Source organism: Somniosus microcephalus, chromosome 13 (assembly GCF_052327205.1).
Source record: "Somniosus microcephalus isolate GS21.2 chromosome 13, FLI_Smic_1.0, whole genome shotgun sequence".
Lineage (NCBI taxonomy): Eukaryota > Metazoa > Chordata > Chondrichthyes > Squaliformes > Somniosidae > Somniosus > Somniosus microcephalus.
The window spans coordinates 105618960-105889455 of NC_140999.1; the positions used below are offsets into that span (position 1 = coordinate 105618960).

General features: G+C 49.0%; 2 protein-coding genes across 3 annotated transcripts; one reads left to right on the forward strand and one right to left on the reverse strand.

Annotated features, from left to right (window-relative positions):
• Window positions 1-103132: 103132 nt before the first annotated feature.
• apcdd1l (adenomatosis polyposis coli down-regulated 1-like) lies at window positions 103133-118572 on the forward strand. The gene is made up of 4 exons (XM_086005185.1): window positions 103133-103524; window positions 105033-105180; window positions 107603-108128; window positions 117605-118572. The coding sequence occupies exons 1-4, from the start codon at window positions 103464-103466 to the stop codon at window positions 118370-118372; spliced, it is 1503 nt and encodes a 500-aa protein (XP_085861311.1). The 5' UTR covers window positions 103133-103463; the 3' UTR covers window positions 118373-118572.
• Window positions 118573-143846: 25274 nt separating this feature from the next.
• On the reverse strand, window positions 143847-242277 carry vapb (VAMP (vesicle-associated membrane protein)-associated protein B and C). Of its 2 annotated transcripts, XM_086005187.1 has the most exons (7): window positions 242053-242277; window positions 224191-224343; window positions 155397-155500; window positions 152008-152088; window positions 148773-148799; window positions 146099-146272; window positions 143847-145030 (listed from the first exon to the last, which is right to left on the reverse strand). In XM_086005187.1, the coding sequence occupies exons 3-7, from the start codon at window positions 155496-155498 to the stop codon at window positions 144872-144874; spliced, it is 543 nt and encodes a 180-aa protein (XP_085861313.1). In that variant the 5' UTR covers window positions 155499-155500; window positions 224191-224343; window positions 242053-242277; the 3' UTR covers window positions 143847-144871. The 2 variants fall into 2 exon arrangements, with proteins under 2 accessions (XP_085861313.1, XP_085861314.1); XM_086005188.1 differs by lacking the exon at window positions 148773-148799 and having other exon boundaries at window positions 242053-242273.
• Between the last annotated feature and the right edge of the window lie 28219 nt (window positions 242278-270496).

Consider the following 270496-nt stretch of genomic DNA (forward strand, 5'->3'; position numbering starts at 1 on the left):
TTGTTCGACATTCTCATCAAACGGTCCAATGTTACCGATAATTCCAGCCATTTTCCTTCTCTCAGGCTCCTAATTATCATTCACTAAGGACCCTTCCAATGTTGAACTCAACTAAAATCACTATCAGTTATTTAGTGCTCCAATTCACAGATCGTTTCACAGTTGAATAAATGTCCTTCCCGATTTACTCACTGCTTTTCCTCCCCTTCCTCAAGTCATTAGTATCTTATACGCCATCTCGTCTTCCCGCCATTTGAAGCTCCTTTATCCTTGAGCCAGCCTCACTTTAATTAACTGTCCACGGCAAAAATAACAGTTTTAAACACGTAAAACCCGACTATCTTCCGCACAGCAGAGCCACGTAAGTTCAGACGTCCTCGTTGCCACTTTTGTTAAATCTCAAGAGTTTATTAACCTTGCTTGTATATAACAATTAAAAGAGTACGCAGGAGACAGAGTTCAGTTAACAGCCATTACTTCCAGAAGAATCTCTTCCACTTAATGCACTCTATTTCCCATAGTGCATTGCACATCACAACTACGGTAAGCTATGTGGGACAATTCAAATACAACATTCAAAATACACAACAAGGAAGAGACAGGGAGAGAGGGAGAGATGGGGGAGAGAGAAAGAGACTGGGGGGAGAGAGAGACTGGGGGAGAGAGAGAGAGAGACTGGGGGGAGAGAGAGAGAGACTGGGGGGGAGAGGGAGAGAGACTGGGGGAGAGAGAGAGAGACTGGGGCAGAGAGAGAGAACATAAGAACATAAGAAATAGGAGCAGAAGTAGGCCAATCGGCCCCTCGAGCCTGCTCCACCATTCAATAAGATCATGGCTGATCTGATCCTAACCTCAAATCTTCTATCACTGTGCATCCACCCGAACCCATGTGATCTCCCGGGAGAGGCGAAAAACCAGATAAAGACCCAATGGCCAATTTGGGAGAAAAAAATCTGGGAAATTCCTCTCCGACCCATCTAGGCGATCGAAATTCTTCCAGGAGATCACTCTGTCCCTATATTTTCTACAGTACTTACCTTCTGTAAAGGCGATCTCCACCCCAGCCAGGAACAGGAATAAAACCATCTCCTGAAATCTAACACAGAATTAGAACACAGTAGGAGCAGAACCAGGCTACACGGCCCCTGGGCCCACTCCACTACCCACAGGGCCATGACCATTCCGAACCTAGACTCATGTCCAATTTCCTGCCCGCTCCCCGTAACCATTAATTCCCTTTACTTCTAGGAAACTATCTATTTCTGTTTTAAATTTATTTAATGATGTAGCTTCCACAGCTTTCTGGGGCAGCAAATTCCACAAACCTACCACCCTCTGAGTGAAGAAGTTTCTCCTCATCTCAGTTTTGAAAGAGCAGCCCCTTATTTTAAGATTATGCCCCCTAGTTCTAGAGAGAGACTGGGGCAGAGAGAGAGAGACTGGGGGAGAGAGAGTGACTGGGGAGAGAGACTGGGCAAGAGAGAGTGAGACTGGGGAGAGAGAGAGAGATGGGGAGGGAGAGAGAGACTGGGGGGGAGAGAGAAAGAGACTGGGGGGAGAGAGAGACTGGGGGAGAGAGAGAGAGACTGGGGGGGGAAGAGAGAGACTGGGCAAGAGAGAGTGAGGCTGGGGAGAGAGAGAGAGATGGGGAGGGAGAGAGAGACGGGGGGAGAGAGAAAGAGACTGGGGGGAGAGAGAGAGAGAGACGTGGGGAGAGAGAGAGAGAGACGTGGGGAGAGAGAGAGAGAGACTGGGGGGGGAAGAGAGAGACTGGGGGGGAGAGAGAGAGAGAGACCTGGGGGGGAGAGAGAGAGAGACCTGGGGGGAGAGAGAGAGAGACGTGGGGAGAGAGAGAGAGAGACCTGGGGGGGAGAGAGAGAGACCGGGGGGGAGAGGGAGCGAGAGACCTGGGGGGAGAGAGAGAGAGACGTGGGGAGAGAGAGAGAAACTGGGGGCGAGAGAGAGAGACTGGGGGGGAGAGAGAGAGAGAGACCGGGGGGGAGAGAGAGAGAGAGACTGGGGGGGGGGAAGAGAGAGAGACCTGGGGGAGAGAGAGAGAGACTGGGGGAGAGAGAGAGAGACTGGGGGGGAGAGAGAGAGAGAGACCTGGGGGGGAGAGAGAGAGAGACCTGGGGGGAGAGAGAGAGAGAGAGACCTGGGGGAGAGAGAGAGAGACGTGGGGAGAGAGAGAGAGACTGGGGGCGAGAGAGAGAGACTTGGGGGGGAGAGAGAGAGAGAGACCTGGGGGGGAGAGAGAGAGAGACCTGGGGGGAGAGAGAGAGAGACGTGGGGAGAGAGAGAGAGAGACTGGGGGAGAGAGAGAGAGACTGGGGGCGAGAGAGAGAGACTGGGGGGGAGAGAGAGAGAGAGACCTGGGGGCGAGAGAGAGAGACTGGGGGGGAGAGAGAGAGAGAGAGAGACCTGGGGGGGAGAGAGAGAGAGACCTGGGGGGAGAGAGAGAGAGACGTGGGGAGAGAGAGAGAGACGTGGGGAGAGAGAGAGAGACTGGGGGCGAGAGAGAGAGACTGGGGGGAGAGAGAGAGAGAGAGACCTGGGGGGGAGAGAGAGAGAGACCTGGGGGGAGAGAGAGAGAGAGAGAGACTGGGGGCGAGAGAGAGAGACTGGGGGGGAGAGAGAGAGAGAGACCTGGGGGGGAGAGAGAGAGAGAGAGACCTGGAGAGAGAGATAGAGGGGTCAATTTTAACTCAGCCGTGAGGCGGGCTTTGAGGCATGTGGGGGGTTAAAATCGCAAAAACTGGGGGTTGGGACCCCCCCCACCGCCTGGTTCCCGACCCCGAGACATTTTATCCCAGGCATGTCTGATGGTCCCGAATCAGTCCCGCCTCCAACAGGCGGGACTGGTCTTTAAGGCCCTTAAGCAGCATTAATTGTCCTTTATAATCCCATTTTAACAGGCCCTTGCATTTTTAACTCTTTTCCCACGTAAAACACGCCTGGTGGGGATCACGCCTGTGAAACCTGGCGTGAGCACTATTGGCTTGCTGACTATCAGCTGCAGGTCAACCATTAAAGAGAAGATTTGATCAGTCATCATTTGCAGGTGGCAGGACTTTGTTGTTTCAGGCCTGGGGCAACTGTTACCAGGCTTAACCACACCTGTGGAAGGTTGAGCCTCACACATCGCCAGTGTGACCTCCTGGGAAACCCCTCTCGCCACCTTCACTCAGCGCTTCCTCAACGGAGGCATATACCAGAAGCATGGGAGCCATTTATTTCCATCCCCTCTGGGCATTAGATGAGCTTGAACACCAGCTGTGGCACCAGCAGAACCAGGAACAACAGCAGCAGCAACAGGAGCGCCAGGCTGCTGCTCACCCACCTGAAGCTGCACAGGCCAGAAGGGGCCAGCGCTTGGAAGTGGCTTGAGAGCACCTTGCTGCACATCAGGGTGCCATGGGGACCCGTATCTGTACTGGCAGTCCTACTCAGAAGGACTTCCATGAAGGTCTGGTTTCTCTGTTCAATAGATGCCCATCGCTCCTCATGAAATGTCATTCTATTATGAACACACACCATGTTTTCCATACCCTGGCAACTTATCTCCTCCATGGAGGTTGCCATCCTTTCCATGGTGATGCGTTCATGCGCCAATGACTCCACAAAGGCTCTGCTCATGTTCGCTATGGACACTCACATCGACCCTGGAGGCAAAACCTGCCAGAGACTCCTGCATCTGTTCCTGGAGTTCCAGCCCCTCTGATCTTATGGATGGACCCAGAGGCAGAGGGTCGACATGCAGCTGAGCCGAGCTGGCAGAGTCCTGCACCCTCCGACTAGGACTCTCCACTGCTGTCCCTGTCTCCACAATCTGCTGATGCTCACTTGTGAGCTGTGATACACCAGGTGACAACACTACTCTATGTCCCGAAAGTCCCACCGAGGTGTGAGTGTCTGCGCTGGTGCTGGGTGTGCTGAATTCTGCTGACGCTGCGCCCTCAGAGGTTGCAGATTCCTCTGAGGAGTCTGGAAGCTCAGGCTCTTCCTCCTGGACAGTGGGGACGGGGGCTCTCGATGGTCCTGTGGGGGAGTAAAGGAAAGAGTTAGAGATGTGAGGTCAAGGTTACATGCACATTGCATATTGCAGATGATCATAGGTCCATCTGTTATAGCTTCAGAATCATTATCAGCGACTCATGCAATGTCAATGAGAGAGATGGAAAACTATTGGCCCTGAAATTAGGATCGGGAGCTTGCCGCGCGTGCAAGCCCCCGATATGCACTCACCCTGCGCGCCGACATCTGAAGCCCGGGCCTGCTTGCATTTCCTGTCACTGGCCCGGTTCAGATGTCGGCGCGATGTGCTTACCTGATCCAGCGGCGTAGTTAGTGCGATGTGCCAGCTGGGATCAGGTGAGCACTGTGCAGCCAATCAGGGGAGGGGAAACTCATTCATGAGTTTGACAGAAAGAGCTGTCAAACTCATGAAAACTCCTGGCCCCAAAACACTACTTAAACCTGAAAGAAAATTTTAAAAAACATTGCACTACTTAAATGAACAATAAAGTACTCTGAAAAACTATTTTAAACAATAATTTTAAAATTTGAAAAAAAAATTTATATAAAAAATCGGGGCTAAAACTAAACTTACCTTACTGTAAATTCTTTAAAAATAACAAACCTGTGGAAAAAAAAATTCTCAATTGTACTAAAAGCCCACTTACCTGAAAAACGAAGTACTTACGTGTGGTTTTTCAATGCGTAAAGACCGGAGGCCTTTACACACGCGCAACTCTGGAAAAAAAAAAAGGAATTTCACTGTGCACGCGCTGCCTGTGCAGTCGCGTGCATTCTGCCTCTTAACCCCTTGGGTCAGAGGACAGAAAATGCCGGTTTTCCCCGCATGCGCTGTGCATGCTGAAAACCGGCAATTCCTCCGGGCACACGCGTGAGTACCCCGTCCGTACTCACGCGTTGTGCCCGGAATTACTGGGCCATTGTCACCAGCTTGCTCTGATGCACCCGTCTGTCCATCCCCCACTTGCGCCTCATCCTCCAGTCCTACGATCGCCAGGACTGCCTCCTCCCAGGGGGTGAGGTGGGCTACTGATGGTGGCTCCTCCTGTCCTCGCTCGTTCTTTTTATTGTGAGCTCTCTTTTCCTGCAATGAGGGAGACAAGTGGAGTTTGAGTGAAAATGAAGGAGTGAGTGTAGAGAATCCATAGCATAGATACTTAGAAGGAGACAAAGATGGAGTGAGGTGGCAACACCAAGGGCCCTCCCTGTGTGTTGTCAGTTGTTTTCATAGCATCAGAGTGATAGGGAGTGTGAGGGCTGCATAGTCGAATAGTTAGGTGAATGTGAGCATAGAGAGAGAGGGAATGGGTAAGGGTGCATGGATGTCAGTGTCAAGTGGGATGTGGAGTAAGAGATTGCTAAAGCTGAGTGCTGGTGAGGAGAGGCAATGGAGATCAGATTGAGAGTGATGGGAACTTCATACTTCCTTTTCCAGTGTGCCGAAGGTCATGAAATCTCTTCCTGCACTGTATCCAGGTTCTGCGGGTAGCCGATAAGGAGTTGACCTCCTCTGCCACTTGCAGCCACGCAGCCTTTGTCTGCTGGGGAGGCTTCTTCCTCCCTGATGAAGGGAAGAGCACCTCCTTGCTCCCTCTTGCTCCCTCCACTAAAGCCTGCAGGGCAACGTCGTCAAAACGGGGTGCAGACCTCGGTCTTTCTGTGGCCATTCTGCTTCCAGCTCAGTGTATCAGCAAATGCCAAAAGGTTGGCAGCCTGCAGAAGAAGCAAGGCTTGTTGCAGACCCTAACTGCAGCAGCAATAATGATGTCATTTATTTGCGACTTTCTGACTGGAAATACTCATTTGCCAAGGGTTCCCACACGTTGGAAATCAATTGGTCAATTGAGTTAAAATTGCATCAATCTCACACACCCATTTAGATTCGTGTGGGAAACACCAAATTCGGGGAACCCGAAATTCCCCGCACCTGAGTTAAAATCGACCCCAGAGAGTCTGGGGGGAGAGATGGGGGGGATTTTAAGTCAGGTGCGGGATGTTGTCGTGTTATCCGAATTTCGTGTTTCCCACACGAATCTAAATGGATGTGGGAGACTGATGGAATTTTAACTCAATTGGCCAATTGATTTCCAACGTGTGGGAAGCCTTTGCAAATCGTTTTTTCATGACTGAAAGTCCCCTCCGATGATGTCATCATTGCTGCTGCATTTAAGGTCCACAGCAAGCCTTGCTTCTTCTGCAGACTGCCAAGCTTCTTGATTGTGCAGTGTGAGGGAGCAGCAGCAAATATGACAAGCGGGAGGGCAAGATCAGCTCCTCACTTTGACGAGGCGGCACTGCAGGCATTAGTGGATGGGGCTAGGGCCAACAGGGAGGTGCCCTTCCCTTCATCAGGGAGGAAGAGGCCTCCCACTTAGCCCAAGGCAGTGTGGATGCAGGTGGCGGAGGAGGTCAACTCCTTGGGAGTCACCCGCAGAACCTGGATGCAGTGCAGGAAAAGATTTCATGACCTTTAGCACACTGGAAAAGTGAGTATGAATTTCCCATCACCCTCAATCTGATCCCCATTGCCTTTCCTCACCAGCACTCAGCTTTAGCAATCTCTTCCTCCACATCCCACTTGACACTGACATCCATGCACCCTTACCAATTCCCTCTCTCTCTATGCTCACATTCACATAACTATTCCACCATGCAGCCCTCACACTCCCTATCACTCTGATGCTTTGAACACAACTGACAACACACAGGGAGGGCCCTTGGTCTTGTAACCTCACTCCATCTTTGTCTCCTTCTAAGTATCTATGCTATGCAACCTCTACACTCACTCCTTCAATCTCACTCAACCTCCACTTGTCTCCCTCATTGCAGGAAAAGAGAGCTCACAACAAAAGAGAGCGAGCCAGGACAGGAGGAGGGACAGCCTCAACAGCCCACCTGACTCCCTGGGAGGAGGCCGTCCTGGAAATTATGGGAATAGAGGATGATTCGCGCGTGGGGATGGACAGACGGGTGTAACACAGCAAGCTGGTGACAGAAAAATTTCCCATCTCTCTCTTTGACATTACATGAGTCGCTGATAATGATTGTGAAGCTGTAACAGATGGACTTATGAGCATCTGCAAAAAGCTATGTGCATGTAGCCTATGCATCACATCTCTGACTCTTTCCTTTACTCCCCCACAGGACCATCACAAGCATCCGTCCCCCCTAGCCAGGAAGAAGAGGCTGAGCAGCCAGACTCCTCAGAGGAAGCTGCAACCTCTGAGGGCGCAGCGTCAGCAGAATTCAGCGCACCCAGCACGAGCGCAGACACTCACACCTCGGTGGGACTTTCGGGACATAGAGTAGTGTTGTCACCTGGTGTATCACAGCTCACAAGTGAGCATCAGCAGATTGTGAAGACAGGGACAGCAGTGGAGGGTCCTAGTCGGAGGGCGCAGGAATCTGCCAGCTCGGCTCAGCAGCAGCATGTCGACCCTCTGCCTCTGGGTCCATCCATAAGATCAGAGGTGATGGAACTCCAGGCACAGATGCAGGAGTCTCTGGCAGGTTTTGTCTCTAGGGTCGCTGCGAGTGTGGAGCGAATGGAGGAGTCCATAGCGAACATGAGCAGAGCCTTTGTGGAGTCATTGGCGCATGAACGCATCACCACGGAAAGGATGGCTACCTCCGTGGAAACGATTGCTACCTCCGTGGTAAGGCTGGCCACCGTAGAGGAGAGGATGGCTATGGCCATGGAGGAGCTTAGTTGCCAGGGTATGGAAAACATGGTCATTGTTCAGAATAGAATGACATCTCCTGAGGAGTGATGGGCATCTATTGAACAGAGAAACCAGATCTTCATGGGAGTCCTCCTGAGTAGGACTGCCATTGCAGATACGGGTCCCTATGGCCCCCCTGATGTGCAGCAAGGCGCTCTCCAGCCACTTCCAGGCGCTGGCGCCTTCTGGCTTGTGCAGCTTCAGGTGGGTGAGCAGCAGCCTTGCGCTCCTGCTGCTGCTGCTGTTGCTGGTGCTGCTGTTGTTCCTGGTTCTGCTGCTGCCGCGGCTGGTGCTCGAGCTCCTCTAATGCCCAGATGGGAAGGAAATAAATGGCTCCCATGCTTCTGGTATATGCTTCCATTGAGGAAGCGCTGAGTGAAGGTGGCGAGAGGGGTTTCCCAGGAGGCCACACTGGAGATGGGTGTGAGGCTCCAAACTTCCAGGGGTGTGGTTAAGCCTTCTAAAAGTTGCCCCAGACCTAAGACCACTAAGTCCTGCCACCTGCAAATGATGGCTCTTTAATGGTTCACCTGCAGTTGATAGTCAGCAATCCAATCGTGCTCCCGCCAGGTTTCACATTTGTGTTTCTCACCAGGCGTGTTTTCCGTGGGAAAAAGGTTAAATTTGCAAGGGCCTGTTAATATAGGATTATAGAGGCCATTTAGTGGTAATTAAGGGCCTTAAAGACCAGTCCCGCCTGTTGGATGCGGGACGGAGTCGGGACCATCAGACACGCCTGAGTTAAAATTGCTTGGAGTTGGGAACCAGGCGGGGGGGTCTCGCCTGCCAATATTTTGCGATTTTAATCCCCCGCACGCCTCCAAGCCCGACTCCATGGCTCAATGAAAATCGAGCCCAGAGAGTCTGGGAGGAGACAGAGAGAGACTCAGGGAGGGAGGGAGAAACTGGGGGAGAGAGGGAGAGACTGGGGGGAAAGAGTGAGACTGGGGGGAGAGAGAGCGACTGGGGGAGAGAGAGACGGGGAGAGAGGCTGGGGGGAGAGAGAAACTGGGGCGGGGAGAGACTGGGGAGGGGGAGAGTCTGGGGAGAGCGAGAGAGACTGGGGCGGGGGGGATAAAGGAAGACTAGGGTGGGAGGGAGGGAGACTGGGGAGAGAGAGGCTGGGGGAGAGAGAGAGGCTGGGGAAGAGAGACTGGCGGGGAGAGAGCAACTGGGGTGGGTTGAGAGGTACTGGGGTGGGGGGAGAGAGAGACAGGTGGGGGGGACAGACGGGTAGGGGGAGAGAGGCTGGGGGTAGAGAGAGAGACTGGGAGAGAGACGGGAGAGAGACAGAGACTGGGGGGGAGAGAGAGAGTGACTGGGGGGGAGAGAGAGTGAGACTGGGGAGAGACAGAGATGGGGAGAGACAGAGACTTGGGGGGAAGAGAGATACTGGGGGAGCGAGAGAGAGACCTGGCAGGAGAGAGAGAGAGAGAGAGAGACCGGGGAGAGAGAGAGAGACTGGGGAGAGAGGGGGACTGGGGGTGAGAGAGAGAGATGGGGGGAGAGAGAGAGAGAGACTGAGGGGGGGGAGAGATGGGGGGAGAGAGTGAGACAGGGAGTGAGAATGAGACTGGAGGAAAGAGAGAGAGTGAGACTGGGGGGAGAGAGAGAGAGAGAGAGACCTGGAGGGGAAACAGAGAGACCTGGGGGGAGAGAGAGAGACCTGGGGGAGAGACAGAGTCTAGGGGGAGAGATAAAGAGTCTGGGAGGAGACAGTGTAAGATTCTGAAAAGTGTAATAAAACTGCTGCTACCGTGTGGAGATCGAAATTGCGAACGAATTGTAAGATGATAACGGACGGATTTAAAATGTAAGAAATCAGCATGTTGTTGGAGTCGCTAGAAATCAACAGGCTCTGAGACTTTTGTTGCAGCAAAGGCAAAACGCTTGTTACTTTATTCACTCTCCGTGAGGACTGAGGGTCTCAGCCTCGTTGCAGGGCTATGATGTCATCACGCCACCGACGCATGACGTCATCACGCTACCGATGCTCTTAAAGGGACCCTGCCCCGATAACCCAACCAAGTACGTACATTTAACAACATTGGCTATATATAGTGCATTGTGTTTAGGTACATATAACAACATTGGCTATACATTGTGAATTGTGTCATTGTCCCTATGTGGTCTCCGCCACATACGTCCCCCCAGAATTCACTAGCACTGGCAATGTCAATCGTTGGGGGGGCCGGATCACACGGTCGGAACGGCTCCTCAATTCCGGGGCGGGGACCAGGGGGTTCGTCGGAGGGACCTCGCGGGCACTCGGTGGTGGACTGAGGGTGCAGAAACCGGAGGTCGGCCCCGCCTCGGGGGCTGTGCCAACTCAACGGGTCAGTCCAGATCCAAGTGGGCCGGCTTAAGACGGCCCACGGAAATGCAGTCTGGCTTACCGCCGACATCCACTACGAAGGTCTTGTCCCCGGTTTCCAGGATGCGGAATGGTCCGTCGTAGGGTGGCTGAAGAGGTCCCCGGTGGGCGTCGTGGCGGACGAAAACGTACTCCGCCGCACGAAGGTCGAGCGGAATGTGGGACTGCGGGAGGCCGTGCTGCGACGTGGGCACCGACGTGAAAACCTTGGCGTTGTCCAGAAGGTCGGACCGCTGACGGGCTGCAGACCAAGGTTCCTTTGCGTTGGGGACGAAATCCCCGGGAACCCGCAGCGGCTGTCCGTAGACGAGCTTGGCGGATGAGGAATGGAGGTCCTCCTTGGGGGTGGTCCTGAGTCCCAGCATGACCCACGGGAGTCTGTCGATCCAACTGTCGTCCCGGAGGCTGGCTCGGAGCGCGGCCTTCATGGAGCGATAAAACCGTTCGCACAGTCCGTTAGCCTGAGGGTGGTATGCTGTGGTGCGGTGGAGTCTCAACCCGAGGCCTCGGGCGACGGCGTTCCAGAGCTCCGACGTGAACTGGGGCCCCTGGTCGGAGGAAATGTCAGATGGGGTGCCGAACCGGGCGACCCAAGTGCTGATGAACGCCCGAGCCACGTCGGCGGACGTCGTTGAAGACAGCAGGACGGCTTCCGGCCATCGGGTGGTTCTGTCGACCATTGTGAGGAGGTGGGTGAACCCACGGGAGGGCGGCAGGGGCCCCACCAGGTCCATGTTAACATGGTCAAACTGCCTCTCGGGCACCGTGAAAGGCGCCAATGGGGCCTTAGTATGGCGATGCACTTTCGAGCGTTGGCATACCACGCAGGTGCTGGCCCAGTCGCGAACATCTTTCCTGAGCCTGTGCCAGACGAACTTAGCCACCACCAGCTTCTGTGACGGCTTCCTGCCCGGGTGGGAAAGATTATGGACGGCGTCGAAAACTTGCCGTCTCCACCCGTCGGGCACAACGGGACGTGGCTGCCCAACGGAGACGTCACACAGGAGTGTGGTGCCGGCATCGTCGAACGCGACGTCCGCTAGTTGAAGGCCCGTGACCGCCGTCCTGTAGGCCTGGACATCTGGGTCGGAGGCCTGGTCGGCCGCCATGCGGGTGTAGTCAATGCCGAGGTGTATGGCACTGGCGACGGCTCGGGAGAGACAGTCGGCGACGGGGTTGTCTTTCCCAGCCACATGCTGGATGTCCGTTGTAAACTCTGAGATGAAGGCCAGCTGGCGTTGCTGACGGGCCGACCGCGGCTCAGAAGCTTTGGCCATGGCAAAGGTCAACGGTTTGTGGTCCACAAACGCTGTGAACGGGCGAGCCTCCTGTAGGAAATGGAAGTGTCGGACGGCGAGGTAGAGGCCGAGAAGCTCGCGATCGAAGGTGCTGTACTTCTGCTCGTTGGGGCGGAGCTACCGGCTGAAGAAGGCGAGCGGCTGCCAGGTGCCGTTGACCCACTGTTCGTGGACGGCGCCGACCGCATAGTCCGAGGCGTCGGTGGGGAGAGCGATCAGCGCATCAGGTAATGGATGCGCCAGCATGGTCGCGTTAGCCAGGGCCCTTTTCGTGTCCGTGAAAGAATTGGCCATCTCCTCGGACCAGTCGATGGCGAGCTTGTCGGACTTGCCTTTGAGGGCCTCATAAAGGGGCCACATAAGCTGGGCTGCTCGGGGGACGAAGCGATGGTAAAAGTTCACCATGCCCAAAAACTCCTGCAGGGCCTTCACGGTGAGGGGTCGCGGGAAGTCCGTCACGGCCTCCACTTTCGATGGCAGTGGCACCGCCCCGTCCTTCGTGATGCGGTGCCCGAGAAAGTCGATCGAGGACAGCCCGAACTGGCACTTGGCCGGGTTGACGATTAGGCCGTGCTGGCTGAGGCGTTGGAAGAGAGTCAGAAGGTGGGACACATGCTCCGTCCTGGAGGCGTTGGCGATGAGGATGTCATCCAGGTATACGAACAGGAATGTCAGGTCCTGTAACACGGTGTCCATTAGGCATTGAAAAGACTGGGCGGCGTTTTTGAGGCCGAATGGCATGCGGAGGAATTCGAACAGCCTGAACGGGGTGATCACCACGGTTTTCGGGATGTCCTGCAGCCGGACAGGGACCTGGTGGTAGCCCCTGACGAGGTCCACTTTCGAGAATACCACTTTCCCGGCCAGGTGGGCGGAAAAGTCCTGGATGTGTGGGATCGGGTAGTGGTCAGGGGTCGTAGCGTCGTTGAGGCGCCGGAAATCGCTGCACTGGCGCCACCCGCCGCCTGGATTCGGAGCGATGTGGAGGGGCGAGGCCCACGGACTGTTCGACCGGCAGATGATGCCGAGGCGCTTCATGGTGTCGAACTCGGCTTTAGCGATGGCGAGTTTCCCCGGGTCGAGGCGCCGAGCGCGGGCGTAGACGGGCGGACCGGTGGTCGAGATGTGGTGTTCTACCCCGTGTTTGGTGGCAGCGGATGAGAACATGGGATTCGTGAGGTCCGGGAACTCGGCGAGGAGGCGGGAAAACTCGTCGGAGGTCGAGAGTGCGCTGGACAACTTCGTCGTGCTGGACCCGGTGAGGGAACACGGGAGCGAGCTGAAAGTCTCAGCGTTGATGAGATGTCGGTTCTTGACGTCCACCAAAAGGCCATTGGCGCAGAGGAAGTCAGCGCTGAGAAGTGGGGTGGACACTTTTGCGGTGACAATGTCCCAGGTGAACCGCTGCCCGCCAAAACAAAGCGCCACGCTCCGTTTCCCGAAGGTGCGGATGGAACTGCCATTGGCGGCTTCGAGGACGGGGACGGGGTTCCCCCCTTGCATGTCTATGGTTGACGCGGGCAGGACGCTCACCTGGGCACCCGTGTCACAAAGAAAGCGACATCCGGAGTCGGTGTCCGTAATAAATAACAAACTGCCTGAACGGCCGACAGCCATAGCAGCCAACGAGTGGTCTTTCCTTTGTTTCGACGTGGGAAAACTGCACGGGGGCCGGCACTTCCTGGCTTTGGGGCCGAACTGCGCGTGGTAGAAGCAGAGGCTTGGGGGCTGCCGCCGTTGGGCTGTATCGGTGGGGGCAGGGCTCCGCATGGCCACGCAGTACTGTTGCCCGGCGGAGAAAAATTTGTCGGCCTCCTTGGCCAGGTTGCGAAAATCGGTACTGGAAGAGTTGGCTAAAGCCGACCGTACCTGACCTGGTAACTGTTGAAGGAACAGTTCCTTGAAGAGGAAGCACGGCCTGTGTGTGCCCAGGAGGGCCAGCATGTGGCCCATCAGCTCCGAGGGCTTGGAGTCGCCAAGCCCAGGTAGAGAGAGAAGCCGGCGTGCGCGCTCGGCTTCGGTGAGTCCAAAAGTTTCTAAGAGGTGCGTTTTCAGCGTTTCGAATTTGTTGAGCTCCGGGGGGTTCTCGAGCAGGCTCACGACTCTGGCCGCGGTGGAGCTGCCGAGAGCAGAAACGACATAGTAGTACCTCGTGTCATCCGTGGTGATGTCCCAGAGTGCAAATTGAGCCTTGGCCTGGGCGAACCGAGCGGCAGCCTGTCGTTCCCAAAACTCGGGTAATTTGATGGAAACAGCGTTCGTCGCCATTTCGGATGAGATCTTTGGAATCGTCCAAAAGAGCAGCGGGGTCACCAAATGTTGGGGTCGCTAGAAATCAACAGGCTCCGAGACTTTTGTTGCAGCAAAGGCAAAACGCTTGTTACTTTATTCACTCTCCATGAGGACTGAGGGTCTCAGCCTCGTTGCAGGGCTATGATGTCATCACACTACCGACGCATGACGTCATCACACTACCGACGCTCTTAAAGCGACCCTGCCCCGATAACCCAACCAAGTACGTACATATAACAACATTGGCTATACATTGTGAATTGTGTCATTGTCCCTATGTGGTCTCCGCCACAATGTGTTCTTTGTTTGTGAAGACACAAAATGGTGATCAGTATGTCTTCTTTGGTTGAGGGGCCACCTGGACAAGAAGGGGAAAACATACATCACACAGGAACAGGAATGTGTCATGCGGATGGAACTCCAATTAGGGAAGGTTTGGAGTGGACAGACCTATCCAATGGAGGCAGTGAATAATTTACACTCAACGAGGCCTTATAACCCAGTGGCGGGAGTTTTCAGAGATAAGAAGGAGAACAGAGAAGACAAAGCAGGAGGAAGATTGAAGTGAGAAAGCTGGCCAGTTCATGTTTCAACTCACAGTTTCCTTTGACTGATCACCCAGAAATAGAAACATAGACGATAGGAGCAGGAATAGGCCATTCGGCCCTTCGAGCCTGCTCCGCCATTCAACAAGATCATGGCTGATCATCCAAACGCTAGCACCCAGTCCCTACACTGACAGCCATCCCACCCAAGCCCTATCCCCGTAACCCCACATACTTAATCCCTCCTAACACTAAGGGCCAATTTTTATCATGGCCAATCAACCTAACCCGCACATCTTTGGACTGTGGGAGGAAACCGGAGCACCCGGAGAAAACCCACGCAAACACGGGGAGAATGTGCAAACTCCACACAGACAGTCACCCGAGGCCGGATTTGAACCCAGGTCCCTGGCGCTGTGAGGCAACAGTGCTAACCACTATGCCACCATGCTAGGAGTATGTATGGGAATTGGACATGGGCTTAGATAAAGTTAAAGAGGGTTATTTTATGTACATTTGAATCATTAAAGGGGCACTTTTATATACTTTGAATTGATAAGTTGCAGGCATATTTATTGCCGGGAGTTCCTTGAATTTATTGCCAAAGGTGCTTCTATGTACACTTGAATTTTGAACTATAGTCTGATTAAAAGACCAATTTTATTGATCACATCCTTGTCTGTCATTGTTAAGCTAATTCGTTACTCTCGAGGTCCGACCAGTAGTAAGAGAAAGTGCTACAACAGAGAGAGACTGGGGGAGGGAGGGAGAAACTTGGGGAGAGAGGGAGAGACTGGGGGGAAAGAGTGAGATGGGGGGAGAGAGAGAGATTGGGGGAGAGAGAGACTGGAGGAGAGTGACTGGGGGGAGAGAGAGACTGGGAGAGAGAGACTGGGGAGAGAGACAGAGAGAGAGGCTAGGGAAGAGAGATGGGGGAGAGAGAGACAGGGTGGGGTGAGAGGAACTGGGGTGGGGGGAGAGAGAGACAGGTGGGGGAGAGAGGCTTTGGGGAGAGAGACTGGGGGAGAGAGGCTGGGGGAGAGAGAGACTGGGGTGGGGGAGAGACTGAGGAGGGGGAGAGACTGGGGGAGAGCGAGAGAGACTGGGGCAGGGGGGATAGAGGAAGACTAGGGTGGGAGGGATGGAGACTGGGGGAGAGAGAGAGACTGTGGGGGAGAGAGAGATTGGGGGGAGAGAGAGGGACAGGGGAGAGAGAGACTGGGGGTGAGAGAGAGACGGGGGGAGAGAGACAGGGGAGAGAGAGAGATGGAGAGAGAGAGAGACTGAGGGGGAGAGATGGGGGAGAGAGAGAGATGGGGGAGTGAGAATGAGACTGGAGGAAAGAGACAGAGTGAGACTGGGGGGAGAGAGAGAGAGAGAGACATGGGGGAGGGAGAGAGAGAGATCTGGAGAAAGAGACAGAGTCTGGGGAAGAGATAGAGAGTCTGGGAGGAGACAGAGTGACTGGGGGAGGGAGGGAGAAACTTGGGGAGAGAGGGAGAGACTGGGGGGAAAGAGTGAGATGGGGAGAGAGAGAAACTGGGGGAGAGAGAGACTGGAGGAGAGAGACTGGGGGGAGAGAGAGACTGGGGGAGAGAGACTGGAGAAAGAGAGAGAGGCTAGGGAAGAGAGACAGAGGGGAGAGAGAGACTAGGGTGGGGTGAGAGGGACTGGGGTGGGGGAGAGAGAGACAGGTGGGGGAGAGACAGACGGGGTGGGGGGAGAGAGGCTGGGGGAGAGAGAGAGACGGGGGAGAGAGAGACTGGAGAGAGACAGAGACTGGGGGAGAGAGAGAGAGACGGGGGAGAGAGAGAGAGAGACTGGGGAGAGAGAAAGTATGGGAGAGGCTGAGGGGGAGAGAGAGAGACTGGGGAGAGCGAGAGTGAATGGGGGAGAGAGAGAGGATGGGAGAGAGATTGGGGAGAGAAAGAGACAGGGAAGAGAGAGAGTGATGGGGAGAGAGACTGTGGGAGAGAGAGACGGGAGAGAGAGAGTGATGGGGCGAGAGAGAGCGAGAGACTGGGGAGAGAGACTGGTGGAGAGAGAGAGGGTGGGAGAGGGAGATTGGGGGTTAAAGAGAGTGTGACAGGAAGAGAGAGAGTGATGGGGAGAGAGACTGTGAGAGAGAGAGAGGAGAGTGATTGATGGGGGAGAGAGAAAGTGAGAGACTGGGGAGAGAGATTGGGGGAGAGCGAGAGACTGGGGGAGAGCGAGAGACTGAGGAGAGCGAGAGAGAGAGACTGGAGGAGAGAGAGAGACAGGGAGAGAGACAGAGACGGGGGAGAGACAGAGACTGGGGAGAGAGAGACTGGGGAGGGAGAGACGGGAGAGAGAGAGAGACTGGGGAGAGAGAGAGACTGGGGAGAGAGAGACTGGGGAGGGAGAGACGGGAGAGAGAGAGAGACTGGGGAGAGAGAGAGAGACTGGGGGACAGAGAGAGAGACTGGGGGGAGAGAGAGAGACTGGGGGGAGAAAGGGAGACTGGGGGAGAGAGAAAGAGAGACTGGAGTAAGGGAGAGACTGGAGAGACAGAGAGACTGGGGGAGAGAGAGAGACTGAGGAGAGAGAGAGAGACTGGGGAGAGAGAGAGAGACTAGGGAGAGAGAGAGACTGGGGAGAAAGAGAGAGACTGGGCGAGAGACAGAGACTTGGAGGGAGAGAGAGAGAGAGCCCTGGGGGAGAGAGGGAGTGTCTGGGAGGAGAGAGAGAGATATTGGGGAGAGAGGGTGTGGCGTATGTAACCTGTTCCACCTTAAGAGAACTTAAGCCTGGTCCACCTTAAGAAAGGTACTACTTTCTTTGGCTGCTGTATACGTAATACCAGTGGTGACCACACCGGTATATAAGCACAGTGTAATAATATTGTATTCAGTATAGTCCGACCGCCAACCAGTAAAGACCTGTTGAATTTACTCTTGTGGTCTGTGTAGTAATTCTCACTATAACACACAGACTTAACAGTGGCGTCGAGTCCGATTCTTACCCTGCTGCAGTCATTTCCACGGCGACTTCGTCCACAGACAGGACGTCGAAGAGAGGTTTCCACCCTCATCACCTAGGGGAAGACACGTCGAGCGGCAGGCATCGAGCAACCGGAGTGCAGAAGACATCCTGACCTCGAAGCCTCCATCAGCGACTGTCAGCTTCTTCTACTACCTCGTGGTGGGTAAGCCGGGCAGCGACGCGACAGAAAGTCAACCGCGTTGGCTGTACAGACGGGGCTGGGAAGACGGAGGAATAAGGGCGGTGAGGTCGATCGCGACCAGAGATACGGGCCGGGCCGCTTTCGAGCGAGAGGCGCAGCGCGGGACATTGATTGCGACCGGAGATAAGGGCCGCATTCGGGCTAAAGGCGCAGCGTCTGGGGAAACTGAAGGCGCGAGAGCCGCGGTGAAGTGGAGACAGCGTCGGGGGACGGGTGAAGACCGCCAAGCGCGGGGAAACCGCCATTTTGTGGGTGGAGGACGACGGCAAGAGCGGGAAGCTGCCATCTTAGATAACATTAAAAATACGATAAATTGCTACGATGCCTAAACATGGGAACATTAATGCCTTCGACAGTGATATAGAAGACTGGGCTATGTATGTAGAACGCGTACAAAACTATTGTAAGGCAAATAAAATTCCTGAGACAGATAAAGCACTAACATTACTAAACTTAATGGGTGCGAAGACATACGGGCAATTGAAACACCTGTTATCACCAGATGAACCGGCGGATAAGACGTTCGAACAGATTGTTACTGTCCTAAAAAATCATCTTAGCCCCACGCCGCTGATGCTAGCGGAACGATTTAAATTTTACGATAGAAGACAGCTGCAAAATGAAAGCAATGCTGAATATTTGATGGAATTACGTAAGCTAGCAAAATATTTTCAGTTTGGAACGGGACTGACAGAGGCACTTCGAGATAGATTTGTTTGTAGTTTATTTAAACAGGATACACAAAGGCGACTGCTCGAGGAGAATGAGCTGTCTCTCGAGAAGGCGGTCACTATGGCAGCAGCACACGAGGCCGCAGCGAGAGGCACGGCAGTAATGCAGCTACGGCCACCGGAACTCGGTACAAACAAATTGGGTTTGAGTTCTGTCAAATGTTATCGTTGTGGAAAGACAATGCACGATCAGAACCAGTGTTGGTTTAAAAACCAAGAATGCAGAACGTGTGGCAGGCTTGGCCACATAGCTAAAGTATGCCAGTCAGGAAAGAAGACCAGCAATAAAAAGTCACCGCAAGGAAAATATGCAAAGGTACACAAGGTGACAAAGAACAGTTTGACCGAACAGAAGTCAGATTCAGACGCTAGCAGTAATGAACTGGATAGCTTAAGAATACACAACGTTGGTAAGGATACAGACCTCCAGACAATTTGGGTCACTCTTAAGATAGCAGGAGTCCAAGTAAAAATGGAATTGGACACTGGATCGGCATTGACGGTCATGAATAAGAAAGATTACAGAAGGTTATTCCAACATATTCCCTTACAGGATACGGAGATTATATTGAAAACGTACACGGGGCAAAGAGTGTACCCCATCGGAAAAATAGAGGTAGAAGTGGTCCACAAGGGCGAAGGAAGCCAAGTAATGGACTTATATGTGCTACCTGAAGGAGGTCCACCACTACTAGGACGGGAGTGGATTAGGAAAATGAATATGGACTGGCACTCCTTGAAAGCACTAACAGTAGATTCCGGGGAAACAGCTGTCAAACCTAAACGATTGTCCAGAATATTGGATGAGGCTAAAGAGGTGTTCCAGCCAGGACTGGGAACACTGAGAGGAATTACGGCAAACATCAAGATTGATGAACATGCACAACCAAAATTTTTTAAAGCCAGACCAGTACCCTATGCAATACGACCTGCGGTTGAAGCGGAGCTGGAAGCACTAGAACGTTCAGGGGTACTGTCTAAAGTAGATTGGAGTGAGTGGGCTACGCCCATTGTTCCCGTTATGAAACGTCCTGCGAACAATAAGCCAGGAGATCCAGGGAAGGTTCGTATCTGTGGAGATTTCAAGATCACCGTTAATCCGGTGCTTCACACGGTGCAGTATCCGCTTCCACGGATTGAGGATATTTTCGCTTCACTGTCTGGCGGGAAACACTTCACCAAGATAGAACTGGCGCAGGCGTACTTGCAGATGGAGGTTGAAGAAGAGTCACGCCAATACCTCACGATCAACACGCATCGAGGGTTGTACCGGTACAATAGGCTGGTTTTTGGTGTGGCATCGGCTCCAGCAATTTGGCAGAGGGCCATGGAGCAGGTATTACAGGGAATTCCAGGCACACAATGTTACCTGGACGACATTCTGATCACAGGTGATGGTGATGAACAGCATCTCGCTAACTTGGAACTGGTGCTCAACAGATTGAAAGAGTATGGACTTAGAGTAAATCGGCAGAAATGTGAGTTCTTCCAGAAGCGGATCTCGTACTGTGGTCATGTCATTGACCGGGAGGGGCTTCATAAGTCTCCTGACAAGATAGCGGCAGTTGTAAAGGCTCCCGCTCCGGAGAATGTCTCTCAGTTGAGGTCGTTTCTAGGATTAATTAACTATTACCATAAATTTCTGCCAAATCTATCCACCGTGCTGCATCCGTTGAACGCTCTTTTACAGAAAGGGGTACCATGGGACTGGGGCGAAAACTGTTAGAAGGCATTTCGCAAAAGCAAAGAATTGATCACCTCAGAGGAAGTGTTGGCTCACTTCAACCCGACACTGCCTATTCGGTTGGCTTGTGATGCTTCTCCATATGGTATTGGGGCAGTACTCTCACATAAATTGCCAAATGGCATGGAAAGGCCAGTCGCGTTTGCATCCAGATCATTGACCTCCGCTGAACGCAACTATGCGCAGATCGATAGGGAGGCCCTTAGCCTTGTATGGGGAGTGAAGAAGTTTAATCATTACCTACAGGGCCAAAAATTCACACTTCTGACGGACCATCAACCGTTGGTGTCCATTTTTAACCCTAAGAAGGGTGTTTCGGTGATGACAGCACAGCGTCTCCAGAGATGGTCTCTTTTCTTAGGGGCACATCAATATCAGATAGAATTCAAAGGTACGAAACAGCATGGCAATGCTGATGGCCTGTCGCGCCTGCCACTACCTGAAGATGAAGACACGATGGAGGTTGACCCTGTTGAGTTATTTCATTCAACCATTATCGAGTGTTTACCTGTCACCAACGCAAGTATTGAAAGAGAAACCAGGAACGACCCGACACTGTCCAGAGTCTACGAGGTGACAGTGAAAGGATGGCCAACACGGGGTGATCCTCTGTTACCGGCATTCTCGGCAAGGCGAGACCAGCTGTCCGTCTGCCATGGCACTTTGATGTACGGGACAAGAGTGATTATTCCTCCCAAGTTAAGGGAAAGAGTTTTAAAAGAACTACATGAAGGTCATCTGGGGGGAGTTAAAATGAAAAGTCTTGCTAGGGCTTACGTATGGTGGCCGGGTATTGACCAACAGATTGAGGAGTTAACGAAAAGCTGCGCTGGGTGTCAAAAAGTGCAAAATGCACCTCCGATAGCACCGCTACACCCATGGGAATGGCCTTCAGCCCCATGGCAACGCGTACACATTGACTTTGCTGGTCCATTCATGGACTCCATGTTCCTAATCGCGGTGGACGCACATTCCAAATGGCCAGAAGTCATCAAGATGAATACCACTACTTCAGAAAAGACAATTGCGGTGTTAAGAACAATATTCGCAAGGAACGGATTGCCAGAACAGATCTGTTCGGACAACGGACCACAGTTTGTATCGGAAGAATTCCAACAATTCTTAAAGAAGAATGGAGTTAAACATTATACCTCTGCTCCATATCATCCGGCGACAAACGGGTTGGCTGAAAGATTTGTCCAGACATTCAAAAAGGCTATTAAGGCCATGAATGATGATCAGATTCTGCTGCAACACAAGGTCGATAAGTTCCTGATGTCATATAGAAACGCCGATCATGCCGTGACTAACCAAAGTCCTGCTATGATGTTTTATAACAGGAGGTTGCGGTCCAAGTTGGACTTGTTAAAACCAAATGTGCGGAGGGAAGTGGAAAACAAACAGTTTCGGCATATTAACAGCAAGACCACTCGAACTTTCGATGTAGGACAACCAGTGATGGCAAGGGGCTATGGAAACGACAAATGGCAGTCTGGAACAATCCGGGCCAGACAAGGACCTCTGATGTACACGGTAGATATTGGTCATAATGTGATAAGGCGTCATGCGGATCAACTGGTAGAGTCGAGAGCAAGGGTCGAACCCATGGTTGTAACAGAGACAGCTGTGGAAGACGTTCATGAACCTGAAGCATCTACCTCGGGCGAGAATGTATTTGATGATGATGACACCCAATACATTGGCAACCAACTAGAGGAGGCACCTCAACAACAAGAATCAGAGACCACTGAAAGGCTATATCCAAGCCGAATCAGAAAGCCTCCTGAGAGACTGAACCTTTGAATTGTTATACCTGAAGTTATATATGTATATATGTTATGTTTATTTGGGGATATGACTGTTAAGCTAAAAAGGGAGGATTGTGGTGTATGTAACCTGTTCCACCTTAAGAGAACTTAAGCCTGGTCCACCTTAAGAAAGGTACTACTTTCTTTGGCTGCTGTATACGTAATACCGGTGGTGACCACACCGGTATATAAGCACAGTGTAATAATATTGTATTCAGTATAGTCCGACCTCCAACCAGTAAAGACCTGTTGAATTTACTCTTGTGGTCTGTGTAGTAATTCTCACTATAACACACAGACTTAACAGAGGGAGTGATGGGCAAAGAGAGAGACTGGGGGAGAGCGAGAGAGACTAGAGAGAGAGGGATACTGGGGCGAGTGAACGACGGGGGAGAGAGACACTGGGGGAGATACAGCGACTGGGGAAGAGATACAGAGGCTGGGGGAGAGAGAGAGAGACTGAGGGGGAGAGAGAGAGAGAGAGAGAGACTGGGGGAGAGAGAGAGACTGGGGGGAGAAAGGGAGACTGGGGGAGAGAGAAAGAGAGACTGGGGAGAGAGAGAGACTGGGGGAGAGAGAGAGAGACTGAGGGGGAGAGAGAGAGAGAGAGACTGAGGGGGAGAGAGAGAGAGAGACGGGGGGACAGAGAGAGAGACTGGGGGAGAAAGGGAGACTGGGGGAGAGAGAAAGAGAGACTGGAGAGAGAAAGAGAGACTGGAGAGAGAGAGAGAGACTGAGGGGAGAGAGAGAGACTGAGGAGAGAGAGAGAGACTGGGGAGAGAGAGAGACTGGGGAGAGAGACTAGGGAGAGAGAGAGACTGGGGAAGAGAGACTGGGGAGACAGAGACTGGGGTGGGGTGAGGGGGACTGGGGTGGGGGAGAGAGAGACGGGAGAGAGACAGAGACTGGGGGAGAGAGACAGAGACTGGTGGGGGGGAGAGAGAGAGAGAGAGACTGGGGAGAGAGAGAGTGACGGGGGAGTGAGGGAGTATGGGAGAGAGAGACTGAGGGGAAGAGAGAGAGACTGGGGAGAGAGAGATGGGGAGAGAGGGGGAGACTGGGGGAGAGAGAGAGAGACTGGGGAGAGACAGAGATGGGGAGAGACTGAGACTTGGGGGAGCGAGAGAGAGACCTGGGGGGAGAGAGGGAGACTGGGGGGAGAGAGGGAGACTGGGGGGAGAGAAGGACAGGGGGTGAGAGAGAGAGATGGGGGGAGAGGGACGGGGAGAGAGAGAGAGAGAGAGAGACTGAGAGGGAGAGGGAGAATGGGGGAGAGCGAGATGGGGGAGTGAGAGAGAGACTAGAGGGCGAGAGAGAGACTGGGGAGAGAGAGAGACTGGGGGAGGGAGAGAGGGAGACTGGGGGGAGAGAAGGACAGGGGGTGAGAGAGAGAGATGGGGGGAGAGGGACGGGGAGAGAGAGAGAGAGAGAGAGAGACTGAGAGGGAGAGGGAGAATGGGGGAGAGCGAGATGGGGGAGTGAGAGAGAGACTAGAGGGCGAGAGAGACTGGGGAGAGAGAGAGACTGGGGGAGGGAGAGAGAGAGATGGGGAGAGAGACAGAGGAGAGAGAGAGATGGGGAGAGACTGAGGGGGAGGGAGAGATTGGGGGGAGAGAGCGAGAGACAGGGGAGCGAGAATGAGACTGAAGAAAGAGAGAGAAACTGGGGGAGAAAGAGACGGGGGAGAGAGAGAGACTGGGGGGAGAGAGAGTGAGACTGGGGGAGAGCGAGAGACTGGGGGGAGAGCGAGAGATGGGGGAGAGCGAGAGACTGGGGGGAGAGCGAGAGACTGGGGGGGAGCGAGAGACTGGGGGAGAGCGAGAGACTGGGGGGAGAGCGAGAGACGGGGGGGAGAGCGAGAGACTGGGGGGAGAGCGAGAGACTGGGGGGAGAGCGAGAGACTGGGTGGAGAGCGAGAGAGACGGGGGAGAGAGACTGGGGGAGAGCGAGAAACTGGGGGGGAGAGCGAGAGACTGGGGGGAGAGCAAGAGAGATGGGGGAGAGAGACTGGGGGAGAGAGAGAGACTGGGGAGAGAGAGAGAGAGTGAATGGGGGAGAGAGAGAGGATGGGAGAGAGATTGGGGAGAGAGAGAGACAGGGAAGAGAGAGAGTGATAGGGAGAGAGACTGTGGGGGGGAGAGAGAGGATGGGAGAGAGATTGGGGAGAGAGAGAGACAGGGAAGAGAGAGAGTGATGGGGAGAGAGACTGTGGGAGAGAGAGACAGGGGAGAGAGAGAGTGATGGGGAGAGAGAGAGAACGAGACTGGGGAGAGAGACTGGTGGAGAGAGAGAGGGTGGGAGAGGGAGATTGGGGGTGAAAGAGAGTGTGACAGGAAGAGAGAGAGTGATGGGGAGAGAGACTGAGAGAGAGAGAGGAGAGTGATTGATGGGGGAGAGAGAAAGTGAGAGACTGGGGAGAGAGATTGGGGGAGAGCGAGAGACTGGGGGAGAGCGAGAGACTGAGGAGAGAGAGAGAGACAGGGAGAGAGACAGAGACGGGGGAGAGACAGAGACTGGGGGAGAGAGAGACTGGGGAGGGAGAGACGGGAGAGAGAGAGAGAGAGAGAGAGAGAGAGAGAGAGAGAGAGAGACTGGGGAGAGAGAGAGAGAGACTGGGGGTCAGAGAGACAGACTGGGGGAGAGAGAGAGAGACTGGGGGAGAAAGGGAGACTGGGGGAGAGAGAAAGAGAGACTGGAGTAAGAGAGAGACTGGAGAGAGAGAGAGACTGGGGGAGAGAGAGAGACTGAAAGTGGTGTAGGGGGAAAAACATATGATGTAATTAAATCAATGTATACAAACAATAAATGTGCAGTTAAAATTGGAGACAAACAAACAAAATACTTCCCACAGGGGCGTGGTGTGACGCAGGGCTCACCCATCTCACCGACACTCTTTAATATTTACATAAATGAATTGGCAAAACTACTTGAACAATCTACAGCACCCGGCCTCACCCTATATGAATCCAAGGTTAAATTCCTCCTCTATGCAGATGACCTGGTTCTGCTGTCACCAACTAAGGAAGGTCTACAGCAGAACTTGATCTGCTAGAGTTGTTCTGTCAGACCTGGGCCCTGACAATAAACCCCCAAAAAACCAAAGTCCTTGTGTTCCAGCAAAGATCCAGACATCAGGGACCCAGAATAAATTTCACACGAGGAACAACTAAAATTGAACAAACCACTAACTACACATACTTGGGCTTAAAATCAGTTCTACGGGAAATTTTCATCTGGCTGTGAATGAATTGAAAGAGAAAGCAAGAAGGGCTTTCTATGCCATTAAAAAATCAATCCAAATAGAAATCCCAATTAGCATTTGGCTCAAAATGTTTAAATCAGTAATTGAACCAATTGCACTCTATGGCAGTGAGGTGTGGGGACCGCTAACACAACAAGAATTTGCAAAATGGGACAAACACCCAATTGAGATCCTACACGCAGAATTCTGTAAAAGTATCCACCGGACTCAAAGGAAAACCATAAACAATGCATGCAGGGCAGAACTAGGCCAATATCCATTAATAATTACTATCCAAAAAGCCACCAAATTTTGGAAACACCTGAAAATGAGCAACCCCCACTGCTATCATTACGAAGCCCTGAAATGCCAAGAGAGGATCATAAAGAAGAATACCCTCAGTCAACTAGTCCTGGGACTCAGTGAAGTAACTACTAACACTACTAACAATAACCAGCCCTGTTAAATCTGTGAGTTGTTCAAGTAATTAATACTCAGACTTAATCAGTAACAATAAAACAGGTCTTTACTGGTTGGAGGTAGGGACTATACGTAGGTCTTTACTTCATGCCCACAGGCGGGAACTGAGGGGAGATCAGTACCCACAGTACTATTTATACCCCTAAGGCCAGGAGTGGTATTGCGTATCACTACGCCCTACAAGTAGTGCAGTCCTGTCCATAGGTTCAAAGTAGCACACATATTATATACACAACATTCCTCCCTTCCTAGCTTTACAGTCATCTCCCCATTTAACATAACGTAATAACATATATACATATATAACTTCAGGTTTACATAACAGAATAACATAGATACATAGATAACTTCATGTCAAAACAGATCACAGATTCAGTCTCTGCGGAAAACAGTTCACAGATTCAATCTCTGTAGTGTAGTCGGTTCACGTTGCTGGAGTGACTCATTCAATAGTCCTTCCATGGATTTAACAGTTTGAACTTCCGAACTGAATTGGCTCCGTTCGGAGGGACCACGTGTGTGATCTGGTAGAGGTAATAATGGTTCAGATGGGTCATCTTCTGTTTCGACTTTTCCTTTTCTGCTTCTTGGAGACTCTCTGGGCTCCACTGTCAGCTGCCAGCTGCATGCGCAGTTCCTCCTTCTCTTCCTCCTTTTTCCGTAGTAGAGCCACCTTCTCCCGATGTTCCGTAGACTTTCGGTGCTCCTCCATGATTTCTGTATGGTGGGAGTCGAAGTTACAAGTTGGGCAGGACAGGACATAGTAATATTCGGTGTCGTCCTGATCTAGGCCAGCGAGAGGGTCTTCTATTTCCTCCATACCCAGCTGGGCGTTAGCCAGCTTTTGTTCCAAGTCCAGACATCTTTCCTGAAGAGACTTCTTCATGCGTACCTCTTCATCCAGCTTTTTCTGGGCTTTCAGCAAGTCGTTTACTAATGACCTCATTTGAGATTTTACTACTTCAACTTCTTTTGGAGATTGATTGATCGGACTATTCAATCCCTCTACCGGAGCAGCTGTTTCAGCGGTCTGTTGTTCTACGTTGACGGGAGTCAGCGTACTTTTGGCATCCAAGGGCTGCTCTGTTGCAGTCATCTCAGTCTGTGTTGCCACCTCAGCTCTTCCAATAACCTTTGAGAGCTCCGAACCCCTTTCGTTTGAATATTGAAGTTCGTGTTCAAGTTTTTCCCATTTCAGAGTCCTGTCCTTCAGCATATGCAGGAGTTGGCTGACCGTTAACTCCTCTGACATCAGACGTTTTGTGTGCTCCTGCTCCATTTTCTCCATCAGCTGCTTCTGTTGTCTTTCCAGATTCTCCAACTCTATATCAAAGAACTCTTTCGTTGCATTCAACTCTTGCTCAAAACGGCCGAGCCCGGTGTCCCTCAGAAATGGGAACATCAGTAGACTTGCCAGACTCAGAATCCACAGTTAAACTATGTTGTTGTTGCTCAGTGGAATTCTGTGCTGAAACTTTGTCTTTTGCACCTGAGTTGGGCTTACCATCATCCGTTCCAGAGTCTGGGCCGACTATCTTCACCGAGTTCTCACTCGTTATTGTTTGTAGGAAATGCCAGTCCATATTCATTTTCCTAATCCACTCCCGTCCTAGTAGTGGAGAACCTCCTTCAGATATCACATATAAGTCCATTATTTGACTGTCTTCGCCCTTGTGGACCACTGCAACCTCTATTTTCCCGATGGGGTACACTCTTTGCCCCGTGTATGTTTTCAATATAATCCCCGTATCCTGTAGGGGAATATGTTGGAATAACTTTCCGTAATCTTTCTTATTTATGACCATCAATGCCGATCCAGTGTCCAATTCCAGTTTTACTTGGACTCCTTCTATCTGAAGAGTGACCCAAATTGTCTGGAGGTCTGCACCCTTACCAGCGTTGAGTACTCTTAAGCTAGCCAGTTCATTACTGCTAGCGTCTGAATCGGACTCCTGTTCGGTCACCTTGTGTACCTTTGCGTATTTTCCTTGCGGTGACTTCTTGTTGCTGGTCTTCTTCGCTGACCTGCATACTCTAGCTATATGTCCAAGCCTACCACAAGTTCTACATTCTTGGTTTTTAAACCAACACTGGTTCTGATCATGCGTTGTCTTTCCACAACGATAACATTTGCCAGAACTCACACCCAATTTGTGTGCACTGAGCTCCGGTGACCGTAGCTGCATTACTGCCGTGCCTCTCGCTGCAGCTTCGTGTGCTGCTGCCATAGTGACCGCCTTCTCAAGCGTCAGCTCATTCTCCTCGAGCAGTCGCTTTTGTGTATCCTGTTTAAATAAACCACACACAAATTTGTCTCGAAGTGCCTCTGTCAGTCCCGTTCCAAACTGGCAATATTTCGCTAATTTACGCAATTCCAGCAAATATTCAGCATTGCTTTCATGCTGTAGCTGCCTTCTGTTGTAAAATTTAAATCGTTCCGCTAGCATCAGCGGCGTGGGGTTTAGATGATCTTTCAGGACAGTAACAATCTCATCGAACGTCTTATCCGCCGGTTCATCTGGTGATAACAGGTGTTTCAATTGCCCGTATGTCTTTGCACCCATTAAATTTAATAATGTTAGAGCTTTATCTTGGTCACGAATTTTATTGGCCTTACAATAATTTTTTACTCTTTCAACATATATGGCCCAATCTTCGAGGTCACTATCAAAGGTGCTAATATTCCCGTGTTTAGGCATTGTAGATTTGCAATTTCTCAGATTTTTTTTTTTTTTACTGCTATCCAAGATGGCGGCTTCCCGCTCTTGCCGTCGTCGTCCTCCGCCCACAAAATGGTGGTTTTCCCGCGCTTGGCGGTCTTCACCCGTCCCCCAACGCCGTCTCCCTTCAGCCCCCGAGTGCGGCCCTTATCTTCGCCGCGATCGCCCGAGTGCGGCTCTTATCAGCGGATGCGATCGCTGGATCGCGAAGCGGCTCTCGGCTCTTATCAGGAGATGCGATCGCTCCGTTGAAACGCCTCCCGCTCGAAGCGGCTCTCGCGCCCTATTCCTCCAGCTCCCCCAGCCCCGTTCGTGCGGCCAACGCGGTCGACTGCCTGTCGCGTCGCTGCCCGGCTCAGACAACGGCTTACCCACCACCAAGCTGGAGAAGAAGCTGACGGTCGCCGATGGAGGCTCTGAGGTCAGGATGTCTTCCAGTGGGGTGGAGAGGGTGGAAACCTCTCTGCAACGTCCTGGCTGTGGACGAAGCTGCCGTGGAGTGACTGCCGCAGGGTCCGAATCAGACTCGTCGCCAGTGTTAAATCTGTGAGTTGTTCAAGTAATTAATACTCAGACTTAATCAGTAACAATAAAACAGGTCTTTACTGGTTGGAGGTAGGGACTATACGTAGGTCTTTACTTCATGCCCACAGGCGGGAACTGAGGGGAGATCAGTACCCACAGTACTATTTATACCCCTAAGGCCAGGAGTGGTACTGCGTATCACTACGCCCTACAAGTAGTGCAGTCCTGTCCATAGGTTCAAAGTAGCACACATATTACATACACAACAAGCCCCAGGACAGTGACATCGTAACACAGAGAATTCGACCCAACACAATTGTCACTAAGCAAAAGGAAAAATATCTGTCATATTGGGCAGAAACAACAAAAACCCAAAACAAACTCAATTGCTACTTGGCCCTAAACAGACAATACAACATGGCTGAATACCTGACCATGGTAAAGGATAGCAAACTGAGAAAAACCTTGACAATGTACAGACTTAGTGAACATAGCCTGGCCATCGAAAAAGGCAGACACAGGCAGACCCGGCTGCCAAGAGAGGACAGGATATGCTCTCACTGCAATCAGGGAGTGGTGGAGACAGAGATGCACTTCCTCACAGCTTGTGGAAAATATCAGGGCATCAGAGAGAATTTCTACCCAAAATTCACAAAAATATGCCCTGAATTCAGAAATTTGAATGACGACCAAAAACTCCCATACCTACTAGGGGAACAGAGAAATTGTGTAACCTTAGCGGCACACTATGTTACAGCTTGCCATAAACAGAGGGACAACCATTAAATCTAAGAAAAGAGTATATACAAATTATACGAATGTATATTTATACACTCAGGGATATATCTGTTTATACACTGTATGGATAGATCTGCGTATATGTATTCAACCATAAATGTTTTTCGATGCTTTGGCAACATAAGATGTACTTGTCATGCCAATAAAGCGAATTGAATTGAATTGAATTGAATTGAGAGACTGCGGCGAGAGAGAGAGACTGGGGAGAGAAAGAGACTGGGGAGAGAGAGAGACTGGGGAGAAAGAGAGAGACTGGGCGAGAGACAGAGACTTGGGGGGAGAGACAGAGACTTGGAGGGAGAGAGAGAGAGACCTGGGGGAGAGAGGGAGTGTCTGGGAGGAGAGTGAGAGATATTGGGGAGAGAGGGCGTGACGGGCAGAGAGAGAGGCTGGGGGAGAGCGAGAGAGACTAGAGAGAGAGGGAGACTGGGGCGAGTGAAAGACAGGGGAGAGAGACACTGGGGGAGATACAGCGACTGGGGAAGAGAGACAGAGGCTGGGGGAGAGAGAGAGAGACTGAGGGGGAGAGAGAGAGACTGAGGGGGAGAGAGAGAGAGGCTGGGGGAGAGAGAGAGAGATGGGGAGAGAGGGAGAGAGAGACTGGGGGAGAGAGAGAGATGGGGAGAGAGGGAGAGACTGGGGGAGAGAGACTGGGGAGAGAGAGGGAGTGTGGGAGAGAGAGACTGAGGGTGAGAGAGAGAGACTGAGGGGGAGAGAGAGAGACTGGAGGGAGAGAAAGAGGCTGGGGAGAGACAGAGACGGGGAGAGACAGAGACTTGGGGGGAGAGAGTGTAGTGTATGTAACCGTTCTACCTTTAAGAGAACTATTGTATGTAACCGTCCACCTTTAAGAGAACTATTTTAGGTGTTGCACTACTTTATCTTGGCTGCTGTATACTGTAATACCGGTGGTGACCACACCGGTATATAAGTGCTGTGTAAGGATTTATTGGGCAGATTCGCCCTGACCTTCGCATAGTAAAGTCCTGTTAAAGTTACTCTTGTAGTCTGTGTATTAATTCACCATATAACCCACAGACTTTACAGTGGCGACGGGTTCGATCTTACCCTGCGGCAGCGACACACCCGAAGCAGTTAACGAGCGTCGAGAAGAGGCACCCGCCCTCGTCCTTCTGCTGGGAGAAGACTCGAGTCTGCAGAGCAAGGAAGAAGGAAGGATTCAGACACGAAGCCTTCCATCAGCAACAGGCTGTTATTGTCCCTTCTGCCACGGCGGTGAGTGAGCCGATCAGCCAAGAGAAGCAAGTCGGCCACGTTGACTGTGAGTAGGGGGAAAATAAAAAGAAACGGAGGATAAGGGCAGTGAACTCGACCACGGTCGGGGGAAAGGAGCCGGACAGAAGTCGGGCCCAGAGGCGCTGAGACTGGGGCAGCGTAGGGCACGGAAGCCGCGGTACAAGCAGGAACGCAGCCGGTGTGAGAGACCGGGCTACAAGCGGGAACGCAGCCGGTGTGAGAGACCGGGCTACAAGCGGGCTGGGAGATGCAACAGCATCGTGAGACAGCTAGACCGCGACCGGCGAAAAAGGCTGGGCAGCTACCGAGGCCACGAGGTGCTGCGACCGGGATCATAAGGCGCGGGAAGATATAAAAATAAATAAAACCGCGGAGAACTCAGCCGCAGCCGGGGGAGGAGAGGACTGGACTGCGAGAGGGCTGGGAGGCGCGATTGGAAGCCGCTGAGGGAGAGACAGAGCCCGAGTGAAGGGGGAACGGGACTGAGCGAGGGAGACCGAGCGAGATTCCGCCCAGCGGCTGGAACTGTTCGCCGCCAACGGGTTGTCCCCAGCGCCGGTTGCCGGCCGAGAAAAGGGAACAAGGAACGCACTGAAGCCGGCGCGCAGGCTGCGAACTCCGAAAGCCAGCGGTCGTCGCCCGAAGGAAAGCTTACCCCTCCCGCCAGGGGAAGAAACGCGGGAAGCCGCCAGTAGGCGGGGAAGAAGACAGAAGCGGGAAACCGCCATTTTGAAAGTGGGCGGGGAAGAAGACAAGCGCGGGAAACCGCCATTTTTGGAAAAAAAAAAGTAACGAACAAATTCGTTGTGGTTTCTCAAAAAGATAGTGAAGATGCCTAAGCATGGCAACATCAACAACTTCGATTCCGAGGTGGAAGATTGGGCCACGTACGTAGAACGCATCGAGATATATTGTGAGGCCAATAAAATAGCAGATGATGATAAAGCTCTCACCTTATTAAACGCAATGGGGGCGAAGACATATGGGCTATTGAAGCATCTTCTATCACCAGCTAAACCGGCGGATCAGACTTTCGCTGATATTGTTGCTGTCCTGAAGGATCATTTGAACCCCACACCGCTGATGTTGGCGGAACGATTCAAATTTTATGCGAGAACGCAACGGAAAGAGGAAAGCAACGCGGAATACTTGGTCGAACTGCATAGACTAGCGAAATACTGCCAGTTTGGGGAAAATCTGACAGAGGCATTGAGAGACAAGTTCGTGTGCGGGTTGTCGAAGGAAGGAACACAAAAGCGACTGCTCGAAGAGAACGATCTTACACTTGACAAGGCTGTCCTTATTGCAGCATCACACGAAGCAGCCGCGAGAGGCACTGCGGAAATGCAGCTGAAGGCAACGGTACTCAGCGTGGATCAAATGACTTCGGGTACAACAAAATGTTATCGTTGTGGGAAGACAACACACGACCAGAACCAATGCTGGGTTAAAAACCAGGAATGTAGAAAATGTGGCAAGCTTGGTCACATAGCTAAAGTATGCCGGTCAGGAAAGAAGACCAACAACAGAAAAAAGTCACCGCAGGAAAAGTACAGCAAGATACACAAGGTGGCTGAGAAGAGTTCAGATGAACAGAATTCGGATTCAGACCCGAACGGCCAGGAACTGGGTAGTCTGAGAATTCACAATGTGAGTAAGGAAGCTGACCTACAAACTATCTGGGTCACACTAAAAGTAGCCGGAGTCCAAGTGAAAATGGAATTGGACACAGGATCAGCCCTATCAGTCATAAATCGAAGGGATTACAACCGGCTATTCTCACATATACCCTTGAGAGATACCAAGATCGTATTGCAGACATACACGGGGCATAAAGTATACCCCATGGGAAAGATACAAGTCAAGGTGAGAGACAGGGGCAAAGAACACCAAGGAATGGACTTATATGTACTACCTGAGGGAGGTCCACCACTTCTGGGACGGGAGTGGATCAGGGAAATAAACATGGAATGGCACTACCTAAAAGCAATAACGAGTGAGAACTCGGTGAAGACAATCAGCTCAGACTCTGAAACGGATGACGACAAGACCAGCCCAGGTGCGAAAGACAAGTCTAAAATGGACTTGCTGACTAAGGTTGGAAAAACGAAGGAGTGCATAAATACTGATGCTTCAAAGAAGAACAAAGTTTCAGAACAGAATTCCACTGAACAACAACAACATAGTTTGGCAGAGAATTCTGAGTCTGTCCAGTTTACAGACATGCACAAGTCTGAGGAACACCGGGCTCGAACTCAACTCCATTTCAAATTACAACAGCAATTAGAACAATTGAGTTGCCGTCTCGAGCAAGAGATAAAAGCAATGAAAACGTTCTTTGACACAGAGTGGGAGAATCTGGAAAGACAACAGAAACAGCTGAGGGAGAAAAGGGAGCAGGAGCACACAAACCGCCTGCGCAAGGAGGCCAAACGAATCAAAGCTGATTCGGGTTCTGAAGGTGCATGCTCTAATCTGGTGGAGCAAGATGTTCAGCAACTGAAGGCGCTTGTTAGCAGATTGCAGGCAGAAAAGGCTGAGTTGGTCGCCATGAATTCCGAGCTCCTACTGAAGTTGGGTGCAGCATCACCGGACGATTCATTTGTGGAAATTCGAATGGTGGAGGCTGCGGAGGATGGCGAAGTAGAAACAGCAAAGGAGCCCCAGGGCAAGGTTATAAACAGCCCTGCAGCTACTGGGAAACGGATGAGGTCAGAAGAGTTAACGGTCAGCCAACTCCTTCATATGCTGAGGGACAAGACTCTGAAATGGGAACAATTTGAACACGAGCTTCAATCTTCAAAGGTAAGGGGTTCGGAGCTCTCAAAAGTTATTGAAATAGCTGAGGTTGCAACACAGACTGAGAAGATGGCAGCAGAGCAACCCTTGGATGCCAAAAGTACGCTGACTCACGTCAATGTCGAACAACAAAATGCTGAAACAGCTGCTCCAGTAGAGGGATTGAATAGTACGATCAATCAATCTCCGAAGGAAGTTGAAGCATTGAAATCACGAATGAGGTCATTAATAAAAGACTTGCAGGAAGCCCAGAAAAAGCTGGAGGAAGCTGAACACATGAAGAAGTCTCTTCAGGAGAGATGTCGGGACTTGGAACAAAAGCTGGCTAACGTCCAGCTGGGCATGGAGGAAATAAAAGACCCTCTCGCTGGCCTAGCTCAGGACGACACCGATTATTATCATGTCCTGTTGAACGACACCGAATATAACGATGACCTGTTCTGCCCAGCTTGTGGGGAAATCTTCCGAAGTGCACAAACCCTGAAGAATCACAATAAGTCTAAGAGGGCAGCACGGTGGCATAGTGGTTAGCACTGTTGCCTCACAGCGCCAGGGACCCAGGTTCGAATCCGGCCTTGGGCGACTGTCTGTGTGGAGTTTGCACATTCTCCCCGTGTTTGCGTGGGTTTTCTCCGGGTGCTCCGGTTTCCTCCCACAGTCCAAAGATGTGCGGGTTAGGTTGATTGGCTATGATAAATTGACCCTTAGTGTTAGGGGGATTAAATACGTGGGGTTACGGGGATAGGGTGGGATATGTGTTGGTGTAGGGATTACGGGGATCGGGTGGGATATGTGTCGGTGCAGGCTCGATGGGCCGAAATGGCCTCTATCTGCACTGTGGGGTTTCTGTGATTCTGTGATTCTGTGAAACACCGGGAGATGGTGGCGCTGCTAAGGCAACAGGAGAAAGAGGAGGAGGAACTGTGCATGCGGCTGGCAGCGGAGCACAGAGAGTCTCCAAGAAGCAGGAAAGGAAAAGACGAAACAGAAGATGTCCCATCTGAACCATTATCACCTCTACCAGATCACGCACGTGGTCCCTCCGAACGGAGCCAAATCAGTTTGGAAGTAGAAAAACTTCCCAAGGTACTCAAGCTTTTAGAAGTCAACAATGCTGGTTCAGAAGTGACGGAAGTTCAAGCTGTTAAGTCCAGTGAAGGACTATTGGATGAGTCACTCCAGCAACGTGAACCAACTACACCACAGGAAACTGCTACACCACCGAGGCGTTGTCCGGACCAAGTCAAGAAGCACAGGAGGCGCCTCCACAGAGACTGAATCTGTGAACTGTTTTCCGCAGAGACTGAATCTGTGAACTGTTTTCCGCAGAGACTACATCTGTGAACTGTTTTAAATGAAGTTGGATAGATGTTATGATGTTATGGTTAATGGGGAATAAGTATGTTGTAAGCTAAAAAGGGAGGATTGTAGTGTATGTAACCGTTCTACCTTTAAGAGAACTATTTTAGGTGTTGCACTACTTTATCTTGGCTGCTGTATACTGTAATACCGGTGGTGACCACACCAGTATATAAGTGCTGTGTAAGGATTTATTGGGCAGATTCGCCCTGACCTTCGAATAGTAAAGTCCTGTTAAAGTTACTCTTGTAGTCTGTGTATTAATTCGCCATATAACCCACAGACTTTACAGAGAGAGAGACCTGGCGGGAGAGGGAGAGAGAGACCTGGGGTGGGAGAGGGAGACTTGACAGAGAGAGACTGGGGGAGAGAGAGAGAGAGACGGGGGAGAGAGACAGGGGAGAGAGAGAGATGGAGAGAGAGAGACTGAGGGGGAGGGAGAGATGGGGGAGAGAGGGAGACGGGGGAGTGAGAATGAGGCTGGAGGAAAGAGAGAGAGAGAGATCTGGGGGGAGAGAGAGAGAGAGAGACCTGGGTGGAGAGAGAGAGAGACCTGGGTGGAGAGACAGAGAGTGAGTGACTGGGGGGGGGAGAGAGAGAGAGAGAGACTGGGGGAGAGAGAGAGAGAGAGACTGGGGGGAGAGGGGAAGAGACTGGGGGGAGAGAGACTGTGGGAGAGAGAGATAGGGGAGAGAGAGAGAGACTGGGGAGAGGGAGAGAGACTGTGGGGCAGACACAGATCTGAGGGGAGAGAGTGTGTCTGGGGGGAGAGAGAGAGAGTCTGGGAGGAGAGAGAGAGATACTGGGGGAGAGAAAGAGAGACTGGGGGGAGAGAGGGAGAGATTGGGGAGAGAGAGACTGGGGGAGAGAGAGAGACTGGGGTGGGGGGGAGAGAGAGACTGGTAAGAGGGAATATCCATTATCCAATATCCATTAATAATCACTATCCAAAAATGAGCCACCAAATTTTGGAAACACCTAAAAATGAGCAACCCCCAGTGCTATCATTACGAAGCCCTGAAATGCCAAGAGAGGACCATAAAGAAGAATACCCTCAGTCAACTAGTCCTGGGACTCAGTGAAGTAACTACTAACACTACTAACAATAACCAGCCCCAGGACAGTGACAGCGTAACACAAAGAATTCGACCCAACACAATCGTCACTAAGCAAAAGGAAAAATATCTGTCATATTGGGCAGAAACAACAAAAACCCAAAACAAACTCAATTGCTACTTGGCCCTAAACAGACAATTCAGCATGGCTGATTACCTGACCATGGTAAAGGATAGCAAACTGAGAAAAACCTTGACAATGTACAGACTTAGTGAACATAGCCTGGCGATCGAAAAAGGTAGACACAGGCAGACCCGGCTACCAAGAGAAGACAGGATATGCTCTCACTGCAGTCAGGGAGTGGTGGAGACAGAGATGCACTTCCTCACAGCTTGTAGAAAATATCAGGGCATAAGGGAGAATTTCTACCCAAAATTCACAAAAATATGCCCTGAATTCAGAAATTTGAATGACAACCAAAAACTCCCATACCTACTAGAGGAAGAGAGAAATTGTGTAACCTTAGCGGCACACTATGTTACAGCTTGCCATAAACAGAGGGACAACCACTAAATATAAGAAAAGAGTATATACAAATTATATGAATGTATATTTATACACTCAGGGATACATCTGTTTATACACTGTATGGATAGATCTGTATTTTTTGTGTTCAACCATAAATGTTTTTCGATGCTTTGGCAACATAAGATGTACCTTGTCATGCTAATAAAGCAATTTGAATTGAATTGAATTGAATTGAAAGAGACTGGGGGAGAGAGAGGCAGACCTGGCTGCCAAGAGAGGACATGATATGCTCTCACTGCAGTCAGGGAGTGGTGGAGACAGAGATGCACTTCCTCACAACTTGTGGAAACTATCAGGACATAAAGGGGAACTTCTACCCAAAATTCACAAAAATGTGCCCTGAATTCAAAAATTTGAATGACCACCAAAAACTTCCATATCTATTAGGGGAACAGAGAAATTGCGTAACTTTAGCGGCAAACTATGTTACAGCTTGCCATAAGCAGAGGGACAACCATTAAATCTAAGAAAAGATTATTTGCATATTATATGTGTCTATATTTATGTATACAGGGAGATATCTGTCTATACACTGTATGTCTAGATCTGCATTTACATGTTCAATCATACATGTTTTTCTGTGCTTTGGCAACATAAGATGTACCTTGTCATGCCAATAAAGCAATTTGAATTGAATTGAATTGAATTGAGAGATAGAGAGAGAGACGGGGGAGAGAGATGGGGGGAGAGAGAGAGATGGGGGAGAGTGTGATGCTGGGGGAGAGACAGACTGGGGGAGAGAGAGACTGGGGAGTGAGAGACTGGGGGAGAGAGAGACTGGGGGAGAGAGAGACTAGAGGAGAGAGAGACTGGGGGAGAGAGAGACTGGGGGAGAGAGAGAGACTGGGGGAGAGAGAGAGACTGCGGGAGAGAGAGACTGGGGAGAGAGAGAGACTGGGGGAGAGAGAGAGACTGGGGAGAGAGAGAGACTGGGGGAGAGAGAGAGACTGGGGGAAGAGAGAGAAACTGGGGGAGAGAGACTGGGGGAGAGAGAGGCTGGGGGAGAAAGAGACTGGGGGAGAGAGAGACTGGGGGAAAGAGAGACTGGGGAGAGAGAGACTGGGGAGAGAGAGACTGGGGGAGAGAGAGACTGGGGGGGAGAGAGACTGGGGAGAGAGAGACTGGGGGAGAGACTGGGGGAGAGAGAGACTGGGAGAGAGAGAGACTGGGGGAGAGAGAGACTGGGGGAGAGGGAGACGGGGGAGAGGGAGACTGGGGGAGAGAGAGACTGAGGGAGAGAGAGACTGGGGGAGAGAGAGACTGGGGGGGAGAGAGACTGGGGGAGAGAGAGTGACTGGGGGAGAGAGAGTGACTGGGGAGAGAGAGTGACTGGGGGAGAGAGAGTGACTGGGGGAGAGAGAGTGACGGGGGGGAGAGAGTGACTGGGGGAGAGAGAGTGACTGGGGAGAGAGAGTGACTGGGGAGAGAAAGTGACTGGGGGGAAGAGAGAGACAGGGGAGAGAGAGACTGGGGGAGAGAGAGACTGGGGGAGAGAGAGACTGGGGGAGAGACTGGGGGAGGGAGAGACTGGGGGAGGGAGAGACCGGGGGAGGGAGAGACCGGGGGAGGGAGAGACCGGGGGAGGGAGAGACCGGGGGAGGGAAAGACCGGGGGAGGGAGAGACTGGGGGAGAGAGAGACTGGGGGAGAGAGAGACTGGGGGAGAGAGAGATTGGGGAGAGAGAGACTGGGGGAGAGAGAGACTGGGGGAGAGAGAGACTGGGGGAGAGAGAGACTGGGGGAGAGAGAGACTGTTTTGAACATGATTTTGGAAGAAACCAAAACAAAAATCATTTTTCCCCTCACCTAAACAAGTTTCAACCATGTCCTGAAGTCCAAACACTTTTAAAGAGGTTTTGAAATGCTTAAAATGTTTTAAAATTGAAATTCTCAATATTTGATTTTGAATGATCGACTGAAGTGAGTAGCTTTACACAAACATGCAACCATGCTGTTGAGGAGGAGAAGGTCGGGGAGGATTTGTAGGAGTTGCACATTACTTTTTAATGACTTTTTAAAAATATCATTAAGATGTTTAGGAAGAGAACCACAAAAGGGGAAAAACACAAACCATTTTATTTTGTCTGTCATTCCATAGTCCTAACAAGTCCCAGGAATAATGTAAATATAGATTTCCTCTTAAATGTTTAGTGGAATGTTAATAGAAACAAGAGTTATGTAATGATGTATAAAAATTGCAGGAAGCTACTTTAGAAGAAACTACTATTTATTTATTGAGAAAGACACAGAAAATACTTTGATTAAACTGATAATGTACAATTTTGATTTGGTATAAATGTTTGAAATAGGAGATTAAAAACAAAGTACAATGAAGTTTGTTTCCCACGATTTAATTGGAAAGTACCTAAAATAATTCAACACTTTTCGTGATAAGAGCAGGGATTAATATTGTGGAGAATGTTTGAGAGAAAAACATTAGAAGCGAAATTCGTAAATTAACATCTTTGCGTCAACATATTTGTAAACATTTCCAAGTTACTCTGATTGGTTCACCTCTACAGGATGAATGTTTATTTCTGTTAAATCATAGCTTTTCCTGCTTTTTGTTTTTAGTTCAGTGACACAAATTGTGTATGTGTTTTTCTGCACTTTGAATAAGTGCTATATTTCTGACATGTTACATGGAGGATGAGCTGGTTCAAGAAGACATTTATTAATGGAAGTGATTGAAGTTGGAAATACAGATACCTGTTTTTGTTCAATTCTTTTTAATACTGTGAACTATATTTGTTGGTTGTCTGGTTGCATTGCGATTAATATTCTAATCACTTATGTGGACGTCCAGCACATCAGCGTCATAGGAAAGCCACTGCTCCCGCTGCTTGTGCAGCCACTGCTATAGTGACATGAGGGATGGGCTAATACATTGAAAACTTTAAAATTAATACAAATTGCATGAATAGATATGCCTCTTTCAGCTCACCTTGGGCTTTTGGACTGTTTGTCAATACATAACTGTGTAACTGAGTGATGTTTCTGACGTGATTATGCATTATTATGCAGTTCTTTTATATCCCAGTCATTTCTGACAATTAATTTTTTTATTAAATAGAGTTTGTACATGACAAACTAAAAGCTTTTAATTAATTCTACCATAAACAAACTTGCAGAATGGGCATGTAAATGACAAATGAATTTCAATTTAGATAAGTGTGAGGTGGTGCATTTTGGTAGGAGGAATAAGGAGGCGACCTACTCCTTAGAAAATAAGAGTCTAAATGGAGCAGAGGTGCAAAGGGATCTAGGGGTATAAATTCACAAATCATTAAAAGTAGCAACGCAGGTTAAAAAAGCCATAACAGTGCAAATAAATCACTGGGGCTCATTTCTAGCAGAATAGAATTCAAAAGCAGAGAAGTTATGCTAAACTTGTATAAAACCTTAAATAAAAACAGAAAATGCTGGAAATACTCAGCAGGTCAGACAGCATCTGAGGCGAGAGAAACAGAGTTAAAATTTCAGGTTGATGACCCTTCGTCAGAATCTTGTCTGATTGTCTCATGATTTGAGACAGTGGGGTGGCAATATGGCATTACTGCATTTATGCTTTTAAGTGGTTGCTGTGGCTGTCATTGTTGTAAAACTTGTTGTTGTTGTAAAATTTGCTCATGGACGAAAAGGTTGCGCTCAAAGGAGTTTGTGGCCCGCTCAGTACAAATAAAAATTAGAGGGAGCACTGGCGCACTGCAGAACCTGGTGGGTCGGTATGAGCACCTAGGGAAAAGACGCCTTCTGCGAAGCCTCTCTAAGAGCCTCCAATCTAGCCTCTTTGATTTCCTCATACCCCTCTTCATCATAGAATAAGAATAGAGGGAGTCCCACTAGGAAATTTTGACCAGAGCTGGTGAGCCAGAAAGCTCAACTCTCTTGTTAGGAGACCCAGAGACTGTGGTCAGGAGAGAAGAGGGAAGGAATGGAAGATTCACAGAAATCTCCAGACGGTCTTAGCAAGAGAGCAAAGGAGGCACCGGAGGGGCAGTAAGAGGGCTGGTGTCATCGCCTTTCAGCACGATTGTGGTTAGCAGCTTTAATGGTGGATTTACAGAAAATACAAGTGATGTGCCTCAATAAATCCGAGACTCGATGTTAGCGAAACAAAACAAGGCTTTTATTGACTTAGAAGGTAACACACAGAGGAGAATGTATCTTCCATCCAGAGGTCTGCCGTACTGGATGTGCTGCAGGCTGGGCCAGCTTACATAGGAGCCAGGTATGGGCGGAGCCCTACACACAGTACAATACAATGGAAATGAAACTGAAACCAACCACAGTCACAGGCAGAGAAATACTGATGAGTGATGAATGGAATATTTCATCACATTCACCCCTTCTATAGATTTAGTCTGTTCGGGGGTTTGATAGTCCTCTGCGACTGACGTGGCTGTTGTGGTGCCGCGGGTGTCGGCTGGGTGTCCCCGGTGGCCTCCTGGGTCTCTGCCGGGGGTGCCGCCAGGGTTGTTGAAGGGGTAGTTGGTGGGGGTACCGTTGGTCGATGTTCTTCCAGGGGTGATGAAAGAGTAGTGGGTGGGTAAGAGTTGCTGTGGTCGTTGTTGCTGCTGTTGTCATGGTTGTTGTCGTTACCGGCTGGGGCGACGTCTTTTATGGACACGGTGTCCTCCCTTCCGTCGGCGTGCCGGACATACGCGTATTGGGGGTTGGCATGGAGTAGGTGCACTGACTCCACGAGAGGGTCCGTCTTGTGGCCCCTCACATGCCTTCGCACGAATACCGGACCTGGGGTGGAGAGCCATGACGACATGGATACGCCTGAGGTGGCTTTCCGGGGAAAGACAAACATTCGCTCATGAGGCGTGGCATTAGTGGCAGTACACAATAGCGACCGTATCGAATAGAGCACATCTGGGAGGACTTCCTGCCAGCGGGAGATAGGGAGGCCTTTGGTTCTTAGAGCTAGAGTGACTGCTTTCCATACTGTCCCGTTCTCTCGCTCCACTTGACCGTTACCCCGGGGGTTGTAGCTGGTGGTACGGCTCGTGGCGATCCCCCTGGACAGCATGTACTGGCGTAGCTCTTCACTCATGAAGGACGCCCCCCTATCCGTATGGATGTAGCTCGGCATACCGAACAGGCAGAACAGGCTGTTGAGGCATTTAATGACCGTGGCGCTGGTCATGTCTGGGCAGGGGAAGGCGAATGGGAAATGAGAGTATTCGTCCACAATGTTCAGGAAGTAAACATTGCGGTCGACGGACGGGAGGGGGCCCTTGAAATCTAAGCTGAGCCGCTCAAAGGGCCGTGTAGCTTTGATTAAGTGGGCTCTATCTGGGCGGTAGAACCGAGGCTTGCACTCAGCGCAAGTGCGACAGTTCCTGGTCAGGGACCGAACTTCCTCAATCGAGTAGGGTAAGTTGCGGGACTTTATGAAGTGGAACAGGCGCGTGACCCCTGGGTGGCAGAGGTCATTGTGGAGGGTCTGTAGCCGATCCCCGGTGGCACTGGCACACATCCCTCGTGAGAGGGCGTCGGGGGATTCGTTAAGGGCCCCTGGCCGGTAAATGATGTCATAATCGAAGGTGGAGAGCTCGATCCGCCACCTAAGAATCTTATCATTTTTAATCTTCCCCCTCTGTTTACTATTGAACATAAACGCTACCGACCGCTGGTCGGTAAGTAGGGTGAAGCGTTTGCCGGCTAGGTAGTGGTGCCAGTGGCGCACTGCCTCCACGATGGCTTGGGCCTCCTTTTCTACGGAGGAGTGCCTGATCTCGGGCCCTTGGAGGGTCCTCGAGAAGAAAGCTACGGGCCGCCCCGCCTGGTTGAGGGTGGCCGCCAAGGCAAAGTCAGACGCATCACTTTCCACTTGAAAGGGAGTGTTCTCGTCCACTGCCTGTAGCGTGGCCCGCTCAATATCCTGCTTAATGCTTTTGAAGGCGGCATGGGCCTCAGCAGAGAGCGGAAAAGAGGATGCTTTCAAGAGGGGGCGGGCTTTGTCGGAGTAGTTGGGGACCCATTGGGAATAATAAGAAAATAACCCCAGGCACCTTTTCAGGGCTTTGGGAGTGTTGGGCAGGGGCAGCTCCCGTAGGGGGCTCAATCGGTCGGGGTCTGGTCCGATTTCCCCATTCTCCACCACGCTGCCTAGTATGCAGAGACGCGTGGTGTTGTAAATGCACTTGTCCTCGTTGTAGGTGAGGTTGAGTTTTTGTGCGGTTTTCAGGAACCTCTCGAGGTTCGAGTCGTGATCCTGCTGGTTGTGACCGCAGATGGTGATGTTGTCGAGGTAGGGGAAGGTTGCCTGCAAGTGGTGGTCATCGACCATGCGGTCCATCTCCCTCTGGAAGACAGAGACCCCATTCGTCACCCCAAAGGGGACTCTGAGGAATTGGTAGAGGCGTCCGTTCGCCTCGAAGGCGGTGTACGGGCGGTCCTCTGGTCTGATAGTGAGCTGGTGGTACGCTGACTTGAGGTCGATGGTGGAGAACACCCGGTATTGGGCGATTTGGTTCACCATTTCTGATATGCGGGGTAGCGGGTAGGCGTCTAGTTGGGTGTACCTGTTGATCGTTTGGCTATAGTCAATCATCATCCGTTTCTTCTCGCTACCCCTTACCACCACCACTTGGGCGCGCCACGGGCTATTGCTGAGTTCAATAATGCGCTCTTTCAGGAGCCTGTCTAGCTCGGTCGCGATAAACCGCCTGTCCTCCCAGCTGTACCTCCTGCTTTTGGTCGCTATTGGCCGGCAGTTAGGGGTAAGGTTCGCGAATAGCGAAGGCGGCTTTACCTTCAGGGTAGCCAGACCGCACACTGTGAGGGGCGGCTGGGACCCACCGTAATTGAGCATGATGCTTTGGTGGTAGCACTGGAAATCCAGGCCCAAGATCACGCTCGCACATAGATTCTTCATGATTAATACTTTAAAATTATCGTATACAGTTCCGTTAACGGACAATTGTACCGTGCAGTAACCCATAATGGTCGATGTCTGGGTTTTATCAGCCATGGAGATGGTACCCCGAGTAGGGACCACCTTTAGGGAGAGTTGTTGTACCAGTTGAGGGTGGATAAAACTCTCCGTGCTTCCACTGTCAATTAAACATTTAACCCTGCACCCGTTTACCTCGATGTCCACCATTGATTTGGATAGCGGGTGCGGCCTGGTCTGGTCCACTGTGACCGATGCCACTGTAGGGCCTTGATCGAGACAAGATGGCGTCCACGCTGTCTGCTCACAAGATGGCGGGCCCCACGAGGTTGGGCAAGATGGCGTCCAAGATGGCCGCTCCCACGGCGCACACGCGGCGGTGGCGGGTTTTCCGGCGGGGTTCCCTCTGCACACCTTCCTGAAGTGCCCCTTCTTACCGCACTTAAAGCAGGTGGTGCCTTTCGCCGGGCACAGGTTTCTGGTGTGCTTCGGCTGCCCGCAGAAGTAGCAGTTGGGTCCCCGACGCGTCGCAGCTGTCGTAGGGCTTCTGGGGGGAGAGCGGGGCCCCGACGGTGTCGGGCTGCCGGGCGGGGAAGATGCCTTCCAAGATGGCGGCGTCCTTGGTGCACACGTGGCAGCGTGGACGGCGCGGGCTGAAGAGTAGGCGTCCGAGTTTCTCTGGGCCACATCCAGGGATCGTGCTGTCCGCAGCCTGTTTCAGGTCCAATCCCGTTTTTTCCAGCAGTCTCTGCTGGATGTAAGTGGAGCTGAGGCCTGTGATAAAGGCATCACGAAGAAGCTCGTCAGTGTACACTGCGGCTTTTACATCTTGGCACTTGCAGTCTTTGCCAAGCGTTTTCAGGGTGCCTAGGAACTCCTCCACCGATTCCCCAGGTCGCTGTGCGCGAGTAGCGAGCAGATGCCTAGCATACACCTCATTCATAGGCTGCTGGTAATGCGCCTTTAAGATGTCGCAGGCGGCCGGGTACGTGTCGGCGTCTTGGATGAGGGGGTAAACCCAGTGGCTTACCCAATTCCGCAGAATTCCGAGTTTCATACTCGCAGCGTCCGTAGCATCTTTGACGGCTGCGGAATTGTCCAGGAAGAATTCCATACACATAAACCAGTGTCCGAAGCGTGCCGATGCGTCTGAAGCAAGCTGGTCCAAATCCAAACGTTCGGGTTTCAAGAGTTGATCCATTGTGTTGAAAATTAAGTCAATAAAATTGATGTGCCTCAATAAATCCAAGACTCGATGTTAGCGAAACAAAACAAGGCTTTTATTGACTTAGAAGGTAACACACAGAGGAGAATGTATCTTCCAGCCAGAGGTCTGCTGTACTGGATGTGCTGCAGGCTGGGCCAGCTTACATAGGAGCCAGGTATGGGCGGAGCCCTACACACAGTACAATACAATGGAAATGAAACTGAAACCAACCACAGTCATAGGCAGAGAAATACTGATGAGTGATGAATGGAATATTTCATCACATTAAGCAGTGATAAAGTCGCCTCGGGAGACCAGAGAACAATCATGTGTGACTGGCAGAATGAGACACCTGTGATGAAATATTCCATTCACCACTGCCTGTGACTGAGATCGGTTTCAGTGTCATTTCCCTTCCCCCAGACCTCATTGTATTGTGTACTGGAATGTGTTGTATTGTATACTGGAATGTGCTGGAATGTGCTGTGTGTAGGGCTCCGCCCATACCGGGCCCCGTTTGTAAGCTAGCTTCAGTCTGGCCTCAGTCTCCAGAAGGAAGACATCCCTCTCTCTTACGTGTTACTTTCTAAGTTAATAAAAGCCTTGTTTTTGTTCTGCTAACTTCGAGTCTCGGAATTATTGAGGCACATCAATTTTATTAACTTATTTTTCAACACTATGGATCAACTCCTGAAACCCGAACGTTTGGATTTGGATCAACATGCTCCGGATGCATCAGCACGCTTCGGACACTGGTTTGAGTGTATGGAATTCTTCCTGGACAATTCCGCAGCCATCAAAGACGCTACGGATGCTGCGAGGATGAGACTCGGAATTCTGCGGAATTGGGTAAGCCACCGGGTTTACCCCCTCATCCAAGACGCCGAGACATACCTGGCCGCCTGCGACATCTTAAAGGCGCATTACCAGCAGCCTACGAATGAGGTGTATGCTAGGCACCTGCTCGCTACCCGCGCACAGCGACCTGGGGAATCGGTGGAGGAGTTCCTAAGCACCCTGAAAATGCTTGGCAAAGACTGCAAGTGCCGAGATGTAAAAGCCGCAGTGTACACTGACGAGCTTGTTCGCGATGCCTTCATCACAGGCCTCAGCTCCGCTTACATCCGGCAAAGACTGCTGGAAAAAAACGGGGTTGGACCTGAAACAGGCTGCGGACACCGCGCGATCCCTGGATGTGGCCCAGAGAAACTCGGACGCCTACTCTTCAGCCCGCACCGTCCACGCCGTCACGTGTGCACTGAGGGCGCCGCCATCTTGGAAGGCATCTTCCCCGCCCGACAGCCCGACACCGGCTGGGCCCCGCTCTCCCCCCCAGAAGCCCTACGACAGCCGCGACGCGTCAGGGACCCAACTGCTACTTCTGCGGGCAGCCAAAGCACACCAGAAACCTGTGCCTGGCGAAAGGCACCGCCTGCTTTAAGTGCGGTAAGAAGGGGCACTTCGGGAAGGTGTGCAGAGGGAACCCCGCCGGAAAACCAACCGCCGGAAAACCCGCCACCGCCGCGTGTGCGCCGTGGGAGCGGCCATCTTGGACGCCATCTTGCCCGACCTCGTGGGGTCCGCCATCTTGTGAGCAGACAGCGTGGACGCCATCTTGTCTCGATCAGGGCCCTACAGTGGCATCGGTCACAGTGGACCAGACCAGGCCGCACCCGCTATCCAGATCAATGGTGGACATCGAGGTAAACGGGTGCTGGGTTAAATGCTTAATTGACAGTGGAAGCACGGAGAGCTTTATCCACCCAGAACTGGCACAACAACTCTCCCTAAAGGTGGTCCCTACTCAGGGTACCATCTCTATGGCTGATAAAACCCAGACATCGACCATTCTGGGTTACTGCACGGTACAATTGTCCGTTAACGGAGCTGTATATGATAATTTTAAAGTATTAATCATGAAGAACCTATGTGCGAGCGTGATCTTGGGCCTGGATTTCCAGTGCAACCACCAAAGCATCACGCTCAAGTACGGTGGGTCCCAGCCGCCCCTCACAGTGTGCGGTCTGGCTACCCTGAAGGTAAAGCCGCCTTCGCTATTCGCGAACCTTACCCCTAGCTGCCGGCCAATAGCGACCAAAAGCAGGAGGTACAGCTGGGAGGACAGGCGGTTTATCGCGACCGAGATAGACAGGCTCCTGAACGAGCGCATTATTGAACGCAGCAACAGCCCGTGGCGCGCCCAAGTGGTAGTGGTAAGGGGTAGCGAGAAGAAACGGATGGTGATCGACTATAGTCAAACGATCAACAGGTACACCCTACTAGACGCCTACCCGCTACCCCGCATATCAGAAATGGTGAACCAAATCGCCCAATACCGGGTGTTCTCCACCATCGACCTCAAGTCAGCGTACCACCAGCTCACTATCAGACCAGAGGACCGCCCGTACACCGCCTTCGAGGCGAACGGACGCCTCTACCAATTCCTCAGAGTCCCCTTTGGGGTGACAAATGGGGTCTCGGTCTTCCAGAGGGAGATGGACCGCATGGTCGATGACCACCACTTGCAGGCAACCTTCCCGTACCTCGACAACGTCACCATCTGCGGTCACAACTAGCAGGATCACGACTCGAACCTCGAGAGGTTCCTGAAAACCGCACAAAAACTCAACCTCACCTACAACGAGGACAAGTGCGTTTACAACACCACGCGCCTCTGCATACTAGGCAGCGTGGTGGAGAATGGGGAAATCGGGCCAGACCCCGACCGATTGCGCCCCCTACGGGAGCTGCCCCTGCCCAACACTCCCAAAGCCATGAAAAGGTGCCTGGGGTTATTTTCTTATTATTCCCAATGGGTCCCCAACTACTCCGACAAAGCCCGCCCCCTCTTGAAAGCATCCTCTTTCCCGCTCTCTGCTGAGGCCCACGCCGCCTTCAAAAGCATTAAGCAGGATATTGAGCGGGCCACGCTACAGGCAGTGGACGAGAACACTCCATTTCAAGTGGAAAGTGATGCGTCTGACTTCGCCTTGGCGGCCACCCTCAACCAGGCGGGGCGGCCCGTAGCTTTCTTCTCGAGGACCCTCCAAGGGCCCGAGATCAGACACTCCTCCGTGGAAAAGGAGGCCCAAGCCATCGTGGAGGCAGTGCGCCACTGGCGCCACTACCTAGCCGGCAAACGCTTCACCCTACTTACCAACCAGCGGTCAGTAGCGTTTATGTTCAATAATAAACAGAGGGGGAAGATTAAAAATGATAAGATTCTTAGGTGGCGGATCGAGCTCTCCACCTTCGAGTACGACATCATTTACCGGCCAGGGGCCCTTAACGAGGGATGTGTGCCAGCGCCACCGGGGATCGGCTACAGACCCTCCACAACGACCTCTGCCACCCAGGGGTCACGCGGCTGTTCCACTTCATAAAGTCCCGTAACTTACCCTACTCGATTGAGGAAGTTCGGTCCCTGACCAGGAACTGCCGCACTTGCGCTGAGTGCAAGCCTCGGTTCTACCGCCCAGATAGAGCTCACTTAATCAAAGCTACACGGCCCTTTGAGCGGCTCAGCTTAGATTTCAAGGGCCCCCTCCCGTCCGTCGACCGCAATGTTTACTTCCTGAACATTGTGGACGAATACTCGCGGTTCCCATTCGCCTTCCCCTGCCCAGACATGACCAGCGCCACGGTCATTAAATGCCTCAACAGCCTGTTCTGCCTGTTCGGTATGCCGAGCTACATCCATATGGATAGGGGGGCGTCCTTCATGAGTGAAGAGCTACGCCAGTACATGCTGTCCAAGGGGATCGCCACGAGCCGTACCACCAGCTACAACCCCCGGGGTAACGGCCAAGTGGAGCGAGAGAACGGGACAGTATGGAAAGCAGTCACTCTAGCTCTAAGGACCAAGGGCCTCCCTATCTCCCGCTGGCAGGAAGTCCTCTCGGATGTGCTCCATTCGATACGGTCGCTATTGTGTACGGCCACTAATACCACGCCTCATGAACGAATGTTTGTCTTTCCCCGGAAATCCACCTCAGGCGTATTCATGCCGTCATGGCTCTCCACCCCAGGTCCGGTACTCGTGCGAAGGCATGTGAGGGGCCACAAGACGGACCCTTTCGTGGAGCCAGTACACCTACTCCACGCCAACCCCCAATACGCATATGTCCGGCACGCCGATGGAAGGGAGGACACCGTGTCCATAAAAGACGTCGCCCCAGCCGGCATCGACAACAACCACGGCAATAGCGGCAACGACGATCACAGCAACTCTTACCCACCCACTACTCTTTCATCACCCCCGGAAGAACACCGACCAACGGCACCCCCACCAACTACCCCTCCAACAACCCTGGCGGCACCCCCGGCAGAGACCCAGGAGGCTACCGGGGACACCCAGCCGACACCCGCGGCACCGCAACAGCCACGTCGGTCGCAGAGGACTATCAAACCCCCGAACAGACTAAATCTATAGAAGGGGTGAATGTGATGAAATATTCCATTCACCACTGCCTGTGACTGAGATCGGTTTCAGTGTCATTTCCCTTCCCCCAGACCTCATTGTATTGTGTACTGGAATGTGCTGTATTGTATACTGGAATGTGCTGGAATGTGCTGTGTGTAGGGCTCCGCCCATACCGGGCCCCGTTTGTAAGCTAGCTTCAGTCTGGCCTCAGTCTCCAGAAGGAAGACATCCCTCTCTCTTACGTGTTACTTTCTAAGTTAATAAAAGCCTTGTTTTTGTTCTGCTAACTTCGAGTCTCGGAATTATTGAGGCACATCAACACCCTGGACAGCAAGTGTCAGTGGGTATTCAACTGTGGTGGGCATCACAACCAAGTAGGTTCCTGGCCTCGGCCAATGCTAAATCGAAAAGCAATCCACTAATATAATCAGAATAATAGAGTAAAAATGGGTAAGGAATGCAACCATTTCTTCAGTCTTATAAGTGACTGTGCTCCCGGGAGTGGGGGAGCATTTGGCTGTTGGGGCGGGGGGTGGGTGGCAGGGTCAAGTTGATTCTACGATGACCCACCTGGCAACATAAGTCCTTTGTGGTACACTAGGTCATTGGATACCTGACCTGACCAGTTGCTCAGTACTCCAGGGCTGTGCTGATGATTGAACTGTCAGCTTGGTTCACTAACAGGACATGGAGGGGTAGACCTGTCACTGAGGGCTTCGATACTTCCTTCTCAGCTCCCCAGATAACCCCGCTAGGTAAAGCCCTAATGGGTCGGGTAGTTCTAGCTGGACAAGCAGCAGGAAGCCTATTGGTGACCAGTGCTGGTAAGCTGCACAGTTTGAGCTGGTCAAACTCCAGTAGTATCCTTGTGCATACTTGAGGTTTCCCGAGGCTTGGCTCAGCAAACCTGAACCTGCACTCTGAATTTAGATAAGTGGGTTGCGTGCCTATGGGAAGAGAGTCTCCACTCCATAGAAGGTGAACTCAAGCAAGGGAATATCTCTATAATTTGGTTTGGAAGCAATTTGATGGGTTTGCCCATGTGTCAGACACCCAGCTGACCAAAAACGAACATCAAACTGACAAATCAGAAGGGCTGTGAATGTCACCATTCAGTCCTGGTAACTGACGGGTCTCGGCTTTATTGCATTTGCAAAGATAATCCAGAGACCGTCAGTGAGTTCAGTTCATGCTGCTTTTAATATGGCTGCCACACACCCACACTTCCAGGCACAAGCAATCGAATACCTATACACAATACAATGATCACAGCACTATCAAACTCCACGTGCTCAGGCCAAGGCAATCGAGTACCTATCACCAAATGTCAGACATAACATTTCCTCCCCCCTCACAGAATTTCAAACATGAAATGTAGTGACAAAGTCCTGTAGGTGGCCAGGGCGAGAACGTGTATGAACAGGCTGAGGTGTGGACTGGTGAGGAGCAGGCTGAGGCACAACATCTGCTTGAGGGTTGGCTGGCTGAGCCATATGTGCATCCCGCCACTCTGGGGGTAAGGCTTGGGGGTTAGGTCCGTATAATCCCGCATCAGGGGGGGCTGGCACCTTCCGAAGGCGGCTGGCATGCCACCGAGAGCCGTCAGTGAGGCAGAAAGTGGCTGGTCCAAGTTGGCGGCTGATTTGGAGAGGGGAGGACCAGAATGACGCCATCTTATTATTGCGGTGAGGCCTGCGGACTCTGACCCAATCGGAGACTGAGATGTTGGGCGCCTTGGCCCTCTTCGACTGGTCGAAGCGGAGTTTCATCTTCTCCTGCTGTCTAGCGACTGTGGCTTGAGCCGGTGGAGCAGGGCTCTGAGCTAGCGAGGGGCGGAGCCTGCCAAGGGGCAGCATGAGCTCATGGCCTAGCATGAGGGATGCGGGTGAGACCCCTGTAGTGGAATGCTGGGAGGCTCTGTAGTGCAGCAGTGTGTGGAGGAGGGCCTTGTCAAACGCACACACCTGGGATAGGTGTGCTCTGAGGCCATTTTTCAGAGTCTGGTTAAAACGCTCCACCCCCCCATTTGACTCGGGGTGGTAGTACGCTGTGTGAATGTAATGGATGCCCTTGCTCTCAAGGTAAGAGGAGAGTTCCGAAGAGACCATTTGGGGGCCATTGTCTGTGGTGATGGCCTTTGGATGCCCCCAGCGGGAGAAGAGGGACTCAAGGATATCAATGATGACCCGAGAGGTGACGGAGCCCATGGCAGTGACCTCTGGCCATTTTGAGGGCAGGTCATAGATCACCACTAGGAACCGTTGATGGTGGGGGACACCATGGATCTCCCCGCAGACGTCCAGCTGCAGGTGCTCCCAGGGCTGAGAGGGCCAGGCAAGGGGTTGCAGGGGTGGGGGAGCTTGGTGGCCAGTCTTGCCACTTACAAGGCAGGCTGCACAGTCCTTGACCAGGGCCTCGATTTCCCTGTCGATACTCGGCCACCACACTAGGTCTCGGCATCGTTGTTTGAGCTTCACTATGCCCAAGTGGCCCTCATACGCCATGGATAAAACACGCGCACGAAGGGCATTTGGGACCACAGTGCAGAGCCCACGTGCAACTCCTCTTTAACTCTGGAGTAGGCAGGCAGTTCCTCAGGCACCTTGCGAGGCCAGCCATCTCTGATGAAGGTGCACAGCTGGGAGAGGGCCGGATCCTGTTCAGAGGCCTCTTTGAGCTCCTGGAGAGAGACTGTGGTTTGGAGAGGCGTGTGCAGCATCTGGACGATATCCTGTTCCACTTGTTCAGACCTGATGAGTGGGGCTGGGGCAGAGACAGTGCGGGAGAGCAGATCTGCAACAACATTGTCACGTCCTGGTGTGAACTGGAGACTGAAATTGTATTGGCGGAGGCGGCCAGACCAGCGGTGTAGATGCAGTGGTCTGTGGCCCGTGCCGGATGTCGACAGCAGGGCAGTGAGAGCCTGGTGATCGGTTCGCAGGGTGAAGGCACGGCCATACGTGTACAGGTGCCACCGCTCACATGCCCAGACGCACGCCAGCGCCTCACGCTCGCCTACTGAGTACTTCTGTTCGGTGGGGCTAAGGGCTCGGGAGGCAAAGGCGATTGGTTTCTCCACTCCATTCTGTATCTGCGATAACACCGCCCCCACAGCTGCAGCGGACGCGTCGCAGGTGACGAGGGTGGGGCTGGCGACGTCAAAGTGAGCCAACACTGGAGGCGACGTGAGCTGCGATTTGAGGAGGCGAACAGCTTCCGTACAGGCTTGTGACCACACCCAGGGCTCATCCTTTCGCAGGAGCTGGCGCAGTGGGGCTGTGGTGGCTGAGTACTGGGGCAAAAACTTCAGGTAGTACCCAGTCATGCCAAGGAAGGAGGCAACCTGTGCTGCAGAGCTGGGTTCTGGGATGCTGTGAATGGCATCCACGTTTGACTGGAGTGGGGATATACCATCAGCCGACAACCGAAACCCCACAAATTCGATCTCTGAAACAGCAAAGACACACTTTTCGCCATTCAGTGTGAGCTTGTGCTTTGCTAGAGCTGTGAAAATTCTGTGAAGGCGTTCGTCGTGAGTGGAGGTCGAGGGCCCATGCACGACGATGTCATCCAGGTAGATGGCCACCCCAGGAATGCCCGCGAGCACAGAGGCCATCACCTTTTGGAAGCAGCTGGGTGCAGAGCTAAGTCCAAATGGCATCCTGGTGTACCAAAAGACGCCAGCATGTGTCACAAAAGCAGTGAGGTCCCTGCTGCTGGGGTGGAGGGGAATCTGTAGATAGCCCTGTCGAAGGTCCAGTTTGGAGAACAGGATGGAACCATAGAACTGTGCTGTGAGTTCCTCTGACGTGGGCAGTGGATACTTGTCAGGGATTACGGCCTTATTCACTGCTCGAAGATCGACACAGATGCGTAGACCACCTGACTTTTTCGTTGCGACCACCAGGTTGGAGACCCATGGGGAGGCATCAACTGGTTCGATGATGCCGGCTTCCAGTAGCTGCTTTAGTTCAGCTGTGACCCCATCACGGAGAGCAAGCGGGATGCGGCGCAGTGGCTGAATGACAGGGGTAATGGTGGAGTCAACCATGGGCTGGTGGGTGAAGGCAGTCAGGCAGCCCAGACCCTCGAAGAGTGCTGGCCATGTTTGGCGCCATGGTGAGGCGATGTGCAGAATCGCAGACCCGCCGGTGTCCAAGAGAGAAAAACCCAGGTCAGTGAAAAGATCCAGTCCCATCAGGTTAGCTCCTTGGCGTGCCACATGAAAACAAAAATCTGGCAAAACTTTTGTTCCATAGCGTACTGTGAGGTTGACTGAGCCCACTAGTCCAATTTTCGAATTACCATACCCGCAAAGGGTAGTGGAGGATGCAGAGAGTGGCAGGGAGCTGAAAAGGCGTTTGAATGTGTCCACATTCAGCAGTGAGACGCTGGCACTGGTATCCAACAACAGCGGGATGCACACATCATTCAGGTTAATTGTGCATGATTTGAAAGCCACTACTGGCCCAGAGCTCATGTTGTGAATTGTAGGCCAACTGCTTGAGGACTGAGAGTGTTCATCTATAGCAACAGGGGCAGAGCGGCAGACCTTGGCAAAGTGATTTTGTTTTCCACAATTGCAACAGGCTTGGCCGCGCGCGGGGCAATTCTGCGCTCTGGTAGCATGTGAACGAGATCCGCAGTTTCCACACTGTTGCCGCGGTAGCGCGCGTTGCTGCCGTCGCGCGAGCATTACCGTGTTACAGCTGTCGGGGCCGAGGGCGCTGTCACTGTGTGTGTGTGCTAGTTTCGCTGCACATTCGGCTGCAGACTCCACTTGAAAGGCAATGTTGACTGCCTGTGACAACGACAGATCGTCGGACTCGAGTAACAGTCTTTCACGCACTCTCACGTTGTTTGTGTGCTCTATCAGTTGATCACACACCATCTCATCTTGTAATGCACCGAACTTGCACGAGCTAGCTAACCCCCTCAAATTAGCCACGTATTGATGCACTGACTCGCCGAGGAGTTGGTGACACTGTCTAAAAATGAATCGCCGCAGGAGGGCACTTTGTGGGGCAGAGAAGTGTGTGCTTAACAGAGCCACAGCCTCATCATATGTTTGGATTGAGTCTGCTGTGCATAATGTCCCAAGAACACGCTGGCCCTCCGCTCCCAAGCAATGGGATAACAGTGCCTTTTTCCGAGCCGTACTCACAGTTTCTTGTCCAAGAGCAATGAGATAGGTTTCAAAGGACTGTAACCAGCGAACCCATGGGATCGGGGGCTCACCGGGTAGTGCAAGGAAGGGAGGAGGTGGTGGAAGAGAGATTTCAGCCATCCTTGTCGCCAAATATTGCGTTTGCAAAGATAACCCAGAGACCGTCAGTGAGTTCAGTTCATGCTGCTTTTAATATGGCTGCCACACACCCACACTTCCAGGCACAAGCAATCGAATACCTATACACAATACAATGATCACAGCACTATCAAACTCCATGTGCTCAGGCCAAGGCAATCGAGTACCTATCACCAAATGTCAGACATAACAGGCTTGACTTGCAACTCCTCGGCCCGCCTGTCTGCCGCTGCTCAGTCTTTGCTCACAGACCTCAGACTCAACCTCTGGTGTCTCAGTTAACTAGTGTTACCATGGGAACTGGAAACCAAAGGTTACAGTCACCTATACTTGAAGACATGGCCGTAGAAAACTGTGGCGCATGTTACGAACTTTTAACACTTTTGTTGCTGAAAAATATGATGGTTTCTTCAGCCTATGTTCTGGGGATCCCTTGTGATCAGTAAGATATCAGAATGTGAATGAGAAGGTAAACCTGCTCTTGCTGCAGTCAATTATTTGAATCCCAGTTCCACTTAGACATCAAGAGAAGCAAGCAGTTTCTGCACCATCTCCTCTCCTCTGCTCCTTCGATTAGGAGCTGCACAGGCGTCAATCTTCATTCCTTAAACTTCCCCCCAGATTACACATTCTCTGCCAACAAGGCAGACATTTTCTCACAGGAAGGGAAGTCTCATTGTTCCTTCTCCTCTCTGGTAGGGAAAACATTTTCCATGTCCATGATATTTCGGGGCCTTCGAGGGATCGGGTGGGAGGGAAGAGAAGATCGGGTCCGGCCTGAGGATCATCGGGGGGGGGTTGAATCCGGGAACCGGGCAGGTGATCCGAGGCCTCATTGCGGGGGGTCTCCAATCTCAGGGGGTGGGCTGTAATGTATATACCTTTAAGGGGGGAACTACTTTGTACAGCTCATGTATACTGTAGTACCGGCAGTGACCACATCTGTATATAACCCTGAGTAGTAATCTGTACAGTTCAGTTGCAATTTGAGCCACGTTGAGTAAACACCTGTTGTACCGTTCTCTGCAGTCCGTTTCTTATTATACACGGACGTAACATTGGCGACGAGATAGGTTCGAACCTACCTGCAACTCTGCATCACCTCCCGGGGATTCGTTCCTGGAGATCAGTGGATTGGAGGTCAAGGCCAGAGACTTGGGCGTCGACCACGGGCAACCGCCCAGTCATCCAGCAGAGACTCGAGAATTGTGGGGGAGGCTGTTGAGAGCCAGGCTTGGCTTTCCAGTCGAGGTGGTCCAGCGAAACGGGATGGCAACAGGTAATGCGCAGACCCTTCCCGGACAGCGGCGGGTTAGAGCCCGACCGAGCGGCACAGCAAAGGGCCGACCAACGTCGACGGGGGGGGGGGGAAGAGAGAGAGAGGGCAGAGCGCATAGGGCGCAGCCGGTGTTCAGGGGCCGAGCAGCGTCAGAGAGAGGGAGAGAGAGACGCGCAGAAACCCGCGAGGTGCTGCCATTGCCACGAGGAGCGCCAAGAGCGGCGTTGGCAGCAGCGCAGGGGAAAAGCACGAAACCTACAGGGCGCCGCCGTTGCCACGAGAACTGGCAGCAGCGGGGGAGGAAGGAAAGCGCGGGAGATGCCATGTTAAGCCATTGGGAGACGCCATTTTAAACCACACCCAAAATGCCGAAGAGTGGCAGTATCACCGCATTTGATAATGAAGTCAAAGATTGGACTACATATGTCGAACGAATAGAGGTGTACTGCAAGGCAAATGAGGTGTCAGATGACAAGAAAGCGTCGGTATTGTTAAATTTAATGGGTGCAAAGACGTATGGTTTATTACGAAATCTAGTAACCCCAACGAAGCCAATGGAAAAGAGTTTTGAAGACATAGTAACGATACTAAAGGAACATTTAAACCCCACACCGCTGCTGATAGCAGAAAGATTCAAGTTTCACAAACGGAACCAGCATAAGGATAAAAGCAATGCTGATTATTTAACAGAACTGCGCAAACTATCGAAACACTGCCAGTTTGGAGCGGGACTGGCAGATACCTTAAGGGACAAGTTTGTGTGTGGGCTTCAAAGTGAAGGAACCCAGAAACGGCTTTTATCTGAAAAAGGACCTTACGCTGAAAAAGGCTTTCAGCATTGCGGTATCATATGAAGCAGCAGCATGGTGCGCTGCAGAGATACAACAGAGACCGCAAGAATATGGCACAAACAAAATGTCATATGGAACAGAGAAGTGCTATCGCTGCGGCAGAACAACACATGACCAGAATGATTGCTGGTTCAAAGACAAAGTGTGCAGACAGTGTGGAAAAGTAGGACACATAGCATGAGTCTGCAGGTCGGGAAAGAAAACCAGCAATAAGAAACCTACCAAAGGAAAGTACAAGAAGGTACATAAGATGACGGAGAATAGTTCAGACGAACAAAAGAGTGATGACGACTCTGAAAGCAGGGAACCGAGTTGTCTGAAACTACATAATGTGATCACAACGGAGGATCACCGAACCATTTGGGTCACTCTCAAGATAGCAGGAGTCCAGGTAAAGATGGAATTGGACACAGGATCAGCCCTAACAGTCATAAACCGATGGGACTACGAGCGGCTATTCTCACACATACCCTTGAGAGACACAAAAATTCTTTTGAAGACGTACACGGGGCAAAAAGTCTACCCCAAAGGAAAAATAAGGGTGAACGTTATATATAACGGTAAGGAAACACCAAAACTAGACCTGTACGTATTGCAAGATGGAGGACCACCATTACTGGGACGTGAATGGATCCGGAAAATACAACTGGATTGGCATTCCATACAGGCACTGACTGTGGCTGAAAAAAGGATGACGACATCACACCTGGGCGACTGTCAAAGATCCTGACTGACGCGAAAGAAGTGTTCCATCAAGGACTCGTAACACTAAAAGGCATGACAGCGACGATTAAAATTGAAGAAAATGCAAGCCCAAAATTTTTTAAGGCCAGACCGGTACCTTCTGCGATCCGCCCAGCCGTCGAAGCAGAGCTGGAGAGTCTGGAATGTTCAGGTGTACTGTCCAAGGTAGACTGGAGCGAGTGGGCTACACCCATCGTCCCTGTGATGAAAAGGTCATTGAGCAGCACGCCTGGGGAACCAAGGAAGGTTCGCATCTGTGGAGACTTTAAGGTAACAGTGAACCCGGTCCTTCACACCGTACAATATCCACTTCCGCGGATTGAAGATATTTTCGCCTCGCTATCTGGAGGGAAACGCTTCACTAAGATTGAACTGGCCCAGGCGTATCTGCAAATGGAGGTAGAAGAAGCATCAAAAAAATACCTCACAATCAACACCCATAAAGGTCTCTACCAATACAATCGGCTGGTATTCGGGGTAGCATCAGCTCCGGCTATTTGGCAGAGGGCAATGGAACAAGTCCTACAAGGGATCCCAGGGACCCAGTGTTATTTGGACGACATCCTGGTCACGGGCGAAAATGACAGTGATCACCTTGCCAACCTGGAGCAGGTGCTCACTAGATTGCAGGAATATGGGCTCTGAGCTAACCGCCCCAAATGCGAGTTTTTTAGAAAACAAATCTCGTATTGTGGCCACGTTATCGATAAAGAGGGGTTACATAAGTCCCCAGAGAAGATTGAGGCAGTAGTCAAGGCTCCAGCACCGGAAAATGTGTCACAACTGAGGTCGTTCCTCGGGCTGGTAAACTACTACCATAAGTTCTTGCCAAATTTGTCTGCAATACTACACCCACTGAACACCCTACTGCAAACTGGGGTGCCATGGAAGTGGAGTGACGAATGTAGACAAGCTTTCCAGAAGAGCAAAACACTAATCACATCGAAAGATGTATTGGCCCATTACAACCCAGCATTACCAATTCGGTTGGCATGTGATGCGTCACCCTACGGCATTGGAGCGGTGCTGTCGCACAAATTCTCGGACGGCTCAGAGAGGCCAATAGCCTTTGCGTCACGATCACTAACCTCAGCCGAGCGTAACTACGCCCAGATTGACAGGGAGGCCCTCAGCCTAGTGTGGGGAGTGAAAAAGTTCAATCACTATCTGCACGGGCAGAAAAACACATTGCTGACTGATCACCAGCCTCTTGTCTCCATTTTTAATCCGAAGAAGGGCATTCCGGTGATGACTGCGCAACGACTACAAAGATGGTCACTTTTTCTAGGGGCGCACCACTATGAGATTGAATATAAGGGCACGAAACAGCATGGAAATGCTGATGGGCTATCACGCCTGCCACTGCCTACTGCGGAGGAAGCACCAGCAGTGGATCCTGTCGAAATATTCCATTCGACTATAGTTGAATACCTACCGGTAACTAACGCTTGTATCGAAAAGGAAACCCGAAATGACCCGACACTGTCTCGGGTATATGATTTGACGGTGAAGGGATGGCCAGCACATGGCGACTCACTGTTGCCAGCATTCTCGACAAGGAGAGAACAGCTGTCAGTGTGCCGGGGGACCTTGATGTGTGGATCCCGAGTGGTAATTCCACCCAAGTTAAGGGATAGAGTGCTCAATGAGCTTCATGAGGGTCATCTGGGAGGGGTAAAAATGAAAAGCCTAGCCAGAGCTTATGTGTGGTGGCCGGGAATCGATAAACAAATCGAGGACCTGACCAAGAGCTGCTCAGGATGCCAGAAAGTCCAAAATGCACCACCACAGGCCCCTCTACACCCATGGGAGTGGCCCTCATCTCCATGGCAACGGGTGCATATTGATTTCGCTGGTCCATTCATGGACTTAATGTTTTTAATAGCCATGGATGCGCACTCGAAATGGCCTGAGGTCATCAAAATGTCCTCCTCCACCACGGAGAAAACTATTGCAGTCCTACGGACCATTTTTGCCAGGAATGGCTTGCCAGAACAGATTTGCTCCGACAACGGACCACAGTTTGTGTCCGAAGAGTTCCGGAGGTTCTTGAAAAAGAATGGGGTAAGGCATTACACATCCGCCCCGTATCATCCAGCCACAAATGGATTAGCTGAGAGGTTCGTACAAACCTTTAAGAAGGCAATAAAGGCTATTTACAATGACAACATTCCGCTGCAGCACAAGGTGGACAATTTCTTGTTTGCCTACCGGAATGCGACACATGCAGTCACCAACCAGGCCCCAGCCATGATGTTCTTTAACCGAAGGTTAAGATCTCGCCTGGATTTGCTCAGACCAAACGTACGAAGAGATGTTGAGAGTAAGCAATTCCAGCACATCCATGAGAAGCTAACAAGGAGCTTCAATGTAGGGCAACCAGTCTTGGCCCGCGACTACCGAACAGAAAAATGGCAGCCAGGAACGATATGCACACGGCAGGGCCCACTAATGTACACAGTGGATGTTGAGAGCATCGTGAGACGCCATGCTGACCAGATCCTAGAGTCACAGGAACAAGTCAACCCCATGCCTCGCCCATACGTACCTGGTGATGAACCCGACGTACAGGTCGCATCTACCCCAGAAACAGTAGCATCGGAAGCTGATGAACCAACCGACGACAGGGGGCCAGAATCGCCTCCGCACCAAGAGCAAGACACTCGGGAAAGGCGCTATCCAGAAAGGATCAGGAAGCCTCCCCAAAGACTGAATTTATAAATAGACTATTTTCAGCTAATGTTGCATGTTAAAAGTGTTAATTGTAATTAGTTTGATATTTAATTGTTAAATGAGTGTTATGGTACTGGTAATCTAAAAGGGGAGGAATTGTAATGTATGTACCTTTAAGGGGGGAACTACTTTGTACAGGTCATGTATACTGTAGTACTGGCAGTGACCACACCTGTATATAACCCTGAGTAGTAATCTGTACAGTTCAGTTGCAGTTTGTGCCACGTTGAGTAAACACCTGTTGTACCGTTCTCTGCAGTCCGTTTCTTATTATACACGGACATAACAGCCATGTCCATCGGGTCTTCAGGGATGCTCCTTTACGTCACAGACTCCCTATCCGAGCGGCGTTTCTTGTGTGACACCGGTTCGCAATGCAGCATCTTGCCCACTTTGAAGTTGGACCTCCAAATGGGAGGCCATGGCCCTTCCCTCGAGGCAGCTAATGGTGCAGCTATCTGCACTTTCGGTAAGCAGCGAGTCCAACTCTGTTTCAGCGGCCAACGCTTCCATTGGGAGTTCGTCACGGCTAGGATCTCACAGGCCATCCTAGGGCAGAGTTTTTGTGTGCGAATGGTTTCCTTGTGGATGTCCGGCAGCACCGGCTGATCAACGCGGCCACCTTCCATTCAATTCCCTGCCACCGCAGCACCGCCGTTTCGTTCCCCGTCGCCTGTACGTTTCCATCACCGGACGACTTCACTCGGCTCCTCGGGGAGTTCCCGGGGCTAACCAGACCCACCTTCTCTTCCTCGGTCGTGAAGCACGGGGTGGAGCATTATATTACCATAACGGGTTCTCCGGTTTACGCACGGGCTCGCAGGCTGGAACCCGGCAAGCTCGCAGCTGCGAAGGCGGAATTTGATACCATAGAGCAGCTGGGGATCATTCGGCGATCAAATAGTCTCTGGTCTTCACCTCTGCACATAGTCCCTAAATCTGGTGGCGGCTGGCGGCCATGCGGCGACTACCGACGCCTGAACGACGTCACTACCCCCGACCGGTATCCGATACCGCATATACAAGACTTCTCAGCCCACCTGGCGGGAAAGTCCATCTTCTCGAAAGTGGACCTCGTCCGCGGGTATCACCAGGTGCCCGTTCATCCGCAGGACGTCCCAAAAACTGCCGTTATTACACCGTTCGGGCTCTTCGAGTTCCTGCGCATGCCCTTTGGTCTAAAGAACACCGCACAGGCGTTCCGACGACTAATGGACTCTGTGCTCCGGGACCTGCCGTTCCTTTTTGTCTACCTAGACGACATCCTCGTCGCCAGTGCCAGCAAAGAGGAACACCTCGGTCATCTGCGTACCCTTTTCACACGCCTTAGCCAGCATGGGCTCATCATCAATCCGGCCAAGTGCCAATTCGGCCTGCAAAACATCGACTTTTTAGGACACCGCATCACTCCGGCTGGTGCCATCCCTCTAGTGACGAAGGTGGCGGCTGTAGCTTCTTTCCCGCGTCCACAGACCGTCAGGGCCCTCCAGGAGTTCCTGGGGATGGTACCGTTTCGTCCCCAAGGCGACTCTGTTAATGCAGCCATTGTACGAGGCCCTCAAGGGCAAATCGGGCAAAGACTCCATCGAGTGGACGGCGGAGATGGACCAGGCGTTCGCGAACACCAAGAGCGCCTTGGCTGATGCAACCATGTTGGCACTCCCGCTTCCGGGCGCAACCATCGCCCTTACTACGGATGCATCTGACTACACCATCGGTGTGGTGCAAGAGCAATGGGTCGATGGGGCGTGGCAGCCGCTGGCGTTTTTCAGCCGTCAGCTGAAAAAGCATGAACGACAATACAGCACCTTCGACTGAGAGTTGCTGGCCCTGTTTCTCGCCATCCGCCATTTCAGGTTCCTGTTAGAAGGGCACCCCTTCACGGCTTTTGTTGACCACAAGCCGTTGACATTCGCCATGTCAAAGACCACAGAACCATGGTCAGCTCGCCAGCAACGTCACCTGACGTCCATCTCGGAGTTTACCACAGATATTCGCCATGTCTCTGGTAAAGATAATTTGGTGGCGGATTGCCTCTCCCGTGCAACAGTGCATGCGGTCCACCTCGGCATGGACTACGCTCACATGGCTGAAGATCAGATTATGGACCCAGAGGTGCAATCATACCGTACCATCCCGTCGAGCTTCCAACCGGCCGACGTCAACTTTCAGGCCATGGGTACCACGCTCCTATGCGACATCTCCATGGGCGTTCCTCGACCTATTGTGCCAGTCGCGTGGCACCGGAAGGTTTTTGATGCAATTCACCGGTTGTCGCACCCCGGCATGCGGGCCTCACAACGTCTCATGGCAACGAAATTCATGTGGAAGGGGCTGCATTCAGATGTCCGGGATTGGGCCAACACCTGTTTGGTCTGTCAGAAGGCCAATGTCCAGCGGCATGTCAGGGCGCCAGTGGCTCCAATCGTCATCCCGGAGCGTCGGTTCGACCACGTACATGTGGACCTGGTGGGACCACTACCACCTTCCCACGGGTTCACCCATCTCCTCACCGTGGTAGATCGCACCACCAGGTGGCCAGAGGTGATTCCCCTGGTTTCCACCACGTCAGCAGACGTCGCCAGGGCTTTCCTCTCCTGCTGGGTGGCTCGGTTTGGGGTGCCGGCCGACATTTCCTCCGATAGAGGTCCAAAATTCACCTCACAGCTTTGGAATGCCGTGGCGCAAGGGCTCGGCACCAAGCTCCATCGCACCACCGCCTACCATCCACAGATGAACGGCCTGTGCGAGAGATTCCACAGGTCCCTCAAAGCCGCCTTACGTGCCAGTCTGCAAGGGGCTGGATGGGTCGACAGGCTCCCTTGGGTGCTGTTGGGTCTTCGCACGGCGCCCAAGGATGACCTGCAAGCTTCTTCAGCGGAGCTTGTTTACGGCCAGCCACTTCAAGTCCCTGGGGATTTCCTCCCGTCTCCCACGGAGCAATGGTCTGCAGCCCAGCAGCTCGCCAGCCACCAGGAAGCGGCTCAGTGTTTCGCCCCGGTGCCCACATCCAACCACAACCTACAGAGCTCCCACGTGCCGGTGGAGCTGAAGAGCGCCGAGTATGTCTTCATTCGGCATGACGCTCACCGGGATCCACTCAAGCCTCCTTATACGGGTCCCTTCCGTCTCATCACACCAGGAGACAAGTCCTTCGAGGTCGACGTCAGAGGGAAGCCTGATCACGTCTCCGTGGACCGCTTGAAGCCGGCCCATTTGGACTTGAGTACACCAGTCGTCCTCGCTCAGCCGCCAAAACGGGGACGTCTGCCCGCACCCGCCGTGCCAATTCAGCCACAGCCATCCACCAGTTCGACTACGCCCACCCCACCAGTTCAGCCACAGCCGCCTACCAGCTCGACCACCAGTCATCCACTTCCGCTGCCAGCCTACCGCACTCGGTCAGACAGAATGGTCAGACCGTCACCTCGTCTTACGTTTTCTGTCAAGGACAATTCTGGGGGGGCGCATGTGGCGGAGCCACCAAAGGACTCAGAGCAGTTAGTCATAATGCCTTTAACAGTAATGTAATTATTGCCTGTGCCTGTACCTTTAATTACTCTGTTTGACTGTACTATGTCTAGTTGCCTTCACAGCACAGTTCCGACGTGATGACGTCATGCCGTCAGTCACGTGATCCTCCAATGGTGGGAAGAACGTGATAACGTCATGACGTCAGCGATCGGACCAGCCCAGCAGTCCTCGTGGAGTAGTCATAGAGAGAAGACCTGTTATAGATGTTTCCAGCAGTTTGTTACTTGTTTGATTAAAGTTTGTTGCTTTAATTGCCTGAGTCGATCTCAGTGATTTAGTAGGAACCTCCGTTCCCACAATGTCGCCTCTTTGGTGACTCGCCCACCAGAGGAAATGTATCTACCCTATCAAACCCTTTTAACATGTTAAACCCCTCCATCACATCACCCCTCAATCTTCTGTACTTAAGAAATACAAGCTAAGTTTATGCAACCTGTCTTCATAATTTAAAACTTTTAGCCCCGGTATTATTCGGGTGAATCTGCGCTGCTCCCCCTCCAAGGCCAATATATCCTTCCTGAGGTGCGGTGGCCAGAACTGAACACAGTTCTCCAGATGGGGGCTCTGTACAGCTGAAGCATCACTTCCTCCCCTTTGTATTCCAGTCCCCTGGAGATAAAGGCCAACATCCCATTAGCCTTTTTGATTACTTTTTGTACCTTTGCACTAGCTTTAAATGATTTGTGTACCTGGACTCTCAAATCCCTTTGCTCCTCTACAATTCCTAGTTTCTCTGATCTATCTTTCTAAGGTCCAAAGTGAATGACCTCACACTTGCCCACATTAAATTCCATCTGTCATTGTTTTGCCCACTCAATTAATCTGTCTACGTCTCTTTGCAAGGGGGAGAGGTCGCAATCATGGGGGACAGAGGTCGCGATCGGGGGCAGAGAGGTCACGATCGGGAGAGAGAGGTCGTGATCGGGAGGGAGAGGTCTCGATGAGGGGGAGAGGTCGTGATCGGGGGCAGAGAGGTCACGATTGGGGGGGAGAGGTCGCGATGTGGGGGAGAGAGGTCACGATCTGGGGGGAGAGAGGTCGCAATCGGGGGGGAGAGAGGTCACGATCGGGGGGAGAGAGGTCACGATCGGGGGGAGAGAGGTCACGATCTGGGGGGAGAGAGGTCACGATGGGGGAGAGAGGTCACGATGGGGGAGAGAGGTCACGATGGGGGGAGAGAGGTCACGATCTGGGGGGAGAGAGGTCACGATGGGGGAGAGAGGTCACGATGGGGGAGAGAGGTCACGATGGGGGGAGAGAGGTCACGATGGGGGGGAGAGAGGTCACGATGAGGGGGAGAGGTCACAATAGGGGGGAGAGGTCACGATGGGGAGGAGAGAGGTCACGATGGGGGAGAGAGGTCACGATGGGGGGAGAGAGGTCACGATGGGGGGGAGAGGTCACGATGGGGGGGAGAGGTCATGATCGGGGGAGAGACGTCATGATGGGGCAGAGAGGTCACGATGGGGGCAGAGAGGTCACGATGGGGGAGAGAGATGTCACGATCGGGGGAGAGAGGTCACGATCGGGGGAGAGAGGTCACGATCGGGGGAGAGAGGTCACGATTGGGATGAGAGGTCACGATCGGGGGAGAGAGGTCATGATCAGGGGAGAGAGGTCACGATGGGGGGAGAGAGGTCACGATGGGGGGAGAGAGGTCACAATGGGGGGAGGGAGGTCACGATCGGGGGAGAGAGGTCACGATCGGGACGAGAGGTCACGATCGGGGGAGAGAGGTCACGATCGGGGGAGAGAGGTCACGATGGGGGAGAGAGAGGTCATGATCAGGGCAGAGGTCACGATCGGGCGAGAGAGGTCACGATGGAGGAGAGAGAGGTCACGATCGGGGGGAGAGAGGTAACGATCGGGGGGAGAGAGGTAACGATCAGGGGAGAGAGGTCACGATCGGGGGAGAGAGGTCACGATCGGGGGAGAGAGGTCATGATGGGGGGAGAGAGGTCACGATCGGGGGGAGAGAGGTCACGATCGGGGGAGAGAGGTCACGATCGGGGGAGAGAGGTCACGATGGGGGCAGAGAGGTCACGATGGGGGGAGAGAGGTCACGATGGGGGGGGAGAGGTCATGATGGGGGGCGAGAGAGGTCACGATGGGGGGAGAGAGGTCACGATGGGGGGCAAGAGAGGTCATGATCGGGGTGAGAGAGGTCACGATCGGGGAGGAGAGAGGTCACGATCGGTGTCGAGAGAGGTCATGATCGGGGGGAGAGAGGTCACGATCGGGGGAGAGAGGTCACGATCGGGGGGAGAGAGGTTACGATCGGGGGAGAGATGTCACGATCGGGGGGAGAGAGGTCACGATCGGGGGGGAGAGAGGTCACGATCGGGTCGAGAGAGGTCACGATCGGGGGAGAGAGATCACGATCGGGGCGAGAGAGGTCACGATCGGGGGGGAGAGAGGTCACGATTGGGTCGAGAGAGGTCACGATCGGGGCGAGAGAGGTCACGATCGGGGCGAGAGAGGTCACAATCTAGGCAAGAGAGGTCACGATCGGGGGGGAGAGAGGTCACGATCGGGTCAAGAGAGGTCACGATGGGGGGAGAGAGGTCACGATCGGGGCGAGAGAAGTCCCGATCGGGGGGGAGAGAGGTCACGATCGGGGGGGAGAGGTCACGATCGGGGGGAGAGAGGTCACGATCGGGGGGAGAGAGGTCGTGATCGGGGGGAGAGAGGTCGTGATCAGGGGGAGGAGAGGGGAAGGAGGAGGCTGAAGGTTTCCCTGAGGGAGCGTGGCAGAACTACCGATGTCAGGCTTACCGGTCTATAATTCTCCATTTTCTCTCTACCACCTTTTTTGAATAGTGGGGTAACTTTAGCTACCCTCCAATCCATAGGAACTGTTCTAGAGTCTATAGAATTTTGGAAGATGACCAGCAATGCATCTACTATTTCTAGTGCCACTTCCTTAAGTATCCTAGGATGTAGATTATCAGGCCCTGGGGATTTATCGGCCTTCAATCCCGTCAATTTCCCTAACACCATTTCCCTACAAATACTGATTTCATTCAGTTCCTCCCTCTGATTAGACCCTATAGGGTCGATTTTAACTCAGGTGCGGGGAATTGTCGGGTTCCCCGAATTTAGTGATTCCCACACGAATCCAAATGGGCCTGTGAGATTGATGCAATTTTAACTCAATTGGCCAATTGATTTCCAACGTTTGGGAAGCCTTGGCAAATGAGTATTTCCAGTCAGAAAGTCGCAGAATATGACGTCATCATTGCTGCTGCTTTTAAGGTCCACAGCAAGCCTTGCTTCCTCTGCAGGCTTCCAAACTTTACCATTAGGATGGCACAGGAGCCTGCAGGAGCAGCGGCCAGCGGGAGGGCAAGAGCTGCCCCCAAATTTGATGAGGCTTCACTCCAGGCATTGCTGGATGGTGCTAGGGCCCACAGGGAGGTTCTGTTCCCTTCTTCAGGGAGGAAGAGGCCTCCCAGTCAGACCAAGGCTGTGTGGCTACAGGGGCTGGTGAAGTCAACTCCTTGGGGCTCACACGGCGCATCTGGATGCAGTGCAGGAAAAGATTCCATGACCTTCATCGCACTGGAAAAGTAAGTACTGTATGAAGTTTCCATCACCCTCAATCTGATCCCCATTGCCTTTCCTCACCAGCACTCAGCTTTAGCAATCTCTTCCTCCACATCCCACTTGACACTCACATCCATGCACCCTTACCCATTCCCTCTCTCTCTATGCTCACATTCACATAACTATTCCACCATGCAGCCCTCACACTCCCTCTCACTCTGATGCTTTGAACACAACCGACAACACACAGGGAGGGCCCTTGGTCTCACTCCATCTTTGTGTCCTTCTAAGTATCTATGCTATGCAATCTCTGCACTCACTCCTTCATTCTCACTCAACCTCCACTTGTCTCCCTCATTGCAGGAAAAGAGAGCTCACAACAGGAGAGAGTGGGCCAGGACAGGAGGAGGGCCGCCCTTATTAGCCCAGCTCACCCCCTGGGAGGAAGCCGTCCTGGAGATTGTCGGGGCTGACAGAGAGGCGGAAGCGGGGGAAGGACAGACAGGTGCATCCCCGCAAGCTGGTGACAGAATAGTTTTCCATCTCTCTCATTGGCATTACATGAGTCGCTGATAATGATTCTGAAGCTACATCATATGGACTTATGATCATCTGCAAAATGCAATGTGCATGTAACCTTGGCATCACATCTCTAACTTTTTCCTTGACTCCCCCACAGGACCATCGAGAGCCCCCGTCCCCACGGTGCAGGAGGAAGAGCCAGAGAAGCCAGACTCCTCAGAGGAATCTGCAACCTCTGAGGGCGCAGCGCCAGCAGAAATAAGCGCACCCAGCATCAGCGCAGACACTCACACATCGGTGGGACCTTCGGGACATAGAGTAGAGTTGTCACCTGGTGTATCACAGCTCACAAGTGAGCATCAGCAGATTGTGGAGACAGGGACAGCAGTGGAGAGTCCTCGTCGGAGGGTGCAGGACTCTGCCAGCTCGGCTCAGCTGCATGTCGACCCTCTGCCTCTGAGTCCATCCGTAGGTTCAGAGGTGATGGAACTCTATGCACAGATGCAGGAGTCTCTGGCAGGTTTTGTCTCCAGGGTCGCTGCGAGTGTGGAGCGAATGGAGGAGTCCATAGCGAACATGAGCAGAGCCTTTGTGGAGTCAGTGGTGCATGAACGCATCAACACGGAAAGGATGGCTATCTACGTGGAAATGATTGCTGCCTCCATGGTAAGGCTGACTACTGTAGAGGAGAGGATGGCTATGGTAGAGGAGAGGAGGGCTACGGTAGAGGAGAGGAGGGCTACGGCCATGGAGGAGGTTAGTCGCCAGGGTATGGAAAACATGGTGAGTGTTCAGAATAGAATGACATCTCTTGAGGAGCGATGGGCATCTATTGAACAGAGAAACCAGACCTTCATGGAAGTCCTTCTGAGGAGGACTGCCATTGCAGATACAGGTCCCCATGGCCCCCCTGATGTGCAGCAAAGTGCTCTCAAGCCACTTGCAGGCACTGAGGGGGACCTGACCCATGAGAGGGAGGTTGGTGGCAGACCTCAAGGAAGTGGGGGCTCCTCTCCAAGCACTCACACTTCCATGCCACTGCAGAGCCCTCGGTCAGAGCCCCGCTGGAGTCCACACCCAACTGAGATAGACGTCTCAACTCCTGCATAGCCGCAGGAGCAGCAGACTGCTGACGAGCCCTCACAGGCTCACCACCCCAGAGGACGCCCGCCAAAGGTGTTGAGACAGGAGCAGCAGGAAAGTGAGAAAGGGGCCTCCACATCTGCTGAAGCCACGTAGGAGCACGCGTAAGAGGAAAATAATTCACAAATAGTCACAAGGGTAGTCACTTGGGTGAAATGTTGTGTATTTTGTAAAACTGCCATCAGTTGTTTGTTTTGCATAAAAATTCTGATGGCAACTGCTGCAGTTCTGGCGTGTGTCATTTCGCGAATGGGGCTGGAGGTCCTCTAATGCCAAGAAGGGAAGGAAAAAAAGGCCTCCCATGCTTCTGGTAGATGCCTCAGTTGAGGAAGCGCTGAGTGAGGGTGGCGAGAGGGGTTTCGCAGGAGGTCACACTGGAGAAGTGTGTGAGGCTCCAACCTTCCACAGGTGTGGTTAAGCCTGGTAAAAGCTGCCCCAGGCCTGAGACAACAAAGTCCTGCCACCTGCAAATGATGACTGATCAAATCTCCTCTTTAATGGTTGACCTGCAGCTGATAGTCAGCAAGCCAATAGTGCTCACGCCAGGTTTCACAGGCGTGATCCCCACCAAGCGTGTTTTACGTGGGAAAAGGGGTTAAACAGGCAAAGGCCTGTTAAAATGGAATTATAAAGGCCAATGAGTGCTGTTTAAGGGCCCTAAAGACCAGTCCCGCCTGTTGGAGGCGGGACTGATTCAGGACCATCAGACACGCCTGGGTTAAAATGGCTAGGTGTCAGGAACCAGGCGGGTGGGGGGGGTCCCAAGGTTTTGCAATTTTAACCCACCACACGCCTCAAAGCCCGCCTGACGGCTGAGTTAAAATTGAACCCTATGTTTCCCTTTTAGAAACAATAATCAGGGACAAAATTAACAGTCACTTGGACAAGTGTGGATTAATTAACAAAAGCCAGCACGGATTTGTTAAAGGCAAATAGTGTTTAACCAAATTGAGTGACTTTTTTGATGAGGTAACAGAGAGGGTTGATGAGGGCAATGTGGTTGATGTGGTGTACATGGACTTCCAAAAAGGCGTTTGATAACGTGCCGTATAATAGGCTTGCCAGCAAAGTTGAAGCCCATGGAATAAAAGGGACAGTGGCTGCATGGATACGAAATTGACTAAGTGACAGGAAACGGAGTGTGGTGGTGAACGGTTGTTTTTCGGACTGGAAGAAGGTTTACAGTGGTGTTCCCCAGGAGTCTGTTCTAGGACCACTGCTTTTCTCGATATATATTAATGACTTGGGTATGGGTGTACAGGGCACAATTTCAAAATCTGCAGATGGCACAAAACTTGGAAGTATAGTGAACAGTGAGGAGGATAGTGATAGTCTTCAAGAAGACATAGACAGGCTGGTGAAATGGGCAGACATGTGGCAGATGAAATTTAATGCAGAAAAATGCGAAGTGATACATTTTGGTAGAAAGAATGAGGAGAGGCAATATAAATTAAAGGGTACAATCCTAAAGTGGGTGCATGAACAGAGAGACCTGGGGTATATGTGCACAAATCGTTGAAGGTGGCAAGTCCGGTTGAGAAAGTAGTTAAAAAGGCTACGGGATCCTGGGCTTCATGAATAGAGGTACAGAGTACAAAAGCATGGAAATTATGATGAACCTTTGTAAAACACTGGTTCGGCCTCAACTGGAGTATTGTGTCCAATTCCGAGCACTGCACTTTAGGAAGGATGTGAAGGCCTTAGAGAGGGTGCAGAAAAGATTTACGAGAATGATTCCAGGGATTAGGGACTGGAGAAGCTGGGGTTGTTCTCCTTCGAGCAGAGAAGATTGAGAGGAGATTTGATAGAGGTGTTCAAAATCGTGAGGGGTCTGGACAGAGTAGATAGAGAGAAACTGTTCCCATTGGCAGAAGGGTCGAGAACCAGAGGACACAGATTTAAGGTGATTGGCAAAAGAACCAAAGGCGATGTAAGAAAAAACTTTTTTACACAGCAAGTGGTTAAGATCTGGAATGCACTTTCTGAAAAGGTGGTGGAGGCAGATTCAATCACGGCTTTCAAAAGGGAGTTGGATAAGAACCTAAATGAAAAAAATTGCAGGGCTATGAGGAAAGGGCGGGGGAGCAGGACTAGCTGAGGTGCTCTTGCAGAGAGCTGGCATGGGCTCGATGGGCCGAATGGCCTTCCTCCGTGGTGTAACCATTCTATTATTCTATGAGAGAAACTATTTTCTCCAGTGGGAGAGTCCTGAACATAAGCTTAAAATTAGAGCTGGGCCATTTAGGGGTGATGTCAGGAAGCACTTCTTCACACAAAGAGTAGTGGGAATCTGGAACTCTCTCCCCCAAAAAGCTGCTGAGGCTGGGGGGTCAGATTGAGAGGTTTTTGTTAGGTAAGGGTATTAAGGGATATGGAACCAAGGCAGGTAGATGGAGTTAAGACACAGATCAGCAATGATCTAATTGAATGGCGGAAAAGGCTCGAGGGGCTGAAAGACCTCCTCCTGTTCCTACATTCCTATGTTCAATTCAATTCAATTCAATTTTATTTGTCATATATGCAGCAGACCTGTGTACTGCACAATGAAATGTTGATTTTTATGAGTCCTCCCAACATTGGAATAAATATGGCATAACAATGATAAAATACGAATAAAAAATAAAGTTCCTGACTTGTATTGGAAAAGATAGAAAAGGGATTTGTGCATGAGGATTTTATGCTCTGGTACATTTTAATCTTTTATCAGTTAATCATTGAAGTGGGTTTGACTGTAATACAAACCAAAACTCTCCTTAGGATACTATCCAGTCACTATACCAAACACTAACCCAGCTGACGGGCACAAACTGACTGAGTTGTTTATTCAGCTTCCTATACTCACTGTGATCACTGGCTGCAGCTCCAGATTCTGTGTAAGTTAACAAAGGCCTTTGATTGAAGACTGCTTCCTGGCCAAACCATGACAAGCTCCAAAGATAAGGTGGGGCCACAGATTTTCCGGTATCACCGAGCACAGAATAACTTCACTGATTGCCGACTGATGATTTCAATCAGAGAAGAGCTTGGGCCTGTTGTGGGCGCAGTATGTTATTGTAAGAACCCTTCACACACTCTCCATTGATAACAGTAAATCTCAGGAATGAGTGCAAATTCCATTGAGACTTTATCTTCACGCAGTAGCGGAACGAGCTGAGATGGGAGGGATAGTGCCCGCAGGTTTTACACCAGAGGAAGCAGATTATACTTTGGATTTCAAAGTACTGCCCCAATTTATATTAAAGAATATAGACACTAAAATATTTGTCGACATTTTAGTTGTGTTTATGTGAGACAGCCCACACACATTTGCGCCACACAAGTGACAGGCAATGACCATCTCCAACAAGAGAGAGTCTAACCACCTCCCCTTGATATTCAATGGCATTATCATCATCGAATCCCATACCTTCAACATCCTGGGGGTCACCATTGACCAAAAACATAACTGGATCAGCCACATAAATACTGTGGCTACAAGAGCAGGTCAGAGGCTGGGTATTCTGCAATGAGTGTCTCACCTCCTGACTCCCCAAAGACTCTCCACCACCTAAAAGGCACAAGTCAGGAGTGTAATAGAATACTCTCCACTTGCCTGGATGGGTGAAGCTGCAACAACACTCAAGAAGCACTTTGTGAATGGTCTGGTTCAGCCTCAAGCAGCCAGGGAGAGGGATGGAGTCGGTGGCTAGGGAACGGAGTTTGTGGTGGGGACCAAAAACAATGGCTTCGGTCTTCCCTAATATTTAATTGGAGAAAATTTCTTCTCACAAGCAGTCTGAGAAATCAGAAACAGTAGAAGGGTCAAGTGAGGTGGTGGTGAGGTACAGCTGGGTGTCATCAGCATACATGTGGAATCTGAAATAGAAACAGAAAATGCCGGAAACACTCAGCAGGTCAGGCAGCATCTGTGGAGAGAGAAACAGAGTCAACGTTTCAGGTCGATCACCCTTCGTCAGAACTGGAAAACGTTACAGATGTAATAGGTTTTAAGCAAGTGCAGGGGAGGAAAGAACAAAAGGGAAGGTCTGTGATAGGCTGGAAGTCAGGAGTGATTAAATGACAAGAGGTATGACAGTACAAAGCAAAAGGAGACGGTAATGGGACAAGTAAAGAAACGAGGTGTAAATGGGAATAGCAGAATCATCAACAGTTGCATCTGAAAAAATAGGGGCAGAGGTTATGGTCTGAAATTGTTGAACTCGATGTTGAGTCCAAAAGTCTGTAAAGTTCCTAATCGAAAGATGAGGTGCTGTTCCTCGAGCTTACGTTGAGCTTCATAAGTGTAAGAGGCCGAGGACAGTGGGAGTGGAGTGGAGCGGAGAATTAAAGTGACAGGCGACTGGAAGCTCAGAGTCATTCTAACAGACTAAACAGAAGTGTTCCGCAAAGCAGTCACCCAATCTGCGTTTGGTCTCCCCAATGTAGAGGAGACCGCATCGTGAGCAGTGAATACAGTATACTAGATTGAAAGAAGTACAAGTAAATCGCTGTTTCACCTGGAAGGGGTGTTTGGGTCCCTGGATAGTGAGAAGGGAGGAGGTAAAAGGGCAGGTGTTGCATCTCCTGCACTTGCATGGGAAGGTGCGTGGGAAAGGGATGGGTTGTTGCAGGTGATTGAGGAGTGGACCAGGGTGTCGCGGAGGGAGCAGTCCCTTCAGAATGCTGAAAGGGGAGGGGAGGGGGAAGATATCTTTGGTGGTGGGATCACGCTGGAGGTGGTGGAAAATGATCTGTTGAATGTGGAGGCTGGTGGGGCGAAAGGTGAATACTGGAGGAACCCTATCGTGGTTCTGGGAGGGAGGGGAAGGGATGAGAGCAGAAGTGTGGGAAATGGAACGGACACAGTCGAGGGCTGTGTCAACCATGGTGGCTGGGAATCCTCAAGTTGAGGAAAAAGGAAGACATATCGGAAGCACAAGTATGGAAGGTAGCATCATCAGAACAGATGCGATGAAGATGGAGAAACTGGGAGAATGGAATAGAGTCCTTACAGGAAGCAGGGTGGGAGGAAATGTAATCCAGGTAGCTGTGGGAGTCAGTGGGCTTGTAGTGGATGTTTGTCGATAGCCTATCCCCAGAAATGGAGACAGAGAAGTCAAAGAAGGGAAGGGAAGAGTTGACGATGGACCATGTGAAGGTGAGGGAAGGGTGGAAATTGGAAGCAAAGTGAATGAAATTTTCCAGTTCAGGGCGAGAGCAGGAAACAGCGCCAATACAGTCATCAATGTACTGGAAAAAGAGGTGAGGGAGGGGGCCCGAGTAGGACTGGAACAAAGAATGTTCCACATATCCCATGAAAAAGCAGGCATAGCTAGGACCCATGCGGATACCCATAGCAATACCTTTAATTTGGAAGAAGTGAGTGGAGTCAAAGAAGTTGTTCAATGTGAGAACAAGTTCAGCCAAGCAGAGGAGGGTGGTGGTGGATGGGGACTGGTTGGGCCTCTGTTCAAGGAAGAAGCGGAGTGCCCTCAGGGCATCCTGGTGGAGGATGGAGGTGTAGTGGGAGGTCCTTGGTGAAAAGGAGGCGGTGGAATCCGACATCGTATTTTCAGATGATGTCGCCGAGGGGCAGCATTAGATGATAAATAGGAAGGGGCCAAGGATAGATCCTTAGTGGACTCCAGAGGCAATGGTGCGGGAGTGGGAAGAGAAGCCATTGCAGGCGATTCTCTGGCTACGATTGGATAGATAAGAGTGGAGCCAGGCGAGTGCAGTCCCAACCAGCTGGACGACGGAGGAGAGGCGTTGGGTGTGGTCAACCGTGTCAAAGGCTGCAGACAGGTAGAGAAGGACAAGGAGATACAGTTTACCACGGTCACAGTTGCATAGAATGTCATTTGCAACCTTGGTAGGAGCAGTTTCAGGGCTGTGGCAGGGGCATAAACCTGATTGGAGGGATTCAAACATGGAGTTCTGGGAAAGATGGGCACGGATTTGGGCAGTGATAATATATTCAAGGACTTTGGAGAGAAAAGGGAAGTTGGAAATGGGGCAGTAGTTTGCAAGGACAGAGGGATCGAGGATTTTTTTTTGAGGAGTGGGGTGATGACGGCAGATTTGAAGGGGTGGAGGACAGTACCTGAGGAGAGAGAACTGTTAACAGTATCAGCTAAAATGTGGGCCAGGAGGGGAAGTTGGGTGGTCAGCAGTTTGGTGGGAATAGGGTCGAGAAAGTAGGAGGTGATTCTCATGGACAGGATGAGCTCCGAGAGGGCATGAGGGAAGATAGGAGAGAAGCAAGAGAGAGATGCGAGTTCAGGGTTAGGGCAGGGGGAAAACCTTAGGAGAAGTTTGGCTCGGTGGGCATGGGGAAAGGAGGAAAGCGGCAGAGGCAGCTGAACGGTTGGTCTCAATCTTTGTGACAAAGAAGTCCATCAGCCCCTCGCACTTGTTGGAGGCAAGGGTGGAGGAGGCAGGGAAGAGGGGTTTCAGAAGATGGTTTGTAGTGGAGAAGAGAAACCAAAGGTTATCTTTGCATTCTAGGTGAGCAGTTTAGGCAGAAGAGAGTAGGATCCGATAGTGCTTTATGTGGTTTAGCCAGATCTGTCGATGAATGGTTAAACCAATTGTCCGCCATGGACGTAAGGCAGCGGAGGTGAGGGCCATACCAGGGGGAATGACCAGAGACAGTAGTGGTTTTAATGGGGACAAAGGGCATCAAAGGTAGTGGTGAGGGTGTGATTAAGCAGATCGGTGTAATGATATCAGCAAATAGAGATGGTATTTGCCTATTCGATTATGATACCTTAATAGCATGTTTGCAGGTATTGATTGCTTGTGCCTGACCAGCAGAGGTCATGTGACCGAGACAAGCAAGGCAGTGCAGTTTAGTTTCAGTTTCGTTCTAGATGCATCACTAGCATAATGGTGTCTCCTGAATGCTGTATAAAGAGTTGAACAGACTTTAGATTAAAACTCATTCTCTTTCATAAATGTCTCATCATTGAACCCACAAAGAAATCAATACATGGTGTCAGAAGAGGGCTGAAAGAGATGAAGAGAAAAAATCTAAAGTGAAATCAGCTCTCCACATATTAGCAAGCCAAAAGAGAACATCGTTACTTACCATTAGAGAATAGCTAACGAAGTGAAAAATGGAAGGTTTACTCCCACCGGCGACGCTTCAGTTGACAGGTAATGTGGCTGAAAATTGGAGGAGATTCAAACAACGTGTGGGGTTGTATTTATCAGCAATCGGAGCTGACAAGAAAAGTAATATAAGGAAATCGTCACTGTTCTTACATGTCGTGGGTGATGAAGCGCTGGAGGTGTATAATAACTTCACATTCGCTGCTAATGGAGACAAAATGAAGCTAGATAAAATAATGGAACAGTTTGAGGCCTACTGCATACCTAAACGTAACGTGACGTTTGAGAGGCACAGATTTTTCACATGTGTACAGAAAACGGGTGGGACTATTGATCAGTATGTGACTGAACTGAGAAACAAAAGCAAATCGTGTGAATTTGGGGGACTGACAGACTCGCTGATAAAAGACAGACTGGTGTGTGGTATTCCAGATAATGGTCTAAGGGAAAGACTGCTAAGAGAGCAAGATCTAGACCTGGGAAAAGCCATAGCACTGTGTAGGGCTACAGAGACTGTGAAGTTGCAGGCAAAGGAGCTGTTCAGTGACAAAAGCTGCAACGTGGACGCAGTGAGAAAGAACGGATACAAACCGTTTAACAAAAAGAGCGCCAATGTGAAAAAAGAGGCGTGGCCAGTGAACAAAAATGAAAGGGACAATCGAAAGTCATGTAGTCGATGCGGTACACAGCATCCACCAAGAAAGTATCCAGCATATGGTAAAACATGCAATAGTTGCAACAAAAACAACCATTATGCCCGTTGCTGTAAGAACCAAGCGCAACAAAGCAAGGTCCATACAGTAGATGAAAGTGACATAGAGGAGTTCTATGTAGATGTTGTGTCTGAAAACAAAAAAGAAGAAAGAGACTGGATGTTGACACTAAAAGTGAATGATATACACATTCCATTTAAATTGGATACTGGAGCACAAGTTAATGTGATATCAGAGACCGATTTTAAGAAAATTAGACCCAGACCAAAGATACATGGAATAAAAGTGAAAGTGACAGGATACTCAGGTACTGATATACCAGTGAAAGGAAGATGCATTGTCAAAGTAACACACAAGGACAGAGAGCACACGCTAGCATTAATCGTGGTGCCAAAGGATGTGCAAGCCATACTAGGTTTAAAAGCCTGTGAGAGACTGAACCTGGTAAAGAGAGTCCTCATTGTGGAAAGCGAAGGAGAGACAGTCTATGATGAACTGAATGTTGCGTACGCACCGGGTAAGCTGATGTACACAGCAGACATGTTGTCCAGAGCTGTTGACCCAGGAGAGCCCGCAAACACAGTGAAAAGACTGATGTACAAGGCAAAAGACAGTGGAACTGACTTCTACCAGAGCATGCTTGTATACCGCACAACGCCGCTCGAGTGTGGTATGTCACCAGCCCAACTCCTGATGGGACGTCGGCTAAGGTCAAACCTACCCATCCCGGAGAACCTCCTGAAAACAAAAGAGGGGGAGAAAGTGAGGAAGTTCAAAGAACAACAGAAAGAAAAGCAAAAGTACTACTATGACAGAGGAACACAAAACCTACCTGAACTCCACACTGGTGACCAAGTAAGGTTCAAAGACAAAACAAACACATGGACTCAGAAGGGAACTGTCCTGAGTGAAGTTCAACCAAGATCATACACCATTCAGACAGATGAGGGTGCTGTTCTGAGAAGAAATCATCGAGATCTTCTCATGGGACCAGCCACAGCAGGTCAAGAGACTGATTCTGTTGAACAACCTGATCACACAGCTGAGAACCAATCATCTGAGGCAACAACTCAGATTCAAGGACAATCAATCAGAAAATCCTCAAGACACGTGAAGCCTCCTGAGAGACTCATTGAGCAAATTTAAGGACTATTGTTATAGAAGGAAGTAATGTTATCTTATTCTTTCTTCAAGTTCTAGTGTATTGACATATTTCATGTGAACACACAAAGCAAGGTTAAAAAACCTTGATCATGATAATGATAATGTAAGTTCATTAAGTGTTACAGTTAAAATGCAGATTAATACAAAGAAAACATGTTGTTAGTTAAAAGTAAAATACTTTTGTTTTAAGGAAAGGAGATGTAATGATATCAGCAAATAGAGATGGTATTTGCCTATTCGATTATGATGCCTTAATAGCATGTTTGCAGGTATTGATTGCTTGTGCCTGACCAGCAGAGGTCATGTGACCGAGACAAGCAAGGCAGTGCAGTTTAGTTTCAGTTTCGTTCTAGATGCATCACTAGCATAATGTCTCCTGAATGCTGTTAACTGAGTTGAACATACTTTAGATAAAAACTCATTCTCTTTCATAAATGTCTCATCATTGAACCCACAAAGAAATCAATACAATCGGTAGCTGCAGAAATGTCGTTCTGAATGGAGTGCCAAAGACTAGACATTTGGGACTTTGGAAGTACAGTTGTAAGCAAACTGGGGAGAGTTTTTTCCAGAGGTGGACACAGAGGGAGGGGAAAGGGGAACTTGGGTGGAGAGCATTACAAGAAAGTGATCAGAGATGAATTTATCTGTGATTAACACGATGGAAGTAGCGAGGCCATGTGAGATGGTGTGGTCAATGGGGTGGCCGTGAATATGAGTTGGGGAGTTTATATGGAGGGAGAGATTTAGGGATGATAGGAGGGTAGTTAACTTAGAAGAGAGCGAGAGCATGATGAGTTAAATTGGAGGTTGAAATCACCGAGGATGAGAAGTCACTCGGTGCAGAGGTTGAGGGAGGAAAGCAGTGAGGATATCTTGGTGAGAAACTTGGTGTGGTATTTGGGTGGGCAGGAGAAAACGACGATTTTAAATGAGAGGCGAGAGGAATAGAATAAGGTGAGATGCTCAAAGGAGGAGAAAGTGCCAGAGGAGTAGGGGGACAGACCAAGGTGTGATTTGGTGATAAAGGTTACACCCACAACGCAGTGGTTTGGGCGGGGCAAGTGGTGGAAGGTATAGCCAGGAGGGTAAACTTCATTAAGGGGTAAGGTGTTATCACCCTTCAGCCAGATTTCTGTCAGGTCATGATGTGGATGCAATCAGCCACGATAAGCTCATGGATAGCAAGGGCCTTGTTCACAAGTAAACTGACATTCTGGAGGGAGATGCCGAGAGGGGCGGTGATGGCTGATCTGCTGGCAGAGTCCACAGGCTCAGCACTGGGAGGAGTGAGTGGGAAAGAAGGAGATTGGCAAGATTAGCCCCCAGCAGAATGAGCTCAAGTTTATAGAGGGTGGAAGATGGGAGGACGGCCAGGAGAGCATTGGAGTAGTCGAGTCTAGAGGTAACAAAGGCTTGGGTGAGGGTTCCAGCAGCGGATGAGCTGAGGCGGGGGCGGAGACAGATGATGTTACGGCTGTGGAAATAGGCGGTCTTGGTTATAGGAGGACAGTGACCTGGGAGAGGGATGTAGTCGGTGGCTAGAGAACAGAGATTCTGGCAGAGATTCAAGAGAATGGCTTTAATCTTCTCAATATTTAATTGGAGGACATTTTTGATCATCCAATTTCAAACAAGTACATGACAAATCAGAGGCAGTGGAGGTGTTGAGAGTTTGTAAGGGCAGAGGGGTCACCAGGGCAGCAGGCACCTGAGAGCATCATCACCTCCAAGTTCCAAGTTGCAACTCCATGTTTGAACCCCTCCAGTCAGGTTACATCCTGCCACAGTACTGAAACAGCTCTTATTACACACCATCCTGACTTAGAAGTATATCGCCGTTCCTTCATCGTCGCTGGGTCAAAATCCTGGAACTCCCTCCCTAACAACACTGTGGGAGTACCTTCAGCACACGGACTGCTGCAGTTCAAGAAGGCGGCTCACCACCACCTTCTCAAGGATAACTAGGGATGGGCAATAAATCCCGGCCTTGCCAGCGACACTCACATCCCATGAATGAATAAATAAAAGAATCAAAGACCTCAGACTGGCTCTGCTCAAATCAGTGGAGGCCACGCCCTTTGAGATCCTGATCCCAGGGATCCAGCGGTCCCACAGCAGCCCTTCACTCAGCCCACTCCACCGTACCCCCTCCCCCCACTCCCCTCGGTGCTGTAACCACAGTAGGCCCAAGGAGGCTCCAGTTGGGGGTGGCAAATTTTAAAAAACATTAACAAATATTTTTGTGGGCAAAAAAACAAAATACCAAATCCAAAGATGAAAGCAGGAAAAAGCTGGAAATACTCAGCAAAACGAGCAGCTTCCCTGGAAAAACAGCTGTCAACGTTTCAAATCATCGCAGCTTCCTCAAGGCTAGCAGACTTTTTCCATGGATGCTGTCTAACCTGCCGACTGTTTCCAGCAAATAGCTTTGAATTTTCTTTTGTACGAAATGAGGGGATATCTTGAACAAACAATACTGAATGACTTACTCCGGATTATCCTTCCCCTGGATTTTCCGCCTCAGTGTAAACTGAAGTTTTGTTACCATTTGTAATTTGAGGCGTTCTATAAAATCACTGGTGATGTTTCGCTTTCCTCAGCCACATGATTAACTATAAAATCATTATTTACAGAAAGTCTCCTTCATCCCCACCCTGCCATCACTTTTTTATACTTTTATCTCCACTTTTTGACTTCTTTTCTCTTTACCCCTCCTATACCCCTCTCTCCTGTCATCATGCCTCCTTTCATTTCTCCCCTCTCGGATACTCTGCCCATCCAAATCCCTACCCCAACCCCTCAGCACTCCTCGACCTTCCTACTCTCCTGCCGCCATCCCAGGCTCGACTCCCTCTTAGATAAGCCTACAGCTTCCCTCTGTGCCTCTCTTGGCATCCTCCGAAGGGCCATCGAGGCACTCGTCGCTACCTCCTCACAAGCAGCAACCCCAACTGACCCATCCTACTCTCTTGCCGACCTTCCTGCCTAGCGTGCCCACTGGGGGCTAATCTTTCCAATCTCCTTCCTGTCCAACTCAACCCTCCCAGTGCTGACCATGTGGATGCTGGCAGTGTGGCAGCCATCACCGACATTCTCTGCATCTCCTTCCAGAATGTCCGTTCATGTGTGAACAAGGCCCTTGCCATCCATGAGCTTATTGTGGTTGATTGCTTCAACATCATGGCCTTGATGGAAACCTGGCTGAGGGGTGATGACACTTCCCCCTAAATGAAGCCTCCTCACTTGGCTATACCTTCCACCACTTGCCCCGTCCAGTGGCGGTGTCAGGATGGCGGTGTGGCTCTTATCACCAAATCACACCTTGGTCTGTCCCCCTGCTCCTCTGGCACTTTCTCCTCATAGAAACATAGAAACATAGAAGATAGGAGCAGGAGCAGGCCATTCGGCCCCTCGAGCCTGCTCCGCCATTCAATGAGATCATGGCTGATCATCCAATTTCAGTACCCTGTCCCTGCCTTCTCCCCATATCCCTTGATCCCTTTAGCCTCAAGAAATATATCCAACTCTTTCTTGAATATATTTAATGAACTGGCCTCCACCGCCCTCTGTGGCAGAGAATTCCACAGGTTCACCACTCTCTGGGTGAAGAAATTCCTCCTCATTTCAGTCCTAAATGGCCTACCCCTTATCCTTAGACTATGACCCCTGGTTCTGGACTCCCCAGCCATCAGAAACATCCTTCCTGCATCTAGTCTGTCCAGGCCTGACAGAATTTTATAGGTTTCGATGAGATCCCCTCTCAATCTTCTAAACTCCAGTGAGTATAAGCCCAATCGACACAATCTCTCCTCATACATCATTCCTGCCATCCCAGGTATCAGCCTGGTGAATCTTCGCTGCACTCCCTCCATGGCAAGAACGTCCTTCCTCAGGTAAGGTGACCAAAACTGCACACAATACTCAAGGTGTGGTCTCACCAAGGCCCTGTACAACTGTAGCAAGACATCCTTGTTCCTGTACTCGAACCCTCTTGCTACGAAGGCCAACATACCATTTGCCTTCTTAACCACCTGCTGCACCTGCATGCTTACCTTCAGCGACTGGTGCACAATAACACCCAGGTCTCTTTGCACTTCCCCTTCTCTCAATCTATTGCCATTCAAATAATAATCTGCCTTCCTGTTTTTGCCACCAAAGTGGATAACCTCACATTTATCCACATTATAGTGCATTTGCCATGTTTCTGCCCAATCACCCAACCTGTCCAAATCGTACTGGAGTTTCACGACATCCTCCTCACAGCTTATCCTCCCACCCAGGTTTGTGTCATCTGCAAATTTGGAGATATTACATCCAATTCCCTTGTCCAGATCATTAATATATATTGTGAACAGCTGGGGTCCTAGGACCGATCCTTGCGGTACCCCACTAGTCACTGCCTGCTGTATTGATTTCATTGTGGGTTCAATGACGAGACATTTATGAAAGAGAATGTCTTTTAATCTAAAGTCTGTTCAACTCTTTTTACAGCATTACAGGAGACATCATGCTAGTGATCCATCTAGAACGAAACTGAAACTAAACCAAACTGCTTGTCTCTGTCACATGACCTCTGCTGGTCAGGCATAAGTAATCAATACATGCAAACATGCTGGTATGGCATCATAATCAAACAGGCAAATAACATCACTATTTGCTGATATCATTACATCTCCATTTCTTAAAACAAAAGTATTTTACTTTTAACTAACAACATGTTTTCTTTGTATTAATCTGCATTTTAACGGTAACACTTAATGAACTTACATTATCATTATCATGATCAAGGTTTTTTAACCTTGCTTTGTGTGTTCACATGAAATATGTAACTACACTAGAACTTGAAGAAAGAATAAGATAACATTACTTCCTTCTATAACAATAGTCCTTAAATTTGCTCAATGAGTCTCTCAGGAGGCTTCACGTGTCTTGAGGATTTTCTGATTGATTGTCCTTGAATCTGAGTTGTTGCCTCAAATGATTGGTTCTCAGCTGTGTGATCAGGTTGTTCAACAGTATCAGTCTCTTGACCTGCTGTGGCTGGTCCCATGAGAAGATCTCGACGATTTCTTCTCAGAACAGCACCCTCATCTGTCTGAATGGTGTATGATCTTGGTTGAACTTCACTCAGGACAGTTCCCTTCTGAGTCCATATGTTTGTTTTGTCTTTGAACCTTACTTGGTCACCAGTGTGGAGTTCAGGTAGGTTTTGTGTTCCTCTGTCATAGTAGTACTTTTGCTTTTCTTTCTGTTGCTCTTTGAACTTCCTCACTTTCTCCCCCTCTTTTGTTTTCAGGAGGTTCTCCGGGATGGGTAGGTTTGACCTTAGCCGACGTCCCATAAGGAGTTGGGCTGGTGACTTACCACACTCGAGCGGCGTTGTGCGGTATACAAGCATGCTCTGGTGAAGTCAGTTCCACTGTCTTTTGCCTTGTACATCAGTCTTTTCACTGTCTGGACCGATTTTTCCACTAGTCCATTGGACTGTGGATAGTGAGGACTTGACGTTGTGTGGACAAAGTCCCACTCTTTGGCAAAGTGTCGGAAACTTGCATTGTAAAACTGGGGTCCATTGTCTGTGAAGACCTCGCTTGCCACGCCATGTCTGGAGAATATGGCTTTCATACATGTTATCACAGCATCTGCAGTGGTGGTGTACAGTCTACAAACCTCTGGATACAGGGAGTAATAGTCTGTGACTACAAGATAGTCCTTCCCTTGACATACGAATAGGTCAGCGCCTACCTTCTGGTAAGGTCTGTCTGGCGCTGGGTGTGGCTTTAGTGGTTCTACCGGATTGCTTGCTCGATATTTCAGGCATATTGTGCAGTTTGACACCTCATTTGTCACATCTTGGTTGATTCGTGGCCAGTACATCACCTCTCGTTCTCTTTTCTTACACTTTTCGATTCCCAGATGTCCTCCATGGATCCTTTTTAGCATCTCTTTTCTCAGACTCTTTGGGATAACTATTTTACTTCCTTTGTAGATGATGTCTTCGACCACTGATAGTTCCGCCCTGCAGTTCCAGTACTCTGCTATGTCAGGTGAGCAGTCTTGTTTCATGTTGGGCCATCCATCCAAGATGCTTTTCCTCAGTCGTCTCATTGTTTCATCTTTGTTTGTCTCAGTCTTTATGAGCTCCATTTTTGCATCTGCTATGGGCAGTGCACTTGTGATCATGTCCACGTAGGCGTTCACTTTTTCATCCATTTTGGTGTTTGCGGGCTCACTTGGGTCTACAGCTCTGGACAACGTGTCTGCTGTATACATCAGTTTACCCGGTGTGTACGCAACATTCAGTGTATAGCGTTGCAGCCTGATCATCATTCTTTGTATTCTAAGCGGACAGCTATTTAGTGGCTTTTGGAACAATGCAATCAAGGGCTTATGGTCAGTCTCTACACTGATTGCTTGTCCTGCCACAAACTGGTGAAATCTTTCACAGGCGTATGTGATGCTGAGCAGCTCCTTTTCTATTTGAGCATATCGCGTCTCCGCGTCTGTCATTGAGCGCGATGCATATGCAATAGGTTGCCAGTAGTCATATTTTTGCAGAAGAACGGCACCGAGCCCACTCTGTGATGCATCTGATGATATCTTGATCGGTCTCGCTGGGTCATAAAACCTCAGAACTGGTTCCTCTGTGAGCAGTTTCTTTAGATCGCTCCATGACTTCTCATGCTCATGATTCCATTCCCATTCTATGTTCTTTTCAGTTAGTCGTTCACTGGCCACGCCTCTTTTTTCACATTGGCGCTCTTTTTGTTAAACGGTTTGTGTCCGTTCTTACTCACTGCATCCACGTTGCAGCTACTGTCACTGAACAGCTCCTTTGCCTGCAACTTCACAGTCTCTGTAGCCCTACACAGTGCTATGGCTTTTCCCAGGTCTAGATCTTGCTCTCTTAGCAGTCTTTCCCTTAGACCATTATCTGGAATACCACACACCAGTCTGTCTTTTATCAGCGAGTCTGTCAGTCCCCCAAATTCACACGATTTGCTTCGGTTTCTCAGTTCAGTCACATACTGATCAATAGACTCACCCGTTTTCTGTACACATGTGAAAAATCTGTGCCTCTCAAACGTCACGTTACGTTTAGGTATGCAGTAGGCCTCAAACTGTTCCATTATTTTATCTAGCTTCATTGTGTCTCCATCAGCAGTGAATGTGAAGTTATTATACACCTCCAGCGCTTCATCACCCACGACATGTAAGAACAGTGACGATTTCTTTTTATTACTTTTCTCATCAGCTCCGATTGCCGCTAAATACAACCCCACACGTTGTTTGAATCTCCTCCAATTTTCAGCCATATTACCTGTCAACTGAAGCTTCGCCGGTGGGAGTAAACCTTCCATTTTTCACTTCGTTAGCTATTCTCTAATGGTAAGTAACGATGTTCTCTTTTGGCTTGCTAATCTGTGGAGAGCTGATTTAACTTCAGATTTTTCCTCTTCATCTCTTTCAATCACTTCTGACACCATGTATTGATTTCTTTGTGGGTTCAATGACGAGACATTTATGAAAGAGAAGGGGCTAGATTTTCAGTTGCTTGCGCCAGCAGTTAGCGCCTTAAGAGAAGTGATTTTCGGGCGCTATGCGTGTAGCGCCCGGGCGCAGCGCAGTTTGCGCCCCGCCCCAAATTAAGTTGCCCGTTAGCGCCGGCGCAAAGTTTAGCGGCCGCCCGGATGCGCGCGCAGAAAATGACGTCACATCCTCGTGCAACGCCCTTTGGCCGCCCCGAATCCAAAATTCAGTCGGACCGCCCCATTGTGCGGCTGGCGTCCAGAGCGTTTGTAAAATGGAACGCAACACAGCCTGGGGAGCGCAAATTAAAGGGCACTCCTCCTGCACTATAAAAGGCAGTCTGCATGTGTTGTGTGGACGGATCCAGTGTATTGTTCTGAACGGTGTATTTATGTTTCCGGGCACCACCACCACCACCACCTCCTCCTCCTCCTCCTCCTCCTCCTCCTCCTCCTCCTCCTCCTCCTCCTCCTCCTCCTCCTCCTCCTCCTCATCTTTCTTCCATCATCAACATCATCATGTTTCCCCCCCAGACTCTGCCTTTGAAAAAAACACATGCACCCTTCCCCTTTAAGAGCTCACTGGCACCAGAGTGTCTGCCGTGCGCTGCGCCCAAGCTCAGGTGTTGCGCTCTGCACCGCCGGCTTAGCGCCTAAAGATAGTAGTGGAACGCCTCTTTTAGCGCTCCACCAACCTCTTAGGGCGAAGCCACTGAATTTCCGGCAACGGGGCGCTACTTTGGGGCGAGCGCTAACTTCGGGCGGGCGCTAAGGTTAGCGCCCCAAAACTGTCTATACTGAAAATCTAGCCCTCTGTCTTTTAATCTAAAGTCTGTTCAACTCTTTTTACAGCATTACAGGAGACATCATGCTAGTGATCCATCTAGAACGAAACTGAAACTAAACCAAACTGCTTGTCTCTGTCACATGACCTCTGCTGGTCAGGCATAAGTAATCAATACATGCAAACATGCTGGTAAGGCATCATAATCAAACAGGCAAATAACATCACTATTTGCTGATATCATTACACCTGCCACTCGGAAAATGACCCGTTTATTCCAACTCTTTGCTTTCTGTCCACCAACCAGTTCTCTATCCAAGTCAATACCTTGCCCCAATCCCATGTGCCTTAATTTTGCATGCTAATCTCTTATGTGGGACCTTATCAAAAGCCTTCTGAAAGTCCAAATACACCACATCCACTGGTTCTCCCTTATCTATTTTACCAGTTACATCCTCAAAAAATTCCAGTAGATTAGTCAAGCATGATTTACCTTTTGTAAATCCATGTTGACTTTGTCCGATCCTGTCACTGCTTTCCAAGTGCTCTGCTATTACATCTTTTATAATGGACTCTAGCATTTTCCCCACAACCGATGTCAGGCTTACCGGTCTATAATTCCCCGCTTTTTCTCTACCACCTTTTTTGAATAGTGGGGTAACATTAGCTACCCTCCAATCCATGGGTACCGTTCCAGAGTCTATCGAGTTCTGGAAGATGATCAGCAATGCATCTACTATCTCTAGGGCCACTTCCTTAAGTACCCTGGGATGTAGACCATCAGGCCTCCTTTGAACAACTCACCTTGTTCCACCCCTCTCAACTCTCATTTAAAATCCTCGTTCTACCGCCCACCCAAGTACCATAAAAATGTTCTCACCGAGATACCTTCACTGCTTTCCTCCCCCAGCCTCTGCACCGAGCGACTTCTCATCCTCAGTGATTTCTAACTCCATGCTCTCTGTGTTCACTGCCCTCCTATCCTCCCTTTATCCCTCCCTCCATATAAACTCCCCAAGGCCATTTCTGCCCACTTCCTTGTATCGCTCTCCACCCACATTCCCCTTTCCTCTCCCAACCCCACTTCCTTCTGTGTCTGCCCCAATTCACTTACAACTGCACTTTCAAAATCCCAACTGTCTACCCTTTGGCCCTCCATTCGCCACAACATTCACAACAACTGCAGCTACCGATCTGCTCAAAGACACCCTCACCTCCACCTTTGATGCCCTAGTCCCCATTATTATAACAATTATTATGCTCCCCCTGGAACAGCCCTCATCTCAGCTCCCTTAAGTCCAAGGCACGCAGACTCAAATGTATATGGCGGACAACTGGTTTAGCCGTTCACCGCCAGATCTGGCTGGACCACATAAAGCATTTTCAGGTCCTGCTCTCCTCGGCCAAAACTGTTCACTGTTCCAGGATCATCCTGGAATGCAAAGATAATCCCTGGATTCTCTTCTCCACTACAAACCCTCTTCTTATACCCCTCTCCTCTGCCTCCTCCACCCTCACCTCCAACAACAGGTGCGAAGAGCTCATGGACTTCTTTGTCACTAAGAATGAGACCATCTGATCAGCTGCCGCGTCCCTCCCTTTCCCTAGCCCGCTGGGCCAATGTCAGGTGGGCAGGAAAGTGGCAAATGGAATTCAATCCAGAGAAGTGTGGGTAATGCATTTGGAGAGAGCTAACAAGGCAAGGGAATACACAATAAATGGTAGGATACTGAGAAGTGTAGATGAACTGAGGGACCTTGGAGTGCAGGTCCACAGATCCCTAAAGGTAGCAGGACAGGTAAATAAGGTGGTTAAGGCAGCATAGAAACATAGAAGATAGGAGCAGGAGTAGGCCATTCGGCCCCTCGAGCCTGCTCCGCCATTCAATGCTATCATGGCTGATCATCCAAGTTCAGTACTCGGTACCTGCTTTCTCCCCATACCCCTTGATCCCTTTAGCCTTAAGAAATATATCCAACTCCTTCTTGAATATATTTAATGAATTGGCCTCTACTGCCTTCTGTGGTAGAGAATTCCACAGGTTCACCACTCTCTGGGTGAAGAAATTCCTCCTCATTTCTGTCCTAAAAGGCCTACCCCTTATCCTTAGACTGTGACCCCTGGTTCTGGAATCCCCGACCATCGGGAACATCCTCCCTGCATCTAGTCTGTCCAGTCCTGCCAGAATTTTATAAGTTTCAATGAGATCCCTTCTCATTCTTCTAAACTCCAGCGAGTACAAGCCCAATCGACCCAATCTCTCCTCATACGTCATTCCTGCCATCCCAGGTATCAGCCTGGTGAATCTTCGCTGAACTCCTTCCATGGCAAGAATATCCTTCCTCAGATAAGCATACAGGATACTTTCCTTTATTAGCCGATGCATAGAATATAAGAGCAGGGAGGTTATGCTTGAAATGTATAAAACAGTAGTTAGACCACAGCTAGAATACTGCGTGCAGTTCTGGTCACATTACAGGAAGGATGTGATTGCACTAGAGAGGGTACAGAGGAGATTTACGAGGATATTGCCAGGATTGGAGAATTTTAGCTGTGAGGAAAGAGTGGATAGGCTGGGGTTGTATTCTTTGGAGCAGAGGAGGCTGAGGGGAGATTCAATTGAAGTATATAAAATTATGAGGGGCCAAGATAGAGTGGATAGGAAGGACCTATTTCCCTTAGCAGAGAGGTCAATAACCAGGGGTCATAGATTTAAAGTAATTGGTAGAAGGATTCGAGGATTGAGGAGAACTTCTTTCACACAGAGGGTGGTGGGGGTCTGGAACTCACCGCCTGAAAGGATGGTTGAGGCAGAAACCCTCATCACATTTAAAAAGTACTTGGATATGCACTTGAAATGCCGTAACCTACAAAGCTACGGACCAAGAGCTGGAAAGTGGGATTAAGCTGGATAGCTCTTTCTCGGCCGGCATAGAAACATAGAAACATAGAAGATAGGAGCAGGAGTAGGCCATTCGGCCCTTCGAGCCTGCTCCGCCATTCAACGAGATCATGGCTGATCATCCAAACCCTAGCACAGACACAATGGGCCGAATGGCCTACTTCTCTGTCGTAAATTTCTATGTTTCAAACTTCCTCTAAGGTTCCCCCCTGCCCTAGCCCTGAACTCCCATCTTTCTCTAGATTCTCTCCGATCTCCCCTCATGGCCTCTCCGAGCTCATCTTGTCCATGAGACCCACCTCCTGCTCCCTTGACCCTATTACCACCAAACTGCTGACCATGATACTTCCCTTCCTGGTTCCCATGTTAGCTGATATTGTTAATGGTTCTCTCTCCTCAGGTTCTGTCCCCCTCCCCTTCAATTCTGCCGTCATCACCCCTCTCCTCAAAAAAACAACCCTTGGCCCCTCCGTCCTTGCAAACTACCGCCCCAACTCCAAACTCCCATTCTTCTCCGAAGACATTGAACGTGTTGTCGTTTCGCAAATCGTGCCCATCTTTCCTCCAGTCAGGGTTCCACCCCTGCCACAGTACTGAAACAGCTCTCATCAAAATCACAAATATCATCCTTTGTGACTGTGACAAAGGTAAACTATCCCTCCTCGTCCTTCTCAACCTGTCTGCAACCTCTGACACGGTTGACCACTCCATCCTCCTCCGACCCCTCTCCTCCATTGTTCAGCTGGGTGGGACTGCACTCGCCTGGTTCCATTCTTATTTATCCAGTCGTAGCCAGAGAATCACCTGCAATGGCTTCTCTTCCCGCTCCTGCACCATTTCCTCTGGTGTCCACCAAGGATCTATCCTTAGCCCCCTCCTATTTCTCATCGACATGCTTCCCCTCAGTGACAGCGTCTGAAAACATAGCATTAGTTTCCACATCTTTGCTCATGACACAACCACTTCTCTCAACCCCTCCACTGTCTCTAAATTGTCAGACTACTTGTCCGATATCCAGTACTGGATGAGCAGAAATTTCCTCCAACTAAATATTGGAGAGACCAAAGCCATTGTCTTCAGTCCCCGCCACAAACTCCATTCCCTACCCATCAACTCCAATCCGCTCCCTGGCAACTGTCTGAGGCTGAACCACACTGTTCACAACCTTGGTGTCGTATTTGGCCCCGAGATGAGCTTTCGGCCACACATGCGCGCCATCACTAAGACCACCTACTTCCACCTCCATAACATTGCCTGATGTGCCTCAATAATTCCGAGACTCGAAGGTAGCAGAACAAAACAAGGCTTTTATTAACTTAGAACGAAACACGTAAGCGAGAGAGATGTCGTCCTTCTGGAGATTGGGGCTAGACTGAAGCTAGCTTACAAACGGGGCCAGGTATGGGCGGAGCCCTACACACAGCACATTCCAGCACATTCCAGTATACAATACAGCACATTCCAGTACACAATACAATGAGGTCTGGGGGAAGGGAAATGACACTGAAACCGATCTCAGTCACAGGCAGTGATGAATGGAAATATTTCATCACATTGCCCAACTCCACCCCGCCTCAACTCATCTGCTACTGAAACCCTCATCCATGCCTTTATTTCCTCTAGACTTGACTATTCCAACGCACTCCTGGCCGGCCTCCCATCTTCCATCCTCCATCTTCCATAAACTTGAGCTCATCCAAAACTCTGTGCCCGTATCCAAACTCACACCAACTCCCGTTCACCCATCATCCCTGTGCTCGCTGACCTATGTTGGCTCATGGTCTGACAACGCCTCCATTTTAAAATTCTAATCCTTGTTTTCAAATCCCTCCATCGCCTCGCCCCTCTCTATCTCTGCAAGTTACTCCAGCCCTACAACTCTCAGAGATATCTGTGGTCCTCCAATTCTGGCCACTTGCGCATCTCCGATTTTAATCGTTCCACCATTGGTGGCCGTGCCTTCAGCTGCCAAGGTCCTCAGCTCTGGAATTCCCTCCCTAAACCTCTCCGCCTCACTACCTCTCTTTCCTCCTTTAAGACGCTCCTTAAAACCTACCTCTTTGACCAAGCTCTGCCCTAATAGCTCCTTATGTGGCTCGATGTCAAACTTTGTTTGATAACGCGCCTGTGAAGTGCCTTGGAATGTTTTATTATATTGAAGACGCTTTATAAATACAAGTTGTTGTTCACCCACTTTTGAATTCCGAAAAATTCACCTGGTGGGGAAGCGGTTAAAGCATTTAGGCCGCTGTTGCTATGGGAACAGGAGTGTTATTTAGCTGTGTTTGTGTGAGATGTGTGTCTCTACACATGAAAGGAGGTACTTCACAAAAGCACAAAACCAAAATAAAACCGTAATGTGAAGCTTGAAAGAATAAGGAGAATGTTCACCCAAGAACAGAGATTGCTTTATAAACATATACAAAGCATTGAGAAAGTGTGACAGCCTGTAAAGGTAATGCCAGCTGACTGCCTTTATGTTTGGGGCCTAGGGCTGCCAATCCTCCAGGAAATAAAGATTAATTTCTTGGACACTCCCAGGAGGAAAGTAATAGGGGATATAAAAAAGTGTATTTTTCAAATTTTCTTTCAACACTTTTGTTTAGCAGTTATAAAAGAAAAAGAAAGGACTTGAATTTCTATAGCGTCCTTTATGACCTCAAGACGGCCCAAAGCGCTTTGCAGCCAATGAAGTTCATTTGAAGGTGTAGTCAGTGTTGTAATGTAGGAAATGTGGCAGCCAATTTGTGCACAGCAAGATCCCACAAACAGCAATGAGATAAATGAGCAGATCACCAGAGGTCTCCCTGATGAAGACAGGCATGGCAGTGGGTCAGACACTGACCTTTAACCTTTGCGGCCTGCACTCAAATCCAGAGCAGGCACTGTAGATGACCTGATCCCTGCTCTGCTGGGAGATAGTTGGTTCTACAGGCTCAGGATTATTCGGCTGTGGTGTTCGAGTCTAAACCCAGGCTTGACAGAGAAAGGATTTAGCTGCTTATTGTGTTAAATATAAGCTGTTCATAATTGTGCTACCTTTTCGGTCCTGTTGTATAGCACAAGAACAACAACAACAACTTGCATTCATACAGTGCCTTTAACATAGAAAAATATCCCACTTCACAGAGGAGTAAGGAAACAAAAGTGGCCTTGAGCGAAAGAGGAAGACATTAGGATGGGGTGAGCAGAAGCTCGGTCAAAGAGGCGGGTTTTAAGGAGGGTCTTAAAGAGGGAGAATGAGGTGGAGAGGCGGAGAGGTTAGGGAGGGAATCCCCCCGTGGGTCCTGGTGGTGGCCTCCTGCCCACCCGAATTCCCGTCATTAAAAATCGAGGCCTGGGAGTCACTCCATGGATTCTACGCGATTCCAGCTCAGCTCCTGGGCTGATTCCACATGTTTCCCCTCGAGCCTCTCAGTGCAATGTTTCTTCTCTCTTCTCCTCGTAAATGTTTCTTTAGGAAGTCGCTGATGTGCATTGGTTCCCAGTTTCCTAATGCCTCGAATTTAAAAGCCTCATGCTTAATACCCTCCCAATCTCTGTAAAGTCCTCCACACCACCACCCGCCAACCTCTCTGACCCTGGCCTTGTGTATTCCCACCGCCTTTTTAACCTACCATTGATGGCCGTGTCTTCAGACACCTAGGCCCCATGCTCTGTAATTCCATTTCTCACCGCCCCCCCCAACTAGGGTTGCCAACTCTGATTGGACGTATTACTGGTGGTTTCATCACATGACCTCCCGCCTCCAAACGCCCCACCCCCACACTCCCGCCATTGGTCGCCCGACATGTCTACCGCCATCCCAGCCAATTGGAAACCGAGCAGACCCTTTGTGATCCGATTGGATGATTCCTGACTGTCAGTCGGACAATCTTTTTCCCATCGCCAATATTTTTAGAACTAGTGAACAAAAGTGTTTAAAGAATATTTTTAAAAACACAATTTTTTTATTGCCCCTATGAATTGGCTCCCGGGTTGCTCGCAGCAGTGACCTGGAGATTAGTGTTTAGTTCCTGGAGACTCCAGGACATTCCTGGAGGGTTGGCAACCCCACTCCCCCTCCTCCGGTAAGACTATTCGTAAACCCAGGTTTTTGACCGAGCTGGCGGTCACCCCTCCAAATATCACCGTCTTTGGTTCAGCGTTTATTCTTCATCGTGAAGCACCTTGGGACCCTATTTTCTACATTAAAGGTCATATATAAAAGCAAAGTGCTGTTGTTTAATGAGGAACCTCATTGTAATTCTTAACTGAAGATTGTTCCAAAGGTGAAAAGAATAACTTATCCAGAAAATGGCATCCCAGGCTCCTCCTTCATGAAATATGGGGGCGGGGTTTGAAGTTTCTGTGAAGGAGAGAATTCCAGAGCTTAGGGCCTAGACGGCTGAAGGCACGGCCGCCAATGGTGGAGCGAAGGGAGTGGGGGATGCAAAAGAGGTTTATACTTTTTTATTAAATTATCAAATGGTGTAAACCATGAGCTTGTATAGATACATCCAGGACAAAGCAGCCCGCTTGATTGGCACCCCATCCACCACCTTAAACATTCATTCCCTCCACCACTGGCACACCATGGCTGCAGTGTGTACTATCTACAAGATGCACTGCAGCAACTCACCAAGGCTTCTTCGGCAGTACCTCCCAAAACCCGCGATCTCTACCACCTAGAAGGACAAGGGCAGCAGGCGCATGGGAACACCACCACCTCCAAGTTCCCCTCCAAGTCACACACCATCCTGACTTAGAAATATATCGCCGTTTCTTCATCGTCGCTGGGTCAAAATCCTGGAACTCCCTCCATAACAGCATTGTGAGCGTACCTTCACCACACGGACTGCAGCAGTTCAAGAAGGCGGCTCACCACCACCCTTTCAAGGGCAATTAGGGATGGGCAATAAATGCTGGCCTTATCAACAACGCTCACATCCCATAAACAATTTTTTTTTAAAGTGTACGGGCTATTATCCTGCTGTTAGTGGGAGTGACAGGAGTAAATACTCTATTGTCCTGCTGTTAGTGGGAGTGATGGGAGTATATGCTCTACTGTCTGACTGTTAGTGGGAGTGACTGGAGTATATGCTCTACTGTCTGTTAGTGGGAGTGATGGGAGTATATGCTCTACTGTCTGTTAGTGGGAGTGATGGGAGTATATGCTCTACTGTCTGTTAGTGGGAGTGATGGGAGTATATGCTCTACTGTCTGTTAGTGGGAGTGATGGGAGTACATGCTCTGCTGTCTGTTAGTGGGAGTGATGGGAGTATATGCTCTACTGTCTGTCTGTTAGTGGGAGTGATGGGAGTATATGCTCTACTGTCTGTTAGTGGGAGTGATGGGAGTATATGCTCTACTGTCTGACTGTTAGTGGGAGTGATGGGAGTAATAGCTCTACTGACTGTTAGTGGGAGTGATGGGAGTATATGCTCTACTGTCTGTCTGTTAGTGGGAGTGATGGGAGTATATGCTATACTGTCTGACTGTTAGTGGGAGTGATGGGAGTATATGCTCTACTGTCTGACTGTTAGTGGGAGTGACAGGAGTAAATACTCTATTGTCCTGCTGTTAGTGGGAATGATGGGAGTATATGCTCTACTGTCTGACTGTTAGTGGGAGTGATGGGAGTATATGCTATACTGTCTGACTGTTAGTGGGAGTGATGGGAGTATATGCTCTACTGTCTGTTAGTGGGAGTGATGGGAGTATATGCTCTACTGTCTGACTGTTAGTGGGAGTGATGGGAGTATATGCTCTACTGTCTGTTAGTGGGAGTGATGGGAGTATATGCTCTACTGTCTGACTGTTAGTGGGAGTGATGGGAGTATATGCTCTACTGTCTGACTGTTAGTGGGAGTGATGGGAGTATATGCTCTACTGTCTGTTAGTGGGAGTGATGGGAGTATATGCTCTACTGTCTGTTAGTGGGAGTGATGGGAGTATATGCTCTACTGTCTGTTAGTGGGAGTGATGGGAGTATATGCTCTACTGTCTGACTGTTAGTGGGAGTGATGGGAGTATATGCTCTACTGTCTGTTAGTGGGAGTGATGGGAGTATATGCTCTGCTGTCTGTTAGTGGGAGTGATGGGAGTATATGCTCTACTGTCCTGCTGTTAGTGGGAGTGATGGGAGTATATGCTCTGCTGTCTGTTAGTGGGAGTGATGGGAGTATATGCTCTACTGTCTGACTGTTAGTGGGAGCGATGGGAGTATATGCTCTACTGTCTGACTGTTAGTGGGAGTGATGGGAGTATATGCTCTACTGTCTGACTGTTAGTGGGAGTGATGGGAGTATACGCTCTACTGTCTGACTGTTAGTGGGAGTGATGGGAGTATATGCTCTACTGTCTGTTAGTGGGAGTGGTGGGAGTATATGCTCTACTGTCTGTTAGTGGGAGTGATGGGAGTATATGCTCTACTGTCTGACTGTTAGTGGGAGTGATGGGAGTATATGCTCTACTGTCTGTTAGTGGGAGTGATGGGAGTATATGCTCTACTGTCTGTTAGTGGGAGTGATGGGAGTATATGCTCTACTGTCTGTTAGTGGGAGTGATGGGAGTATATGCTCTACTGTCTGACTGTTAGTGGGAGTGATGGGAGTATATGCTCTACTGTCTGTTAGTGGGAGTGATGGGAGTATATGATCTACTGTCTGACTGTTAGTGGGAGTGATGGGAGTATATGCTCTACTGTCTGATAGTGGGAGTGATGGGAGTATATGCTCTACTGTCTGACTGTTAGTGGGAGTGATGGGAGTATATGCTCTACTGTCTGTTAGTGGGAGTGATGGGAGTATATGCTCTACTGTCTGTTAGTGGGAATGATGGGAGTATATGCTCTACTGTCTGACTGTTAGTGTGAGTGATGGGAGTATATGCTCTACTGTCTGACTGTTAGTGGGAGTGATGGGAGTATATGCTCTACTGTCCTGCTGTTAGTGGGAGTGATGGGAGTATATGCTCTACTGTCCTGCTGTTAGTGGGAGTGATGGGAGTATATGCTCTACTGTCCTGCTGTTAGTGGGAGTGATGGGAGTATATGCTCTACTGTCCTGCTGTTAGTGGGAGTGATGGGAGTATATGCTCTACTGTCCTGCTGTTAGTGGGAGTGATGGGAGTATATGCTCTACTGTCTGACTGTTAGTGGGAGTGATGGGAGTATATGCTCTACTGCCTGTTAGTGGGAGTGATGGGAGTATATGCTCTACTGACTGTTAGTGGGAGTGATGGGAGTATATGCTCTACTGTCTGTTAGTGGGAGTGATGGGAGTATATGCTCTACTGTCTGTTAGTGGGAGTGATGGGAGTATATGCTCTACTGTCCTGCTGTTAGTGGGAGTGATGGGAGTATATGCTCTGCTGTCTGTTAGTGGGAGTGATGGGAGTATATGCTCTACTGTCTGACTGTTAGTGGGAATGATGGGAGTATATGCTCTACTGTCTGACTGTTAGTGGGAGTGATGGGAGTATATGCTCTGCTGTCTGTTAGTGGGAATGATGGGAGTATATGCTCTACTGTCTGACTGTTAGTGGGAGTGATGGGAGTATATGCTCTACTGTCTGACTGTTAGTGGGAGTGATGGGAGTATATGCTCTAATGTCTGACTGTTAGTGGGAGTGATGGGAGTATATGCTCTACTGTCTGACTGTTAGTGGGAGTGATGGGAGTATATGCTCTACTGTCTGACTGTTAGTGGGAGTGATGGGAGTATATGCTCTACTGTCTGTTAGTGGGAGTGATGGGAGTATATGCTCAACTGTCTGACTGTTAGTGGGAGTGATGGAAGTATATGTTCTACTGTCTGACTGTTAGTGGGAGTATATGCTCTACTGTCTGACTGTTAGTGGGAGTGATGGGAGTATATGCTCTACTGTCTGACTGTTAGTGGGAGTGATGGGAGTATATGCTCTACTGTCTGTTAGTGGGAGTGATGGGAGTATATGCTCAACTGTCTGTTAGTGGGAGTGATGGGAGTATATGCTCTACTGTCTGTTAGTGGGAGTGATGGGAGTATATGCTCTGCTGTCTGTTAGTGGGAGTGATGGGAGTATATGCTCTACTGTCCTGCTGTTAGTGGGAGTGATGGGAGTATATGCTCTGCTGTCTGTTAGTGGGAGTGATGGGAGTATATGCTCTACTGTCTGACTGTTAGTGGGAGTGATGGGAGTATATGCTCTACTGTCTGACTGTTAGTGGGAGTGATGGGAGTATATGCTCTACTGTCTGACTGTTAGTGGGAGTGATGGGAGTATATGCTCTACTGTCTGACTGTTAGTGGGAGTGATGGGAGTATATGCTCTACTGTCTGTTAGTGGGAGTGATGGGAGTATATGCTCTACTGTCTGTTAGTGGGAGTGATGGGAGTATATGCTCTACTGTCTGTTAGTGGGAGTGATGGGAGTATATGCTCTACTGTCTGTTAGTGGGAGTGATGGGAGTATATGCTCTACTGTCTGACTGTTAGTGGGAGTGATGGGAGTATATGCTCTACTGTCTGTTAGTGGGAGTGATGGGAGTATATGACCTACTGTCTGATTGTTAGTGGGAGTGATGGGAGTATATGCTCTACTGTCTGATAGTGGGAGTGATGGGAGTATATGCTCTACTGTCTGACTGTTAGTGGGAGTGATGGGAGTATATGCTCTACTGTCTGTTAGTGGGAGTGATGGGAGTATATGCTCTACTGTCTGTTAGTGGGAATGATGGGAGTATATGCTCTACTGTCTGACTGTTAGTGGGAGTGATGGGAGTATATGCTCTACTGTCTGACTGTTAGTGGGAGTGATGGGAGTATATGCTCTACTGTCCTGCTGTTAGTGGGAGTGATGGGAGTATATGCTCTACTGTCTGACTGTTAGTGGGAGTGATGGGAGTATATGCTCTACTGTCCTGCTGTTAGTGGGAGTGATGGGAGTATATGCTCTACTGTCCTGCTGTTAGTGGGAGTGATGGGAGTATATGCTCTACTGTCCTGCTGTTAGTGGGAGTGATGGGCGTATATGCTCTACTGTCCTGCTGTTAGTGGGAGTGATGGGAGTATATGCTCTACTGTTTGACTGTTAGTGGGAGTGATGGGAGTATATGCTCTACTGCCTGTTAGTGGGAGTGATGGGAGTATATGCTCTACTGTCTGTTAGTGGGAGTGATGGGAGTATATGCTCTACTGTCCTGCTGTTAGTGGGAGTGATGGGAGTATATGCTCTGCTGTGTGTTAGTGGGAGTGATGGGAGTATATGCTCTACTGTCTGACTGTTAGTGGGAATGATGGGAGTATATGCTCTACTGTCTGACTGTTAGTGGGAGTGATGGGAGTATATGCTCTGCTGTCTGTTAGTGGGAATGATGGGAGTATATGCTCTACTGTCTGACTGTTAGTGGGAGTGATGGGAGTATATGCTCTACTGTCTGACTGTTAGTGGGAGTGATGGGAGTATATGCTCTACTGTCTGACTGTTAGTGGGAGTGATGGGAGTATATGCTCTACTGTCTGACTGTTAGTGGGAGTGATGGGAGTATATGCTCTACTGTCTGACTGTTAGTGGGAGTGATGGGAGTATATGCTCTACTGTCTGTTAGTGGGAGTGATGGGAGTATATGCTCAACTGTCTGACTGTTAGTGGGAGTGATGGAAGTATATGTTCTACTGTCTGACTGTTAGTGGGAGTATATGCTCTACTGTCTGACTGTTAGTGGGAGTGATGGGAGTATATGCTCTACTGTCTGACTGTTAGTGGGAGTGATGGGAGTATATGCTCTACTGTCTGTTAGTGGGAGTGATGGGAGTATATGCTCAACTGTCTGTTAGTGGGAGTGATGGGAGTATATGCTCTACTGTCTGTTAGTGGGAGTGATGGGAGTATATGCTCTGCTGTCTGTTAGTGGGAGTGATGGGAGTATATGCTCTACTGTCCTGCTGTTAGTGGGAGTGATGGGAGTATATGCTCTGCTGTCTGTTAGTGGGAGTGATGGGAGTATATGCTCTACTGTCTGACTGTTAGTGGGAGTGATGGGAGTATATGCTCTACTGTCTGACTGTTAGTGGGAGTGATGGGAGTATATGCTCTACTGTCTGACTGTTAGTGGGAGTGATGGGAGTATATGCTCTACTGTCTGACTGTTAGTGGGAGTGATGGGAGTATATGCTCTACTGTCTGTTAGTGGGAGTGATGGGAGTATAAGCTCTACTGTCTGACTGTTAGTGGGAGTGATGGGAGTATATGCTCTACTGTCTGTTAGTGGGAGTGATGGGAGTATATGATCTACTGTCTGACTGTTAGTGGGAGTGATGGGAGTATATGCTCTACTGTCTGTTAGTGGGAGTGATGGGAGTATATGCTCTACTGTCTGACTGTTAGTGGGAGTGATGGGAGTATATGATCTACTGTCTGACTGTTAGTGGGAGTGATGGGAGTATATGCTCTGCTGTCTGACTGTTAGTGGGAGTGATGGGAGTATATGCTCTACTGTCTGTTAGTGGGAGTGATGGGAGTATATGCTCTACTGTCTGACTGTTAGTGGGAGTGATGGGAGTATATGCTCTACTGTCTGTTAGTGGGAGTGATGGGAGTATATGCTCTACTGTCTGTTAGTGGGAATGATGGGAGTATATGCTCTACTGTCTGACTGTTAGTGGGAGTGATGGGAGTATATGCTCTACTGTCTGTTAGTGGGAGTGATGGGAGTATATGCTCTACTGTCTGACTGTTAGTGGGAGTGATGGGAGTATATGCTCTACTGTCTGACTGTTAGTGGGAGTGATGGGAGTATATGCTCTACTGTCCTGCTGTTAGTGGGAGTGATGGGAGTATATGCTCTACTGTCTGACTGTTAGTGGGAGTGATGGGAGTATATGCTCTACTGTCCTGCTGTTAGTGGGAGTGATGGGAGTATATGCTCTACTGTCCTGCTGTTAGTGGGAGTGATGGGAGTATATGCTCTGCTGTCTGTTAGTGGGAGTGATGGGAGTATATGCACTACTGTCCTGCTGTTAGTGGGAGTGATGGGAGTATATGCTCTGCTGTCTGTTAGTGGGAGTGATGGGAGTATATGCTCTACTGTCTGACTGTTAGTGGGAATGATGGGAGTATATGCTCTACTGTCTGACTGTTAGTGGGAGTGATGGGAGTATATGCTCTGCTGTCTGTTAGTGGGAATGATGGGAGTATATGCTCTACTGTCTGACTGTTAGTGGGAGTGATGGGAGTATATGCTCTACTGTCTGACTGTTAGTGGGAGTGATGGGAGTATATGCTCTACTGTCTGACTGTTAGTGGGAGTGATGGGAGTATATGCTCTACTGTCTGACTGTTAGTGGGAGTGATGGGAGTATATGCTCTACTGTCTGACTGTTAGTGGGAGTGATGGGAGTATATGCTCTACTGTCTGTTAGTGGGAGTGATGGGAGTATATGCTCAACTGTCTGACTGTTAGTGGGAGTGATGGAAGTATATGTTCTACTGTCTGACTGTTAGTGGGAGTATATGCTCTACTGTCTGACTGTTAGTGGGAGTGATGGGAGTATATGCTCTACTGTCTGACTGTTAGTGGGAGTGATGGGAGTATATGCTCTACTGTCTGTTAGTGGGAGTGATGGGAGTATATGCTCAACTGTCTGTTAGTGGGAGTGATGGGAGTATATGCTCTACTGTCTGTTAGTGGGAGTGATGGGAGTATATGCTCTGCTGTCTGTTAGTGGGAGTGATGGGAGTATATGCTCTACTGTCCTGCTGTTAGTGGGAGTGATGGGAGTATATGCTCTGCTGTCTGTTAGTGGGAGTGATGGGAGTATATGCTCTACTGTCTGACTGTTAGTGGGAGTGATGGGAGTATATGCTCTACTGTCTGACTGTTAGTGGGAGTGATGGGAGTATATGCTCTACTGTCTGACTGTTAGTGGGAGTGATGGGAGTATATGCTCTACTGTCTGACTGTTAGTGGGAGTGATGGGAGTATATGCTCTACTGTCTGTTAGTGGGAGTGATGGGAGTATAAGCTCTACTGTCTGACTGTTAGTGGGAGTGATGGGAGTATATGCTCTACTGTCTGTTAGTGGTAGTGATGGGAGTATATGATCTACTGTCTGACTGTTAGTGGGAGTGATGGGAGTATATGCTCTACTGTCTGACTGTTAGTGGGAGTGATGGGAGTATATGATCTACTGTCTGACTGTTAGTGGGAGTGATGGGAGTATATGCTCTGCTGTCTGACTGTTAGTGGGAGTGATGGGGGTATATGCTCTACTGTCTGTTAGTGGGAGTGATGGGAGTATATGCTCTACTGTCTGACTGTTAGTGGGAGTGATGGGAGTATATGCTCTACTGTCTGTTAGTGGGAGTGATGGGAGTATATGCTCTACTGTCTGTTAGTGGGAATGATGGGAGTATATGCTCTACTGTCTGACTGTTAGTGGGAGTGATGGGAGTATATGCTCTACTGTCTGTTAGTGGGAGTGATGGGAGTATATGCTCTACTGTCTGACTGTTAGTGGGAGTGATGGGAGTATATGCTCTACTGTCTGACTGTTAGTGGGAGTGATGGGAGTATATGCTCTACTGTCCTGCTGTTAGTGGGAGTGATGGGAGTATATGCTCTACTGTCTGACTGTTAGTGGGAGTGATGGGAGTATATGCTCTACTGTCCTGCTGTTAGTGGGAGTGATGGGAGTATATGCTCCACTGTCCTGCTGTTAGTGGGAGTGATGGGAGTATATGCTCTGCTGTCTGTTAGTGGGAGTGATGGGAGTATATGCTCTACTGTCCTGCTGTTAGTGGGAGTGATGGGAGTATATGCTCTACTGTCTGTTAGTGGGAATGATGGGAGTATATGCTCTACTGTCTGACTGTTTGTGGGAGTGATGGGAGTATATGCTCTACTGTCTGACTGTTAGTGGGAGTGATGGGAGTATATGCTCTACTGTCCTGCTGTTAGTGGGAGTGATGGGAGTATATGCTCTACTGTCTGACTGTTAGTGGGAGTGATGGGAGTATATGCTCTACTGTCCTGCTGTTAGTGGGAGTGATGGGAGTATATGCTCTACTGTCCTGCTGTTAGTGGGAGTGATGGGAGTATATGCTCTACTGTCCTGCTGTTAGTGGGAGTGATGGGAGTATATGCTCTACTGTCTGACTGTTAGTGGGAGTGATGGGAGTATATGCTCTACTGTCTGTTAGTGGGAGTGATGGGAGTATATGCTCTACTGACTGTTAGTGGGAGTGATGGGAGTATATGCTCTACTGTCTGTTAGTGGGAGTGATGGGAGTATATGCTCTACTGTCTGTTAGTGGGAGTGATGGGAGTATATGCTCTACTGTCCTGCTGTTAGTGGGAGTGATGGGAGTATATGCTCTGCTGTCTGTTAGTGGGAGTGATGGGAGTATATGCTCTACTGTCTGTTAGTGGGAGTGATGGGAGTATATGCTCTACTGTCTGTTAGTGGGAGTGATGGGAGTATATGCTCTACTGTCCTGCTGTTAGTGGGAGTGATGGGAGTATATGCTCTGCTGTCTGTTAGTGGGAGTGATGGGAGTATATGCTCTACTGTCTGACTGTTAGTGGGAGTGATGGGAGTATATGCTCTACTGTCTGACTGTTAGTGGGAGTGATGGGAGTATATGCTCTACTGTCTGACTGTTAGTGGGAGTGATGGGAGTATATGCTCTACTGTCTGACTGTTAGTGGGAGTGATGGGAGTATATGCTCTACTGTCTGACTGTTAGTGGGAGTGATGGGAGTATATGCTCAACTGTCTGACTGTTAGTGGGAGTGATGGGAGTATATGCTCTACTGTCTGTTAGTGGGAGTGATGGGAGTATATGCTCTACTGTCTGTTAGTGGGAGTGATGGGAGTATATGCTCTACTGTCTGACTGTTAGTGGGAGTGATGGGAGTATATGCTCTACTGTCTGACTGTTAGTGGGAGTGATGGGAGTATATGCTCTACTGTCTGACTGTTAGTGGGAGTGATGGGAGTATATGCTCTACTGTCTGTTAGTGGGAGTGATGGGAGTATATGCTCTACTGTCTGTTAGTGGGAGTGATGGGAGTATATGCTCTACTGTCTGACTGTTAGTGGGAGTGATGGGAGTATATGCTCTACTGTCTGACTGTTAGTGGGAGTGACAAGAGCTGACAAGCAGCAGGTGGCTCCACCCCTCTCTCCTCAGTTTTGGACATTGTGACTGCTCTCAGTACGTTCACAGGGCTGGAGTTTAGTGTCTGCACTCCCACTTCAATAAACCAGACAGAGATTTTAAAGTGTCCTTCATTTTCAGAAGCTAAACCTTGCTGATTCTCCGTGCGCTGTCTGTTGTTTGAGGTGGATCCTGCGACTCCACAATGCTGGGTAGTTAACACAGAGCTGAAACGCACCACTTTCAAGGATTATTGGCCCAGGGATCGGTACCTTTGCTGAGTCTCATTCTCTGCTTGCTGTGCACTGAGACGTGAATCTGATTCATTTCCATCGCTGGGAGTTTTACAGACTTGAGACCTCTTTCACTTCAAGAATTAGATATGTTTTTGGTGAGGTTTTTAAAGCTGAACCTGAGTGTGTGGATCATAGCAACATTTCCTGGTGAGTCACTGACTGCTGTAACATTTGGATATAATATATAGAGAGATAGAGAGAGAAAGAAACCGAGAGAGGAAGAGAGAGACAGAGAGACAAAAACAGAAAGAGACAGTGAGAGAAAGAGACATAGAGAGAAACAGAGAGAGAGAGAAAGAAAGACAGAGAGAAAGGGACAGAGAAAGAGAGAGAGGAAAGGCAGAGTGAGACAGAAAGAGTGGGAGCAGAGACAGAGAGGGACAGAGAGAGAGAAAGAGACAGACAGTGAGATACAGCGAGAGAGACACAGACAGAGGGAGAGACAGAGCTGAAGGTATCTAAAGATAATTGGCTCATTGCCGCTTCACCTCGCTTTGGTTTGTGGGATCTTGCTGGCTGAGCTTTCTGTTTGCAAGGACAGTAAGCTGTGGCTGAAATCAGTCAACTCAGCACAGAGCAGCGATCAAACCCGAGCAGCTTCTGCTTGTTTTGTCTTACGTTGCCAGTCCATTTGGTGCATTGAGCTGTGGTGGGAGACAACACTCGGAGTCTAACTGAGAAAAGTGCATCCTGAAGATGAGGTGATCAGAGGGCAGAGGGGTGACCAACACCTTCCACATCAGCTCTTCAGTCTCACATGTAAACCCAGACAATGAGGGGCTGGAAGCTATTCGACTACAGATGGCATCGCACCTGACCCTGCCCTCACCAGGCCTCTTTTAAGTAGGGGTAACAATCAGGAGAGGGAGCCCTGGCTGACTTTTCCCTTCCCTATTCTGGGCACGGAGGCCAACAGCTGGCCCGGCTTAGAGCAGCAAAACTAACAGGGATCAGGGATCGATCCCGGAACACTTCCAGCTCTGTATGGTCAGCTGCAGGCCGTTAAAATTAACGGGAAGGGGGTGTCGGGGGAAAGTCCTGCTTTACTCCTCAAATTCACAAAGGTCAGATGAGTGGCTTGTGTCTGGTTCGTTAAGAAGTGAAATATTTAAAAGCCCTGGGGCACCCACAGGATTGTATAAAGAAAGACTTGTATTTCTATAGCGCCTTTCACGACCTAAGGATGTCCCAAAGTGCTTTACAGCCAATTAAGTACTTTTTGACGTGTAGTCACTGTTGTAATGTGGGAAACGCCGCAATCAAGTTACACACAGCAAGCTCCCACAAACAGCAATGAGATAGTGACCAGATGATCTATTTTTGATGTTGATTGAGGGATAAATATTGTCCAAGACATCGGGGAGAACTCTCCTGCTCGTCTTCGAAATAGTGCCACGGGACTTTTACGTCCACCTGAGCGAGCAGACGGGGCCTCGGTTTAACGTCTCATCCAAAAGACGGCCCCTCTGGCAGTGCAGCACTCCCTCAGCACTGCACTGGAGTGTCAGCCTGGATTATTGTGCTCAAGTCCCTGGAGTGGGACTGTGAACCCACAACCTTCTGACTCAGAGGCGAGGGTGCTACCCACCGAGCCACGGCTGACATATTATTTGAAAGTTGAAAGCTCTCGGAAGGTTTCTTTTCTTTATTTGCAGGGCTGGTCCGTGGTGAATCAGCGAGGCTCCGCTCAGGGAGGCTGCACTGGGAACCTCCGTGCCAGCATCAACTGCGCCACCCACAGGACGGGGCCAGGATTACAGCTGTCATTCCACCCAGGCTGGAAGGGCACTGGGTCTCTACAGGGTAAGAGAAACACCAGCTGGGAGTGGGGGGCGGGTGAGGAACAGATCGGATTCCCTTCAAAGTGAGTGTGCATGGAAACCCGATGATATAATTGCATCTGTTGCATTGTAAGCTTCACACTGCACTGGGTAAACTCTGGCATGTTGTGTAAGCTTCTTTTAATCTCCAAAATAGCTGGTTCGCAACGACATTTTCTAAGCAATTTGCTCCCAAATTTGTAGCTGACACAAGGTACCATATTTCTGTGCTGATAGTGTACAGGCAGGAATGTATCCATCTGTACTTTTAAAGTAAATGTATCCTATATCCAGTGTGACGCGTGGGGCGGCCGCAGCGCGACGCGTGGGGCTGTCGCAGCACGACGCGTGGGGCTGTCACCGTTTGTCATGTTGGTCTGTCGCAGTGTGATGTTTCGGGCTGTCGCAGCGCGACGTGTGGGGCGGCCGCAGCGCGACATGTGGGACCTTGAATTGCATGTCCACAGATCCCTGAAGGTAGCAGGACAGGTAGATAAGGTGGTTAAGAAGGCATACAGGATACTTGCCTTTATTAGCCGATGCATAGAATATAAGAGCAGGGAGGTTATGCTTAAACTGTATAAAACACTAGTTAGGCCACAGCTAGAGGATTGCGTAGAGTTCTGGTTACCATCTGGAAGGATGTGATTGCTCTAGAGAGGGTAGAGAGGAGATTTACAATGATGTTGCCAGGACTGGAGAATTTTAGCTATGAGGAAAGATTAGATCAGCTGGGGTTGTTTTCTTTGGAACAGAGGAGGCCGAGGGGAAACTTGATTGAGGTGTATAAAATTATGATGGGCCTGGATTAGATGGATAGGAAGAACCTATTTCCCTTAGTAGAGAGGTCAATAACCAGGGGTCATAGATTTAAAGTAATTGGTAGAAGGATTAGAGGGGAGTTGAGGAGAATGTTTTTCACCTGAAGGTGGTGGGGGCCTGGAACTCACTGCCTGAAAGGGTGGTAGAGGCAGAAACCCTCACCGCATTTATAAAGTACTTGGATATGCACTTGAAGTGCTGTAACTTACAGGGCTACGGACCAAGAGCAATGAAAGTGGGATTAGGCTGGATAGCTATTTTTCAGCCGGCTCAGACACAATGGGCCGAATGGCCTCCTTCTGTGGCATAAATTTCTAAGATTCTATGGTTCTACTAAGCTGATCTGATCTAACCCTATATTTGGAGGCTACAATCGGTTTCAGTGACCCTGTTAGGGAGGAAAAATTCAGTCCTTGATCACTAACCTAGTGACCCCCTTCTGGAAAGTGCATTTAGGTCGATATTGGGTGAGGACAGTATCAGGCTCAGCTGTGATGCCTCCCAAGGCTGAATTTACTTCAAACATTGGGGCTGCTAGAACAGGAGATTGTGGGGTGATTTGATTGAGGTGTTTAAAATTATGAAGGGATTGGACAGAATAAATAGAAACAGGCTGTTGAGGACTCCGTAATGGGGGACATGAATATAAGGTTAAATATAAGAGATTTAGGTCAGAGATCAGGAGAAACTTTATTTACACAGCGGGTTCCGAGACTTTGGAATGCACTACTGGAGTTAATGTTTGAAACAAGTGAAGATTTAAGAATTGGTAGTTGAAGGAAAGAGGGATAAAGGGATAGGGGAACAGGGTGGGAAACTGCTCGTGTGAAGAATAATGACCAACACGGACTGGTTGGGCCGAATGGTACTTTCTATGTTATTCTAAGAATGGCCTCCCAGCACTCACTGCCTACTCCTGAAGGTGAGGCAGGGCCACTTGGGATGAGAGGACAGCTGGCGTCTAAAGATCTCCAGGAGAGGAGCACAGAGAACGGCACCATTAGCTTATGGTTCTTGGTCTCTAGTCGTGCTTTGTAGCCTCCTGGAACCAGAGGGGGAAATACACCTTTTATCCCCATGCCATGTATAACAACAACAACAACTTGCATTTATACAGCGCCGTTAACATAGTAAAATGTCCCAAGGCGCTTCACAGGAGCATAATTTTGAAATATTTGACACTGAGCCACATATGAAGATATTCGGACAGGGAAGAAGTAGGTATTTAAAGAGCGATTTAAAGGAAAGAGAGGTAGAGAGGCTTAGGGAGGGAATTGGAGCGCTTAGGGCCCAGATGGCTGATGGCACGGCCACCAAAGGTGGAGCGCTGAAAATCGGATCTGTGCAAGATGCCAGGGTTGGAGGAGCGCAGATGTCTCGGAGGGTTATGGGACTGGAGGAGGTTACAGAGATAGAGAGGGGCGAGGTATTGGAGGGATTTGGAAACAAGGATGAGAATTTTAAAATCGAGGTGTTGCCGGACCAGAAGCCAATGCTGGTCAGTGAGCACAGGGTTGAAGGGTGAACGGGACGGTGCGAGTTAGGGTACGGGCGTGTGATTCTATTTGTTCTCCCTCTCCTAGGTGTGAGGTGCGTCCTGGACCTGAATTCATCACCAGATCCTACACGTTCTATCTGAACGGGACGTTTAAAGCCTACCAGTTCTACTACACTGACCATCAGTGCACAAGGCCCGCCTACACCCTGGTGATCAAAGGCAAGATCCGCCTGCGCCAGGCCTCCTGGATCACCCGCGGAGCCACCGAGGCCGACTACCGCCTCTACCAAGTGGCCTTGGCCTTCTACGGCGGGCAGGTGACGACGGCCATCCTGGACCGGGCAAACCGCTCATGTGGCGGGTTAGGCTGCTTCGGGAGAGCCTGGTCGCCAGGCGGCACCTATGAGATCCTGAACGCCAGGACCGGGCGTGACTGCACGGCCGGTCTCCGGTTCGCGATGCACGAGCTCGGCCTGGTCCGGGTGGAGAAGCAGGTCCACCGGCGGGAGCAGGTGGTCGAGGAGCTCTTCCTGGGAGACATTCACACGGACTGGGCTCAGAGGATGCATCATCGGCCTACTGGCTATCAGCGCCCTCTGCAGGCAGCGTTGGTAAGTGCGTGCCTACCTGTTACATTTCAACATTGTGGAATTACATGGGATCTTACACCACAGAAACAGGCCAATCGGCCCAACTGGTCTGTACTGGTGTTTATGCTCCACACGAGCCTCCTCCCACCTTACTTCATCTCGCCCTATCAGCATGTCCTTCTATTCCTTTCTTCCTCATGCACTTATCTAACTTCCCCTTAAATGCATCTATACTATTTGCCTCCCCTTGTGGTAGCGAGTGCCACATTCTATAGGAACATAGGAACAGGAGGAGGCCTATTAGCCCCTCGAGCCTGTTCCACCATTCAATGAGATCATGGCTGATCTGCGACCTAACTCCATATAGCCGCCTTTGGCCCATATCCATTAATACCTCTGGTTAACAAAAATCTATCAATCACCGATTTAAAATTAACAATTGACCCAGCATCAACTGCCATTTGCGGAAGAGAGTTTCAAACTTCTACCATTCTTTGTGTGTAGAAGTGTTTCCTAATTTCACTCCTGAAAGGCCTGGCTCTAATTTTTAGACTCTGCCTCCTAGTCCCAGACTCCCAACCAGCAGAAATAGTTTCTCTCTATCTACCCGATCTGTTCCCCTTAATATCTTGAAAACACCGATCAGATTACCCCTTAACCTTCTAAATTCTAGGGAATACAACCCTAATTGGTGTAATCGCTCCTCATAACTTAACCCTTGAAGTCCGGGTATCATTCTGGTAAACCTACGCTGCACTCCCTCCAAGGCCAATATATCCTTCCTAAGGTGTGGTGCCCAGAACTGCTCACAGTACTCCAGGTGTGGTCTAACCAGGGTTTGTACAGCTGCAGTATAACTTCTACCCCCTTGTATTCTAGTCCTCTAGATATAAAGGCCAGCATCCCATTAGCTTTATTGGTTATTTTCTGTACCTGTTCCTGACTTTTTAATGATCCATGTACCTGAACCCCCAAGTCTCTTTGGACCATCACTGTTTTTAGCTTTTCACCATTTAGAAAGTACCCTGTTCTATCCTTTTAGGTCCAAAGTGGATGACCTCACATTTGCCTACATTGAAATCCATTTGCCACAGTTTTTCCCATTCACTTAATCTATCAATATCTCTTTGTAATTTTATGCTTTCGTCTACACTGCCTACAATGCCGCCTTCTTTGTGTCATCGGCACATTTGGATATGTGGCTTTTTTTCCCATCATCTAAGTCGTTAATAAATACGGTGAATAGTTGAGGCTACAACACAGATCCCTGCGGGACACCACTAGTCACATCCTGCCAATTTGAGCACCTACCCTTTATCCCTACTCTCTGTCTCCTGCCGCTCAGCCAATTTTCTAACCAGGTCAATAATTTGCCTTTAATTCCATGGCCTTCACCCTTAGTTAACAGTCTTTTATGTGGGACTTTATCAGATGCCTTCTGGAAGTCCATATAAATAACATCCATAGACATTTCCCCTGTCCACTACTTTAGTCACTTCCTCAAAAAATTCAATTAGGTTTGTCAGGCATGACCTACCTTTCACAAATTCATGCTGGCTCTCTCTGAACAGCTGAAAATTTTCAAGGTGTTCAATCACCCTATCCTTAATTATAGACTAGCAATTTTCTGACAACAGATGTTAGGCTAACTGGTCTATAATTCCCTGGTTTCCCTCTCTCACCATTCTTAAATAACGGAGTGACATGCGCAATTTTCCAATCTAAAGGAACGGTTCCCGAATCGAGAAAACTTTGGAAGATTATAGTTAGGGCATCTGCAATGTACTCACCTACTTCCTTTAAAACCCTGGGATGGAAACCATCTTTTCCTGGAGATTTGTTCGTCTTTAGTGCCATTATGTTCTTCATTACTTTTATTTTGCTTATGTTAATTTTGTTGAGTCCTCGCCCCGATTCAATATTAGTTTCCTTGGGATTTCCAGCATGCTATCCTCTTCTACTGTAAATACTGACACAAAGTAATTATTCAACATGTCCGCCATTTCCCCATTGTCATTGACAATATCACCGATATCAGTTTTCAAGGGGCCATCGTTGCTCCTGACCACCTTCTTTTTCCTAATATAGTTGTAAAAGTTTTTTGAGTTGATGTTGATATCCCTTGCAAGTTTCTGTTTTGTCAACTTTGCTGTTCTTTATATATTTCTCATTCGCCAGGATCTGTGCTATTTTTTGCATTTTTGTGTGCTTTTTCTTTAAGTTTTATGCTGCCCTTTACCTCTTTAGTCGCTCATGGCTGGGTTTTTGGCAAATAGAGCTCTTGCCCTCAGGGGTATAAACTGGTTCTGTATCACCTTAAATTCTTTTTTAAACATCTCCCACTGATCTTCTGTTGTTTTGCCCATTAACAGATTTGCCCAGTTTACTGTGGACAGTCTCTGTCTCATTCTGTTGAAGTCGGTGGTACCTAAATCTAGAATCTTAGTACAGGTAGACTATCCTTTATCCGAACTTCCAAAAACCGAAAACCTCTAAAAACCGAAAGTTTTTTCGTTCAGCGTAAGTCGTGCGCACGACATGACCAGAGTGGCGCACGACTTACGCTGAGCAGGGCAGAGGGTCACAGTGTTCCCTCCTGGGTAGGAGATTGCAGGCCGAGCCGGGCAGTGTGAAGGAGGTACCGGGAGAGTGAACCCAACAATACAGCGGCCCGTCCGATAGCTGCAGCGGCCCGTCCGATATTCTTTTCTCCCCCCCCCCCTCGACCCAACCCGAACCGCGGCCCGTCCGATATTCTTTTCTCCCCCCCCCTCGACCCAACCCGAACCGTGGCCCGTCCGATATTCTTTTCTCCCCCCCCCACCCGACCCGACCCCCCCGCCGACCCGACCCCCCCCCGACCTGAACCACGGCCCGTCCGATATTCTTTTCTCCCCCCCCCCCACCCGACCCGACCCCCCCGCCGACCCGACCCCCCCCCCGACCTGAACGGCGGCCCGTCCGATATTCTTTTCTCCCCACCCGACCCGACCCCCCCGCCGACCCGACCCCCCCCCCCCCGACCTGAACCGCGGCCCGTCCGATATTCTTTTCTCCCCCCCCACCCGACCTGATTTGCGGGCCAGCTTAGTAGGAGTCAGCCGATATCCGGCTTTCCAGAGAAGCAGGAAGGGGAATGAGACACGGAACAGTCGCAAGAGGTAACCTGAACTTTTAAAATTTATATTAAATACAAATTTCCCAGTCTTATAATAATACCTTCTGAAATCCGAAAAATTCCGAAAACCGAAACTCAGCTGGTCCCAAGGCTTTCGGATAAGGGATAGTGTACCTGTAGCACTAACCACTCTCTGGGGAAAGAGGTTTCTCCTGAATTCCCTATTGGATTTATTAGTGACTATCTTATATTTATGGCTCCTAGTTCTGGTAACATCTTTTCCACGTCTAACCTATCAAACCACTTCATAATCTTAAAGACCTCGATCAGGTCGCCCCCAGCCTTCCCTTTTCTAGTGACTAGTCCCAGAAGGGGCTGCACATTTTACAGCATAGTTTGACCCAGACAGACAGCCCGGTCTTGTCATGGCTTCGCTCGAGAGTGCCGGCGTTGGAACAGGGTTTGTCGCTGAACCCGGCAGTTAGAGTCATAGAGTCATAGAGTAATACAGCACGGATAGAGGCCCTTCGGCCCATCGTGTCCGCGCCGGCCATCAAGCCCTGTCTAATCTAATCCCATATTCCAGCATTTGGCCCGTAGCCTTGTATGCTATGGCATTTCAAGTGCACATCCAAATGCTTCTTAAATGTTGTGAGGGTTTCTGCCTCCACAACCCTTTCAGGCAGTGAGTTCCAGACTCCAACCACCCTCTGGGTGAAAAAGTTCTTTCTCAAATCCCCTCTAAACCTCCCGCCCTTTACCTTGAATCTATGCCCCCTAGTTATTGACCCCTCTACTAAGGGAAAAAGCTCCTCAGCATCCATCCTATCTATGCCCCTCATAATTTTGTACACCTCAATCATGTCCCCCCTCAGCCTCCTCAGCTCCAAGGAAAACAAACCCAACCTGCCCAGTCTCTCTTCATAGCTGAAGCGCTCCAGCCCTGGTAACATCCTGGTGAACCTCCTCTGCACCCTCTCTAACGCGATCACATCCTTCCTGTAGTGTGGCGACCAGAACTGCACACAATATTCCAGCTGTGGCCTAACCAGTGTTTTATACAGCTCCATCATAACCTCCTTGCTCTTATATTCAATGCCTCGGCTAATGAAGGCAAGTATCCCATATGCCTTTTTTACCACCTTATCCACCTGTTCCGCCGCCTTCAGGGATCTGTGTACTTGCACACCCAGATCCCTCTGACCCTCCGTCTTGCCTAGGGTCTTTCCATTCATTGTGTATTCCTTTGCCTTGTTAGTCCCCCCAAAGTGCATCACCTCGCACTTTTCCGGGTTAAATTCCATTTGCCACTGTTCCGCCCATCTGACCAACCCATCTATATCGTCCTGCAGACTGAGGCTACCCTCCTCGCTATTTACCACCCTACCAATTTTTGTATCATCCGCGAACTTACTGATCATACCCTTTACATTCATATCCAAGTCATTAATGTAGACCACAAACAGCAAGGGACCCAGCACCGATCCCTGTGGTACCCCACTGGCCACAGGCTTCCAGTCACAAAAACAACCTTCGACCATCACCCTCTGCCTTCTGCCACTAAGCCAGTTTTGTATCCAATGTGCCAAGGCACCCTGGATTCCATGGGCTCTTACCTTCTTGACCAGTCTCCTGTGCGGGACTTTATCGAAGGCCTTACTGAAATCCATGTATACCACATCCACTGCGTTACCCTCATCCACACACCTAGTCACCCCCTCAAAAAATTCAATCAAATTAGTCAGACATGATCTTCCCTTGACAAAGCCATGTTGACTATCCCTGATTAATCCTTGCCTCTCCAAGTGGAGACAAATTTTGTCCCTCAGGATTTTTTCCAATAATTTTCCTACCACTGATGTTAGGCTCACTGGCCTGTAGTTCCCCGGTTTTTCCCTACTACCCTTCTTGAATAATGGTACTACATTAGCGGTTCTCCAGTCCTCTGGCACATCCCCTGTGGCCAGAGAGGTCCTGAATATATGTGTTAGAGCCCCCGCAATCTCCTCCTTTGCCTCACACAGCAGCCTGGGATACATTTCATCCGGGCCTGGGGATTTATCCATTTTTAGGCCAGCTAAAACCGCCAATACCTCCTCCCGCTCGATGTTAATATGTTCGAGCATATCACAGTCCCCCCGCCCTATTTCTATGTCTACATCGTCCTTCTCCATAGTGAAAACAGATGCAAAAAATTCATTTAGAACCCCTCCTACATCTTCCGGCTCCACACACAGATTGCCACTTTTGTCCCTAATGGGCCCTATTTTTTCCCTAGTTATCCTCTTACCCTTAATATACTTATAAAACATCTTCGGATTTTCCTTTATTTTGCTTGCCAGTGTTATTTCATGGCCCCTCCTTGATCTCCTAATTTCTTTTTTAAGTATCCCCCTGCACTTTTTGTACTCCTCTAGGGCTTCCTCCGTCTTTAGCCTTTTGTATCTACCAAAAGCCCTCCTTTTTTTCCTAATCCATTCTCGTATATCCCCTGTCATCCAAGGTTCCCTGTGGTTTTTGGAACCACCCTTGACCTTTACGGGAACATGTTGCCATTGTATGATCTCAATCTCCCTTCTGAAAGCCTCCCATTGCTCCGATGCGGATTTTCCTACAAGTAGCTGATCCCAGTCCATTTTGGCCAGATCCTGCCTTATCCTATTAAAATCGGCCTTCCCCCAATTTAGAACCTTTATTTCCGGCCCATCCCTGTCCTTTTCCATGGCCACCTTAAATCTTACCATATTATGGTCACTATCACCAAAGTGCTCACCTACTAGCACTTTTTCCACTTGGCCGGCCACATTCCCTAGAATTAGGTCCAGTACCGCCCCCTCTCTTGTAGGACTTTCTACATGCTGGCTCAAAAAGCTCTCCTGGATGCACTTTAAGAATTCTACACCCTCTGAGCCTTTCACACTCTGACTATCCCAGTTAATATTGGGGAAGTTGAAATCCCCCATTATTATTACCCTATTATTTGCACATTTCTCTGAGATTTGCCTACATATCTGTTCCTCTATCTCCCCCTGACTGTTTGGAGGCCTATAGTACACTCCCAGCAAAGTGCTTGCCCCCTTTTTGTTTTTAAGCTCCACCCATATGGCCTCATTAGAGGACCCTGCTAATATATCATCCCTCCTTACTGCAGTAATTGACTCCTTAATTAATATTGCGACACCCCCTCCTCTTATACCTCCCCCTCTGTCTCGCCTGAAGATTCTGTACCCCGGAATATTGAGCTGCCAGTCTTGCCCTTCCCTCAACCATGTCTCCGTGATAGCAACAATATCATACTCCCATGTGTTTATCAACACCTTCAGTTCATCCACCTTATTCGCAAGACTCCTTGCATTAAAATAGATGCCATCCAGCCTTGCCCTTATATATTTGCCCTGTCTACCAAGCTGACTTGTTTTTTTCTCTATAATTGGCAGCACATCCCCCCCTATTTCAGCTCCCCTCTGTATCCCATCCCCCTGCCAAGTTAGTTTAAACCCCCCCCAACAGTGCTAGCAAACCTCCCCACAAGGATATTTGTCCCGCTCTGGTTCAGGTGCAACCCGTCCGACTTGTACAAGTCCCACCTTTCCCAGAAGCAGGCCCAGTGATCCAGGAAAGTAAAACCCTCCCCCCTACACCAACTCTTTAGCCACGCATTCATCTGCTCTATCCTCCCATTCCTATACTTACTAGCACGTGGCACTGGGAGTAATCCAGAGATTACAACCTTTGAGGTCCTGCTCTTTAATCTGTTACCTAGCTCCCTAAATTCTTGATGCAGGACCTCATCCCTCTTTTTACCTATGTCGTTGGTACCAATGTGGACCACGACCATTGGCTGTTCACCCTCCCCCTCCAGAATGCCCTGCAGCCGCTCAGTGACATCCTTGACCCTGGCACCAGGGAGGCAACAAACCATCCTGGATTCACGTCTACGGCCACAGAAACGCCTATCTGTTCCCCTTACTATAGAATCCCCTACCACTATTGCTCTCCCACTCTTTTTCCCCCCTTCCTGGGCAGCAGGAGCACCTGGAGGCTGAGGCTGAAACTCTGGTGACGGAAGCTCCAGAGAGTTTGACGGAGCACCTGGCTGAAGTCAAACTGGCTGAGCTGTTTTTTTAACTAATTTGTCCCTCCTCCCTTCCCCTCCGCCTCGGATTTGTCCCACTTTTGGCCCATTTGACGGGACACACTCAGTCATTCTTCCTGTAGAAGGTTCACCCAAACTAAAGCAGCTTTTTAAACCGCTAGAAATGGGGCAAATTTACCAGCGAGAGGAGGGTTGGAGTGTAACAAACCCCTTGTGTTGGCATAGCTTTGCAGGAGAAAGGGGGGAAATAAACTGCTAATGTCCCCCTACACCAAGTGCAGTTTGAACCCTGTCAAAGTCAAAGCCTGACGATAGGAATGAAGAATTGTGGAAGAGATTCATGCTGAACTCATTGAAGATGATGAAGGGGAAATTATTCCTAAAATCCTGCCTTTTATTTAAATTTAAAATGAGTTGTTTCATCAGGAAAGGGTTCACAAAGACATCCAGAAAGTGAAGCTGTGTCCCATAAGTGAACAGGGCAGCGTTCAAATATCCATGAGCCTGTGTTTTCCCCACTCCTTCATCTTTCTGAATGAAGTTGCTGAATGGATGGTTGCACCCAAGCCCAGCTTCCAGGCACTGACCCCACACTACAGCCACAATAATGTACAGTGCCACTGAGGTGTCAGCTGTGGCTCAGTGGGTAGCACTCTCACCTCTGAATCAGAGGGTTGTGGGTTCAAGTCCTACTCCAGAGACTTGAGCACAAAATCCAGGCTGACACTCCCAGCCAGGTTCTTAACAATTCTGCTACTTGTCCCCTGACTCCACATGCACCTTAGTCATGAGTCTATTGGGACTTTTCAAAATCCAAATCTATTACATTACCCTTGTCTACTCTTTCTGTTACTTCTTCAAAGATTTCAGTAAGGTTGGTCAAGCATGATCTTTTCTTTTGGAATCCGTACCAATTACTCTTTATATATATGTAATAGTGCCTCTGCTATCTCTTCCTTTGCTTCTTTTAATATTCACGGATGCAATCCATCCAGACCAGGGGTGTTATCCTCTCTAAGTTTGATTAGTTTATCAATTATCTCCTAATTTCTATCTTAAATACCGTCATACCATTTTGAACTTGAGCATACAATCCAGGCTGACACTCCAGTGCAGTACTGAGGGAGTGCTGCACTGTCGGAGGTGCCGTCTTTCAGATGAGATGTTAAACTGAGGCCCCGTCTGCTCTCTCAGGTGGACGTAAAAGATCCCATGGCACTATTTCGAAGAAGAGCAGGGGAGTTCCCCCGGTGTCCTGGCCAATATATATCCCTCAACCAACATCACTAAAAAACAGATTATCTGGTCATTATCACATTGCTGTTTGTGGGAGCTTGCTGTGCGCAAATAGGCTGCAGCGTTTCAAGTCTCTGGAGTGGAGCCTAAAACAATGACTCAGAGGCGAGGAGAATTAACGCATCTGGTCACTGACCTATCATCATCATATTTTGCTTTTTTGTCTGAAATGCGAGGTGTTACAATACAATATACAGCACAGAAACTGGCCACTCGGACCTAGTGGTCTGTGCCACACATACCTCCTCCCACCCTACTTCATTTCATACTATCAGCATATCCTTCTATTCCTTTCTCCCTCATGTGTTTATCTAGCTTCCCCTTAAATACATCTATACTATTCGCCTCAACCACTCCCTGTGGTAGCGAGTTCCACATTCTCACCACTCTGGGTAAAGATGTTTCTCCTGAATTCCCTATTGGATTTATTAGTGACTATCTTATATTCATGGTCCCTAGTTCTGGTCTCACCCACAAGTGGAAATATCTTCTCTACGTCTACCCTATCGAACCCCTTCAGAATTTTAAAGACGTCTGTCTATCAGGTCACCCCTCAGTCTTCTCTTTTCGGGAGAAAAGAGCCCCAGCCGGTTCAGTCTTTCCAGATAGGTATAACCTCTCACTGACTGGTAACATCATTCTTGTAAATCTTTTTTTTTCACCTTCTCCAGTGCCTCTACATCCTTTTGTTAATATTGAGAGGAGAACTGTGCAGAGTACTCCAAGTGAGGTCTCACCAATGGTCTATCAAAGTCGAACATAACTTGTCCGCTTTACAATCCCAGCCCTCTAGAAATGAACCGCAGTGCTGGGTTTACGTATTTTATTGCCTTATTAACCCGTGCTATTACATTTAATGATTTGTGTCCCAATCCACTCATTAATGGCCCACATCTCAATGAGCACGAAACCAAGTCACAGTAATGAGAGGGTGAACCATGACCAATCTCAGATGCTCTGAGTGATTCTCCCCTTTCTGCTCCACAGTATCACGTACATCCCTGCGCGGCCTGCAGGATCATCTACCAGGCGGATGAGCGGCACCCGCCCATCCTGCCCGCCCAGCAGGAGGTCTCCACGCGCCTGGGTGGGCAGTGGGCAAGCCAGGGGTGCGAGGGGCGCCCGGCTGTCCTCTTCCTCACCAGGTACTTTACGTTCCACGACAGCAGCCGCACCTGGGAGGGTCGCTTCGCGCACTACTCCGACCCAGCCTGCAGACAGCCCACGTTTCTGGTCCGCGCCTGGGGCAACTACAGCGAGGGCACGCCCTCTGCCCGGGCAAGGGGGGGCACCGACTTTGCCTTCACCACGACGCGGGCCCAAGTGACACCCCTGGATGCAGCCACGGCCTCGCTGTTGAACACCTCCACCAGAGGATCCTGCGGGGAGGCTGGCTCGTGGCTGCTGGGGCTGGAGCAGGACGTCACCCACACCAATGGCTGCCAGGTGCTGGGCTTCCAGCTCCCTCACACCGAGTACGAGTTGGTCAGGATCGAGTCGGACTCGCCCAATCGCCACCTGCTGTTCCTTGGGGGACGGCCCACTGATGGTACAAGCCCCAGCACTCCAGGCAAACGGGCCACTTCCTACCAGGCTCCACTCCTCCAGTGCTCCGGGGAGGCCCAGGGGACCGCCATGCGGGTGAGGCAGCACCGCCACGGAGAGACCGGGAGCCACGGAACAGCAGTGTGGGAAAGCCTCTGGATGGTGGGATTGGGGTTACTGTTGGCTTTTGCAGAGCTTTTCCTGAACTAAACCAACACAGGCTCCTGACCCAACGCAAGGCCTCATTTCAAGATGACTACTGCAGACATTTCACCAGCCTCTCTTCTGAGCATTTCCCTGCTCTTATTCCCACAGCGAGAAAAACTTCCACGTGTTGTGAGATTTCGTATTTTCAGTTCAAATTTTGTTAAAACTAAGTTTGAAAAATATTAAATTGTTGCAGACACTCATCAATCGTGCCGTTGCAGCTCTCCCATTTATAAATGTGCGGAGGTTATTTTCTCCCGTGAGGGTACAGGCCAGCGGATCTGATGCCAGGTCCACGAAGCTGTGCTGTGCCAGCCATCAATGAGTGAGGAGGACCTGGAGGTCAGCCAGAGCTGATTCGCTCCCGAGCAATGGGGCAGTTGGCCTCCACTTGGTGCTTTCCTGTAAAAACGAGGCTAAAATGAGGAACTCAATGAAGTGAGGATTATAATCGAAAGATTTCTCTCTTCATAGCACCGTTCATTGATGCTGCAACACACTGAGTCACAATGAAATACCATGCCAACACCATGCACCAACATAGTAACAGCACGCACCAACATAGCAACACATTGCACCAACATACCAACACGGTAACGCCATGCACCAACACGGTAACATGGAGGGAGCGGGGGTCTATTTTGAGGTCAGAACTCCTGCAAGAATGTGTTTCCCTCAGGCCCTGCCGAATTTAACGGCAGAACCTGATTAACATTTTTTGTCTCCGCTCCCGGCCGCAGCCTGCCAGTTTGAGAAATACCAGGCCGCAGTTGGGGAGCAGAGAGGAGGGAGGGAGGGATTGGAGGCCTTGGGGGGAGATTGGAAGGGTCGGTGGTGGAGGAGATCGGAGGCCTGGGGGTAGAACTGCAACTCCCGCGCAGCCGGCTCATGGGCTTTTAAATAGGAAAAACAGTGGCATTTTGAATGGGCTGTGCAGCCCCTTAGAGGGTCACGCACCCGCCCCCCCCAAAAAAATTATCGGGATCATTGGTCGGGGGGAGATGGGAAGGGTCGAATGGGGAGATCAGAAGGATCGGGGGGCAAGATTGCAAGGGCCTGGGGGAGATTGGGAGGGTCGTGGGGGGGATTGGAAGGGTCGGTGGGGGGGAGGGTAGGTCCAAACGCGGTGGGGGGGTGAAGCAGGTAACATGAATCCAGCAGGTAAGTGTAAAGGCACTTCCCTCCTGGATCCAGCGGTCCTTGCCTCCCTTTAGCTGCTGGCCAGGGTTACATTTAAAATGGTGGTTAAATATGAGGCAAGCAGCATCATTATAAAATTTAAATAACCAACCTACCTCCTGGGAGTGGTCTGGTTTCCCGCCCCACCGTTCTGCCTCTGTTAAACTTGGAAGTTGCTGGGTTGGAGGTGGGTTCAGGTCAGGATTAAGATTTTTTACAATTTTACATCCCACCCTACCCAAACCCACCCGTTTTTAGGGGTTTAAATTCTCCCATACTGTGCCAACACCACACAGCAACACACAGTGACACACTGTGCCAACACCCTGCACCAACACACAGTGCCAACACCCTGCACCAACACACAGTGACACACTGTGCCAACACCCTGCACCAACACACAGTGACACACTGTGCCAACACCCTGCACCAACACACAGTGACACACTGTGCCAACACCCTGCACCAACACACAGTGCCAACACCCTGCACCAACACACAGTGACACACTGTGCCAACACCCTGCACCAACACACAGTGACACACTGTGCCAACACCACACAGCAACACACAGTGACACACTGTGCCAACACCCTGCACCAACACACAGTGACACACTGTGCCAACACCCTGCACCAACACACAGTGACACACTGTGCCAACACCCTGCACCAACACACAGTGACACTCTGTGCCAACACCACACAGCAACACACAGTGACACATCACAGCAGATGAGCTAGTGATGAGTGATGTTACAGAGGTGGAAGTGGCGGTCGTGGTGATGGAGAGGATATGGGGTCGCAAGCTCAGGTCAGGGTCAAATACAATGCTGATGTTGAGAACAGTCTGGGTAAACCATTAGGAGGATGAAATCGGTGCGAAGAGTACAGAGTCTGTGACGGGGGCTGAAGACAATGGCTTTGATCTTCGCAATGTTAAACTAGAGGAAATTGGGGCTCATCCAAGATTGGATATTGGACAAACAGTCTGACAACATCGAGGCAGTGAAGGAGTTGAGACAGATGGTGGTGAGGTAGAGCTGGGTGTCGTCAGTGTACATGTGGAAACTGGCCACAAGTATTCAGATGATGTCGCCGAGGGGCAGCATGTAGATGAGGAAGAGAAGGGGATCAAGGATAGATCCTTGGGGGACACCAGCAGTATTAGAGCAGAGGCGGGAAGAGAAGCCATTGCAGGAGATGCTCTGGTTACGATCAGATAAGTAAGAGTAGAACCAAGTGAAGGCAGTCCCACTGAGCGGGACAGTGGAGGAGAGGCACTGGAGGAGGATGGTGCAGTCGAGCATGTCTTGGGAAGAACGAGGAGGGATAATGCTCTGCAGTCACTGTCACCGTCACCGAGTCGGTCACCAGGTGGTGCCTTTAGTCACTAGGACACTGGGACACCCAATGCACTCGGTGTTAATTCTGAGTGATTGGCGAGAAGTCAATACATAAGTGTGATCATCCGACTGTTCCTGCCTGTTATCAATTAATTGGCAGTAAATACCTGTTGTCAGTCAACTGTATGTATCTGTTATTGTGACCCTGCTGCACTCGGCTGTCCTTGGCCAGTGTATCAATGGTCACTATCTGTGTGCTTTACAGCAGTTTTTATTAAATAAACTTTTGACTCAGGTTTTAATGGAGTCATTGACTGTTTCTGTGCTCAGGCCTACAGTGCAGCAGTCGAAACTGCAAGGGACCAAGCCCACTGCAACTGTCTCCCACACGAGCTGCCCGTCAGGACAAAGGTCCGAATGTGGAAATAATCCTGCTGTCCAGTAATAGTGATCAGAGTGGCCGTGGCAACGGGGATTAAATCAAGCGATCTGATTGGCTGAGACAACGTGCATTTGAGTTGCCTGAGGTGCCCTGGTTCCGTGGCAAGAGCCTCATTTTAGAAAATAAGCTGATCTTCCATTGAGGTTACTCACAGTGAGTCAGGGGTATTACACCAACAGGGAACTGGGGTATTATAGGAACAGGGGTATTATAGGAACGGGGGTATTATAGGAATGGGGGTATTACAGGAATGGGGGTATTACAGGAACGGGGGTATTATAGGAACGGGGGTATTATAGGATAGTTCCTGTCTTTGCATTGACACCTTAAAGAGGTTAAAGGTCATTTTTTCTGCTTCTTAAAAGTAATGGATAGAAAATGAGGGGCTGGGGGGCGGGGGGGGTGGTGGGGTGGGGGGAGTGAACGTTCCCGATACGCTGCCCCCTCCTGGAGTGTGCTAGGATAACCGAGTTGAAAAATGTACCATTTGGCAGTGTAAAGTCTGCGCCTCAATAATAGACGGACTTCGGGAGAACAGTTTAACAGGTACTTTACTGAACAGGAGGCAGCGTCAGACTGAAAATACAGAAGCCTGCTAGGGCCTTTTATACAGGGGTGGTCACTGCCGGTACTGCAGTCTAAGACCAGTTATTCCCTTAAAGGTACATACACAACAATTCCTCCCCTTTTAGATAAACAGTACATAACATTCATTTAACAACTAAATAATAACTAATTACAATTACAATTTTCTCAGTAATATATACATCAACTGAAATAGACATTTATAAGTTCAGTCTTTGAGGAGGCTTCCTGATCCGGACTGGATAGCGCCTTTCTCGAGTATCCTGTTCTGGCGGTGGAGTCAATTCTGGCTCATTGTCATTGGTTGGTTCGTCAGCTTCCAATACCCCTGCTTCTGAGGTAGACGCAATCTGTACTTCGGGCTCATTACCAGGTGCACATGCTTGTGGTACAGGTTTGGCTTGTTCCTGTGACTCTAGAATCTGGTCAGCATGGCGTCTCACGATGCTCTCTCCAACGTCCACTGTGTACATTAGTGGTCCCTGCTGTGTGCATATCGTTCCTGGCTGCCATTTTTCTGTTCGGTAGTCGCGGGCCAAGACTGGTTGCCCTATCTTGAAGCTCCTGGTTGGCTTCTCATTTATGTGCTGGGACCGCTTATCCTCAACATCTCGTCTTATGTTTGGTTTGAGCAAATCCAAGCGACATCTTAGTCTCCGGTTGAAAAACAGTACGGCTGGAGTTTGGTTGGTTACTGCATGTGTCGCATTCCCGGTAAGCAAACAAGAAGTTACCCACCTTGTGTTGCAGTGGTATGTCCGTCATTATACATTGCCTTTATGGCCTTTTTAAAGGTCTGAACAAACCTCTCAGCCAATCCATTTGTGGCTGGATGATATGGGGCAGATGTGTAATGTTTCACCCCATTATTCTTCAGGAACCTCCGAAATCCTCAGACACAAACTGTGGGCCATTGTCGGAACAAATCTGTTCTGGCAACCCATTCCTGGTGAAGATGGTCCTTAGGACTGCAATAGTTTTCTCCGTGATGGTGGAGGACATTTTAATGACCTCTGGCCATTTCGAATGGGCGTCCACAGCGATCAGAAACATTGAGTCCATAAATGGACCAGCGAAATCAATGTGTACCCGTTGCCATGGAGATGAGGGCCACTCCCATGGATGTAGCGGGGCCTGTGGTGGAGCGTTTTGGACCTTCTGGCATCCTGTGCATCTCTTGGTCATATCCTCGATTTCTTTATCGATTCCCGGCCACCACACAAATGCCCTGGCTAGGCTCTTCATTTTTACCCCTCCCAGATGACCCTCGTGAAGCTCATTGAGTACTCTATCTCTCAACTTGGGTGGAATTACCACTCGGGATCCACACATCAAGGTTCCCCGGCACACTGACAGCTGTTCTCTCCTTGGCGAGAATGCTGGCAACAGTGAGTCGCCATATGCTGGCCATCCCTTCACCGTCAAATCATAGACCCGAGGAGAGTGTCGGGTCATTTCGGGTTTCCTTCTCAATACTTGCGTTTGTAACAGGCAAACATTCGACTATGTCGCATGAATATCTCCACAGGGTCCCCTTCTCCCCACCCCTCCCCTTATCCCCTTCTCCCCACCCCTCCCCTTCTCCCCCTCTCCCACCATACCCTCCCGTTCTCCCCCTCTCCCCACAGCCCTCCCCTACCGCCCCCTCTCCCCACATCCCTCCCCTTCCCCTACCACCTCCCCTTCATCCTCACCCCTCCCCTTCTCCCCAACCCTCCCCTTCTCCACTTCTCCCCACCCCTCCCCTTCGCCCCCCTCCCCACCACTCCCCTTCTCCCCGCTCCCCACCACTCCCCTTCTCCCCCCTCCCCACCCCTCCCCTTCTCCTCCCCTCCCCACACCCTCCCCTTCTCCCCCCTCCCCACCACTCCCCTTCTCCCCCCTCCCCACCACTCCCCTTTCTCCCCCCCTCCCCACCACTCCCCTTCTCCCCACACACCTCCCCTTTCTCCCCACCCCTCCCCTTCTCCCCCTCTACCCACCCCCTCCCCCTCGTCCCCACTCGCCTCCCCTTCTCCCACGACCCCTCCCCTTCTCCCACCACCTCCCCTTCTCCCCACTCCCCTCCCCTTCTCCCCACCACTCCCCTTCTCCCCGCTCCCCACCACCTCCCCTTCTCCCCACCACCACTCCCCTTCTCCCCCCTCCCCACCAACTCCCCTTCTCCCCCCTCACCCACCACTCCCCGCTCCCCACCAACTCCCCTTGTCCCCACCCTCCCCACCACTCCCCTTCTCCCCCCTCCCCACCACTCCCCTTCTCCCCCCTCCCCACCACTCCCCTTCTCCCCCTCCCCCCACTCCCCTTCTCCCCCCCTCCCCACCACTCCCCTTCTCCCCCCTCCCCACCACTCCCCTTCTCCCCCCTCCCCACCACTCCCCTTCTCCCCCCTCCCCACACTCCCCTTCTCCCCAGCTCCCCACCACTCCCCTTCTCCCCCCTCCCCACCACTCCCCTTCTCCCCCCTCCCCACCAATCCCCTTCTCCCCCTCCCCACCACTCCCCTTCTCCCCCTCTCCCCACCACCTCCCCCTCTCCCCACCACCCCCCCTCTCCCCACTCCCTCCCCCTCTCCCCACCCCTCCCCCCTCTCGCCCCACTCACCTCCCCCTTCTCCCCTACTACCCTCCCCTTCTCGCCCTCTCTCCCACCCCATCCCCCCTCTCCCCCACCCCTCCCCCCCTCTCCCTACCCCTCCCCTTCTCCCCCTCTCCCCACCACTCCCCTTCCCCCCTCCCCACCACTCCCCTTCTCTTCCTCCCCACTCCCCAACCCCTCCCCTTCTCACCCCTCCCCACTCCTCACTCCTCCCCACCCACTCCCCTTCTCCCCCCTCCCCACCACCTCCCCTTCTACCCCCTCCCCTTCTCCCCCCTCCCCACCCCCTCCCCTTCTGCCCCCTCACCTCCCCTTCTCCCCCCTCCCCACCCCTCCCCTTCTCCCCCCTCCACAACCCTCCCCTTCTCCCCCTCCCCACACCCTCCCCTTCTCCCCCTCCCCACCCCTCCCCTTCTCCCCCTCCCCCACCACCTCCCCTTCTCCCCTCCCCTTCTCCCCTCCCCCCACTCCCCTTCTCCCCCCTCCCCAGCACTCCCCTTCTCCCCCCTCCCCACCCCTCCCCTTCTCCCCCCACTCCCCTTCTCCCCCCTCCCCACCACTCCCCTTCTCCCCCCCTCCCCACCACTCGCCTTCTCCCCCCTCCACACACCCTCCCCTTCTCCCCCCTCCCCACCACCTCCCCTTCTCCCCCCTCCCCACACCCTCCCCTTCTCCCCCTCCCCACCCCTCCCCTTCTCCCCCCTCCCCACCCCTCTCCCTTCTCCCCCTCCCCACCCCTCCCCTTCTCCCCCCCTCCCCACATCCCTCCCCTTCTCCCCCCTCCCCTTCTCCCCCTCCCCACAGCCCTCCCCTTCTCCCCCCTCCCCACACCCTCCCCTTCTCTCCCCCTCCCCCACATCCCTCCCCTTCTCCCCCCTCCCCACCTCCCCCCTCCACACCCCTCCCCTTCTCTCCCCACCTCCTCCCCTTCTCCCCCTCCCCCCACTCCCCTTCTACCCCCTCCCCTTCTCGACCCTCCCCACCACTCCTTCTCTCCTACCCCCTCCTCTTCTCCCACCCCTCCCTCTTCTCCCTTCCTCATCCCTACCCCTCCCCACCACTCTTTCTCTCCTCCCCCTCCTCCTTTCCCTACCCCTCCCCCTCCTCCTTCTCTCCTCCCCCTCCTCCTTTCCCTACCCCTCCCCCTCCTCCTTCCCCAGCCCCCTCCTTCTTTCCCCTTCCCCACCCCCTTTCCCTCCCCCTCCCCCTCCTTTCCCTCCCCCTCCCACCACCCTCCTTTCCCTCCCACCCCCCCTCATTTCCCTCCTCCCCTCCCACTGCCCCCCTCCTTTCCCTCCCCCTCCTTTCCCTCCCCCTCCCCCTCCTTTCCCTCCCCCTACCCCTCCTTTCCCTCCTCCTCCTCCTCCTTTCCCTCCCCTTTCTCCCCCTACCCCTCCCCTCCTCCCCAACCCTCCTTTCCCTCCCCTCCCCTCCCCCTCCTCCCTCCTCCTCCCCCTACCCCTCCCCCTCCTTTCCCTCCCCCTCCTTTCCCTCCTCCTCCTTTCCCTACCCCTACCCCTCCTCCCCCTACCCATTCCCCCTCCTCCTCCTTTCCCTACCCCTCCCCCCCTCCCCCTCCCCCTCCTCCTCCTCCCCCTAACAACCGCCCCCCTACACCTCCCCCTCCTCCTTTCCCTACCTGTAATGAAATCTGTTTGTCTTGAACCTGTATTTCCTGTATTCGTTTTGCACTCATGTATATTACCCTCCCCCACACTGTATAGTTTCACTTCCTCTTCCTGACTAACCTGGAAGGTTCCAGGTCTTGGCTCCGCCCCTGACTTCTCTTACATAAAGATCCCAGGATCTGTATGACTCATTCCTGTGAACCAGTCGGCGTGTTGAGATGTTAGCTCTGATCTTAGTGATTAAAAGCCAACTTGTTTAAGTCTATAACTTCTAGTTTTGTGGTTATTGAAGGCACATCAATTTTAATCACTAAAGAATACTAGGATGGATCGACTCCTAAAGCCAAAGCGTCTGGACTTGGATCCACATTCTGCTGAAGCATCAAATCAATTTGGACACTGGCTCAAATGCTTCGAACTCTTCGCGGAGGGCCTCATCCGCTAGCGAGGTAGATAAACTGAGTCTACTGACTACTCACGTTAGTCATCGGATTTATTCGTATCATCCGGGACGCCACCTCTTACATGGAGGCCATCACTATCCTGAAGGCCCAATACCAGAGGCCGTAAACGACATCTGCTGGCTACACGCAGGCAGCGACCTGAGGAATCAATGGACGATTTCTTACAGGGCCTAAAGGACTTGTCCGGGACTGTAACTGCATAGGCCGTGACGGCCAACGTGTACTCTGACGAATTGGTCCGCGATTCCTTCATCACGGGCCTCAAATCGAATTATATCCAGCAGAGACTGCTGGAGAAGAAGGTCCTGGACCTAAAAAAAGGCAGTGGCCACTGCGCGATCGCTGGACGTGGCCCAGAAAAACTCTGACTCTTATTCTTCCGGCCATGCGGCCCTCACCGCCTCGTGCGCGCCGAGCGGGCCGCCATCTTGGAATCAGCCATCTTCCCCATCCGGGTCTCAGACCAGCTCTACACCGCCGGAGTCCCCACACAGAAGTTCACCCAGGAGTCCTACTACAGCGGCAATGTCTCGAGGCCCGAAATGCTACTTCTGCGGCCAGACCAAGCACCCCAGACAACGATGCCCAGCGAAGGACGCTACATGCTTCAAATATAAGAAAAAGGGGCATTTTAGCAAAGTCTGCAGGGGGAATCCGATTTCCAACTCCGTCACCGCCTCGTGCGTGCCGTGCGGGCTGCCATCTTGGGATCCGCCATCTTTTCCCGACTCAACGGCCGCCCAGGGCCCAACAGTGGCTTCGATCACGGTGGATCAATCCAGGCCACACCCGTTGACAAAATCCATGATGGACATACAGGTAAACGGGAATTTAACGAAATGTTTAATTGACTGTGGGAGTACCGAGAGTTTTATCCACCCTAGCCTGGTACGGCGGCACTCATTAACAGTAACCCCTACACGGAGCAGAATTGCTATGGCTGCTAAGCCCCACACTTCGGACATTTTGGGCTACTGTGTGGTAACACTGACTGTAAAAGGCACGGACTACAAGGATTTTAAACTCCTCGTGATGCCAGAACTCTGTGTTAATGTAATCTTGGGCCTGGACTTCCAGTGCCACCACGAAAGTGTCACGCTAGCATATGGCGGGTCCCAGCCGCCACTCACAGTCTGTGGCCTATCAACCTTAAAAATCAGCCCACCCTCTTTATTCGTTAATCTCGCTCCGAACTGTAGGCCCATAGCGACCAAAAGTAGACGGTACAGTCTGGAAGACAGACACTTTATCAAGGCGGAAGTGGACAGACTCCTGCGGGAAGGCATTATTGAATGCAGTACCAGTCCGTGGCATGCCCAAGTAGTCATAGTTAAAAATAGCGAAAAGAAACAGATGGTAATTGACTACAGCCAGACTGTTAACATTTATACCCAGCTGGACGCCTACCCTTAACCCCGCATATCAGAAATGGTCAACCAGATTGCACAATACCGAGTCTTCTTGACTATTGACCTCAAATCCGCGTATCACCAGCTCCCCATTAGAACGGAGGACCGCCCATACACCGCCTTTGAGGTGAACGGACGCCTCTACCATTTTCTCAGCATGCCCTTCGGGGTAACAAATGGGGTCTCGGTCTTCCAACGTGAGATGGACCGCATGGTTGACGAGAATAAACTACAAGCTACCTACCCCTATCTGGACAATGTCACTATCTGCGGGCACAACCAGCAAGACCACGATCTAAATCTTGCGAGATTTTTAAAAACTGCCCTAAAGCTGAATCTAACCTACAACGAAGACAAATGTGTCTTCAACACAACCCGTCTCTGTATCCTCGGCTGTGTGGTGGAAGATGGGGTAATTGGACCGGACTCTGACCGATTACGCCCCCTAAAGGAACTGCCCCTGCCACACAATCCCAAAGCTTTAAAAAGGTGCCTGGGATTTTTTTCGTATTATGCCCAATGGGTGCCCAATTACTCTGATAAGGCCCGACCCCTTATTAAATCGACGTCCTTCCCACTATCAGCTGAAGCTCGGGAGGCTTTCACCAGTATCAAACAGGACATTGAAAGGGCTGCAGTGTGTGCAGTGGACGAAAGCATTCCCTTTCAAGTCGAAAGCGATGCGTCAGACTTTGCCTTAGCTGCGACCCTCAATCAGGCTGGGAGACCTGTGGCCTTCTTCTACTGAACCCTTCAGGGACCTGAAATCAGGCACTCTTCTGTCGAGAAGGAGGCACAGGCTATAGTGGAGGCAGTGCGGCACTGGAGACACTACCTAGCCGGCAAACGTTTCACCCTGCTCACCGACCAGCGGTCGGTGGCTTTCATGTTTAATAACAAACAAAGGGGGAAAATCAAGAATGACAAAATACTCAGGTGGAGGATCGAACTATCCACGTTCGACTATGATATTATGTACAGGCCGGGAGCCCTTAATGAACCCCCAGACGCCCTATCGCGGGGAATGTGTGCCAGCATTCATACGGACAAATTACAGGGTCTCCACAATGACCTCTGTCACCCAGGGGTCATCCGACTATACCATTTTATAAAGTCCCGCAATCTGCCCCACTCCATCGAGGAGGTCAGGGCAATGACCAGAGCCTGCCGCATCTGTGCGGAATGCAAGCCTCGTTTCTACAGGCCTGACCGTGCACACCTTATCAAAGCCACACGGCCATTCGAGCGCCTAAGTCTGGACTTCAAGGGACCCCTTCCCTCTGCCGACCGTAACGTATACTTCCTCAATATCATCGATGAATATTCCCGCTTCCCCTTCGCCATTCCCTGCCCAGACATGACCAGTGCCACAGTCATCAAGTGTCTCTGTAATCTATTCTGCATGTTTGGCATGCCGAATTACATACGCAGCGATAGGGGGACGTCATTCATGAGTGACGAACTGCGCCAGTTCTTGCTCTCAAAGGGGATAGCCACTAGCAGAACCACTAGCTACAACCCCCAGGGTAATGGGCAAGTGGAAAGGGAGAATGCTACTGTTTGGAAGGCTGTCACGTTAGCCTTAAAGTCAAAAGGCCTTCCGACCTCCCGCTGGCAGGAAGTCCTCCCAGACGTGCTCCACTCCATAAGGTCTCTGTTATGTACAGCCACTAATGCTACCCCTCACGAAAAGATGTTCGTTTTCCCCCGGAAATCCACCTCGGGCATATCTCTACCCGCGTGGCTGACATCTCCGGGGACAGTACTATTGCGGAAGCACGTGAGAGGCCATAAAACGGGCCCCCTTGTGGAAAAGGTACAGCTCCTCCATGCAAACCCTCAGTACGCCTATATCGAATACTCTGACGGGTGAGAGGACACTGTTTCCATAAAAGATCTCGCTCCCTCGGGGAGCGGAGAGAACGATGAGAGACCACCCGAGGAAGACCTACACTACAAAGAGACAGGACGCCCAGAGGTATCAATACCCAACTTTAACCTGGAGGACACTGCAGATAACCTGGAAGACACTGCGGAGGCCCGGACAACGGAGGAACCAGAATCCACTCCCCTAGAGGCACCCCAACCGGCTTTGCGCCGATCACTGAGAACTGCAAAACCTCCTGACAGACTCACTTATACCAACGGACTAAATCTAAAGAAGGGGTGAATGTAATGAAATCTGTTTGTCTTGATCCTGTATTTCCTGTATTCGTTTTGCACTCATGTGTATTACCCTCCCCCACACTGTGTATAGTTTCACTTCCTCTTTCCTGACTAACCTGGAAGGTTCCAGGTCTTGGCTCTTGGCTCCGCCCCTGACTTTACATAGCGTATATTACATAGAGATAGGAACAGGAGTAGGCCATTCGGCCCTTCGAGCCTGCTCCGCCATTCAATGAGATCATGGCTGATCTTCATCTGAGATCTTAGCTGATCTTACCAGTTCAGTACCCCGTCCCCGCCTTTTCTCCGTAACCCTTAATCCCCTTAGCCTTCAGAAATATATCCAATTCTCTCTTGAAAATATTTATTGAATTAGCCTTCACAGCCCTCTGTGGCAGGGAATTCCACAGGCTCACCACTCTTTGAGTGAAGAAATTCTTCCTCATCTCTGTTTTAAATGATTTGCCCGCTATTTTTAGACTGTGGCCCCTGGTTCTGTGCTCCCCTGCCATTGGAAACATTCTCTCTGAATTCAGCCTGTCCAGGCCTGCCATAATTTTATATGTTTCGATGAGATCCCCTCTCAATCTTCTAAACTCCAGTGAGTACAAGCCCAAACTATTCAATCTCTCCTCGTAGGTCATTCCCGCCATTCCAGGTATCAGCCTGGTGAATCGCCGCTGCACTCTTTCCATGGCAAGAACATCCTTCCGCAGATGGGGCGACCAAAACTGTACACAATACTCCAGATGCGGTCTCACCAGCACCTTGTACAGCTGTAGTAAGGTATCCCTATTCCTATACTCGAACCCCCTTGATATGAAGGCCAACATACCATTTGCCTTCTTAATCGCCTGTTGCACCTGCATGCTCTCCTTCAGTGACTGGTGCACAAGAACACCCAGGTCCCTCTGCACTTCCCCATCTCCCAATCTATTGCCATTTAGATAATAATCTACCCTCCTGTTTTTACCCCCAAAGTGGATAACCTCGCATTTATCCACATTATAGTGCATCTGCCACGTATCCGCCCATTCCCCCAACCTGTCCAAATCGCACTGTAGCCTCCTGACATCCTCATCAGAGCCCACCCCTCCTCCTAGTTTAGTGTCGTCAGCGAATTTGGAAATATTGCATCCAATTCCCTGATCCAGATCATTTATATATATTGTGAACAGCTGGGGTCCCAGGACAGATCCTTGCGGCACCCCGCTGGTCACTGCCTGCCACTCCGAAAACGAGCCGTTTATTCCAACTCTCTGTTTTCTATCCGCCAGCCAGTTCTCTATCCACGTTAATACTTTGCCCCCAATCCCATGAGCCTTAATTTTGCATGATAATCTTTTGTGTGGAACCTTATCGAAGGCTTTCTGGAAGTCAAGGTACACCACATCCACTGGCTCTCCCCCATCTATTTTACCAGTTACTTCCTCAAAAAATTCCAGCAGATTAGTCAAACACGATTTACCCTTTGTAAATCCATGTTGACTCTGTCCGATCCTTTCCCCATTTGTCAAGTGCTCCGCTATTTTATCCTTAATAATGGACTCTAGCATTTTGCCCACAACCGATGTAAGGCTTACTGGTCTATAATTCCCTGCTTTCTCTCTACCCCCCTTTTTAAATATTGGGGTAACATTAGCTACCCTCCAATCCACGGGTACTGTTCCCGAGTCAATGGAGTTCCGGAAGATGATCCTTAGAGCATCTGCTATCTCCAGGGCCACCTCCTTAAGTACCCTAGGATGTAGTTTATCAGGCCCCGGGGATTTGTCGGCCTTCAGTCCCCTCAACTTACCCAACACCATATCCCTAGAGATACTAATTTCTGTCAGCTCCTCCCTCTCATTAGTCCCTATGTTTGCCGATATTCCTGGGAGGTTATTTGTGTCCTCCTTTGTGAATACAGAACCAAAGTATGAGTTTAATTGGTCTGCCATTTCCTTATTCTCCATTATATATTCTCCCGAATCGGACTGCAAGGGACCGACTTGGGATTTTACCAGTCTTTTCCTCCTGATATACCGATAAAAGCTTTTGCAGTCTGTCTTTATGTTTGCTGCAAGTTTACTTTCGTATTCTATTTTCCCCTTCCTGACTTCTCTTACATAAAGATCCCAGGATCTGTATGACTCATTCCTGTGAACCAGTCGGCGTGTTGAGTTGTTAGCTCTGATCTTAGTGATTAAAAGCCAACTTGTTTAAGTCTATGACTTCTAGTTTTGTGGTTATTGAAGGCACATCACTACCCCTCCCCCTCCTCCTTTCCCTACCCCTCCCCCTCCTCCTTTCCCTACCCCTCCCCTCCTCCTTTCCCTACCCCTCCTCCTACTTTCCCTACCCCCTCCTCCTTTCCCTACCCCTCCTTCTTTCCCTACCCCTCCTCCTCTCCCTACCCCTCCCCCCCTACCCCTCCCCCCTCCTCTCCCTACACCTCCCCCCTCCTCTCCCTGCCCCTCCTCTCCTCTCCCTACCCCTCCCCCTCCTCTCCCTACCCCTCCTCTCCCTACCCATCCCCTCCTCCTTTCCCTACCCCTCCCCATCTCCTTTCCCTACCCCTCCTTTCCCTACCCCTCCCCCCTCCTCCTTTCCCTCTCCCTCACCTTTTCCCTCCCTCTTTCCCACCCCCTTCCTCCTTTCCCTACCCCTCCTCCTTTCCCTACCCCTCCTCCTCTCCCTACCCCTCCTCCTTTCCCTACCCCTCCCCTCCTCCTTTCCCTACCCCTACCCCCTCCTCCTTTCCCTACCCCTCCCCCTCCCCCCTCCTCCTTTCCCTACCCCTCCCCCCTCCTCCTTTCCCTACCCCTCCCCTCCTCCTTTCCCTCCCCCTCCTCCTTTCACTATGCCTCGCCCCTCCCCCTCCCCTTTCCCTACCCCTCCCCCTTTCCCTACCCCTTCTCCTTTTCCCTACCCCTCCCCTCCCTTCCTCATCCCTCTCCCCTCCCCTCCTCATCCCTCTCCCCTCCCCACCTCTCTCCTACCCCTCCCCCTCCTCCCTTCCCCCCGATGGTGCTGATTCATGCTGTGTTGCAGTTCCACAGGCACTGGTTCCCCCCACCCCGTCCCCCAAGTGAACGGGACTTGGTGCGAGTTAGGACACTGGGCAGCAGAGTTTTGGATGAGCTGAAGTTTACAGAGGGTGGAAGGTTGGAGGCCGGCCAGGAGCGCTTTGGAATGGTTAAAACACAAATGAAGTTAAACACAGTGATGGGAGCAGTGCCAGTGCCTCTCACGATGATAGCTGCTTCTGTGTTCAGACCTCACCCAGTCTGCAACGGCCACCCCTGAGCTACAGGCACGGAGAGGCAACAGAAGCAGTGATCGATGCTGATCCAGCGACTTGGGGACAAACGACTACCGATTTCTGCTTCTGCGCACAAACCCGCTACCCACGGTACTTTGCTGGGAATCCGTTGCACATTTGAAAGAGTTAAGATCACCCATTCAATTAATTCAACAGTGCTGACCTAACACCCTAACCCCAGTGTCACTGGCCTGTTAACAGCATATGTAGACACAGTCGAATTTCACATGAAGACAGGCTCTCTGAAACTAACTATGCATACTTCACTCTTAGCAGACCTTTCACTGTCTGACGTGGAGATGATTAACTGCAAACTTAATTCTGTTCTGACATAACTCTCAGCAAGCCCTGCAATCAGATCTGATGTCTCCAAGTGCCAGCAGAGGGGGCTGTGACTCACGGCAGAGCTCCGTGCGAGGATAGAAGTTCCCACTGAGAGCTGAGAGGGAAGAGTCAATCCCTCTGCAGCACACAATTACTGCGACTTCTGCCATAAAAAAAAGTCTTAAAGGGGCAGCGTCTCCTTCCCAGGAGGACTCACTTTCAGGAGCAGCCTGTTTTAAAATAAAGTTTCAAACTTGTCATATGCAGTCTTGTCAGCCGTGGCTCAGTGAGGAGCACTCGCGCCTGAGTCAGAAGGTTCGAGCCCCACTCCAGAGACTTGAGCCCATAATCCAGGCCGACAGTTCAGTGTCACTTTACACCGTACTGAGGGAGTGCTGCACTGTCTTTCGGATGAGACGTTAAACAAACCCGTCTGCCCTCTCAGGTGGATGGAAAAGATCCCACTGCACTATTCAAAGAAGAAATACTGAAGAGTTCTTCCCGGTGGTGTCCTGGCTGACATTTATCCCTCAACAAACATCACCAAAATGCAGATTATCTGGTCATAGAAACATAGAAGATAGGAGCAGGAGTAGGCCATTCGGCCCTTCGAGCCTGCTCCACCATTCAATGAGATCATGGCTGATCATCCAAATTCAGTACCCGGTCCCTGCCTTCTCCCCATATCCCTTGATCCCTTTAGCCTTAAGAAATATATCCAACTCTTTCTTGAATATATTTAATGAACTGGCCTCCACCGCCCTCTCTGGCAGAGAATTCCACAGGTTCACCACTCTCTGGGTGAAGAAATTCCTCCTCATTTCAGTCCTAAATGGCTTACCCCTTATCCTTAGACTATGACCCCTGGTTCTGGACTCCCCAGCCATCAGAAACATCCTTCCTGCATCTAGTCTGTCCAGGCCTGACAGAATTTTATAGGTTTCGATGAGATCCCCTCTCAATCTTCTAAACTCCAGTGAGTATAAGCCCAATCGACACAATCTCTCCTCATACATCATTCCTGCCATCCCAGGTATCAGCCTGGTGAATCTTCGCTGCACTCCTTCCATGGCAAGAACATCCTTCCTCAGGTAAGGCGACCAAAACTGCACACAATACTCAAGGTGCGGTCTCACCAAGGCCCTGTACAACTGTAGCAAGACATCCTCGTTCCTGTACTCGAACCCTCTTGCTACGAAGGCCAACATACCATTTGCCTTCTTAACCGCCTGCTGCACCTGCATGCTTACCTTCAGCGACTGGTGCACAAGAACTCCCAGGTCTCTTTGCACTTCCCCTTCTCCCAATCTATTGCCATTCAAATAATAATCTGCCTTCCTGTTTTTGCCACCAAAGTGGATAACCTCACATTTATCCACATTATAGTGCATTTGCCATGTTTCTGCCCAATCACCCAACCTGTCCAAATCGTACTGGAGTTTCACGACATCCTCCTCACGGTTTACCCTCCCACCCAGCTTTGTGTCGTCTGCAAATTTGGAGATATTACATCCAATTCCCTCATCCAGATCATTAATATATATAGTGAACAGCTGGGGTCCTAGGACCGATCCCTGCGGTACCCCACTAGTCACTGCCTGCCACTCGGAAAACGACCCGTTTATTCCAACTCTTTGCTTTCTGTCCGCCAACTAGTTCTCTATCCAAGTCAATACCTTGCCCCCAATCCCATGTGCCTTAATTTTGTACGCTAATCTCTTATGTGGGACCTTATCAAAAGCCTTCTGAAAGTCCAAATACACCACATCCACTGGTTCTCCCTTATCTATTTTACCAGTTACATCCTCAAAAAATTCCAGTAGATTAGTCAAGCATGATTTACCTTTTGTAAATCCATGTTGACTTTGTCCGATCCTGTCACTACTTTCCAAGTGCTCTGCTATTACATCTTTTATAATAGACTCTAGCATTTTCCCCACAACCGATGCCAGGCTTACTGGTCTATAATTCCCCGCTTTTTCTCTACCACCTTTTTTGAATAATGGGGTAACATTAGCTACCCTCCAATCCAAGTCTATCGAGTTCTGGAAGATGACCAGCAATGCATCTACTATTTCTTGGGCCACTTCCTTAAGTACCCTGGGATGTAGATTATCAGGCCCTGGGGATTTATCGGCCTTCAGTCCCATCAATTTTCCTAACACCATTTCCCTACAAATACTGGTCTCTTTCAGTTCCACCCTTTCATCAGACCCTATGTTCCCTGGCATCTCTGGGAGGTTATTTGTGTCCTCCTTTGTGAAGACAGAACCAAAGTATGTATTTAGTTGGTCTGCCATTTCTTTGTTTCCCATTATAAATTCCCCTGATTCTGACTGCAAGGGACCTACGCTTGACTTCACCAATCTTTTTCTCTTCACATATCTATAAAAGCTTTTACAGTCAGTTTTTATGTTCCCTGAAAGCTTACTCTCATATTCTATTTTCCCTTTCTTAATTAATCCCTTTGTCCTCCTTTGTTGAATCCTAAACTGCTCCCAATCCTCAGGATTATTGCTTTTTCTGACCAAATTATATGTCCTCTCCTTGGATCTTATGCTATCCCTAATTTCCCTTGTTAGCCACGGTTGAGTCACCTTTTTGTTTTATTTTTATGCCAAACTGGGATGAACAAATTCTGTAGCTCATCCATTCGTTCTTTGAATGTTTGCCATTGCCTATCCACCGTCAACCCTTTGCGTGCCATTCCCCAATCAATCCTACCCAACTCGCTCCTCAGACCATCATAGTTTCCTTTATTTAAATTGAGGACCCTAGTCTCTGAGTCAACTACTTCATTCTCCATCTTAATGAAGAATTCGATCATATTATGATCGCTCCGACCCAAGGGGCCTCGTACAACAAGATTGCTAATTAATCCTTTCTCGTTACATAATACCCAGTCTAAGATGGCCTGATCTCTGGTTGGTTCCTCGACATATTGGTCCAGGAAACCAACCTGTAAACATTCCAGGAATTCCTCCTCCACAGTATTGTTACTAATTTGGTTAGCCCAATCTATATGTAGATTAAAGTCACCCATGATGACTGCTGTGCCCTTATTGCACGCTTCTTTAATTTCCCTTTTAATGCCATCCCCAACCTCCGCCTTACTGTTTGGAGGTCTTTTTACCACTCCCACTAATGTTTGTGGGATCTTGCTCTCTGCAAATTGGCTGGTCATTGGAGTGGGACTTGAAGTCATGATCTTTTGACCTAGCAAATACTACCACTGAGCTAAGCACAGTCTTGTGAACACCTCCAATTGGGTGCTTGCCCATTTGGGGACACACACAAATTACACGCGCTGCATGACTGCAGCAGCTTAAAGGGCCAGGCATCATCAGGAGCCATTTCTTGGTTGCCAAATAGGATTGAGAATCGTGGCACCATGTCTGAGAAGGCTCTGAAGGGAGCAGAGACCCAAGTTCTCAGGGGCATCAGTGGTAGGGCACCTGGCCTAAATAAGGAGGAGGAGGGAGACCCTGCATGGGACAGAGAGGTCAAAGGCACCCAAGGAAAGCACTGAGTTTCTGTGCTGTGGGGTCGTGGAGGTGACTATGACAGTAAGTGCCACCTCCACGACCCCACAGCACAGAAACTCAGTGCTGCAGGAAGTTTAATGAACTGACCAGGCAAGGTAAGAGTCAGCTACACCTTCCAAGAATACACTGTTCTAAAAATCACAACCACCTTTCTCTCACTGAGTAGCTTCAAGAGCTGACCATTAAGGTCTTGGAGGTTTTGTGCTGCGCTCTGCACCCCCAGCCTTTAGCAAGTGTTCTTTCACTTCAGCATTAACCTGGGGCTGAAAGGGCTATATTTGAGGACAGGTTTCCCTTGAGTTTAGAAGGTTGAGGGGCGATATAATCGAGGTGTTTAAAATGATGAAGGGATTTGATAGGGTAGATACAGAGAAACTATTTCCTCTGGTGGGGGAATCCAGGACAAGGAGACATGGGGGAGAAATTGAGTATAGCCCCGTTTGGGGCGCCAGCCTCGCCAGGGCGCTAAAAGTAGCGCCCCGGAAACATTCGCGCCCCCGCACCGGAAATTGAGTGGCTGCGCCCCAAAGGGAAGCGCGGCGCTACTGGAAGCGCCCCGCATCCCTCTTGGGGCGCTGCGAGTGAATTATCGTGGCACTATTGCAGGCCTTACTCCCCTTCTTAAAGGGGAGGGGCCTTGTGCAGAGCGATCTGGGGCCCAGCTGGGCCCCCGAGGATCGGGAGTGCAGGCAAAAGAGCCCGGCACCGAAGAGAAGTGCCGGGCTCTTGGAGCGCAGTCGGCACTCCGGCGGGGGGGTTCAGGAGGCCGGGTACGGGCCTCAGGCAGGTGCTGGCAGGCGGCCAACAACAAAAATGGCCACCCCGCACCTCGCCTTTAATTTGCGCCTCCCCGGTTGCAGGTAGGCCCCCCTGATCCGTCGGACATAGCGGCCGGCGGTAAATCAGGGGGCACTGCCGAATATCGCGGCTGGGGCGTCAGCGGGGCGCTGTGCACACCGATGACGTCATCGGCAGCGGCGCAGCGCCAACGGCTAGCGCCACCACTAACATCCCATGGAATTTAGCAGGAGGCGTGGGCAGTGCCGCGCCCGGGCGCCAGTTGGCTTGCGACCCACTTAGCGCCCTCTTAAGGCGCTAATGGGTGGCGCAACCTACTGAATTTTCCCCCTATAATCTTAAAATCAGAGCCAGGCCGTTCAGGAGAGAAATCAGGTAACACTTTTTCACACAAAGGGTAGTGGAAATCTGGAATTCACGCCCCAAAATGTTGCTGATGCTGAGAGTCAATTGAAGCTTTCCAGACTGAGATCGATAGATTGATTTGTGTTAGGTAAGGGCATAAAGGGATTTGGAGCAAAGGCTGGTCAATGGAGTTGAGGTGCAATCAGCCATGATCTAATTGAATGTCAGAACAGAAGGGCTGAATGGCTGACTCCTGTTCCTGTGTTCACTCAGCCTTACCTGCATGGACCCCACTAAAAGCCTCACATGGTCTGTAATTGCTTTGTTTCATATGCCTGTCACCACCCCCACTATGGCCTGCCTGTCTGCTGACACCTGGATTTCACCAAATATCAGGGCAACAAGAGGGCAATCTCATTTTTGACATTATTCTCATAGAAGGTCAAGGCTCCTAACACGAGAGGGAAGTTGGCCACAGGCGGTGGACAACCAGACCTCCGCCCTCTTACCTGCTGAGGAGGAAGTGTTGGAGCTCCTGGGGAAGCAGACGGGAAAAGTGTGACAACTGCAGGGGCAATGTGACATTCTGTTTATCTTCCTTCTCATGCTGTTAGATCACACAAACTATCAGCAAATTAGTTTGTAAATCCTCAGGTCATTCCTTCTACTGAAAGTCCTGTGCAAACTCTGCTCCTCAGTGACCCTTTCTAACTTTTCCAATGAGTTGTTAAACCGAGGCCCGTCTGCCCCTCAGATGGAAGTAAAAGATCCCACTACAAGAAATAGAGGGTGAAAATGAACCAGGCACCTACATTGCATATGCCTTCATTCACTCTCTCCCGACCAAGCACCAGTCCAGAGCTATCCATCCAAAGGGCATTAGATAGTAAAAATGGAGCGACGCACAAAGCATGAGTGGGCTGGAGGAGCTAGGGCGAAAGGTGAGGATGTAGGAGTCATTGACCGGAGGGTCAGGAGGTGTTATCTAAAGAGCCTCAGAGCCCAGACTTCATGGACCCTCCTTTTAACAGGATGTGGGCAGAGGATGAAATGTATGGGCTGGCACTGGCCATGGTCTCGGAGAACATGGAGCATCAATTAAGAGTCCACTGCACCCTGCAGCTGCAGCCCTTTGATAGATTGAGGTGCCTCAAACCTGTCCAACGTGTAAGGAATGGTGCCCATGGCAGAAGCCCAATATCTCAGCTCGAGCTAGTTTTTGCTTAAAAGCAGTGCAGGAGTTATTTATTGTTCAAGACTGCAGGATGACTCAGCAAGGTTAGGTTTAGTCTGTATTCAATGTATCATGGTCAAGTTCCAGGGTTAAGGCCTCACCTGTGATGGGCTCACAAAATCCACCTCTCCTTTTGTACCAGATTGGCTTCCATGGCACTGGGCAATTCTGTCATCCCTGCAATGATTGGGCTTCACTTCCAGAAACTGCAGCAAATCATTGTCTGTGGCTATTGACTTCTTTCTTCCATCATCTCCTCTTAGCTTCAGTTAGACTTTAATGCACTGTTATACTCCACCTTCTCTGTGCTCAGAGACTTCTAAACTATTAAACTAACCGTTGTTTGCCTCCGTAAACTTCAGCTCATCCAAAACTCTGCTGCCTGTATCCTAGTTTGCACCAGGTCCCATTCACCCATCACCCCTGTGCTCGCTGATCTACATTGGCTCCCAGTCCGGCAACGACTCAATTAAAAAATTCTTTGTTTTCAAATCCCTCCATGGCCTCGCGCCTCGCTACCTCTAACCTCCTCCAACCCTACAATCCTCCGAGATCTTTGCGCTCCTCCAATTCTGGCCCGATTTCCTTTGCTCCAACATTGGCAGCCGTGCCTTCAGCTGTCTAGGCCCAAAGCTATGGAATTTCCTCCCTAAACCTCTCCACCTTGCTCTCCTCCTTTAAGACGCTCCTTAAAACCTCCTGTGGGTGGGCAAAGAAAAGACTTGCATTTATATAGTGCCTTCCATGACCTGAGGACGTTCCAAAGTGCTTAACAGCCAATGAATTTCTTTTGATGTACATCCACTGTTGTAATGCAAGAAACGCAGCAACCAGTTTGCGCACAGAAAGTTCCCACAAACAGCAACGTGATAATGACCAGGTAATGTTTTAGTGATGTTGGTTGAGTGATATTGTCCAAAAATAGTGCTGTGGGATCTTTTACGTCCACCTGAGCGCGCAGACCTGGTTTAACATCTCATCCGAAAGATGACACCTCCGACAGTGCAGCACTCCCTCAGTACTGCATTGGAGTGTCAGCCTAGTTTATATGCTTAAATCTCTGGAGTGGGACTTGAACCCACAACTTTCTGACTCAGAGGCGAGAGTGCTACCCACTGAGCCACGGCTGACACTAGAACAAGCTAAATGCAAACAGCCTGGTCTTAAATATCCAACTCGTGGGGCATAACCAATAAAAATGATCAACTCCTTTACATGGATCCTGCAAGGTGTCACTCAACTCCAGGTATATGCTCGATTTGAATCTGTGACACCCGATAACCTCTAATCTGCTACAGAACCAACTAATTATCAGCTCCTTTTTTGGAAGGACTTAATTGATCCGTCAGCTGCTTCTGCTGGGAGTCTGCACCACAGATCAACTGGGTTGGGGAAAAGTATTTCTTTGAATGTTTATCGAGGCTGGCTATTTCTGAAATCTGCATTCTCAAGTTCTGAACTTCCAGTTGAAGTCCAACAGCCTGCTTACCACAGTCGTTGTTTTGCTGCATTCAAAACTTTCTCTGCACAAACTCAAATCCCAGAATCATCCGGGTCACTCCTCTCTCAAACGCAGCATGTCCTTTTCATAGTCACGGAAATTTCAGCACAGAAAGGGCCAGTTAGCCCATTGTGCTTTAACTAGCTCCACACTGGAACTATCTGCTCTCATTCATTTCACCGCTCTTTTCTTCCATTAGCTTTTATTTTCCCTCCAAGTGCTCATCTAATTCAGCTTCAATAGCCACTTGCATGGTAATGCACTGCACTTTGAAGGATAGGCCTCCAAAATTAGACACAGTATCCAAGCTATGACTGAGCAGTGATCGATAAGGGGTTACAATTCGTTTCAACTGGCAGACGCCCTTGAAATGTTCTTTTGATTAACTTTGTTGCTTGAGAGGCCGGAACCCTTCAGTGAACAATTAGTAATTGCGTTCAGATCCTTTTCCCATCTTTGCTAATAGACACTCCCTCATGCGGATGTTTGCTGTTTCCTGTTCCATTATGCATTACATTTTATCGGCACTAAAAACCATCTGATCAGACCCAATTACTCGCAAGTCAGATTCAAATTAAATTGTTTTTAATTTGCTGAGCCTCTGGTCAGGGTTTATGCGCAGGATATATGATGGTGAGCAGAGGTTCGATACTTTTAAAGAGTAGTGATGCCAGTCAGCTGTGGCTCAGTGGGTAGCACTCTCGCCTCAGAAGGTCACGGGTTCAAATCCCACTCCAAGGACTCGAGCACAAAATCTAGGCTGACACTGCAGTGCAGTACTGAGGGAGTGCTGCCCTGTCTGAGGTGCCGTCTTTCAGATGAGACATTAAGCTCTTTCAAAGAGCTGGCATAGACACGCTGGGCTGAACGGCCTCCTTCTGTGCTGTACGTTTCTACAAAACCACTATTTATCCCTCAACCAACATCACAGACAGATGATCTGGTCATTTATCTCATTGTTATTTGTGGGACCTTGCTGTGTGCAAATTGGCAGTCTCGTTTCACATTACAAGTGACTACGCTTTTAAAAAAAAAACAAGTAATGCTGTAAAGCGCTTTGGGTTGTGAAAGGCACAAGTCTTTTTCTTTGATTGCTGGATGGATCAGCTCAGTAAACAGGTACTCGCCATCAAGGGTTTTTATCCAGCTCTACCACACAAATAGATCATGCAAAACAGAGTTTCGGGTAAATCTTCAGTACTGAGTTAGCTGAACTCAGATGTGGCACCATTAGGGACATGACAATTGGTCTCAAGAACCTGGGTTATGGCAAGGAAAGTTGGCCAGGGTCCCTTTTTGACTTTGCTTTTCACCAATCCCAGCTGGTAAGTACATTCAGATGAAAACAGGATTGGAGTCTGTTGTGATGCTCCCCGAAGTCGAATAGTCATTTGGGTGAAGTACTGCTGGCAACTACAGAACTGTATCCCAGCAAGAGCCGGCATCTTTAAGAGGGGAGGAGAGAAAATTGGGAGGGGGGAAAGCAGATTAACAAATGCAATCTTAAAATAGATCCAGGATACACACCAACCACCAGAACATTAACTGGGCTGCTCCATCAGTACAGACTTTGTTGCAATTGTCTCAACTCACGGTTCACAGGAGCGAAGTTTTGGCCGAGTGCTGGTATTCCCACCTTGGAGTCAGAAGGTGCAGGATTCAAAGCCCACTCCAGACAGTCCTGGTGAGTGGAGACCGGAGCGCCGGCTTGGCATTCTGGGTCATCATCCAGCAGGATACTCGTGTCCGGTGGGTGTAGGTGGCCCCCGCCCTCATCGTATGAGTTGTGGGAGCCCATAAAACCCTCCTGCTGTACAGGACTAACCACCCTATCGACTGGTATAAAGATGGTTACGGCCATAGAAGGAGTGTTCACATCACGGCCGGTTAGTCTGTGAATCCTCCCACTGTTCTCCAAGGGAAGAGTGCAAAGATACAACAACTGAGTTTATGATGATATGGACACCAAATTATCAAATGTTTTCAATGTTATCACAGATTTCAGCAGAGTGATGGCGATGTGAAATGGTCAAACTACTAGTGGATCTCCCGTTGCTCACAGTCTGAAGCATGGCTGCGATTCTCATTAATTTGGTGGTTTGATCCACTTAACGAGGAGCCGCACATTTGTAAATTTCTAAAGTCAATTGCAAATGCTTGTAAATTTCAGGCTATTATGTTACCTCATTACTTATTGAAAAATCTGACCTAAGTCAGGTGCAGTGATCATTCAACCACTCGAGGAATAGCTCCAGACTGCTCCTCAGCTTTTTTAAAGCATGTTTCACATAAGTTATGTGATGGACATGGAGAAAATCACCCCACAGTACAACGCTAGACTCCTTAGGTTTGTCTGGACTGAGCAGTTTGAGCTGCATATTATTAGGGTGAAGTACTGGTGGATATAGGGCTGCATCTGGTGGTGGGAGCAACTCTGATCAATTAACATCCGATCTGCTGAACAGCAGTGACAAGTGATCTACTGCATTATATCATTACTTGTTGAAATATCTGACCCCAGTCAGGTACAGTGACCATTCAACTGCTCAAGAACAGCTGCTGACAGATACAAGCAAAAGGAATTCCAGAAAATAATGAGATTGAGCAAAATCAATTAAATTTGGGGCTTTATTAAGATGCTACATAGCCAAACAGGATTGGTCATTACGGCATAGACTATTTAACTACTAATATTCATTGTATTCTCTCTGATAAACAGTTAATTATATACAAAATAGTTGCCTGACTGCTGTACTCCAATGTTGGATGATCAAAGCTGATAGTACACATCTAATTTCACTGTAGTGCCTAAGGCATATGTGGGGACGACTATCCCACAATGCAGTTCTCAGCAGCAATGGTCTTCAGTCAGTCCACCTAGCTCCCAAACGTGGCTTGAGCAAATAGCAGGTAACAGTACTCGACTTTAGTTACTTGTATTAAGTGTGAAATGGAATACAGGAGGTCCTTTATTATTTGTCAAATATAAGCATGGGACAACACCTTAAAGAATAAGTGGATCTAGCCATTATTTTTTTGTTGTGTTTTCTTTCTAAATCCCGACACGGACCACTCTGAAAGACCGCACCAACAGAAACTATTCAACGCTTTTGCCTGTTTGTGGTGGGGGTGGGGGGGGGGGGGGGGGGGTGGTGGAGGAAAGGGCTCTCTTTAAAATATTACATGGAGTTGGTAGCCCCTCCTTCCCAGCCGCCCAGTCCAGTTGTACATATCTGGATGGTAGAGGCAGCACCAGCATTCATACAGTGTACTTAAAAGAGGTAATCCTGCGACAGGTACCATAATCTAACATGATTAAAATGACACTTAGAATATGCCATCACCACATTGAAATGTCTTGTTCTCCCTCATCCCCCCCACCTAATAGCCTGTGAACTCTCTGCGCGTGCAACTTACTGTACAACTTTATAATTAACACAAGGTTTCTCCCGATAATCTTACTGTACTTGTTGTGCAAAGGGGTAACGGAAAGGCAAGAACCTGTGAGATGCTGTACATTAAAGTGTTTTTTTTTGTATTTTAATTTTTGATCATGAAATCATTTCTACCCCATGATATGGCAGATCAAACAAAAAAAACAACCCAAGCTAACAGATCACCAGCATGCTGCCTCTCTACAACACCAGCTTTCCTACAATTGTCCCCAGGATAAAGAACAGGACAACCATGGCGATCATCCGAGCAGCAGGTCCTTCTTCTTTGATCATAGCGCTCCTGGATGGTATAGGATTCCCCGCCTGAGGCACCCTCCTCATTCGCAGCCCGTCATCCTCCTGCAGTACAAGAAAAGATTCAACAGATTCTTTAATCACTAGTTTGTGTTCATTGAGGTGAAGAATAGAATATTTTACATTTCAAGCTCTCCAGGGCAGGTACAACAGGCGTTCGACACAGAGTAAAGCTCCCTCTACACTGTCCCAACAAACACTCCCAGGGCTGGTACAGCACGGGTTAGATACAGAGTAAAGCTCCCTCTACACTGTCCCAACAAACACTCCCAGGGCTGGTACAGCATGGGTTAGATATAGAGTAAAGCTCCCTCTACACTGTCCCAACAAACACTCCCAGGGCTGGTACAGCACGGGTTAGATGCAGAGTAAAGCTCCCTCTACACTGTCCCATTAAACACTCCCAGGGCAGGTACAGCACGGGTTAGATACAGAGTAAAGCTCCCTCTACACTGTCCCATCAAACACTCCCAGGGCAGGTACAGCACGGGTTAGATACAGAGTAAAGCTCCCTCTACACTGTCCCATCAAACACCCCCAGGGCAGGTACAGCACGGATTAGATACGGAGTAAAGCTCCCCTTACTCAGCCCCATCAATTTGCCACTGCTCCAAGCTATGTTGGTCCCCTAATGCTCCAATGAGGCTTTTTTTCATTTCATTTGTATCAGGTTGGTTAATTGGGCTTTTACCACCATGCTTATGCGACAGCCTTGTCTGAAAGCACCCTGTGCTGTCACCATGTCAACTGCTGCATCCTGCACGTTTAGGAAGCCACTTACAGGAGATTTGTGCTGCAAGTTTCTATGAAACCGAGCCCTCTCATATGGATGTAAAAGATCCCATGGCACTATTTCGAAGAGGAGCCGGGGAGATCTCCCAGTGGTCCTGGTCAATATTTATCCCTCAACAAACATCACTAAACAGATTATCTGGTCATTATCATATTGCGGTTTGTGGGGTCTTGCTGTGTGCAAATTGGCTGCTGTGTTTCCTACATTACAACAGTGACTACACTTGAAAAGTACTTCATTGGCTGTAAGGAGCTTTGGGACGTGAAAGGCACAGTATAAATGCAAGCTCCTTCTTTCTTTTTTCATCCAGGAAGCTTCACCTTTAACTGTTTGTTCTCCTCACGAAGTCTCTGAACCTCTGACTTGAGTATCCTGCAGTCGTCCATCACTTTCCTCATGTCTGAATCATCCAAGGAAGAGCTGGTTGATTTTGACATCATGGAGGCTTCTGTTTTCAGTGAAGTGGAAGTGACTTTATTTATCTCCAGCTCATGCTGCAGAAAATGGTTAAGAAAAACATATTACAAAAAAAATGCCACCTTCTAATTTAAACCTATTTAAAATTATTTGGATTAGAATTAATATCCCAGGGTCAGTTCCGGTACAAGTTCAGTTAGTGACACGGGAGATGGGAATTGTGCTCATTGTCAGTGCATCAATGGTAGCATGCTTTCCTCTGTGAGGGTGTGGTGGGTTCGAGCCCTGCTGCAGGACTTGAGCACACAATCTTGGTTGACACTCCAATGCAGTACTGAGCGAGTGCTGCGTTGTTGGAGGTGTCATCTTCTAGTTGAGATGTCACACTGAGGCCTTGTCTGCCTATTCAGGTGGACTCAAGAGATCCCGTAGCAGGGGAATTCTCCTGGTATCCTGGTTAATGTATCCTCCTTAACCAACATCACCAAAAACAATTCAACCGGCCATTTGTCTCTGCTGTTTGTTGGATCTTTGCGATGTTTGTATTGGCCGCTGTGTCTGGCTACAAAAACGATCCAAAATAATACTTCACCAGCTGTGAAGCACTTTGGGATATTATAATGTGGAAGGCGCTATATAAATGCAAGCTATTTCTTCCATTGAGGCAAAGAATGGACAGTTCCCTTCCCTCCCAACCCAAGCATCAGGACCATCCCCAGGACAAGCACGGAGCTCCCCTGTACTAGTCCAGAAAGACTACTACACCACGGACACTTGCCATACCAGACACCCCGTGGCCTCTGAGAATGGGGATGGGGTCAGAGACTGCTGACTGAGCAATGCTCTAGGACTAACATTGCTCGTTGTTGAACTTCAGCCTAGGCAGCCTGACCAATGCCACTGAAAAATGGTCAACAGCTGGAGCAACTAAGGTGGCGGAGGGATCCTGTGAGGTGTGTCCCACGCCTTCTCCCTGCCCAGTGTGTCATCAAATCCCATGAGGCACTGAAAACAAAGGTAGAGATAAATAAAGAGAACAGGGTGCTGGAACTCCAATAAAAGCAGGAAGGTCTAGAAATGGAGAGCAAGAGCTGGTAGCATCTGAATGAGAAATGACAGGCTAATGTTTTAGGCCTTTCATCAAAGCGTTAATAGGCACCGACTGACCCGTGGTGTCTTTCCAGCATTTGTGGCTTTTATTTTGAATGAAACAAAGGTTTTTGTAAAAAATTAATATGCATGCAGCTGAACTGTCAGATGTGCAGGAGAAAGACTGGAAAGTGGAGGTGATGAACACTAGGCTGAATTCTTTTTGTTGTTGTCTTGGCCAAGAACAATCACAAAGCTTTCAGTTTGGAACAGGCACACTCCCTGTTTAGTTTTCAGGTGAATCACATGCCTTATGGGTATCACTACAGACCACTTAAATCTCATTTTAGTGAGTCTTCACACACACACCCGTGCGCACAAGCACTCATTTAGCACACAAGGTATCTGGCATGGACCTTGAACAGAGAGTACTTGTTCACATGCATGGATACATTGCGGCAAGGGTAGGGATGCCATGATAGAGATGTTTGACATTACAATTAATGCTGCAAGAACAAACCTAATGTGTCGAGAATTACAATATCCAAAATCTTGTACTTCCCCGATCATGTGTACTGTAATATATCGAGATTCAACACTGGGGCGGTTTGCAATGTCAGAACTGCCCAGTTGCAGCAGTTTTTATTCCTTTTTATAGCACACTGCAGATCACCAACTCTTTATGGGAAAGGGTGACTCAGAGGGGTGAAGCATCACCGAGTGATTGGATTTCTCTCACACTGCAGAGTAGATTATACATCACCAACTCTGAGGAGAGAAGACCACGTTCAGGAATGCTGAAACACAGATGGAAGTTGTGGTCAGTGCCTGCGATATTCCTACATCGAGCTCCTGATTTCCAGTGGGCAGCTTGACAGTGGAGGCCAGGCACCTTCCCCCAAGGGGAGAGAAAAGAATATGACAGGAGGAGTAGCTGCATTAAAACATGGCCCTTTCAGTTGTGGTGTGGAATCTGGGATAACCTCTCTCCGAATAGCATTCTCTTACTTCCTGCTCATGGAGAGCAAGGAAAAGAGAAGGATTTCCAGATTGTTCATAGGACACGAATGGAGACCCAAAGACACTGAAGCAGCAAAGTCTGCAAGGGTCTCAGGTGAAGGAGGAGGGCAGAGTTTCCCCATCTCCTGGACTGTATTGAGAGCCCCACTAATATATACAAGTATCACATGATGGGTTTGTATTATTCCATTTTTAAGCCAGGATGGAGATATGGGTGCGGGAGAAACGAGATGTTATGGGCAGCTTTTACCAATGGATTCAACACCATTTGAACGGCAGTGGCACTGGACCATGTGATGTGGACAGCAGCAGTGCTAGGACTGATGACAGTGTGCTGCAGGTGAATATTACAGCACGCGTACATTATGTATCATGACATCGCTACTCCAGAGAACTGGTTAGGACAAACTGATCAGTCCAAAACAACATTAATCTCATAACCGTGAAAGTTTACTTCAATTTCCTTACATTTCTCTTTTTGTGCACTGGACGCCACTGGAACATTAAAAGAAAACGGTGCAGGGTTAAACATTCAATGGAACAGCACCTCCGGTCTTTTAAAATTCAGTGACAATAAGTATCACTCACGGCTGACTCCGCCCCACTGATATTGTAATTCTTTTTAAGTTGCGAGTGTGTGAAAGAGAAGCACTTCACAGGGTCAGTTCCAGACACATTTTGGGTGAATTAGACACTTTTAATAGATTTTTCATAGAATCTTAAAAAACAGAATGAGGCCATTCGGCCCATCATGCCTGTGCCGGCTCTTTGAAAGAGCTCTCCAATTAGTCCTACTCCCCATCTCTCTTGCCATAGCCCTGCAAATTGTTCCTTTTCAAGTATTTTTGTTAGAGATTTCTGCCCACTGCAGTGCTGACAAACTCTCACGAATTGGTTTCCACTCTGGGTGCCTCCGATCTCAAACACTGTAACTTATCTCTTTCCTTCTTGCCCATTTTTGATGCTCAAGCTGCTGACTGGAGCTGGGGTTGGGTTCGGGTTCGACAGCCACCAGCAGCCCTTCAGTATGTAGGGGCCTGGGGTGACACCAGGCTATTCGACCTAGGGAGTCACAGCTGTCCTCACCCGACACCCACACACGTGCACGTTCCTTTCGGGGTGACCAGGTAGCGATCAGACGCTGGGACGCTGCCTGATTTTTGCATTTCCTAGTCCAAGGACACTGAGTTACCAATGGAAGCAACCCGGGTGCTGCTCCAGCTGAGACAGTAACTCAGCACAGACTGTGGGGTGAATGTGGGGCCTCTTAGTTTGTACAACTCGGTACTCATCAGACATTCTGGAAGACAGCTTCAAGCGTGTGGGCCCAATCTAGGATCGGAATCTTCCGCCAACAGATTGTGTTGATGCACGGCTTATCGTAGAGACAGCAGCCACGTACACATCATACCTTGTAGGCTAAAGCTGTCCCGCTGGGTAAGGACATGGCTTCTAGCACAAGACTGGCTCCCAAATTAGCGACAACAGCCGACTTCATTTTAGGACATACTGCAGGACAGGACTCAATGTGGCAAAAGTTAGAAGTCTGGTTCCCTTCTCCGACAGTCAGTGGAAACCTGTGTAACCAAGTTCTGGATATATGCTGCAGTTTTCATTAAATCCATAAATCCTAAATTCTACTGAAGAAAAGCATGCACCAAACACTATAATAAAATTAACAAGTACTTGTGGGGAGAGAATCCAAAACTTGGGGCCATAAATACAAGATAGTCACTAATAAAGCCAATAGGAAATTGAGGGGAAACTTCTTTACCTAGCGAGTGGTGAGATTGTGGAACTCGTTACCACGTGGAGTAGTTGAGGCGAAGAGCATAGATGCATTTAAGGGGAAGCCAGATAAGTGCATGAGGAAGAAAGGAATAGAAGGATATGCTAATAGGGTGAGATGAAGAGGGGTGGGAGGAGGCTTGTGTGGTCACAAACCTGTTGGGCTGAATGGCCTGTTTCTACGCTGTAAATAATATGTAATTAGACCAGGCTGGACATACTGCTGATTGCAGTCCATTCAGGTGTTGTATTGTCCCAAATGTCACTATTTCTGACATCACGACGGGTATGGGTTTCTAGTAACACAAAGTGACCATTCTATGTAATGTGGCCTTGTCACGCTCACATTTGAGAGTGACATAAAACGATAATCCGGCTCACATGGGTGAACAAGCCCTGCCCCACTATCAGGGTGCGTTTCATGGATTAGACAGGCTGGTTTCAAAGATGTCCAATTGCTATGCTGGTGAACCAATACGCAAATGTGACGGTTCTGTGAATTTACTACTCATTAAATTACTTACTGTAAAATTTGTGTTTTTAGATGTCTGACCTTTCTGACCCCCAACAAAGGTTTTATCAATGTGAAAGCACATGGTGGTCTGGTTAAACTGCCCCACCGTTCACTAAACATCGGCAGATTTAAACAGCCGATTTGATGTTTGCTGCAGTTTTTTTGGGTCACTCCTTACCTTGTTTTTATGGCAATTCTTCGGCATTCGCTCCCCTGCCATGTCTAGACAGGCAAACAATCTCTACCAACGTTCCCTGTAAGCTGAGCTTTTTTGTGTGTGGCCTGTTTCTCTCAAAGTACGGCCCATTTAAATTTCAACACATGCATGGTATTTCCAATATAAAAGCTTGTGAGTGGCCTGTGCGGGACCTTGCAGATTACTGCGCGGCCATGCACGCGCGCAGCTTAGCGAGAACTTTGATCTCTACCTAATCCTTGCCCCACATTGTTCTTGGGGCAGCCACTAAGTAGATGCTTGGAGAGTGGGCCTAACCCCCAGCTTTCTCCCCCATCCCCCACTGTGGAAAGCCTCCCCTCAGCCTGCCCCCTTCAATCATTTCAATATCATCAACGCCTATTGCTCCCATGAGGGTGCAGTTGCAGCTCATTTCCAATGTGCAAAGGGGGGAAGCAGAATGGAAGCCTGAACAATGGGAATAGGCTTATTCACCATTCTCAAAATCTTCAGTCTCGATATTGTGATGGCACATCTTTTCAAAATGAAAATGCGTTATAAATACTTAGAGCCCCAAAGACACATTCAACAAAGTGATTCAAGTTTATACCGGAACAGCAGTAAGTGAAGTGTCGGGTTTCTGTGTTGGCAACGGCACAGAGCGAAGTTAGTGAATCTACAGGAGGTTCCAATTATTAGCATATACGTCATCGTAAAGACCCACCGGAGCCAGGTGCCCAAGGCCATCTTCCAGTGCTGGTACTCCACAGGTAACCAAGGTGGTTAAAGGTGGGCGAGCAGGTAGGAGGAGTAACATGGAGGTCAGCAGGAAATGCGCGGCAACAGATAAAGGCAGACTGTGCCCGTGCCAGCGCTCCGATTCCATGGTTTATAGTGCCCCCGTTACGATGACCTGCAGTGTGCTGTCTGTGAAAGTTTTCACACTCAGTTCTGTGTGTATTGAGTTTTCTGCTGGCTCCATGAAGCCGCAAAGCTCAAAGTAACTGCTGTTAAAATTAGACTGAGCACAGTTAAGTATCTAATTGCTCCCGAACATAAAATACCCGCTCGCCACCCTCTTAACTTCTTCAGATGCCCATTGCTGTAACAAAGATGCCAGTCAAAATCATGTGTGTGATCAGGAGTTGCTGATCTGCCCCAATCCACTCAATGGGAAAATCACCAGGGTCAGGGCCCCCCTCCAGACAAGGCCCTTTTAAACTTACTGTTTTCTCGTTCTCAGAGGGCAGCTCAAAGACGCACCGCAGCTTGGAGTCCATTAAATCATCTGGCTTCGCTTCTTTCCACTGTAAAGAATCAGAGTAAACGCATTAAGCACTTAATCACATTTCCAATGCCTTGTAGACTGGGGCACTAAGGAGAGCAGCTGCTGCTAATCCATTTCTCAGGTAGGAGGTCTGTTTCACTAGGAAATGGGAAGTCTGGAGAATTTCACACAGCTCAGCGTGGTGTTCAATGGGAGCCCAGCCTGGCAATTTGACAGATGGCATCATTACTCACCGGCCAGCATCCACTTTTAGTTGTACGCGGCTGCCCAGGATTGCAGATCTTGCAAGCCGGTAAATCTCAAATACAAAGGGCAGCTAGCGTACAGAGCAACCTGAATATGGACTGCAGTATTTAACACGAGCTGTACCACACACAGACAGAAATTCACATATAAACCCCCAATACACACAAACTCTGAGAAATGCAGTAACATAGAAAACTACTAATTCTTAATGTCACTGGTGACACTAGACATGCTCCTTTGTAATGGAGTAGTCAGTTCTATGAAAGGTTGTTTATCTCAACCTATTCTGATCAACTGGATTCCAGTAAAAAGCTTCCCCCACGGGTGCTGCAGCCAAACAAGTTTAAGGCCGTGCAGCGCTGCAATTCACTGCACCTTGGAGTAGCAGATGCAGATCTGTGACTTCACACAGGGAGCTGTTTAACTGGAGCTTCAGGAAGGAGGGGCGAGGAGCAGCTGCTTCTCCACAGGAGCAGGGATAAGGCAGAGGGCAGGAGACTCTGGTTTCTCATGCACTTCCTAATGACCCACTCAGCAATGGCAGATAGAGGTCTGGAAACTGGTGAAGGGGGAAGAGAGGCTGTCGGGAGAATGGGGAAAGGAAGAGAGCGGGGAGAGGAGGGTGGGGACAGGGAGAGGAGATTGGACCATCCCTTAGAAAGGGGACTTGCTGGGTGGAGGTTCAGCCAGTGACCCTTGTTGGGAATTCCTGGTCCATGGACGGCAGTTGAAAACAAGATCACACTCAGCTGTGATGCCCACAGGGTGGAATAGGCAGATAATTGCTTTACCTCACACTTGGCAGATACACCAAAATGTGGTTGGTATCTGGGGCACTGTATCCTAGCAAGACACGAAGGGAGGAAATGGAGGGGAGGAGGGGGGGGGGGAAAAAACTTAAAAAAAAAAAGCTAGCATCAATTTTCAACTGCAAGAGCTTCCCGAGTGGGAAGAAAATCTACTTTTCGGGCGAGACATCTATCCAACTTGTACTGCTTTGGCCAGAATTTGAGTAACTGTGAACTCCAATGCTCTAACAACCAAACCAAAGTGCTGTGATTAAATACCCATCCCCAGTATATTAAATCTGCAGCATGCTGTTGGCATTCACTCCCACTGAATAACATCAGAGGCAGAAAGGGTCACTAATGTGGCAATGTCCTGTCCAACATGCTTCATAGGGATTCACCAAGTCATCCCCTGAACATTAGTAGCTGCCTGGGAACTTGCTCTTTCCCACTGTTGTTGGATATCTATATATGGCCTTGCATCCAGTGGACATCTGGACACTTCATCACAGATAAAAAAAAGTCTTAAAAGATGGCAAAGCAAGGCAGTCACTTCTGACCTAGTGCCTGACATCAACAATTTTTCTACTCTGCACAATTCCCTCACCAAACAATGAGCCTCTTCATTGTGATCTTAAAAAGACATAGCTCCACCTTAGTGGAAATAGTGTATTGTGCAGCTGATGGCCTCACTTCTGCCCTCATAAAACAGCACAATTTATGAGTAACACCGTGCCAGTATATATAAAATAACACCTAGTCAATCACATTTTGAACTTTGGGGAATGATAAAGTCTTTAATTGTACTTAGTTGAGGAGTATAGTTAATACTTAACATATCCATTCCCCTCCCCATGCAGTTGACTCAACTTGAAGCGATGTCAGCCATAGAACTGAGAGAATCTAAAACCATTAACTTGTATTTACATTATATAATCAGTGAATTAGAGGTTTTAAACTTGTACACTCAGGGCAACAATGGCCAGTGCTTTAACCCTCATTTACTTCTGACGCCAACAATTCTTAATGCAGTCACCTCCAGAAATATCTTATATAAAATACACTTGATAAAACATTGGGATAAAGGTGAGGCATGTCAATGCTGGGGAACTGAACACTTTATATAAAAAAAATTGATGGCATTCAGTGTCTACATCAAGCAGTCCCAAGTCAGGCACAGTGCAGGTTAAATGAGAAGTAAAGCTCCCTCTACACAGTCAACATTGTTTCTCAGCCACAATCTCAGAAAAACATCTCTGACTGCACAAATGTGACATTTCAGTTACTCAGCTAAGTGAGACTGTTCTAATCTTGCAGATGGCACTAAGTTAGGAGGCACGTTTTGCAGATGGTAACAGAAAGTTACAAAGGGACATTAACAGACTAAGTGAGTGGACAAAACTGTGCTGATGGAGTTCAATGCTGGGAAGTGAGGTCATCCACTCTGGATTGAAGAAAGACAAATCAGAATATTTTCTTAATGATGAGAGTCTAGGGACTCTGGAGGAGGAGAGGAATGTGTGTGTCCAGGTACACAAATCACTAAAGACTAGTGCATAGGTGCAAAAAGTCATCAAATAGGTGAACGGCTGTTGGCCTTTATCTCAAGGGGGCTGGAATACAAGGGGGGGGGGGGAATTATGCTTCAGTTATACCGAGCCTTGGTCAAACCCCATCGGGAGCACTGTGTTCAGTTCTGGGCACCGCCCCTCAGGAGGGATATACTGGCCTTGGAGGGGGTGCAGCGTAGATTCACCAGAATGATACCAGGGCTACAGGGGTTGAATTATGAGGACGGGTTGCATAAACTTGGCTTATATTCCCTTGAGCTTAGAAGGTTAAGGGGTGATCTAATTGGAGGTATAAAAAAGGATAAAAGGAAGAGTCGGGGTAGATACAGAGAAACTATTTCCTCTTGGGGTGTGGCGGGGGAAATCAAGAATAAGAGCATAACCTTGAAATTAGAGTTAGGAGATTCAGGAGTGAAATCAAAGTGGAGTGGAAATGTGGAATTCTCTCCCCCAAAAGGCTGTGGATGCTGGAGGCAACATTCCCATTAAGCTGTGCGGTCATGGTCTGGAGGTCTCGTGCAGGCCGCTCATCGGCTTTTCAACGGGAATAACTGCGCATGCGCAAAGATTTGAATGGGCCGCACAGCCAGTTAAAGGGCCCGTGCATGGAAAAATAATTACAGGGAACGGAGTTCAAATGAAATTTTCAAGATTGAAATCACCATACAGCCTCTGAAGTGGCATCTAAAGACACAGTGTAGTAATAAAAGCTGGGTACGTACTACTGCTTCCATGTCCTGGTAGTCTGCTGGAGCAAACATGGACTGAACCATAAATTTGTGCTTGCTTTTCTCATTGGGGTCATAGTCAAATGGTTGTAGCATCACTGTGAAAAGAAAAAGACTTCCGATTAGAACATAGGTATGCGCTGTTCCAATTACTGTTGTTACTCTCCCTACGTGGCACTGGCTACTCCACAACAGCTACCCAGTTAGCAGCACGTTCACCTCACGAGCAGACATGACCTGTATCCTGGCCTCTTTGTTGCTCCATTCTGTGGGATGAGATTCCCATTAGGGGGTCATGTCAGAAGATCCTCAAAGGTAAACTAACCGTAAAGGTGCAATGCTTTGACTAGCTGAACATGTGTGTCAAACACCAGTTTATAAGAACACAGACCACACCTGGAGTACGGTGTACAGTTTTGGTCTCCTTACCGAAGGAAGGATATACTTGCCTTAGAGGGAGCGCAACAAAGGTTGACCAGACTGACTCCTGGGATGGGAGGGTTGTCCTATGAGGACAGATTGAGTAGACTAGGCCTATATTCCCTAGAATTTAGAAGAATGAGAGGTGATCTCATTGAAACATATACAATTCTTAAGGGGCTTGACAGGGTAGATGCAGGGAGAATGTTTTCCTTGGCTAGAACAGGGGTTCCCAAATAGTGGTACACATACCCCTGGGGGTAAGCGAGACATCTCTGGGGGGGCGGGGATTACACAGGAGAAATTGTCTAATGGTGGATTTTTTAATTAATTTATTAATTGCATTTTTATTAATTGCATTTTTATAATAGGTCAATCAGACGAAGCTTTATATTACAAATTCCCAGAGTTTTAAAGTAGTTAATTTGCTTCAAGATGCATCAATGAGAACACAGATGCAGAGAGATGCTGATGTAGAGTCCCTACCTCCAATCACCATACACTATAGTGTGGTTTCTGTTGTCCAGCAGCTGTCCAGTCTAAAAACTGCATGCTGGTAGGGGTATGCGGGCAGCCGGTAGATCTGGAAGGGGATACGCAATAAGTAAAGTTTGGGAACCTCTGGTCTAGAACTAGGGCTCACAGTCTCAGAAGGCGGCCATTTAGGACTGAGATTAGGAGAAATTTCTTCACTCAAAAGGGTTGTGAATCTTTGGAATTCTCTACCCTAGAGAGTTGTAGATGCTCAGTCAGTGAGTATATTCAAAACAGAGATCGCTAGAATTTTGGATATTAAGGGAAACAAGGGATATGGGGATAGTGTAGGAAGGTGGAGTTGAGGTAGAAGGTCAGCCATGATCTTATTGAATGGTGGAGCAGACTCGAGGGACCGTATGGTTCCTATGTCTTATGTTCTTAAAGTAGTGATTGGCATGTGAATTCCCAGACATTCTACACAAATATCAATACATATTTATTTTTTTAACCAATATATGGGAGAGACGGGCTAGAGGGACACAATAAATCAGGATCCAGTTGGTAACCTGGGCTCAGTAGTTGAACACACACAGGAGAAATCCCAGCTCTACTGCAGGCTCCAGTGGGAACCACTTCACAGCCACAAGTCTGGACACATAAGAGCACGTTACTTCTAACTCCCGAAGCATCAATATCTGTTGGTGGGAACTCTACATTCAGACCCTTCCCCAGCATGAAATGGAGGATCCAAGGCACTAACTGATGGTTCACATAACATAACTCTTATCTGCGGTAGTGATTTACATCACCAACAATACAAGTGATTTATTTCTCAATCATCAGTCCTTCGCAAGTATTTATTTTCTACAATATAATGCAATGTTTTGCTGATTGGGAATGATTTATTTTCCATTAGCTTGCTGCTTTTTCTGGCACAATCCCCACTGACATGTGGAGGGAAGCATGTGGTGAAACCACAACGTGCATCAAGTCCAAGATATGGATGACATCTAAAAGATGATGTGGCCATGTGCTTCTGAACAAAAACATTCTTCCGGCTGTTCAGGGTGAGTTTAAAGCACTGCTTATGATACAAACAAAACGAACTGCCTGCTCCAAGAACAAACTGGCACGTTTCTCACCAGGCATGCTCTTTCCAGGAAAATCTCCGATGCCTAGCTTGAAGTGGCAACAGCCAAGAACACAAACTTCAGGGATTTTAACAGAATATAAGGGTAAAAATGAATGTTTTTCATCAATGTCACGATGAATAACAAAGAGAGGGGCCAGTGGAACACAGAACGCCAGGAGAATATGGAGTTTAACCTCAACGGGAGGTGTAGTTGGCCTAAAATTATACTTACGGGGTTAAACCATTAAGTTCATGTGTTCGATTTTATTAAACATTTAAGAGAAACCAATTTAATTTAATATTGGGGAGGGGGGGCGTGAAGAGAAGAGGGGTGTTGGGGGTCATTAAAGAGTAGGAGGGAAGGGTTTGGATTCTTGGGACAATGGGACCACTTCTTGGGTAGGGAAACCTGCCATAGGAAGGTTTAAGTTGTATGTAAATACACAACATGAACAACATTGATGAGCTGGAGGGGTATGATGTACGAGCATTAATGGAGACGTGGCTTCGACTAAAGCAGGACTGGTGACAAAAGATTCAGAAGAGATAGACAGAAAAAAAAGGGTGGGGAAGCAGTGTTAGTAAAGCTTTTGATCACTGTGCAAGAATGTCCATAAGGATTGGGTTAAGACAGAATCCACATAGATAAAGTTAAGAAATAGCAAAAGAAACAGCATGCATTAAATAAAGGCCTCCAAACAGTGGAGATGAGATATGGAGGAAGATCTGGAGATCGGTTCAGATATACAACAGGAAAATAATGGCCCAGAATTTGCTGGGAAAATACTTTATTAGTGTGTAAATAACCCAGCGATTTGTGGTGAGGAAGAGACACCCCATGAGTCGCGAATCGCCGCAAGTTGTTGGACCATTTGCACCGTTCTGCCATTAGCCTGGCAAAATTGGGAGCTTGCTGACCACCTCCGTGGGAGTTTCAAGAAACTGCCGCATTTGCGCCATTAAAACAAATTAAACATGCCTCAGAAAGTTTGGGCTGGTACTTATACTTAATGACGTAAGGGCCCTTTTAATGATATTTATGGCCCTGCAATGCCGCTCAACCTTTCCAGCCCAGAAGGAAACAATTGAAACTGTGGGGTCTCATTCCTGCAGGCAATAAATTGTTCTTAGGTTTTTAAAATTTCTTACTTTTCCTTTGTCTTTTATTCATCTCTCAATCCAATCTTTCTTTCCCTCTCTATTTCTCTTTCTGTACTTAATTTGACTAATTCCCGCCTTTTTCCTTCTCCATCGGTCTTCTGTTCCTTTCTCAATCCTTAAATCTTATTGGTTAAGGAGACAGACTGTTGGTCCCATCGTTCACCCAGATGCCCCATTGCCCTCACTGCGTCGTTATCAGCTCGCACTTCCAGGAATTTGTGGCGCAAACGTTTTTCAAGCTGAAGGGCGAGGAAAAAATCCAACAAACAGGCCAGCTAATTCTGGGCCAACATTGGGTGATTTTAACTATGATGAGAGAGACTGAAGTAAAAATAATGTTTGTGGTCACAAAGTGCGGAATGCTTTTTGGAACGGATCCAACACTGCTTCCTAGAACATTGTGTGTCTAGCCCAACATGAAGCATTGTTTGATTTAGTTCTAAAAAATGAAGAGGGGCAAATATACAAAGGTGAAATAGCAAATAATTAAATAGGAAACGTTTATGTTTAATGTCAAAACAGAAAAGGATAATGAAGAGTCAAAGATAATAAGGATGCTGGAGTGGAAAGAGACAAAGTTCAGTGGGATAAGGAGGAATCTGGCCCAAAATAACTGGGTAGAACAGTAAGCAAATAGGTTGACAGATCAGCAGTGGGAAATTCTCAAAACATGAGATGGATGCAGTACAAAATAATATATTCCTAAAAAGATGAAAAGGAGAGTCTTGTGGATATAGAGATATTAACATTAAACTTAAACTTAAAAGGGGGCATGAGATAAAATCAGGGCGAACAATACCAAAGACAATCATGAGGAATATAGACAATACAGTTCAGAGGTGAAGTGGGAGATTGTCCTTCTTGACTTGTCTGCAGCCTTTGACACGGTTGACCACTCCATCCTTCTCCAGCACCTCTCCACCGTCGTCCAGCTGGGTGGGACTGCACTCGCCTGGTTCTATTCTTATCTATCTAATCTTAGCTAGAGAATCACCTGCGATGGCTTCGCTTCCCGCTCCCGCATAGTTACCTCTGGTGTCCTCCAAGGCTCTATCCTTGGCCCACTCCTATTTCTCATCTACATGGTGCCCCTTGGCGACATCATCCGAAAACACTGTCAGTTTCCACATGTACGCTGACGACACCCAGCTCTACCTCACTACTTCTTCTCTCAACCCCTCCACGGTCTCTAAATTATCAGACTGCTCGTCTTACACACAGTTCTGGATGAGCAGAAATTTTCTCCAATTAAATATTGGGAAAACCGAAGTCAATGTTTTTGGTCCCCGCCACAAACTCCGTTCCCTAGCCACTGACTCCATCCCTCTCCCTAACATCTGTCTGAGGCTGAACCACAATGTTAGCAACCTTGGTATCATACTTGACCCAGAAATGAGCTTCTGACCACATATAGGCAGCATAACCAAGACCGCCTATTTCCACCTCCATAACATCACCCGTCTCCGCCCTTGCCTCAGCTTATCAGCTGCTGAAACTCTCATCCATGTCTTTGTTACCTCTAGACTTGACTATTCCAACGCACTCCTACACATTCCAACCTACGTAAACTTGTCAACGAAAACTCGGCTGCCCGTGTCCTAACTCGTACCAAGTCCCGTCCACCCATCACCCCTGTGCTCACTGACCTACATTGGCTCCCGGTTAAGCAATGCCTCAATTTCAAAATTATCATCCTTGTTTTCAAAACCCTCCATTGCCTCACCCCTGCCTATCTCTAATCTCCTTCAGCCCCCCTAAAACCTACCTCTTTGACCAAGTCACCTGCCCTAACTTCTCTCTATGTGGCTCGGTGTCAAACTTTTTGTCTTTTAATGTAGCGCCTTGGGACGTTTTACATTAAAGGAGCTATATAAATACAAGTTTTGTTGTAGAAGGGCTAAAAAGGAATATAAAAAAAGGCTGGCATATAATAAAAAGAAATAGCAAAGGACATTTATAATGAAAAGAACTTGCATTTATATAGCACCAATCGCGAAATAAGAACAAACATAAGAACATAAGAAATAGGAGCAGGAGCAGGCCAATCGGCCCCTCAAGCCTGCTCCACCATTCAATAAGATCATGGCTGATCTGATCCTAACCGCAAATCTACTATCACTCTACATCCCTCCCGAACCCATGTGATTTCCTGGGAAGGGCAAAAAACCAGATAAAAAACCCAATGGCCAATTTGGGAGAAAAAAATCTGGGAAATTCCTCTCCGACCCATCTAGGCGATCGAAACTCATCCAGGAGATCACTGTCCCTATATTTTCTACAGTACTTACCTTCTGTAAAAGGTGATCTCCACCCCAGCCAGGAACAGGAATAGAACCATCTCTTGAAATCTAACACATAATTAGAACACAAGTAGTAGGAGCAGAACCAGGCTACACGACCCCTGGGTCCGCTCCGCTACCCACAGGGCCATGACCGTTCCGAACATAGACTCATGTCCAATTTCCTGCCCGCTCCCCGTAACCCCTAATTCCCTTTACTTCTAAGAAACTGTCTATTTCTGTTTTAAATTTATTTAATGATGTAGCTTCCACAGCTTTCTGGGGCAGCAAATTCCACAAACCTACTACCCTGAGTGAAGAAGTTTCTCCTCATCTCAGTTTTGAAAGAGCAGCCCCTTATTCTAAGATTATGCCCCCTAGTTCTAGTTTCACCCATCATTGGGAACATCCTCACCACATCCACCCGATCAAGCCCCTTCACAATCTTATATGTTTCAGTAAGATCGCCTCTCATTCTTCTGAACTCCAATGAGTAGAGTCCCAATCTACTCAACCTCTCCTCATATGACCACCCCCTCATCCCCGGGATTAACCGAGTGAACCTTCTTTGTACTGACTCGAGAGCAAGTATGTCTTTTCTCAAGTATGGACACCAAAACTGTATGCAGCATTCCAGGTGCGGTCTCACCAATACCTTGTACAACTGCAACAATACTTCCCTGTTTTTATATTCTATCCCCCTAGCAATAAAAGCCAACATTCCACTGGCCTTCTTGATCACTTGCTGCACCTGCATACTAACTTTTTGAGTTTCGTGCACCAGGACCCCAGGTCCCTTTGTACTACAGTACTTTCCAGTTTCTTGCCATTAAGATAATAACTTGCTCTATGATTTTTCCTGCCAAAGTGCATAACCTCACACTTTCCAGTATTGTATTCCATCTGCCAAATCTCTGCCCACTTACTTAGCCTGTCTATGTCCCTTTGCAGGTTTTTTTTATGTCCTCCTGACTCACTACTTTCCTTCCCATCTTTGTATCATCTGCAAACTTTGATATGTTACACTCGGTCCCCTCCTCCAAATCATTAATATAGATTGTAAAGAGTTGGGGACCCAGCACTGACCCCTGCGGAACACCACTAGTTACTGATTGCCAGTCTGAGAACGAACCATTTATCCCAACTCTCTGCTTTGTTAGATAGCCAATCCTCCACCTATGCCAGAATATTACCCCCAATCCCATGATTTTTTTTATCTTGAGCAATAATCTTGTGTGGCACCTTGTCAAATGCCTTTTGGAAGTCTAAATACACTACGTCCACTGGTTCCCCTTTATCCACCCTGTATGTTACTTCCTCAAAGAACTCAAGCAAATTTGTCAAACATGACTTCCCCTTCATAAAACCATGCTGACTTTGTCCTATTAAATTATGTTTATCCAAATGTCCCGTTAATGTCTCCTTAATAATGGACTCTAACATTTTACCAACCACAGATGTTAGGCTAACAGGTCTATAGTTTCCAGCCTTCTGCCTACTACCCTGTTTAAATAAGGGTGTTACATTAGCAGTTTTCCAATCTGCCAGGACCTTTGCCGAGTTCTGGAAAATTACCAATGCATCCACAATCCCTACCGCCACTTCCCTGAAGACCCTAGGATGTAAGCCATCAGGTCCAGGGGATTTATCCACCTTGAGTCCCATTATTTTCCCAAGTACCACTTCTTTAGTGATTTTAATCGTATTTAGCTCCCCCCCCCCCCAAACTATAGCCCCCTGTTTGTCCAGTGTTGGGATATTTTTAGCGTCCTCTACTGTAAAGACTGATACAAAATAATTGTTCAGCGTTTATGCCATCTCCATGTTTCCCACCATTAATTTCCCGGTCTCATCCTCTAAGGGACCAACATTTACTTTAGCCACTCTTTTTCTTTTTATATAACTATAGAAACTTTTGCTATCTGTTTTTATATTTTTTGCTAATTTACTTTCATAATCTATCTTCCCTTTCTTAATCAATCTTTTAGTTATTTTTTGCTGTCTTTTAAAGACTTCCCAATCTTCTTGGGCGGTTAGGATCAGATCAGCCATGATCTTATTGAATAGCGGAGCAGGCTCGAGGGGCCGATTGGCCTACTCCTGCTCCTATTTCTTATGTTATGTTCTTTCCTCCCACTAGATCTGGCTACCTTATATGCCCTTGTTTTTAGTTGGATACTATCCTTAATTTCTTTACTTAGCCACGGATGGCTATCTTTTCTTTTACACCCTTTTTTCCCCTCAGTGGCATATTTTTTTTTGGAAGTTGTAAAATAACTCCTTAAATGTACACCACTGATCATGTATCGTCTTACCCCTTAATCTATTTTCCCAATCCACTCAATTCCGCTCTCATACCTTCATAGTCTCCTTTATTCAAGCTTAGCACGCTTGTTTGAGATCCAACCTTCTCACCTTCTAATTGAATATGGAATTCAACCATGTTATGGTCACTCATTCCAAGGGGATCCTTTACTAGGACATTTTTAATTAATGCTGTCTCATTACACAGGACCAAATCTAAGGTTGCTTGCCCCCTGGTCGGTTCAGTTACATACTGCTCAAGAAACCCATCCCTAATACACTCAATGAACTCATCCTCAAGGCAGCCCTGCCCAATTTGATTTGTCCAGTTAATATGATAGTTAAAATCCCCCATAATTATAGCTGTTCCCTTATTACAAGCCTCAACTATTTCCTGATTAATACTCCGTCCAACAGAGTTGCAACTGTTCGGAGGCCTATAGACTACGCCCACTAGTGTTTTTTTCTTCTTCTTATTCCGTATCTCCACCCAAACTGTTACACTATCCTGATCCTTTGACCCAATATCATTTCTCTGTATTACAGTGATTCCTTCCTTTATTAACATAGCCACCCCACCTCCCCTTCCTTCCTGTCTGTCCTTCCTGATTGTTAAATAACCTGGTATATTTAATTCCCAGTCATGGTCACCCTGCAGCCATGTTTCTGTAATGGCCACAAGATCACACCCATATGTAGTTATTTGTGCTGTTAACTCGTCCATTTTGTTACGAATGCTACGTGCATTCAGATAAAGAACTTTCAAATATGTTTTGTAACACTTAGTTCCTGCTTTTTCCCCTTTTACTACTTTACCTTTTACTCCATACCTTCTGTCCCTTCCTGACACGCTCTGTTTTTTAATTCCCCCACTGCTACCTAAGTCTATGACCTTCTCCGTAGTCATTTTTATTATTTGCTCTCTAGAAACCTCCCCCCCACTAATTAGTTTAAAGCCCTCTCTGCAGTCCTAGTTATATGATTCGCCAGGATTCTAGTCCCAGCACTGGCCAAGTGAAGTCCGTCCCAACGGAACAGCTCCCTCTTGTCCCAGTACTGGTGCCAGTGTCCCAAGAAGCAAAACCCATTTTTCCCACACCAGTCTTGGAGCCACGCATTTAACTCTCTAATTTTATTTATCCTAGCCAAATTCGCTCGTGGCTCAGGTAATAATCCAGAGATTATTGCCCTTGAGGTTCTGTTTTTTAATTTGACCCCTAGCTGCTCATACTCCTTTAACAGAACCTTCTTCCTTGTCCTATCTACGTTGTTTGTACCAACATGCACCACGACAACTGGATCCTCCCCCTCCAAGTTTCTTTCCAGCCCAGAAGAGATGTCCTTAACCCTGACATCCCAAAGCATTTCACAGTCAATTAGGTACTTTTGAAGTGTAGTCATTATTGTAATGTAGGGAAACAGGGCAACTAATTTGAGCACAGCAATATCCCACAAACAGCAATGTGATAAATGACCGAAGAATCTGTTTAGTGATGTTGGTTGAGGGATAAATATTGGCCAGGACACTGGAGAGAACTCCCCTGCTCTTCTTCAAATAGTGCCATGGGATCTTTGACATCTAGCTGAGGGCAGACGGGGCCTTGATTTAACATCTCACCCTCTGACAGTACAGCACCTCCTCAGTATTGCACTGGAGGGTCAGCCTGGATTGTGTGTTCTAGTCTCTGGAATGGGACTTGAACCCAAAATCTTCTGACTCAGAGGTGAGCTAAGGCTGACACTTAAAAACATATGAAAAGCAAAAGAATGGTTAAAGAGAGGGTATGACTGCACAGGAATGGAAGGGGGGGGGGGGCAAGAACACAAGCATGAATTATGGAGAAAGTATGGTGGAGATATTAAATAAATATCTTGCATCAGTTTTTTTTTTACAAATGATAGTGCAAGTGATAATGTAGGTGTATTAGAGGAGGATATGGAACAATTGTTGGAGATAATTACAGAAAAGGAATTGGTCCTGCAAAAATAAGCAGAACCCAAGATGGATACGTTAATACTTATAAGTTGCCCACTGCGCTAATTCTCTCCCAAAACCTGCCACTAACTGTGCCTTCAGTCACTTCCCCTAACTTCATTCCAACTTCCACCTATAAAGCACCTCTGGATGTTTCAGTGCATGAAATGTGCTATTTAAATATAAGTTATTGAAAACATAACTGGATACTCCAATTAATTTAACAACCAGTCAAACATGTATGGAAATTCTACACACTTGCTCATTTCTCCGTTGGGAAAGATCTCCTCTGGTTGCTATTTAGCAAAATAGAACACTTCCTTGACATTCAGAGTTTAGATTTCACTACAAAGAGGAAACCACCCCCATATTTGCCCTAACATAACACTGCAAGCAGCTCCAACGCCACCACAAAGAACAAAAGGAACAGGTCTCACATTAGATAGACACTGAAATTCTGTTGGCAGTAGACACAACAGCCTTGGGGTGTGAAATAAAGAACGTAAGAAATAGGAGTAGGCCATTCGGCCCCTCGAGCCTGCTCTGCCATTCAATGAGATCATGGCTGATCTTCTGCCTCAATTCCATTCACCGGCCCCATCGCCATATCCCTTGATGCCCTTACTAGTCAGAAATCTATCGACTTCTGTTATGAATATACCCAATGACTGAGCCTCCACAGCCCTCTGGGATAGAGAATTCCAAAGATTCACCACCCTGTGTGTGAAGAAATGTCTTCTCATCTCAGTCCTGAATGGCCTACTCTTTATCCTGAGGCTGTGGCCCCTGGTTCGAGACTCCCCAGCCAAGGGAAACATTCTCCCAGCATCCACCCTATCAAGCCCTGTAATAATTTTGTATGCTTCAATGAGATCCACTCTCATTCTTCTGAATTCAAGAGAATACAGGCCTAGTTTACTCAATCTCTTCTCGTACAACAGTCCCGCCATCCCAGGAACCAATCTCGTGAACCTTCGTTGCACTCCCTCTATGGCAAGTATATCCTTCCTTAGGTAAGGAGACCAAAATTGTACACCGTACTCCAGGTGTGGTCTCACCAAGGCCCTATATAATTGGAATAAGACAACTTTACTCCTGTACTCAAATCCTCTTGTAATGAAGGCCAGCATACCATTTGCCTTCCTATTGGCTTGCTGCACCTGCACTTTCAGTGATTCATGTACAAGGACATCTAGGTTCCTTTGAGCATCTGCATTCCCCAATTTCACCATTTAGGAAATACTCTGCCTTTCTGTTTTTTCTACCAAAGTGGATAACTTCACATTTATCCATATTATATTCCATTTGCCATGTTCTTGCCCACTCACTGAGCCTGTCAAGATCCCCTTGAAGCCTCTTCATCAATCTAAATAGGTGAATGACAAACGCTGTCAGATCGGGATATGTGAATACCGGTATCTGCGTTCGGTACCACATGGCACTCCGGTGACCCAAAGCACTGGCTGCCCATTACAGCGATCGCTGGCAAACAGTTAAATAGCCTTATTTCTCCTGAGACTGTAAATTCTGGATTTACGATGCTTATTCTGTACAATGAATGAATCATTTTGTTTATTTCTAAATAAGAACATTCTTCCCTCAGCAGGCGTGTTTAAACTGCCTCGTAAGCAAGAATGGTAGCAATAAACTATTGCCGAGTCTAACATCAAACCATCTCCCAAATCGGAGAACAAGGACTGTAGGTTTATCAAAAGCCAGGCTGACATGGCTTCCTGGACCCAGGGCAGCATGGAGAACGAATCAGGGACTGGAGTCCTCAGCCAGGCTGTTCCAATATCTTAGAATATGCTACAATTAATGAGTTTATCATTGGTGCAGAATATACCACACCAGAACCTGTGCAACACTAGACATCCGCATCTAAAGGGAGTGGAAGTTCCTTTCATGTGGGTAATAGTAGAGAACGCCGTTAGGTATGAGAGTGATGTCAGGTAGGAGGGCTAATGGACAATTAGATTACTTAGCTCTTCCCTTTGACTACATGGAGCAGTTTCACCTACACTGTTTCTGGGAGACATATTCTTGTTAAGTGCCAGTCACAGAACAAGGATGTCCTTTGGTGTCTAGATGTGATATTTGGTGTGCATGTTTTGAGAAGATGTTTAAAACAAGATGCAAGGACACAGGAATTCAGTTAATATTTTTAAAGAGAGAAATAATAAAAGGAGTAGGTAATAGGGCTGCTCGATTCTCCTGCAAGTAGTGAGGTGGCATTACTTACACCCACTGTGTATGCTAGGATTGCTTCCGATGAGAGAATCACAGTATAAAGGAGAAGCTCTTGCTGTTGAAAGCAATGAGATGCTCATGGAGTTGGATGAAAGTGGCAGAAGATATAAAATGTCTGCGCTTAAAGTATTTAGCGTAGCCACTGTTTTAGATTTGTCTGCAGGAGGCTGACCTCAGCAATTTAGCACCATTAGCCTGTATTGACCTCCTTCAGATGTCTGGTGTGTTGGTGTGCGCGCGTCCCAGACAGACCGGTAGTGTCAGGCATGCACGTGGAGCAGTGTTGAAGCAGGGAAGGCTGCCCGTTGTTCTACATCCACCCTGCAGTATAAATGGGACCGATTCAGCACAGCAGAAACCAGTACAACGAGCAAACTTCCAATGCAAGTGACTCAACAACTTGCATTTATGTAGTGCCTCTAATGTGGAAAACATCCCAAGTCGCTTCACAAACGCATCTCGAAAAGAATGGCGCCGAGCCAAAGAAGGGGAGATGAGAAAGGATGAACAAAAGCTTGGTTGAAGTGATGGTTTCTAAGGAGAGTCTTAAAATAGGAGAGGATAAAGTAGGGAATTCCAGAGGATGAGGCTGAAAGAATGGCCACCGATAGTAAGCTTGGGGGGGGGGGGGGGGAAAGAGAGTGAAGCACAACAAGCCACAGACAGAGGAACAGTGTGTTCGGTTTTGGTGGGAGGGGGGGAAAAAGACCAGGAAGGGATTTAAACACTAGGATAAGAATTTAAAATTTGAGGCAGAGGGACCAGGAACGCACGGTCAGCGAGGACTGGTGTCATAGGTGAGTGGGATTGATGCACGTAGGTCAGCCACGGTCAGTGAGGACTGGTGTCATAGGTGAGCGGGATGGATGCACATAGGTCAGCGAGGACTGGTGTCATAGGTGAGCGGGATTGATGCACGGTGGTCAGCGAGGACTGGTGTCATAGGTGAGCGGGATTGATGCACGTAGGTCAGTGAGGACTGGTGTCATAGGTGGGCGGGATTGATGCACGTAGGTCAGCGAGGACTGGCGTCATAGGTGAGCAGGATTGATGCACGTAGGTCAGCGCAGGTAGGTCAGCGAGGACTGGCGTCATAGGTGAGCAGGATTGATGCACGTAGGTCAGCGCAGGTAGGTCAGCGAGGACTGGTGTCATAGGTGAGCGGGATTGATGCACGGTGGTCAGTGAGGACTGGTGTCATAGGTGAGCGGGATTGATGCACGTAGGTCAGTGAGGACTGGTGTCATAGGTGGGCGGGATTGATGCACGTAGGTCAGCGAGGACTGGCGTCATAGGTGAGCAGGATTGATGCACGTAGGTCAGCGAGGACTGGCGTCATAGGTGAGCGGGATTGATGCATGTAGGTCAGCGCACGTAGGTCAGCGAGGACTGGCGTCATAGGTGAGCAGGATTGATGCATGTAGGTCAGCGAGGACTGGTGTCATAGGTGAGCGGGATTGATGCATGTAGGTCAGCGCACGTAGGTCAGCGAGGACTGGCGTCATAGGTGAGCAGGATTGATGCATGTAGGTCAGCGAGGACTGGTGTCATAGGCGAGCGGGATTGATGCACGGTCAGCGAGGACTGGCGTCATAGGTGAGCGGGATTGATGCACGTAGGTCAGTGCCCGTAGGTCAGTGAGGACTGGCGTCACAGGTGAGCGGGATTGATGCAGGTAGGTCAGCGAGGACTGGCGTCATAGGTGAGCGGGACTGATGCACGTAGGTCAGTGCCCGTAGGTCAGTGAGGACTGGTGTCATAGGGGAGCGGGATTGATGCACGTAGGTCAGCGAGGACTGGCGTCACAGGTGAGCGGGATTGATGCATGTAGGGCAGCGAGGACTGGCGTCATAGGTGAGCGGGATTGATGCACGTAGGTCAGCGAGGACTGGCGTCATAGGTGAGCGGGATTGATGCATGTAGGTCAGCGAGGACTGGCGTCATAGGTGAGTGGGATTGATGCACGGTCAGCGAGGACTGGGGCCGTAGGTGAGCGGGATTGATGCATGTAGGTCAGCGCACGTAGGTCAGCGCACGTAGGTCAGCGAGGACTGGCGTCATAGGTGAGCGGGATTGATGCATGTAGGTCAGCGAGGACTGGTGTCATAGGTGAGCGGGATTGATGCATGTAGGTCAGCGAGGACTGGTGTTATAGGTGAGTGGGATTGATGCATGTAGGTCAGCGAGGACTGGTGTTATAGGTGAGCGGGATTGATGCATGTAGGTCAGCGCAGGTAGGTCAGCGAGGACTGGCGTCATAGGTGAGCGGGATTGATGCACGTAGGTCAGCGCAGGGAGTCAGCGAGGACTGGTGTCACAGGTGAGCGGGATTGATGCACGTAGGTCAGCGAGGACTGGTGCCATAGGTGAGCGGGATTGATGCACGTAGGTCAGTGAGGACTGGTGTCACAGGTGAGCGGGATTGATGTACGTAGGTCAGCGAGGACTGGTGTCATAGGTGAGTGGGATTGATGCACGTAGGTCAGTGAGGACTGATGTCACAGGTGAGCGGGATTGATGCACGGTCAGCGAGGACTGGGGCCATAGGTGAGCGGGATTGATGCATGTAGGTCAGCGCACGTAGGTCAGCGAGGACTGGCGTCATAGGTGAGCGGGATTGATGCATGTAGGTCAGCGAGGACTGGTGTTATAGGTGAGCGGGATTGATGCATGTAGGTCAGCGAGGACTGGTGTTATAGGTGAGCGGGATTGATGCATGTAGGTCAGCGCAGGTAGGTCAGCGAGGACTGGCGTCATAGGTGAGCGGGATTGATGCACGTAGGTCAGCGCAGGGAGTCAGCGAGGACTGGTGTCACAGGTGAGCGGGATTGATGCACGTAGGTCAGCGCCCGTAGGTCAGTGAGGACTGGTGTCATAGGTGAGCGGGATTGATGCACGGTCAGCGAGGACTGGCGTCATAGGTGAGCGGGATTGATGCACGTAGGTCAGCGAGGGCTGGCGTCATAGGTGAGCGGGATTGATGCATGTAGGTCAGCGCACGGTCAGCGAGGACTGGTGTCACAGGTGAGCGGGATTGATGCACGGTCAGCGAGGACTGGCGTCACAGGTGAGCGGGATTGATGCACGGTCAGCGAGGACTGGCGTCACAGGTGAGCGGGATTGATGCACGGTCAGCGAGGACTGGCGTCACAGGTGAGCGGGATTGATGCACGGTCAGCGAGGACTGGCGTCACAGGTGAGCGGGATTGATGCACGGTCAGCGAGGACTGGCGTCACAGGTGAGCGGGATTGATGCACGGTCAGCGAGGACTGGCGTCACAGGTGAGCGGGATTGATGCACGGTCAGCGAGGACTGGCGTCACAGGTGAGCGGGATTGATGCACGGTCAGCGAGGACTGGCGTCACAGGTGAGCGGGATTGATGCACGGTCAGCGAGGACTGGCGTCACAGGTGAGCGGGATTGATGCACGGTCAGCGAGGACTGGCGTCACAGGTGCGCGGGATTGATGCAGGAAAAAATACAGCAGGCTGGGAGGCCAGCTTGGAGAGCATTGGGAGAGCCCGGGGCTGACAAAGGCACGGATGAGGGTTGCAGCACTGCAGGAGCTGAGGTGGGGTAGAGGGGAGCAATGTTTGAGGCGCAAGTAGGTGGTCTTTGTAACAGAGATAACATAGGGTGAGAAGTTCAGCTTGGGGTTTGTGGAGGACACTGAGGTTGCAAGCAGTTTGGTTCAGCGTGAAACAGGCTGGGGGGTGGGGGTTGGAGTCGGAAGTGAGAACAGAGTTTCAGCAACATAAAAGGGGTAGGAGTCTAATCAGATAAGCAAAGCAGTATTGAGGAGGAACCTTCCCCAGTAATTCACCAGCTCCCTGACCACAAGGCCGAATGGTTTTGTGTCTCTGTTGGGTCCATCGTCCCCACTCCCACGCGAGAGTCTCGTCCCCTCTGACTTTCCAAACCTTACTGTGTAAATGTTACAAGTGTAGCATTATGGTTTGAACTGGAGTTGAGACCGTATTTAAGTTTGCATTTCTTCTGCAATTGTAAGTGTTAACAAAAGTTAAAAGTTTACTTAAAAAGAAAACCACCATGTCACTTGGAACTGGAAAGGCATCCTGTAGCTTTCCCACTGGCTCTGAGGAAGGAGCACAACCGGAACCGTGCAGTTATTTAAAAAAAGAATCGGTTTTGGTTTTGGGTTAAATACGCAGGACCCATCATCCAAGTTCTTTCCAATTGCTCTTCACTACTCACACCGTGTCTAATTGCGAGAGGAGGGAACCTGCGCCCCCCCAGCCTCAAACACTTACTGAAAGGTGCCCATGAATGAAACAGGGATGACTTTCCCACAGATTTTATAGCTTCACAGAAATTTCTGCACAGGGAGAGGCCTTTCAGCCCATCGTATCTGTTCTGGATGGGGCTAAAAACAAAGCTACTTAGCTATGGGGAACAGACTGGTATAGGTTGAGATTGGAAATGCATGACTGGCGGTTGGGGGAACGAAGCGGTGAAATCATGGGTGTAATTCTATTTTGCACCCTACACATTGGCGGTTTTAACAAATGTACAGCCCGTAGCCGTGCATTTAAGGCTTCAGCTGGATAAGAATGGCACCAAATTACCCACAAGCAACCAATAGAGTCTCTCTCTTGCTCACAGCAAGAGCTACAAGTGATGCCAGCAATGCAAGAAAAAGTAGAGCATTAGGTGGTACCGCAGGGTGGGGCCAGTTATGAAGAAGGAATCATCAGCTAGGAATGCCTTCCCAGCTGGCTTCAGAGTATGCAAAGACGACAGACAAATGTTCCAAATTAAACAATCTTGTGTGAAGCGTGTGTCATTATTCTGCTGTTTCAATGTCACAGTCAGATGTCCTTTGATGATCACTGCAGTAATGCTTCCAAATGCCATTAGCGGCTGAAGCCTCCTTACCAGTGTGGTTGTAGTGCAATAGTGTGGAGAGAAAGCTGGAATTCAACCAAGGTTATGCTGCACCTCATCATCCTGAACTGAATTAAAGCATTGTTACTGCTCACACAGTAGCTATTATTCAGTGTTAACTGGTGGACTTCCTGTCGCTTCCCTCACAGTAGAAAATGTAAAAACAAAATTAGGAAGTTGTAAAAGTGAAAATTTTGCTCATTTTTCCCCGCCTCTTCATACCGTTTCTACTGGCTCTTCTTCGGATTTTTTCTCGCTATTTTATTCTTCCTCGATTTTATTCAAATTTCCTTGAATGCTTAGTTTTTTTGTATTTCAGTGCATAGTTTGCATTGCTTAAAGCTACCTATGATTCTTATAATAGTGATAACAGAGAGGGAGGAAGGGACAAAGACTCAGGAGCAGTAATGAGTGGCAGAGGAAACAGTGCAAGTGCCACTGACTGGAAGAGGGAGCAGCAAAGAGCAAGTGACATCAAGCAAGGGGGTGGGAGGTAAAAAAGCGTAGCAGAAGCAGTATCGAGTTTGCGGAGCAATAAGCAGGGAAGGGGAATGGCAGCAGCTGCATCAAGTGGCAGAGGGGGGGGTGGCCCTGACATGGGAGCAAGAATCAGGACCCAAGGCCGCAGAGTGGGCTGGAAGCAGACCCAGAGAGTGGCTCTGCCTGCCTATGGGCTGAGCTAGGAGGCAGAGCCAAAGTCAGGTGGCGCTCTGCTGTGCATATGCAGTAGGGTGAAGGCAAGTACTCCCACACAGCCTGCCTTTACCAACAATAGTCTGGAGCCCCTTCAACTAAATGCATAAACCATCAGCTGTCAGTGCTTTGAAGTAACCAATGAAATTGGCAGAAAGTGGCATTCATAATAGTCACATGGTGGTATTGGCCAATGGGATTGCTTAAAAGCAACATTTGAACAGTTGCATAATCAATATTGGCCAATTAGATCCCTACAAAGCACTAATTGGAAAGGTCAAGATCATTAATGGCTAATGCGATTGCTCAAAATGGACACAAATTTATTTAATGTTATACTAGCACAGCTAATGATAGTGTTTGTAGATTAGATGATACACTGTTTTATGATGACAGGAGCATTATAGCATGTTTCTTCTGCCCTGGTGGAGCTGTGTTTAACTTGACCTGTTCCTTTATGCTCGTAGAAAGTCTAATTGCTATATGTAGATTCAACCTGAGGTCAGTCAGTGTTTTAATTGTTGGTGAGGGAACTTTGCAGAGTGGAATTTGATCAGCTTCAGACAAAAACTCAAACACCCAGCATTTTAAGATTGTTTTGCATCAGTGACATCTGCGCACATTAGACATACTGTTTTTACTGGATAGATGTACTGTACTTGCTCAAATGAGGTACAGTGCTCCCTGCTACTATACCAGCGCTTACTGCATCAGCGTGCATGAGTCACCATAGATCTGTTACAACTAATTGCCAAGGAGGCTGAATATCAATTGATATTGTCCTGAATGCAGGATACTTCAAGCTGTGTGTTAACTCTGTTCCCTAATATCACTCCTCTAAACAGCCAGTTTTTTGAAAGGAATGCGTAAACACTATTTTTAAGAAGTCCAACACAAATGACAGAAGGAAAAAAATTAAAAAGTACATCAAATTTGATCCTAATTCTTTTCAACTGGATCCCGATGACAAGACTCCCCCTAACATTAGCACCAAGCAATTTCAAAAGCTTGATTTAGTTGCTTGCGAGAGAATAAGTTGATGTCAAGCAGAATTTGAACTTCAGACTTTCTACCATTACCATCAGATGTCCCACTGTGTTACACACAACTAGCCTGTGCTTATTTACTTGTAGTCTGGCCTGTCTCTTTAAGGCCACTGCTCAAGTAGTGCTTCTGGGGAAATGGTATAAGCAGGCAAAGCCAGGTAATCATGGCTGTTTCTAAACTCCAGAGTCAATCACAGGGCAGTTAACTTCTTTTAAATTTGACTCCAGGTCAGAAGAGTCCATCATGAAATCTTTTTTTTTTTTTTTAAAAAGACTGCATCTGTAATGTCTGACCACCAGCACACTGTATTCTCTAGATAATTTGTGACCTATGGCAGTGAACTGACTGCACTTAGTACCCAGATACAATGGTAGAAAATGGGAAGGGATTTGGTGACCAGAATTCTATAAAATGCAAAGTCCCTGGTCTCAGTATTACAGCCAGGTTGGGAACAGAATTTAATTAATTGGGAGGTTGAATTTTGCAGCAAAACCAGAACATATCTCCAATACTAATATGGTTACCTATTAACTGAAATTCTAATACAGGAAACTTTGTGTTATCTGGAGGCTAACTGTCCGGAATGCTCGAGTTACCGGCAAAAATCAGGAGCTGTTTCGTTAGGTTTTTTTTCTTTTCGTTGCTTTTTTCTCTCAACAGTCAAGCTCTGCAAGGTCTCGCTGAAGCTGTTGCTAAGCTAGAGAGACGCTTGGACTGTTTAGAAGCTATTGTTAAGCAACAGGGTTTGTTGCCAGATACGGAGCTCAAAATCTCCGTATGTTTCAACATTAGCGCTGGTTTGTCCGGCAGTTTTGAGGGAACGGCAACAGCTCGGTCCCGTCAGTGCCGGATAGCACAAAGTTTCCTGTACTGGTTTCGCTCTCCTTTTTGAAGTGTTTTCCTTCCCCCTCTGCTCCGAGAGCCACAAACAAGCAGGCAGCTTTCTGTCTCTGCTGATCCAGGCCCAGCTGGGTAATTGTGCAGGACCACCTCTGGGTATCTTGCCAGCCGTGCTTCCCTCCCGGCAAGGAAGCCTCTGGTGAATGAGTTGGCACCTGCATTTTGGGAAACAAGTCCAATATTCACACCATGGTCGCACATTGAAAAGTGCGGACAGATAGCAAACCTTCCATCTGCCTAAAGTGTGATGCAATTTTCCAGTTTTTGCACCACAGATCGGGATCTAAATTCAAGAAATAAATTTTGAAAAACAGTTCTCCCAGTCTCAGATCATACCCTCTTGTAGCAAAAAACATGCAGTACTACATAATCTGTTACTTCTATCCATTAGTTACTGAAGTATATTTGCACATCAAGAACAAAAGGCTGTTTAACCATTCATTCCTTCCTCATTATCACCCCAAACGATCCTCTTGGAGAACATGCTCTGTGCTGCTGTTACTATCTCCAGAATTGGATTGGATACTGGTTCTTCATACCATAACCTGACTCACTTTGCACCTTAGTTTTAAATTGAGCTTTAGGCAAACTTAATCACCTCTGGCATATGACCCGAACATTCAAGATAAAATGGCTGTTTTGACAAATCCCTACCGATCATTCACCCGGAATCATTTTCCTTTCATTGCTCACGCCTCAACAAACACAACAACAACTTGTATTTATATAGCACCTTCAACATAGTAAAACGTCCCACGGCGCTGCACAGGAGTATTAAAAGACAAAAAATTTGACATCAATCCACATAAGGGTAAATTAGGGCAGGTAACCAAAAGCTTGGTCAAAAGAGGTAGGTTTTAAGAATCGTCATAAAGGAGGAAAGAGAGGTAGGTAGCGAGTTGGAGAGGTTTAGGCAGGGAATTCCAGAGCTTAGGGCCCAGGCAACAGAAGTCACGGCCATCAATGGCTGAGCGATTATAAACAGGGGTGCTCAAGAGGGCAGAATTAGAGGGGTGCAGATAACTCGGGGGGGTGGGGTTGTGGGGCTGGAGGAGATTACAGAGATAGGAAGGGGCAAGGCCATGGAGAGATTTGAAAACAAGTATGAGAATTTTGAAATCGAGGCACTGCTTAACCGGGAGTCAATGTAGGTCAGCGAGCACAGGGGTGATGGGCGATGGGACTTGGTGTGAGTTAGGACACGGGCAGCCAAGTTTTGGATAACCGCAAATTTACGTAGGGTGGAATGTGGGAGGCCAGCCAAGAGTACGTTGGAATAGTCAAGTCTAGAGGTAACAAAGGCATGGATGAGGGTTTCAGCAGCGGATGAGCTGAGGCAAGGGCGGAGACGGGCGATGTTATGGAGGTGGAAGTAGGCGGTCTTTGTTATGCTGCGGAAACTCATTTCAGGGTCAAATATGACACCAAGGTTGCGAACAGTGTGATTCAGCCTCAGACAGAAGTTAGGAAGAGGGATGGAATCAGTGGCTATGGAACGGAGTTTGTGGCCTCTTCCAGATCTGGCCTATCCATCTTCCATCCACCATCAAGTAGAAGTGACATCAATGCTCGTTTGCAAAGGGCAGGCTCCAGTTAAGGAATCTCAATCATCACTTTCTGTTAAAGAGACAGTTCAATTACCTGCGCAAAGAAGATAAATGCACTGGCTGGAACGTTGCTGAGCCAGTGATGCGGGATTCCGCCTGTGCTGAGCTGGCTGACTCACCCAGGGCTGCAGTGGGGATTAGTACAATTGCAGCAGCAATCCTCGCAGGGCAGTGTAGGGGAAAACCTGGATCTATGGCTGATCTCTGATGGAAATGTGCTTCCATGGATTCCAGGTGGTCTTAGCAGTGACAGCGCCCAAGGTCAAATAGTCGTTAATCACTCACAGGAAAGCTCACCATGGGGAATGGTCACTTGGATGTGGCACCAGAGTCCGAGGAATAGATTGAGCTACCTCGTTTGGGGAATGGGAAAGAAGTAGAATGGAAACATTTTCAATATGGAATTCATTTCCCTACATACTGCTTTGCAAAGTTACTTGGGCAGAGTCCATCCATTCTACACGGCATTCGGTGTCTTCCAAGGATCAAAACCTGAAGCAGTTGCTTCAGTAATGAAGGAGTTAAAACTGACGGGGGATGGGCTGGTTACTCACAGGATCTTCTACAGTAATAGATCCCAGATGAGTAATGTACATGACGCAGTGAGTCTGCTTCTCCAATTAAGCAAAGGATGGTTTTGCCAACCAATGTAGCAATGAAATGGCATGAAAGCAAGAATAGAAAAAAGCAAATTCAATCAACTAAATTATTGCACAAAGAGAGAGATGTGTGAAAGACCTTCACTTCAGACTGCTTATCTATCTTTGAGTCACAGTATTGCAGACTTGTTTTTAAAAAGTGTGCATCGACCTTGCCCACTCAAGGGAGCCCATCCTTCAGGGACAGGGAGAAATTAGAAGGCAAGTCAGCCAGGGCTACCTTTCAAACACCTCACAGCAGTAGTTTTAGAGTAGCTTCGGAAGAGACTTGGGAACTGGTCAAGGAATCATGGATGTGGTCAGCGGAGTCGTCAAAGGAAATCGCTTTGAATGTCATCAAGCCAGTTTATCCTCGTCAACAGAGCACAGCTTGGTGTCACTAATTTTATACACCTCCCGTCCTCGTCATTTCTGAACAGCGAGAACAAATCCCTACAAAACGCCTCCAGTCATTACTCCCCAGCCAGAGCCTTTTTCCATTGACCGTCATCTTTTACGTTCTATCGCTAAGCTAGTTTTCAACACAACTGGCTAATTTGCCATCAATTCCATGAGTCATCTTCCTCTTTGTAAGGGTTATAATTAGAAGTTCAATCAAGTGCCATCTGAAAATCTAAGTAGGCTGTCCTCGTCAACCAATCGTCTCCTCTGGTGAGGGACCACCTGTGGCTTCAAAACCCATGCTGATATTCCTTCTTCACAACCTACATAATGTTCTTCAGCCTTTTCCCTATGCAGGAAACGCTATTATCCGGCACCAACGGGACTGGCGTGGTGCCGGTTTATCAAAAAGTCCGGATTACAGAGAGGTATAGTTTAAAAGGTACGAGAGCTCCGTACACAGCAACAAATCCAGGCTTCCCTGTTGCTTAGCAACATGTGCAGGAACTCCAGCCACAGACCAAGCGTCCCTGTTGCTTAGCAACAAGTGCACGAACCCCAGTTACACAGACACAGATCCAGAAACTGCCACTAATATGAAGTAAAACTTACCTGAACCTACTCCTGAATTTTGCCGGTTAACAGAGATTTCCGGTTATTGAGGTGCTGGTTAAGAGAGAGTTTCCTGTATGTATATTAATACCTGCCCCATTCCCTTTCTGAATATCGGGATAACTGTACCTTAAGTGCCAGCTTGTAGCACTTTTGCCCGAGTCAGTGTGGGTTTAAGTCTCACTATGGACATGGGCATGGGCATGTAGAATCACAGGTCATCATAGCACAGAAACAGGCCCTTCAGCCCATGAATTCGGCACTGGTGTCTTTCTCCATGCGCGATCTCCTTTAATCCCGCGCTCCTGCTCGCTCCCCATACTTTAACATTTCTCCTTTTCAAGCAGATATGTAACTCCCTTTTAAAAGACTTTATGGACTCTGCTTCAACACTGTTGACTTTTGAAGGAGCTTTGCCAATTGCCTGTGGCCAGTTCCTGCCTGGAACAGAAATTTGGGCACTGAAATCAATTTAGGACAGCTGTTCTGAACAAAACTGAACCAACATTCCTCGGTAGGACGCTATAGACATCTGTGGCCTTTCTGCAAATAAAGCCCCTTGCCCCAAATGTTCAGCTGTTTTGCTTCTTCTCTGGAGGACGAGGTGCTTTTCCCAAATAAGGGCTCAGAGCCCACAAAACAATGGATGAGTCGGCTGGTGCCCGAGAAACTAAAGCCTCGAACAGCCTGGGGTACTCAATACAAGATTTATCCAACCATCCGCGGCCAAGTTTCCCACACAATTTCTGTTGCAGACCACAAGGGATAATCACAGAACTGTAGCTAACTCAGTCAAAGCCCCAGGGCTCCCTTCTTCCAACAGCACTGAAGCTACCCGAATGCTAATCTCGGCTGACACTCAAACGTTGTACCATAGGACTACTGCTTTGCCAAGGATCTGCCATTTGGAGGAAATGTTAAACTAAGGCCCTGACTGCCCATTGAAGTAGACGTAAGCGCCTTGAGACCAATGTTCCCGTTAAGCTACGCGATTGCGCAGATGTCGAGGTTCCGCGCAGGCCGCTCACTGGTTTTTACACGGGGGAATTTGAATGGGTCACGCAGCCAGTTAAAAGGGGCATGCACAATTTTTTTTAAATTTTTTTTTTTTACATGGAACATTGCTTGGGACGTTTTACTACGTTAAAGGCGCTATATAAATGCAAACTGTTGTTGAAGATTCCATGGTACCAAAGAGGGGCAGGGGTTCTCCCAGTGTCTGACTAACACTCCTGCCTCAAATCAATATTACCAGAAACAGATCAACGCCTCATTAACATTTGCGATCTTGCTGTGCACAAAATGACTGCCATGTCTACCACATAACAGCAGTCGTCACTCTTCAAAGTAACAGAGCGGCTTGCAGGGCATTCTGGAGGGGGAGGGTGAACAGCCAGTTGTTGTGGTGCATATAGGTAAAAAATGGGATGAGGTCCTAAAAGCTCTATATAGGGAGTTAGGAGGTAAATTAAAAAGTAGGACCTCAAAAGGTAGTAATCTCAGGATTGCTACTAGTGCCACGTGCTAGTCAGAGTAGAAATAGAAGGATATTTCAGATGAATACGTGGCTAGAGGAATGGTACAAGGAGGGGGGATTCAAATTCCTGGGACATTGGAACCGGTTCTGGGGGAGGTGGGACCAGTACAAACTGGACGGTTTGCACCTGGGCAGGACCGGGACCGATGTCCTAGGGTGAGTTTTTGCTAGTGCTGTTGGGGAGGGTTTAAACTAAAATGGCAGTGGGTTGGGAATCTGTGCAGGGAGACAGAGGAAAGGGAAGTAAGGATAGAAGCAAAAGACAGGAAGGAGAAATCAAGGGTGTAAATCAAACAGGGCCACAGTAAATAATAACTCTAGAAGGACTAAGTGTGTTTAAAAAAAACAAGCCTGAAGGCTTTGTGTCTTAATGTGAGGAGCATTTGTAATAAGGTGGATGAGTTAGCTGCGCAAATAGATGTAAACGGATATGATATAATTGGAATTAGGAGAGACATGGCTCCAGGGTGACCAAGGCTGGGAATTCAACATCCTGGGGCATTCAATATTCAGGAAGGAAAAGGAGGTGGGGTAACATGGCTGGTTAAAGAGATTAACACAATAGTAAGGAAGGATATTAGCTCTGATGATGTGGAATCTGTATGGGTAGCGCTGAGAAATATCATGGGGCAGAAAACGTTAGTGGGAGTTGTATACAGACCCCGAAACAGTAATGCTGAGGTTGGGGATGGCATTAAACAGGAAATTAGAGACGTGTGCAATAAGGGCACAACAGTTATCATGGGTGACTTTAATCTACATATAGATTGGGCTAACCAAATTAGTAACAATACTGTGGAGGAGGCATTCCTAGAGTGTATACGGGATGGTTTCCTGGACCAATATGTCGAGGAACCAACTAGAGATCAGGCCATCTTAGACTGCGTATTATGTAATGAGAAAGGATTAATTAGCAATCTTGTTGTGCGAGGCCCCTTGGGGTGGAGCGATCATAATATGATCGAATTCTTCATTAAGATGGAGAGTGAAGTAGTTGACTCAGACTAGGGTCCTCAATTTAAATAAAGGAAACTACGATGGTATGAGGCGCAAGTTGGCTAGGATGGATTGGGGAACGTTACTCAAAGGGTTGACAGTGGATAGGCAATGGCAAACATTTAAAGATCGCATGAACTACAGAATTTGTTCATCCCTGTTTGGCATAAAAATAAAACAAAAAAGGTGGCTCAACCGTGGCTAACAAGGGAAATTAGGGATAGCATAAGATCCAAGGAGCGGGCATATAAATTGGCCAGAAAAAGCAGCAAACCTGAGGATTGGGAACAATTTAGGATTCAGCAAAGGAGAACAAAGGGATTAATTAGGAGGGGGGAAATAGAGTATGAGAGTAAGCTTGCAGGGAACATAAAAACTAACTAAAAGCTTCTATAGATATGTGAAGAGAAAAAGATTGGTGAAGTCAAGCCTAGGTCCCTTACAATCAGAATCAGGGGAATTTATAATGGGGAACAAAGAAATGGCAATTAAATACATACTTTGGTTCTGTCTTCACAAAGGAGGACACAAACAACCTCCCAGAGATGTCGGGGAACATAGGGTCTAATGAGAGGGAGGAACTGAATGAAATCAGTATTAGGGAAATTGACGGGATTGAAGGCCGATAAATCCCCAGGGCCTGATGATCTACATCCTAGGGTACCTAAGGGAGTGCTAGAGTCCATTATAAAAGATGTAATAGCAGAGCACTTGGAAAACAGTGACAGGATCGGACAAACTCAACATGGATTTACAAAAGATAAATCATGCTTGACTAATCTACTGGAATTTTGTGAGGATGTAACTGGTAGAAGAGATAAGGGAGAACCAATGGATGTGGTGTATTTGGACTTTCAGAAGGCTTTCGATAAGGTCCCGCATAAGAGATAAGCGTGCAAAGTTAAAGCACATGGGATTGGGGGTAAGGTACTGACCTGGATAGAGAACTGGTTGGCAGACAGGAAGCAAAGAGTTGGAATAAACAGGTCTTTTTCCGAGTGGCAGGCAGTGACTAGTGGGGTACCGCAGGGATCGGTGCTAGGACCCCAGTTATTCACAATATATATTAATGATCTAGACAAGGGAACTAGATGTAATATCACCAAGTTTGCAGACGACACAAAGCTGGGTGGGCGTGTGTGCTGTGAGGAGGATGCAGAGAAACTCCAGTATGATTTGGACAGGTTGGGTGATTATACTGCATCTGCCCAATGTGGATAAATGCGAGGTTATCCACTTTGGTGGCAAAAACAGGACGGCAGATTATTATCTGAACGGCAATAGATTGGGAAAAGGGGGAACTGCAACGAGACCCAGGTGTCCTAGTGCACCAATCACTGAAGGTAAGCATGCAGGTGCAGCAGGCGGTTAAGAAGGCAAATGGTATGTTGGCCTTCATAGCGAGAGGATTCGAGTACAGGAACAAGGATGTCTTGCTGCAGTTGTACAGAGCCTTGGTGAGACCACACCTTGAGTAGTGTGTGCAGTTTTGGTCACTTTATCTGAGGAAGGATGTTCTTGCCATTGAGGGAGTGCAACGAAGATTCACCAGACTGATACCTGGGATGGCAGGAATGACGTATGAAGAGAGATTGGATCGATTAGGCTTATATTCGCCAGAGTTTAGAAGAGGGGATCTCATTGAAACTTATAAAATTCTAACAGGACTAGACAGACTAGATACAGGAAGGATGTTCCCGATGGCGGGGGAGTCCAGAACCAGGGGTCACAGTCTAAGGGTAAGGGGTAAGCCATTTAGGACTGAGATGAGGAGGAATTTCTTCACCCAGAGAGTGGTAAACCTGTGGAATTCTCTACCACAGAAGGCAGTTGAGGCCAATTCATTAAATATATTCAAGAAGGAGTTAGATCTATTTCTTAAGGCTAAAGGGATCAAGGGATAGGGGGAGAAAGCAGGGACATGGTACTGAATTTAGATGATCAGCCAGGATCTCATTAAATGGCGGAGCAGGCTCAAGGGGGCAAATGGCCTACTCCTGCTCCTATCTTCTATGTTTCTATTTCATTGAATGTGAAGTGCTATTGGAGGCATGTGATTATGCGCCATATAATTCCCAGTCTTTTATTTACCAGTTGTTCTCTGCCCCGACCCCTATGTAGTTAAAGAGATGGGATTTGGAGTTTGTTTATAGTCTCTGTAAAGGTGGATATCATGAATTCATTTAACACCTCTTTAACTGTTAAATGTTTTAACATTTCTGTTTAGATGGCCTCTTGATTGCACACCCAATGGCATACTGGATAAAGGCACCCTCATGAATGGCTGTACACACCAGAAAGCCCAGTGTTGATCCCCATGTTGTTCTGAGTTAGTTTATCTCAGTCAACACAGCAGTTGGGATATCACAAAATAACAGAAAATGCTGGAAAAACTCAGCAGGCAAGTCTTGACAAAGGGTTTTCATCCGAAACGTTGACTATTTTCTCTCCACGGATGTTGCCTGGCCTGCTGAGTTTTTCCAGCATTTTCTCTTGTTATTTCGGATTTCCAGCATCTGCAGTATTTTGCTATCGCACTAGAGTTGGGATATCACACTTGGCTTCATCTCCCCTGCAGTAGTGCGGAGGAAAACTCAGCCAGCATTCCCTCTCCTAATCACTGGCATGACCCTGTGCAAAGTGCACAGTAGAGACCTGGGTTGAGAACAGGCTCAGACTACAATATCGCCCTACGTCCGAGTTGCCTCCTGACACTCTGAGCTTCGACATGAAGGGCCACTTAGGAGATGTACCAAGGGCTGCCAGGACCTGTGAGAACTGTACACCAGCAGGAAAGGAGGTGGAGAGGAAAAGTAACTGGGAAAAAGAAACAACCCATAGCTTCTCATTAAGTACTTCCCGTTCTTTCATATTCTGTGTTGTGCTGCACTGTGATTACGTCTATATACAATACTACAATAGTGTCAGCTGTGGCTCAGTGGGTAGCACACTTGCCTCTGAGTCAGAAGGTTGTGGGTTCAAGTCCTACTCCAGGGACTTGAGCACAAAAATCTAGGCTGACACTCCAGTGCAGTGCTGAGGGAGTGCTGCACTGTCGGAGGTGCCGTCAAACCGAGGCCCCGTCTGTTCTCTCAGGTGGATGTAAAAGATCCCATGGCACTATTTTGGATAGCAGGGGAGCTATCCCTGGTGTCCTGGCCAATATTCATCACTCAAGCAACACAACAAACACAGATTATCTGGTCATTATCACATTGCTGTTTGTGGGACCTTGCTGTGCGCAAATTGGCTGTCGCGTTTCCCACATTACAAGAGCGACTACACTTGAAAAGTACTTCATTGGCTGTAAGGCGCTTTGATATGTCCGGTGGTCGTGAAAGGTGCTATATAAATGCAAGTCTTTCTTTACAACCACTTGTATTTAAATTTTTAACATGGAAAAGCATCTTAATGTGCTTTACAGAATAGGAAAAAGGAATAAGACATTGAGAGGGAGAGTTGGGGGGATGACTGAATCTTGGTCAAAGAGATGGACATTTAGGAGTAGTGATAAATTTAGGGAGAACGTTAGAGAGTGGAAGATGGAGAAATTTAGGAAGGGAGTAGAGAGTAGACTGGAAGGGGGTCGGGAATTTCAGAGAGTAGGTTCGGCCACCAACAGTTGGGAAAAAGGAGGGAAGAGCAGGGCAGAATTGGAAAACCTAAGCGTGTGGGAGGGGAAGTGAGGCTGGAGGAGGTTGCAGAGGTAGGGTGGGATGAGGCTGTGGAGAGGGAAGCACAGCAGTGCTCAACATGACCTAGACATATCCGGCAGTGAATAACAACACCAGCCATGTAGCTGATGTACTAGAGATGATGCCCCTTGGACTTGAGGGAGTGATGGTGGGAACTGTACCAAGGGGAACAGAAGTAGGAGACATTGAGTGACTTGGTGGGAATGAGGGTATCAAAGGCAGAGATGAGGGAGCTAATCTAGTGAAATCTATTTGTCATAAAACAAAGACCATACTTGGTACAACACTACAATTCTCTTTCACCAAACCAGCGGAGGTTTGGACGCATTCAACTTTTTTTTGTGACCTAGAATAGTTCAGATTATAAATGCCAAATATACAATCTTTTCCTGTAGTACAAGGCGTGGGTACAAACAAAACAGAAATAAATATCCATTGTAGATTCATCCATCTCAGCACAAGCACTGAGTATTTCCTGCAGTCTTGGGCCCTGCGCAATGTTTTTCTGCCAATGTTCTCTTCCCCCTCCTGAAGGCGCGGACTGTGGCTGGGGTGGTTCTACGGGCACTGGTTGGCTTTGGTACCTCACCCAAGTGGCCATTCTTCATTTGCACTCCTAGACAGCAAGTGATGGCAAGTTATTTGCCCATGAAGGGCTTCACAATCGAGCCAGATACTGTCCTCACCCGACATCCACACGCCTTCCAGCAGAAGCTACTGAACAGCAAATCAGGAGCAGGGACCCGGACAGTGGTTTCCCCTCCCAAGCCCAGTACTGGGACACTGGTACCAACACCCCTTCATCTTCCTGTCACTACTTAATTTGAAGTAATATTATTTGTCTCTTACTAATGAAGGAAGGAAGGAAGGACTTGCAATTATACAACGCCTTTCACTACCAAAGCACTTTACAGCCAATGAAGTACTTTTGAAGTGTAGTCACTGTTGTAATGTAGAAAACGCAGCAGCCAATTTGTGCACAGCAAGGTCCCACAAATAGCAATGAGATAATGACCAGTTAAGTGATGGTTGAGCGACAAATATTGAACAGTGCCATGAGGGGGCAGATGAAGCCTCGGTTTAACATCTCATCCAAAAGATGGCACCTCCGACAGTGCAGCACTCCCCCAGCACGGCACTGAAGTGTCAGCCTGGATTATATGCTCAAGATTCTGGAGTGGGACTTGAACCCTTAACCTTCTGACTCAGGCGACTGTGCTACCAACTGAGCCAAGGCTGACACCTAAGCTGGTATGAATACCAAAGAGCACTTTATTAATGGCACTTTACCGCAATCATGCCAGTGATGCAGTCAGGTGTAGATAAAATTACCATTTGAGGAGAAGCTGCATAGCTAGGTTTAAGGGCCTATACACTACATATTGAGTCTCCAAATACCATGAAAATGTGGCATACTGGAGTTGTTTACAATGCACTCTACTGTACTTTCAAAGGCTGTTCTGCATCCTGTTTTTATCTTTGATCTATTTTTATAGCTGATCCAATGGTTAGTAAAGCTGCATCATAGCTTTCCTTGTATTGAAATGGGAGGGAAGAGCAGATAGATATATGGTGAGTTTGTCATTCAATCCCCATTAGTCAGCTTACTACGTGTGTACGTGTGTGTGTGCGTGCGAGTGAGAGAGAGTGAGAGAGAGAGAGTGAGAGAGAGAGAGTGAGAGAGAGAGAGTGTGAGAGAGAGTGAGAGAGTGTGTGAGAGAGTGTGTGAGAGAGTGTGTGAGAGAGTGTGTGAGAGAGTGTGTGAGAGAGTGTGTGAGAGAGTGTGTGAGAGAGTGTGTGAGAGAGTGTGTGAGAGAGTGTGTGAGAGAGTGTGTGAGAGAGTGTGTGAGAGAGTGTGTGAGAGAGTGTGTGAGTGAGAGTGAGTGAGTGTGAGTGAGGGAAGTGGTGGTATTCACGAATAATTGTTTCCAGCACTAGAAGACATCGCGAACAGAGCCAGTTTTCAGCCTCTCTCTCTCTCAACTGCCTGAACAATGGCCTACTGGCTACAGGCACTATAGAATAGTGCCACGGGATCATTTACATCCACCTAAACCATCAGATGGGGCCTTGGTTTAATGTCTCAAATGAAAGACGGCACATCTGAAAATGAAGCTTTCCCTCGGTGTCACATTGGAGTGCACGTGAGTGTGGCTTGAACCCACGACCTTCTGACTCATAATCGAGAGGTGTTACCACTGAGCCAAACTCAATGGCTTCCCTCATCAATGGGAAAGCAAGTAGTAGCTGGGTGTTCCTGCATTCAACATGGAGGAGAGGATGAACATCTTCCAATGCCAAACTGATATCTTAATATCGGACAAAACTATCGGCAAAGGGATTGGCTGCTCACACGATCTTGGCCAGTACTTGCATCTAATCTGTTTCCAAACTGTGCTGCTGAGCCCAACTTTCAATTTGCTTTCACAATTTATATTTGGGTCAAGCAGAAGACAGTGAATTTGCTCCCAGGACAGTGCTAGCGAGTTTCATGTTGGGCCTTTTCCATTGCAGCTCCTCGGTGCAGTGCCTCGTACTCCTGGTTTCTATGGTGCTTTTGCAAGAATCAAATTCCTGCAGTGCAGCCGATGAGACACATATGGGTCTCTGCTTCCATCAGCTGCACTGTCCCCCAGGAACGTTAGGGACCCATGGCATCGCAGGCCCATACTAACATGCATCGAGTTTGCCTTTGGATTTGGAAGCCGGTCCTGTGCTCCTATGGGTAGAGTAACTGCATCTCTGCACGCCAGAGCGACCAGCACCTGGCTAGAAAGGCAAGGGGGAAAGTGACGCAGGAGTTCACTTTCTCTGGGCAGGAATAGAAAAAATAGGCAGTATAAAAGCACCTGAACACAGGCATCACGACACAAACAGAATGCCCACTGGTTTGGAGAGGTAGGATTAGTCAGAGAATTGTAATTAGCTTCACTGTGTAGGGTAGCCCAGAGGGAGCGGCACTTCGTGTCATTGTGTAACCGAATAACTCAGTTTGCAGTGTGCCAATTGGGGATGCATGCTAGGGCTGTTCGGTTTCAGCTCACTGTATGGTTGCTATAACACGCTAATTTTTCTCATTCATCTTCCTACTGCTTTGATTTGGCTTGATCCAGATCCTGAAACGCAGCATTACTGAAAAGAGCAATTTCGTCTCATGATTGGCAGGACGCCTCAAATGGATTCTCAAGGCACAAAAGATGCTATGCATCACACACTCGGAGGGAGAAGAGGGAAAGGAACAGAACTAGCTAACATACTATTGATACAGTAGCCAACTCTCACTAATACATTTCACAGCATTACTTTTACACAAAATAATGTAGAACAAGTTGACCTTGGATGACATTTAGCTCAGTGACATCAGCAGCAACACGAAGGTGCGTGGGGTGGCACTGCTGCCTGTGAAGGCACAAACTACCGAAAGGGATGGTCTTCACCAGGGCAGCAATATAGATGTGTCGTCCATAAGAGCGGTCAGCTGGTCAAGTTGTTTGACCTACTCTGCAGGCCAGTGATGCAGGTCCTTGCTCACCGGCCTGCTCACTGAGAACCGTCCAACAATTAGGGAACTAGATAATGAAGCAGTCCATGCCTGCATGCAGCAGGACCTGGACGACAGTCAGGCTTAGGTTGATAAGTGGCAGGTAACATTTATACCACACTAATGCCAGGCAATGACTATCTCCAACAAGTGAGACATTCAACGACATTACCATCGCCAAATCCCCCAAAACATCCTTGTGGTCACCATTGACCAGAAACTTAACTGGACCCGCCACAAATACTGAAGCAACAAGAGCAGGTCAGAGGCTGGGTATTCTGCAGCGAGTGTCTCACCTCCCGACTCCCCAAAGCCATTCCACCATCTACAAGGCACAAGTCAGGAGTGTGATGGAATACTATCCACTTGCCTGGATGAGTGCAGCTCCAACAACACTTAAGAAGCTCGACACCATCCAGGACAAAGCAGCCCGCTTGATCGCGACCCCATCCATCACCTTAAACATTCACTCCCTCCACCACCAGCACACCGCGGCGGCAGTGTGTACCATCTACAAGATGCACAGCAGCAACTCCCCAAGGCTTCTTTGGAAGCACCTCTCAGACCCGCGACCTCTACCATCTAGAAGGACAAGGGCAGCAGGCACATGGGAACACCACCACCTCCAAGTTCCCCTCCAAGTCACACACCAGCCTGACTTGGAAATATTTCAGCGTTCCTTCATCGTCAAAATCCTGGCACTCCCTCCCACAGAGTACCTTTAGCACAAGGACTGCAGCAGTTCAAGGCGGCGGCTCACCACCACCTTCTCAACAATAAATTTTGGCCTTGCCAGCAATGCCCACATTCCAGGAACAAATAAAAAAAGATAATGAATTACAACTTAGAAACAGCTGCAAGCGTACAAACGTCCACATGTGCATGTTAGTCCGTTGCACCGGCAACATGGAGCCCCTCCTACCACAGAAATTGAGAAGTCTCCACAGCACTGGGGTGTTTAGAGAGAGGGCAGACTCCACTACAGCACTGAGGAAATGATAGTGTCATAACGGCACAGAAGGAGGCCATTCGGCCCATCGAATCCATGTCAGCCCTCTGCAGAGCAATCGAGTCATTCCCATTCCCCCGCTCTATCCCCGTAGCCCTGCAAGTTTATTTCCCTCAAGTGCCTATCCAGTCTCCCTTTGAAAACATTGAGTGTTTCCATTTCCATCGGCAGCAAGTTCCAGGTCCTCACCACTCGCTGCGTAAAAAAGTTTTTCCTCACATCCCCCCTGTATCTCTTGCCTGAAACCTTAAATCTGTGTCCCCTCCATCAACTAGTGGGAACAGCCTTTCCCCATCTAGCCTACCCAAACCCATCATAATCTTGTAAACCTCCATCAAATCACCCCTCAACCTCCTTTGCTCTAATGAAAACAAATCCAGTTTCTCCAACCTATCCTTGTAGCTAAGATCCCTCATCCCCTGAACCATTCTGGTAAATCTCCTCTGCACCCTCTCAAGGGCCTTCACATCCTTCCTAAAGTGTGGTGACCAGAATGGGAAGCAATACTCCAGTTGTGGCCTAACCAGCACTTTATAAAGATTCAGCATAACTTCTCTACTTTTGTACTCAATACCTCTTTATGAAGCCCAAGATCCCATATGCTTTGCTAACCACTCTCTCAATATGTCCTGCCACCTTCAGGGACCTATGCACATCAACTCCCAGGTCCCTCTGTCCTTGCACACTCTTTAAAACTGCCATTAAGTGTATATTGCCTCTCCCTGTTTTTTCTGCCAAAATACATCACCTCACACTTCTCTATTAAATTCCATCTGCCACTTGTCTGCCCATTCTGCCTTTCTATGTCCTGTTGCAGTTAATTGGTATCATCCTCACCCCAGAGGGAGCAGACTCCATGGCATTTTGGGGGGGTTTATAGAGTTACTTACTTAATCTACGTTGACAAAAAAAAAGTACAACTGTACTTCTATAAAAAGCAAATCTCAAGCGCAATATTCACGGGGAAATGCAGACATATTAACTTCAGATGGGACACAGGTACAAAGTTTAGAGCCTCTATCGGAGCAGAGTTGGTTCCCAAATGAGCAGGAAATTTGATTTTAATGTGCATTGACTGTTCCACACACTGCCAACAGACATTCACAGGAAGCAGGAGGTTGGGAACCTCAGAAGGGGAGCAGGATCCTTAGAGGGGAGTGGCAGGCTAAGAGAGGGTATAGGGAGAGGTGGCCGCATACTGAGAGGGAAGAGGGAGACTGATATTGTGACAGAGGGGAGCAGGAGTAATGGGAGCCCGAGAGAGGAAACCAGCAGAGGTCAGAGAGGAGCAGGAGACTGGCGAGCGACACTGGGCAAGTCTAGAATAGGTGAAACACCTGGTTAAGTATGCTCCCGCGAGTGCGTTAGTGTCAGCCCCCACCACGACCATGTATAAGATGGCTCCTCTACTAATCTAAAAGTCTTGTTTTTATGTAAGGAGGATTTTCCAAAAATGTAATTGCAATTTTAGAAAAATAATCACTTCATAGAAGATTATAAGAGCTGAAATATTCAAAAGTTAAAAACTTGACAATGGCAAACGTACAACTAACAATATCTCTCTGTTCAGAAATGTAAATAATTGCTATGAGGTTGTTGGACACATTTTCCTCTCGTTTGGCAGCACAGCCAATCTTTGGAAGGCAGAGACTGCTACATGCAGGAATCAAGGGCAGATTGAGAAGGACGAACAAGGAGCAGCTTCAGTGCTGAGGGCCCAGTTCAGACAGGCAGGCACCAGGTTGGGCAGAGCATGACGGGACAAAGAGACTGCAGGAACAAGCAGAGAAGGGGGGAAAAGTAAGGAAAAGGAAGTCGATGGGGAAAATTGGAAAGGGGCTGAATAGCATTGTTTTCCCATCTACTGGAGCCGCCTGGAGGCAGGCGATGTTTTCTGTGCAAGTCCAGGTGTCTTGCAGATTGTTGGGAGACGCAGTTACATGGTTTGAGAAACATGCCACAGATATTCACATATTGAAAGCTGCTTTAAATAAGCAGAGAGAATCAAGCCCTGTTCCTATTGCAGGAGTGACCAGATGCAAGGGGGAAGCAACAGGGGAAGTATTCGAGCCATTTTATCCTCAGAAGTCAATGGAAAAGAAAATGGGGTGTACTGTCGATACACTATCACCCATTTTATGATTCCGCCCAAGCTGAATTTCATCATTATTTCTTTAGATGCCAAATAACACATTTTTCAATTAGCAACTCATAGTTCACAGCATAGGAGGCCATTCAGCCCATCATGTTGGTGCCAGCTCTTTGTTCGAGCAGTTGAAAACTAATCCCACTGCCCTGCTCTATCCCCACAGCAACGTATCTTGCTCAACTTCAAATTTCTATCCAATTTTTCCTCAAAGGACACAATATTATCAGCCTTAACCACTCCTTGTGGTAAAGCATTCCATGCTCCAACAATCCTCTGCATGAAGGAATTTATCCTTGCCCCGTTGTTTACTCTTAAGTGACAACTGGTCCTGTATTGCAGGGGTGTCCAAACCGTGGGTGGCCCCCAAGCCTACCAATCCAGCCCACCATGCCCGGTCAACTCGGTCACCTTCGCGTCCGTTTCTTATTCATTGCCGCGTCCTGTTTGAACTGCACGGGCTGGAGTTTTGGAAAGGGCTGTTCTTAATGTTGCCTCATTGTTAGACAAATCCTCAATCAGTACACCAAGATCTGTCAGTATTGGCAAATTAATGGAAACAGATTTAAACTCCATCTGTGGCCCAGAGACTACAGGATACGAACCCACGAGTTTCACAAGGACAAAGAAACTTGGGCGCTCCTGCTGTACTGCAGTTTTTTTTGTTCAAATCTGAGCTGGGATTTGTTCCCTTCAAGTGCGACACATTGGGACACTAAACCCTGCACGAAAACCGCTCAGGTCGGGCTTTGAACACTGCACCTTCTGTCTCAGAGGCAGGAATGGCCAAAAGGCTCACTCCGGATACTTTAGGGAAGTTTTGCTCTCTCTAGACAGGGGTACCGAGGCAATTTTAACACCCCAACTCATTCCATTTTACACAAAGAAAAGGTAGCCAATATTAAATGAGGCAAATATTTCACCACCAAAAAAGCCAGGGTTCTGCCAGGTCCTATGCTACATCAGTGGGATTGCTCCCTATTATGTCTGTATGAGGGGGTAATTAGTGGCAAATTGGCAGGAATTTTGCACTATAGGCAGATGGGCACTGGATTGAGACTCACCATTTAAGGCCCTTACAGCCAACACAAGAGGTAATTTTAACCCAGTCAGGCTAGCCTGGCTAAGGACCCATATTATAAAGGTGAAAGACCCATGCTAAACTCACTGCACCAGCCCATCCCCCAGTAACCTTTCCCTCATGATCTCTCCAATGGAGTTTCCCGCTTGGCATCCTGGTATTCCAGGCTTCGGCAAAAATAACATGGCACGTGACTACAAAGCCTCTTTGTAAAAGTAGTTGGAATAACTGAACTCCCAACTTTTACTTGTTCTCCGCTCCCTTCTCAGTTTTGGTCAGTCCAATAAAGCAGTGATCTCCAAACTTTCATGTGCGATGGATCCGAAATACTGGACTACTTCCCTCACCCACCAACGTGGATCCAACAAATCCTCCTCAAATAACGTCAGACCTCCAGGGTCCACCTGAATACGGATACTTTCCACGGACCTCATCACATATATGGTTACAGCCCTGGGGATGCCCCAAATACAGACACACCTCAGGGGTACCCCTAGCCCAAATATAGATACTCTTCCTGCAACTATGGCCACTTTCCGAAGAACTCCCACCCCCAACTTGCCCTCCGCAGCCTCCTACAAATATGGACACTTTCCCAGTAACCTCTTCCTAATTTCTGAAAGACTGTGACCAATACTCTGAAGGAAAGTTCTGCTATAATTGCAGCAATGGTGTATTTATTGAACGGAAGAACTTGTACTTAAACAGCATCTTTCACAACCTCAGGACGCCCCAAAGCACTTCACAGCCAATGAAGTACTTTTGAAGTGTAGTCATGTTATAAAGAACATAAGAAATAAGGGCAGGAGTAGGCCATATGGCCCCTTGAGCCTGCTCCACCATTCAATACGATTATGGCTGATCATCGACATCAACTCCACTTTCCCGCTCGATCTCCATATCCCTCGATTCCGCTAGAGTCCAAAAATCTATCTCTCTCAGCCTTGAATATACTCAGACTCAGCATCCACAGCCCTTTGGGGTAGAGAATTCCAAAGATTCACAATCCTGAGTGAAGAAATTCCTCCTCATCTCGGTATTAAATGGCCTACCCCTTATCCTGAGACTATGCCCCTAGTTCTAGACACTCCAGCCAGGGGAAACAACCTCAGCATCTACCCTGTCAATCCCCTTCAGAATCTTGTATGTTTCAATGAGACCACCTCTCACATTCCTCTAAACTCTAAAGTATAGTCCCATTCTACACAATCTCTCATCTCAGGAATCAATCTAGTGAACCTTTGTTGCACCACCTCCAAGGCAAGTATCTCCTTCCTTAAATAAGGAGACCAAAACTGTGCACAGTACTCCAGGTGTGGTCTCACCAAGGCCCTGTACAATTGTAATAAGACTTCCTTATTCTTATATACTCCAACCCCCTTGCAATAAAGGCCAACATGCCATTTGCCTTCCTTACTGTTTGCTGTACCTGCATATTAGCTTTCTGTGTTTCTTGCACGAGGGCACCCAAATCTCTCTGAACACCAACATTTGAAAGTTTCTCACCATTTAAAAATATTCTGTTTTTTTATTCTTCCTACCAAAGTGAATAACCTCACATTTCCCTACATTATACTCCATCTGCCACCTTACTGCCCACTCACTTAGTCTACCTATGCCCCTTTGCAGACTCTCTGTTCTCCTCACAGCTTAGTATTGTCAGCAAACTTGGATACATTACACTCGGTCCCTTCATCTAGGTCATTAATATAGATTGTAAATAGTTGAGGCCCTAACACTGATCCTTGCAGCACCCCACTAGTTACAGCCTGCCAACCTGAAAAAAGATCTGTTTATCCCTCTGTTTTCTGTCCATTAACCAATCCTCTATCCATGCTACGATATTACCCCCAACCCCATGAGCTCTAATCTTGTGTAATAACCTTTTATGTGGCACCTTATCGAATGCCTTTTGGAAATCCAAATATACTACATCCACTGGTTCCCCTTTACCTACCCTGCGAGTTACATCCTCAGAAAACTTTAATAAATTTGTCAAACTCGATTTCCCTTTCATAAAACCATGTTGACTCTGCCTAATCATGTTATGATTTTTTAAGTGCCCGGATATCACTTCCTTAACAATGGATTCCAGCGTGTTACAAAAATGTAGTTCCCAGTTTTTTTCTCTCCCTCCTTTCTGGAATAGCGGTTACATTTGCGACGTTCCAATCCGCTGGGACCATTCTAGAATCTAGGGAATTTTTGAAGATGAAAATCAATGCATCCACTCTCTCTTCAGCCACCTCTTTTAGAACCCTAGGATGTGGGCAGTCAGGTCCAGGGGGTTTGTCGGCTTTTAGTCCCATTAGTTTCTCTAGTACTGTAATTAATATAAGTAGAGAAAAAGTAAGTTCCTCACCCTCATTAGACCCTTGGTTCCCCACCATTTTTGGTATGCTTAGTGTCTTCTACTGTGAAGACAGATACAAAATATTTGTTTACGTTTATGCCATTTCCTTATTCCCCATAATAATTTCTCCTGTTTCAGCCTCAAAGGGACCAACGTTTACTTTGGCTACTCTCTTCCGTTTTACATACTTGTAGAAGCTCTTACAATCTGCTTTTATATTTCTTGCTAGTTTTCTCTCATTCTATTTTTTCCCTTTATCATCAATTTTTTGGTCAACATTTGCTGGTTTCTGAAACTCTCCCAATCCTCAGGCTTACTATTACTCTTTGCAACATTATAAAGTAGGAAGCAAGGCAGCCAATTTGCACACAGCAAGATTCCATAAACAGCAATGCGATAGCGACAAGATAATCTGCATTTTTAGTGATGTTGGTTCAGATATAAATATTAGCAAGAACACTGGATAGAACTCCCCTGCTCGTCTTTAATAGCGTCACGGGATTTTTACATCCACCCAAGAGATGTCTCAGTTTAACGTCTCATCCGAAAGACGGCACCTCCGACACTGCAGCACTCCCTCAGTAATGCACTGGAGTGTCGTCCTAGCTTTTGTGCTCAAGTCACTGAAGTGGGACTTGAACCCACAACCTTCTGACTCAGAGGTGAGGGTGCTACCACTGAGCCAAAACTTATTTGAGCACAACACAGGAATAATGTGCTAGCAAGTCAACAAATACAGAAATCTAAAGATCTGATAGTAAGACGGCGGGATGCACACTAGGCTAGAGGCTGGCCTGCCTGTCTACACCCACCCAAAATGCTGATCTCTCTCCTCTCTCAGATACTGCTTTATCTGTGTATTTCATCTCATTGCTGTTTGTGGAACACTCCTGTGTGCAAAATGGTTGCCACATTCACCTCCATAACAACAGTCACTGCACAGTGTAATACACACAATGTGAAACACTTTGGATCATTCCCGAGAAGCTTTGTAAGGTGCTATACATTATGTTAAATACGTTTAGCGACAATGTTGTATCATGCAAGGGCTGGATGAGGCAACAGTGTGATATTTTGTTCAGCAGGATCAGAATGATCAGGGCAAATACTGCAGCACTGTGTGCACTGGCAACAGCAAGTTAGCGAAACCAATGTAACACTTCAATTATATTATAGAATCAGAATGATACAGCACAGAAGGAGGCCTCTCGGCCCATTATACTTGTGCTGACTCTTTGAAAGAACTATCCAATTAGTCCCACTCCCCTGCTCTTTCTCCATAGCCCAGCAAATTTGTCCCCTTAAAGTATTTATCCAATTCCCTTTTGAAAGTTATTATTGAATCTATCTCCACCAGCCTTTCAGGCAGCGCATTCCAGATCATAACTCGCTGCGAAAAAAAAATTCTCTTCTCTAGTTCTGTTGCCAATTATCTTAAACTAGCTGGGGGGGAGCCCGGCGTTGCCAGGGCTGTTTTGGGCCAGGCGGTTTAAGATGAGTCCCAGGCTTTCGGGCCTCTGTGTCCCTCTGAATCTGCTGCCGGGCAACATTTCTACCTTTTAATACCTTGAAAGATGAAAGTGAAAGTACTTATAACACGTTTGTGGTAAATCTTATGTTATTTTTAAAAGAGAGACTAACTGTTTTGGGCCGGGCGGTTTAAATCGAGTGCCAGGCTTCGGGCCCTGTCTGTCTCTCTGTGAATCTGGTGCCGGGTAACATTTCTACCTTTTAATACGTTGAAAGATGAAAGTTAAAGTACTTATAAAACGATTTTGGTAAATGTTGTGTTATTTTTTTAAAAGAGATACTAACTTTTTCGAAGCTGGATTAGCAGATTTTGAGCTGGAAGTAAATGGGGTTTTTAGCTTGAGGCAATGGCTGCCACATCCCTGAGATGAAAACGATTAGTCCCGCCCACAGATGCAGTGATTGGCCAACCATCAGGCGACTGAACTGTAGGATTGGTCAATCCTGAGGGAACAGGATTGGACGAACCTTGACGTCAGTCAATCAATGCTAATTAGCAGATAATGAGTTTAATTTTGAAGGTTTTTTGCATAACGCGCAAACAATTTTCACCCGACCGAAAAGTAAATACGCTTACGACCATCCCGGAACCGTAAGCTTTCTTTGGACGTAACGCACGCGCAGGTACGCCCTATAACTTTCGAGCGTATAGCCGGACAGACGAAACGTACGGAACCGCTTTATAGATAGAAGACTAGCTGAAGTGCCCGGCGGTGCCGAGGGTCTTCTGAGGGCATGTTGTTGTTGGAAGGGAAGAGGGAGCGAGCGAGCGGCCGGGGGGGGGGAAAGAGAGCGAGCGAGCGGCCGGGGGGGGGGGGGGAAAAGAGAGCGAGCGAGCGGCCGGGGGGGGGGGGGAAAGAGAGCGAGCGAGCGGCCGGGGGGGGGGGAAAGAGAGCGAGCGAGCGGCCGGGGGGGGGGGAAAAGAGAGCGAGCGAGCGGCCGGGGGGGGGGGGGGGAAAGAGAGCGAGCGAGCGGCCGGGGGGGGGGGGGGGGGGGGGGGAAGAGAGCGAGCGAGCGGCCGGGGGGGGAAAAGAGAGCGAGCGAGCGGCCGGGGGGGGAAAAGAGAGCGAGCGAGCGGCCGGGGGGGGAAAAGAGAGCGAGCGAGCGGCCGGGGGGGGAAAAGAGAGCGAGCGAGCGGCCGGGGGGGGAAAAGAGAGCGAGCGAGCGGCCGGGGGGGGGAAAAGAGAGCGAGCGAGCGGCCGGGGGGGGGAAAAGAGAGCGAGCGAGCGGCCGGGGGGGGGGGAAAGAGAGCGAGCGAGCGGCCGGGGGGGGGGGGGGGGAAAGAGAGCGAGCGAGCGGCCGGGGGGGGGGGGGGGGGGGGGGAAGAGAGCGAGCGAGCGGCCGGGGGGGGAAAAGAGAGCGAGCGAGCGGCCGGGGGGGGAAAAGAGAGCGAGCGAGCGGCCGGGGGGGGAAAAGAGAGCGAGCGAGCGGCCGGGGGGGGAAAAGAGAGCGAGCGAGCGGCCGGGGGGGGAAAAGAGAGCGAGCGAGCGGCCGGGGGGGGAAAAGAGAGCGAGCGAGCGGCCGGGGGGGGAAAAGAGAGCGAGCGAGCGGCCGGGGGGGGAAAAGAGAGCGAGCGAGCGGCCGGGGGGGGAAAAGAGAGCGAGCGAGCGGCCGGGGGGGGGGAAAGAGAGCGAGCGAGCGGCCGGGGGGGGAAAAGAGAGCGAGCGAGCGGCCGGGGGGGGAAAAGAGAGCGAGCGAGCGGCCGGGGGGGGAAAAGAGAGCGAGCGAGCGGCCGGGGGGGGAAAAGAGAGCGAGCGAGCGGCCGGGGGGGGAAAAGAGAGCGAGCGAGCGGCCGGGGGGGGAAAAGAGAGCGAGCGAGCGGCCGGGGGGGGAAAAGAGAGCGAGCGAGCGGCCGGGGGGGGGAAAAGAGAGCGAGCGAGCGGCCGGGGGGGGGAAAAGAGAGCGAGCGAGCGGCCGGGGGGGGAAAAGAGAGCGAGCGAGCGGCCGGGGGGGGAAAAGAGAGCGAGCGAGCGGCCGGGGGGGGAAAAGAGAGCGAGCGAGCGGCCGGGGGGGGGAAAAGAGAGCGAGCGAGCGGCCGGGGGGGGGAAAAGAGAGCGAGCGAGCGGCCGGGGGGGGGGGGGGAAAAGAGAGCGAGCGAGCGGCCGGGGGGGGGGAAAGAGAGCGAGCGAGCGGCCGGGGGGGGGGGAAAGAGAGCGAGCGAGCGGCCGGGGGGGGGGGGAAAGAGAGCGAGCGAGCGGCCGGGGGGGGGGAAAGAGAGCGAGCGAGCGGCCGGGGGGGGGGGGGGGGGAAAGAGAGCGAGCGAGCGGCCGGGGGGGGGGGGGAAAGAGAGCGAGCGAGCGGCCGGGGGGGGGGGGGGGAAAAGAGAGCGAGCGAGCGGCCGGGGGGGGGGGGGGGAAAAGAGAGCGAGCGAGCGGCCGGGGGGGGGGGGGGGGGGAAAAGAGAGCGAGCGAGCGGCCGGGGGGGGTGGGGGAAAGAGAGCGAGCGAGCGGCCGGGGGGGGGGGGGGGGGGGGAAAAGAGAGCGAGCGAGCGGCCGGGGGGGGGGGGGAAAGAGAGCGAGCGAGCGGCCGGGGGGGGGGGGGGGGGGGGGGGAAAGAGAGCGAGCGAGCGGCCGGGGGGGGGGGGGAAAAGAGAGCGAGCGAGCGGCCGGGGGGGGGGAAAGAGAGCGAGCGAGCGGCCGGGGGGGGGGAAAGAGAGCGAGCGAGCGGCCGGGGGGGGGAAAGAGAGCGAGCGAGCGGCCGGGGGGGGGGGGAAAAGAGAGCGAGCGAGCGGCCGGGGGGGGGGAAAGAGAGCGAGCGAGCGGCCGGGGGGGGGGGGGGAAAGAGAGCGAGCGAGCGGCCGGGGGGGGGGAAAGAGAGCGAGCGAGCGGCCGGGGGGGGGGAAAGAGAGCGAGCGAGCGGCCGGGGGGGGGAAAGAGAGCGAGCGAGCGGCCGGGGGGGGGAAAAAGAGAGCGAGCGAGCGGCCGGGGGGGGGGGAAAGAGAGCGAGCGAGCGGCCGGGGGGGGGAAAGAGAGCGAGCGAGCGGCCGGGGGGGGGGAAAGAGAGCGAGCGAGCGGCCGGGGGGGGGGGGGGAAAGAGAGCGAGCGAGCGGCCGGGGGGGGGGAAAGAGAGAGCGAGCGAGCGGCCGGGGGGGGGGAAAAGAGAGCGAGCGAGCGGCCGGGGGGGGGGGGGAAAGAGAGCGAGCGAGCGGCCGGGGGGGGGGAAAGAGAGCGAGCGAGCGGCCGGGGGGGGGGAAAGAGAGCGAGCGAGCGGCCGGGGGGGGGGAAAGAGAGCGAGCGAGCGGCCGGGGGGGGGGGGGGAAAGAGAGCGAGCGAGCGGCCGGGGGGGGGAAAGAGAGCGAGCGAGCGGCCGGGGGGGGGGGGGAAAGAGAGCGAGCGAGCGGCCGGGGGGGGGGGGGGGAAAGAGAGCGAGCGAGCGGCCGGGGGGGGGGGGGAAAGAGAGCGAGCGAGCGGCCGGGGGGGGGGAAGAGAGCGAGCGAGCGGCCGGGGGGGGGGGGGGAAAAGAGAGCGAGCGAGCGGCCGAGGGGGGGGGAAAAGAGAGCGAGCGAGCAGCCGGGGGGGGGGGGGGGGGAAAGAGAGCGAGCGAGCGGCCGGGGGGGAAAAGAGAGCGAGCGAGCGGCCGGGGGGGAAAAGAGAGCGAGCGAGCGGCCGGGGGGGAAAAGAGAGCGAGCGAGCGGCCGGGGGGGAAAAGAGAGCGAGCGAGCGGCCGGGGGGGAAAAGAGAGCGAGCGAGCGGCCGGGGGGGGGGGGGGGGGGGGGGGGAAAGAGAGCGAGCGAGCGGCCGGGGGGGGGGGGGGGTGGGGGTGGAGGGAAAGAGAGCGAGCGAGCGGCCGGGGGGGGGTGGGGGGGGGGGGGAAGAAAGAGAGCGAGCGAGCAGCCGGGGGGTGGGGGGGGAAAAAGAGAGCGAGCGACCGACCGGGGGGGGGAAGAGAGCGAGCGGGAAGGGGGTGCGGAGGGGGGGACGGGAAGGAGGGGTGGGGGGGGGGGGGGGGGAAGAGAAGGGGTGTGGTGGGGAAGGGGGGGGGGGAAAGATAAACTTCAAGTACAGGAAACTTTGTGCTATCCGGCACCCACCTTCTCCAGAGTTAATGTTGAGAGAGGAGATTCTTATCTCTGTATTTAACAACAAACACTGTTGCTTAGCAACAGCTTCTAAACACTGGGTGTGGCCCTGAAGCTCTGTAGCTAAAGCTGTTGCTATAGCTACTAGACCTTGCACAGCTTGACTGTTCAAACAAAGCAAAATAAAAAACGGCTGCTGATTTTTGCCGCTGGCTCCAGATTGCCGGATAGCTCACCTCCGGATAGCACCAAGTTTCTTGTACTTATAAAACATTTTTGGTAAATCTTTCTATAACATACACTTTACAACCTCACCAATCTTTTTATTAAAAAAGGGGTCCTCACCTCTCAGTGTTGTACCACAAACAATGGCCGCCGCTTGCTTTTCAGTTGGAAAGATTAGGCCCCGCCCACACAGCCGATTGTCTGTCTCGGTCACCAGGACCCGATTTGGAGCACAGAAGCCCCACCCACTCTATGTTCCTGTACTAAGATGGCCACGCAGGCACTCTTACACACTGAATCAAAATGGCGTCGCACTGAAACTTTTCGCCCTCCTTGACAAAGATGGCTGCCGTTAACCTGGGGCTGTGAGCAGAAGAAATTTCCTCAGCTGCAAACACAGGATCTTCAGATTGTTATTCGGGGCTTGCGACCTACCCCAGTTGCTTATGAAGCCTCCCCACCTACTGACCCTGGGAATGGAGCTGAGGCAGCACACCCTCTCTCCTCTGCCAGTGTTTGTCTCTGCCTAGGCCGGGAGCCTGGGTCTAGAGTTGCACTGCTGGCAGTTGGAGAAGCCTAGGCCCCGGGCCTGGAAAAACAGTGAAAGGTAGGAGAGTTATAGAGGTTAGAGAAAAGATTTACAAATTAATTAACTTTTTTTAAAAAACAATGTGTGTTTTAAAAGCAACTTTTTTTTTTGCTGGAAATGTAGATTTGAAAAGAAACACGCAGAAAGCGGGAAAAAGAAATGAAAAGTTTAGAATCAAGATGGCGGCGACTCACCTCGGTTCAGAACGATAAGGCCCGCCCACACATGCACCGATTGGTCGACCGTCAGGTCACCAAAGCAGGATTGGTCAATCGTCCCGTCACTCGACCGTAGGAGGGCCCGGCCGCACGCGCCAGCAACCCGGCGTACGATTGGTCGACCTCGAGGTCACTGTCGCTAATGAGCGGAATGTTGAACATTTTTCGGATACCGCGGGCGCGATTTTTGTCCGGCTGAAACGTAAATACGCTTACGACCGTTTCGGAACGGTAAGCTTTCTTTCGACGTAACGCACGCGTAGGTACGCCCTATAACTTTCGAGCGCATAGCCGGACAGATGCACACGTGAGGACAGACAGAAAGAAGTATCAGTTTATATATATGTGTCCGCTGGTTAGCGACCTTTCTGCCAGTAGAAACAGTTTCTCCTAACGCAACCGATCATAATTTTGAACACCTCTATTAAATCTCCCCTTATCCTTTGCTCTAAGGAGAGCAACTCCAGCTTCTCTAGTCTCTCCTCATAACTGAAGTCCCTCATCCCTAGTATTCTGCAGCCAATTATAGCCCAATCAACACAACTACATTGCTGGCCTTGTTCACTCTTCATTTAACCTTAACCACGACCTTAGTGGCCTACATCCCAAATCACTGGATTGCTTACAGCGAGCCTTTGGCCTAGTGGTAGCATTTCCGTCTCAGTCAGAAGGTGCCAGTTTTGAACCCCACTCCAGACATTCCAGGTGAGTGGAGACCAGAACTCCGGCTCGGAATTTTGGGTTGACATCCAGTGGGAGACTTGTGTCTGGTGGGTGTGGGTGGCCCCTTCTCATCGTATGGGCTGTGGGACCCCATAAAACCCTCGCACTGTGCAGGACTAACCTCTCTATCGGCTGGTATAAAGATGGTTACAGCCATGGAAGGAGCGTTCACATCACGGCCTGTGAATCCTCCCACTATCTCACACTGTTCTTCAAGGGTAGAGTGTGAAGATACGAAAACAACTGGATTTCTTTTTACATTGAATGGGCAGACTACAAATTGTTAACGGTCCTAGTCTGCAAATGTAATAAAGAGAAAAACAAAAGGTACTCTGTACCCCCCCCCCCCCCACCGTCACTAGATTTCTGTAATACACCAAGTATCGGGGCGAGAGAGATTAATTGTGCATGTCGCCCCATCCTATCTCTAATCTCCTTCGGGCCCCCTCCCCCCCCACCCGCTGAGATATCCAAGTCCCTCTAATTCTGCCCTCTTGAGCATCCCTGATTATAATCGCAGTTTCTCCAGTCTTTCAGGAATATCAACCACAACAACTTACATTTATAGAGCACATTTAACATAGCAAAACGTCCCAAGGTGCTGAAGGAGATATTCGGACAGATGTCCAAAAGCTTGGTCAAAGAGGTAGGTTTTGAGGGGCATCTTAAAGGAGGAGAGAGGCGGAGAGGCAGAGAGGTTTAGGGAGGGAGTTCCAGAGCTTAGGGCCAAGGCAGCTGAAGGCAAGGCCGCCAATGGTGGAGTGATTAAAATCCAGAATGCGCAAGAGGCCAGGATTGGAGGAGCACAGAGATCTCGAAGGCTTGTAGGGCTGGAGGAGGTTAGAGATAGGGAGGGGCGAGATCCTGGAGGAATCTGAAAATAATGAGGATTTTAAAATCAAGGTGTTGTCGGACCAGGAGCCAGCGAAGGTCAGCAAGCCCAGAGGTGATGGGTGAACAGGAGCTGGTGCGAGTTAGGATATGGGCAGCAGAGTTTTGGATGAGCACAAGGGTGGGAGATGGGAGGCCGGCTAGGAGTGCATTGGAATAGTCCAGTCTACAGTTAACAAAGGCACGGATGAGTGATCCAGCAGCAGATAAGCTGAGGCAGGGTCGGAGTCGGGTGATGTTATGGAGGTGGAAGCAGTCTTGGTGATGAAGCGGACATGTGGTCGGAAGCTCATCTCGGAGTCGAGCACAACACCAAGGTTGTAAATGGTCTGACTCCACTTCAGTTGCTAGGGATGGAAATGGTGGCCAGGGAACGGAGTTTGTGGCGGGGACCAAAGATAACGGTTTCAGTTTCCCAATATTTAGTTGGAGGAAATTTCTGCTCATCCAATATTGGAGCAGTCTGACAAATCAGAGTCAGTGGAGGGGTAGAGAGAGGTGGTAGGAGAGAGTTGTGCATCGTCAGCATACACGTGGAACCTGATGTGTTTTGGATATCGCTGAGGGGTAGCATGTAGATGATAAGGGGGCCAAAAGGTAGCTCCTTGGGGGACAACAGAAGTAACAGTGTGAAATAAAGAGTAGATTTGCCTTTCTAAATCTAGGCTTTATTAACCTTAAAAACCCAGCAGCACATCTTCAACACCCAGTCCCAACCAAGGCTGTAGAGAACTGAATTTAAGATGGCCACCACAAATTACATGACATCAACTACCAATGAGTTTACAGCATATCTCTCAAGGCAGGAAACAGGCAACCAATTGCAATGCTTCTTACAAACAAGAATAATCACCACATTCACCCCTCCTTTTAAAACATACTCCAACCTAGGTAGCCTTTACAATTTAAAATTAATTATTTATAACTAAAACAATACAAATATAATATTTCAACAATTTTAAAACATTATCAATTTATTTTAAAAGTCCATTTTCAATCGGTCGACCGGCTATCTTGTTCATGTCGACCTTCTTAACCTTGGTGAAATTCCTTGCCCTCCCACACCAGGAGACACGGAAGTATCTTCTGCAGGAAGGCTATCCATATCCCGATTATCAACGGTTTCCAGATTGGAAATCCCATCAGGAGGTAAACTGGGACGGTCATGAACATCCATCGAGGGCTGACTAATAGAATTATAATCATCTGTAATAGGATTGGAAATATTCGTAGTATCTGTGACGACATCCACATTATCTGAATCATGACTATTGTTAATATCCTCAGAAGAGGGCTGGCCACCACAAGGAGCCAAGTCTTTAATTGAAACAGTACTTTCTTTCCCATCTTGGAATCGAATATGAGCATATTGGGAATTTGCCTCCAACAGCTCCACCTCCTCCACTGAAGGATCATATTTTGACAATCTAACATGGCGTCGAAGCAGCACAGGTCCCTGCATAGTAAGTCATGAAGGTACTGAATATCCCGTAGTAGATCTCCGCGGATAGTTAAAGAGCCTTTCATGGGGGGTCACATTAGTAGCCGTTGAAAGCAATGATCTAATGGAATGCAGGGCATCAGGCAATACCATTTCCCACTGTGTATTCTTAAGGTTCCGGGATGTCAAAGCCAACATAACTGCCTTCCAGATCACCCCATTATATCGTTCGCACTGTCCATTACCCTGGGGATTATACGGGGTAGTTCTACTAGTAGAGATTCCCCAACTCTGGAGGTATTCCTTCAACTGGGAAGACATAAAAGAACTTCCCTGATCCGAATGGATATACGCAGGCATCCCAAAGATGACAAAAAGTTGAGTCAGACATTTGATAACTGTAGCAGCTGATACATCTGCGCAAGGAAAAGCAAAAGGGAACCTTGAAAACTCATCCACAACAGTAAATATATATCGATTCTGAGTCGTTGAAGGAAGAGGCCCCTTAAAATCAACGCTCAAACGTTCAAAAGGAGAAGTAGCCTTTATAAGATGAGCTCGTTGAGGCTTAAAGAAATTCGGTTTACACCGAGCACAGATAGAACATGATGAAGTCATCCGCTTGACGTCTTCAACTGAAAAGGGCAAATTCTTACTGCGTACGAAGTGTATCATCCTCGTAACACCAGGATGGCACAAAGCATTATGAAGATTAATAAGCGTATCTCCGTGAATCACAGAACAATAAGCCCTCGACAGCGCATCAGCAGCAACATTATCCTTCCCCGGACGGTAAACTATATCAAAATGGTAGCATGCCAACTCAATCCTCCACCTCATTATTTTATCATTCTTGATCTTTCCAAAATGTTTGACATCAAACAAAGGACACAGATTTTTGATCAGTTACCAACGTAAAATGTCGCCCCGATAAATAATGTCTCCATTTACGCAGTGCTTCTACTATTGCATACGCCTCTTTCTCTATTGAGGAGTGTCTTTTCTCACTATTGTTCAAAGTACGTGAGAAAAAGGCCACAGGTCTTCCATTTTGGTTCAGAGTAGCCCCAATTGCAAAATCGGAAGCGTCCGTCTCAATCACAAAAGGAACCTGCTCATCAATAGAATGCACAACTGCTCCAAGGATATCCTTATTGAAATTATCAAAACACGTCCTGGCCTCCCATGATAGAGGATATGTCGTAACCCGAATAAGGGGCCGGATCTTCTGCGAAAAGTTTGCAATCCAATTAGAATAATAAGAAAACAGTCCAACAACTCATTGTAGAGCCTTAGAATTAGTAGGACAAGGTAAATCAATGGTCGCAGGCGTTCTGGATCTGGTTTAATCTAGTTTCCCGAGATAATATACCCCAGTAGATTTACCTCAGTGGTCGAAAAGATACACTTCTCTTTATTGAAAGTTAAAGCAACTTTTTCCGCAGCTTGAAGGAATCTTTCTAAATTAGAATCATGCTCCACCCTTGATTTGCCACACACCGTGATGTCATCTAAATATGAAAAGGTGTCAGAGAGAGAGTTATCACTTATAAAAGCATCCATTGCCCGTTGAAAACAGGCAACACCGTTAGTAACACCAAATGGTACTCGGCAAAACTGATACAGCTTTCCGCCAGCCTCAAAGGCCGTATATGGTTGATCCCTCTTAACGATAGGAATCTGATGATAAGCACTCTTTAGGTCAATAGTGCTAAAAACCTTATACTGAGATACTTTGTTGACAAGCTCATCAATCTTAGGCAAAGGGTACGCATCTAATTGAGTATACCTATTAATAGTTTGAAAGTAGTCTATCACCATTCGTTTCTTATGTGTCTCGTTAGTGGTGACAACTACTTGTGCCCGCCAGGGCGAACAACTAGGTTCAATGATTCCTTCCAATAAAAGACGTTGAACTTCAGAATTAATAAATTCTTTATCCTGACTGCTATACCTTCTTGACTTGGTAGCAATTGGCTTACAATCCAGCATCAAATTGGAAAAAAGTGATAATGGAGAAATGGATAAAGAAGTTAATCCACAAATAGATAAAGGTGGCTTAGTTCCTCCAAAAGAAAGACTGAGAGACTCGTGTAATTGAAGCACATCATGACCAATCAAAATATCCGCACAGAGATTAGGCAAAACAGATAGGCGTATATCAGTATACGTATTACCTAGAAGAATTAATTTCACAAGGCAACAACCAGCTACTTGTGAGGTGAGAGTCGTCTGAGCCATACACACCTGATAAGTAACAGGCGAAATTTTCAAACGCTTCTCCTTCACAAACTGAAGACTTATAAAACTCTCAGTACTGCCCGTATCTATAAGGGCCTTCACTTCTAACCCATTAACTTGGGCCGTAACTATAGCTTTGTTTAGGCCATGAGCAAAGGCAGCAGAAACTGATGCAATAAACGCCCTATCTAAAGGCTGAATAGTCGCAGAGGAGGCACTTGATTTACAAACACGTGCATAATGACCTCTCTTGCCGCATTTACTACACACAGCCTCCCGAGCAGGACACTTCAGACGAGGGTGCCGGGCGTTCCCACAAAAATAACACTTCTGAATCCTAGAGGCAACAGCAGCCGAAGTAGAAACTGTTTCAGAATCTGGTAAACCACTCCTATTAAGTCCACATAATTCCTTTTCATCCGGAACTGCCGAAACCACAGTCGCAGGCCGATTAAAAAGAGCGTAAGAATCCGAACTTCTCCGAGCCAAATCCAATGTAGAGGCTTGCTCAAAAGCACTCGAGATCCAAAGTCTTATTTTCTAATAACCGCTGACGAATTGATCTAGACAGTAATCCATTAATAAAAGCATCCCGTACCGATTCTTCCTTATATTCTTCTGCCGACACGGCCTTATAATTACAGTTAGCACCAAGGCGCCGAAGTGCTTGTAAATAAGCATCCAAAGATTCTCCCACCTGCTGCCTACGGGCAGATAGAAGGTGACGTGCAAATACCTCATTCTTTGGTTTAACAAAAATCTTTTCCAATGTAGCAATAGCCAATTCATAAGTTTCACAGTCCAAGATATACTTATACACATCCGGAGCAATGTAGTTGATCAGTATATTCAACTTGTTTAGAGACTCTTGATGCAACACACCCAAAAAGTTTTTAAATGTACGATACCAGTGTTTCCATTTATCATCCACTCCTGCAGAATTAGGGTCAGCATTAAATCGTTCCGGTTGAAGATATCGCTCCATTCTAACAAAAGGTTAATAAATTGAAATAGAGTAGATTTGCCTTTCTAAATCTAGGCTTTATTAACCTTAAAAACCCAGCAGCACATCTTCAACACCCAGTCCCAACCAAGGCTGTAGAGAACTGAATTTAAGATGGCCACCACAAATCGCATGACATCAACTACCAATGAGTTTACAGCATATCTCTCAAGGCAGGAAACAGGCAACCAATTGCAATGCTTCTTACAAACAAGAATAATCACCACACAGTGCAGGAGTGGGAAGAGAAGCCATTGCAGGCGATTCACTGGCTACGATTTATTAGATAAAGAATGGAACCAAACAGTTCCACCCAGCTGGACGACGGAGGTGAAGCGTTGGAGGAGGATGGTGCAGTCAACTGTGTCAAAGGCTGCAGCCAGGTCGAGAAGGATGAGGAGGGATAGTTCATCACGGCCACAGTCATAAAGAATGTCATTTGATAAGGGCTGGTTCAGTACTGTGGCCAGGTCGGAGACCCGATTGGAGGGATTCAAACCGTGTCTCGAGATTTTCACTCTGACTCTTTTTACCGCTATATTGTCCCCTTTATGGGATTTTCCAACTATCAATTCCTCTCTTTATAGTCCACCAAATGTCACCGGGATATTATGGTTTTAGATTCCAATTCAAAAAGGAACTGTCAGTCAAATACAAACTGAACCAAAGTCTATAGGTATATTTGAAAATCAAGCCTGCTACCAGGGAGACCAACAAACTTCACAACATTGGATCAGGATAGGATTTGCACAAGACTGGATTTAGCTGGCTGTTGCCGATGCACAATGACAAGTTTAAAGGAGCAGCTACCAAACCACGATCTAGGCAAACATATCACCTTTGTCGCACTGCACAACCAGTTTTCTTTTTAAAAATAGTGGACTTTTCTTGACAATGCTTGTGATCACTGATGATGTATCATTTTAGAATGATGGGGGGGGGGGTTAAACCATGCAATGTTTAATATTTTATATTGATGTTAAAGTGCACCTGTGTTTAAGAAGCCTTTTTTTTTTCATTTTAATGGGATGTGGGCATCGCTGGCAAGACCAGCATTTATTGCTCATCCCTAATTGCCCTCGAGAAGGTGGTGGTGAGCCGCCTTCTTGAACCGCTGCAGTCCGTGTGGTGAAGGTACTCCTACAGTGCTGCTAGGTAGGGAGGAGTTCCAGGATTTTGATGATGAAGGTGTTCCAGGATTTTGACGATGAAGGTTCGGCGATATACTACTAAGCCGGGATGATGTGTGACTTGGAGGGGAACTTGGAGGTAGTGGTGTTCCCATGTGCCTGCTGCCCTTGTCCTCAGAGGTGGAAGAGGTTGCGGGTTTGGGAGGTGCTGCCGAAGAAACCTTGCCGAGTTGCTGCAGTGCATCTTGTAGATGGTACACACTGCAGCCACAGTATGCCGGTGGTGGAGGGAGTGAATGTTTAAGGTGGTAGAGAGGGTGCCAATCAAGCGGGCTGCTTTGTCCTGGATGGTGTTGAGCTTCTTGAGTGTTGTTGGAGCTGCACTCAGCCAGACAAGTGGAAAGTATTCCATCACACTCCTTACTTGTGCCTTGTCCCTTTAAGGCCACAATTACAATTCCTGCAAGTAAAACTAAACTGAGGTCAATCAGAGTTTAACTGTCGATGGGTGAGAAGTCCGCAGATTGCAGTCTCAGACTGCAGCTGAAGCACCTGTACTGCAGCGAAACTTCTGTGCTCCAACCAATTCTACATTTCTCACCCTAGTCCCCTGCAGTGTTATGCTGAAACAAGGCCCTCAATATATTTATAATAAAAAGTAGACCAACATTAAATTATATGAAATAGCAATTGTCAGTAAGTGGAACAGGGGAAATAAATAATAGGAATACACACCAACGACTACATACGCCAGCACAATAGGCTAAATGGCTTCCTGCTGTATCGAAATTTCAGAGATGAGGATGGTGGGAGAGACCGGGGGCGAGGGCGCAGGAGATGGGGGGGGGGGGGGGGGGACGGAGGGTGTGCGAGAAGAGTGAGCAACATTGGGGGGGGGGGGGGGGGGGAGAAGAGCGAGAAACAGGGGGGGAGGGGGCAAGAACAGCGAGAAACAGTGCCGGGGGGCAGGGGAGCAGAGAGAGAGATGGGGAAAGTGGGAGACAAGGGTGGAGTCAGACATAGTTCCTGTGCCTGATCACTATCCAGTAACTTGCGCTGGTAAGTGTCTCTATGAATGTTGGGTGAGGAACAGGATCAGGCTCAGCTATGAAGTCCCCACTCACTCTGTGGTCACACAAGGATAAGGTACTGGCAGGCATCCAGCACCCGCAGAATCTAACCCCAGGACGGAAAGTGGGTGATATAGTGCCCTTGGAAAAGGGACCAGAGAAGAGCTACAAGAATGATTCCTAGCTTAAAGAACCTCAGCTACTCAAATAGGCTTAATGACCGTGGTCTATTTACTTTAGAGCAGTGTATACTTAGACAGAAGTCTGTAAAATAATTAAAGGACTGGTTAGTGTGCCTGTTGATAGATTGGGGAGGACGAGAGGACACGAGTTTAAACTATGTATGAGTAGGAATAGACCAGATGTTAGGCAGTTCTTTTCCCAGAGAGTGGTGAGCCTCTGGAATGAGTTGCTGGTTGGTGTGGTGGGTGCTGATTCTCTGTCTTCAAGATGGAGTTGGACAGGCTCTTGACCAGGGCAGAGCTTGCATCATATAATAATGTCTATATAGATAACACTTGGCCCATGTGATCTCCTGGACTGGTTCCGATCACCTGAGCCATTCAAAGGGGAATTTTCTGTACTATTTTTTCCCCTATTGGCCTTGGGTTTTTTTTGCCTCTCCCAGGAGATTACATGGCTGCGGGAGAGAGACAGACGGAGGGGGAGTGTTGCTGGGAGGGAGGAACTGGTCGGAAGGAGTGGGGCAGGCTAGATGGAAGAGGTCTTTGTGTCCGTCAATTAGAATATTTTCAGTCCTGACCCTCAAAACTACAACATAAAACCAGTACAGCGAGCGGTCTCAACACTGCAGTGAATTTACAACATTCACTCCCACTTCTGTTGAGTTTCATTGCAACAAACACAATACCTGAGTAAAGGGTCAAACAAAGTGTGCTGGTGGAGCTCTCAGTCAAGCTGCACGCATCATTTATGAGCACCGCCATATGCATTACATCAAAGAGCTGGCACGTGGCAGCCTTTGTGCCACTAGATATCAGAACGAGAGAAGATGAGCATTCCTTGGGTTTCCTCGGCAACAATCTCAATATTGCCACACTGCAGATTTGTGTCATAACGAGGCCACCAGCCAAGCAACACTCCCTTCACCCCCCACGTTCATAGAATGTACAGCACAGAAACAGGCCATTCAGCCCAACTGGTTTATGCGCCACACGAGCCACCTCCTACCCCTCTTAATCTAGCCCCATCAGCATAACATTCTATTCCCTTCTCCCTCATGTGTTTATCTAGGGGAGGAGTGGGTATCCCACGGACAGCAAAGTTTTGCCACATAGACCACATGCAGTCCAATCTGAAATTCATGGTTCTGGAGGTTTGGATGTGGCTGTCCTTAATGCTGTTGTATTATTGGTGAATGAAAGCCAGTACATACTCACTGATACAAACATGGATTGAAAATGTTATATGTGGGCCCCCCAAAGTTTCACCTTGTGCACTCAAATGGCGCACAAAGACAAAAAGCATGGAGCCTCCTGATACGACAGATTGATGTATGGGCATGCTAGTGTCATGGGTCTGGTAGTGGACTGGCAACCCTGAGGTCAAATGACACCAAGGCAAGTTGTGAAATTGAAATCAATTAATCTGGTAATCTGTGGGCTGGCACCAGAATGAAAAACTGAGACAAGATTGCTGCTTAAAAACCCAGGGAAGGGAACCTGCCACCTATACCAGATCGGACTTGTATGTGACTCCCAGTCCCACACGTGGTGGTTTGCTCTTGATGCAGCCCAGTAGACCGCCGCCCCAAACTCAAGTTATTCAGGGCAACCAGGGATGGGCAATAAATGCAGCCTTCCATGTGTTGCCCGCAACCCACTCCCTGCAACCCAGTGAGCTCCCCATCTTACCTGGCCTATTCGGGGGGGGGGGGGGGGGGGGAAAGAACACTGCGAGGCACCAAGTGCTACAACGCAGAGGAAGAGGAAAGCAGTGCCAAAATCAGCCTGAAGCCCCTTCTGCTAGGGACATGAAGTTGCTATAGCAACTGTGATAACTTTGCGGTCATGCATATTCAGCTCTATCCAACAGTCCCTCCTCTATGTGCATCCTCTTCACAAAAGTGGCATTGCAACAGCCACACTTCAAATGCCCCACACTGTCTCATGCAAATTTCTGATCACAAATCAGACTGAATTTGGAGGGCCAGGTTGCCAAGTCTTGTGGCCTATAGACCAAAGCTTGGACATCATTTTGCAAGTGGTTACACTTGGGGTAAAAGAGGTACGAAACAAAAACAAAGTAGGTGCTCTGATCTTCAGTCTGAATAACAATTAATCGCTGAATGAACTCACTCAATCTATGCCTTTGCTACCTCTACACTTGACTATTCCAGTGCTCTGCTGGCCAGCCTCCCACCTCCATAAAATTGAGCTCATCCAAAACTTTGCATCCCTTGTCCTAACTCACACCAAGTCCCATTCACCCATCACCACTGTGCTCGCTGCTATATTGGCTCCCTGTCCAGAAATGCCTTAATTTTAAAATTCTCATGCTTTTTTTCAAATCTCTCCAAGGTCTCTGCACTTCTAATTCTGGCCTCTTGTGCTTCCCTGATTTTCATCGCTCTACCATTGGCAGCTGTGTCTTCAGCTGCCAAGGCCCTAAGCTCTGAAATTCCCTTCATAAACCTCGCCATCTCTATTTCTCCTCCTTTAAGACTTACCTTAAAACCTACCTCTTTGATCAACCTTTTGTCGCCTGTCCCAATATGTGGCTCAAAGTCAAATTTTGTTTGACAACGCTCCTGTGAAGCGTCCTGGAATGCTTTACTATGTTCAAGGCGCTATACAATTTGTTGCTGTTTACCTATTAATTAGACTTTTTATAGCTATAAAAGGGCACACATTCACACTAACAGCATAATAATGCACTTTACATTACACGATACAACACCCCTCTCCTTATATACAACTAACTAACTCACCATGAACGACGTCACATGAAACACACTAGTTTTAATATAGTCTTGCATCTAGTGCATGTTTGTCACATTGTTACAAACCAAGCATTTCATACTTGTGGTAAACCACTGTTTGTATTCCTGTTTGTCCTGTTTGTATTCCACTGTGTACATGCCTGGACATGCCTCGGCTGACTCCTCCCACAGGTCCTAGTATAAAGGTGACTGCTCCCCAGCCCTTTGGATCCTGGACCGGTCGACCACTCGAGGCAGACCTCCATTCTGTTGTTAATAAAAGCCTTTAGTTACTCTTCTAACTCTCAGTCTTTTATGAGTAATTGATAGCGCATCAATTTTATTAACAACATTTTTATAATGGAGAAGATCCTCACACCAGCATGCCTGGACTTAGATCATCGGGAGGCGGACTCATCCACCCAGCATGCCTGGACTTAGATCATCGGGAGGCGGACTCATCCACCAAGTTTACTCACTGGCTTAAGTGTTTCGAAAAATTCCTGACCGCCTCCGAAGCAATCAAATCGGAAGAGGACAAACTGGATGTCCTGACCTCCAAAGTGAACCACCGAGTGTACTCGGTCATCCAAGACGCGACCTCGTACGCGGATGCTATCAAGCTCCTCAAGGACCAGTACACGCGCCCAGTGAACGAAGTGTACGCCAGGGACCTCCTGGGGAGTCGTAAACAACAACCTGGGGAATCGACCGTGGAATACCTTCAGGCACTGTCTGTGCTTGGCCGGGCCTGTGGTTGTAAGGATGTAAAGGCCGCCGTGTACACAGAGGAACTTATCCGGGACGCTTTTGTAGCGGGCCACAGATCCAATTACACACGACAGCGACTGTTGGAGCAGAGTAACCTCGACCTCAACAAGGCCTCTGAACTCGCACTATCGTTGGATGCAGCCTACCAGGGCATGGATGCCTACTCCTCTGCACCGTGGACGCCGCGGGGAATGACAGCCTGGGACACGGTAGGACCGCCTCATAGCGCCGTGCCACCCCAGCCACACCCCAACAACGGCCCAACTACCGCAGCAGTGTCCCAAGGCCAGACAGCAGTGCCCCAAGGCCAGAAATGCTACTTCTGTGGCCAGGCAAAACACCCCAGAGCGCGCTGCCCGGCGAAAAACGCGATCTGCTCGGGCTGCGGGAAGAAGGGACACTACGCTAGCGTCTGCAGGGCCAAAGCCACCCCGAACCCCAGCAGCGCCGCGTGTGGGCCATGCGGGCCGCCATTTTGGACCTCCCCGGCCGTGTGCGAATCACCGGTACAGCAGCCATTTTGGACGCCTCCAGCCACATGGGGATCATGGACGCCGCCATCTTGGACGACAGCCGGGACGCAGCAGGCCCCCGACACCGCCTCATCTGATACCCGCAGCGACACACCGACCCCTACGCTGGCATCCGTTACACTGGACCAAGCGAGACCGCACCAACTGGCCAGTTCCACAATGGGCATTAAGGTAAATGGTCACGATACAATCTGCCTTTTTGACTCTGGGAGCACGGAGAGCTTCATCCACCCCGACACGGTGCGGCGTTGCTCTCTCCCAGTCCTGCCTGCGCAACAGCGGATTTCTATGGCCTCCGAGTCCCAGTCGGCGGACATCGGCGGCTACTGCGTGGTGACACTCGTAGTAGACGGGACCGTGTACGATCATTTTAAACTTCTGGTCCTGCCTGACCTCTGCGCTGCCGTCCTGCTGGGGTTAGATTTTCAGTGCCACCTTAAAAGTGTTACGATGGCGTACGGTGGACCCCTACCCCCACTCACAGTCCGCAGCCAGCAGCTTCCAAATTGCCCGCCGCGCACCAGGTGCAACCTCTCCACACTCAGAGTCACCCCCCCACCACTGTTTGCTAACCTCACCCCCGACTGTAAGCCCATCGCCACAAAGAGCAGGCGATACAGTGCCGGGGACAGGGTTTTCATTAAAACCGAAGTGGAGCGGCTCCTGAAAGAAGGGATTATTGAGGGCAGCACCAGCCCCTGGCGAGCCCAGGTTGTGGTCGTTAAGACCAGCGAGAAGCAGCGCCTGGTCATCGACTACAGCCAGACAATAAATCGCTACACCCTGCTGGACGCCTACCCACTCCCCCGTATAGCTGATATGGTCAACCAGATCGCGCAGTACCGCGTCTTCTCGACCATTGACCTGAAATCAGCGTACCACCAGCTCCCCATCCGCCCTGAGGACCGCCAGTACACTGCCTTTGAGGCAAACGGCCGCTTCTATCACTTCCTTAGGGTTCCCTTTGGCGTCACCAACGGGGTCTCCGTCTTCCAAAGGGAGATGGACCGGATGGTAGATCAAAATGCGTTGCAGGCCACTTTCCCATATCTGGACAATGTGACCATCTGCGGCCGTGACTTGCAGGACCATGACGCAAACCTCGAAAAATTCCTCCGCACCGCCCAACTCCTAAACCTGACATATAACAAGGAGAAGTGCATATTCCGCACAAACCGCCTCGCCATCCTTGGCTGTGTTGTGGAACACGGAGTCATCGGCCCCGACCCCGACCGGATGCGTCCCCTTATGGAACTTCCACTGCCCCACTGCCTCAAGGCCCTGAAGAGGTGCCTAGGGTTTTTCTCCTATTACGCCCAGTGGGTCCCCTACTATGCGGACAAGGCCCGTCCGCTGATCAAGTCCACCTCTTTTCCCTTGACGGCAGAGGCCCACTTAGCCTTCCACCGTATCAAGGAGGACATTGCCAAAGCCACCATGCACGCAGTGGACGAATCCATCCCCTTCCAGGTGGAAAGCGACGCGTCCGACTTTGCCCTGGCCGCTACCCTCAATCAGGCGGGGAGACCCGTGGCCTTCTTTTCACGAACCCTCCAAGGCCCGGAGACCAGACACTCCGCTGTTGAGAAGGAGGCCCAGGCGATTGTGGAGGCTGTGCGTCATTGGAGGCACTACCTGGCCGGAAAACGATTTACCCTGCTCACTGACCAGCGTTCAGTTGCTTTTATGTTTAACAACAAGCAGAGGGGCAAAATCAAAAATGACAAGATCTTGAGGTGGAGAATCGAACTTTCCACCTACAACTACGAGATCTTGTACCGGCCCGGGAAGCTAAATGAACCCCCGGATGCGCTATCGCGTGGCACCTGCGCCAGCGCGCAGATCGATAGACTACGGGTCCTCCACAATGACCTCTGCCACCCGGGGGTCACCAGGTTCTTCCACCTCATCAAGGCCCGCAACCTGCCTTACTCTATTGAGGAGGTCAGGACCATGACCAGGAACTGCCAAGTCTGCGCTGAGTGCAAACCACACTTTTATAGACCAGACAGGGCCCACCTGATAAAAGCCACTCGCCCCTTCGAGCGCCTGAGCGTTGATTTTAAAGGGCCTCTCCCCTCCTCCGACCGCAATGTGTACTTCCTCAATATTATTGATGAGTACTCCCGTTTCCCGTTCGCCTTCCCCTGCCCGGACATGACCAGTGCCACGGTCATTAAATGTCTGAACAACCTCTTCACCCTGTTCGGCTTCCCCAGCTATATCCATAGCGACCGGGGCTCATCGTTTATGAGCGACGAACTCCGTCAGTACCTGCTAACTAGGGGTATTGCCACAAGCAGGACCACCAGTTACAACCCCCGGGGGAACGGACAGGTGGAAAGAGAAAATGCGACAGTTTGGAAGGCCGTCCTGCTAGCCTTAAAGTCTAGGGGCCTTCCAACCTCCCGCTGGCAGGATGTGCTCCCCGATGCGCTCCACTCTATTCGGTCACTGCTCTGCACTGCCACTAACGCCACCCCTCATGAGAAAATGTTTGTCTTCCCAAGGAAGTCCACATCAGGGACTTCGCTACCGCCATGGCTGACGTCCCCAGGGCCGGTCCGACTGAGAAGACACGTGAGGACCCATAAAACGGACCCCCTGGTCGAGAGGGTCGACCTCCTCCACGCCAACCCCCAGTATGCTTACATCGCATACCCGGACGGGCGGGAGGACACAGTCTCCATAAGAGACCTTGCACCCTCGGGGACCACAGTAACCCACTACCCACTACCACCCCCCCCCACGATCCGATATCCAGCCCCAGCAGACGGCAGGCCTGGGCCCCGCGACCCGCTCGACATCTACGAGGACGACACGCCTGTGCCACAGCCTACGCTGGACTCGACGCCGGAAGCTTCACTACCCCTGCCGTCGCCACGCCGATCACAGCGGCAGACAAGACCTCCGGAGAGACTCCAATACACTAACTTTTAATACACTTCACCCCGCCGGACTCAATTTTAAACAAGGGGTGAATGTGGTAAACCACGTTTGTATTCCTGTTTGTCCTGTTTGTATTCCACTGTGTACATGCCTGGACATGCCTCGGCTGACTCCTCCCACAGGTCCTAGTATAAAGGTGACTGCTCCCCAGCCCTTTGGATCCTGGACCGGTCGACCACTCGAGGCAGACCTCCATTCTGTTGTTAATAAAAGCCTTTAGTTACTCTTCTAACTCTCAGTCTTTTATGAGTAATTGATAGCGCATCAATACTGGGTTCTGATCTGGTGCCTGAAAATTAACATGGAATTTCACACACACACAGACACAGAATCCCCACAGTGCAGATAGAGGCCATTTCAGCCCATCGAGCCTGCACCGACACATATCCCACCCTATCCCCGTAACTCCACGTATTTAATCCCCTAACACTAAGGGCCATTAACTCACCGGATAAATATAAAAGGAGTTACAATTACCTGGAATCGCACATGGAGTACTTGAGCAGTTGCCTTAAAAAGGGACAGGCCAGGGTCAACAGCTAAACACCACTATTGTGTTCCAGATCTCCCACCTGTGAGCAGCACCACAGGAGACCCAGTAGTATAATAAAAACACTCAGCCCAACATACTTTAATGTACTTGGAGATAAATTTTAATTCACCATTACCTCCACCATAATGACTGACCTATAACCAACCCGAGTATTCTCCAGCTTAAAATGCTCTCTCCAAACAAATCCCAAGTCTGGCCGGACAGAATCTATTAATTGCACTAGTTATTTTTCAAAGCTCTTCACTGAGCTTTTAACAAAAACTTCACAGAGCAACTATTGCATTTTAGCAAGTTGTTAGTGACAACACGATTGCAGTACAGTAGCTGTTATGATGTGGGCAGCAGTCCGAGTTAACCGTATGGGTAAACGGAGTGCATGCAGGATAAGCTGTTCATTTCTGGCAAGTAACAGAGTTGTGACGGGGAATGGTTAGTCAGACACTGGGAAGAGAGCTTGGAGCTGAGGTCATGTGGGGTCAAAGACACAAGAGTCTGAAGAAATAAAAGTGGGCCCACAGCCACATCCTTCACTACCTCCAGATTCAAGGACTCCAACCAAAAGCTGCAGAGCTGGGAGACAGCTCTGTGGTCTCACCACATTTTATTGCAACATTTAATAACTAAGGGACTTACAAGGGAATTCAGAGGACATCAAGAGTCCACCACACTGTGTGGACTAGTCACATGTAGGCCAAACCAGGTAAGGGTGACTGGTTCCCTTACCCAAAGGACATCAACCAACCAGTTGGATTTTTGTGACAAATTGCCCACAAATGATCAAATGTATTGATTTGAAGGTACGACCTCTGGATTGCTGGTTGAGTAGCACAACCACTACACTACCATATTAATGTACTTTTAATATTAGGCCCTTGCTTCAATAATGCAAATACATTTTGCCTTAAAAAGAAATTTAAGGTTTAAAAAATAGGGTAGGATTGAAGTGATTCATAAAGCAGTGCAATACTACTGAATGCAGCATAGTGCAGGCTGATGAAATGCTGTTGGCCAGCGAAGGGATGTGTAAACAGAAGGCCTTTGTATGAAGAAGCAAAAGGAGGAAACTGTATCTGTGTGTGTGTGAAGTAACAGTCATAGTCAGAACAACACACAGATGTCCTTCTAGCTATAGTGGAGCAAGGCCAGGTTGCCTTGTAATAAACAAATAAAGTATAAACATAGCTAGGATAGCTGCAGCTCGTTAGAATAGACCAAGCAAGAAGGAAGCTCCTAAAACACTATAATCTCTGTTCTCCTGATCGGCAAACTGTGCTCAGTCTGTATTTATGTTTGAGCAGGGTTAATAATATCTTAAAGACAATCTGTTGTGAGCCTGATTATCTGGTGTCCAATACCTTAAGGTTCCATCGTTCAATTCAACAATAGGTTTTTGAAGTAGAGGTCCATCTCTTTAGTCATCACATATCCATCAGTCTGCAGATTTTTGACTTACTAGCATTTTATTCATCGTGCCTGACCTGATGAGTGCTTCCAGCAGTTTCTGTTTTTTTTACAAGATATTCAGCATCTGCAGTATTTTGCTATTTTATTCCTTTTGCTGTGCACTAATAAAATAAATATTTGTCATGGTTCTCCTTTAAGTAGCTGACAGTGGCTTTTGGTCAGAATCCTACCTTTCTCTGCACCCCGCCCTTCCAACCCCGAGAACTTCAGTATTTGAAGGGGTGCCGCCCGCAGCCCGCAACATTGGAAGGGGTCCCCGCCCGCAACATTGGGAGGGGTCGCCGCCCGCAACATTGGGAGGGGTCCCCGCCCGCAACATTGGGAGGGGTCCCCCCTCGCAACATTGGGAGGGGTCCCCCCTCGCAACATTGGGAGGGGTCCCCGCCCGCAACATTGGGAGGGGTCCCCGCCCGCAACATTGGGAGGGGTCCCCGCCCGCAACATTGGGAGGGGTCCCCGCCCGCAACATTGGGAGGGGTCCCCGCCCGCAACATTGGGAGGGGTCCCCGCCCGCAACATTGGGAGGGGTCCCCGCCCGCAACATTGGGAGGGGTCCCCGCCCGCAACATTGGGAGGGGTCCCCGCCCGCAACATTGGGAGGGGTCCCCGCCCGCAACATTGGGAGGGGTCCCCGCCCGCAACATTGGGAGGGGTCCCCCCTCGCAACATTGGGAGGGGTCCCCCCTCGCAACATTGGGAGGGGTCCCCCCTCGCAACATTGGGAGGGGTCCCCCCTCGCAACATTGGGAGGGGTCCCCCCTCGCAACATTGGGAGGGGTCCCCCCTCGCAACATTGGGAGGGGTCCCCCCTCGCAACATTGGGAGGGGTCCCCCCTCGCAACATTGGGAGGGGTCCCCCCTCGCAACATTGGGAGGGGTCCCCCCTCGCAACATTGGGAGGGGTCCCCCCTCGCAACATTGGGAGGGGTCCCCCCTCGCAACATTGGGAGGGGTCCCCCCTCGCAACATTGGGAGGGGTCCCCCCTCGCAACATTGGGAGGGGTCCCCCCTCGCAACATTGGGAGGGGTCCCCCCTCGCAACATTGGGAGGGGTCCCCCCTCGCAACATTGGGAGGGGTCCCCCCTCGCAACATTGGGAGGGGTCCCCCCTCGCAACATTGGGAGGGGTCCCCCCTCGCAACATTGGGAGGGGTCCCCCCTCGCAACATTGGGAGGGGTCCCCCCTCGCAACATTGGGAGGGGTCCCCCCTCGCAACATTGGGAGGGGTCCCCCCTCGCAACATTGGGAGGGGTCCCCCCTCGCAACATTGGGAGGGGTCCCCCCTCGCAACATTGGGAGGGGACCCCCCTCGCAACATTGGGAGGGGTCCCCGCCCGCAACATTGGGAGGGGTCCCCCCTCGCAACATTGGGAGGGGTCCCCCCTCGCAACATTGGGAGGGGTCCCCGCCCGCAACATTGGAAGGGGTCCCCGCCCGCAACATTGGAAGGGGTCCCCCCTCGCAACATTGGAAGGGGTCCCCCCTCGCAACATTGGAAGGGGTCCCCCCTCGCAACATTGGAAGGGGTCCCCCCTCGCAACATTGGAAGGGGTCCCCCCTCGCAACATTGGAAGGGGTCCCCCCTCGCAACATTGGAAGGGGTCCCCCCTCGCAACATTGGAAGGGGTCCCCCCTCGCAACATTGGAAGGGGTCCCCCCTCGCAACATTGGAAGGGGTCCCCCCTCGCAACATTGGAAGGGGTCCCCCCTCGCAACATTGGAAGGGGTCCCCCCTCGCAACATTGGAAGGGGTCCCCCCTCGCAACATTGGAAGGGGTCCCCCCTCGCAACATTGGAAGGGGTCCCCCCTCGCAACATTGGAAGGGGTCCCCCCTCGCAACATTGGAAGGGGTCCCCCCTCGCAACATTGGAAGGGGTCCCCCCTCGCAACATTGGAAGGGGTCCCCCCTCGCAACATTGGAAGGGGTCCCCCCTCGCAACATTGGAAGGGGTCCCCCCTCGCAACATTGGAAGGGGTCCCCCCTCGCAACATTGGAAGGGGTCCCCCCTCGCAACATTGGAAGGGGTCCCCCCTCGCAACATTGGAAGGGGTCCCCCCTCGCAACATTGGAAGGGGTCCCCCCTCGCAACATTGGAAGGGGTCCCCCCTCGCAACATTGGAAGGGGTCCCCCCTCGCAACATTGGAAGGGGTCCCCCCTCGCAACATTGGAAGGGGTCCCCCCTCGCAACATTGGAAGGGGTCCCCCCCTCGCAACATTGGAAGGGGTCCCCCCTCGCAACATTGGAAGGGGTCCCCCCTCGCAACATTGGAAGGGGTCCCCCCTCGCAACATTGGAAGGGGTCCCCCCTCGCAACATTGGAAGGGGTCCCCCCTCGCAACATTGGAAGGGGTCCCCCCTCGCAACATTGGAAGGGGTCCCCCCTCGCAACATTGGAAGGGGTCCCCCCTCGCAACATTGGAAGGGGTCCCCCCTCGCAACATTGGAAGGGGTCCCCCCTCGCAACATTGGAAGGGGTCCCCCCTCGCAACATTGGAAGGGGTCCCCCCTCGCAACATTGGAAGGGGTCCCCCCTCGCAACATTGGAAGGGGTCCCCCCTCGCAACATTGGAAGGGGTCCCCCCTCGCAACATTGGAAGGGGTCCCCCCTCGCAACATTGGAAGGGGTCCCCCCTCGCAACATTGGAAGGGGTCCCCCCTCGCAACATTGGAAGGGGTCCCCCCTCGCAACATTGGAAGGGGTCCCCCCTCGCAACATTGGAAGGGGTCCCCCCTCGCAACATTGGAAGGGGTCCCCCCTCGCAACATTGGAAGGGGTCCCCCCTCGCAACATTGGAAGGGGTCCCCCCTCGCAACATTGGAAGGGGTCCCCCCTCGCAACATTGGAAGGGGTCCCCCCTCGCAACATTGGAAGGGGTCCCCCCTCGCAACATTGGAAGGGGTCCCCCCTCGCAACATTGGAAGGGGTCCCCCCTCGCAACATTGGAAGGGGTCCCCCCTGGCAACATTGGAAGGGGTCCCCCCTGGCAACATTGGAAGGGGTCCCCCCTCGCAACATTGGAAGGGGTCCCCCCTCGCAACATTGGAAGGGGTCCCCCCTGGCAACATTGGAAGGGGTCCCCCCTGGCAACATTGGAAGGGGTCCCCCCTGGCAACATTGGAAGGGGTCCCCCCTGGCAACATTGGAAGGGGTCCCCCCTGGCAACATTGGAAGGGGTCCCCCCTCGCAACATTGGAAGGGGTCCCCCCTCGCAACATTGGAAGGGGTCCCCCCTCGCAACATTGGAAGGGGTCCCCCCTCGCAACATTGGAAGGGGTCCCCGCCCGCAACATTGGAAGGGGTCCCCGCCCGCAACATTGGAAGGGGTCCCCGCCCGCAACATTGGAAGGGGTCCCCGCCCGCAACATTGGAAGGGGTCCCCGCCCGCAACATTGGAAGGGGTCCCCGCCCGCAACATTGGAAGGGGTCCCCCCTCGCAACATTGGAAGGGGTCCCCGCCCGCAACATTGGAAGGGGTCCCCGCCCGCAACATTGGAAGGGGTCCCCGCCCGCAACATTGGAAGGGGTCCCCGCCCGCAACATTGGAAGGGGTCCCCCCTCGCAACATTGGAAGGGGTCCCCCCTCGCAACATTGGAAGGGGTCCCCCCTCGCAACATTGGAAGGGGTCCCCCCTCGCAACATTGGAAGGGGTCCCCCCTCGCAACATTGGAAGGGGTCCCCCCTCGCAACATTGGAAGGGGTCCCCCCTCGCAACATTGGAAGGGGTCCCCCCTCGCAACATTGGAAGGGGTCCCCCCTCGCAACATTGGAAGGGGTCCCCCCTCGCAACATTGGAAGGGGTCCCCCCTCGCAACATTGGAAGGGGTCCCCGCCCGCAACATTGGGAGGGGTCCCCCCTCGCAACATTGGGAGGGGTCCCCGCCCGCAACATTGGGAGGGGTCCCCGCCCGCAACATTGGAAGGGGTCCCCGCCCGCAACATTGGAAGGGGTCCCCCCTCGCAACATTGGAAGGGGTCCCCCCTGGCAACATTGGAAGGGGTCCCCCCTGCAACATGCAACATTGGAAGGGGTCCCCCCTCGCAACATTGGAAGGGGTCCCCCCATGCAACATTGGAAGGGGTCCCCCCTGCAACATGCAACATTGGAAGGGGTCCCCCCTCGCAACATTGGAAGGGGTCCCCCCTCGCAACATTGGAAGGGGTCCCCCCTCGCAACATTGGAAGGGGTCCCCCCTGCAACATGCAACATTGGAAGGGGTCCCCCCTGCAACATGCAACATTGGAAGGGGTCCCCCCTCGCAACATTGGAAGGGGTCCCCCCTCGCAACATTGGAAGGGGTCCCCCCTGGCAACATTGGAAGGGGTCCCCCCTGGCAACATTGGAAGGGGTCCCCCCTGGCAACATTGGAAGGGGTCCCCCCTGGCAACATTGGAAGGGGTCCCCCCTGGCAACATTGGAAGGGGTCCCCCCTGGCAACATGCAACATTGGAAGGGGTCCCCGCCCGCAACGTGCAACATTTGAAGGGGTCCCCCCCGCATTGTGCAGCATTTGAAGGGGTCCCCCCGCAACGTGCAACATTTGAAGGGGTCCCCCCGCATTGTGCAACATTTGAAGGGGTTCCCCTGGAGTGCATCAGTACTTGAAGGGGATCCTTGTTGGTCTGTCAGTTTTTGAAAGGGGATCCCCGGAGTCTGTTAATATTTGAATGGAGATCCGTACAAAGAGCAGTTTGAATACCACCAGCATACAAAATTCATCTGCTTTTGCAGCCAAAGATGTGCATTACTGTGCAAGTCAAATTGAACAAATCAGTTCATATTATGAACAGAGTATCAAACCAAGAAAAGATCTATACAAAACATTGACCTAAACAAACTGTAGCCAAAATCATATCCCTCCCCGCTAAGGAACTGGGGTAAAGAATGGAGTTACGTGTCTACAAACATACAGCAGGAGGAAGTTGGACACGGTTTGAAAATGTTACATGAAAGTAAAGAGTTGCGCATATAATAAATGTAATGAAAGGTTACAAAGTGCTTCAAACACTCCAAGAGTTGAACAAAGTTCTGTTGCAGGTCACATTACAAGGTGTCACATCAGGGAAGCTTCTGCTCCTGGTTCCGTGACCTCCGGCTAATACCAGTACATTCCAATTACCCCTTGGTTGAGCCAAAAATACCGGAATGATTTTTGCTTCCCTCACTATCTCCCCTCCGACATTCAACATTAGGCCCTAACTTCCATCTTTTTAACCCATCAGCGCTGGAGTCAAACCACGCAAGAATCTCAGTCAAGACACCAAGGGCAACTGGCCAAGAAGGGCAAGGCATCCGCCAACAAAGTCCCAGTGTCTAACTGCAGCATGCCTTACCTGATACATTGATTGAAGTCCCTGCATCAATAACCCCGCTGTTAGGCCTCACACAATACCTACGCGGGGCAGTAGTCTTCACTTTAAAACATACATTCTTATCTGAAGGGTTACTTAGTTTCAGGTTTGTAGTGACAACATCTGTGAAAGGACCTGTAACCAAAAAAAAGATAGTTAAAACATTTTAATCGTTTTAGAGGTGGTCGTCATTCAATTTATTTACTATTCTAGCAGATTTCCCGTGGCGTTGCTCACAGGTAGTCGCGGGCCTGGAGTGCGATTGTGAGGTGTACCTCTAACCTGGCTGTCCCTTCTAGGTAATTGCAGCTGCTTATAAAGTACCGAGGTTAATCAGTGGGTAGTTGCACCAGCTTGTAAATTTCAGGCTCGGTCTGTAACTGGATTTCCCTTTCTTTTCAGGATTGTTTTGCATCTGCAGAATAGTGAGACATCTGGACACATCATTAGACCCAAGACTTTTTACATGTGAAGCTAAAGGCTAGCACCCATACACTAAAGGAAGGGGGCAGGGGGATGTGAGCAGTGAGGGATACAAGGAAATGGCTGGATATGGTGCACAGCTCGAGGTCCTCCCCCCATACATCCCTCATTCAGATTAGACGACCACCTAATAGAGAATACAGCTGGCAATGAAGCCAATCACAGCCATGAATAATGAACAGCTTGGCCTCGAAAAAGCAGCCAGAGTTTGTGCACCTAGCTGTCAGCTTCACTATGGATGCCCATTTCTCAGCACTGAAACTGGACAACACGACTGCTATTAATAGAGGTTCATCAAGATGGTTTCTTCCCAATGAATAATTAACATTCTATTTTTCTGACTGATGAATGTTTTTGTTAAATGCGTGCTGAGGACGTCACTAAACTTCACAGTGCAAGGTATCAGAAAGAACATCTTCACACAGGCTGATAAATATCTGGGATAATCTCCCCATCAGGTTACGTAGACACACAGGCTCTTTGGGCAAAGTGGATACCTAACTGGAAGGCTGAAGGTGCCAGAGGGACGAAGTACGATGTGGTCTATTTACATCCTTGACTTTTCTTATGCTCACTTCATGTAGGACACCCAGGCATACTATGGTAAAAAAAATAATAAACCGGTGCCACTCACTGCCATACCAACACACAGTGAGGAAGACACGCACAATGGCACTTGTTATCCCCCAGAGTCATCGAGAATGGGCTTAACCGAGGAGGATACAATTCCCCACAGGAAGAATGAAAAATAAATCAATCTGAGGATGACTAAACACCCAATTATGTCCCTGCAGGAAACCATAAAGTAGCCAAGCAAAGAACTAACACCAGGCTGCCTGTCTCCCATTATGGAGGGAATTAAGCACAATTCAGGAAAATATCAAAGGTAAATCATGCTCTTTTTGAAAAAAAAAGATGCGCACACTAATCAAACTTTACCTGACACAGTGCCCGATTTAGCAATGTTTATCTATAACTTTAGCGTCATTGTAGAGCATTCAATCTGTAATCAGGGCCCAACCTGATTCTGGAAAGAAGCAGAGCGTGGGGTGCAGATTCAGATTGTTTCAGTTTGACACCAGTGTGAATCCTGGTTTCAAGTGCGAAGTAGGTCCACTGGATCTCCTGGGTGCTCGCTGAACCTGCCAACGTTAATTTAAATATTGAGAGTGCAGAAGCCTCCCTCTGAGCTTAGCAGTGAAATTTTATCTGCTGGGAGAGGGGAGTCCTACACGAGTGCATGCGTGGATCTCTCTATGCAGGGTAATTGGAACAGCAGTCAGGCAGCGTAAAAAGCAAAATAGGGCAGATGACAAGGGCAGAAAATGCTGGAAATACATAGGTTAGTCCGTATCTGTCAAGCGTACAGACGAGTTTACGTATCGGTGTGTGGAAACGTCAACTGACTCTCCCTTCACAGATGCTGTGTACTTCCAGATGTTGTTTTTGCTTCAGTGTAAACAGGGTACAGTAGTATCTGCCTGGAATCACACTAGCAGTCGGAGACAGTGTACATGCAGCCTTACAGATAACTAAAACAAGAGCTTCAACTGTGCCATTTCCACCACAAACTACAGGTGAGACGACCTCACCAAGGACTGGTGCTTGATCAAACACCCCCTCATCTTTAGTTGTGTAACAATGCAGAGGTCCAAAAAGCAGTTGATGCGATCATGTGTAACAAAGCTTTGGCTTTGAAACAGAGGTTCAGTAGAACGTGTCAACAAGCAAAGCACCACTTGAAGGCCAATGGGTGGCTGGGTCTAAGAAGCCAAGAGGATGTGTGTGTAGTATGTAGGGGCAGCACGGTGGCATAGTGGTTAGCACTGTTGCCTCACAGCGCCAGGGACCCGGGTTCAAATCCAGCCTCGGGTGACTGTCTGTGTGGAGTTTGCACATTCTCCCCGTGTTTGCGTGGGTTTCCTCCGGGTGCTCCGGTTTCTCCCACAGTCCAAAGATGTGAGGGTTAGGTTGATTGGCCATGATAAAAAAATTGGGCCTTAGTGTTAGGGGGGATTAAATATGTGGAGTTACGGGGATAGGGCTTGGGTGGGATGGCTGTCGGTGTAGGGACCGGGTGCTAGGGTTTGGATGATCAGCCATGATCTCGTTGAATGGCGGAGCAGGCTCGAAGGGCCGAATGGCCTACTCCTGCTCCTATCTTCTATGTTTCTATGTAAACCCCACAACTAGGGATGCCATACAATTAATCAATTCCCCTGACATGCTGCTTGTTTGTACAATTGTATTTAGAAGCCAGATGGTTTGGTATCACAATACAGTGATTACAGTACAAAGGTGAGCAGATGCTTCATTATTAGCAAGAGATTTCACTGATGTCAAAAGTTTTTTTTTCTCAAAACAATAAGGGCACACAAACTTTTACACAATTTATTATTTTCTTTTGATTTAAAAAAAAAATGTCCCTCTCCAATTCCACCTCAAAAGTGCCGATTCTTGCCGGTGTATACCAGGCGTATACATATGCGCGCACACAATTGTACACACTTTTTTTTAATTCATTCACGAGATGTGGATGTTGCCGGCCCATCCCTAATTGCCCTCAAGGTGGTGGTGGTGAGCCACCTGCTTGAATACAACTGCGTAGCTTGCTAGGCCATTTCAGAGGGCAGTTTAGAGTCAACCACATTGCTGTGGGTCTGGAGTCACATAGGCCAGCCCAGTTAGGACGGCAGATTTCCTTCCCTAAAGAACATTCATGAACCAGATGGGTTTTTACGACAATGAGGTCGTTTCATGGATCCTAGCTTTTTATTCCAGATTTATTTAATTAAATTTAAATTCCCCAGCTGCTGTGGTGGGATGTGAACTTACCATTGGTCCAGGCCTCTGGATTACTAGTCCAGTAACATAACCACTATGCTACTGTACAACATACACAACTTCCAGCATTGGTGACTAGTTACCGAGTAAGAGTGGGAGCTCTGGCCAATTTCCTCCTCGCAAGTCAGGGGCACTGAAACCAACCAGAGAGTCTCAACTAGTGATCTGGCTGAGATCAGCTAACTTAGCAGACTTAATCAAGCCTGCGAGTCTACATAGCTCAGCTACACACTGCCTTTACCAACCCAGGTATTGGGCTAGTCATCCTCAGAATTAGTGTAGATCTCTGGCCCAGTAAATATACGAGTGGAGCTATGTTTTAGTTAGTTCTCAGTAGGGCATTTCCACCAGTGTAATTCTTTTCCATTTCTGTCTTTATACATGCACGCTCCGTGATTATCACGGAGTGCAGCTCAGTGGGGAAGGCAGACCTCCAGGTTTGCTCAAACACTATACATACACAGAGCTCTGCTCAACAGCCTCGAACTGCTGGTGAGATGGTTAAATCTTTTCAACCATTAGAACTGAAAGAGGGTACAGTGGTAAGCCTAAGGTTTACAGGGCGCCAGCTGCAGAACCACCATCTTCACGAAACCACTGTTTCCAAGTCCCGCCAATCACCCCCACAATACCACACTGTCTGTCTTGTACTACAGCCCAATTTTCTGAATCGCCTGAAGAGAGATCGACTCTGGCCACAATCAGACTGGCGGATCAGGTACACGTGCCGGCCTGTTATCTTTGTCACCAATTTGAAACCATCTCCTGCAGAGGATTTTCAATGTCTATCGATGGCACTGGCACATCTATTTATGTTAAAGTACCTTTGACAGCACGCTTGCTGATGGAGGCAAACTTCGTATGGAAAAAGAGAGCATTAATTGGGCGTTAAGTAGCTACATTCTTTATTTTAGTATGGATCCTGATTTAGAAATTACATACTAAACAAGGCAACATGTACTCATACGAGAAACGCTGCTGCTAATTTAGAAATTAGATCCCTGGACACAACCCTTACCGGACACAACCCTTACCAGACACAACCCCTGCAAAGCAACAAGCCAGGACCCTTTGTTGTTGCTGCTGCAATTCAATAGCCCATTAAATTGCACAAATGCAACTGAAGACAAATCACTGAGGGCGCAAGTGAAACTCCTATACACTTGTGGCAGCTGCCGGAACACCTGCAATGTCCCCCCCTTGGAAGCACTGGGCTCTGATCAGGACACGCTGGAATGTCAGAGTCTCACGCTGGTCTCCTTCAGCCCATCGGGTCTGTGCCGGCCGAAAAAGAGCTATCCAGCCTAATCCCACTTTCCAGCTCTTGGTCCGTAAACTTGTAGTTTATGGCACTTCAAGTGCATACCCAAGTATTTTTTAAATGACCCCCCACCACTCTCTGGGTGAAAAAATTCTCAACTCCCCTCTAACAATTACTTTTAAATCTATGCCCCCTGGTTATTGATCTCTATACTAAGGGAAATAGGTTCTTCCTATCCACCCAATCCAAGCCCATCATAATATTATACACCTCAATTAAATCTCCTCTCAGTCTCCTCTGTTCCAAAGAAAACAACCCCAGGGGTTACGGGGATAGGGCTTGGGTGGGATGGCTGTCGGTGTAGGGACCGGGTGCTAGGGTTTGGATGATCAGCCATGATCTCGTTGAATGGCGGAGCAGGCTCGAAGGGCCGAATGGCCTACTCCTGCTCCTAGTTTCTATGTTTCTATCCAATCTTTCCTCGTAGCTAAAATTCTCCAGTACCAGCAACAGCCTCGTAAATCTCCTCTGTACCCTCTCTAGTGCAATCACATCTTTCCTGTAATGTGGTGACCAGAAATGTACACAGTACTCTAGCTGTGGCCTAGTGTTTCCATACAGTTCAAGCATAACCTCCCTGCTCTTATATTCTATGCCTCAGCTAATAAAGGAAAGTATCCTGTATGCTTTCTTAACCACCTTATTCTACCTGTTCTGCTACCTTCAGGGATCTGTGGACCTGCACTCTAATTCCCTCTGTTCCTCTACACTTCAGTATCCTACCATTTATTTATTTATTGTATATATTCCCTTGCCTTGTTAGCCCTCCCCAAATGTATTACCTCACTTCTCCAGATTGAATTCCATTTGCCACTTATCTACCCACCTGACCAGTCCATTGACATCTTCCTGCAGCTTACAGCTTTCTTCCTCGCCATCAACCACATAGCCAATTTTTGTATCATCTGCAAGCTTCTTAATCATGCCCCCTACATTGAAGTCTAAATCATTGACATACCACAAAAAGCAAGGGACCCAGTACTGAGCCCTGCGGAACCCCACTAGAAACAGCCTTCCAGTCACCACAACACCCGTTGACCATTACCCTTGGCAATCTGCCACTGAGCCAATTTTGGATCCAACTTGCCACTTTCCCTTGGATCCCATGGGCTTTTACTTTTCTGACCAGTCTGCCATGTGGGACCTTGTCAAAAACCTTGCTAAAATCCAAAGACTACATCAAACGCACTACCCTCATCAACCCTCCTCGTTACCTCCTCAAAAAATTTAATCAAGTTAGTCAGACACGGTCTTCTCTTAACAAATCCATGCTGACCGTCTTTGATTAATCCGTGCCTTTCTAAATGACGATTAATACTGTCCCGCAGCTCTCAACAGCCTGGGATACATTTCATCCAGGCCTGGCGATTTATCTTTCAAAGAAGCTAAACCCCTTAATATTTCCTCTTACTAGGTTTATCTCATCTAATATTTCAAACTCCTCCTCCTTAACTACAATGTCTACATCATCCCTTCCTTCTGTGAACAGATGCAAAGTATTCATTCAGAACCATGCTCACGTCTTCCACCTCCACACACAGGTTACCTTTTTGGTCTCTAATAGGCCCTACTCTTTCTTTAGTTATCCTCTTGCTCTTTATATATTTATAAAACACCTTGGCGTTATCCTTGATGTTACTTGCTAATATTGTTTCATGCCCTCTCTTTGCTTTCCTAATTTCCTTATTAATTTCACCCCTGCACTTTCTATACTCCTCTAGGCTTTCTGCAGTATTTAAGCTCTCATTATCTGACATAAGCTTCCTTTTTTGCCTTATCCTACCCTGTATGCCCCTTGGCATCCAAGGGCTCTAGATTTGAGAGTTCCACCCTTTTTCTTTGTGGAAACATATTTGCTCTGAACCCTCACTATCTCCTCCTTGAATGCCTCCCACTGCTCTGACACAAATTTACCTTCAAGTAGCTGTTTCCAGTCCACTTTTGCTAAATCACATCTTAGCTTAGTAAAATTGGCCTTTCCCCGGTCATTTCAATTCACCGTTCCATTCCCACTCAGACCTCACCGTCCTCAGCCTCTTGCATTGTTCCACAGGAGCTCAACATAAACTCGAGGAACAGCACCCCATCTTCCGATTAGGCACTTTACAGCCTTCCGGACTCAATATCAAGTTCAACAATTTCAGATCATAACTTTGGCCCCTATTATATTTTTATATTTTTTATCCACACTTTTGGTTTGTGCCTTTTCCTTTTTTCTCTCTCCCCCACATGGCAGCTGTCTTTCAATCTGCCAGCGCATTTCACACTTCATCTAGAGCCATTGTCTGTTTCTTTACTTGTCCTATTACTATCTCGCCTCACCTTGAATATCTCTTAATGTCTCTTCTTTCATCCCCCCCCATTTCCCAGCCCCCAAACTGCCTTTTAATCTTTTCATTTCCTGCCTTTTTTCCCCTCGGTTCTGTAGAAGGGTTTCGCCCCGAAACGTCAACTCTGTTTCTCTCTCCACGGATATTACCTGGCCTGCTGAGTTTTTCCAGCGTTTTCTGTTATTAAGAACTTTTACTCCTGGTCTATCTTTGTCCTTTTCCAGAACTATGCTAAATCTAACTGAATGATGATCACTACCACCAAAATGCACTTCAACTGATACCCCTTCCACCTGCCCAGCTTCATTCCCTAAACTTAAGTCCAGAACCACACACTCTCTTGTACGATAGCAAAATACTGCAGATACTGGAAATCCGAAATAACAGAAAATGCTGGAAAAACTCAGCAGGCCAGGCAACATCCGTGGAGAGAAAATAAGAGTCAACGTTTCAGGTGAACCCTTTGTCAAGACTAAAGAAGCACAGGAAATGAAATAGATTAAGAGGCCAGGCTGGGAGAGAACAAAAAAGAGACGAGACATTAAGAGGTATTCAAAACGAGACGAGATGGTGATAGGACTAGTGGAGACAAAAGACGGCGCTAGATTAGGTGTGAAATGCGCCAGCAGAATGGGAGACAGCTGCCATGTGGGAGAGAGAAAAGAAAAAGGAAAGGGGGGAAAAGGCTAAAACAAAGGTGCGGATAAAAAATAAGTAAAAATGTAATAGGGGCCGAGGTTATGATCTGATATTGTTGAACTCGATATCGAGTCCGGAAGGCTGTAAAGTGCCTAATCGGAAGATGAGGTGCTGTTCCTCGAGCTTACAGTGAGCTTCCGTGGAACAATGCAAGAGGCCGAGGACAGTGAGGTCCGAGTGGGAATGGGACGGTGAATTAAAATGACAAGCGACCGGAAGCTCAGGGTCACCCTTACGGACTGAACGGAGGTGTTCCATGAAGCGGTCACCCAATCTGCGTTTGGTCTCCCCAATGTAGAGGAGACCACATCGTGAGCAGCGAATACAGTATACTAGATTGCAAGAAGTACAAGTAAATCGCTGTTTCACCTGGAAGGGGTGTTTGGGGCCCTGGACAGTGGGTAGGGGGGAGGTATAAGGGCAGGTGTTACATCTCCTGCACTTGCATGGTAAGGTGCCAGGCGAAGGGGAAGGGGTGCTGGGGGTGTTAGAGGAGTGGACTAGGGTGTCTCGGAGGGAGCGGTCCCTACGGAATGCTGAAAGGGGAGGGGAGGGGAAGATGCGTTTGGTGGTGGGATCACTTTGGAGGTGGCGGAAATGGCAGAGGATGATCCGTTGAATGTGGAGGCTGGTGGGGTGAAAGGTGAGGACAAGGGGAACCCTATCGTGGTTACGGGGAGGGAGGGGCAGGGGTGAGGGCAGAAGTGCGGGAGATAGAACGGACACGGTCGAGGGCCGTGTCAACCACGGTAGAGGGGAATCCTCGGTTGAGGATAAAGGAAGACGTGTCGGAAGCACTGATGTGGAGGGTGGCATCGTCGGAGCAGATGCGGCAGAGACGGAGAAACTGGGAGAATGGAATAGAGTCCTTACAGGAGGCAGGGTGGGAGGAAGTGTAGTCCAGGTAGCTGTGGGAGTCAGTGGGCTTGTAGTGAATGTTGGTCAATAACCTATCCCCAGAGATGGAGAAGTCGAGGAAGGGAAGGGAAGAGTCAGAGATGGACCATGTGAAGGTGAGGGAAGGGTGGAAATTGGAGGCAATGTGAATGAAATTGTCTAGTTCAGGGCGAGAGCAGGAAACGGCACCGATAGTCATCAATGTATCAGAAAAATAGGTGAGGGAGGGGACCCGAGTAGGACTGGAACAGTGTTCCACATATCCCACAAAAAGGCAGGCATAGCTAGGACCCATAGCAACACCATTGATTTGGAGGAAATGAGTGGACTCAAAGGAGAAGTTGTTCAATGTGAGAACAAGTTCAGCCAGGCAGAGGAGGGTAGTGGTGGATGGGGACTGGTCGGGCCTCTGTTCAAGGAAGAAGCGGAGCGCCCTCAGGCCATCCTGGTGGGGGGATGGAGGTGTAGAGGGATTGTACGTCCATGGTGAAAAGAAAGCGGTTGGGGCCAGGAAACTGTTAAAGTGGCGGAGGGCGTCCGAAGGGTCACGAATGTAGGTGGGAAGAGACTGGACAAGGGGAGAAAAGATAGAGTCGAGATAGGAAGAGATAAGTTCCGTGGGGCAAGAACAGGCTGAAACGATGGGTCTACCAGGGCAGTCCTGTTTGTGGATCTTGGGAAGGAGGTAGAAGCGGGCTGTGCGGGGTTGGGGAACTGTGAGGTTGGTGGCCGCGGGGGAAGATCTCCAGAGGAGATGAGGTCAGTGACAGTCTTGGAAACGGTGGTTTGATGTTCGGTAGTGGGGTCATGGTCCAGATGGAGGAGGCCAACGCTCCGAAACCACCTCCTACCTCCACCTGGACCATGACCCCACTACTGAACATCAAACCACCATTTCCAAGACTGTCACTGACCTCATCTCTGGAGATCTTCCCCCCGCAGCCACCAACCTCACAGTTCCCCAACCCCGCTTCTACCTCCTTCCCAAGATCCACAAACAGGACTGCCCTGGTAGACCCATCGTTTCAGCCTGTTCTTGCCCCACGGAACTTATCTCTTCCTATCTTGACTCTATCTTTTCTCCCCTTGTCCAGTCTCTTCCCACCTACATCCGCGACTCTTCGGACGCCCTCCGCCACTTTAACAGTTTCCAGTTTCCTGGCCCCAACCGCTTTCTTTTCACCATGGACGTACAATCCCTCTACACCTCCATCCCCCACCAGAATGGACTGAGGGCGCTCCGCTTCTTCCGTGAACAGAGGCCCGACCAGTCCCCATCCACCACTACCCTCCTCCGCCTGGTTGAACTTGTTCTCACATTGAACAACTTCTCCTTTGAGTCCACTCATTTCCTCCAAATCAATGGTGTTGCTATGGGTCCTAGCTATGCCTGCCTTTTCGTGGGATATGTGGAACACTCTGTTCCAGTCCTACTCTGGTCCCCTCCCTCACCTCTTTTTCCGATACAGTCATCAATGTATCGGTGCCGTTTCCTGTTCTCGCCCTGAACTAGACAATTTCATTCACTTTGCCTCCAATTTCCACCCTTCCCTCACCTTCACATGGTCCATCTCTGACACTTCCCTTCTCTTCCTCAACTTCTCCGTCTCCATCTCTGGGGATAGGTTATTGACCAACATTCACTACAAGCCCACTGACTCCCAGCTACCTGGACTACACTTCCTCCCACCCTGCCTCCTGTAATGACTCTATTCCATTCTCCCAGTTTCTCCGTCTCCGCCGCATCTGCTCCGACGATGCCACCTTCCACACCAGTGCTTCCGACATGTCTTCCTTTTTCCTCAACCGAGAATTTCCCCTCTACCGTGGTTGACACGGCCTTCGACTGTGTCCATTCTATCTCCCGCACTTCTGCCCTCACCCCTGCCCCTCCCTTCCGTAACCACGATAGGGTTCCCCTTGTCCTCACCTTTCACCCCACCAGCTTCCACATTCAACGGATCATCCTCCGCCATTTCCGCCACCTCCAAAGTGATCCCACCACCAAACGCATCTTCCCCTCCCCTTCCAGCATTCCGTAGGGACCGCTCCCTCCGAGACACCCTCGTCCACTCCTCTAACACCCCCAGCACCCCTTCCACCTTCCTGTGCAAGCGCAGGAGATGTAACACCTGCCCTTATACCTCCCCCCTTCCCACTGTCCAGAGCCCCAAACACCCCTTCTAGGACACAAATAACCTCCCAGAGATGTTGGAGAACATAGGGTCTGATGAGAGGGAGGAACTGAAAGAAATCAGTATTTGTAGGGAAATGGTTAGGGAAATTGACGGGATTGAGGGCCGATAAATCCCCAGGGCCTGATAATCTACATCCTAGGGTACTTAAGGAGGTGGCCCTAGAAATAGTAACACAGAAACACAGAAGATAGGAGCAGGATTAGGCCATTCGGCCCTTCGAGCCTGCTCCGCCATTCAACGAGATCATGGCTGATCATCCAAACCCTAGCACTCGGTCCCTACACCAACAGCCATCCCACCCAAGCCCTATCCCCGTAACCCCACGTATTTAATCTCCCCTAACACTAAGGGTCAATCAATTTTTTTTATCATGGCCAATCAACCTAACCCGCACATCTTTGGACTGTGGGAGGAAACCAGAGCACCCGGAGGAAACACGGGGAGAATGTGCAAACTCCACACAGACAGTCACCCGAGGCCGGATTTGAACCCGGGTCCCTGGCGCTGTGAGGCAACAGTGCTAACCACTATGCCACCGTGCTGCCCTGCTAGATGCATTGCTGATCATCTTCCAAAATTCGCTGGAATCTGGAACTGTACCCATGGATTGGAGGGTAGCTAATGTTACCCCACTATTCAAAAAAGGTGGGAGAGAGAAAGCGGGGAATTACAGACCGGTAAGCCTGACATCGGTAGTGGGGAAAATGCTAGAGTCCATTATAAAGGATGTAATAGCTGAGCACTTGGAAAACAGTGACAGGATCGGACAAAGTCAACATGGATTTACAAAAGGTAAATCGTGCTTGACTAATCTACTGGAATTTTTTGAGGATGTAACTGGGAAAATAGATAAGGGAGAACCAGATGTGGTGTATTTGGACTTTCAAAAGGCTTTCAATAAGGTCCTGCATAAGAGATTAGCATGTAAAGTTAAGGCACATGGGATTGGGGGCAAGGTATTGACTTGGATAGAGAACTGGTTGGCGGACAGAAAGCAGAGAGTAGGAATTAACGGGTCTTTTTCCGAGTGGCAGGCAGTGACTAGTGGGGTACTGCAGAGATCGATCCTTGGACCCCAGCTATTCACAATATACATTAATGATCTAGATAAGGGAACTAGATGTAATATCTCCAAGTTTGCAGACGACACAAAGCTGGGTGGGTGTGTGTGTGCTGCGAGGAGGATACCGAGAAACTCCAGGATGATTTGGACAGGTTGGGTGATTGGGCAGAAGCGTGGCAGATGCAATATAACGTGGATAAATGCGAGGTTATCCACTTTGGTGTCAAAAACAGAAAGGCAGACTATTATCTGAATGGCAATAGATTGGGAGAAGGGGAAGTGCAACGAGACCTGGGTGTCCTTGTGCACCAGTCGCTGAAGGTAAGCATGCAGGTGCAGCAGGCGGCAAATGTTATGTTGGCCTTCATAGTGAAAGGGTTCGAGTATAGGAGCAAGGATGTCCTGCTGCAGTTGTACAGGGCCTTGGTGAGACCACATCTTGAGTATTGTGTGCAGTTTTGGTCGCCTTATCTGAGGAAGGATGTTCTTGCCATGGAAGGAGTTCAGCGAAGATTCACAAGGCTGATACCTGGGATGGCAGGAATGACGTATGAGAGACTGGGTCGATTGGGCTTATACTCGCTGGAGTTTAGAAGAATGAGAGGGGATCTCATCGAAACTTATAAAATTCTGACAGGTCTGGACAAACTAGATGCAGGTAGAATGTTCCCGATGGTCGGAGAGTCCAGAACCAGGGGTCATAGTCTAAGGATAAGGGGTAAGCCATTTAGGACAGAGATGAGGAAGAATTTCTTCACCCAGAGAGTGGTGAACCTGTGGAATTCTCTACCACAGAAGGCAGTTGAGGCCAAGTCTTTAAATATATTCAAGGAGTTGGATATATTTCTTAGAGCTAAAGGTATCAAGGGATATGGGGAGAAGGCAGGTACAGGGTACTGAGTTTGGATGATCAGCCATGATCTCATCGAATGGCGGAGCAGGCTCGAGGGGCCGAATGGCCTACTCCTATCTTCTATGTTTCTATGAAACAGCGATTTACTTGTACTTCTTGCAATCTAGTATACTGTATTCGCTGCTCACGATGTGGTCTCCTCTACATTGGGGAGACCAAACGCAGATTGGGTGACCGCTTCGCGGAACACCTCCGTTCAGTCTGTAAGGGTGACCCTGAGCTTCCGGTCGCCTGTCATTTTAATTCACCGCCCCATTCCCACTCGGACCGCACCGTCCTCTTGCATTGTTCCACGGAAGCTCACCGTAAACTCGAGGAACAGCACCTCATCTTCCGATTAGGCACTTTACAGCCTTCCGGACTCAATATCAAGTTCAACAATTTCAGATCATAACCTCGGCCCCTATTACATTTTTACTTATATTTTTTTTCCACACCTTTGTTTTGCCCCCCCCCCCCTTTCCTTTTCTCTCTCCCACATGGCAGCTGTCTCCCATTCTGCCAGTGCATTTCACACCTAATCTAGAGCCGTCTTTTGTCTCCACTAGTCCCATCACCATCGCGTCTCGTTTTGAATACCTCTTAATGTCTCTTCTCTTTTGTTCTCTCCCAGCCTGGCCTCAATCTATTTCATTTCCTGTGCTTCTTTAGTCTTGACAAAGGGTTCACCTGAAACGTTGACTCTATTTTCTCTCCACAGATGTTGCCTGGCCTGCTGAGTTTTTCCAGCATTTTCTGTTGTTATTCCACACACTCTCTTGTTGGGTTTGCTACATACTGGTTTAAAAGGTTCTCCTAAATGCATTTTCAGAAATCTGCACCCTCTAACTTTTACACTAATTCTATCCCAGTTAATGTTAGTGTAGTTGAAATCCCCTATTACTGCCCTATTGTTTTTGCACTTCTGAGATTTGCCAACATATTTGCTCTTCTATCTCCCTCTGACTATTTGGGAGTCTTTAGTACACTCGTAGCAGTGTGATTGCCTCTTTTTATTTCTTCCCTTCAACCCATATGGCCTCATTTGATGATCCTTCTAACCTATCATTCCTCCTCACAGCTGTAATTGTTTCTTTAACCAATATTTCGCACCCCCCCTCCTTTATGACCCACTCGATCTTGTCTGAAAACCATGTAACCAAGCATGTTGAGCTGCCATTCCTGCCTGTCCTTCATTCATGTTTCAGTAATAGCTATGAAATCATACTTCCACATGTCTATCTGTGCCCTCAGCTCATCCGCCTTATTCACTAGGCTCCTTGCATTGAAGTAAGCACGGCAAAACCCCTTTGTTATCTATTTTCTAACCTTTGTTTCCTCTGCCTTCCAAACTCTCACTAATTTTCTGCCTTCCATTTCCAGCTTTGCTCCTCTCCCTTCTGAATCTACGTTCAGGTCCCACCCCCCTGCCAAGCGAGTTTAAAGCCTCCCCAACAGCACGAGCAAATCTCCCCGCAAGGATATCTGTTCCAGCCCTGTTGAGATGCAATCCGTCAGGCTTGTACAGGTCCCACCTCCCCCAGAACCGGCCCAATGCCTCAGGAATCTAAAGCCCTCTCTCCTGCACCATCTCTCCAGCTACCCATTCATCTGCTCTATCCTCCTATTTCTGTACTTACTAGCGCATGGTACCAGGAGTAATTCGGAGATTACTACCTTTGAGGTCCTGCTTTTTGGTCATTTTCCTAGCTCCCTAAAATCTGCCTGCAGGACCTCATCCTTCTTTCGACCCATGTTGTTGGTACCGATATGGACGACGTCTGGCTGGTCACCCTCCCCCCTCAGAATGTCCTGCAGCGCTCAGCGACACCCTTGACGCGGTCCCCATCGCCTCAAACCTGGCTCAAGCTCAGCAGCGAACCTTTCCAAAATGGAAAAGTAGTATCGAAGCACTGAAAGCAGAGCTGCAGCCACAGAGGCGTTATCCTGGTGATATTAAGGGACACAGCAGTTGTGCTGTGAGAAAGTGTCTATACAAGGGGCAGAGAGAGTTATGCTTTAATTTATTTAAAACCATACAGGGCTGTTTTTTTTAAGCTGTATGTGCACACCCGCCAAGCGAGCAAACACACACTCCGGAAATGCCAACAGCTTCACAAAGTGAGGTTCAGCAGAAAATGTATTGGGGAAAGACAACAGTCTGGTGTTGGCTGATGTAACAGCTAATGGTAAAAAAAAAATACATAATTCTACACAAAGAGGCGCTTTAATATAAATGTTCACACATGGGTTACTGTTTCACAGGACTTTTACAATAAAATTAATTTATCCAAATATAGCTTAACAGAAATGTTTTATTGTGAAAAAAATGATTAGATTGAATGCTGTAAGTAATGCTGCCACTAGACTGGCAGAATGTGTTAGCACTTTTAATTCAGCACTTTTAAATGCCCCCACCACCAGTGACAGACCTCAACAGTACTTCACCTCAGTTCTGATGAAAGGTCATTGACCTGAAATGTTCTCTCTACAGATGCTGCCTGATCTAGAGTGCTTTGCAGCATTTTCTGTTTTTATTTCAGTACTTCACCCTAGTGTTGTTTGCTCAAATTGCTCTCTCCAGAGACAACCCATGTTTGGAAGGACAGAACCCAATCACTGTGCGCTGGCTGCTTTTCTACCATTAACTGGACACGTTATGACAATTTCACACACCATTAGAAATCCTAGTGGCAACACTGGTAAGTATACATGTGATATCCAGTTAAACACATTTTGCGTCAGTGGGGGGAAAACATTTTGTTTCATATTGATCTCCAAGGACAATGCATTCGCCACTAGCTACATGTGGTTAATTAGGAATCCCGATGTGGTTAATTGCATTTCTGATTAGTAAAGAAAGAATAATAGGCACGGTCGCTGGACATGTGATCTCAATACTCATTCACATGGCGTGTGCATGTGAACTTTTACCTTTTACAGTTGTTGGTAAAATGGTAAGACGAAAAACAAAGCATGCAAGCGTTTTTTGATCATTGTGAGAGCTTTACTCCGTTGGTTACTGAATGGTGGTCGATGTTTGTTAATTAAATATACACACGTGAAGTGCATTTGTCTGGATTGTGTGTACGCCGTTTTCTGCTAAAACAGTATCGGCATAACCACACTTGCAGCTAAGTCAGTGATTTTTATTGGACACACTGTCCATGGAATTTATTTCACCCTGTTGCCTGTGATGCAACTTATTAATTTAACTAAAGTGTCTTTACATACAACTTGCAGTCTAGGCCAAAGAAAAGGGCAAATTCAATGCCCTGTGCATTCAAGGAAGCAAGTCACCACTTGTGGCAATTTATCCGGTGTATAATTCTGCTTATTGGCAAATTAGAACAACACTTTTTCCTCTGGGGGGGGATGTTCATTTTACCTTCATTACCCTCCTTCTCACTCTTTCCTAAAACTCCTTTGCCCTTCTTATTGCTATCTCAGTGTCCTCCAAAACAACTGAACCAAAAACACAGTACAACTGATGTGAATCAGTGAACTGTGCCTCAGAAGGAGTGCTGAGAGAATGAGCTGCATCATCTCTGGATTTTGCTTTTCCTCACGCAAAAGGGTGGCCAATTTCATAATTACAACGGTTGCTAGGCAACAGATTTTTTTTACTATCTAAATATTATAGAAGATAGTTTTCACTATTTTTCCTGGTTCATTCAGGGAACATTATGTTCTAATTATTTTCCTTTGAAAATTCATTTGGAGAGAATTTTCAAAATAAACATTCTAAGCTTGCACCAGGCAGCGAGCGAGCTCTGGAGCAGCCAGCAGTGCCACTATCTCCAGCTGTACCGGGAGCAAGCCCACAGGAGAGCACGCCATCCGATTTCAATTATCAGATGTTCACTTATCAGATTTGCACTCCCTTGTCCCCATGGGATGCAAATCATATTCTGAGCGATATCACAGCTACCCTGCATAGAACAAAAGGACATGGGAAATCAAGTACAGGGAACCTAGGTGATAGAGTGGGTTAACCACAGGTATTCCACCGCGTGGCCTTTGTTCAAAAGCAGCCCGGACTGATGGGTTGGAGGTCTCCTCTCAGTTTGTTGCAAGAGTCCGACGGAAACTGGGGGGTTGACGTTCAAAGGTCTCAAAATGCTGATAGTCCTAAAAATCCCAAAAGCAAAGTGTTGAAAGTGCCAGTCAGGTTTTAGATTGCCCAATGCATTAAAGAGACAGGGAGGGGGGGAGGGGGGTCGGGTCAAATTTGTGTTTTTCCCCCCCTGACCTGGAGCCCGAAATTTACCAGCACTTCCCTCACCAAACAGCAATTAAACGCTACAAATAAAAAACAAAGAGAAATGCTGGAAATCCAAAACAAAAACTGCAAATACTGGAAACGCTCCGATCAGTCGGTATGTCAAGTGAAACAACATATTAACACTTGGGGTATAACCCTTCCTGAGAACTGAAAACTGAAGAATAAATAAGCCCCTTAGTAAGGCTGAAATAATAAGACTGGGGAAGTAAAAACAGATACTTCATCAACAAATGAAAGTTAATGGGTTGAATGACCTGCCTTTTCAATGCCTCATTGAGATGATCTTGCATATTATCTAACGGTTTCCATTTTCTCTATTAAGTACCCACACAGGTCAATCAACCCATTAATCACCACACCATAACTGGAGTATCTGCTGCTGCTGCTCCCCCCACCCAACCTCCTTTGTTTTAATCGTAATATGGAGCTTGCTTATCCCTCAAGTTTTCAGTTCTGATGCAGGGTTATACCTGAAACAGGAACCTGTCTTTTCTCTTTACACAAGCTGCTGTGTATTGCGACCTTAATGAGAACAGACCCGCTGAAACATAGATCCACGTTGGCAGAACAATATTATGACTTACATGGCACAACATTCCTATATAAACAGCAAATCCTCCCAAGTTATCTTGAGCAATGCCACGGGAGATGGCTAGTTTTTAAATTAAAAAAAACACACTAGATTTCGTGAAGTATTAGACTTAAATTCTCAACTTGACTGACTGGAGATTCACTATTGAAACAGTGAAGGTATAAAAAGTGAAGCACTGTTGCTGTAGGTTTCAAATTCATATAACTGTAAAACACTGCCTCAAATAACCTACACACTCACCAGCTGCCCAGGTGGCTCCTCAGAACTGCCTTCTTCCACCTCCAGAGGAAGTTTTCAGTACAAAATACATATTAAACAGGTCTTAATAAATGAAAGTTAAATTCGTCCTTCAGAGGAGACATTAAAACTCAGGTCCTATCTGCCTGTTCCGGTGGTTCAGGTGGATGTTAGAGATCTCATGGCACTATTCAAAGAAGAGCAGGGAGTTCTCGGTGTCCTGGCCAACATTCCTCCCTCAATTAATAAGAAAAATAGATTAACTGGTCATTCATCTCATTGGTGCTTGCAGGACCTTGCTGTGTGCAAAATGGCTGACAGTCACCTACATAACAGTAACTACACTTTAAAAGTAGTTCATTTTGATGACATTTTAGGACATGTCTGACAGATGTGTTACACAAGCATACGCTTTCTTTTTTTGTAAATTTATATTAATGTCTAAAAATCTTTGTTAGAAGCCTATTGACACTTTAAGCCATCTGTTCCCCCTGCACTCCATCACTAGACATTCTTTGCTGAGTGCACAGGACTTGAAGCTGTAGGGAACCCTGCACAATACCAGGTTCAAACTCTGCAGAAACAGCTGGGTTGTTGAAGAGAAGAAAACCTAGATTCCAAGTTCAGGAAGTTCTATGGCTGCATTGCCTCCACTTGTATTTCATTTTCAAGATGTGAGCTAGCATTTATTGCCCATCCCTAACTGCCCTGCGAAGGTGGTGGTGAGCTGCCTTCTTGAACGATTTGATACGAGGTGGCTTGTTAGACCACTTCAGAGGGCAGTTAAGAATCAACCACATTGGTGTGGGACTGGAGTCACATAGAACAGACCAGGTAAGGATGCTGGTTTCCATCCCTAAAGGACATTCGTGAACCAGTTGGTTTTTTACAACAATCCGACAGCTTCACGGTCACTTTTACTGATACTAGCTTTTTAAAAACTGAACTTAAATTCTCAAACTGGCAGGGTTATTAGTGCAGGCCTCTCTATTACTAGTCCAGTAACATAACCACTGTGCTATCATACCCCTTTAGAAGCAATACAATATGCTGAAAAGGTAATGCTCACATGCTGTGCTTTGCGGCTATACCTCAGGCCGCACAGCAACGTTTAAAATGTTTGAGACTGCATGCGAGGGTTTCATGTTAGCAAAACTTTGGGTTTTTAAAAAAACTTCCTCTTCACTCAATAAAATGCTCCATGGGCAGCCCTCAGTTTATTTTTATTTTTCCAATTTTTTTCCCCTTTTCTACTTCCTTGCCTCTACCTCTTGTTGCTGAGTCATGCTGGGATACTCAGCTGGTGTTGGCAACCTTCCTGTACCCCACACAACTGCACATGCAGCTGCTACGAGTGAGTGTAGGAAACAATTTGATTGTGGGGTATGTACAGGATGAGGGGGGGGGGGGGGTGGGGGGAGAGGAAGGTGGGATCACAGCCAAACTTAATCCCATCTTCACCCAACAACCACATGCGGGCACTTTCCAGGAGTCACTGGATAGTGATTAGGAGTGGGAACCCTGGCCGATTTCCTTCCCTCCCTCGTCCAGGAGTGCTGAAGTCAACTGTACTATGCCAACTCCTAGCCCTGCAACTTCTACCACCAAGGAAGATGTAATGGAAAACCATCACCGCCAAGTCACACACCGCCCTGGCTTGGATATACATCGTCATAATATCTTTATGGCTAAGTTAAAACACTTCTATTTCCTACCTAACACCACCACCACAATGACTGCAGCAGTTCAAGGAGGAATCCCATCACTACTGTCTCAGTGCACTTGGGATAGGCAATAAATGCAGCCTTGCTAGCGTCAGCCACATCTCGCGAATAACTTAGAAAAAAACTGTAGCTCTAGGCAAGATGAATCATCACAGCACAGACTAGAGGTCAAACCTCAGGCCTTCCTGCTCTATGGCACACGAACGCACTCGACAGTGCATTAACCCACAGAACCTTTGAAAAGCTACAGTTCAATTGAACGTTACAACAGTGACTGCACTTCAAAAAGTACTGCATTGGTTGTAAAGCGCTTTGAGACATCTTGGGGTCGTGAAAGGCATGATATAAATGGAAGTCTTTCTAATGCTTTCCTTGCAGTCTTTCCATGCTACATCATTTTCCAGCTAGGAATATAGACGCTTGTTTTATTCTTTTTTGTATATTTTGACCTAAATTCCTGTATTTGTGGAATCTCCCAAGCGGAGACAGACTTCAAAACGCTCGCTACATTTTGCTTTACATCATCTTTTTGTAATGACTATTAACTGTCCTCTCTCTGTGACGTCAGCAGGGTTGCAGTAAATGGAGGTCACCTGACATTATCAGTGTCCACTTGAACTGCCAAAATTATGGTAGAAACGCAACAGATCTTGTCCTTCCAAACTGGGATTTTTGACCAGAGAGCCTTTAGAGCCGTACAACTGGAGATGAAGTATCATATCTGCACTTGTATCGTACGCTTCAGAGAAAGCAAAATGTGTCAGAGCACGTCACCAGTGAGAGGGGAATTAAAGAATGAGCTTGGTGGGAGATGAAAGGCACAGCCAGATAGAGGTATTTTGGAGGCCTGTGATTGTAACAGGAGAGGTAGCAAGGAGTGGTCCAAAGGGCCGGGGCATCATGGCTGAAAGATTGGCTTTAGGTGGTGGAACAGGGACCAGGCACTAATCTAGGCTCAGAGACACTCTGCTGGAGAATACATTTAAAATGGGGTGGATGAGGCTGTAGAGGTTTTAAAACCAGGAGGATCTTTAAATCCATTCTTTGCAGTACAAAGACCAGGGCAGGGGGTGGACTGGGTGTGATGAGTGTGGGGGACTTTGTGCCGAACAAAGCATGTTGGAATAGCTGAAGTTTGTGAAACAGAGGCCAGCATTGGGGAAATCGATCGAGGTGAAATCATGGATGAAGGTTTGAGCAGTCGCTGACATGAGGAAGGGGTGTAAGTGGGCAATGTACAGAATGTGGAAGACTGTCGTGTTGGCGACAGGCCAGAATGCAACGCTACGCACCATCCAGCTCACTCCAAGTGAGCAGTCCAGGGATGGAAATGCTGATCAGTTTGACTGACTCCATATTGTAGGAAGTTACAACTCATTGGATACTGGACAGCCAGTCGGATAGTACAGCAAGAGCTCTTACTGCTGATCATAGGTCTGTCGGGGGTGGTGGCAGCAATTCCTGATGAATCAAGAGCAACACAAACAGATATCACCAAGCACTGAAGTGTTGTTAGCTTAAGTGTGATTTTTCCAATCAAGTATCACTATCAGGCCAAGCGCAAGGAGCACACGTCAACCCAAGCACCCCACCCACCCGCCCCTTCAACCACCATCTGCCCCACCTGTGACAGAGACTGTAGTTCCTGCATTGGACTCAGTCACCTGAGAACTCATTTTTAATGTGGAAGCAAGTCATCCTCGGTTCCGAGGGACTGCCTAAGAGGAGACACTAAATAGGTCTTCTGACACACTTTCTCCAGCACTTTTTTTTTTTTACTACTGACAACACTGCTCTAAAGACATTTTTCCCACTTCACAAGCTTCTAAAATAAAACTACATTTTCTTTGATCTCTGCTGTTTCCACTGCAGGTGTCGATTCTGAAAGTAGATCAGTCACTGCCAGCCCTTCCTAGACAAGTCTGAAACGGCACACCACATCTTACCTTCACAGATCCATTCAGTACCAGTCACCTATCCGACTGAATAAGCCACAACCCAGACTTGCATCCTTCAGCCCGAGTTATTTTGCTTCCTCGTTTGCTCTCACCCGTTCTTCAGGATGTTGGGGTAGGAAACCGGCCTGTTGTACTTGGCCCAAGCGGCCATTCTCCGCACGTGGGCTTGGACAGTGTGTTGGGAAGGCTATTCATCTGTGGAAAGTATCACAGACAAACTGCCTAATCCTGTCCTCACCTGGTATCCACACTTTTTAGCAAAGCTAACTGCATAGGAATGGGAACGCTAGCTCACAGACAGTGAGGCCAAATTGAGCCCCAAATGCTGCGTCAGTTGAGACCAAGATGGATGACAGGCCCACCTGGTCTGTATTGCCCGATGTAACAACAGGCGGTGCCAGTCCATACTCAACTATGGAGAGGCGTTGGGGGGGGGGGGGGGGGGGGGTAGAGCGAAGTCATTACTCTGCTGTGCAAGTTAATTTACCATATTAGAGTTGCTGTCCATTAAAAATCTTGTGCTAAAGGTTCTGCAGTGCCAGGTTAACCTGTTACAAGGTACAACAGGCAGTGGCCGCATCTGTCTTGCAGTGTCAGCTGTGACTCAGTGGGTAGCACACTCGCCTTCTGAGCCAGAAGGTTGTGTTCAAGTCCCACTCCAGAGTCTTCAGCATAAAATCCAGGCTGATACTCCAGTGCAGTACTTTCAGAGATGTTAAACTGAGTCTGCCCTCACAGGTGGATGTAAAAGATCCCACTGCACAGTTCCAACAAAGAGCAGTGGAGTTACCCCTTGATGTCCTGGCCAACTTTTATCCCTCAACCAACAGATGATCTGTTTATTGTTGTTTGTGGGAGCTCGCTGTGCACAAATAGGCTGCATTACAACAGTGACTACACTTCAAAAGTAAAGCGCTTCATGCAAGATACATTCATGCTTGGAAAGCAGCACTTAGAAGCAAGCTGCCACTAAACACGGGTTACAGTTTCAACAGCTGCTCACTCTTGCAAATTACAATCCACCACTTCACTAAGTCCCCTCACCTTTATAAATGTCAGTCAACTTGCTGACTGTGGTGGAAACTACATTGAGTTCCCAGAAACCCTGTTCAGGACCACCACTTTAATCTGAGCAGGAGGAAAAAAATGACTCACCCTGGCTCCCACCACCCCCCCCACAACTACTGCAGCCACCCTACAAGGAGGTCCCACGAGTCCTCCTCCACATACCAGCCCACTTCCATGCTATGTGAAAAAATCCTCACTTATTTTATAATTTCTTATAAACATAGAGCTGTATCACTACCTCAGTTTAATGAATAGCTCTATGTGCTAGCAAATCACTGCATAAAAACATCATTTTAATACAAGTTTTATTGAACATATTCAATGTTTCTTCCTTAAATAAGGCGAGTCCACCAAGTTCTGAATATTCAAATCAAAATATCACATGCCACACCAACACTGACCACAACCGAAGGCTGCAGTGGTAAACAACCAAGCCAGGGACTGCAGACAGCATTGCAATTCGGAAGCCATGTTGCAGCTATGTGCTGGTGTTGGAGTAGGACATGAAAGAACTCCAGAGAAGTAATAACTCCTGAACATCACCTGTTTGTACACTGCAGCCCACGCGAGATCACTGCGACATCAATATAAACTCCCCTGCTGCGCAGGGCGCCGGGTGGGAGGGCACTTCCTCAATGCCACAGATGAAAACAGCATGGTCTCAAATGACTCAGGTGGAAGGCACTGTCAGCGAGGCAGTGTTACCGCTGTACGTGTGTAACTTTTGCAACTGCCATTTACAAGTTGCATGGTGGAATTAATTTATCATCTCAAACTGCTCCACACACCTATAATCAGCCAGTGTTACACAGCTCAAAGTACTCTCTCCAGGCACAAAAGTCACAAGGACACAAACAAGAATTGTAGTGTTGGTGCCCTGGCCAACATTCATCTCTTAACCAATACCACCAAAAACAGGTTCACTGGTTATTCAGCACATTGCTGCTTGTGGAACCTTGCTGTGCACAAATTGGCTGTTGCGTTTGCCTACGTAACAATAGTGACTACACTTCAAAAAGGAAAGTACTCACATTTCTACAGCAACTTTCACCACCTCAGGACATCTCAAAGCGCTTTACAGCCAATAAAATACTTTTTGAAGTGTAGTTAATCACTGTTGCAATGTAGGAAACGCAGCAGCCAATTTGCACACAGCAAAATCCTACAAACAGTAATGAAATAAATGACCAGAGAATCTGGTTTGTGGTGTTGGTTGAGGGATAAATATTGGCCAGGAGAATTCCCCTGCTGCTCTTCTTCCAATAGTGCCGGGGGATCTTTTACAGCCACTTGAGATAAAGCCAGGGCCTCAGTTTAACGTCTCATCCAAAAGTCTTCAAGAAGACATTAAAAAAAAATCCTTTGGCATTATTTGAAGAGGAGCAGGTCGTTCTGAGTGTCCTGGCCAACACCACCAAAACAGATCAAATGGTCATTACTCTTTGTGGGATTTTTTTCTGTGGGCAAATGTACTGATGTGTTAGCATATCCAAAGTAATCCACTGGCTTTGGGATGTCTGAGTTCATGAGGCTACATAAATGCAAGTTCTTGCACATTTTTGTTGGTGAAAGTGACAACACTTCAATAACAAGATTTAAATATCTGACATGGCATAAATACCCTTCGTAGGAACTACAGGAACTGAAGTGCTCTTCCGTTCTATACTTGCAACACCACCCCCCCAGTCATTCATAGTAGGTCCTCAGTGTGGTACCGACTATAAAACCCTAGGCTTGACCCCCTAGTCAGCGCTGAACTAGCTGATCTCAACTAGAACAGGAGCGCATGAAACCATCATGTGTCCATGCCTTGTGCTAAGCCTGGGAAGAGATTAGACACAGTCTTCCGGCTCATGACTAGAATCCAGTGACCACGACTGGAAAATCATACGTTCGACAATTACAGGATTGAGCATTGCTGCGATGAACTCTGGTCAAAAAGCCAGGTGGCACACTCTCTGAATTCACACATGAAGAACGGTCCCTTAATAGCACCAGAGAGCAGCTGGCACTAGTAGAGCAATTAGCTAAAGGGCTAGTCCTTTCAGGAAAGGAAGGGTAAAACAGTAAGAGCATTTATGGGGCAAACTAAAGAAAGTATACATGAAATATGAAGTGCAGAAATGCATGTTCTAGAAGACAAAAATATATGGCAACAGTCACTCATTTTCTCAAAGCTGCACTGCCCTTCCTTTATTTTGGGTGTATGGAGAAGCTTGTTTTATTCCTACAGCCTAAATGCAGGAGGAGCTAAATTTAGTTCCCAAAAGGATTAAAGAAGCTATTGCGTTTGAACAGAGACCAATTAGCCCCACACAACTCAGTTTCAAGCTGGATTTTTCTTTGTCCACTAATAAATCATCGGTTCATAGAATCATACAGCACAGGAGGCGGCCATTCGGCCCATCGTGTCTGTGCCAGCTCTGTGAAAGAGCTCTCCAATTAGTCCCACTCCCCTGCTCTTTCCCCATAGCCCTGCAATCTTTTCCTTTTCAAGCATTTATCCAATTCCCTTTTGAACGTTATGATAGAATCTGCTTCCACCGCCCTCAGACAGTGCATTCCAGATCACAACAACTTGCTGCAAAAAAATTCTCATTTCCACCCTGGATTTTATTTCAGCCTATTATCTTAAATCTACGTCCGCTGGTTATCAACCCTCCTGCCAGCTGAAACAGGTTCTCCACGTCTACTCTAAAACCCCTCAATCTTGAACACCTTTATTAAAATCTCCCCTTAACGTTCGCTGCTCCAAGGAGAACAATCCCAGCTTCTCCTCTCTCTCCACATCACTGAAGTCCCTCATCCCTGGTATCATTCTAGTAAATCGCCACTGCACCCTCTCGAAGTCTTTGACATCCTTTCTAAAGTGTGGTGTCCAGAATTGGACAATACTCTACCAGTGGCCTAACCAATCTTTTATAAAGGTTTAGCATAACTTCCTTGATTTTGTACTCTATGCCTCTATTTATAAAGCCAAAGATCCCGTACGCGTTTTAACAGCCTTATCAACTTGTCCTGCAACACCTTCAAAGATTTGAGTATGTGAACCCCCAGGTCTCAGTTCCTGTACCCGCTCTAGGGTTGCAAAGGGGTGGAAAGTTTCCGGTAAATTTCCGGAAATTTTCCACGGGAAGTTTAGCTTGGGAATTTTGCCCAAAAAAGCACATGCTAGCATAATATTGTTTTTTTTGTATTTCTTTTCCCCCCCCCCCCCCCCACAGGTCCTCTTTTAAAATTACTAAGAGATGGAATCTTAATTATTAAGGAATTTCTTAATCAATATATGTTTATCTTCTTACTTGGCTTGTTTTAATAATTACAAGTTTTGTGTGTGACTGTGAACAAATGTGTCCTGATTGGTTGGATGAGCGATTAGCTCCCTCTATTTGTAATATTTGCATATCGAATTGTGATTGGCCTGCAGGCATCTGTAAGACTGCTATAGTTTTTTTAAGATCCAGGTTAGGGGTCCTGAGGGAAGTCATTTTGTTTTCTGCTGATGTTGTGATGATGCAGTAAGTAAATCAGACTTTATACCAAATAAACCAGTTACTTGTTGAACTCTGTTGTCCTTCAATTTAAAATATACAAAATAATACACTATTGGTGATGTAGCGTCGTGTGTGTACAGGTCATGCTTCCATCACATGGAGCATCAGCAAAAATGTACTCACCCTGTTGCAATCGTGCTGATCGACCGCAGTTCGAGACAGAGATGAATGCCCTTTATTTCTCTGCATAGAACAATGCCACGTTTACCGTCGGATGTGTGGAAGCATTTTACCCCAGGCATTAAAGATGGATAGACTGTGTACATGTGCAAACACTCTAGAAAGCCATATGTAAAGAATGCCACAAAGATGCAGCAGCATTTATCCAAATGCAACAACTTCACTCAAAGCTCACAGCAGTCAGCCCAGAGTTCCTCTGCTTCCATTCAAGAAGATGATGGTTCTCATTCAGCATCAGGCTCCTTATCATCAGCAACTCCTGGCCCACTTGGAAGGTTCTTTGATACAATGGATAACCATAGCCAGAAGAATGCAGATGAGTGCCTTGCTCGAGCTGTATATGCAACAGGCTCACCCCTCATGCTCACAGCCAATGTGTACTGGAAGAGATTTTTCAATGTTATTCGCCCTGCATACTGTCCTCCCACCAGACATGCTTTGTCTACTTATTTGCTGGAGGCTGAATATAACAGAGTCCAAGGAAAGCTCAAAGAAACGATAGCGATGGCAGACTGTGTTGCAGTTATCTCAGATGGGTGGTCAAATGTACGAGGGGAGGGCATCATAAACTACATCGTCTCCACTCCTCTCCCAGTGTTCTTCAAGAGCACAGACACGAAGGACAACAGACACACAGGCACATACATTGCTGATGAGCTGAAAGCGGTCATCAACGATCTTGGATCACAAAAGGTCTTTGCAGTAGTTACTGACAATGCTGCGAATATGAAGGCTGCTTGGGCTCAAGTGGAGGAGGCCTACCCTCATATTACGTCTATTGGGTGCGCAGCTCATGGGCTTAACCTGCTCCTCAAGGACATCATGGGTTTGAGAACCATGGAAGCACTGTACAAGAGAGCCAAGCAAGTTAAGTATGTCAGGGGAAAACAGGTAGTTGCAGCAACCTACAACTCCAAGCAAATGACAAAGAACAAGAACACCACACTGAAGCTGCCCAACAACACTAGATGGGGTGGTGTTGTCATAATGTACAACAGCCTTCTGGAGGGTAAGGAGTCGCTGCAAGAAATGGCAATATCCCAGTCTGGGGATATGGAAACCACCATCAAGAAAATACTGCTGGATGATGTGTTTTGGGAGAGAGTGGTTAGCAGCCTTAAACTACTCTCACCAGTAGCATCTGCAATTGCTCAGATTGAAGGAGATGACGCTGTCTTGTCAGATGTTCTCAGGCTTTTTACTGATTTAAAAGAACAAATCAGCATTGCCCTACCCACATCCCTGCTGCTCAAAGCAAAGGAGAAGGCAATTGTTCAATTCATACAGACGCGTCAAGAATTTTGTGTCAAGCCGATTCATGCTGCAGCATACATGCTGGACCCAAAGCATGTTGGGAGACCAATACTTTCTGGAGAACAGATCAACAGCGCTTACAGTGTGATTTCTACCCTCACACCATCTCAATCTGGATGTGGGCAAAGTTCTGGGAAGTCTGGCAAAGTTCTCTACCAAGCAAGGTCTTTGGAATGGGGATGGGATATGGGAATCATGCAAGCATATCAGTGCACATACCTGGTGGAAGGGACTTTGTGCATCTGAGGCCCTGTCACCTATTGCATCGGTGATACTCCAAATCCCACCTTCATCAGCGGCCTCTGAACGAAACTGGTCACTTTTTGGGAATACGCATACAAAGGTGCGCAACAGGCTGACTAAGAGAGTGGAGAAACTGGTGGCTATCCGGGCGAACCTACAACTTATTGAGCCAGATACAGAAGTGTCCACCACACAGCTAGACACTGACACAGAGGAGGTAATGGACACGTCAGAGCCAGAGTCAGAGAATCAGGAGGAGCAATGAGGAGTAGAAGACTCCGAAGACTAATGAGTAGAAGACTCAAAGGGAGAAAATAAGGACAAATTACAGGTTAAATAAGCTGATGCTCTTTTTATTTTATTTTAGATGGGTCTTTTTTGCGGGGGTTCAATAAAGTTCAAAATTATAACCTAAATAAAGTTTTGAAAGCCTGTTTTTATTTGTATGGAACAGTATGTCTATTTTGACGACAAAGATAATATAAGGGTCAGAGACAAAAACCATCAGTGTGCAAAAAAACTCAATTCCCGAAAATTCCCATGGAAAGTTTCCTCTTAAAAATTCCCAGAATTTTGCAACCCTAACCTGCTCCCATTTAGTTTATATTGCATCTCCTCACTTTTCCAGGTGAGAGAGCCCTGCCAGTACACTTTACACCTAATCTCAGCCTATTACCATCTCGTCCAGATCTTTTGTTTCTTTCACTTCTTTTGTCCGATCGCAGCCCTGCCTTCGATCTAATTTCTTTTCTTTCCAGTTTTGAAGAAGGGTTCGACCCGAAACGTCAACTCAAATTTCTCTCCACGGATGTTGCCTGACCTGCTGAGTTTTTCCAGCATTTTCTGTTGTTATTTCGGATTTCCAACATCTGCAGTATTTTGCTATCTCACTAAACTAGTTTATCTTTTGGCAGGTTCATCTAGAATCACTGCTAGTTGTGTAATACTGCGATCTGAACTCGCTCGTTTCCAACAGTCCTTGTTCATGGTAAACAATGGTTTCAACTTTAAGAAAACCGGAATTTCACCGCAATGATACTCGGCTATCAAACACATGGAATATCTACACAGGGAATGGATCATTCCAAACGAAGAATGGGACATGCCTCCCAGGAACTGTGTGTTCCATATTAGGACTGGGACTTCGACAATGATCAGATATGACCAACTGAAAATGTTTGACGCAACAACTCCCATTAATAATCCATCTCCCTCATGACAGATCCTGCCATTTGTTAAGAGAACGTGATTGCAATGTCCCACTTAGAAACATAGAAGATAGGAGCAGGAGTAGGCCATTCGGCCCTTCGAGCCTGCTCCGCCATTCAATGAGATCATGGCTGATCATCCAAATTCAGTACCCTGTCCCTGCCTTCTCCCCATATCCCTTGATCCCTTTAGCCTTAAGAAATATATCCAACTCTTTCTTGAATATATTTAATGAACTGGCCTCCAGCGCCCTCTCTGGCAGAGAATTCCACAGGTTCACCACTCTCGGTGAAGAAATTCCTCCTCATTTCAGTCCTAAATGGCTTACCCCTTATCCTTAGACTACGACCCCTGGTTCTGGACTCCCCGGCCATCAGAAACATCCTTCCTGCATCTAGTCTGTCCAGACCTGACAGAATTTTATAGGTTTCAATGAGATCCCCTCTCAATCTTCTAAACTCAAGTGAGTATAAGCCCAATCGACACAATCTCTCCTCATACGTCATTCCTGCCATCCCAGGTATCAGCCTGGTGAATCTTCGCTGCACTCCCTCCATGGCAAGAACTCCCTTCCTCAGCTAAGGTGACCAAAACTGCACACAATACTCAAGGTGCGGTCTCACCAAGGCCCTGTACAACTGTAGCAAGACATCCTTGTTCCTGTACTCGAACCCTCTTGCTACGAAGGCTAACATACCATTTGCCTTCTTAACCGCCTGCTGCACCTACATGCTTACCTTCAGCGACTGGTGCACAGTAACACCCAGGTCTCTTTGCACTTCCCCTTCTCTCAATCTATTGCCATTCAAATAATAATCTGCCTTCCTGTTTTTGCCACCAAAGTGGATAACCTCACATTTATCCACATTATAGAGCATTTGCCATGTTTCTGCCCAATCACCCAACCTGTCCAAATTGTACTGGAGTTTCACGACATCCTTCTCACAGCTTACCCCCCCACCCAGCTTTGTGTCGTCTGCAAATTTGGAGATATTACATCCAATTCCCTCGTCCAGATCATTAATATATATTGCGAACAGCTGGGGTCCTAGGACCAATCCTTGCGGTACCCCACTAGTCACTGCCTGCCACTCGGAAAACGACCCGTTTATTCCAACTCTGCTTTCTGTCCGCCAACCAGTTTCCTATCCAAGTCAATACCTTGCCCCCAATCCCATGTGCCGTAATTTTGCACGCTAATCTCTTATGCGGGACCTTATCGAAAGCCTTCTGAAAGTCCAAATACACCACATCCACTGGTTCTCCCTTATCTATTTTACCAGTTACATCCTCAAAAAATTCCAGTAGTCAAGCATGATTTACCTTTTGTAAATCCATGTTGACTTTGTCCGATCCTGTCACTGCTTTCCAAGTGCTCTGCTATTACATCTTTTATAATCGACTCTAGCATTTTCCCCACTACCGATGTCAGGCTTACCGGTCTATAATACCCCGCTTTTTCTCTACCACCTTTTTTTGAATAGTGGGGTAACATTAGCTACCCTCCAATCCATGGGTACCGTTCCAGAGTCTATCGAGTTCTGGAAGATGACCAGCAATGCATCCACTGTCTCTAGGGCCACTTCCTTAAGCACCCTGGGATGTAGACCATCAGGCCCTGGGGATTTATCAGCCTTCAGTCCCATCAATTTTCCAAACACCATTTCCCTACAAATACTGATTTCTTTCAGTTCCTCCCTTTCATCAGACCCTATGTTCCCCGGCATCTCTGGGAGGTTATTTGTGTCCTCCTTTGTGAAGACAGAACCAAAGTATGTATTTAGTTGGTCTGCCATTTCCTTGTTTCCCATTATAAATTCCCCTGATTCTGACTGTAAGGGACCTACGCTTGACTTCACCAATCTTTTTCTCTTCACATATCTATAAAAGCTTTGTCGTCAGTTTTTATGTTCCCTGCTAGCTTACTCTCATATTCTATTTTCCCTTTCTTAATTAATCCCTTTGTCCTCCTTTGTTGACTCCTAAACTGCTCCCAATCCTCAGGATTATTGCTTTTTCTAGCCAATTTATATGTCCTCTCCTTGGATCTTATGCTATCCCTAATTTCCCTTGTTAGCCACAGTTGAATCATCTTTTTTGTTTTATTTTTATGCCAAACTGGGATGAACAAATTCTGTAGCTCATCCATTCGGTCTTTGAGTGTTTGCCATTGCCTATCCACCGTCAACCCTTTGAGTGCCATTCCCCAATCAATCCTACCCAACTCGCTCCTCAGGCCATCGTAGTTTGAGGACCCTTGTCTCTGAGTCAACTACTTCACTCTCCATCTTAATGAAGAATTCGATCATATTATGATCGCTCCGACCCAAGGGGCCTCGTACAACAAGATTGCTAATTAATCCTTTCTCGTTACATAATACCCAGTCTAAGATGGCCTGATCTCTGGTTGGTTCCTCGACATATTGGTCCAGGAAACCATCCCGTAAACACTCCAGGAATTCCTCCTCCACAGTATTGTTACTAATTTGGTTGGCCCAATCTATATGTAGATTAAAGTCACCCATGATGACTGCTGTGCCCTTATTGCACGCTTCTTTAATTTCCCTTTTCATGCCATCCCCAACCTCCGCCTTGCTGTTTGGCGGTCTATATGCCACTCCCACTAATGTTTTTTTCCCCCCTTAGTATTTCTCAATTCTACCCATACAGATTCCACATCATCAGAGCTAATATCCTTCATTACAATTGTATAATCCCTTCTTTAACCAGTAATGCTACCCCACCTCCCTTTCCTGTTTGCCTATCTTTCCTGAATATCGAATACCCCTGGATGTTGAGTTCCCAGTCTTGGCCATCCTTGAGCCACGTTTCCGTAATCCCAACCAAATCATATTCGTTTACCTCTATTTGCGCAGCCAATTCATCCACCTTATTACAAATGCGCCTCGCATTAAGACACAAAGCCTTCAGGCTTGCTTTTTTAACGCTTAGACCTATTAGAATTCTTATTTACTGTGGCCACGTTTGATTTAAACCGTTGATTTCTCTGACTGCCACTTCTGTTTTTCTGCTTCCTATCTTTTGCTTTTATCCCCGTTTTCCTTCCCTCTGTCTCCTTGCTCAGGTTCCCAACCCCCTGCCATTTAAGTTTAAACCCCCCCCCCGAACAGTGCTAGCAAACCTCCCCGCAAGGATATTTGTCCAGCTCTGGTTCAGGTGCAACCCGTCCGACTTGTACAAGTCCCACCTTCCCCAGAAGCAGGCCCAGTGCTCCAGGAAACTAAAGCCCTCCCTCCTGCACCAACTCTTTAGCCACGCATTCATCTCTAATTTCCCCAAAAGAGAAACACTTTAGCCTCACTCCCTGGGGTTAGGAATGTTATCTTCTCCCTCTTCCTACCCCACAAAAACATCTTTCAATTAATGGATTCTCATCAGGCATCTGAAGATACCATGGCAATTCGCAATCTGACACACAGCTCAATCTGACACACAGTTTAAATTCCAAGTTAGATGTCATTTTCTAGTGCCAAATGCAGATAGAGAAGTGGGCGAGAGCAAGAGAGAGTGGGCCCCCACGTGGAGAGAGGAGAGAGTGGGCTCGACGTAGAGAGAGAGAGAGAGAGCGCGAGAGAGAGATCGACGTGTGGAGAGAGAGAGAGAGAGAGAGAGCCCGACGTGTAGGGAGAGAGAGAGAGAGAGAGAGAGGGCCCGACGTGGAGAGAGAGAGACCAGTCCCAGACCAACACAGTGAACCAAATCATTAAACAATGCAAAGAAACCTACCTGGAACATTGGAACAAAATAACCAAAAGCCAAAGCAGATTAGAATGTTACCGGGCCCTAAAAAAGAGAATATAAACTGGCAGACTATCTCTCGACCATCAGAGACACAAAACAGAGACAGACCCTCACCAGGTACAGACTAAGCGGCCACCAACTGGCAATTGAAAAAGGGAGATACAAGAAATCCTGGCAGCCTAGAGAGAATAGAATATGCGATCAATGTCTGACCGGCGAGGTTGAAACAGAAATGCATTTCCTCCTAAAATGCAAAAAATTCAACACATCAAGAAACATATTATTTAACAAGCTCAGCCAAACAACCCCAGATTTCAAGGATTTGGATGACATGTCAAAATTAAGATTAGTCCTGGGAGAAGGAGACAGACCATACCTTGGTGCCAAATATTTAACAACATGTCACAACCTGAGGACTGTTTAAAATTAATACTGAATGTACCCAATGATGTACAAAGACTGTTTAAATTAATATTGTTTAAAAGTAATATTGTATGTACCCAACAAGGGTCAAAATTGTTTGACACCTACAGAATGTTGGAAAATTGTACTTTTTTGTTGTGTAAGCTTTGGCAATATGGTTCTCTGTAAATTTTCATGCCAATAAAGCATTTGAATTGTGAATTGTGAAAATTGAGTGGGCCCGACGTGGAGAGAGAGAGAGAGCCCGACGTGGAGAGAGAGAGAGAGAGAGAGAGCCCGACGTGGAGAGAGAGCGCGAGAGAGAGTGGGCCCGACGTGGAGAGAGAGAGAGAGGGAGAGAGAGAGAGAGAGAGAGAGAGAGAGTGGGCCCAACGTGGAGAGAGAGAGAGAGAGAGAGTGTGAGTGGGCCCGACGTGGAGAGAGAGAGAGTGGGCCCGACGTGGAGAGAGAGAGAGAGAGAGAGTGGGCCCGACGTGGAGAGAGAGAGAGAGAGAGTGGGCCCGACGTGGAGAGAGAGAGAGAGTGGGCCCGACGTGGAGAGAGAGAGAGAGTGGGCCCGACGTGGAGAGAGAGGGCCCGACGTGGAGAGAGACAGAGGGCCCGACGTGGAGAGAGTGGGCCCGACGTGGAGAGAGAGAGAGAGTGGGCCCGACGTGGAGAGAGAGAGAGAGAGAGAGAGTGGGCCCGACGTGGAGAGAGAGAGAGAGAGAGAGAGAGGGCTCGACGTGGAAGGAGTTCTAGATTTGAAAAAGTGCTTCCGATTTCACTTTTGAACAGCCTAGTTCTAATTTTAAGGTTATGCTGGATTCCCCCACCAGTACAAATAGTCTTTCTCTATCTACCCTATCGAATCCCTTAATCACCTTGATTAGATCACCCCTCAACCTTCAAGGGAATACGAGCCAAGTTTATGCAACCTGGCCTCATAATTTAACTGAGCCTTGGTATCATTTAGGTGAAACTGCACTACGCCCCCTCTAACAGATCCTCCCTGAGGTGTGGTGCCAGAAACTGCATGCAGTGCTCCAGATGAGGTCTGACATTCTGATATTTAAACAACTTTTGGCACATCAAAAGCAGTTTTTGGGGGGTGGGGGAAACTCAGTTAGGATGAGAGAGAGTAAATTTTTTTATTTATTTTTTAATTTTTTTAAATCACACTTTTTTTGTAGAATGGATTCCAAGTGGGTTAAGGTAGCACTTCTTCCTAGGTCAGTCTTTGCAGGTCAGATACAACATCAGCAGCCAGCCCTTCTGAACCAGCACCTGCTTGGAGAATGTGGTCAGCTAGGTGTGGAGGAATGCAGAAGTGCAACGCCGAAGTTTAGAAAAGACGCGACTGGTGCCAACGAACTGGAATCTGCGAAGATGCACAGTGAGATCGGGGAGGTGTCCATAGCCTGAAGAACCTGACCCCTGCTTGGAGCTGGATGCACAGTGAGATCGGGGAGGGGTCCACAGCCTGAAGGCCCTGACCCCTGCTTGAAGCTAGATGCACAGTGAGATCGGGGAGGGGTCCATAGCCTGAAGGTCCTGACCCCTGCTTGGAGCTGGATGCACAGTGAGATCGGGGAGGGGTCCATAGCCTGAAGGTCCTGACCCCTGCTTGGAGCTGGATGCACAGTGAGATCGGGGAGGGGTCCATAGCCTGAAGGTCCTGACCCCTGCTTGGAGCTGGATGCACAGTGAGATCGGGGAGGGGTCCATAGCCTGAAGGTCCTGACCCCTGCTTGGAGCTGGATGCACAGTGAGATCGGGGAGGGGTCCATAGCCTGAAGGTCCTGACCCCTGCTTGGAGCTGGATGCACAGTGAGATCGGGGAGGGGTCCATAGCCTGAAGGTCCTGACCCCTGCTTGAAGCTAGATGCACAGCGAGGAATAAACCTAGAGGCAGCTGAACAGTAACAAGCAGCAATGGGAGAAAAACAAAAATGTTTTAAAAATAAGCTGCTGCACAGACTCACTGAAACCAGGCTGCCATTCTTCTGTTTCGATATCACAATACCAGCAGTCAGTGGCAGTGATTGTGATATTAAAAACAATGTAACTGCCTGGATAAAAGATAGCGATAAAAAAAGGAAAACCCCAAATTAAAACATAGATCCCTCGACATTAAATTATAGATCCTTGAAATCAAAATGTGGATCTATTGAAATTAACTCAAGAGTAGAGCACAATATATCTGACTGAACACCTTCAATACAATAACCCCCATCGCAGAGTATAAATTCTCAACATCCTCAGCCACAGTTGTAAGCAGCTTTTGACAGTGAATATGAACCATATCTGAACACCTTGAACCTTATCAGGAATAACATGAAAGAAATTATAAACTTCCTTTTAAATTGCTCTGCTCATGAATCTTTAGTGTGGCACTTTGTGTATTCTAAATCTTCTCAAATTTCCTCCTGCTTTTAAAATTTGGAATGAATAACCAAGCTAAGCGAGTACAATTCTGACAGTGAGCTCATTGTTAAACTCAAGATGTTCACTGGCACCGTGCCACAGTGATGGTGGTGCTCCAGTGTGGTAGGATCAGCAGAGGCCACCCACACACACACTGCAACCTCAGCCAGGTCAGCTGGGAGACGCAGCAACGGCAACTGGCTGCCATGCTGACGCCAATTACTCTCTACAGAGGAGAGTCAGCACAAGCTTGGAATGGTCCTTGCTACGGAGGGAGCGAGAAAACAACCCGAAGGGGAGAAAAGCCACCTCTAGACAAAAGCAATGAAAATTAATAGCAAAAAAGGAATTAAAAATTGTAACACCTAAATATACAATGAAAACCCCTGTTATTTGAAGGTGCTCATTCTAATAGATGTAACCCTGGTCCTTTGTTACCTCTAAACTTGACTATTCCAACGCACTCCTGGCCAGCCTCCCACATTCTACCCTCCGTAAACCTGAAATCATCCAAAACTTGGCTGCCCGTGTCCTAACTCGGACCAAGTCCCATTCACCCATCATCGCTGTGCTCGCTGATCTACATTGGCCCCCGGTTAATTTGATTTTAAAATTCTCATCTTGTTTTAAAATCCCGCCATGGCCTCGCCCCTCCCCATCTCTAATCTCCTCCAGCACTATAATCCCAGAGATATCCTCTAATTCTGGCCTCTTGAGCATCCCTGATTTCAATCGCTCCACCACTGGTAGCCATGCTTTCAGCTGCCCAGGCCCTAAGCTCAGGAATTCCCTCCCTAAATCTCTCTGGCTTGCTATCCTCTAAGACACTCCTTAAAACCTACCTCTGACCAAGCTTTTGGTCACTTGCCCTAATTTCTCCTTACTTGGGTTGGTGTCAAAAGATTTATAACGCTCCTGTGAAACACCGTAGGACATTTTACTACATTAAAGGCACTCCATAAATAAAAGTTGTTGTTGTCCTACTGGAATCAGAGTCAGCAGAGGAGATTGAACCTCTGCAGCATGACTGCAGGGCCCTACAAGACTGCAATAAAGCCTACCCACTTGACCTCAAAGTTACCGCCAATTCTAGATGCTCCCCACACCTCGGACTGTTCCACCACTGAAGTCAAAAGTGAACCTCAGCCACCCTGCTGGCATTAGCTCTTCTATCACTATCCAGCGGGTGAGCTCATTTGGTGTGAGGGGGCGACAGTTTTACCAATTGCGGTTAAGATATAATTTCAGGATTGCAAAAGCAGTTGCAAGTTTGGAAAATATCTTGGTTTGGAGGAGTCCTTTCAATAAAGCTGCTTTGTGGAAGCAGAAGCTCTCACTGTACAACAGCATATGAGACACCGAGTTCAAATTAGGATCGGGTGCACCACCCAGAGTGGCAGTAAGCCCTGGAGAGCAGAAGGCCCCACTATCAGTCCCTCAGCTGTTCTGAGTGAGCTGCTCTCAGCAGGGGCAGTGTTCGGAATGCTAAAGCTGGCTTCAGCGCGCTTTGGGTAATGGAGGAAAGAAACAGCTCACCTTCCCGCTTCCTACACAGTGGAAAGTGAGTGGGGTGGGTGGGTGTCAGCAGTCAGCTGAGAATAGGATAAAGATCAGGCCTGGTTGTGATGCCTTCCTGATAATTTAAAGCATGCAGAGCACAACATTTAATCATATAATAGTGTGGTTCTTTTGAGATTCTGCCATACAGACTAAAAATACAAATACATTGAGGCTAGAGTTTAGCACTGGCCCCTAGATTGCCAACATCGACTGACTCGCCGGATCATCCCAGGCTTATTTAGCACATTGGTATCTGTAGGGAAAAACACTTACGCCAAGACAGTTTAATATTGTGGGACGTACCTTTCCCGCAATGCTCCTAACATCCTCACCACTAGAGACAGCCACCAGCACTTCACCCAAGTGCTGTACAACTCTCCAGACACAATCCAAGTTTGGAAGGAAAACCCCTGGAGCACAGCCAGGTATTTTTTCCCCCCCAGTGGACATTAAGTGAGAGTTTCACTTGCCCATCATGACCCTGCACTGAAACGCTAGCGGCAATGAAGGATCTGTCAAGGGAAATTTACCCCAGCAAAATGGAGACAAATCACGGAATCCAAGAACGGCTGACTGCTGTTCAAACGTGCTCCTGTACCAGAGTAAAGCTGGCATCGTGACTCCAAGGGGAGTTTAGGATCTACTGCTGCCAATATTTCCAGTCAATTTATGCACAATTTTCTTGTAAGTTGTGCCCCCCCCCCCAGCGACATTCAAAATCCAATTCACCAGCTGCCGCGCACCGGCAGTACTGAGCTGTATCGACCCTGGCTACAACCTACACTAGTTACAACTGGCACCGGGAAGGGCTCCAGCTCCTCAGCACTCCACGAGCTTAAAAGGTGCCATTTAATAAAGCTGCTCTTTTTAAAATTTGTATTAAAAGCCAAAACTTAAAAATTGCTGCAAAAGTTGGAGGCAAAATCATGCTCGTCTCGGTCAGTTACTCAGATTTAGATGTCGCACCTTGATAAATCACTAGCCCAATCCATTCGCAGCACATTTAACAGACCATTGATCATCAGATTACATGCCGGGTCGCTTCCCAACACTGTACATAAAAACATTCATTTCTATTGGCGGACCAAGGACATTGGTCAGTCACAAGTGTTGCTGCCTCCCCAAACCCTGAATCACAAGTCACTGGGCTTCTGGAAGAGCTGTGACAGTTTGATGCTTCCTTTGTGGGCTGACATTTTCCTCACTGAACCTTGCACGTTAAGGGGGGGTCATGCGTCAACTGTAGTGCTGCAGTGAAGCAGTTTGTATCTCACTGTAAACACTGATCGCTGATCCGACTCCTCACCCAATGGTGATTCCGAAGTGAAACCTCTATCAGCCCAGAGTTTCAAAGCCAGGCTACAGATCCCTCCGCACAGTGTAAGTAAACATGATTCTCCACACACCACAGCCAACCCAAGAGCTCCCCATGTGATCCAGCAGTTAGGTTGGAATTTCCTCGGGGATTGTCCTGTCTGGCCACCAGGAATTTGGTGGAAAATCGGTGGAGACCCCAAACAGGCCGTGTGAACACTTGGGCTTCCACCGGTGTCCCATCAGGAGCAGCTGCAAGAACAATTCTATTGCAAGTGGCCTGTGGTCACAAGACCCCCCCCAAACACGATGGGCCAGGTGGCCTTTTGTCAGCCTTCGCTTTTCTACAATTCCCTTTCAGTTTATTGCGTGCAATGCAAATCCAGCTTAAAAATGGAACATTCCCATTAAGAACATAAGAAATAGGAGCAGGAATAAGCCACTTGGCCCCTCGAGCCTGCTCCGCCATTCAATAAGATCATGGCTGATCTTGGGCTCAAAGCCACTTCCCTGCCCGCTCCCCATAACCCTTCACTCCCTTATCTTGCAAAAATCTGTCTATCTCCGCCTTAAATGTATTTAATGACCCAGCCTCCACAGCTGGCTTCCTCTCTGGTTCTCAAGCAGCTGCTCGAGGACCTTTCCCTGACCATTCTTTGTTAAAATACAATATTTTGCCGATGAATCTACATCAATCTCTCACGCCTCCTTACTTTATATGGTGACCTGCAGCACAATTACAAAGCATTAACATTTGGAAAGAGCTCTTGGAATTGCTACAATAGATTAATCTCCAAAGTTTGGAAATCAGTGATGAGGAACAGAGAATGCTTTAAAAAAATTCTTGGGGGGGGGGGGCCAGTTGGTTTGACTAAAGAAAGCTTTGCATGGCTGTTTGATTGAATTTACTAATGGCTAAAATTTATCAGAACAGATCGAAAAACCAATCAAATCCAATTGAGAAGCAGTGGAGACATTACCCACTTTTCACAGGAGCTCACAATGGATCACGTGAAAGTGCAGGTCATATCAATGAAGAGTGAAGAGGAAATTAAATCCTTGCAGTACTCCTGATCTTGTACATCACTGGGGAGCGGCGCTGCTTTTTTTTCCTCCCCCAAGGGGGCTTAAAATGTGGAGATTTGTGACAAATCAATATTATCACAAGAAAAACCAGGAGCTGTCCTGATGGCTGAGTTTATCAAATGAGCTGCTGAGCTGTACATATCAGGTGTTCAATTTCTGGTCTGCGTTGGGTTAGCTTATCTCTACCAGGTTGGCAGCTTCAGTGCCCCAGGGAGGAGGAAGATCAGGAAAGCAATAGCGATAGGGGATTCAATAGATAGGGGAACAGATAGGCGTTTCTGCGGCCGCAGACGTGATTCCGGGATGGTATGTTGCCCCTCTTGTCCCAGGGTCAAGGATGTCACTGAGCGGCTACAGAACATTCCGAGGGGGGAGGGTGAACAGCCAGAGGTCGTTGTCCATATCGGTATCAACGACATACGTAGACAGACGAGGTCCTGCAGACAGATTTTAGGGAGCTAGGAAAGAGATTAAAAAGCAGGACTTCAAAGATAGTAATCTCCGGATTACTCCCAGTGCCACGAGCTAGTGAGTATAGAAATAGGAGGATAGAGCAGACGAATGTGTGGCTGGAGAGATGGTGCAGGAGGGAGGGCTTTAGATTCCTGGGACATTGGGACCAGTTCTGGGGGAGGTGGGACCTGTACAGGCCGGACGGATTGCACCTCAACAGACCAATATCCTCACCTGGGGAAGGGTTTGCTAGCGCTGTTGGGGAGGGTTTAAACTAATTTGGCAGGGGGATGGGCAACAGGATGTAGCATTAGAAAGGAGAAACAAGGTGCACAAAGGATTGGGAGAGACAGATAGCACTAGAGTGAGAAATAGTACGGTATTAGGTGGGGTCCGACAGAGAGAATACAAGGTGGTCTAAGGTAGGTTTACAGTGCATGTATGTAAACTCACGAAGCGTGGTAAATAAGGTTGGTGAGCTGCAGGCGCAAATAGCCACATGGGAATATGATGTCGTGGCAATAACAGAGACCGGACTCAAAAAAGGGCAGGATTGGGTACTAAATATTCCTGGATATAAGGAAAGATAGGGAAGGAAAGAAAGGAGGTGGAGTGGCAGTTTTGATTAAGGAGAATATTATAGTGCTAGAGAGAGGATGTCCTGGAAGGGTCAAGGACAGCAGGGTGAGGTACGGTAGCATAGTGGTTATGTTACTGGACTAGTAATCCAGAGGCCTGGACTAAAGGATCCAGAGACGGGAGTTCAAATCCCACCAAAGCAGCTGGGGAATTTAAATTCAGTTAATTAAATAAATATGGAATAAAAAACTTGTATCAGTAATGGTGACTATAAAACGACCGGATTGTCATAAAAACCCCTCTGGTTCATTCATGTCCTTTAGGGAAGGAAATCTGCGGTCCTTACCCATTCTGGTCTATATGTGACTCCAAACCCACAGTTGACTCTTAACTACCGTCTGAAATGGCCTAGCAAGCCACTCAGTTGCACCAAACCGCTACAAAAAACAATACTGCACGGACTGCAGCGATTCAACAAAGTGGCTCACCACTACCTTCTCAAGGGCAATTAGGGATGGACAATAAATGCTGGTCTTACCAGCGACGCCCATATCCCATGAACAATAAAGAAAAAGAATCTATTTGGTTAGAGTTAAGAAACAATAGAGGTGCCATTACACAACCAGGTGTATTCTATAGGCCACCAACTAGTGAGAAGGATAGAGGAGCACATTTCTGGGAAAAATACAGAGAGCTGCAAGAACTAGAGTAGTGATAGAGGACTTCAACTATCCTAAAGGATAGTAACAGGGAAGAATTTCTGAAGTGTGTTCAAGAGAACATTCTTGATCAGTAAGTTTCTGGCCCAACAAAGGAGGAGGCATTGCTGCATCTGGTTCTGGGGAATGAGGTGGGTCAAGTTGTTTTATTATTTCATGGGATGTGGGCGTTGCTGGCCAGCATTTATTGCCCATCCCTAATTGCTCGAGAAGGTGGTGGTGCGCCACCTTCTTGAACCGCTGCAGTCCGTGTGGTGAAGGTACTCCCACAGTGCTGTTATGGAGGGAGTTCCAGGATTTTGACCCAGCGACGATGAAGGATCGGTGATGTACTTCCAAGTTTGGATGGTGTTTGATTTGGAGGGGAACTTGGGAGGTGGTGGTGTTCCCATGCGCCTGCTGCCCTTGTCCTTCTAGGCGGAAGAGGTTGTGGGTTTGGGAGGTGCTGCCGAAGAAGCCTTGGCGAGTTGCTGCTTTGCGTCTCGTAGATGGTACACACTGCAGCCATGGTGCACCGATGGTGGAGGGAGTGAATGTTCAAGGTGGTGGATGGGGTGCCAATCAAGCGGGCTGCTTTGTCCTGTATGGTGTCGAGCTTCTTGAGTGTTGTTGGAGCTGCACTCATCCAGGCAAGTGGAGAGTATTCCATCACACTCCTTACTTGTGCCTTGCAGATGGTGGAAAGACTTTGGGGAGTCAGGAGGTGAGACACTCATTGCAGAATACCCAGCCTCTGACCGGCTCTTGTTTCCACAGTATTTATGTGGCTGGTCCAGTTCAGTTTCTGGTCAATAGTGACCCCCAGGATGTTGATGGTGGCAGATTCGGCGATGGTAATGCCGTTGAATGTCATGGGGCGGTGGTTAGACTTTCGCTTGTTGGAGATAGTCATTGCCTGGCACTTGTGGCACGAATGTTACCTGCCACTTATCAGCCCAAGCCTGATCGTCGTCCAAGTCTTGTTGCATGCGGGCATGGACTGCTTCATTATCTGAGGAGTTGTGAATGGCACTCAACATTGCAGTCATCAGTAAACATCCCCACTTCTGACCTTATGTTGGAGGGAAGGTCATTGATGAAGCAGCTGAAGATGGCTGGGCCTAGGACACTGCCCTGAGGAACTCTGGCAGCAATGTCCTGGGGCTTTGATGATTGACCTCCAACCACCACAACCATCTTCCTTTGTGCTAGGTATGACTCCAGCCAGTGGAGAGTTTCCCCCCACCAACACCGATTCCCATTGACTTCAGTTTTACTAGGGCTCCTTGATGCCAGACTCGGTCAAATGCTGCCTCGATGTCAAGGGCAGTCACTCTCACCTCACCTCTGGAATTCAGCTTCTTTTCCATATTTGGATCAAGGCTGTAATGAGGTCGGGAGCAGAGTGGTCTTGGCAGAACCAAAACTGGGCATCAGTGAGCAGGTTATTGGTGAGTAAATGCTGCTTGATAGCACTGTCGATGACACCTTCCATCACTTTGCTGATGATTGAGAGTAGACTGATGGGGTGTAATTGGCCAAATTGGATTTGTCCTGCTTTTAGTGGACAGGACATACCTGGGCAGTTTTCCACATTGTCGGATAGATGCCAGTGTTGTAGCTGTACTGGAACAGCTTGGCTAGAGGCGCAGCTAGTTCTGGAGCACAAGTCTTCAGCACGATCGCCGGGATTTTGTCAGGGCCCATAGCTTTTGCTGTATCCAGTGTGCTCAGCTGTTTCTTGATATCACGTGAAGTGAATGTAATTGGCTGAAGACTGGTTTCTGTGATAGTGGGGACCTCAGGAGGCGGCCGATATGGACACAATTTCAAAATTTGCAGAGGACACAAAACGTGGAAGTATAGTTAACAGTGAGGAGGATAGTAAGAGAGTTCAAGAGGACAGACAGGCTGGTGGAATGGGCAGACACATGGCAGATGCAATTTAACACAGAAAAGTGCAATGTGAAACATTTTGGTAGGAAGAACGAGAGGCAATATAAACTAAAGGGTACAATTCTAAAGCGGGTGCATGAACAGAGACCTGGGAGTATATGTGCACAAATTGAAGGTGGCAGGGCAGGTTGAGAAAGCGGTTAAAAAAACATACGGGATCCTGGGCTTCATAAATAGAGGCGTAGAGTACAACAACTTGTATTTATATAGCACCTTTAACGTAGTATAAAACAGTCCAAGGCGCTTCACAGGAGTGTTACAAGACAAAAAATTTGACACCGATTCACACCAGGAGAAATTAGGGCTGGTGGTCAAAGGTTTTAAGGAGCGTCTTAAAGGAGGAAAGAGGTGGAGAGGTTTAGGCAGGGAATTCCAGAGCTTAGGGCCTAGGCAACAGAAGGCACAGCCACCAATGGTTGAGCGATTATAATCAGGGATGCTCAAGAGGGCAGAATTAGAAAGCATGGAAGTTATGACGAGCCTTTATAAAGCACTGGTCCGACCTCAACTGAAGTATTGTGTTGAATTCTGGGCACCGCACTTTAGGAAGGATGTGAAGGTCTTAGATTGCAGAAAAGATTTACAAGAATGGTTCCAGGAATGAGGGACTTCAGTTACGTGGATGGACCGGCGAAGCGGGGGTTGTTCTCCTTAGAGCAGAGAAGATTGCGAGGAGATTTGATAGAGGTGTTCAAAATCATGAGAGGTCTAGACAGAGTAGATAGAGAGAAACTATTCCCATTGGCGGAAGGGTCGAGAAAGAGAGGACACAGATTTAAGGCAGAAGAACCAAAGGCGACGAGGAAAAACTTTTTTACTCAGTGAGTGGCTAGGATCTGGAATGCACTGCCTGAAAGGTGGTGGAGGCAGATTCAATCGTGGCTTCCAAGAGGGAGTTGGATAAGTACCTGAAGGGGAAAAAAATTGCAGGGCTACAGGGACAGGGCGGAGGAGTGGGACTAACTGAAGTGCCCTTACAGAGAGCCGGCACGGGCTCGACCGGCCGAATGTGCTGCAACTATTCAATGATTCTATGAATAATGGTCACTTGGGCAAGGTACAAGAGAGAACCTAGTGTCCCTGGAACTACACCAAAACACTCCAGAAGCTCAACCCCATCCAGAACAAAGCAGTCCTCTTGATCGGCAGCCATTCGCTGGCTTAAGCATCCACTCCTTCCACCACCATGGCTGCAGTATTATCTAGAGGATGCACTGCAGCAACCAGTCAAGGTTTCTTCAACAGCACCTTCCAAACTCGCGACCTCCAGCACCTAGAAGGACATGAGCAGCAGGTGGATGGGAGCCGTCACCTGCAAGTTTTCCTCCAAGTTACACACCAGCCTGACTTGGAAATATATCGCCAATCCTTCATCGTCGCTGGGTTAAAATCCTGGAACTCCCTCCCTAACAGCACTGTGGGTGCACCTTCACCACACGGACTGCAGCGGTTCAAGAAGGCGGCTCACCACCACCTTCTCAAGCATAACTAGGGATGAGCAATAAATGTCAGCCTTGCCAGCGACACCCATGAGTAAAAAAAAAAAAGACGAGAAAACCAGGTGGAAAAAAAGCACAATAACTGCCAGTCTACGGATAAAAACTTCCTGGAATCACTGTCCAGATTTTAAATGGCATGTCTAGACATTTTCAAAATTAAAAGAGTCACCAAGAGACTCTGAACTAGAGGTTTACCTTCTCCATTAATTCTGTGTTTTAAAATATGGAGACAAGGTAATTATTGAGGTTTTCGATTAATTTTCATCAATAGCAATGGAACAAACAGACCTTGAGCCACAATCCCATCCTTACTATTCTACCCATTGTCCCATTTTTTGGCGATGGGAAAAAAATAGCAACCTGACAAATATCAATTGTGGAAGGTAGTGGAATAAATAACTATTCCACAACAGTTATAGGTTGGGTGGAAAGGAAGCCGGGGGGGGGGGGGGGGGGGGGGGCGGGGGAGAGGGGAGAAAGAGAAGGGGGACGGGAGAAAGAGAACGGGAGAAGGGAAGGGGAAGAGAAGGGGGGGGAAGGAGAACGGGGGGGGGGGGGGAAGAGAAGGGGGACGGGGGGGGGGGGGGGAAGAGAAGGGGGACGGGGGGGGGGGGGAAGAGAAGGGGGACGGGGGGGGAAGAGAAGGGGGACGGGGGGGGGAAGAGAAGGGGGACGGGGGGGGGAAGGAGAACGGGGGGGGGGGGGGGGGAAGAGAAGGGGGACGGGGGGGGGGGAAGAGAAGGGGGACGGGGGGGGGGGAAGAGAAGGGGGACGGGGGGGGGGGGAAGAGAAGGGGGACGGGGGGGGGGGGGAAGAGAAGGGGGACGGGGGGGGGGGGAAGAGAAGGGGGACGGGGGGGGAAGAGAAGGGGGACGGGGGGGGGGAAGAGAAGGGGGACGGGGGGGGGGAAGAGAAGGGGGACGGGGGGGGGGGAAGAGAAGGGGGACGGGGGGGGGGGGAAGAGAAGGGGGACGGGGGGGGGGGGAAGAGAAGGGGGACGGGGGGGGGGGGAAGAGAAGGGGGACGGGGGGGGGGGGAAGAGAAGGGGGACGGGGGGGGGGGGGGAAGAGAAGGGGGACGGGGGGGGGGAGAGAAGGGGACGGGGGGGGGGAGAGAAGGGGGACGGGGGGGGGGAGAGAAGGGGGACGGGGGGGGGGAGAGAAGGGGGACGGGGGGGGGGGAGAGAGAAGGGGGACGGGGGGGGGGGAGAGAAGGGGGACGGGGGGGGGGAAGAGAAGGGGGACGGGGGGGGGGGAAGAGAAGGGGGACGGGGGGGGGAAGAGAAGGGGGACGGGGGGGACGGGGGGGGAAGAGAAGGGGGACGGGGGGGGAAGAGAAGGGGGACGGGGGGGAAGAGAAGGGGGACGGGGGGGGAAGAGAAGGGGACGGGGGGGGAAGAGAAGGGGGACGGGGGGGGAAGAGAAGGGGGGACGGGGGGGGGAAGAGAAGGGGGACGGGGGG

Bases quoted from the DNA above. Each gene is read 5' to 3' on its own strand.
- apcdd1l (XM_086005185.1), top strand. From the start codon at position 103,464: ATGTTTTTGGTGAGGTTTTTAAAGCTGAACCTGAGTGTGTGGATCATA. The intron at 103,525-105,032 runs GTGAGTCACTGA...CTTTATTTGCAG, and splicing joins GATCATAGCAACATTTCCTG to GGCTGGTCCGTGGTGAATCA. The intron at 105,181-107,602 runs GTAAGAGAAACA...TCCCTCTCCTAG, and splicing joins GGGCACTGGGTCTCTACAGG to GTGTGAGGTGCGTCCTGGAC.
- vapb (XM_086005187.1), bottom strand. From the start codon at position 155,498: ATGCTACAACCATTTGACTATGACCCCAATGAGAAAAGCAAGCACAAA. The intron at 152,089-155,396 runs GTACGTACCCAG...GATTCTTTACAG, and splicing joins ACCAGGACATGGAAGCAGTA to TGGAAAGAAGCGAAGCCAGA. The intron at 145,031-146,098 runs GTGAAGCTTCCT...CTTGTACTGCAG, and splicing joins AGGAGAACAAACAGTTAAAG to GAGGATGACGGGCTGCGAAT.